This window comes from Musca domestica, unplaced genomic scaffold (genome assembly GCF_030504385.1).
Source record: "Musca domestica strain aabys unplaced genomic scaffold, Musca_domestica.polishedcontigs.V.1.1 137, whole genome shotgun sequence".
Lineage (NCBI taxonomy): Eukaryota > Metazoa > Arthropoda > Insecta > Diptera > Muscidae > Musca > Musca domestica.
The window spans coordinates 377759-666116 of NW_026712187.1; the positions used below are offsets into that span (position 1 = coordinate 377759).

Here is a 288358-nt window from a genome sequence, read left to right on the forward strand (position 1 = left end):
AATTTTCAAAAATATTTTCTGCACAGAAAGAGAAAGATAATCCGATTTTGCTCCAATTTTGTGATGTAGGAGTCGGATTGTCTTTAAATTCCACACATCCCAATAATTTTATAAACCCAAGGTCTGGTGCCAAAATGGATTACATCGGTTCACTCCTTCTGGTACCTCCAAAACAAAAGTTCGAAATGTTCAAAAAAAAAACCAGTAAGGAAAGCTCAAAAGTCGGGCGGGGCCGACTATATGATACCCTACACCACTATGCATATTAAGTAGAGCTCACGTAAAAGGGTTTATACAGGGCATTTCAGAGCTCTATGAAATATTTGGTACAAAATCAAAATCTATCTAATTCTATCGTGCATTTTACGAACTATAGCTATCTCTGAACCGGGTTTCTCCAAATTTGACGTATTAGCTTCTAGACTGAATTCGGTCTTATGTACGAAAATTCAGGTGATTTGGGCTGATATTGGCCATTTAGTGCACATTTAACCCGAAATCGGATGAAGATATATATGGGAGCTATATCCAAATCTGAACCGATTTCGATAAAATTACAAACAGCTATTTCTGGGCTGTATCTTATATCTGGTACCAAATATCATTCTTGTGGAGTGCATATTACGAATGTGAGAGGCTTAAACACCAAATCGGATAAAACATATATATGGGAGCTATAGCTGTTTCTGAACCGATTTTCTCCAAATTTGTTGTATTTGCTTTAAGGCTAATCTCGGTCACATGTGCCAAAATTCGGGCCATTTGGGCTGATATTGACCATTTGGTGGTCAATTAACCCGAAATCGGATGAAGATATATATGGGAGCTATATCCAAATCTGAACCGATTTCGATAAAATTTAAAACACCTATTTCTGTGCTCCATCTAATACCTGGTACCAAATATCACGGTTGTGGAGTGCATAGTAGGAATGTGAGGGACTTAAAGATCAAATCGGATGTAAGATATATATGGGAGCTATAGCTATATCTGAACCGATTTTCTCCAAATTTAATATACTTGCTTCTAGGCCGAACTCGGTTGGGTGTGCCAAAATTCAGGTTTGGACTGATAGTGGACATTTGGTGCACATTTAACCCGAAATCGGATGAAGATATATATGGGAGCTATATCTAAATTTGATCCGATTCTCACCAATTTCAATAGGGTTCGTCCTTGGGCCAAAAAAATATTGTGTGGAAAATTTCATCTCAATCGGATAATAAATGCGACCTGCATTTTGTTCACAAGAATACATGGACAGACGGACGGACGGACGGACAGACGGACTGACATGCATAAATCGACTCAGAAAGTGATTCTATGAAGGTTCTCAAAAGTAACTATGGGTCTATCTCGTTTCCTTCTCCATGTTACAAACAAATGCACAAAGACATAATACCCTGACCACTATGTGGTGTAGGGTATAAAAAATATTTTCTCCACAGAATGAGAAGCAATAATCCGATTTTGTTCCAACTTTGCAAATCTGAATATTTCTAGGTCAGGTGCAAAAATGGACAAAATCGGTCCACTCCATCAATCATATGCCTCCCCCACAAAGGGTAACAATTTTGAATAGTTTTGACTCTTATAAAATGTGATATAAAAATCCGATTGTCGTAAAATTTCACACATCCCAATATTTGTATAAACCTAAGATCTGGTGTTAATATGGAGTATATCGGTTCACTTCTTCCGGAACCTTCCCAACAAAAGGTCGAAATGTTGAATCCCCATTGAGCTTATAAGACGCGAAATTTATATCCGATTCCATTTAGACTTGGCACCTTTGAATATTTCTATCAACACAGAATCTGTTATAAAAACGGTAGAGATCGGACCATTTCTTTTGGTACCTTCCCCACAAAGGGTCAAAGTTTTGAATAACCAAAACGTTTATAATATGCGAAAGAAGCTTCAGATTCTCTTTATATTTCATACATCCCATTATTTCCACTAACAAAAAATCTGTTGTGAAGATGTGATATATCATTATACTCCTCCTGGTACCTCACCCACAAAGGCAGAAATTTTTGTATATCCACGAAGCTCATAAAAAACGAAATTAACATCCGATTCCATTCAAGACTTGGTATATCTCAATATTTTCATCAACACAAGATCTTTTATAAAGATGGTAGAGATCGGACCATTTATTTTACTACCTGCGCATAGGGATCAAGATTGTGAAATACAGGGCCGAACTTTTTATACCCTCCACCATTTGGAAGAAACTTGAAAAATTTCCAAAAAATTCTGTCGAAAAATACCGCTCGAATGAAAACCGCTATATGAGGCAATACGAAAACGTAGTCCTGCATAAGTAATTTGTATCATAGGCTATAGAAACGGTTCCGAACTTTACATACGAATTTTTGAAATAATTCCGGTGAATAATGTCGCTAGAATCATGAAAATACCGAATATCTGGGTGTACAGTTATGTGGGCGCTATACTAAAACGTGGACCTATTTAGACGATTCTCTTCTAAGGGGTTAAGTACTCAGAAGGAACCCCTTGTGGGGATTTTAAGATAATTCCATTGAAAAACTTGGCTCAGATCATAAAAATATCGAATAATGAAGAGTACTGTTGTGTGGGGGATATACGATATTCTCTCCAGGGGAAAAAGTACCCACAAGGAAGTCCTCGTGTGGAATTTCAGAAAATTCCATTAAAAATGTGGCTAAAATCATCAAAATACCGAATATCGAAAAGTGCCGTTATATGGGGGTTATACGATATCGTGGACCTATATAGAGAATTCTCTTCTAGGGGATAAAGTGCTCACAAGGAACTACTTGTGTAAATTTGCAGACAATTCTGTTGAAAAATGTGACTAAAATCATCAAAACACCGAATATGGGGGGTACCGTTGTATGGGGGATATGCGATATCGTGGACCTATATAGAAAATTCTTTTTCAGGGGATAAAGCACTCACAAGGAAGTCCTCGTGTGGAATTTCAGACAATTCCATTAAAAAATGTGGCTAAAATCATCAAAATACCGAATATCGGAATGTGCCGTTATATGGGGCCATAAGATATTGTGGACGTGTATACAAAATTATTTTTCAGGGGGTAAAGTAGTCACGAAGAACTTCTTGTGTAGAATTTTAGACTATTCCATTGAAAAATGTGGCTAAAATCATCAAAGTACCGAATATCAGTGGTACTCTTATATGGGGGCTATACGATAGCGTGGACCGATATCGTCCATCATCGAACTTGACCTGCCTGCAGACAAAAGACAGATCGGTGCAAAACTTTAGCGTCCTATCTTTATTCGTTTTGAGTGTAGCGTGATTACAACAGACGGACATACGGGCCTAAATCGTCTCGGAATTTTACGCTGATCAAGAATATATATACTTTGTTGGGTCTAATATTATTATTTCATACTATGTATGGTGGAGGGTATAAACAAATCTTAGTAGGAATTTTCATACTCTCAGAAATTAAACTGTCAAAACGGCTCCCTATTTATGGGGTTATCGTACACACCTATTATAGAGCTTTCAAACACATCTGTTATTTTATCATTTCCCTGCCTTTGTTGGTCAGTGATGACCATAATTTTTTTAAGTTTTTTACCTGTATCAAAATAAAAATATAAAAAAATGTATATCTATATTTTCACTAGCAGCGCAAAAACGTATTTTCCCCTACACCCAACAAAAATAAGGGTTACGCATGTACATAAGTGTCAATTGAATATATTTAATACAATTATTTATTTCCCCCTCAGATAAAACAAACAAATTACAGAGGAAGTTTCTTGTTATTAAATGGCACGCATAATCGCTACTCCCCCTCCCTTTAACCAAAATAAATCAACACTCATTCAAATCACAATCGCAAGGGTATAATGCACGCAATGCACCATCACCAAGAGACCAAAGTTACATCGCAACTAGAATTGCACTACCGAATTCAGTTGGAGTCTTTGTTCACGAGAACAAACATCTAATTTCAATTTTCGCGCGTGTGTTTTTTCATATCAGAAATATGACAAATCCCGAATCGGATATTCCTTTACAGCCCATCGGGCAAAATCCTTCGGAGGTGATTATTGCACCACCAGCCGAAGAAGTTCCCAAAACGGGAAAAGTGGTAAATATAATGGTTTTCAATATAGATTCTTGAATACACATTCATGTGTACATTCAAGGGTATTCAGCGTTTTCCTATGTATTCATAAAGCTCTATTTTTTTCCGGTTATATAGCCTATCGTGGCTGCCCGCCCCGTTTTCGGAAAAGTGGCATTTTATGGTTTTGTAGGCCTACGTTGGGATGCCATACCATGTAAAATATAAATGGCAACGCACAGTGTGTAGTACCTCAGGGGTTGTGTGGAAATCTACACGATGGGGGAAATTCATGGGTCTTGAAGGAAAAATGTCGCCATCAAATCCATGGCCACCCTGTTTTGGCCAATGAATTGAAATCAGTGTTGGATAATTTCTGTCACTGAAATAGCCACACGTAATCAAAAACAGAAGCCGACTTTTAGGCTTTTCGTAGTAGATTTATCGATCTTTCAATTTGGCCCAAAATTAAAAAAAAAAAGGTTTTTCAAATCAAATTCGCCGAGGCGAGATTTAAATTTTGCAATTTTCGGAAACAATTTTTGAAAACATTACACGTTCTTCTGGGCAGGAAAAAAACTCTACAGGAAGAATACCAATCTGGCGTGCAAAAATTAAAAAAGAAATATTGAAATATTAACGAAAAGGCCACAAGAGACACATTTTTCCAACCAAAATTTCCCAAAAAATCCGACCAAAATTAATTGCTTCCGACCAAATTATTACATAAAAAAACAGTAAAGAACGTCTTAAAGTCGGGCGGGGTCGACTTTATGATATCCTACATCTTTTAAATTCGGACTTGTATTGCCCATTCGGTGCACAATTAATTAGAAATCGGATAAAAATATATATGGTAGCTTTATCCAAATCGGAACCGATCTCGATAAAATTTGGCAAAGATATTTCTGAGCTGTATTTCATATATTTCCCTGAATATCGTTGTTACGGAGTGCATATTAGGTTGTGGGTAACAAATATGACAAATCGGATGAACAGTATATATGGGAGCTATAGCTATATCTGAACCGATCTTCACCAAATTTGACATACTAGCTTCTAGACTCAATTCGGTCGTAAGTGCCAAAATCCATCCCATTTGGACAAATATTAGACGTTTGGTGCACAATCAAAGATAAATCGGACGAAGTTATATATGGGAGCTATATCCAAATCTGAACCGATCTCGATAAAATTTAGCAAATGTATTTCTGAGCTGTATTTGATATATTTCCACAAATATTGCTGTTGCAGAATGCATATTACGGCTGCGGAGGACAAAAATAACAAATCGGATGAACAATATATGTGGGAGCTATATCCAAATCTGAACCGATTTCGATTAAATTTGGCATACTTATTTTGAGGTCCAATCTGATCGTACGGGCAAAATTCCATACTATTCGGACTGATATTACACGTTTGGTGCACAATAAAAGGCAAATCGGACGAAGATATATACTTGGGAGCTATATCTAAATTTTGACCGATTGAACCCAATTTCAATAGGGTTCGTCCTTGGTCCAAACAAATGACTTGTGCAAAATTTCAACTGGATAGGGCAATAAATGCGAACTGTACCTTGTTTACAAAAATACATGGACAGACGGACGGACGGACGGACATGCATAAATCGACTCAGAATGTGATTCTATGCAGATCATCAAAAGGAACTATGGGTCTATCTCGTTTCCTTTTGCCTGTTACAAACAAATGCGCAAAGATATAATACCCTGACCACAATGTGGTGTAGGGTATAATCAGCTGCAGTTTTTAATCAATTATTTAAATCAACAACCCTACACTTGAAATTCAGTCTTTGTATTATATAGGTTTTATAAAAATTATAAATTCATATTCAGTCATTATACCCTCCACCTTGAAAAGGAGGGTATATTAACTTTGTCATTCCCGATATTCGATATTTTGATGATTTTAGCCACATTTTACAGGGATTTGTATAAAAATTGGTATTTATAGTTCGCAATGGGTTCTAGCTCCGGTGGCGGAACATAGTATATATCGGACCACGTACCCCCACATAACGGTATTTCACGATATTCGGTATTTTGATGATTTTAGCCACATTTTTCCACGGATTTATCTAAAAATTAGTATTTGAAGTTCGTGGTGGAATATTGCCACATTTTCCACGGATTTGTCCAAAAATTAGTATTTGTAATTCACAATGGGTTCTAGCTCCGGTATCAAAACATTGAATATCTAGGTCTACGTTTTCGTATGACCATCATATAACGGTACCTCACTATATTCGGTATTTCGATGATTTTTGCACACTTTTTTTCACGGATTTGTCTAAAAAATGGTATTTGTAGTTCGTGTTTGGTTCCAGCTATGGTGGTAGAACATTGTACATATAGGGTCACGTTTTCGTATAGCCCCCACCGATACCCACCGATATTCGGAATTTTTATGGTTTTAGTCACACTTTTTACGGATACCCACCGATATTCGATATTTTTATGGTTTTAGTCAAACTTTTTTACGATAATCGTTCCACCCTTCTGGTACCTCCCCCACATAAGGTCGAACTTTACAAAGAAAATATTTTACTGCACAGAGAGAGAGAGAGAGAAAGGCTAATCTGATTTTGCTCAAATTTTGCAAATCCTAATATCTGCATCAGTTACAGGACAGGCGCGAAAATTGACAATATCGGTTCACTTCATCAAGTACCTCCCCCATAAAGTGTCAAAATTTTGAATAGTAATAACTCTTATAAAATGCGATGTAAGATTCCGATTGTCTGCACATTACATACATCACAATATTTTTATTAGCCCAAGGTCTGGTGTGAAGATGGTATATATCGGTCCACTCCTTCCGGTGCCTCCCCCGCAAAGGGCCAATATTTTGAATACCTATCAAGCTCAGAGACGCGAATCTAACAACCGATTCCAATCAGACCTGGCACAGCATAATATTAGTATCAACACACGATCTGTTATAAATATGGTAGGGATCGGACCATTTCTTCTGGTACCTCCCCCACATAGGGTTCAAGATTGAAAAAAAATGAATAAAGCGATCATAAAATCCGAAATAAGCATCCAACTCTCTTCAAATTTCACATAGCTGCTGTATTTGAAAGCATTAGTTCGTCCTCCATCTGAGAGAATCAATAGTTGTGAATACATTGTGAATACTGGAGCTTCGACTCACTGCTCCACAGAACTTTGCCTCACTGTTCCGAAGGAGCTTCAATTTTCCAACCGAAATCTAGAGTGGTGACGTAGAAGTAATTGTAGACCCTAGCATAACCCAATTATCGCCGATACAACGAGTTCCCGAACCAAACGCCTATACACCAAGTCTCCAGTATCCTATCGACCGAACACCCGAAGTACATTTGCCAAAGTCCCTGATTATCTTCTAATCGTCTACTCTTGGATTGGGTAATACAGGGTGTGATAAAAAAACAGCAACAAAGTCAAAGGCCACAATTTTTATATATATTTTTAAATTTTTTTTGAAAGAAATCAAAAAATTTCGGAATAGCATCAAATTTTCGAATATGTTTAGATTTGTTCGAAATGGTCACCTTTGGCACGAATTATGGCCTTCAAACGGCCAACGGAACCGTCACACGCTGCCCGAATGTTGCTCTGCGGCATTTTGGCCCATTCCCGGCGAAGCGTGTGCTTGAGGTGATCGTCACTTCGGTATTTTTAGTGCCAACCTTGCTTTCCAAAATACTCCAGACACAATAGTCCAACCGATTGGTATCCGGAGATTTTGGTGGTCATTGTGCGCTGGAAATAAAGCGAGGAACCTCATTTTGTAACCATTCTTGGGTGGTGCGTGCTGAGTGCGATGGCGCTGAGTCCTGTTGGTATGTCCAAGGTCTGCGGTCAAAATGTTTGCTTGCCCAAGGCTTTAATACACCCTACAGAATATTTTCGCGATAATATTCGGCATTTATTCTGATGCCACGGTCGATTAATACGAGTGGAGAGCGATCATTGGCTGTTATGGCGGCCCACACCATCACCGTGCCCGGCGCTTGAGTTCTGGTGGCCAGCCGAAAGTGCCCATTTTCAGCTGACCTCTTTGGCAAGTAAACACGACCATTTTGTTTGTTTACAAACTGCTGGACAACGAATGTTTTCTCATCGGAAATAAATCAAATTCGGCAGTTCACCATTTTCGGCCATGCGAAGCAACGCTTTAGCTATTTTGAGTCTATTTTCTTTCTGTTGCGGTGTAAGTTCTTGCAATTTTCGGAATTTCAATGGCTTTACCCTGAGCTCATTTTTCAATAATTGCCGAATGGTAAGAAAACAACCACTAGACTCGGAGACCTTTTGGTCCATTGTGTTCATCCTAGTTAAGAAAATACGAGAATAGAATAGAGAGAAAAAAAGGAAATGAATAGCGAAAAGTGAAGAAGTAAGAATTTGTATATAGAGCAGAAAAATTAGTAGGTCTGTATTTACGGTGTGTTAACGTGCCGTGTTTAGCCATTTTAGTATTTTGGCTAACTGAAGAATGGTTGCTGGCTCGGTGTCGGAGAGGGAGGACAAGTCCCAGTAGCCTCTGTCTCGCTCCTATAAGAGTTGGTCAGTGGCACCGTTTCAGTTTCTTCCTCGTCTTGACAAAGCCTGCAGTATTCAGTATCGTCACCACCACCATTTAGATGTCATGGCCTTTGTGTTGCAGTGTCCTGTAATTAGGCCCACCACAAGCTTCAAGTCCAGTTTCTTCATGGATATAAGTGACCTTGACCTCCTTTCAGAGTTCACCGGCCAGATCTTCTTGGAAAGATGACATCCCCTTCCCTTTTGCTGAAATTTCGCAAGTGTGCAGTACTTGAAAGAAGTGACATAGGGGTGGCTTCACTGAGCTCTCAATCTCTAGATCTACTGACTCAGATCCGCGCCTGGCCAATTCATCAGCCGATTCATTGCCAGATATGTGAATTGCCAATGTCCAGGGACCCAACAGAGTTTGACAAACGATTTTACCTTTTCCAGAGCATTCCTGCATTCCAGAACTGCTATAGATTTGATTGTAAATGAATTTAGAGCCTTCAGGGCCGCTTGACTATCGACATATAAAGTCAAGATTTCTGCCTGAAAAACGCTACAGTCACTGTTTAGATTGAAGGATCGTTGGATATTTAGACTTTCACAGTAGACCCCGGCTCCCGTTCCCCTTTCCATATTTAATCCATCAGTATAGACAGCAATACCGTTAAAAGGTGGAGTGTCACGTATCCAAATGTCTCGGTTAGGTATATGGATATCAAGTAGTTCAAAGCTGTGCCTAGGTGATATATAATCGCTAGCTATAGCCTGATTTACTATGCTTCCCACATACTTGATAATGGCGGAGTGTCCAAAGGGCTGAGTCCAAAATGCTTTTGTACGCTCGTAAACAATATAATGAGCTGTCACTGGAATAATATTAACAGCTGTCGGACGGGTGGCTTAGAAATGACAGCAGTATGAACTTTGTTGCAGTTATCTCATCTCACCCTCTATATACTCTGTTAGATCTAAAATAATTATTTCGATGAGTTACAAACGGAATGATGAACTCCATGCTAGGTATGTGTGGATGCTATAAAAATATTCAATAGCTGCGTCAGATCTGTTTTACCATACGGATGTACTACATGGAGCATTAGAACAGCTACTCAACAAATTGCGAAAGCCATAACATTTTATAATTCATTCATAATTTATTGTCAATATATAAAAACAATATTGTTTAAATCCTATTTACACAAATATATATTTAAATGTTCGTAATATTTGTATGTGTATGTGTGTCTATGTAAAATTTTACATCTAAATTTATATTTTTTTGGAAAACTGCTTTTCTTTCTTTAAACTTGCATTTTGGTCATGGGCAAACCCTTGGCACCCAAACCAGTAACCTTATAGGTGGTACCAGCTGGATCTGGTTCGCCAAAACGAGATGAAGTGGTTACATACAAAATATCCAAATTGGGACCACCAAATGCGGCCGAGGTTATCTGCTTGCATGGGAACTTGATTTCCAACAAAACATTGCCGGTTCTAGGAAAGATAACGAATTGAGATTAGTTATGAACATAAAATTGGAAAATAGGTCTATAAAACTTACTTGGGATCCACCTTGAAAATGGTGTGACCATTAAAGGTGGCCACATAAATGTTGCCATCGGTATCAATGGTCATGCCATCGGGCAACAAATGATCCTTGGGACTGTTTTTGCGTAAATTAAAGACCACCTTGGGATTGGCTAGAAAAAAGAATAATGGAAAATTATGATTTATTTCCTTAAAGTGGATTACTTAAAATAACTTACTAGCTTTTCCGGTAGCGAAATCGTAGTCATATTCCTTAACCTCATAATCAGTGGTATCAATGTAATAGAATTTCTTGGTCTTTTCATTCCATGCCAAGCCATTGGAAATTCCCACATCGCTCTTGACCACCTCCACTTTGCCACCCTTCTCGTATTTGTACAACTCCCCATAACGATGTTCGAATTCATCGCCCACATATTTCATGGTACCGGCAAACAAACGACCCTGGGGATCACATTTGCCATCATTGAAACGATTATCGTTGAAACGTTGATCGCCCTGCTGAACTTCGAATAGAGTTTTCTTAACTTTAGCCACAGGCGATACACCATCCCAGGTGACGACAATAACACGACGTCCAGCACCTACGGCAAATTCATTGGTTGTGCCCTCAATGGGAATAATGAAACCGGCCAATGTTTCATTTTCAATTTGTGCCTTGTACACCTTGTCCTCGTTGTAATCGTAGCGATAGATTTTGCCAACATGAATATCGACATAGTACAAACTTTGACGCTCCACATCCCAGTGGGGACCTTCGCCCAATTCAGCGTGGGATTCTGGCAATGGTTCGACTTTGTAAGACATCTGAAAGAAAGAGAGAACAGAAAAGTTAATTTTATGTGTGAATAGATTGCACCATAAACAGATGAAATGAGAAATTGTGGCATACTTTTAGGCTTTGTGTGAATTCATTAAAAGTACTGTACAGTAGTTGTAAGTAAAGCATGAACATGTCAGCTGCATTTAACAAACCAGGAAAATAATAACTCAGACAAAACCTTCTAATTTAATATAGAGAGGTAATTTCCAGAAAACTCCTAGTAAGCCTAGTCGAACCTAGCGTTTACACTAAGGCAAAATTGTTATAAATCAGAAATGCATTTTTAAGTGATATTAAATTCTAGCAACTTTGACATCCTACGAATAAATTAAAACGAACAAGTAAGAAAGCTGTCAGTTCGGCCTTGCCGAACTATTAATACCCTTTAACATTTGGATTGAATTTTGCAATTTTCAAAAAAAAAATAAAATCCGTTAAAAATTCTGGTAAAGTCTTCAAAATACCGAATGTAACTATTATATTAAGATCTATACGACAACATGGACCTGCATAGGCAACTTTTGTCATAAGACATCACAATATTCAAATGCGAAATTTGAAAAACTCCATTACGAACTTCATATACCAAATTTAAAACAATTCCGGTGAATAATGTAGCAAAAATCATCAAAATTCCGAATATAGGGAGGTACCATTATATGAGGGCTATACCAAAACGTGGACCTGCACAGACAATTTTCTGTCATAGTCTGTAGTATCCATTACGAACTTCAAATACTAAATTTGAAACAATTCCGGTGAATAATGTCGCTTAAATCTTCAAAATACCGAATATGGGGAGGTACAGTTTTATGGGGGTTTTACAAAGACGTGACCAGTACAGTCAATTTTCTGTCATATGCTGTGGTATCCCTTTGGAACTTCAAATAATGTCGCTAAAATCACCAAAATACCGAAAATAGGGAGGTATCATTATATGGGGGCTTTACGAAGTCGTGGACCTGCACAGGCAATTTTCTGTCATAGGCTGTAGTATTCATTACGAACGTCAAATACAAAATTTGAAGCAATTCCGGTGAATAATGTAGCTAAAATCATAAAAATTTCGAATAAAGGGAGGTATAATAATATGGGGGCTATACGAAGGCGTGGACCTGCACAGACAATTTTCTGTCATAGGCTGTAGTGTCCATTACGAACTTCAATCATTAAATTTGAAACATTACCGGCGAATCATGTAGTTTAAATCACAAAAAACCCGAATATCGGAAGGTGCCGTTATATGAGGGCTATACGAAAACGTAGACCTGGGCAGACAATTTTCTGTTATAGGTTGTAGTATCCATTACGAACTTCAAATACCAAATTTGAAACAATTCCGGTAAATAATGTAGCTTAAATAACCAAAATACCGAATATCGAGGGGTGCCGTTATATGGGGGCTATACGAAGGATTGGACCTGAACGGAAAATGATCTGTCATAGGCTGTAGTATCCATTTCGAAATTCAAATACCAAATTTGAAACAATTCCGGCGAATAAAGTAGTTTAAATCGCCAAAATGCCGAAAATAGAGAGGTACCATTATGGGGACTATACCAAAACGCGGACCTATATGACCAATTTTCAATACCAAAAGTCCTGCAGTCGCTTTATAAATTTCTGTGACAGATTCTTGGCCCGCAAGTATACGTGGATGTATTTCAAACGGATAACATTTATCTGTTCCACAGAAGCTTCGGGTCAGTGTTCCGAAGGAGTTTTGGCTCACTGTTCCACATGAGCTTCAACTCACTGTTCCACCCGAGTAGTGATGTGGAAGGATTTAGCCGTAGCATACCACGACTAACTAATCTGCGATTGCCGATACAACGAGTTCCCGATCATCTATTTCTCATACACGACGCCCAAACACCGATGCACCAAGTCTCCAGTATCCTATCAACCGAACACCCAAATTGCATTCCCCAGAGTCTCCGATTATCTTTTAATTGTCTACGTAAGAGTTTGCGATCAAATCTTTTTCTCAATCCCCGGACACCTGACGTCCATTCATCAGAGTTCCCGATTATCTTCAAATCTTCTACAAACCTACAACTTCATTGCAATACGCGGACATCCGACGTCTACCATCAGAGTTTCCGATTAACTTCAAATCTTCTACAAACCCACAATCTTTATTGTAATACACGTATATTCGACGTGTACCATCAGAGTCCCTGATTATTTTCAAAGCGTCTACTACTCGAACATCATCATCGCAATCCCCGGAACTAAAATTCTATTCATTAAAATTGCCGATTATTTCCTAATCGTCAAGAAACTGAATCTCAACACTATAATTTCCGATATTCGCAAACATTGAACATAACATACCAATCAGCCGACAAGAAAACACGTTACATCTATAAGATAATGGTTGTAAAATTTTCCTTGTAATAGAGGCCATACAAAGATTGACATATGTTTTCTTTCTCCTATCGGTGTTGAAGAACGCTATCACTGACTTTTCTCTCCATCGGCGTATTACTTTTATTTTCTTTATTAATTAATTAATTAATTTTTTTTGTTTCAAAAAAGGTAAATGTTATCACTTTGAATATTAAAAACAAATACTTAGGAAATTGTAATGACTTCCTGGTTATCATCATGCCAGATGTTTAAAAATCTTATGAAACGTTTTTTTCATAACGTTTTGGATGCTGATAACGTTATATCAATCAATTTATAACTCTGGAATCTTTAAGAAAATCTGTTGGGGGTTTAGAGTTTACGCCAAGACTATAATCGACTCAAAAAATGAATACCCCCACGAAATTATATTCCCATGGAAAACATTTTTCTCGAGAGATAATAATCAGAGAAATGATTAACTGAGGAGAAATTATTTGAGAAGATGGCAACACTAATGTGTCGTTTTCGTATCTGGTGTATCCTATTTGTTGCGCAATTTAAAATGCGCAAAACATTTTTTCTCGAGAGATAATAGTAAGAGAAGTAGTGAATAATTGAGGAAATATAATTTGAGAAGATGGCAACGCGGATGGGTATTTTTCATACCTAGTGTATCCTATTAATTGTGCAATTCGAAATGCTTTTGTTTTTTTTTTTTTTTTTTCTAAAAAGTAAGAACCTTTAACCAACTATTTATATTGCATTTTTTTTACGGAAAAGGCAAAGGTTATCCGTTTGAATATTTACAACAAATACTTCTGTAATTGTTATGACTTACTGATTAGTAGCATGACAGATGTTAAAAATCTTATGAAACGGTCCTTTTTTAAATAGTTTAAATGCTGATAACGTTACATCAACCACATTATAGGACTGAAATCTTTAAGAAAATCTCTTGGGGGTTTAAAGTTTACGGCTAGTCCCCCCAACATTTTTTTCTCGAGAGATAATATTGAGAGATATAATGTATAATTGAGAAAGAATAGTTTGCGAAGATGGCAAGGCGAATGAATATTTTATGTACCTAGTGCATCCTATTTGTTGTGCAATTTGAAATGCGCAAAAAAATGTTCTTGAGATATAATAATGAATAATTGAGGAGATATAATTTGAGAAGACGGCAACGCGAATGGGTCTTTTTCATACCTAGTGTATCCTATTAATTGTGCAATACGAAATGCTTTTGTTTCATTTATTTATTTTTTTTTTTTCTAAAAAATAAACAACTCAAACAAACTAATTTTCAATTTTAAAATTCGAATATATTTTATCGAATATTGAAATGCCTCCCTTTTCCACTCTCGAAATTATTTTTCAGGAGAAATATGATAGTAAAAAATCGCGAATGCTTCTTTTTCGTACCTAGTGTATCCTAATTGTTGTGCAATTTTAAGTACGTTTGTTTTAATTTTTTCTAAAAATTGAACAACTTAAACAAACTAACTTTGAAATTCGAGTATATTTTGTCGAATGTTGAAATGTCTCCTTTGTCACCTTCGGAATTATTTTCCAAGAGAAATGTTTCCTTATGATAGGAAAATGGGTGAAGATGGCAACGCGAATGCATCTTTTACGTACTTAGAGTATCCTATTTGTTGTGCAATTTGAAATGCGTTTGATCTCATTTTTGTTTCTAAAAATTTAACAACTTCAACCAATTAAATTTCAATTCTATTTTGTCGAAGGTTGAAATACCTCCTTTATCACCCTCGGAATTATTTTCCAAGAGAAATGTTTCTTTATTATAGTAAAAAAGGGGAAAAATCCGTACGGAATTGTTTTTCATGATTGGGCTTTTTAATTCCCCGCACCATGTGACATATTAAACTTAAAATTTTAAATTATTTCAAATCTTTCTCGCCACAGTAAGCAATTCCAGTTCAAAGTAAATTAATTGCGGAATATTAGTAATGGCATTTAAAATGTCATTTAAAACCAGAACCACATATTTGTATATGTTTATGTAAACCAAAAATAACTTTGTATTTATTTAAGTGTACTTTTATTTTCTTTCACGTTACGATTTTCTGTTAATTCATTCAATTCCAAAACACCTGTTGTCTTTGTTTTCTCAGAATGAGATTTATACCCCGCCAACATTCACCCAGACCCAGTGACTTGGTTTAAAATACAAACAAAATATGGAACAGCAGTAACAGTGGTTTGTATAAAGATATTTTTTTAGAATGGGAATTTTAAATTATTTACTGCGCGTCACGACATTTCCGGATGAGAATTCGTTCAATTAATTTCCGTTATTAAAATGATGATTTAAATTGTTAATATTAGAATTACATTCGAACGTTTAGAATTACATTCGAAAGATAAGTTTTTATAAAAATTATGAATATTTACAGTGTTGCCATTTAGTAAAAAAGACAGCAACAATGAGATTGTGTCATATTCTTCTGGGGAGATGTCATTAGAGTTGACAAATGACAATTGTAAGCTTATAGAGGAGATACAAAAGGTAAACATTTATGTTTTTCTATAATAATAAATAAAAGTAGGTTTTATAAAAATAACATTAATGGAATTGAGCCTTACGATTTTCCAACGCTGTTTTTTATAATATTAAAATATTAACAAACAATTATACATTTGGGCGCCATTATTTTATATGGAGCAAAATCACTGGAATTTTGAGTCAGACCTAACCTTCATCATAATTTTATATCTAAAAATAAGTTGGGTAAGAAATTCACTCGAATAAATAATATAAGTTTCTAATTATTACTTCCTTCTGTAAGTCTATTATTAGAAGTTTAGTATATTCACCAACCAATTTTTTAGGATCTATAAACTGACGAAAGATAAAAATTTTGGAAATTTTCAACACCAGAAGCGACCTAATAACAGATAATTGGTTAAAAATGCATAAAACATTCGAAATCTGTAAAATCAGGTGTTACCCTTAACTAGCGAGAGGTCGGTCAAAAGCCGAGTTAACAAATACTTCGATGCCCTCCATGGGTACTTCGTGATTGGTTGATTGTAGGAAAACGCTGTGCCGGGTCTTATCGGCAGAGGACCAGACCTATCTGAAAGAAATCTTGTCTGGTCTTTCGCCTCTTCCAGAGCAGACGGCTCCTATAGAGCCAATTCTTGTTAGTCGATCCCTGTCTGATTTGACATTTCGTCTCATCAGAAAAAAAAAATTGAAAGAAATCTTGTCTGGTCTTTCGCCTCTACCAGAGCAGACGGCTCCTATAAAGCCAATTCTTATAAGTCAATCTATGATAGGGTGCAAATTGATAGGAAAGACGTCTTTGTGACAAAGACTGAAATGGCATTTTTAAACAAATGTCAGTTCATAGATAATATCATCGCTGAGGGCATGACAAGGTGCTTTGAGGATGAGGACAAGCAACGAGCTCGGAACCATTTGCCACCAGTTCCAGGCTGGTCTCAAACTTCGTATATTAAGTTCGTCATGGATACTACAGCTTATGACAAAAAATTACTTATGCGGATTTTTGTCTTTGTATAGCTCCCATATAACGGTAGCTTCAAATATTGGGTATTTTATGATTTTAGGGTTATTATAAACCAGAATTGTTTTAAGATTCGTATTTGAAGATCTTAAAGGGCACTGAAGCCTATGACAAAAAACTGCTGGTTGAGAAAAATATTTAGACATACTAAGCTTGAAAATAATCTTTGACTTGTTTCGTAATTTAAGATATAAGTATTGAAAATGGCGTCCTTTTGTGGTGGAGGAACCAGAAGGGGTGGGCTGATAGCTATCATCTTCACACCAGATCCTGTGTTAATATTGGAGTTTGCGAAGTTTAGAAGGAATCTGATACTTATTTCGCATTTTCTGAGATATATAATTATCCAAAGTTTTGTTTGGGAGGTACAGGCACGAGTGGAACGATATATCCCATCTTCACACCAGATCTTGTGTTGATAGAAATATTAAGATGTGCCGAATCCGATGCTCATTTCGCGCTTTACTAGCTTCTTGGCTATCCAAAGTTTTGACTCATTTTGGGGTAGTAGCAGAAGGAGTGGACCGATATATCCCATCTTCATACCAGATATTTCGTTCATAAAAATATTGGGATACGTGAAATTTTAAGAAAATTGGATCCTCAAAACGCTCATTATTATCGTTTTGGTTATTCACAATTTTGACCCTATGTGAGGGAGGTACCAAAAGGAGTGGGTCGATATCTATAATCTTCACAACGGATCTTGTGTTGCCAGAAATATTGATATGTGTCGGATTTTAAAGGAATAGAAAGCTCATTTCGCGCTTTCCGAGCATCTATTCAAAATGTTGACCCCTTTATGGGAGATGTACCAAAAAGAGTGGACCGATACATCCCATCTTCACATCAGATCTTGTGTTCATAAAAATATTGGGATGTGTGAAAGTTGAGGACGATCGGGCTTTTATTTCATATTTTATAAGATTTATAATTAATCCACGTATTAACCCTTTCTGGGGGAGGTACTTGATGGAGTGCAACGATATTGTCCATTTTCGCACCTGACCTAGCACTTACAAAAATATTGGGATTTGCAAAGTTTTCACAAAATTAAAGTGTCCTTTCTCTTTCTTAGAGGTAAAGCGGAACCCCCTTAGTTGGACTCCAAACATTCTGAAACGGATGAGACACATTTTGGCCCTATCAAATGGCACCTTCTCTAGCCATATGGCTGAGGGTAGAACAATTGAGGAATAGTAACGCAATTTGTATGTCTTGTAATTATTCAAAATTCTGATCCATTGGGGGAGGTACGATAAGTCTCATATTCACACAAGGTCTATTGTAGGTGGAAGTATGGTGTTGATCGAAACTTAAGAAACATCTATTAATTCTATTGTATTTTATGACAGTTATAAACATTTTTGAATTTTCAATCTTTGAAAAAGGATTGAAAAAAGCCCGTCTTTCCTTTATGCAGAATATGAAATATTTCAATACGCGATGTCATATTTCCACCAAAGCATTAAATTGACTGTTTTTTTTTTTTTAATTAACTTTTTCGAGACATGACACTCTTTTAATAAATTAGCGATATAAATGTTTCATATTTTTTCATTTTATTTTTTTTTTTTTAATTAGGCCTCTGAAATCCCTAAAATAAACGAAGGAAATCAAAATAATCAAAAAATAAGTTCAAACTTAAAAAACAATCTGTGAAGTTATAATCGCATACGACAATCCGGTGTACTGCTTTGGCATTTTGCATATTAAAAACAACAAAAAAAACTACTGCTTTTTCTTGTTGTTGTCGTCGTCATATCTTGTGCAATGGTCTTAACTAGTTTTATTTCCATATGTGGGAATACCGCAGTCAGTGTCTGTCATTGAAAAATATATGGACGCGCCCATGCTCAGATACGGCTATGAAGAAATTGTTGGAAACACAAACAACAAATATTTCACAGCATCTTTAAATTTTCAAATTGTTTGAGGCAAAAGAACTCAAAATTTTTTATTATTTATTCATTTTTTGTTTGTTTGTTTTTTTTTATTTACCGAGAAATTTTCCGAATTAACATGGACTTCCAGGGACACTACAACTTTTTCCACCAGCGGCTCATCCACATTGTTTTCAGCCACAATTTGTCTGGCGAACCACAAGCAGCAGACAAAATACAACACCAAAATTGGTTTACCACTTGGAAGCCTTAACATTTTGAGTCTTTGATTATTCTTTTTTGGTATCTGATCGGCTAGGTTGAATAACTTCCACAACAAAATCAAGGCCCAACAAACCAAAAAAACTTCACACAATTCAATGCAATCACACCAAATAAAAAAAACTATTTTAGATTTTTTCTAAACAATTAAACAATCGAAAAAATCAAAAATAAAAATCTCGTAAAAAAACTTAATTCACTTCTATTTGCTGGGCTCAGACACGATTCGTGCAATCCGTACGCGACTGTGATTTTTTTGAAGAGAATAAAAACCCGTTCGCAAAGAAAGTCAACTTGATCACAGCGTCCAAAACAAGCAACTAACTTTTAATATCAGATGGTTATGAGCTTTATTTGTTTAGTGATCGACACCAGAGGTAAAAACGAAGCTTTTTATAAATAAGTTGCACTCTCGACATTAAAAAAGACAAAAAGCCATACTCATCAAGAGATGGAAAGGGTTTGTCAATAATTTATTTTATTGGCGAACTGCATCTCAGTAGGAGCAAACACTGAGATATTTTAAGAAAATCGGAAGTAATTCTTGAAGTGATGCTACTCAAATAAATAATATTCTCCCTAAAACTGTAACTAATAAAATGTGTTACAAATGGTAAGATATGTTGAGGCGGAACATTAAATGGAATCCTTAATAGATTAGAAAACATCAGAAGGTTTATAGACAATTTTATTTCCTCAGTCCAGGACAGGCACGACTTTTGTACGATTTTGTCGCGGAAACTTATTTTTATACCCTCCACCATATGGAATTATACATTTTAGACACCACAAGGAATATATATTCTGGATCAGCATAAAATTCTATGTCGATTTAGCCATGTCCGTCCGTCTATGAAAATCACTCTAGCTTCCGAACGAGATGAAGTGGGTTGATACAATTTTACTCAAATGTGTATTATGTCTGCAGGAATTTTCGTTTTGAAAATGGGCCATGTATATCCACGTTTTGGTATAGCCGCCATATTATTCACCGGAAATGTTTCAAATTTGATATTTGAAGTTCGCAATGGTTACTATAGCCTAAGACAGAAAATTTTCCGTGCAGTTCCACGCCTTCGTATAGCCCCCATATAACGGTACCTCCCGATATTCGGTATTTTGATGATGCAGGTCCACGTCGTCGTATAGACCCCAATATAATGGGTACATTCGGTGTTTTTAAGATTTTAACAGAATTAATAACGGATTTTATTTTTTTGTAAATTGCCAAATTCGTTCCAAAAGATGAAGGGTATTCAAAGTTCGGACCGGCCCAACTTACAGCTTTTTTACTTGTTTTTTTTTTTTTAAGAAAGTACGATTTAGTACCGATTTACGACTTAGAAAAATGTCTTAAAATAATAAGGATTTTTATCTGAAGGTCATTGGAAAAAATTAAAAATCACGATTTTTGTCGGATGGCCTTGAACAAGATTCAGGATGGTTCTTGACAAGTATATATTAAAAATCCACGACTTTTGTCAAAAGGTCTGAGATTTTTTGTCAGAAAGTTCTTGAAAAAATTTTGGATGATTTTGGTTAGAAGGACCTTGGGAACAAGTTTTCCAGGATCAAGAATTTCTGGTCAGGAGTAATTGAAAATAGTTTCTTAAACAAAAAACACGATTTCTTGTCACAAAATCCATGTTTTTTTTTTTCCTAAAAAAAGGTTCAGGTTCTGAAAAACAGTTTCTAAAAATTCCGCGATCAGTCAAAAAGACTTTGATTTCAGAAAATGACAAGAACGACTTTTGAAAAAAAAAAAATTTAAAAAAATACGATTTTTGTCAGAAGGCCCATCAAAAAATAGGATTTTTATTAGGAGTTTCCTAACAAAATTGTGTTATAAATCCACGATTTTTGTCAAAAAGTCCTTGAAAGAAACCGGGATTTTTTAGCGAGAGGTTCCTGAAAAAAAGTCTCCGATTTTGGTTAAAAGGACGTAACAAGTTTTCCAGGATCAAGGATTTTTTTTGGAATTTTTTTTAAAGATTTTCAGGATTGAACAGTGTTAGCTTGTTTGTTCGGGATACCATAGTATTTTGTTGTTGCAAAATGGTCAGGCTTAATCCCTTTATTGTTCTATTGAGCTTACGATCTCGACACTTGGGTAAAAAAAGTTTTTTTTGTCATAGAAGTTATTTTTAAAATAACTTCTGGGGAGAATATTCCAGACAAAAAACAAGAGAACTGATGAGGATTGGTGGCTCTTTCCGAAACCTAGGTATTCCCTGCCTTACCCCCTGGTAAAAATTACCATCGTTCTCCACTAATAAACAAACGTTGTTTTTATAAAAACAACAATAAAGGGATTAAACCTGACCATTTTGCAACAACAAAATTTCAGAATTTTTAATACTTTTTGATTTAAAGAGAATATTTAAGAAATGTTCTTAAAAAAAATTGTGGAAAACCATTTTTTTCTAGATTTTTTTTTTAATTTCAGATTTTTTTTTTTTTTTTTTTTTTTTTTTTTGATTTTTTGTTTCTTAAAATTCACAATTATTGATAAAATGAACATTAAAGGCCCTTGACAAAAAAAAAAACTTCTTAAAAAATTTCTATTATATAAATTATAAGAGGGTCCTTGAAATTTAGTTTCTTAATCCTCAATTTTTTATCTTAGAATAATTTGTAAAAATCATTGTTTTTTACTCAGAAAGAATTTGTAAAAATATTCTGAAATAATTCATAATTCCAGGTCAGGAGATGCTTAACAACATTTTCTTAAAAAATGTTATGATTTCCGGTCATAAGATTTTTAAAATTTTTGTTCATAAAAATAGACGAAGTTTCTTAGAAAAACCATGATATTCATTCAGAAAGAACTTAAAAAATGTCCTTTAAACAAACGCATGATTTTTATTTTGGAAAGCCCTGTTAAGAGTATTTTTTAAAATTGATTTTTTGTCTTGAGGTCCGTTTAAATTTTTCGTAAGAAATCTACGACATTTTGTCAGGAAATCCTAGCAAAAAATCTGAGGTGGTTTGGTAAAAATGTCATTGGAAAAATGTTTTTAAAAATCCACAATATTTTATCAAAAAGTTATAAAAAAATTTGTTTAAAAAAACACGATTTTTGTCCAAAAGCTGGAATCTCCTTGAAAATTTTTCATAAAAATCGTTGTTTTGAAATAAAGACTAAAAACCGACGATTTGGATGTAAAATGTTGTTAAAATATTTATAATAATCCGTGATTTTCAATCTGGAAGAAATCTTTGAAAATATTTTCTCAAAAAACCAAATCATTTTTAGGTAGACAGGAAGTCCTTGAAAGCATTTTCTTAAAAAGCATTTTCTTACAGATTGAACTATGTTTCTTTGGAGAACCTTTTTTGTAGGAAGAACTTTAAAAGGTATTCTTATAAATCCCACTTTTTTGCTGAGGTACTTCTTAAAAAATATTCTAAAATTCACGATTTTTGGTCAGGATGTCCTTGAAAATAATTACTTAAAAAATGGCTTACATCTTCTCGGGGGCTTACATTGACTCAGGGGTATCAACAGCTTAAAATATTTTACTCATTTTTCTCAATTGAAATGGCGCCCAAGACAAGAGTTTTAGAAATGTTGACACAATATGAAGTAAGGACGATACTGCATTGCTTTCTAAAAAATCGTTTTCAAAGTTAAGACACTCTTTGATCCATTTACATATGATCAAAAGTTTACTCTCGCACATATTTTGGACACAAATATTCACTTAACTTATAGTTCCACACACTTTTTCCGATATCCTTTACACATTGTTCCTTTAATTGCAAATATATATTTCTTTTAATTTCCATACCTTTTTAAATGAAATTGGGATTTTTCAAGCGAGGATAATTCGTAGGCAAAATTGTACTGCACGACCACTTCGAGACGAGAATGTCCACTGATGTTTGTAAAACAATTCGAAAGATCTTTTATAGGGGAAATGAATTATGGCCAGTACTCTGATATCAGTTCATTCATAATAAGTACATATTTAAAGAGTTGTAGTCCATATACAAATGTACACACATACAGTGAGATAATACAATTCATGGGCAGCAACAACAATTTCATGCACAACTTGAAGTATTAGCAAAAAATACATATGTATATTGATAAGCCAATTAAACAAATAAATCATTATAAATAAAAATTTGAGAATTTAATGTGAGATGAAAGTTAGGTTTGGAAAGATGTCATCGCAATGAAAGGAATTGAAATTTTTATACCCTACAACACTATGTGTTGGGGGTATTATAAGTTTGATTGGGCCAGAATTTATGTAACACCTCGAAATATTGGTTTCCCATATAGGAAAGTATATATGGATCTTCCTAGCTCGCCGAGCTGAGTCGATCTAGCTATGTATGTCCGTCCGTCCGTCTGTCCGTCTGTCCATGTTAATTTGTAATCACTCTACAGGTCGCAATTATGGCCCGATCTTTACGAAATTTAAAATGTAGGTGGGGTTAATATCAGAATAGATGATCGCCAAATGTTTAGGGGTTGAAATGGACCAAATACTGAAAAAAATCATGATTTTGCAGTTGCTCTACAGGTCGCAATTATAGACCAATCGACGCGGAATTTCGAATGTAGCTAGAGTTTAGGGCGGGGAAGAAGCCTACCAATTTGGATGGTCATCGGATAATATTTAGCGGGTAAAATAGACCATATATTTTGTATTGCAAAAAAATTGGAAATTTTTCATTAAACCGCGAATATTTTAAATCGCGGCGAAATCACAAAGCCATGACAGGGTTACTTCTGATCTTTACATTGATGTTAACATCCAACAAATCGGATATATAGCAAAATATGTGCGACATATTTGTCTATTAAAGAAGATATGCTTGAAAGATCTCTTTTATGTCGAGAACGGCTGAACTGATTTCGACAGTTCTCATTAATTCAGAATGGCCTCTTGGCAGAAAAGAAAAATCGCCTAAAAAATCGCATAAAAATATTTCTTTAAAGATGAAAATATTGATTTTGTAAATTTTCTCATATTTTTTCAATTTTGTCATATTTTTGGCATATTTTCATTTTGAATTAAACATTTGGTAATATTTTTACAGCAAAATTGTCAGCAGGTCGTAATTATCGCCCGATCCTCACACGCATTTGAATGGGGGTTACCGCACATTGCAAAAGCCAAGCAGTTTCGGATGGCCATCCAAAAATATTCAATGTTTAAAATAGTTTGCCAACTTTTGTAGACAAAATACGAAAATGTCCATTCCAGTGACTTTTTGGAGAATTCACAAATACAGGAAAGGCGCACTTCTGACTAATTCGTTAACGCTGATTTAGTTGAAGAATATAGTCAAATGGGTGTATCTCATATAGATGCGTTTCGGTCAAAAACCAATAATAAATGTTAATCTTTTGCCACTTCTGAGAGATTATGGGTCTTTGGGAAATATTGGTTCCAGATCTAGGAAGACCATTTACGTGAAACATCTACCAATAAATTGGAAATTAGCAAATTAGTTTAAGTTGCTATTATTCGAAAATTAGAGAACGAAACCTGATGGTTTTCTTTTATTATTTGTCACAATATCTTGTGTAATTCTTTCGAGTATCTCGCCTATATAAACTGTATCGTTTATTATAGTGTTGTAGGGTATTCAACGGTCGGCCCCGCTCGACTGTAGCCTTTGCTTACTTGTTTATTTTAATTTTGCAAAATATGGGAGAGATTTATTTTTATTTTAATTTTGCAAAATATGGGAGAGATAGGCTACAAATTTGACCGATAATAACAACGGTCATTAGAGACTCAACTCAAGAAGAGTAACATTGAAATATTGATTAATTGGTTTGAAAATGAATATTCAAAATATTTGAAATACATCAAAACTGGACAAATAGAAAACATTCGTTGTCCAGCAATTTGTAAGCACACAAAATGATCGTGTTTACTTGTCAAAGAGGTCAACTGAAAGTGTGCACCTTCGGTTGGCCACCAGAACTCAAGCGCCGACCATGAAAATGGTGTGGGCCGCCATAACAGTCGATGGCCACTGTCCGCTAGTATTAATCGACCGTGGCATCAGAATAAATGCCGAATATTATCGCGAAAATATTCTGGACGATTGTGTCTGGAGTATTTTGGAAAGCAAGGTTGGCACTAAAAAATACCAAAGTATCAAACACCTCAAACAAGCGCTTCGCCGGGAATGGACCAAAATACCGCAGATCAACATTCGGGCAGCGTGTGACGGTTTCATTGGTCGTTTGAAGGTCATAATTCGTGCCAAAGGTGTCCTATTAGAACAAATCTAAACTTATACTAAAATTTGATGCTATTTCATTCAATAAAATTAAAAAAAAATCAACATCTTTTATCTCACCAGAATCTCAACAGAATTTTCAGAATACGTCAATTTTTAATGAAATTTGAAATGTTTGATGGAATTTGGTCTAACAATTTGTTTGTCAAATTATATTGAAATCGGTCCAGATTTGGATATAGCTCCCATATATATATTTTCGTCCGATTTGATACACCAAACACTCTATGTATCTCCCATTTCAATAAAACTTGCAACGTGTTACGGAATTCGGTACAAAAATAATTTGCCAAATTGTATTGAAATCGGTTCGGATTAGGATAAGCTCCCACATATATTTTCGTCAGGGTTTATGTATTTGATGCACTAAAGTCGGAAATTTTATCCTAATTTCGTAGTCGGGATAGAATTTTGCACAATCATTTTCATTCAACTGCGAATTAAAATTCAGTTCCGATATATATCACGACAGATCGCCTGAATCGAGAACAATTGATATTAGTAAAATCATTGCACAATGGACCCAGAGCCAAGTTTTCTGTCCAATACTATTTCAAAGTATTCATATGTAAACCCTAGAAACCAACAGTGACCTCAATATCAAATTTCAGAATTTAAGCTCTATTCCTGCACCCAATACAACATTTGGTAACAAACCAATTTACCTCTCTCCATTCCAAACAGCAACAGTGATCCAAAATTAGCACAATTAGTTCCATTTAATACAGATCTCAACAACAGAGACCTCAATATCAAATTTTGCGATTCCAGCGCTATACATTCACCCAATACTATAATCAAAACCACCTCCATATTTTGAACCCAGACACCAACAATGTCATTTATATGAAATTTCAGGATTTCAGCTCTATGGAGTACTATTTAGTTCGTTGGTACCATTTAGTACTCTTCGCATTTCCAAACCACCGCCAAATCTAAATATCAAATTTCAGAATTTTACCTCTATTCCTTCACCCAATAGCAAACATAGTACACATTTCCGAAACAATCTCCATAGGTCCAGGCTACACATGAACAGCGAACCTAATACCAAATTTTTGATATCAAGAACTATTTGTTCACCCAATACCAAATTGTACCAAATATAGTACTGTTCGTTCACTTGTGGTACACATTTCAAAAACCACCTGTTTATCACAAACCTGCCATTAGTTCGCTTTTAGTACGTACGTAATTTAAATTTTAGCTCTATCCGATCACATAATTCTATACCACAATTCTGGTACTATTTTAGAAGTTTAGTACCATTTTAGAACTTTAGAACCCTACATTTAGAACCCTAAAGTTCGAATTTCCAAAAACCCTTTGATATAGATGTACTTGGAATCCATCAGTTACTCTCTTCCCAAATTTAATTTATATCTCATTCCGTTTGTCCAATACAAAGTATTAAATATTTAGTACATTTTAGTACTTACCGTACCCATTCAGTACGAATTTCCAAAAGCCCAGCCTACGCACTAAACTGGCCTTCGTGTAAAATTTCAAAATTCTAACTTGAGCCGTTACGTGTGGGCTTTGATTCTCAGTCAGTCTCTTTGGACCAAAATCGTTTTAGGATATTGTGGGTCAATCTAGAGGTGTTCGTCCGTCAGTCCGTCTGTCTGGCTGGTGCGCACGATAACTCTCGAAGGGAGTATCCGATTTGATCCAATCTCGACACATTTTAATATTATTGACAAACTTAGATCAAGTTCAGAGATGGGCCATATCGGTCCACTCCTTCTGGTTCCTCCCCCACAAAAGTTCAACATTTTCACAGAAAATAGTTTTCGTCATAGAACAAAATAGGATCATCCAATTTTATGCAAACTTTGCTAATCCCAATCTTTATATCAGTGCTGTGTTAGGTGTGAAATGGACAATATCGACCAACTCCATCATGAACCTCCCCCCACAAAGGGTCAAAATTGTTAACAACTATAATTCTAAACAATTTAAAAAACAGTAAGTTCGGCCGGCCCGAACTTTGAATACCCTCCACCATTTGGAACGAATTTGGAAATTTTCACAAAATAGAATCTTTAAAAAATTCTGTTAAAATTTTAAAAATACCGAATATAGCCGTTATATTTGGGTCTATACGACATGGACCTACATAGGCCTTGTAAGTCATAAGCCATTACCATATTCAAATTCGAAACTTGAAATAAACGGTGAATAATGTAGCTAAAATCATCAAAATATCGTATATAGGGAGGTATCGTTATATCGGAGCTGTGCGAAGACCTGGACCAGCATAGACAATGTCACAGGCTATAGCATCCATTATGAACGTGAAATACGACATCTCAAACAATTTCGGTGGGTATTGTACCTTAACTCGTCAAAATACCGAATATAGGGAGGTACTGATATATGGGGCCTATATGAAGACCTGGACCTGCATAGACAATTTTCTGTCACAGACTGTAGTTCCCATTACGAATCTCAAATACCAAATTTGAAACAATTCCGGTGAATAATGTCGCTAAAATCATCAAAATACCGAATATCGGGAGGTACCGTTATATGGGAGCTATACGAAGACGTGGACCAACGTGGCCCGAACTTAACCTGCCTACTGGAAAAATAAACACGTGTGCAATATTTTAGCCTTCTATCTCAATACGTTCGAAAAATAGCTTGATTACAACAGACAGACAGACAGAGAGACGGACATGGCTAAATCGACTTAGAATTTTACGCTGATCAAGAATATATATACTTTGTTGGGTCTGACATGGGTATTTCGAGGAGTTACAAACGGAATGACAAAGTTAATATACCCTCCATAGTATGGTGGAGGGTATAAAAAATGCGAAATAAGCATCCTCCTCCGCATATGAATTTAAGATAAAAAAGGAGAGTACCTGATTCGCCACAAATCCTACACATAAGTCTACAATTCGGCCTAATGAAACTACTTTTGCTTAAAAAAATAAATGTCTACACTTGTATGGGAAATGTAGTAAAAATTAGTCAATTATTCAAACCAATAATAAAGTATCGAATCATTTTTTATTCTAAATGTCGTGGACATAATAAAATTTGCAAGTTCATTGAAAAACTTAAATCAACTTGATAATATTCGCCAGTAGCCGCCTTTTAACGATAAGAAGCAACGGAGAGAAACGTCTCAAACACAAAACTTGTGCATGTCTTTGTTAGTGCAAACACTATTCAAGTATTTATTGATAATAGACTCTCGAATAATGTCTTTAAAATAAAATATTGAAATATTAAATTTATTATTCGGTTTGTAGTAAATTGAAGGCCCTTTCAAAAATTACTTAATGTCGATCCAAACTATGTCCATTTTATTGGATTAACATTTTGTAATTCCTTTTCTTTCTGTTGCGGTGTAATTTCTTGCACTTCTGCGACGCGGGTTTCGATCAAATCGCTTCTTTACTTTTCGAACCATTTCTGCTGATGCTGCTGTTTTCTTCCATCCACTTCCTTGACGTCGGACTATGCTACCAGTATCACGGTAACGAGCGATTGTACGAGACACAAAAGATTTATTCACATTTAAAAGCTGGAGTGCTCTAACGATAGCCACTTGTGGTTTTCCAGCCAAATATAAAGAAATCACACTATCACGCTTGAATACCATCACGAATAACTTTTTTTTCTGGAAAATACTCTTGTAAACAATATAATGAGCTGTCACTGGAATAATTTTAACAGCTGTCGGACGAGTGGCTTAGAAATGACAGCAATCTGAAGTTGTTTGCAGTTTTTTCATCTCACCCCGTATATACTTTATTGGGTCTAAAATTATTATTTCGATGAGTTACAAACAGAATGACGAAGCAATCAAGGAGGGTATAAAATTGTATATGGATCAATTGTTATACCCTACACTACAAGGTGGTAAGGGTATTATGTCTTTGTGCATTTGTTTGTAACAGGCAAAAGGAAACGAGATAGGCCCATAGTTCCTTTTGATGATCTGCATAGAAACACATTCTGAGTCGATTTATGCATGTCCGTCCGTCCGTCTGTCCATGTATTGTTGTGAAAAAAATGCAGGTCGCATTTACTATCCGATTGAGATGAAATTTTCCAAACAGCATTTGTTTGGCCCAAGGACGAACCCTATTGAAATTGGAGATAATCGGTAAAAATTTAGACATAGCTCCCATATATATCTTCGTTCGATTTGCCTCTTATTGTGCACCAAACGTGTAATATCTGCCCGAATAGTATGGAATTTTGCACATACAACCAAATTAGGCCTAAAAATAAGTATGCCAAATTTGATCGAAATCGGTTCAGACATAGCTATTGCTCCAATATATATTGTTCATCCGATTCGATATTTTAGTCCTCCGCAGCCGTAATATGCCCTCTTTAACAACAATATTTGGGGAAATATATCAAATACAGATCAAAAATAACTTTGCTAAATTTTATCGAGATCGGTTCGGATTTGAATATAGCTCCCATATATAACTTCGTCCGATTTACCTTTTATTGTGCACCAAACGTCTAATATTTGTCCAAATGGAATGGAATTCGGCACTCACGACCGAATTGAGTCTGGAAGCTAGTATGAAAAATTTGGTGAGGATCGGTTCAGATATTGCTATAGCTCCTATATATATCGTTCATCCGATTTGTTATATTTGTTACCCACAGCCGTGATATGCTCTCCGTAACAACGACATTCAGGGAACTATATCAAATACAGCTCAGAAATATTTCTGCCAAATTTTATCAAGATCGGTTCAGATTTGGATATAGCTCCCATATATATCTTTATCTGATTTCAAATTAATTTTGCACCAAATGGGCAATACAAGTCCGAATTTAAAAGATACAATTGCTTCGGCATATTTAGTCCTTTGAATTTTAAATTATAATTATAATCATAGGGTGTACGATTGAATTCTCCCATAAAAATTGTTTTAATTGTTATGTGGAGCTCAACTATATTAGCAAAGTGGTATAGGGTATCATAAAGTCGGCCCGCCCGACTTTAAGACTTTCTTTACTGGTTATAATTGCTATCACCTACAATACTAGTACAGTGAGCTATTTTTGAAACGTTATCCAATATTATGGGATGAAGAAAGGATGCTTGTGTTCAGTATTTTGCCATAATCATTTAATTCATGCAATGCAAAAAACAAAATATGCATATAAACACACCCACACGTATAAATTGAGTCTGCCTGCTAATAAATAAGTAGATGCGTGCATATTTTATAGTCCAATATCCAGACAGGCAGACAGACAGACAGAATGAAAGTTTGACCTTCATTCCAAAAGCTGCTGATAATAAAACCAAATAATCCATCCATTGGCTGGTTTCTAGCAACTCGTGCAGAGTCACATTTTTTTCGAGATCAAAAACATAATTAAATTTAATTATTAAAATATCAATATTTTGATAAAAATAAACTGCCCAAATCGACAACAACAACAACAACAGGAGACTTATCATTTTTATTGCTTGTCTTTAGTTAATTATTATGGCATACAATTATGATTATAGGCTTATTAGAGGAGCATGCGAAATGATTTGATGTGATAAAGACCATTTAGAATGATTCCGTTTCAAAAACGTGCTTTAATTTATGATTTATTACAATTTTCAGATTTTCGTGATTTATGAGTATTCTTTATCAAAATTTGGAATTAATGCTATTTTCATGTGTCACGTATTGAGCCTACATTTATTTTTACATTATCAGCAAAATAATGTATAGTTTTTATACCCTACACCACATAGTGGTAAGGGTATTATGTCTTTTTGCATTTGTTTGTAACATGGAGAAGGAAGCGAGATAGACCCATAGTTACGTTTGAGGATCTTCATAGAATCGCTTTCTGAGTCGATTTATGGCTGGCAGTACGTCTGTCCCTCCATCAGTCCATGTATTTTTGTGAAAAAAAATGCAGATCGCATTTATTATCCAATTGAGATGAAAGTTTGCAAACAATGTTTGTTTGGCCCAAGGACGAACCCATATTGAATTTGTTGATAATCGGATCAGATTTAGATATAGCTCTCGGGTTAATTGTGCACTAATTGACCAATATCAGTCCAAAAGTCCTGAATTTTGGTACATTCGACCGAATTCAGTCTAGAAGCTATAGCTTTATCTGATTTGGTGTTTAAGTCTCTCAAATTCGTAATATGTATTCGACTAAAATGACATTTGGTACCAGATATCTTATGAAGTTTGGAAATACATTTGGCAAATTTTATCGAGAACGGCTAAGATGTGGATATAGCTCCCACATATATCCTTAATCCGATTTCAGGTTTATTGTGCAAATAATGACTAATATCAACCCAAATGGAGTAAATTTCGGGACGTACGTTTTCATTTTGTGCAACTCGGCTCCGAAACATTGTGATATCATGAACCCTATAACAAACTATAACAGGTCTAAAGCCAAATGTTGATAGGTGGTATGATCCACTTGAAATAAATTCTTTTGTTACGGGAGCTCTACTTAATATGCATAGTGGTATGGGGTGTCATATAGTTGGCCCCTTCCGACTTTTAACTTTTCCTTACTGGTTTTAGTTTAAATTCAAAAGAGGTTTTTTTCAAGATTACTTCTAGGTATTTGGTTTACTGGAGGGGAAGTCTGGTTCGTCAATGTTCCCGAATTTAGTCTTCCTGGTGAAAAGACATAGTTCCGTATTTTTTCGGGTTTACGATGAGTTCTCTCGACCTACCCCAGTTCTAGCTATCTTTAGGACGATTCCGTCCTTTTGCACAGTAAATTTGGATTCTTTCCCCTCAGAATTTTAATAACATCGCCTACCTCCTTAGTAACGCTCCTTAAAAGACTAGTTATGGATGTAATGTGCTATTTTTGTCCACCACAGCCGTAATATGCACGCTATGACAAGAGCTATAGGTCCCACATACATGTTTTCCCCGATTTTGTATTAAGGTCCTTCACTTAGGATACCGCATAGAAATACATCTGCTAACATTTAAAGAAATCGGTTCAGATGTGTACACAGCTCCTATATATATCTTGATCCGATTTCACTTTTACTGTGCACCAAAGGGGTAATATCAGCCCAAATAGGATGAATTTTGGGGAAAATCGGTTCAGACACAAGTGCCCCCCTCAAATTTAGTGGAAATCGATCCAGAGAAGAATATACCTCCCATATATAAGTTCCATTCGATATCAGATGAAACGGCTGAAGCTAGAGTCTTGAAATTTAGCATGAGAGCCAGTCTTGGTTTGTGGTAAGGGTTTTCGGAAGTTTGTACTAAAATAATAAGGAAAGTACATAAATGTACTAAAATTGAATACTTTTGTATTGGGTAAACAAAAAGAGCTAGAATTCTGAAATCAACGCATGAAAAGTGTCAAATAGTACTATATTTTGTACAATTTGGTATGGTGTGAACAGATACTGCTTGAATTCGGAAATTTGGTATTCGGGACGCTCTTCATGAATGTGGTTTCGGAAATGTATATATATATATATATATATATATATATATATATATATATATATATATATATATATATGTATATATATATATATATATATATATATATATATATATATATATATATATATATATATATATATATATATATATATATATAGATATATATATATATATATTTGTATTGGGTGAAGGGATGAAGGGAGATAAAATTCTGAAATTTGATATTAAGGTCTGTGTTGGTATCTAAATTTAGGATATGGAGTTGGTTTTGGAAATGTGTACTAAAATTGTTCTTATGGGTCTAAATTTGGTAATGAGGGAAATTATAGAGCTGAAATTCAGAAATTTGATATTAAGATAACTCTTGGTGTCTGTTGTTAGTTCGAAAAGTACTAAGTGGTTATAAATTTGGTATTGGGTGAAGGAATAGAGCCGAAATCCTTAAATTCTCTTGGTATCTGGGATTGAGATATGGAGGTAGTTTTGAAAATATGTACAGTTGGTTTCTAGGATGGAGAGATGTTGATTGGTTTGTATATTTTTCAATTTGCTATTGGGTGAAGGGATAGAACTGAAATTTGATATTGAGGTCACTTTTCGTATCTAGGGTTGACAAATGCAGACGTTGAAATAATTTTGGACAGAAAAATTGGATGTGGGTCCATTGTGCAATGGCTATTATAATGGCCTCCTCGGAAAAATTCAAAATGAAAGTTTTTAAAAACTTTTTGGTGTAAGAGGTAAACATTTTCCTGTTATTTTTTCGAAAAAGCAAAAACTTGAATAACGTATAAAACCTTGAGAATCTGAAAATTTAGTACTATGTATAAAGTTTTGATTAATTTTTTTTTTTTTATTTTTTTTTTCAAGCTGAACAAATTGTGAACGAACGTAAAGTTTGAATGTAGAATTTTTGCTGACGAAGTAGGCGACACTTGCTAGTTCCCTATATAAACGTTTATTTGTTTCGGTTAACTCTACTTTATGTATATAGCGGTGTAGGGTATCATAAAGTCGGCCTGCCCGGCGTACCAACAAGACTGGACCGATCGATTTAATTTTCACACTTCACATTACAAAGGCAAAAATATAAAGATGTAAAAAAAATTAAAGAAAATCGACATAGATTTCCCTAAAATATGGATCCTTGGTTATGGAGGCCGAATTTGGCCCGTATTAATTATTCCCTTTGCTCAATATATTACTTTTTTGCAAATTTTTGAAATCCGCGAGATACCTTACCTTCTTAATTTTGCCATGATTTGAAATAAATCAAATACTCATATCGAGAGTGATCGATCGTACAGACAGCCAGAATGATATATGTATGTCATGTGACAGCTTAAATTTTAATAAAATACATAAAACAGACGTTTGCTGTTTTAAATCGTTTAAATATAACGGACACTGAATTAGTGTTTTATGAATTGCCCTGTTAACGCACACATATGGTAATCAGGTGATAAGTAATCAGCTGGGATGGCAAGAAACAGCTGATCGCAGTGTCAACATATATGCAATGAAATAACACGTCACATAATCTAACAGGTTGTCGACCAAAAACGCTAAAAAAATATTATTATCACTGGACAAACCTGAATCTAAAAAATAACCATAGAAAATTTTTAATTGTTCCTAGTAATTTACCAAACGTCAATAGTACGATATACGTATGAAGACACATATTTTCACATTGAGGGATTTTATTATTCTGCGAGAAGACAAGACAAGTGAATTCATGTATTTGTTGAGGAAATAAGAAATTTTGGCACAAGCTTAGAAACAATAATTAAACTGGGAATGAACATTTAATATATTTTTCATTTCATATATTATTTATATATTATTTAACAATATTTAATATATTATTTAACAAGGCGAATTACAGAAAAATGCAGAGATGGAACAATGGTATAATGAAGAGAAGGTAGGCCAACTTTGAAAAAATTGCAAGTATAGAGGTCTACCTGTTTGGCTTGTAATGTCAGAATTAGTATCAAAACAATAAAAAATCAAACAACTTGTCGCATTTGATTTGAATAAATAATTAAAAAATGCGATAACTGAATGAAAGGTCAACACTTATTTTAAAAATCATGTACTATATATCTCTAAAGGATTATTTCGCTACAAAAACTCTAGATTTTGTCGATGCATACGTTGAAACAAACATTTTGAAAACACCCGAATTTGAATGTTTTCTGAACAATTTTTTTGTTATTGAAAAGAAAACACATACATAAACAAATAAAGATGACATATTAAGCCAAGAAAATAAAAAAAATTAAAATCATATGGTATCATAGCCCTACCTTGATATCATTGTACCATGGATGGAAGTGCTTATTTGAAGTGACTTTACCTTCTTAATTTTACCAAGATTGTCCCTGTCTCTCGTTTTTATGTAAATCCCCATTGTTTTTCTTCACAATTTGTTTGCAATGTCAAAAAAATTGTATTTGATGTATGTAGTAGTACATACATCAAATACAATATGTTTTTATGTTTCGTTATATTATCACATTATCAATTGTCCCCAAAAACCACTCATCCCAACATATGTTTTGGATATTTCTTTCAGTTGCATTTGTTTCTTCTGAAAGGTATTAGTAAAATTAACCCATTACGTTACCCTTTAATAGTTTAAATGCTCAATCCTTCATTAGTATTTTTCCTCACTTTTTCTTTGTCTAATATTCTTAGGTTATCAACAAATCGAGAAAGTAACCCGTTCCCTAAATGGGTCGCTCGAAGTTAAAAATTAGTATCAATATTTTTTCCGTCTTCTAATGTGAAATAGCATATACTACTCAAATATACTATATAGAAGTAACGCTGCGATATAATAATAACCGCTAAATGTACAACATGTTTACGTGCAGAATACAGCCATACGCTTGTTTTGTTTTGGTGACAAATTTAATTATAATTTATTTTAACGATTTCGCCGACTTACCTTTAAATGTTATGCACAAGAGACAAGAAATTAAAAAAAAATGATATCAACAAAATAAAACAAGAGAACAAAACTAAAGATTAAAATGGTACACCTTATCTCGTATTATCTCGCACTCACCTTTAATTAAGTTGAAATCAGAGTCGATCACTTAAAATGAAACTTTATGACGCCGATGAAGCAAACAAGTGAACGGCGCTGAACGTTGTATTATCAATCAGTTAGAAATACAGGGTGACACATTGCCTGTTTAAAAGGGGAATAATTGATTGATTGTACTGGATTCTTGTTCTATGAAAATGTGAAATTAACAATATTTTCTTTTTAAAGACAATAATGGTCGCTAGAAACTACCGATAAAAATATGGGTATGTCTGGTTAACCTAAAAAAAAGTATTAAATCTTTTTATTGAAAAGTGTTGCAAAAGAGAGCGATTCGAGCGACAAATGTTTATAGTTCTTTTACTGAGAGTTTGAAAAATTTTGCCGAACCAAATTCTTTTTGTAATTCTTTATCTTAATGAGACAATTAAAGAGTCGTTTTTAATTATTTAGTTATTGATTTTTATGTAAGCAATTTGGCTCATTCTTTTTTATGCCCTCCACCATAGTATGGAGGGTATATTAAATTTGTAACACCTAGTATGCATTTTAGACCCCATAAAGCATATATATTCTTGATTAGCATAAAATTCTTTGTCGATTTAGAGATGTCTGTCCTTCTGGGGAAATCACTCTAGCTTTCGAACGAAATAAAGTAGGTCGATGAATTTTTATTCAGATGTGTGTTTGCTCTGCAGGACTTTTGGTATTGAAAATGAGCTATATAGGTCCACGTTTTGGTATATCCGCTGTACCGATAGATTTAAGGGTTTTTAACTGGCTTAGTCGCAATTTTAACCAACTTTGCTGTAAATTGGCAGCATATATTTCCATTATGTAAGAAACATCCTTGCATAGAACTGTCAATATAATGTTACCTCCCCATATTCGGTATTTTGAACTTTGATTTGATTTTCGGCAGCATTGCCACATGAAATTTTTTTAATGCCTTTTAAATTCAGTTTCATTTCAGGCATTAGCAAATCCCTTAATACATATTAAGTTAGATGTTAAGATGCTAGAACAAAAATATAACACTGATTGCTAAAATTATACTCCCTCCCCGTTCTTGAATGATAATTTTTCATTATATAGTGCTTCTACACATTCTGCAACATGCATGCCATCATCATCCCAGAATAAAATCAGTAAAAAAATAATTAGATACAAAATATTAGTTTTGTTTGTTTTGTGTTTTTCTCTTAGTTTTTTTTTTCTTTCTTTTTTTTTTGTTTTAAGTTACATCAACAGTATTTAGCTAATTTGGCTAAAGTAGAATTTATTGAATTTATTTAGAGGATATTTCTTTTTTTATTTTCAAGTAAATACGTAACTATATTTTTGTTTAGAAAAAATAATCATAATAATAATAATAAAAACAATTATTTACTTTTTATAACAGTTTTTGTTTTGTTTTGTTGTTTTTCTTATTTTTCTTCTTGTGTGTGATTTTGGTTTTTAGTTATATATTTTGTTTTAATTTATTTTATATTATTACTCTATTTTTTATAATTATTTTGGTTTTTATTATTTTTTTATTTTACAACAGACGTCTTATCTAAGTGAAATGAAGCCAAGTTCTGCATGGAGTTTGCATTTTTTTTTTGTCTCATCTACCCGGGTTAACTCTAATAATTGAGGAACCCGAATAAATCTGACTATACTAAATATATATTTATTTAATGTGATTGGTCAGTTATCAGCCTTAATCCGGGTAGAGAATTTGTATATGAATGTACAAATGTAAATGTCACAGTTCAGCTGTGACTTTCAAAGTGAACAGAAGTGTCTTAAATTTTCGCGGACTGTTGCAAAATATTTCAAAATTTCTTCCAGCAATGTAGTTTTTGTTTAACTTCATTGATATTATAAGGAAAAGATCGTAACTGCGACAAAAAATTCTACTTCTCAACATGCACGGTACTCTCTGAGACCACTTAAAACTATGAGCACGATGAAAAAATTGGAGTGGAAATGTGAAATATGCAAGCTAAGCAAAAATCACCTAACAATATATACGAAACATTCATTTACACTGGACATACTCATCAAAATACGCATCAAAATAAATCTGCAGCACCTTACGACACATAAAATTCCGAGTGAAGAACAAATTCCGGTGGAGACATATGTCCATAAACAGCAACAGAAGAAATCGAGAGAGGATGATGTTGGTAATGGTGGTAGTAATCTCAACGACAACATACGAGATCAAAATTCATTATCTCCAACAACAATAATGCATTGCCTGAGTCTCAAACTAACCGTATGAATAAAAACGAAGAGCTCAGATCGGACATAGGCGAACTGAAAACAGAAATGCAGCAAAAGATCATTAACATGAATGCAATTTCAACAGCATCATAACAAAATAGATGAAACATTAACTAATTTTTCTACTGATGTCCTTGACATCCAAAGTAAAGATAAAGAGAAGAACTGAGAGCAAAAGATGATTGAATGCAACAAAAATAAACAACGCGAATCCTGTCGAAATGGAGGCAGAGACTGATTTATAAGAGATTGCGGCTTCTATAGGCATCAAAGTAAATTACTCTCACATTGAAATGGAAATGAAAGTTAAAAGTTGGAGCAAAAGTTAATTAAACACAACATAGAAATCAACAACGCAAATGCTATCCAAATGAAGGCAGATACGGTTGTTAAAAGATTCCAACGTATATGGGTGTCAAAGTAAACGATTCTCACATTGAGAACTCATATCGAATTAAATAGATCAAGAGAAAAACTGTAGAACTTGACTTAGAGTCTAAAATAAATAAATGAAACATTAACTAATATTTTTCTGATTTTTAGTTATTTTATTCGACCTTTATTTTAAATTATTCCAATGTAAGTTTAATAAAATTGAGCTCGAGGTCTTTGTTGCTTTTTTAAATATTATTTATTTATTATTTTCGAAATTTCGTCCTGCGAAGGAAGACATCATCAGGAACAATATTTAACATATAACAAAAATTTTCAACATTTCGCCAAGTAACGACGTCGACCCTGTGTTGCTGTCCTCTCTGACAAATCGAAATATCGAAAATAATAAAAAAATAGTATAAAAAAAACAACAAAGACCTCGAGCTCAATTTTATTAAACTTACATTGGAATAATTAACTGATATTTCTACTCAGGTCGTAAACGTCCAAAATAAAGATAAAGAGAAGAGCTGACAGATAATTGAAATGGAAATGAGAGTTAAAAAGTTGGAGAAAAAGAAGCTTAAACGCAACACAGAAATCAACAACGCAAATGCTATTGAAATGGGGACAGAGAGAGAGAGTTGTTAAAAAGATTACAGCTTCTCTGGGTGTCGAAGTAAACAATTCTCACATTGAGAACTCATAAATTAAATCGGAGAACATGAAAACTGCAGAATTCTCTTCAGTGCCTAAGAAAAAAGAGATGATGAAAAAAACTATATGAAACACCGAGTCGATAAGTGTATACCTGATGGGAACAATAATTGTCCAACAAATAGATCCATCTACATTAACTATGAGCTTACAGCACAAAATAGACGAATCTTATGAATGTCTGACTGAGGAAGCATTATCTTCAAGATCATCATCATCATCCCTCAAATTGGGATATAAAAGTTGTGGACAGTGCCATTGATAGCAAGTTGTGGATGCGTGAGTTGGCACACTGTATATGGCAATTTAGATGGAACGAGAACAAAATGGGCGTGTTACTTCAAGTTAATGTCGGATGTTAAATTCGCCTAACACCGATTTTGGATTTGGCCTGCATATGGGATATTTGTTGACCGGGCATTGGTCTCTCAATGCATGACAGTCCAGAGGGGTTACCAAACATACGCACCTTATTTTATGTTTTGTGTTGCACTCATCCTTTTCCAAGTAGTGGAGTTCTCTAACTCGTTTTTTTTTTTTGAGTTACCGACAAAATTCGGTAAAATTAAATTGCTTATAATTTCGGTATTTAACGAAAATTTTCGGTAAGTCAGCGACAAAATCAAAGTTGTCCCTGAGAACTACCGATAGATACCAATATTGTCGACTTTAACTTCTTTTTCATATCAAAATTTTGCGTTTAAAAGTCAAAGATCTTTGTCGGAAACTCAAAAAATGAGTAAGAGAATCCCGCCATTGATAGTGCCTTTCTTATTTCTAGTCCGGTGCTGTATGAAACAAAAACGGATAGTCGTTTCGACCAGAGACTTTTCTGACACTGCGAAGTCTGGAATCCCTAGACATGTTGATCTAGCCTGACTACGGAAAGTCTTCTGTTTTGGGTTGTGGTTTATATCCAAATCGCGGGTAGAGCTTTGGCTCAATGTGGAGTTGTATTCTCAACCGCGCGCTGTGACCCATAGAGCAGCAGTAAGTTAGTCCTTAACCAAGAGGGAAATTAAATCCATGTAGCTGATCTTGTAATAAGTACCTGCGGAATAGAACTAGAACGCTGTGTGTGGGTTTCCACTATCTAAGAGAACACTGCTTAATTTTTAAGTGTATCATGTTTAGAGCCATTTAGGCGAGAATCATGTTAAACCCCTTCGACTTCATTCTCAGTAGACCAGGAGGATCACCTAAGAAACCGTATTAATTACCTTAAAAAGTGTTTTTAGCTATTATTATTCATATTCAAGACAATCTTTAAGAAGTGAGAATATTTTTCAAAAATGGGTTACGGATATCCCAAACGGCGAACGTTTTAAAATGCATTTGGGCGCCATCCATGAATATAATCCATATAAAAACATTTTTTATTTTTTACAAAAGATAAAATATAGAAAATCCACCTGCAACTTGGCTTCATTTCACCTCTGTTCCGAATGTCTCTGTTTAATCTTCTCAATATTGTTCGTTTGTTCTATGTTTCTTTTTCGAACCTACCAAAACAACGCGGCTAGGAGTTTGACAAACACCCAATACATGTACCTCAATGGACCGTGTTGTTGACCCCTTTTGGGGATTTCTTACATTTTGTTTTGTTTTTTACATTTCAGCTATTTTTTGTCTATTTATTTTCTTCATAATCATCATTACAATTTATTTAACATAGAATACAAACACAGATTAGAAGGACTTTTACATGTTTCTTTCTTTTGTGAATTTGTTTTATCTTTTTTTTTTTCTTTTCAGTTACTTTAGGACATTTTGTTGCTCTTCTTGTTGTTTTTATTTTGTTTCTTGTTTCTTCTATAATTAAATATATATTTATATATCATTAGATTCTATATTTATTTTATTAGTAATTTTTACTAAAAACAATTAAGAGTGCTATGCATATTCGGCTAAGCCGAATTATTTATACCCTCCAACTTTATTTTGAATATCTTTCTAGTTTGTAACGAGGACATTTTAAAAATGTCCCATGACTCGTCATACCTTTATGTACAAGGAGGAAATGGGCGGGCTTAATTCACAGCGGCTTTAATATTTCCCAAGAAACAAAAAATATCACACCATGTAGTGGAGACGAAATTAAAATATTATTTCGGCTAATCAATTCAAATGCCATTAACGACCAAATTTGTTTTCCGAATCGATTAATCAAAAGCCAATTAGACCGAAACAGAATGATCTTTTGTTGCATGTGTTTTACGTTTGCTTTTTGTGCTCCCTTGCCTGACCCCAGGACTCTTTTTCTATAAAAATTTGTAATGAGAAATGTTTTATTTATTTATTTTTGGTAAAATTTGTTCTCATATCACATTTTTTAGAACCGTAATTAAGCCCCTGGTTTGCAAAGCTAAGCCGTCAATAGTTCATTCTGTTTGGGTAATTTCGGCCAAATTATTGCTGAGTTTTCCCCATAGTCCCCTTATTTTGAACTATGATTTTTTATTGCTAAAATTGGGGTACTTTCCTTGAATTAACACAATTAAACATTTGAAAATATTCGAAATCATAATTGCATATTGTACTAGTTTTAATTTTTTTACTCAACCCATTTGAAAACCTAGACAAATTTACAAGCAAAACGAAGGGAACACGCTCAAATATGGTGTTCTCGTTAACCACTTTTTTACTGAAATGTTGATTTTGATGGATTTACATCAAATCTAGACATATTTACTAGTTCCCGTAATTTCTGGGAAAACAGTTCTCTCAGAGCGAATATCTTCTACCTCTCTCTCTTATCTTACTAGAATTCACTCTTGCCTTTTTGACAAAAAAAAAACAGTGTAATATCGCAACAAGATTGCTAACGAAAAAGCTTGGAGAGCTGTAGCGACTTCCACAAACGCGACTGTTGACTTATTTTTTAATATTTTATATTATATTGCAGTCATGCTATGCCATTGAAAAAACGTTCATTAATTGTGAGGTGTCCATTTTCAATTAACTAACTGTTCTCTCTCAAGAGTAAAATTTGCAAAAAGCAAACAGACATATTAGGTGTGTTCGTTTACTCGATAGTTTGTAAAAATTTTTACTGGAAGCTGTTCGTATACACAAAAGTTCAGTAAGTGAGAGCGAAATTATGTCAAATGCAGCTAAAACCAGTACGGAAAGGTCAAAGGTCGGGCGGGGCCGACTATATAATACCCTACGCCACTATGCGTATTTAGTAGAGCTCCCGTATTTTCGAGCAGTATCTGATGCCCGGTATCAAATATCATTGTTTCCCGGTATCAAATATCATTGGAATGCATATTACGCATGTGAGGGACACGAAATCGGATGAAAAATATATATGGGAGCTATATTTATATCTGAACCAAATTTCACCAAATTTGAAGTCATTTAGACTGCCATTAGCCTTTTTGTGCAGAAAAACCTGAAATAGGGCTAAAATATATATGGGAGCTATATCCAAATCTAAACCGATCTTGATAAAACGTTAGGCACTTATTTCTGAGCTTTATCTAATATTTGGTACCAAAGATCATTGTTGTTGACAAGATTTAGTTCATTTGGACTGATATTAGCCATTTGGTTCATAATAAAACATATATTGGATAAAAATATGTATGGGAGCTATACCCAAACTGATCCGATCTCGATAAAATTTGACAGAGGTTTTTGTATTTGACATCTGGGACTAAACATCATTTTTGTGAAGTACGAATGAAACATATATGGGAGCTATATCTGAACCGATTTTCAAATTTGATGTACTTATTTCTGGACTGAATTCGGTCGGATGTGCCAAATTTCAGATCGTTCGGAACGATGTTGGCCATCTGGTGTACAATTAACACGAAGTCGGTTGAAGATATATATGGGACCTATATCTAAATTTGAACCGATTCTCACCAGGGTTCGTCCTTGGGCCAAATCGGATAATAAATGCGACCTGCATGTTGTTCACAAAAATACATGGACAGACGGACTGACATGCATAAATCGACTCAGAAAGTGATTCTATGAAGATCCTCAAAAGTAACTATGGGTCTATCTCGCTTCCTTCTCCTTTACCATGCTTACCACTATGTGGTGTAGGAATAATGGCTAATTGTTGAATTGTTGTGCATGGATACAGCTTATGTTTTTTTATTATGTTTTGTCATAATAATAATTTAAACACAAATAAACTGCATCAAAATATATTTTCTGTTAAGATTTTCGCCAAAAAAGTGCTGGTCGTTCACTTTTTGCATTTTTTTCTCTACCGAGAGAAGAAATCGTATTTTATTCTCAGCAACTTCTTACTGAGTAAATGTTACTGGGAAAGTAAACGAACGAACCTAATGTTACTGATAGTTCTAAAGGTGCAAGTACATAAAAAGCTTGAAGTTATGGCTAGACATAAGGTGTGTCTGGTTACCCTAAAATTTGTAACAATTGTTACAAATTGTTACTGGAAGTCGTCTGTTAACCCGAAAGATCTGCAAAAGAGAGCGGTTGGAGAGAGAAATTTTGACAGTTCTTTCAGTGAGAGTTTGCAAATTCTTGCTGGAAAAATTTTTTCTTGCAATCTCTTGCAACTCTTCTTCTTCTCATTCATCGACATTCAATCAGATGTTTCTTATTTATGTTTATTTATTTTTTGTGCTTTTAATTTGAAAATATTGTTTTGGAATTAGCCAGACTAATTGTTTTTAGAGAACAACTTTACAAAATGCGAAAAATACAAATATTAATATGTAACTAGAAAATAAAAGACTATTTCCAATATTTTTAGACAAACGCCATTAGCAACAGGTTTTAAGGATTCCGCGGAACGCATCAAATCTATCTTCCTTTTATTGCTAATATTTTTATTTTATTGGCAATTTGCTTTTTATTTATAAAACTTGTAGAATTGGTAGTGCTCCCTTTCTTTTAATTCTTTTAATGGGGAACAAATTGGTTTGTTTTGGCAAATCAGCTGATTAGTTGCAAGCTTCTGCAGGAATGCCGTGTGTTTACTTTTCGCATTTTCCTTGCAAAAGAGAATAAAGCTACCTTACTCTCTCAGAAAGATGTCCTGCAGGAAAAGTAACCAGACACACCTATATTAATGTCTGTAATCCCTTTATGAAATGACACAAAATATGCCTAGCCATGACTTCAAGCTTCTTGTGTACTTACACCCTTGCCATGATAGAAGAATACAGGTAATCGCATCGACACCGCTGCTGGGACAATGAATTTACAAAGCAATTTTAGAATTGAACATTTTTAATGAAAAATTATGGAAATTTGTAAAAATTTTTGAAAAATTCATATCATAACAATCTAAGATTTATGTCCTATAAGAAAACATACAAAAATCTACTTATTTTTGTCAAAACGTTTTAAAATTGTTGGCATATCAATGTTGCCAAGCGTTGATGCATCTACCTGTATTTTTCTACCATGGTTCTCACTAAGAATATTTTCCTGTCAGATTTTGCAAGTGACTCAACCAAGGTAGATCTAACAGGTAACCGCATCGGCGAATTGCTACAACAAAGCAACTTTTGTGGTCCCCTCAAATGTCAAAATTGGCATCTAAGGCGAAAAACATAGATTCGCCATGACATTTAAAGGTTGCGGCAAATTTGTTTCAAGCAATCAGAAACGAGGTGTTTGTTTACATTTTATTTTGTGTGCCTCTCGTCGTAAACGAACTTCGCAATAAAAGTTTTTATTGTAAAACAAATAAGAGTAAAATAAGTATTAATTGTAGTATTGCGATATTTTTTAAACCAAGAAACTTATAATGACTATATTTTACTGGTTTAAACCGAAAGTTTTCCGGAACTGCAAATGACAAGAGTCGAATTCTTGCACCACTTCCCGTGATGTGCTTTGGGAATCGTATATGTTGAGGCTAACTTAATTCTTAAAGCTGCACTCCATTCTATACTCCTTCCTTCATTTTCTTTTAATTATTTTTACTGGTTTCACTCTTAACTTGCTCTTAAATTATTTGAAATATTATAAAAATAGTTTTAGGGAAGACAACATAAACAAATTTGTTGTTGCATTCATTTAGGGCGAATTCTTCATTACAACAATTTGTTTTGACATTTAATGGTGCCGTCAGCTGGGCTGATGCGATTACCTAGTACATCTACCTTGGACTCAACTATGAAAATTGCATGGTAGAAGAATATAGGTAGACGCGTCGACACAGCTGATGGGACAATGAACTGTCAAACCAATTTTGGAATTGAAAATGTTGAATGAAAAAATATTTAAATTTGTAAAAATTTTTGAAAAAACGCGAAATATAGTAGCCTCCGAATGAAGTAGTATAAGAAAACATGTAAGAATCTACTTATATTTGAAAAAACATTTACATTTTTTTGACATATCAATGCTCCCAAGCGTTGATGCATCTACCTGTATTCTTCTGCCATGGAAAATTGCTCTCTTTGTTGGACTTTTGGGTCATCGAATAACACTTTGCACAAAATAATGGGTAATCGCACACATCTATTAAAAAAATATGCTACTCGCCAGACACAAATATTTTAGATAAGTTTTTTTTTTTTAATTTAAAGGCCGTGTACGATAAAAAATCGGTTGTAATCACGATTTACGGTTGATTTAATATCAAAATCTGTTTTACATTTTGTTGGCTATGTCTTTATCTTTTGTTCTGCCACTTCAATCACAATAGTACACTTTGTCATTAAATGTGGTAGTCAGCTAGCTTCGAAGGGGTACCTTATAAATTGGCCATGGATGTACTTGTTTATTTCGTAACTGAAACTAGTATTCTTCTTCAGCCATGGGTTTTCTATATCCATGTGGAAAAATTGCAAACGATCTGCTATTCATATATTTTAAAATGTCAATTGTGTATAATCAAGTTCAGTATATAATCTTATTTACAATTTATCTAACTAGAAATTAAGCCTTGGGTCGGAAAAAAATCCCAATCTTAAAATGAAATTTGTTATTATTGTTATATTTTGTTAACTTACAAAGCTAGGCTTTGTTATGTGGTGTCTGTCATACACATACAGCGTTCAAAACATTTTTCCGGAGATATTATGGATACTCCAATACACACACACACACAGACTGACAACAGACATTTCCGGCTTTTAAGCTTGCTGATGCATACTTGCATTTTAGTGTGTATGTTCAATTTTTCCATCCAGACATTGTCCTTTATCCTATTGTTTTTTATTTGTTAAACAAATAGAAGCATATTTCCTCTTTCTCTTCGCTATCGTTCGCTCTCCTTTGATGGAGAGTATAATAATATAATTATTTTCAGGTCGATTTCTTATGATTTTTGTTTTCTCTTTGTATGTTTTTATTTTGTTTGTTTGTTTGTTTTGTTTTACTTTCATTCACATTACTTTTAATTGTCTAACACTTATAAGGATTTGTTATTTTCATTATCATTTGTTTAGATTTTCATTTGTTGTTGCTGTTGTTTTGTTCTTTTCTTTCTTTTTTGTTTGTTCTTTGTTAACACAACTAGGTAATTTTGATAGTTTTGGTTTTGTTTTGTTTGTTTTATTAAATTAACTGTTATAATCATATATACATCTACTCGAACTCTCAATCCTCTCTTAAGACAAATTACTTAGTTATCAAGAATTACATCCATGCTTAGACCTTGTTTTCTGTATTTTCTTTGTTTTGTTTTTATTATGGACCGTATTTAAGATTAAAGCTTTAATTTTTTTTTTGTGAAAATAAAGTAGAAGTCCAATGCAGGTTTTTGGATGTCACCTTGCTGTAGATTTTAACCATCATTGTATTGGTAATAATCGTGCCTTGGACTTCCCCGCCAAAAACAATAATAAATATTTTTAAATGAAGTTTTCGAAAGAAAGACGATAAAATAAACCAGAAACCTTGTTTTACGTTTTGTTGTTGTTTTTTGTTTATAATTGAAGTGTTTGTTTGTAGGCATTGTTGTCATTACTACTAAAGTATTTTTAGATTTATATTTTGAGTTACTAAATAATTTTTATTTCCTATAAATAATTGTATTTAGAATAAGCTAATATAAAAATAAAATGTAATTTTTATTATTAAATTTAAATATTTAATATTTAGAAAAATGTTTTAATATTTTGCTAAGTTTGTCAAACAAGCAATAATTTGAGGACATTAAACATATCTCATTAAATTTAAAAAGGCGAATTAAGCCATTTCCTTGGTAGAAGAAGAATCCAATTTGGAAATTGAAAATTTTGAATGAACGTTATTCAAATTTGTAAAAATTGTTGAAAATGCATATCATAACAATCTCCGATTAGTGGTGTATAAGAAAACTTAAACTACATATTTTTTGAAAAAAAAGCTTTTTAAAAATTTTGACATATAAATGTTCCCGAGCGTTGATGGATCTACATGTATTCTACTACCATGGCTATTTCTGAATGATTTTCGCCTACCAAACAACAGTGCCTGCTTACTTTTCCTCCATGAATTGTTAAGTAATTTCTTTCTCAGAGAGTAAGGTAGTTTTATTCGCTTTGTAAGAAAGGCTAAGCTCCACCTTCAGGGAGTATAGCAATCCGGACGCGGATAGTGAAAAACCAGTAAATATCGCGGTTAGCTGCGAACTGAATAAGAGATCGTGGACCGGCAGTAGGTCTGGGGGAGAATCTCTATTTAAATGGTCCATCTACTGCCAATGATCTTTAGACTGACGAGGCCATTTTTCAGCGCCCCAAAAATAGCCAAACCTATTAGCTAGTCTCCACATAAAAAGGACTGCCTACCGCTGGGGTGTTATGCGACCATGTGCTTACCAGTGTAACTGTATCCTAACGGAGCTTCGTTAGGAGGTAGTCGACCTGAATAGTCCCAGCGGTCCCAACAACAACAAGCCCACACTCTTAAGACACGAGGCAATCAAGATAGAAGGAGGATAGAGCGGGGTCTCCATTGATGAAGTAAATGACATTAAGTCAACATAGTGGGGAATGAGGTGGCTGATGAATTAGCTCGAGGATGTTCCCAGAGATTACTAAACTTCAAAAAATCTCTCATCGAAGATGCTAACACTCAGAGACTGGTTGCAGGGTATCTAAGGCCATCTGGCCGATAATCTCATAAAGAAAATCAAGCTGCTTTCTATCACATAGTAGACCTGCTCCAAGATTCACGGTTGGCACACTGAGTGTCCACTGCAGTATCAGCTCTCTGTTCTCAAGTCTGCTACTGTAGGCCATGTGAAGATGAAGAAGAAGTAGAGACAATTAATGATGAAGAATTATAGACAAGTTTGCTAAAAGCAATCCCTGACTAAGCAAACCACCCTGCTCTCCTGTCACTAACAACTTTATTCTTCATAGGATGAACCCAATGGATCTAAGAATGGATCATGCTGAAGAACAAGCTCCCTTCCATCACCTGGTAGGTCTAATCCAAGATTCGCGGTTGGCACATTGATCAGCTCTCTGGTATCAAATATGCTGCTGTAGGCTATGTGAAGATGAAGAAGTAGAGACAATTAAAGATGAAGAATTAGAGACAAGTTTGCTAAAAGCAATCCCTGGCTAAGCAAACCACCCTGCTCTCCTATCACTGACAACTTTATTCTTCATAGGATGAACACAATGGATCTAAGGTTTCCGAGTGAAGCATTTGTCGACTCTAGTGTATCCTTAAACCAAACCAAACAGACAGCATCTATGTTAAAACCTGAAAGTAATCAGCTGATTTGTCATTGTGCTCATCCTAAATCTGAGACATGTTGGAAAATAGTGTTAGAGAATGATGCCTATGTCTCACATTGATGATAGTTGGACAGTGACAGAGTAAATGTTTGACCGTCTCAGTTTCCTCTCCATACTGGCAGAGCCTACAGTAATCGGTATCATCGCCACTCCACTCAGAAATCGTGACTCTTATGCTACAGTCACCTGTGATAATACCACCATAAGTTTTAGATCAGGTTTCGTCATTAAGATGAGCGACCCTGTGCTCTTCGCGATGATTCTACGCCAAATTTTCTTTGGGACATTACACCCCCCTTTCATCTAGGCAGCTTTGCTGATATGAAAGAATTGGTAGGGTGGCGGATTACCTGGAATATTGAAATGGGCTGGAACCCAACAGGGCGTAAAAGAACCTTGACTTTAAATCCGAAGCAGTTGGTAGATCGAACTAATAACTTTAAATGTCGTTGAACTTCGGAATGGGAGGAGAGTAATATTGAAGGCTATTTGAAGATGATAAAGGAATAAAACAACAGAGCATTTTTCCTTGATAACCCTGGCTTTTTGGAAGGTAAGAAATCACAAGTTTCAATCTTCTCTCTGTGGAATATTCCACCGTGGTTACATAGTAGGTCGACGAATGTGCTCAGTACTCCTTTATTTTATGTTTTTTTGTGTAGTATTATAGTATAGTATCGCCTTCCTTTTGCATTTTTATTTTTTGTGTATTTTCCTGGCACACAATGGACCACATGTCTCTGACTAAAGTAACTGAAAACTTAACATAAATTATAACCCAATATTGTTTTTAAAATGAACTGTCCTCCTCTTTGCAAATATTAAAAGATTGAATCTCATAATTGCCTTAGTTTATAAAGAAAAAAAATATACGTAATAAAATAAAAACAAACATTCATTTTGATTTTGCATTTGCAATTGATTTAAGATAAAACTAATTTTTTTTATTATTATTATATAATAACATTTTCATTTATATTATAGATTTCCACATAATCACATTTTTTAAATAACTTGAATTTTTCTTAATTTTTTTTTTTTTTTGTTTTGTTTTGCAAATGAAAGCATTCATCCATCACAGCAGACTGAAACAAGTGTTCATGTATGTATTTTGTATGTATATATAAATAAGATAATTATTAATTAATAAAAAAATAAACACGAAAAAACAATTACACAATATGTTACAGTTATAATATGTATGTATATAAAACTAAATAGAGAAAAAAAACGTAAGATTTTTTTATTTTAAATAAATAGTTTCCTAAGAAAATAGAGAAATTCCAAAACATAATATATATTTAACAAACATTTTCGATCAGCTTCGATTTCGGCGAAACCAAAAAGCAATATATTGGGGACTGTCGCTCAAAGCAATCCTATCCCTGGTTTGGCATAATCAAAGATGATTAAAATGTGTGTGGTGTAAATAAAACAATTCTAATAGTAAAAATCATAAAAGATAAAATAATAGTGGAAAGATTGGTGTGTTTGTTTTAATTTATTTAACAAGAATTGAGAATTGAGGGATGTAAGTAACAAAACAAAAAATCCCCTGTTTTATTATCATTTTATGATATTTAATTTAGTTATATTTCCTCTTTGCAAAGGAACGTATGGATTCAACATATTATTTCAAAATCGCATTTCAATGTCTATCAAGTGTGGGGTGAGAGCTAAACTGCATTTTAGATAAGGGATTACAAATCTGGTGAACACAATTTTTCCAATGAAATATTAAAATAAAAATTTTGAATCCTAAATAAAAATTAAATTTCAAATGAAAAATATATATATTTTTATATACTTATTACGATCTCATCATTATCATCAGCATTAAGCCTTGAACCTTATGTTTGACCGTCCATGACATTTGCAGCAAATCCCATTTCTAAAATGCACTTTCACCATGATTGTGTGTATATGTGTGTGTTTGTGTGTATTTGTGTTTAAATTGCAGTAACTATGTCTGTTTATTGTTTTTTTGTTTGCTTTCGTTCGTTTTCTCTCAAATGTGTACTGCTGGCCTTGAAAGGATAGCGAGCAATAACACATATTTGATACAAGGTGGGTAAGTGAAATTTGGTTTGCTATTTTTATTTCTTTTATAGTATGTATGTATGTGGTGTTTGTATTCCTATTTGTTATAAGTGGGAGGGGGGTGTTTGTCGGTCTAAAAATGGTCTGATTCCTAAAGGTAATTTATCTATAGCCAATCAGCTTTATTTCTTTTTGTTAGTGTTTTTAACTCATCGTTTCGCCTCGTTTTAAGATTTGAACATTAGGTTTTTTTGTTTGTTTGTTTCTTTTTGTTTTTCTTTGTTTAATTACAGGTTGCATTTTACGATGTATTCCTAAATTCACGCACGACACATATCTATCGAAGTGTTAAGCTTAACAGTAGTACATCATGTTATTTAACATCTTTATCATCATTATTATTTAGATTCATATTTTTTTTTCTTCATATAATATGTGGTAAAATTAAAAAGATAATTGTCAACAGAGTGGTTAAAATCATTTATCGGTTTTCTGTTTCTATATAATTATTATTAAAAATAGTCAATTGTTAATAATTATTAACAAATGAAGCTGTTACTGTTTCATGGATTCATCTGTAGTTATAACACAAGATTTCATTATTATTTATTTTTTGGTTAACTTGTGTATGTGTGTGTCGTTTTGCATTGAATGTTGGTGTGTGTGTGTGTGGTTGTGTATAGAGTGTCTAATGTAATAGATTATAACAGTAATAATGACATTGTCAATTGTTTCCCACTACTACATCTGATTACGTTTCAATCCTTTTCCTTTATTTTTTGTTTTGTTTCTTCTTTGCTCTAAATTGTCACTAATCCGGTCTTCCAATTATTTGTTTTTATGCATTTTGTTATTTTGCTGTGTTTAATTTAATGCGCCACCATTGCACATTTATTTGGCTTGTGGCTGCTGCTGTTGTTGCTGTTGTATGGTGTTATTATCGGCAGTGATTGACGATGGCGATTCGGACGATTTTTTCATTTTTTCACAATAATCATTGAATATATCACGAAAACGTGTCCAGCACTTTTCGGGTACAGTTATAGCTGTACGGAAATTTGATTTCACCTGAAATATTTAGAAATAAAATGTCATTAAAGTGTTAGTATAGTTCGTATTTTTTTATATCGGTACCAAAAACCATTATTCATATAACCTCTTAGTTGAATAAGATAGTAAGTGGGTAATTCGATGCAACACATGACTAAAGCTAAAGCTCTACCTAAATATCTTTTATTCCACAATTCGGCATCTGCGATCAATTACTTAATTAATGGAAACCCCTTTTTTAATGCGAGGAATATGAAAAATATATAATATTCACCACGAAATAACAGGGATCCTCCTCATAACACCTGTCGAACAGCTACATGAGGAGGCAATAGGCCGGTCTGGGGTAAACTATGCAACTATACAGTGGAAAAATATATAAAATGCTGTCAATGCAATACCTGCATGAATGCTATAAACAGAGCCATATAAATCACCATCTGGTGGATAGGGAACCTCCTACGTCTAGATCAACAGACCTATCAACCAGTGCTGTATTGTATTCACCCAGACGAGGTAACCAAAGTCATGGAGGTATATAGAATGACTACCGTACTCGGACACCTTTCCCCTTCCTATTGAGAGCTGTCCGCTTGTACCTCCTCCTTGCTCTACCCTCCTTCGAGTTGGAGTCATGGTGGTTGCTTGGGTTATTGGTGGGTGAAGTACCTTCCAATCACCTCGCACAATGACTTCCTGCACCCCAGCGTTGACCGCATCAGTACATGCCCATAGATCTACTTCTTGGGTCAACCTCACCTGGGCGCCGGTGCGGGAGTTCTCCGTAGCTTTTTGAATTGATTCATCTTTCTGAGTTGAGGGTATGACAGTGACGTCGAGCTCCTCATCTGAGAGAGGTGAATAATTACCGAAGCCAGATGGAACGCCCTCTTGGCTAAGCCTCAGAATCCTGTTTTTTTTCAAGAAGGCCGGACAGCTGTCCGCTCTGTCTCCCTATGTTCTCACATACAACGTCTCGGTACGTTAATAGGGTCGAGTCCCCACCCGCATTTGAAATCAAGTCCTTGGCTTTATCCTGGGTCGATGCCTCCGACGAGGCAGTTGAAATTGTGTCTGCGTTTGGTTTTTTTATTTTTGTGTTTTTCTTATTTTTTTAAATACGGTTCCATTTAGTTACCCCAATTAATGTATACTAAACTAAATTCTCTTATTCTCTGAGTAGATTTTAACGATTGTCTATGAACTCGAATACAAAACATTCATATTAACATTATTTTAAAAATACTTACCTCACTTATACGCATGTAAACGCCTCTGTTATTCTGACCAATATCAAAGTAGAAATTCTTATTATCTACTTTCATGTGACGTTCTTCAGGCAGATCTCCCTTAAATCTGGAAATATAGGTGGCATTTAATAAAATATCTTTAAAATTAAATTTCAAATGCAGACATACCCGCCATCATTGGTACCAAATTCTTCCAAAAGATCGGTGAGAGCATCGCGAAATTCGATCATACCCTGGGCTGGTATAGCAATTTGAGAACGGGGACCACCCCGTGTAATTGTTTGAGAAACCTATGGGAAAACATTAAATGCATTAAGGATAAAGTACTAAATCATATGCACAGCATTTGGAAATAAAAAACAAGCAGCTTAGGACCGTGTCCGTGTATTGTGATGTACAGACCTCCGATTCTTAAGTATGCCCCAGCCGCACTGCAGAAGAGAGATGAGCGGACATACAAGAATAGATCTAATGTCCAAAAATACATTTGGTAAATTTAAATCAGTTAATTCAAAGTACACATTCTAAAGACTGTCTACATTTTAAAGAATTATATGAATTCGTTTTTTATATTATGTTTCTCTTGTTTTTTTTTTAGGTAACCTTTAGTTTACAATTTATATTTTCTTTTTGGCATCACATTTTTTACTTTTTTCTGTTTCATTTGCCTTTTTTCCTTGTCTATCTTGTAACCTTCTCACATTAACTGTTCTCCCACTTACCCTTAGAAAACGTCCTCTGGCGTTCTCTTTTAAATCCAAATAATAACGTCTATTATCCTTGGTCATCATTTCCGATTTAAGTTTACCATCTTCGGGTAAATTATCGGGATTCGGTGGTCCTACAAATATTTTTGCATTTCAATTAAAATTAACATAACACAAAATGATAGCAGTAACCCTTACCCAAAGAAGCATAATAGTCGCTAAATGTCGATAGGTGATCACGAAATTCGGCGGCTGTAGATAAAGCTAAATAGACTTGACTACGTCTACCGTCAGCTCCAATCTGTAACAAAAAATTTAATGAAAACATCTCTTAAATTATTTTCTATTTCCTCTCACCTCAGCCACTTTAATGAAACGTCCACGACGATTTTGTTTAACGTCTAAATAGAAACGTTTCGATTGTATTTGCAACATTTTAGTAGCCAACTCCTGTTCGGTTTGACCCTGAGGAGTTTTTACCGACGGATCAAAATCACATCTTCCAGCTCCCTCCATGCTGCTACCTGCGGCATTGTATTCTAATTAATATAAAATCATTACCTTTGCTTTACAATTTTGTTGTATTAAAATATACAACTACACATACTTGGTCCCCCAAGATCACCATCGCCGCTTCCAATATCTGACATGTTGTTAGTTTTTTGTTTTCGCCTTCCTTTAAAATAAAACACCCAGTATTTCCGTTACCGTTACGATTGTCTCCTTAGTCAGATAATGGATACCGTTCAGCAGCAGAGAGAGTTTCACAATCCTTGGTATTTCAGCAGTAAATATTGATCGACATTAAAGCATATGCTAAAACCTTCTTCTTCGATTTTTGTATGTTCTGTGTTTCCGGTTAGTTAGTGAGTGTCGCACACGCGCGTTCTAACACAAATGTATCTCCACTGTCGCACTTTACACCACACTAAACACTTAACCACCTGAAATTAGCAAAAGGACAAAGGGAAATATTATTTTGAAACATCAAAAAAAAATGTTTGATGTTTGTGGTAATTGGAGATTTGAGGGTATTTCATTAGGAGTAACTCCCCACCCGGAGAGAACCAGTTTTTATATAGTAATGGCTTATGTAGTGGAAGGAGGCAGAAAAGGGGAACGGGAACGATCTCATGAGTTTAATTGCTCAAGTGCACTTGTCAGCATAAAATGAATGTTGATTCCGACTCGAATGCTTTATACTTTTCCTTCCATTGGTATCAGAATATTCTTAGGTAGCGTCGTAAAATGACACGGCAAAACTTTAATCATTTCTGTTTCTTTCTGATCTTTACATAGTTTGTAATTGTCCATACCATCATTTCGCCATTTGAAGGGAATGACCCAGATGTTGTAGTAATTTGTAATTGTGCTCCCAACAAGCTTAATGTCAGTTTTCGTTAGATAGAATGGACAAGATGTAGTTTGGTGGTCATCAGCGTATCATTTGGTTATATGAACGAATAGAGCAATAAACTTGAAATTTGGTATAAGAATCAAGGTTAGAATGAAAGTGTGATATATGGAGGTGTTTTTGGAAATATGTACTAAGAGTGCGAACTGTACAAAATGGTACTAACTTTGGAACAACTTGATTTAGGGTGAACGAATATCTGGTGAACAATATTTGGTACAATTTGGTATAATCTGAAATTTGGAATTGGCGGTAGCTGTTCATGTGTAGCCTGGATTTTTGGAGGAAATTTCGAAATGTGTACTATAATTGTACGAAAAGTATAAAATGATACTAAAATGGGTGAAGGAATGGAGCTGAAATCCAGAAATATGATATGGGTGTCACTGTTGAGATATGGAGATTGTTTTGGGAATGCGTATTTCATTTCATTTAATTTATTTATTTATATGTTGCAATGAAAAAGCCATTAGGCCAATAAGTATCACAACTATCAAAACTACAAAAGTGTACTCCAAAATAAAAAAAAAACATCTTAAAAATATTACATAGTGTATCTTAAAGTAACCTAAGAAATCATATGTAAAATATGGACAAAAAGGCTCCCCAGCCAATGAAAATAAATTTAAGTCTATTGCTGGTAATAAAAAAAAACAATATTTAATCAAACGATACAGTATCGTCAATATCATTAACAAACAAATTGTTAACCTCCATTTGCCTCTACAAAGTTTTCAAACATGCGGCGAAAAACACCGCGGGAAAACGAGAATTGTCGTAGCTCAGCTGGAAGCTGATTCCAGATTCGTGCGGAACGAACTATGAAAGATCTTTCATATAGAGACGTAGAAAAATGAGGGAAAATTATTTGCGTATTCCTAGTAGACCGAGAGAACACTAGCCGATCTCGCTGAAAACCAGGAAGATTTAAACAGATACATTTATATAGAAATGAAACCACGCGTTGTTTAACAAAAGTAGAGAATGACACTCCTAAAAAGAGGACTGCATGCGCAGAAATGTGGTCAAAACGACGCAAATTATAAACATATCTTACAATGATGTTAAAAAGTTTTTCTAATTTCATTAAATACTCATGTGTTGTACCAGAAATCACTTCAATACAGTAGGAAATTACCGAAAATAACATAGAATGAGCAAGATTTCTCTTTACAAATAAGGGCAAATAGAAATCAGTTGAGTGTAATTTTCGGAGCATATTTATAACTTTGGGGTACAGAGCATCAATATGCAAAGAAAAATCAAGCTTGGCATCAAGAACAACACCTAAACAATTTATGCGGTCAACAAAATCCACCGCTACACCATTAACCTGTATATTAATACCGCTATTCAGTCGGCAAGGTGAACCAAATGTCATTGCTTTTGTCTTAGAAACATTTACTACTAGATTATTATTTCTCAACCAACGTGAAATATTACCTAATGTTGTATTTATGGAATTCTCTAGTTGAAAGTCTGATTGACCTTTAAAAAATAAATGAATGTCGTCCGCATACATAAACGGATGACAGTCGCAATTAGTTAGAATGCTACTAATGTCATTGACATATAAAACAAAAAGAAGCGGACCTAAAATTGAACCTTGAGGTACCCCGCTGTAAATATTACGTAAGCTGGATGCCTCGCCATTATATGAAACATATTGAGAACGTCCGGATAAATATGAAGCAATTAATTTACAAGAATTACTGTCAAATGCATATAATGAGAACAGTAAGATAACAGTAAGTAAGATAATGAGAAATGTAAGAAAATTTCTAAAATGGGTATTGGGTTAAAGGAAATCCTGAAATTACGTACTGAGATCTCTTTTAAAATGTGTACTGAAATTTGATATGGATGTCACTGTTGGCGTCAGTGGTTGAGAGAGAGAACTGGTTTTGGATATGGATACTTTTGTACTAAATGCTACTAAACTTGGTAATGGTGGAAATTAAAGAGCTGAAATTCCTTCATTTGATACTTAGGTAGCTGTTGGTATCTAAGGTTGAGATATGGAGAATGTTTAGAAAATACGTACTACATTTGTTCGAAAAGTATTAAATGCTACAAAATTTATTTGAAGTAGATCATACCACCTATCAACATTTGCCTTTAAAGCAGCTATAATTTGGTTTCAAAGGGAACTAATAAATGGGAGGCATATCCAATTCTAAATCGATTTTCACTTAATTTAACGGAGATATTTTTATCTTTTATAACAAACAACATTGCTATAGGTTGCATGATATCACTTCGAGAAGGATTATATTAACAAAATATATATCGGAACCGAGTTCCACAAAATGGAAACGTACGTCCCAGAATTCACTCTATTTGGGCTAATATAAGACATTTTTTGCGAAATAAACCTGAAATCGGATTGAGGACATATATGGGAGCTATATCCAAATCTTAGCCGATCTCAATAAAATTTGGCAAAGGTATTTCCGAGCTCTATAAGATATCTGGTACCAAATATCAAGTCATATTACGAATGCGAAGGACTCAAGCACCAAATCGGATGAAACACATATGTGAAAGCTATAACTATAGTTGAGTCGATTTTCTCCAACTTTGATGTACTTGCTTCTATTATTCTTCTGAGGTGCATATTACGAATGTGAGGAACTTAAACACAAAATTGGATTAAACATATATAAGGGAGCTATAACTATATCTGAAGCGATTTTCTTCAACTTTGATGTACTAGTTTCTAGACTGGATCCGGTTGGATGTACCAAAATTCAGGTCATTTGGACTGATTTGGTGCACAACTATAAATATGGTGTAGGGTATAAAAACAGTATTTAACCTGAAATTCTGTCATTTTAAATCAAAATCTGAAGTTTTGATCAAAAAAAAAATTGTCAATCGCAGTCGAACAAGTAGGCGTTCGCTATCAATGAAAATTTTTTCAACAATAATTTTGTATTGGTAAATGCCAAATTGTAGCCCATTAAATTTAAAAAGTATTCTACGGCCTTTAAAATATCAATAGTTAGGTTTTATTGTGGTTTTGGGACAATTTCAACAGCAGGGTCTGCCATGAGCAACTTTGCGAGAATGTGCTCTAACTATTAAAGTTTAAAAATCTTTGCAAATCTGGAATACAATATGGGTGATAGATAAACCAAGTATAGGTCTATTACTTGCACAATTTCTTTGAGAACTTTTTATTTTCTCTTAGAATCGTGAAAACGGAAGTTCTTGCTTGCCATTTTTAGGATTCAGATTTAATTTGCGTTTAGCTGTCCTGTTGCTTTCAAAACTTTCTAAAATGCATTCATCAAAAAACAATGAAATTCAACCGAAAATAATACATAGCTCATATCATTTCTAATATCTGAGAAAATTGTTTGGAAAATTCCTAGAATACGAAGATATGACCGTAATGATTATATCCAAATGAATAACATACAACTTTAGGAATTATTAAAAATAAACTTTGTTTCCCAAAGAACATTGTGGTTTGGAATTCTAATTCTTCACTAAATATATAGCATATACAAATTTGCAGGTCATAAAATCAACTTGGAGAATCGATAATTTCACAAACCTACGAAATACCTTGCTTCCAAAACAAATATCTACTAACTTCACAAATTTTTAAATACTCTTTCCTGTACAATTTCATATTTTTAAAAAAAAATATTTTTTTCAATATGTATCACAGTACAAAATCGATCCAGGTTTAAGGATATAAATATATGTGTATGTCATTTTAGACACTGCAATTGATGTTCTTCAACACTGTTTTGCCAGTGCATTTAAGTTAAAAGCCCTTTACTTTTTCATAGAAGGAATATTTTTTTCACTTATTTTCACTTACACTTTTCCTTTTTTTTGTGCAAAATAAAATTACATCTTGTGACAGTAGTAAAACTGTTGAAGAATTTTTCCTTACATGACGTGTGACATTGAATTTGTACCGTGACCTGATTTTTGTTATTGTTTTTCCCTTCTTTATTCGTTTGTTCGTTCGTTTGTTCTGCTCGAATGTTTAAGGAAGTTAGTGGTCCTTTTGAATAAAACTTTTTTTCAACACTATGTTTATACACCGTTTCAAGACCCACTGATATATATTTGGTATTTGTTGGACACTGAAGATATGAACTTCTGGATCATATACTATATGTTGGAGGAAAAAATCAGCTTTATTGTCCTGTCTGTCGTCCAGTCATTCAGTCAGCAGCCAGCCAGTGCTTTCTATATACAAGTTATGTATGCGACTTGTTTGCTACTGGCCTGCCAGCCATATGTGGTGTGTAAATAGTTCTTGACAAGTCATAAGTGTCACTCTCACTCTTCGCTAAGGATTCTTTGGGTCGTTGGTCCTTACAACGATTATTATTGGCTTGATTTGTACGTTTTCGTTTTCACTTGGACTCACTCACACACACTTTTCTCCTGCTATGTAATAACTTGACAATTCCATTGATTGCATATGCACATTACACACGACGACGACGAACATACACCATCACCACCACCATATTATAATAGTTGAACCTTGAAGATGGCTTCAGCCAACAAATCACCGTCACTATTTCACTGCTGCTACTGTTGTTGGCTTTTCCAGTTATCGCCGTTCCTGGGAAATCAAATTGCGGCTAAGAACTCTCGTTGGAAAACTTTGCTACAAGCTGGAGATGACCACAGGAATTTGATTTTCTTCTTCGCCTAGAACCCTCAAATCTCCACTTACCTTCGCCACAAGCACAAATTTATATGTTATGCCAACAATTATTCTACATAAATTAAAAATTCTATAAATTGTTGTAATGAAAAAAATCAAGGAAAACTTAGGAAAAGCTAAGCGCACCTTACTTCACACAAATTAACACAAACTGCTGAGAAAATTGGTACTGAACACAAAGAAAATATCAGCAATGCAAAAACTAGTAGTGGCACAAATATTTGCAAATGACAACAATTCGCAAAACAAAACAAAATTAAATATGAATATGACAGTTGGGAAAAATAACGAGCAAACTGTTTTTCAAAGCCAGACATGGGAATAGTTGTAATTTGCTAAAGAATTGCAATTAAAAAAAAAATAAAGAAAAGAAGTTGAGATGAATGAGAGCAGTTAACAAAAAATAAAAACAAAATATTTTATAATTTAATTCCGTTAGGCGAGTAGCATATTCTTTGTAAAGCGAGCGTTCTTTTTTTACTTGAAAGATTGAATCATGCCACTTTATTGGTAAAAATAAAATGATAATTCTCTCTATTTTACGATCCACATTGTTCTCTGGATATATGTCACAATTTGTTATTATAGTGTATAGAAGCCAAGAACTTCAAACAATAACCAGTTTGGTTTTTTGCCATAGATCATGTTTTCTGCGTATATTTCGAAGAAGGAAAAGAGTAAGATGTAGGGTATATTAAATTAGTCATTCTCAAAAAGTTCTCGATGACTCCATATAGTACAGGGTGAGATAAAAAATTGCAACAAAGTCAAACGCCATAATTTTACATTTTTTTTATTTTTATTGAATGAAAGCAAAAAATATCGGAAATAGCATCAAATTAGAAGAAGTTTAGATTTGTTCGAATTGGGCGCCTTTGGAACGAATTATGGCCTTCAAACGGCCAATGAAACCGTCTCACGCTGCCCGAATGTTACTCTGCGGTATTTTGGCCCATTCCCGGCAAAGCGCTTACTTGAGGTGATCGACACTTCGGTATTTTTTAGTGTCAATCTTGCTTTCCAAAATACTCCAGACACAATAGTCCAACGTATTGGTATCCGAAGATTTTGGTGACCATTGTGCGCTGGAAATGAAGCGAGGAACCTTATTTTGTAACCATTCTTGGATGGCGCGTGCGGAGTCCTGTTGGAATGTCCAAGGTCTGCGGCCAATATGTTTGCGTGCCCAAGGCTTTAATACACCCTCCAGAATATTTTCGAGATAATATTCGGCATTTAATCTGATGTCAAGGTCGATTAATATGAGCGGAGAGCGACCATCGACTGTTATGGCGGCCCACACCATCACCATGGCACGCGCTTGAGTTCTGGTGGCCAACCGAAGGTGCACATTTTCAGCTGACCTCTTTTTTGCAAGTAAAGACGATCATTTTGTTTGTTTACAAACTTCTGGACAGCGAGTGTTTTCTCATCGGAGAAAACCAAATTCGGCAGTTCACCACTTTTGGCCAAGCGAAGTGGTGCAGTTCTTCCACTTTTTGGAAATTCAATGGCTTTTTCCGAGCTAATTTTTGAATATTTGCCGAATGGAATATTGCGATATGTTCGAGCCATATTTAGGCCACTGCGGGTTTCGATCAAGTCACTTCTTTCGAACCATTTTTGCTGATGTTGCTGTTTTCTTCCGTCCTCTTCCAATTCCTTGACGTCGGGCTACGCTACCAGTATCACGGTAACGAGCGATAGTACGAGACACAAAATATTTATTCGCATTTAAATGGTGGTGTCCTCTAACGATAGCCACTTCTGGTTTTCCAGCCAAATATAAAGAAGTCACACTATCATGCTTGAATTCCATCACAAATAATTTCTTTTTCTCGAAAATTCTCACCATAATGCTTTTGTATGCTTGTAAACAATATAATGAGCTGTCACTGGTATAATTTTAACAGCTGTCGGACGAGTGGCTTAAATATGACAGCAGTCTGAAGTAATAGACAAAATATAGGCTGCAGCCATAAATCATCTATAATCATTTGGTTAGTTGAACACAGGCTTGGCGGTTGAGCTTAAATGGCATGACCATGCAAAGGTCACATATTTTTATAACAATTTATAGAGTACCTGAGTTAATGTAAACAAACAATTCATGTTTTTGTTGTGACATTTCATATGCAATTGTATTTGATAAGCTCAGTTACAAAAATCCAGATAATGGAAAGCTCATTTAAAATGACTTTACCTTTTCCAATCTAAATGGTATCCAATAAGAAAATGGTAAAAATTTCAAAACGTTTCGATTTTTGTCAGTCCTGAAAAAACTCCGTTGATAATTTCATCACTTTAAGTCAAACATCCAGCATGGAATGGAGCCATGGAACTACAAACGAAAAATCTCTCCAATTCATCTGGCAACAAATGCAATAGTCGTCTCACTACTATTTATGCAACCCTGCTTATTTTACCTTTTGTTTATTCTCTCCATTTTCTCTTCATCAGCTGTTATTGCGTTCGTTGTTTTTTGCAGAATCAACATAAAAAACATTGGAATTTGCAATATTCGCATTTGAAATGTAACCACCACATTCATCGATTCTTCCAAAAGCAAAGTGCGTTTGAATAGATTTTTTGTCTACTTCGAACGTAGTCAAAAAATTACAGAATTAATTTAATTTAAGCTTTAAATTAAAGCTCGTTTGCAATGCAAACTTCAATACTGCGAACCAAGCCGCGTACAACTGTATTTTTAATTAGTCAGTTCAGGTGTTTGCCAAGTCCAACGACAGATAATGCCTGTAGTTTTTATACGCAAACACAACAACACCAACAGCAAATTAACAAAACAACATCACAGCAATTGAACGTCGTCGGCATGGAAATACCAATTCAAACACAAAAATTACTCAAGCTTTCAAGGACAGTAGTGCCTCGATTAACCGATAGCAAGCATAAGGGGCAATACGGCAGGATTGGTGTGGTGGGAGGTTCACTTGAATATACGGGAGCTCCATATTTTGCAGCAATTTCATCGCTGAAGGTAGGTGCTGATTTGGCTCATGTCTTTTGTCGCAAGGAGGCTGCCGTTGTCATTAAGTCATACAGTCCCGAGTTGATAGTACATCCGAATTTAGACGATGAAAATGCCATCGAAATAATAGCACCATGGTTGGAAAGGTTACATGTAATTGTAAGTAGTAGTAGCCTGTACTGATGTAGCATACAGTATAGACAAGCCTACATTATTGATGAAAACATCATGTTGAGGTTATGTTTTTTTCTTGCACTCTTTCTTTTCCCATTTTGTTTGTTTTCTATTTCCAAATTAAAACTTATTTAGATAATTGGACCCGGTTTGGGTCGGGATCCAGAAATACAAAAGACTGTCATCGAACTTATCAAAGTTTGTTTACAAATTGAAAAGCCTATGGTCATTGATGCCGATGGTCTGGCCATACTCAACGATCATTTGGATTTAATCGAGGGACAACGCAATATAATTCTAACACCAAATGCCATTGAATTTCGTCGCTTATTTGGTTCAGTTGCCTCCCCGGCCAGTGAAAGTGACAAATTTTGCAAAGAGCGTATGGCCTCACTGGGTGAGGGGGTTATTGTACTGGAAAAAGGTGCACGCGACCGCATTCACATACCAAACACCTCGGAGATTTATGTAATGCCCGCTGGTGGTTCCGGTCGACGTTGCGGTGGTCAGGGCGATTTGCTGTGTGGCGTCTTATCGGTGTTTTTCCATTGGTCCTTGGAAGCCAATCAGGCTAATCCCGGGTTTCTGGCCGCCTTTGCAGCCAGTTATTTTCTAAAGCATTGTAATGCCGCGGCATTTCAGAAGCATGGACGTGGCATGCTGGCTACCGATATGATTGGCGAAATACCGTCGGTATTTGCTCGTATTTTCGAATCAGCCGAGGGCCAGTGTTAGCACTGTTAAGAGTGAAGGTGATTGAACAATAATAAAATGAGAATAATGATATTTATTTTACCATAAGGTATGTAAAACGTATCCAGCTTTACAATGACACGAAGTGAGTAAGAATTTTGGAGGAGGTATTTGTCAGCAATAATCAATCTTATTTATTAACATACGTACGTACATACATATTTTTTGTAGGCTAGGTTTCCGAAAAACAACAAAAATAACAATAACTTCCTGTCGATAATACAACTTACACATATACCCAACCAAATATTATATACTTTAAATTATATACCAAATTAAAAACAAAATTATATTTATAAATATATTTAGTGACCATCAAAATATATATCTAATATTAAAATTTACCCGTTACTAATAATAATAATAACTAATACAATGTGTTAAAATATATATTTTCAAAATATTTTTAGAATCAACATACATATTCAAAACTTCGTTTAAAATGCCAAAATGAAACGTTTACTCCAAAAATAAATAAATGTCAACACCATAATTTTTTTCGAATTTAAAATAAAGTTGTTAATAAAACGTATTACAATGTGCCTATGTTTTATTTAAGCAGTAGTAGTTTAGTAAATCTAACTTATTGACAATATTAAATAAAATTTGCTCTGCTCCGGAACCTGCATGTATATGTAAAATTGTATATATTTTATATTTACACAAGACTACCTTAAATAATTTTGAGACGTCTGAAACCTTGAATCCGTTGCAGAATTATATAATGTCATGTTTACGTTAGAACTTTTTACAGGGTTAACCTACTTCAATAGGATTTATTTAAAGTATAGAGAGAGAGAGGATTTATTTAAAGTATAAGTAATTTCAGTGCGTTAACCAATTTATATATAAACGTTCTATAAGACAAATGCTCTGTCACAGAACCTGCAAGAATCTACTAGATTTGCAATTTGTGTTGATATCATAAAGGACAAATAGGTTAGCGTAATATTTTTACTTTCTTGCAGGTTTTGGAACAGCGTAATTAGGTCTATTTGATAACCACAACAATTTCTTCACAAATTTCCCTTGACAACATTCAACTTTCAAAATTAAAACTGATAATTTTATGTTCGAAATTCACGCACAACAGGGAATGTGTTCAGTGACAGAACATATATTGTAAATAGTAAGGTGATAACAATTATTTAATGAATTTATGTCAATAGTCACTTGCGTATGTAAAAAAACGAAGAATTGTTATCATGGCAAAATTATAAAAGGCAATTTCATGCTAAAATATATACAATTTTCCCATACATTTTATTTACAACATCCAAATTCTGAAATTAAAATAAATTCTGGTTTCTCCAGGGAAACGCCAGAGCATGGCTAAATTATAATTATTGTTATTGTGCCATGCATGCTTTTTTATTTATTAATTCTGTCATACGTCACTTTTCAAGTTACACCATTAAATAAAACAGCACTGCCGTTAAACGCTGCCGTTGTGCTCATTTATAGTTTGACAGCCACGTCAGTTTATCAGTAGAAAAAACATCGTCATTGTGCGTGTTTTTAGTAGAAACAAAAACATCTGCGAAAAGCATTAAAATTTACCCAGATATTTTTGTCACCATCCCAAAATGGTGTACATAGATCGCAGTAAGAGAATTAGATCCATAGCAACATTTTCATTCACAGCAATAATCAATAAATTATACATTCCAGATGGTCGGGTTTTGGAAAAACGACCTTGGGACATGGCTCGTGTAATGGAGATCTTCACGGGTCTATGGCTCATAGTCATTCAATTGTACGTATTATGAATAAATTCGATAGAAATGCATTAAGTTAACACACTCCATTTCAGTTTCCGAACTCTGATAGCACCATTCAACGTTGAGAACCGCGGAAGTAACGGAAATCGACGTGGTGGTGGTAGCAGTTGGGGTTCTGGTAGTGGATATGGCGGAGGTGGAGGAGGCGGCGGCAGTGGTGGTGGCTCCGGTGGTAACGGGGGTCTACGTCCCAATCGTCGCATAGGTCGGATAACTAATTCAATGGATTGTAATATACCTGGAGGTGGATGAGCACGGTAAAGTGTCCAAGCATTGTAAATGGGTAGTGTTGTAAACACTTTTTAACATCCAAAAGTGAGATGCAAAATCTAGCTTGAAGAGCTTCGAATTAAGCTACACAACACTACTCGCTTGGACACAGCTGAATCCATTGTCTAGTTAATCCCCACCAATAGAACATCTGTTTGGACAAAGTTGTGATTGTAGATAAAATTCTTCACTTGGTGGCACATTCGTTGCCTTTATGACGATGCACTTGTAAACTCAACTCTGAGGGAAGTGTATCTGACTTTTTCAAGGGGAGATTTTATCACTCAAACTTTGGCGGATTGACATTTAGTTGAAATTATAAAATAACTTCTTTGTATACCTGATAATGAATCAAACTAAACATATTTTTTTATTTAAAAAAAGGATATTATTGGTTTATTGGCATTTTTATAACATGACTAAATTGGAATAGGAACTAACCCTTATTGTAAACATAACGTCTTGAGATTCTACATATTTTTAAAATTTCATATAAATAAAACGATTTTTTTCAATAAATGCAAATGTTCTATAGATAATCAAACGCGATTTTTGAAGGATTGGAAAATGATTCATGATTGGGAAAAAGGTGAGGAAACTATATAAAGCCGATATTTAAGATGAAATCAGCTATAACAAACTGTTACAACAAATTATTTCTAATTAATTGAATAATTGTAAAGGTCGAAAAATATACTAAAAAATGTACTTGACAGAAGAGCTCGATTTGATAGAGCTTTTCATATAAGTATAATTCCATAAATAATTGCATCTATTATTTTCAAAGAATTTTCGAATTTTTATATTTTTTAAAGATAGGGATCTAAATCTATTCACAGATTATTATCTTCAAACAATAAAAAACAAACAAAGCTCTTCATTGCTAAAATTTAAAGTCAGAAAAAAGAATCTAAATTAAGCCAAAAAATGTTAGTTCTCTATTTTCAAGTTAATCGGTTGTTTTGCATAAAATGTTCAGTCATACAAGGTTTTTTTAGCATCGTTTTTAGTTCCAAGTACTATTTCTTGCAGATTGGGAGACATTTGGTCCGTTCTAGAACTGCAAGAATGTAAAAATTTTTACTGATATCAAAAAAATTGCAAAAATATTAGATTCTGGAACATAACAATTGCCATTTACTGATACTCATAGTTTAGATTTTTCCATGACACAAATTCAGTGTGTGGCCAGCGACCTTTGTATAATGCTATCAATCATTTGTTATTGTCAATTGTAAACATAAACTCAGTTAAATCAATGTATTTAAATATTATATATTTTCTAATTTAATTATTATTATTTTTAAGACCAAAAAATACATATCTTTGTAATGAAAGATAATTTTAGCATTGAGCATTTCTTGCCATATAAACTAGAGTCGATAAAAACATTTTTAACGCCGACTTCCAACGGCGAGTGAGTGGCGGCGCAACGGCTTCATTCGCACTTAACGGGCATATTCGCGAAAGAGCATGGAAACAGAGAAAATGCACAATCCATTCCGGCAAAACCCAAAACCAGACGCACAGTTTCTTGAAATCCCGTTGCGAGCAGTCGTGGATTATTCCTCCGTAGCTATCGAGGACAAGTGGAATACACACCAAAAATGTAGAAGAAGAAAAATTCACAAAAAATTTGCAAGGAAAAATTGTCAAAATTTATAAACGCACAAAATAAGTGAATTCAAATGCGAAAAAAAACTGTGCTTGCAAAAAATAACAGACGGAAAAAACAAAAACAATTTGCAATAATAATTGAAAGAGAAAGTGAAAACAAAATAAAAAAGATTAAATATCAAACAGGCAAACGACGGCGAATACATAATACTTGGAATAAGGAACAATCATCATTTTTTATTTGTCTGAGTGGAAAGAGCAGTTCTGCCACCTCCACAAGCACTAAGATTCAGAAAAGAGTCAGTTTTCTTGTGTGTGGAAGTGTGGATCGACATAGGACAAATTCAAAATGTCGGATGAACGTCTGCAGCAGCAGAACCAACAGAGGAGACACAACTGCTGCCGCCTGTGTTTAGCTCCAGACAACGAATGTATATCGATTTTAAACAGTTATGCAGCCGACAAGGAGCCCTTGGCTAGCAAAATCCATAGCTGTGTATCCATCAAGGTAAGTTGGAATACACGACCACACCCGTCCATTTTCACGTGGACTGGGTACATTTCTGCTGCCGCCACTGCTGCCGAATACCAAAGCCAAACACGAGTGTGCCGAGTGACTGGGCAAACGTTTATGATAATTATACTCCATGATGAGGTGATGGCGAACAAAGTGAGGTTAGGTTGGATTTTGCATGTAGTCATCATCATCTGCCTCCGTTGTTGTCGTCGTTGTTGGCGCATATAATTGCCAGACCCACATTATTTAGCCATCGTTTGACGTGTGCATCATTCGCCACATTTGTCTCGTTGCCATCGCCATTGAACGGTGGTGCCTGTGTAGTGGTAATCAATAGTAGTCGGCAGGCACTGAGTCGTCACCACCACAACTCTCGAGCCAAGCAAATAACCAGTCCATTGTCGTTCATATGACTGGTGGCTAGGTAACAGATTGACATGGCACACACACGAGGAGAAACATCCAGTGTTGAATTAACCTTTTTCCCTGGCCCTATAAACGCATTTATTTTTTTGGCCTAGTGGAATCATTTGGAAATCCTTAAAAGAACAATGTACCTATTTTGATTACACAATCGTTTATATGGACTCGGGGTTCATGGTCCACCAGTCGTTGTTGTGAACACATTTGTATGTTTGGACAAAAGCAACTCTGTGTCTCAGTTGTGTATTGCTATGGAAAGAATCGATTCCACGGTAGCTTGTGTTTGTGTGTTTGCCTCGCTATCTCTCATTCCATAGGCACACACACGTTCGCCATATATATACTCCGCTGGGCCTGGAATCCATGCGTTTACCAAAGTGGTGTGGTCGCCGCTGTCATCATTGTTTGTCGACATCACCTTAGTCACAATGGTAGCTTTGCCTTTACCAAATCACCCAAATGTCATGCAAGAGCAGTGGAGAAGAATATATACGCAGTAGCTAGCTGTAGCTTCAATTGCGAAGTGGTTGTGTTTCTTCGTTGTAGTGGTGGTGGCTGTGGTTGTTAGTTAGCACAAGCACAGCAAAACAGCTCGGAAACGAGTGACGAACTGCTTCTTACCTAAGCACGTTTACGTTTTGTATGGGATTTTTTTGTTGCTAGATTTTGTGTTGTTGTTGTTGCTGTTTCGAGCAGCTTGGCTGCTAGTATTCCACGTCCATGTTATCTCATGGTGAACCTCAATGTAGATATTACTATTCTTGCCATATAGCTAGCTGGTTGCTTGGTTGTTCGTCGTTTGTTTGTTTTCGTACTCCGCCATGCCTGATGTTTTGTATATCTTCGATTTTATTTTTTGCTCTTAATTATCGTTTTTTGTTTTGGTATTTTCATTCGTTGAAGAGGCAATGTGATGCTGATGACATATTACCACATAACAACTGTAAAACTATTGTGGTGACACTCAACCAATCTGGCCAAAATGTGTCAATTCCATAAGAGAGTCGCCAATTCGGTTTTTGGAATTTTCCATATCATAACCTCAAATGCTGGGGAGTTTTGAGACCAAAAGATTGGCTTAGCGGCAGACATTTTTTTTGTGTGACAAGGCACTGAGGATAATAAATCAGAAAGAAGAGATTTAATTGCTGTGCGCTATGTCTTCCATGTGGAGCGTATTCCTTTTGAGGTTATGTTCCTACCACCATATGAACTTGATGCTGAGTTTTAGTAGGTAGAATATTTCCATATCTAAGTTAATTAAAAAGTTTTTGTTGTTCTTTACAGGAATCACTTTTTGCTAGTTTTTAGTGACAATTCGAAGAAGTCTCCCAAAGTCGTATACCATAATTTCACCTGGAATTGAAGTAAAGCCAAGAGAAGTTTGAAAATAATTTCTCCAGAAGAACTGGAATCATGGCTCTCCCAAAATCGTACACCATGATTTCACCTGGAGTTGAAGTAAAACCAAGAGAAGTTTGAAAATAACTTCGCGACAAGAACTGAAATCATGGCTACAAATTTTCATGGCAAAATATATATCCGAAAAAGAATTGGGCATAGAAGGAGATTTTTGGTTAATGATGATAAATAATTTACATGACCAATCCCTAGGAAATGTTCCATCAATGTTTTTATTGGGATAACACATCAGTGCCCTAAAACAAGTAAAGACCTAACCATGTTGAATAAAAAAACTAAATCCATTTTAAGATCTACTTTAACCGGCTTTAAACGATGTTTTGCACCTTGCATAACAGATGTTTCATTTCGCCCTTATTGGCCACTGAACAATGCTGTACAATGTTCATTGTAAGGCCATAATCTCTGCTTATGTGTTGGTGAGCATTTTTGCCTTTGTCTTGCCACTTTCTTTCACCAATTTCTGTCCGTAATTTGGTCTCTTCCTACATATACTTTCTCGTGGCATGTTTTGTATTTGTCAGATGTTCTCTGTTAAGTTTTTGGGTTATTGGATTCCAAAAAAATTGTTTGGTTTACCACTTATCAACTTCGCTTGGTTTCGGGATCACTTGATGGATTGGTAATATTTTGATATGAATAAAGGTAAACTCCCGGGCAACAATTTTCATGTGATCGGCAGTGTTTATAGATAGCCATGTTATTGGTTGGTTATTATTTTATTTTCAAGATACCCATTATTATGGTGAAATTGTTAGGCTAGAAAATTTAAATTTTTGAAAAATTTAATCGGTTTTGCCTTTTATAAAGGTACACATATCACATATATACACCCCAACTGAATGACGTTTTCCAGAGCTTATCGGCTGAGAGCATTTTTACGGGGAGACCTATGATCCATGGTGTTCTAGGAAAAATACAGTAGTGGTGATAGGAAAGAAAATATGTAAAAGCGACAAAGACAAGAAATCGGTCAAAGAAATGTATAATTAGTAGAATGGTTTGTCTAGGGGAATACGCCAATATATGTTCAAAAGGAAGGAGATACTATGATGGCTTGAGCCGTCAAAATTCTGGATGTCTAGGCATTCCTGTCTGCAATGTGTTTTAGTATGTACTCACTGTTTTTTTATACCCTCCACCTTAAAAAGGAGGGTATATTAACTTTGTCATTCTGTTTGTTACGTCCATAAATATTCGTCGTAGACCCCATAAAGTAAAAGTATTCATAATCAGCATAAAAATCTAAGTCGATTTAACGATGTCCGTCTGTCTGTCTGTCTCTCTGTTGAAATCACGATACAGCCCACATTATTTGACATAGAGTTTAAAAATTTGGCAGAACAATTTGTATTGTGTCTAGGATGGTTGGTATGAAACATGAGATACATGCGTCCACGTTTTGATATAGCCACCATATAACGGTACCTCCCGATATTCGGTATTTTGATCATTTTTGCCACATTTTTTCAAGGATTTGCTTAAAATATGGTAGCGCAACATTGTATGTATAGATTTTTGCGACATTTTCCAACGGATTTGTCAAAAAATTGATATTTGTAGATCGCAATGGGTTCTAGATTCTGTGGCGGAACATAAAATATATAGGTCCACATTTTCGTATTGCCCCCACCTTCTGATATTCAGTATTTTGGTGATTTTTGCCACATTTTTCCACGGATTTGTTTAAAAATTGGTATTTGTAGTTCATAATGAGTTCTAGCTCGGGTGGTAGAACATTGGGGTATACGTTTTTCCTAATGCGCACATGTAACGAAACACAGCGACATTCGGTATTTTAATAACGCTTGTCACATTTACCAACGAAATTGTTTCAAATTTGGTATTTAAGAAGAATTGATAGATGACAATCCTTGAAGTATTAAATTGTCCATCGAGGTTCCCGTTTTGGTATGGCCCCCATATACCGGCCTCACATACTTTGTTTTTTTTGGAAAGTTTAACAGCATTATCCAAACGTTCTCACTGGTATTTGTAGTTTAAAGTGGAACACGTTTAATTCAGATATTTTATATAAAAATGTTTTTTTTTTCCAAAAGGTGGAGGGTATTAAAAGCACGGTCCGGCAAAACTTAATGTTTTTACTTGTTCTGGTCTAATACAGAGTCCACATTCCGCATCGCAGCATGAACGAGTGACTAACAGTGCGTCAAAATAGCTTCTTAAGATGCTATTCAGTGTCAGCAACTAAAGTTGTGGTTATTTCTTGGAAAGAACTTGACAAGGTTTTTTGTCTACCTTTGACTAACAAAAGCCTGCATTGCATTACTTCCCAAATGATCTAAAATTTCCATTAATAGTCAAAATCTTTATTAATTTAATGTTTCGACTTTTAGCAGAAAAAATAGCATGATTTTGAAGATAACTGTCGAACCGAAGCTTAACATTTTTTAAAAGTTCCCCCACTGCCTATGCCTAGTATAGATTATTTTAACGTGTTTTGGTTTTTGTTGAGCCAGTTGTTCAGCACTATTAGAGGTAGTGATTCACAACTCTGAATTTAGTACCAAAAAATTCTAAGTTACTCGGTTCCCCAGCTCGGAGAATGTCTGAAAAAGTACTTTCTCCCCAAGGAGTCGCAAAGTAAGATAGATACCGTCAAGCCTTCAAAATTAAATTGTCGATCAGTTTTATAACCAAATCATCCGACCCTGGTGGTTTGTATGGTAGACACAATTTGATGCAAGTTTGAAGATTTTTTAATTTTGTTGAAATCACTTGTTTCCGTAAAAACAGGAGGTTCTACATCTATGCAAACTAAACCATTTGGAGTCTTGAAGGCGAAATCAGTCCACATGCTATCTTCACGCTTTAATGAGCTACGTATCCTTTAAAAGAACACGTCGAAATCAGGATATATAGATAGCCTCTTTAATTGACTCACTGTTGTATCTATTTAGGATTGTCCCATAGTCCTCCCAACCTTACGTTGATTTTTGCTTACCTTCCATAAGTCTTTGGTTGGCAACTCAGGTTCCCGTCAGGAAAGGTTAGTTGTTGTTGTAGCAGTGTTAATATGCTACGCTGTTTATATTCTTATTAATCCGGTTCTTCCTCAATGTAAAGGTTTAGGAATTCTGCTACCTTTATGGGCTGTAGCCAGAGATCCTCTAGACGGGGTTGGGTAGCCTTGGCTGGACAATTAAACAGTTGCAGTGCGGGCCTGTATCGCACGCGGGGCAGGCGTTCCGCACATCTTCGTCAATTCGTACCCAATACGAATTGAGACTGCTGCACCATCCTGGACGTAGTTGGGCCAAAACTACCCTGGTTTGCTTAGTCAGCCGACGTTCTTCTTAGCTGCAATGGGGTGGACTTCGAGGATGGCATTCTTACTGTAATTATTAACTACCTCTGCGAGTGCATTCTGACCCGCTTGATAGGCTTCATGATCTAGGGGCTCTCTCTTATATCGCTGGACCTCTCTCTATAGATCATGCAGGTCCTTCCTGACACGCCTGGGTGGGGGAGTTCTGTCCACCATATGGTGGTTAGGATGACTCCCACGATAACACCCAAGCAGGTACTGCAACGAAAGCATATGATTATGCTGACGTAAGGGAAGAACCTTTGACTCCTCATGTATATGGTCCACAGGAATCATGAGGAGGCACCCTGTTGCAGTTCTCAGGGCGGCAGTCTGGCAGGTACATGTTCGGAAAGGTTAGTGGATGGAATTGATTATTGAACGTTTAACAGGCAGAGGACAATGGCATAGAATGGCATTTTGTATTGAGTAGTCTTATTAAATACATTCTTTTGAGTGTCTATGTGGTCAAAATCTTACCTTGGCTATGACATCAATCATGACTCAGTGTATTCATCAAATGATATTTACGTCATAAAATGAAACTCTTGAAATTCCCCTCCATTCATATGACTCACAAGGCATGTGGTGATGTATCCGGAATAAACTCAACTTCAACCCGCCTCAGAATTTGACTTTTAGATCATCGGAGAACATGCATCCATACAAGTAGAGAGACTGTGGCCAACTCCCTGATATTGGATATTTAACACTGCAGAGGTATTACACCTTTGAATATGTCAAAGTTCAAACATGTCGTACTTAAAATTATTTGCCAAGTGATGCCGCGTCTATGAAGCTCTTATAAAATATTTAATTGTCAATGCTACCAAATTCTCTCACCTTAAGTACCCACATCTAGCGATCCTTCACTTAAATAATTATAAAGTAGCCATGATAACTGAAACTGCCTATAATGATTTAATTAAAATAATATTACAACTCAATTATAAAGTCGCGCCTAACACACATTTCCAAACAGCCATAATTGTTTTGTGAACATATTCAAACAATTAAATTTAGTTTTTGTGTTTTTGAATCAAAGGCAGTAAAATCAATTATAATAAAACTGCTTAAGTTATTGACTCCTTCTGAATCCATTACATCAACCAACCACCCAGCCACCCACCCCCCTGCCACACACACACACAGGAATGCTGCAAGCATAATCGTTGTAAAACAATTATTTGTTTTGAAAGTTTAAAAACAATAGAGACATCTTTTGTGAAATTTCCTCACACCGTGTCTTGTTGCATCTTTGAGCTAAAATTTAAATGGCATCAACTGCAGTCACATTAACGTCAGCAGCAGCGGCAGCAAGCAGGCAAGCAAAATCAGCACTTTCTTAAGAATAATTTTCCCTGTGGACAAAGGCAACCCGCCGACGACAACAGGGTATCATTATGAAATATCTTCCTCTTTTTGGCCAATGATGAGAAGATGCTGGATTGGGGTTCGGGGTAAGGTGAATAAACCATTTGTGTTGTTGGCGGTAGCCATCAAAATTGAACAGTAGCAACAACAACACGAACTCCAACAACAAGAAGAACAACAACACCCAAAGTATATACGCATATTTTTGGACACACAGGCGTACATACAAACATTTAGGCAAATTCGTCGTATATACACAACATGTATTGCTGCTGCTCTTGTTGTTGTTGGTTTTAGGTGTACAGTATATGTTCATGTTTATGTATATCCTGTCTTATCCTGTAAGTGTATGTACACCATCCTCATATAGCCTCTTGTGTACAATCAAACATACATCAATAATGCCTCGTTTAATACATGACCAACATGTACCACAATAACAACACCACTTCTCTGTCTGAATGCCTCAATGCATTTCAATGTGTTGTATATTTGCCTCTCCATCGCCAATCTCCCCTCCCCGCCCCATCACCTCTATCGCTTGCATAGCCTGTCATTATAATTATTATTTTATTTTCAAAGACTACATATCCTTAAAGAGTTGGAGTTAAACATTTTATGAGGAAATTTGGTCGTTGGTGGTGGTCATAACATGGCTAGTCCATTTGCCTGATTATCTTATGGTTAATTTGGGAAATTATAACATTTTGTTTTGCAGTGCAGGGAATTAAAGTAATTTACCTAAATACTTCTTGCATTTTCAAGGACCTTTGCTATACAGCCTGTTTAGTGAATTTAATCTCAAATGGTTGTTTGAAATATTTTTTATTAAAACTTGTGAACAAAACTGACTGAACTATTGCTGCTGGCTACAGCATGAACCTCAACAAATAGAGTTTCATAATTGTCAGCAGAGGTACACTGTAGTTAGGAGTTCTCTCACCTCTGTCCCAGGGTAGATTCCTTCCAACTATGTCAAATCTGATGTAAAATATACAAGTGCAGCTGTCAAGTTAGGCCCATGCAATGATCTGGAAGTAAACTCGACTAAGCTTGATCGAGTATTGTTCGTGAGAAACACATAAATCCAATACTGGAGCCACTGGCTTGATCGACTAAGCTTGATCGAGTATTGTTCGTGAGAAACACATAAATCCAATACTGGAGCCACTGGATATGTTTTTGAGCTCCAAACATCTTGGTACGATCGTGGAACGGCGTTTAAACTGGATCAGGGACATCGGGAGTGACTAAAAAGTCGCATTGCGGTCTATTCATTAAAGAATGCCATAGGGAAAAGCTTGGGCTTAGACCATAGGGAAAAGGAGGGGCTCAACTTATCTGGTTCGATGCGATTGAATCCAGTAGTGCGATTTTGCTGGATATTCTGGTTCAGCTTCAAGTAGAAAGAAGTGCGCTGAGGCTACGGGAATGGGAAGATGACATTTTTTAAGTTTTGGACATGTCCGGATCCTGTATATTCTAATAAGTGGTAATATCTGAGTGTAGGTTAGGTTATTTTTAAGGACGCCTTAAGGCAACCGTTCCACTTGGATATAGCTAGTCCAATTTGTTCATCCTCAATTTGCTAAGCCACTTTAATCTTCTGGCTAACTGAAGAATTACTCCTGTTTCTGTTTTAGAGAAAGAAGGAAGATCTGTTTCTCACATTGATAAGAGTTGGATAGTGACAGAGTGCATGTTCGACTACCTTGGCGGAGTAATCGGTATAATTGCTACTTCATTTAGAAGTCATGGCTCTCACGCTACAGTGATCTGTGATGGAGATGCTTGACCTTGTTCTCCTTTCGGAGATTATGTGTTAAATATTCTTATTCACTTTACATCCCCTTTCATCTAACCATTTTTGTTGAAATCTTCCGGAGTAGTGCGAGCGTATCGCACGAAAAATGTGGCACAAAGGTGATCTAGCCGAGTTCTCGACTTCAATGTTTCAATTGATTCGGATCCCCGTCTTGACAATTCATCTGCTTCCTCATTTTCTGAAATATTGCAATTGCCTGGAACCCAACAGAATTTGAGCTTCTAGGGCTTAAATAGAAAAGAGTAGAGACTAATAGATCTATAGTCCTTTGGAAGTTAATGACCAGCTTTGGGAGAGCGGAATGTGCGATAGACGCAGACAGGACATACAAATCATACCCAGAATCGGAGCTATTGTCGTCGAAACATGTAGCATGGCGGGCATTGGTCTAGGTGATTTCAAGGGGTTGAAAGTTCTTATTGCCCATTTGATTTTGGGAATACTTTTGTAGTCTTCCATTAAAAGGAGAATACTCTCTAGTCTTCTATAACGAGAAAAGGACCTTCTTCGCGAAGAAGACCTTCTGCTCTTCTGTGGCCAGAGGAAGACCTTCTGCTCTTCTATGGCTAGAAGAAGACCTTCTGCTCTTATATGGCCAGAAGAAGACCTTTACAATCTTTTACGAGATGACCTTCCAGTTTTCTATGAGGAGACTTTCCAGTCTATTATGAGAAGAATTTTCAGTCATCTATGAAAAGACCTTTCAGTCTTCTATGAGAAAACTTTCTAGGAAGACCTTCCGATCTTCGATGATCGACTTTTCAGCATTCTATTAAAAGTCCTTCAAGTCATCAATGAGAAGAAGACTTTGCTGTCTTTTATGAGAAGAAGACGTACGGGTCCTCTATGAGAGAAAGACCCTCTTCAATGAGAAGGAGGCCTTTTATTCTTCTATGAAGAGAAAACCATCTGGTCTTTGATCAAACTGCGATCGATTATCGCTTCTGTGATTAAGAGTCTCTAGATCGGAATCAGTCCACTTGCCATCGTTTAGCTTTATATTTCCTATGGATTTCCTTCCTTTCTTTCCTTTGAAAGGATTTTGTATTCTTTGAAAGGATTTTGCGGAATCTCGCAGCGTTATTCACGTGCACTATCGACTCAGTGAAGCAGACTCATGACTTGCGCACAATATTTTTTTCGATAGCCATTCATGATTGTAGAAAATGAAATGGCTGATGAATTATCTCGAGAGGTTGGGTTCCCAGTCGACTGATCTAAGAGATTTATAAACTACAGATAAACTATTTTGTCTCCTAGTCCTGACGGCTGGCAGGAGATGGTAGATGGAAACCAGATGCTGACCGGATAATAACAGCCTGTTCAATTCTATCGATTAGTAGGTCAAATATAAGAATCGTGGTAGGTATTTTGACTGGCCGCTATAGTAGCACATACCTGACCTCAAAATGTGAGAATGAAGAAGATGAAAAGGTATTATGCAAATGTCCCGAAATATCGAACAGGACACGAATGCTTTTCGGTTGCTGAGAGTTAAAAATTCTAACATTCTCATCTGAAGGTTTCTTTTTTATTCATTATCTTCCCTCTATTCTTCCTCTAATTCTTCTCCATATGATGAATACAATGGATCAATGGTCTCCGACTGAAGCATTTTCCGACTCCTGTGTGGCTGAGCATACTTAAACCAAGCCAAACAAATTTGCCAAAGTTTTTACATATTTAAATTCAAACTTTGAGAAAACTCAATTCTGAAGATCAAATGGTTAGATCTTCATATAATTAGAAAAAAAAAATCCAAATTAATACTTAAAGTTTGGTGACACTAAGTACATATTTAATCTCATGTAACCAATGCAAACTGGTGTCCACACACACACACACAATATACATATCTTGGATTATTTTGGAAATGTTTATATCACTTGGAGTAATGACAAATAAATGCCCAAGTTTGTAGGCATCTCAAGGTGTACCAACCTCCATGTTTACTGTATGCATGTGTGTGTTTTGAGGAATATGTTTGTATGTACATATGCACTCATGTATGTAGATGCACAACAAAGGACCATTGTATTGTATGTATGTACATGGTGGATAACGTGTACATAAGTGGCATATAATCATTTACTCTCGAAGCAAAAGGAAATAATTAGAAATTTTGCATTGGAACGGGACAGAGGGGAGGGAATACTTATATAATAAATTAAATATTAAGTTTCAATTTAAAAATTTTACAGGTTTTCAAGTCAGAAGATTTAATTATGTATGTACTATTTTGGCTTCGTATGAATCCTTATAAGAAGAAAGAAAAACTAACTGAAAGTTTGGGGGATAATTTGCTAACTGATTGTTTTTGAATACTGAGGAATTTGATTTGTTTTAAGATACATAAGGTAATTAAAAATGTAAAAAAGCAAGAGGAAGAGGAAGAGATGTGCTGCACATAATGTCCACTTAAATAGAACACTTTTTGCAACAAATCAGAATCTTTATTGAAGATTTTATAAAGCTGTATCCGTTTTGGTAGTCATTTTTTGTGGTTGCACTCAAAGATAATTGACGGTGTTGTAGTTTTGATAGTTTTTAAGGACGATCGAGTATAAACGTTAGATTCGGAGGATGACCAGATCCACATATATCCTTCATAAAGTATCAAATCAGACATTTTGTGAAGATTTAGGTGGGTATCTGTCTGATATATGCCGTTTCAACATAGGGGAGGAAAAAGACACCCAACCATTGCCTCACCTCATTTCAAAATAATCGTATACGGCAAATAATTTGAATATAATTGTAAGGCATGAAAAACTCTGAACTATGTGAATGAAAAAAGGAAAAAGTAGCTTGGTTCGGGACGAACTTTTAATACCCTCCACCATTTGGAAGGAATTAGAAAATTTTCAAAAACATTCCGAAAACCTCCACTTAAATGACACCCGTTATATGGGGGCTATACGAAGACATGGGCCTACATACGAATTTTTTTGCATTGGGCTGTGGTACCCATTACGAACTTCAAATACGAAATTTGAAACAGTTCCAGTGAATAATGTCGCAAAAACCATGAAAATACCGAGTATCGGGAGGTACCGTCATATGAGGTCTATACGAAGACATGGACCTGCATTTTTTGTCATAGTCTGTAGTACCCACTACGAACTTTAAATACGAAATTTAAAACAATTCCGGTAGATAATGTCGCCAAAATCATGAAAATACCGAATATCGGGAGGTACCGTCATATGGCGGATATACGAAGATCTGGACCTTGATAGAAACATTTTTGCAATAGATTGTAGTACCCATTACGAATCTTAAATACGAAATTTGTTACAATTCCGGAGAATAATGTCGAAAAAAATCATGAAAATACCGAGTATCGGGAGGTACCGTTATATGGGGGCTATACGAAAACGTGGATCGACAAGACCCATTTACGAACTTAGGCTGCCTACTGGTAAACTATGCATGAATTGAAAACTTTAGCCTTCTATCTCAATTCGTTCGAAAGATAGCGTGATTACAACATACAGACAGACGGCAGATATACAACCAGACAGACGGACAAACGGACATACGGGCAAACGGACATTCCTAGATCGTCTTAGGATTTTAAGCTGATCCAGAATATGTATACTTTGTAGGGTCTATTATGAATATTTCGAGGAGTTACAAACGTAATAATAATGCTAATATACTCTCGATAGGATGGTGGAGGGTACAAAAAAGGCAGAGCTATTAATTTTTAATGACACTACAGTGCTAAGGTATGGAAACTTTCAATACAAGTTATTAACATAGACGACTTTAAACTATGAACATCAGAAAAAAGGCAGAGCTATTAATTTTTATTCACAATGAAATGCCTGATAACTACGAATGATTTTTATGAGTAGAACTTATGCAAACCTCTATTTGTATTTACAAGTTCTGTCCATTTAGATTATCTCGAAGGGATTAAAAAAATTCCCAGATTTTAAAATGAGCTGCTTCCATCATTATTTCTTTATTAAAAATGGAACAATTTGTTTCAAAATTAATCATCCATTGTCTGAAAGTAAAATTTAAAAAGTTCTGGGAAATAAGCAAAAAGGCGGGAATAAACTAAATAAACCACAATTTCTCTAGACAAATCGACTTGGCGATTGCTAGACAATAAACAATTACTGAATTTTCAATAATTTTTCTTAAAATTTAATTATTTACCAATACAGCATCTAAACACATGTATGTATTCTTTTAAGTAACTCACCTTAGCTGTACTCATATTACAAATGTCACATACGCACACAAACACACACGAAATGTACATATGTCTCTTTCAGGAAGTATAATAATTAAGGATAATTCAAATAGGTGGTGGGGGAGGAGGAGGTAGTTCCGGGTAGTGTACATATTACTCCATCCTGCAAAAGCCCCCATAAATTAAACCCTTATATATGTACAATAAAGAACACATATTCACATACACACGTATAAAGTACAAATACAATCAGCCATAAGATAATGAGATGCCAGTAGCCAGCCAAAGTAGTGTGTGTGTGTGAGTGTAAGAAATGTGTAAACACTTACGGCGGCGGACACACACACACACACACACGGCTGCATACATTGATACTTTAAAGTACCAACTTTAACTATAATTACCCAATTGCATTTTACCAATAAAATGCAATTTGCCATTCCCAAATAGTATTGTTGCCATCGGTGCAGGTTTGTTTAAATGTGCCGAATCTCTCTGCCTTTACTCTAAGTACACAAAAATGGTTAGTCAATTTTAGAGGTTTGTTTGCGAGTTCATAGTGTGTTTATTTTTCATTTTGAGGAGTACATTTCCAATTGGGCAAAGGAATCCCTCCCAATTGTTAGCTTAAAAATCAGTAAAAGCTTAGCTATATTCATGTTGAAAAAATTAATAATTTGAATTGAATAATTTGCAAATAATATCGAGAGTCCATTGCACAGTACAGAGGTGGCGCCCAACGAAAAAAAAATTAAACATTCGCTTTTTCTTTGGAAATAAGGATAAGGTAATTCCTTCTAAACTATCTGAATGTTTTGTAACTCAACTTATTTAGAGGCCATTGTACTGTACAGAGGTGGCGCCCAACGACAACAAAAAATATGTGTGCTTATACCCTTAGCAATATGGCTACAGAGGGTATATAACATTTTATGCGGACAAACCGTGCCTCATCGAAATAACGGTTTTAGACCCTAGGTTTCTTTAAACCAAATCTGTTTCAGGAAATTTGGAGTCGATATAGCGATGTCCGTTTCTCTGTCTGTCTGGATGGTTAGTGCGTACAATAACTCTCGAAGGGAATATCCGAAATAACGGTTCTAGACCCTAGGTCTCTTTAAATCAAATCTGTTTCAGGACATTTGGAGTCGATCTAGCGATGTCCGTTTCTCTGTCTGTCTGGATGGTTAGTGCGTACAATAACTCTCGAAGGGAATATCCGATTTGATCCAAATTTGGTACATCGTAATATTATTATCAAACTTAGATCCAGTTCGGAGATGGGCAATATCGGTAGACTCCTTCTGGTACCTCCCACACAAAATGTCAATATTTTCAAAGAAAGTTATTAACTACACAGAAAAAGAAAACATACTCCGGTTTTGCTCCTAATATTTGCATCGGTGCTAGGACAGTTGTGAAAATGGACAATATTGGTCCACTCCATCAAGTACCTCCCCCACAAAGGGTCAAATTGTTGAATAATAATAAATCTTATAAAATGTGATGTATGTGTCCGATTGTCTTCAAATTACACAAATCGCAATAATTTTACCAACCCAAGGTCTGCTGTAAAGATGGAATATATCGGTCAACTCCTTCTGGTACCTCCCCCACAAAGGGTCCAAATTTTGAATATCCATGAAGCTCAGAAAATACGAAAATAACTTCCCATTCCATTACGACTTGGCAAATCTCAATATTACTATCAACAATAGATCTGTTATAAAGATGGTAGAGATCGGTTCACTCCTTTTGGTGCATCCCCCACAAAGGGTCAAAATGTTGAGTACCCATTAAGCTCATAAAACGCGAAATTAACATCTGATTCTATTCAGACTTGGTTCACCAGCATCCATTATGCAAACGTAATACTACTTAAAAGTTATTTACACATACGACTCCAAGATGGAAGAAGGCACCAGAACATGACCAGTGACCATATATGTAACTAGCCAGGAGATCCTAAAAGCAATTACGTTACTTCAGGTGATGGCAATGGGAAAACGGATGAAAAGTATCAGATATCTGACCCTCTGTCCGAAACTGGGATTTTGTTGTTTTGGGTTGCTCCGCGGTTGTTGTTGTAGCAGTAGTACATGCATATGTTTGGATTCTGCTATTCTGGATCGAGCTTCAGGTTCAAAAAATCGGCTACCTTAATGGATTAAGTTGGTTAGGCTTGGCGCTGAAATTAAAGAGGTGCAGCGTATTGTGCATGACTGTATCACACGATGGGAGACGTCGCGCACATCTTCGTCAATTCGTGCCTAATACGAATTGAGACGATTGCGCCATCTTGATCGTAATTGCGCCAAAACTACACTGATTTGTATAGGCTGCTGACGTTCTTCATCTCCAATGGTTGGAGGGTGGACTCCGAGTACGGCATTCATTGGGTAATAGCTGATGGGATCTGCGGCGGCATCAGTAAGAATGCCACTCAAACCTGCCTATCAAGATCTTGATCTAGAGGTTCTCTCTTAAAGTCTTGAACCTCCCTCTCTAGATCATGTACGTAGCCGCTGCCGTCGGATAGCAGTATTTACAGATTGAATTCCCTCCTCAATGGCCACCCTGAAGAACTCTTTAATTACCCTACCAAACCTATCGCACTCACTGCCGAAGATCCTTAGCTTCAGCCCCCGAAAGTAGCCGAATTTTTGAGTCTGGATCTAAAACCGGGTTAGCAGAAATAAAATAAACCATGTGAAGCTGTTAGAAGAAGAAGAGGTTGGGGCGATTGAACACCTACTTTGCAGATGTTCCTTGTTATGAAACAAGAACTAAGGATGGAAGCTACAACATTCTTCTTGGATCCCATTATCTTCGAAATGTTTCCTGCCTAGACAAACCACCCTACTACAACACCTAACCAAAGCGTTGTTTTTACTTGTATATAGTCTCTCTTTCATATTTCCACCCATACTCCAAACGGACGAAATCGGACGGAGGTATATATGGGAGCTACATCCGACTCAGAACAAACTATCATTTTCAATAAAGTTCGTTCTTGGGCCAAATATATGAGATATACAAAGTTTAGCCCATCTCGTTTCCTTATGCATGTCACAAACAAATGCCACAGTATGGCCTACGGCATAGCCGAGAGCTCATGAAATTAGACCGAGTTTTTTCTATAGGAAATTTTTAGTATCGCTTTGAAAGAAGTTTTTCAGAGCAAGAAAATTCCCAACCTACCTTTTTAGAAAAAGAAGACACAATTCTCCGCAAAATTTTGACATTTGGTTTGGATGAGATATGATTTTATTAATTCAATTCAAAATCACTCGAATTGCCTCCACTTATCCCTTTATGCATTGCTGTCCAAAAGTTGTATTGTGTACCCAGCTGGTTGCATAGATTTTCCTACACATGTACCAATGTGAACATATCAGAAAGGTACATGTTTTGTGTATACATCTCATGTGCAAATTTTATTTAATATTATTCTCCATACACACACACTGACGCACACACTGCCACATACAGGCACACCAATAATCAAAGGAAACCACACACATACAGGCACACTTGTACATTGCAAGAGGTCAATGGCATTCATTTGTAATTACAAACAGGACTTGGATGTTGTATGTGCTTGACTAATTATTGGAAGACATTTAAGTAGTAACTGGCAAAATTATCTTGGAATAATTTTGTACATCATTATACCATTTCAAAACGGTATACGGTTCTATGATTGGAAAGGGGAACCTCAAGCTAGAATGGAATAGAGAGGAGAGTAGAGTGTGGGGAGGAGATGAATTTTAATGTGATACAAAGAAAACAATATAAAATCAAAAGGAGTCCTGTTGTTATTGAGAAAAGTGTGGGGGGGACTGATTGTTTGATGATGTAGATTACATATTTTCCTTATTAGCTTTGCATATAACTATTGTCAACTACATACACGATATATCGTTGGAATAGCTGTAAATGCTTTAATAGTATATTCCATAAACATTTTCAATAGCAAGTCTTTAAAGACAATTCAAGACAAACTAAATGTTGGGGCATAAAATTTTTTAAAAGTTATGTTTCATCAAGAAATTCAACTACCAACCAGAAAGGAAAAGTCAAAAGTCGGTCGGAGCTATGAAACCCTATACCACTATTCATAATTAGTAGACCTCCCGTTCCAAACCAATTTTGAAGTAGATCATACCACCATATTTGAAGTAGATCATACCACCTACCAACATTTGGCTTTAGAGCAGTTTTAGTTTGGTTTCAGAGGGAAGTAATATATGGGAGGCATATCCAATTCAGAATCGATTTTCACTAAATTTGACATTTTAATCTTTTATACCAAATAACATTGCTTTAGAGTGCCTTATATCACTTCGAGAAGGATTATTTTAAAAATATATATCGGAGCTGAATTCTACCAAATGTAAACGTACGTCCCGAAATTTCACTCCATTTGGGCCGATATTAGCCATTATTTGTAAAATAAACCTGAAATCGGATTAAGGATATTTATTGGAGCTCTTTACAAATCTTAGCCGTTCAAGATAAAATTTGGCAATGGTATTTCCGAGCTCTATAGGATATCTGGTACCAAATATTATTGTTGTCGAATGCATATTACGAATGTGAGGGACCTAAACACCAAATCGGATGAAACATATATTAGGGAGCTATAGCTATATCTGAATCAATTTTCTCCAAATTTGATGTACTTGCTTCTAATCCGAATTCGGTCGGATGTACCAAAACCCAGGACTTTTGGACAGATGTTGGCCATTTGGTGCACAATTAACCCGAAATCGGTTGAAGATATATGGGAGCTATATCCAAATCTGAACCTATCTTGATAAAATTTGGTAGAGGCATTTCCGAGCTCTATGAGATATCGGGCACCAAATATCATTGCTGTCGAATTTATATTACGAATGTGAGGGACTTAAACACCAAATCGGATGAAACATATATGTGGGATATCTCACCAAATCTGATGTTCTTGCTTATAGACTGAATACGATCGGATGTGTCAAAATTCAGGTCATTTGAACTGATATTGGCCATATGGTGCACAACTAACCCGAAGTCGGTTGAAAATATGCATGGGAGCTATATACAAATCTGATCCGATAATCACCAATTTCAATATTGGGCCAAAAAAATATTGTTTGCGAAATTTCATTCCAATCGGATAATAAATCCGACCTGCATTTTGTTAACAAAAATACATGGACGGACGGACGGACAGACGGACTGACATGCATAAATTGACCCAGAAAGTGATTCTATGAATATCCTCAAAAGTAACTATGGGTCTATCTCGCTCTCTTCTCCATATTACAAACAAATGCACCAGAACATAATACCTTTACCACTATGTTGTAAAAGTTTGTAGTTTTAATTTTTTATTACAATTAAGTTATTTTCAAATCTAGCCGCTTTTTGAAAATACTAATCAATTATCTCCTCCTTTTTTTTCAGATATCATCAACGGATAATCTATCGTTACGCATCTGTCATGCCTGCATCAGTTACTTAAATTCCTGGCAATCATTCAAAAATCGTTGTTTATCAGCACAAAATAAACAACGTTCCTGGCTAGATGGATCATCGTCACCGCAAAAAACAAAATCCAACGCTGAACAACAATCACAACACACAACAACAGCAATATCAGATAATCACAGTGAAGATCAGCAGCAAAAAGATGAACAATCACTGGCCTCCTCCATATTGGAGGGAATATCAACATTGAAAAAACGCAAATCATTAACAGTCTATGTGAGTCAAAAACACCAACAAATGGTGTCACAAAAAGATCCAACTTCTCAAGCTAAGCATTCGCTACAAGCTCAATCACCATTACCGCTATTAACCACTACGTCCCCAAAAATCAAACATCCAGATCATCCAGCAGAGGTTGCTGCTGCTACTATTACCGCTACAGCAGCAACAGCGGCCGCTGCTACAATTAAGCCATTGCTAACAAAACGTCGTTACACTAGGCACAAACATTCTTCTCAGCGAAAAGTTGATACGACAAATTTGCATCGTTCCCAATTCGCGCAGAAACAAATGCATTCCACTACTACTACTACTACTAGTCCTTTAGTGGCTTCGTCGCATTGTAGCAGCGGCGGTAGTAGTAAAATGAAGCAAACCAAATATGGCAGCAAAAAGCATGGACGGCAACAACAGCAGCAGCAGCAACAGTCCTTTGTAATGCCGGCAGCACCACCCTCTTCGTCATTGTCAATACCTACTGCTGTTGCCACGGCCGTCACTGCCACCGTCACTTCATGCTCGGCATCCAATATATCGGCTACTTCTGCTACTTGTTCCAGTACAAGCCCACTCGCTTCTATCGCTAGTGACGTTACATCCATAACGTCCACTGTTGGTCTTGGTTTGGATGTTGATTGTTTGATTGCTGGGGGGACATCGGCGGCAACATCGTCGTCAGCATCGGCATCTGCTGCTTGTTCAAGCGCTGTCCAACAATTACGTTTGTTTAGACGATACTCCTATAATGTAAAAGTATCGTACATAGGGTATCATGGCGTACAAAAACCAAAAACAAAAAAACATAATTTTAATTATTATTTTATTATGTTTCCATTTTCTGAAATCTAGCAATGCAATGTACTGAAATTTTACAAAAACGTCAAAAATCAACTTTGGCTATATGTTTGGATGGATGTAGCGTTTGGTATTATTTTACCAAAAGACGAAGAAATTCAAAATTAATAATTGTTTTCCCAAAATTGAAATATCGTTGCTTAGTTTTGCTTTAAAGCACATTTTCCATTTGAGAGATATCTTGAAATTGCATTTTTCAAAAATCCCCATGGAGTGGAGTGTAGAAATTTCTATACATCCATTATTGAAATGTGATTTTCCGAGGTCGTGTAACAATTATAAATTTATAGATTTGATCCGTTCCGTTTTTTACATTACTGCTTAGATTGCAACAACAACATAAACATAGGTTTTAAGGTTTCGGAAAGAGACACTAATCCTCATCAGTTGCCTTGTTTTTTGTCTGGGGTATTCTCCCCAGGAGTTAAAAAAAAAAAACTTTTTTTACCCAAGTGACGCTGTCCACTAATAAACAAACGTTGTTTTTATAAAAACAACAATAAAGGGATTGAGCCTGACCATTTTGCAATAACAAAATACTATGGTATCCCGAACAAACTAGCCAACACTGTTCTAGCATCTAGTAAAGTATTTCTCTTCAATCATTGGATATTCAAAGCCTATGCCACACAATAACGGCGAGACCTTTTCCATTTTGGTCATTTTTTTAATGTGAAAATACTTCAAATATTATTGAGAACGAAATTAAAATGCCTGGGTCTTATGCGTTCTTTGTTAAAATGTGGAAGTCAATCTAATTTGTTAATTTATAATTAATGGCTATTTACCGTCTTCCTCACTACACTTTACAATGCATACGTAGTTCTGGGAGATGATACCTTTCTGCGCCACTATAGAACTGAAACGCCAAACATATAATATTTTCTTTGAGTGTGATGCCCTTACATTCTTAATGTCTCCATAAAATGTGTAAAAATCCAAAGAGAGAATTGTCCGGCCATAGTGGTCCAGAGATCCTGTATGTTCCCTGGCATTTAAAGACTTCTTCAGTACAGAGAATACCATTTAAAGCATTTGGGAGAAGGGCTCGGTGAATAGAGACATTCACAATGAGAGTATTGTCGATATTTTCCTTGGCATTTATAGATTTCTTAAAGCGCTTTTGAGATGTTCTAGTCCGACAGTTAGGAGGATTGCATTTAAAGCTTTTGGGATCAGAATTTGGTGAATACAGACATTCACATCACTCTTTGCAAATTATATCCAAGCTATTACTTGCCTTTGTTTGGGGATGCGTAGCAACGCATGAGTCGGTACCTGCTAAACTTCGAGACCATTGGCCTCTTGAGTTGATCCTAGGAAGAAGAATTAGTGATAGGATGGAGGGAAGAAATATAAGTAAAAATAAAGGTTGTTAGGGGTATTTTAGCGCGTTGGTCTGCCTAACCAGGAGATGCTTTTAGCAAGCCTTTAAATGATAAAAGGCATAAGGCAAATTATATCCGAGTTATTACTTGGTTTGGTTTAAGGATGCGCAGCTAGGCAGGAGTCGGTACCACCTGCTACACTTCGAGACCATTAGTCCCTTGTCTTGATCCTAGGAAGAATAATTAGTGATAGGGTAGAGGGAAGATATAGAAATAAAATAAAGGTTCTGAGAGGTTTTTTTTTTAACGGGTTGGTCTGCCAAACCACGAGATGCTTTTAGCTAACCTATAAATATAAAGGCACCTAAGAAGAATCTTAGCATTTCTATCGCCCATCTCTGGTTTGATAAATTGTGACATCTGCAGTAGAGTAGGTGTTCAATCTTCTCTACCAATGGTCAATGTCAATGTTAGCCAATGTTATCCTATTTTGAGGATAGATAATTAATAAGGCAGTTGTCACTCAGTATGCGTACCGCTACTCTTATGTCTGACCTACTCATTGATGGAAGTGAACAGTTTATTCTACTCGATATTGCTGTCCAAATGGTCTGCACCCGGTTTCCTCAGTGCCATCTCCTACCATCATCATCGGTGAAGGGCGACGAACAGACGATATAAAAGATTATCGTTGGTTTGAACGTCTCATCAATGTTGTAGCAATGTGGAACCCAACAAAGCTCAATGAAGTCAACACAAAATTATCCCTTCCCTTTAGCCTTCTTCGACTCCGGAAGTTCTTATTTTTGGATATTTTGATTAGATTATTGTCTTTTCTGAAGTCATTATCGATGGGATATTTTTTTGGGGGGATTCTGCATTGTAACATGTCGATTTACATGAAATTCTTTGCAAACTTCTTCACTACAAAAGTAAACTGATAAGAATGTGTCCGACTAGCTTACGACAAAAGTAAACTGATAAGAGTGGGTCCAATCGTTTACTGATCTTTGTCGCAGGACGCCTTTTGCTAATTGAAGAATAAGTCTTGATTCCGCCTCAAATAAGGAGGAAAGAAAAGTTTTTTTGATGAACAGTATAGAGCATATAATCGTTTCAGAGAATTCTTCCCCATATTACCGCCTTAGCCTACTTGTTGTGGCCTGTTCACTTAATGTTTAAGGTCAAATTTCGTTAGGGAGATTAGGGTTAATGTCCACAAAAGAGTGGTATTTCTTGTCTTACTAGTAACAGTTTTTTTCCAATTCCGTGATCTTAACGATTCGTAATCGATTTCTAATCTCAACAGAAGTGTTTTCACCGATCATGATTATACTTTTTCAAACAAAAGTCCACAAGGCCGTGTTTTAGACGCAATCCGGACCCATTATTTTTAAAGCCCTTGGTCTAGGATAATACAACTCTTAGTCTAACACCAAAGCTAGTCAGATTCCTATATTCGCATAGAATCCTATTGCGAGATTTAGAACAGGCACTAATGACTTGGTGGTACAAAAACTGATCGCTGCATTACCGATGTAGCTAAGCAAGTGGAATAATTCTCTAAGTTGTCACTCTTGAAAACGTTAAAGTAACATTTTGCATTGGCAGATGATAATATCAGACCCAATATCAACAAAGTAAACACGTTCATTGGTTTGCAAGTTTTGTTCTCGAAAGCCGAATATACGATTGGATCATATTTTATTCATACTATCCTATCCTACTATCACACCTTAATATTTATAGAATATCGGTGGTATAAAAGTGTCATTATAAAAACGATCGCTTTTATCACAAAATTCCGACCTCATTGATATTAATTATTTCCCCAACCCTTTTTGATAATTGGTAAATTGGTTGCTGGCCTCTGAAAATCATATTTAACAAATTATTCTCCTTTTGTAAAATGTGCTTCGAAAAACTTTGCATACTTTTTGGCGCTGAATTATAGAAATCCTCGCGTAAATAAACCGGATACTATTTCATAAATATTTTAAACAAAATCAATGATTTTAACTCAAAAATTTGCTTTAATATTGAAATATGTTTTTCTTGTCTATCGTTTCAGCCTCTACCTGCGGTACAAATCAAGGATGAACCAATGGATGCAGAAGATGATTACAATAATGCAAAACATAACGATGAATCCGATGAGATGGTTGATCCAACCATGTTTTTAGAGCGTACAGCCGACGAAGGTGAAGAACCCATTATGGTATGAAAATAAAGAGCAAAAGCTAAAACCGATTGCATAGTTCCAATTTAATAATATCCTCTCTTTGAACAGGATTCTTCATCGGCCTATGATTATGATAATATAAGACCACCTGTTGATATTGCACCTTTACCAGCTGGCACTGTTATTCGCATGAGTACCAAAGAAGCCGCCTGTCGTGCTTGCAATTTGAAATTCTCCACCCGGGCTAATGCCAGAAGGCATGAGAAGAACTTACATCCACATTTGTTTGATACTCTGGAAGAGAATGACACCACACTGAATAAGCAAACGGCAGCATTAAATGCCTCATTGGAACTGCAAAGGGCCGTGGCTGCGGCTGTCGCGGCTGATGCATGTAAATTGACAAGTAGTGGTGTTATAACACAACAAAAATACCGCCACGAGGTGGTTACCGCTTTCAATAATTCCTGCGAGGTTGGCTATGATTATGACAATCCAGAAAAATATCAGCATTTGTTGACAGATGAAAAGATTGTTTTTCTGCAACAAAATGATGAATTTATACGCCAATATCATGCAATGACTTGTCGTTGCTGCAATCGCTTCTACACCACCTACAAAAACTTTATGGCTCACATGCGTAAAAAGTACCTTACATTGCCACGGAACTGTTGCTTCAACTGCCTGAAATTGAACGATTCCAAGGCATTGTTTATATCGCATTTAAAGAAGCGCAATTGCATAAATCTGCACAGGGTTCTGCACAGCCTCATGTCGAAGAATGCCAATTTTGCAGCGGCCGTTAGTGCCACAGTTGCAGCGGCCCCGGAAAAATTGCGAGCCAAAGAATTGCTGGTGAACAAAATGTACGAGTGTCGTTTGTGCCCGAAAACATTCCGTTTGAAGTTGGAATTTCGTACTCATGTCTATGATGAACATGCCGATGCCCAGCGTAAAGATATCAACACCACACAGTGTAGTTTTTGTGGCATTGATATTGAAGATCCGGCCGAACGTAAACGTCATTATAATAATATGGATTGTATTGTTACGTTACGCTGCGTTACATGCGATACTAAACATGAAACGCAACAGAAATTTATGGAACATGTTCAGGATAAGCATATGACAAACTTTGGCGAATCAACACCATTTGGTTTGGGCAATGCGGACAACTCACCGGGGAAATCATCGAATGTGGGAGGAGTTGGTGGTAAGTTTTGGGTGTTAATTCGTTAATAGGAGGTTGTTAATAGAAGGTTTTTTTTATACCCTACACCTTTACACCCTAGTGGGTATTATGTCTTTATGCATTTGTTTGTATCAAGGAGAAGAAAGCGAGATAGTCCCATACTTACTTTTGGGGATCTTCATAGAATCGATTTATACATGTCAGTCCGTCTGTTCATCCGTCCGTCCCAGTATTTTTGTAAACAAAATACACGTCGCATTTATTATCCGATTGAGATGAAATTTTCCAAACAATTTTTGTTTGGCCCAAGAAGGAGCCCTATTGAAATAGGTGATAATCGGATCAGATTTAGCTATAGCTTCCATGTATCTTCAACCTATTTCGGGTTAATTGGGCGCCACATGGCCAATATACGTCTAAATGACCTGCATTTTGGTACATCTCACCGAATTCAGTCAACATCAAATTTGGAGAAAATCGTTTCAGATATAGCTATAGTTCCCATATATATGTTTTATCCGATTTGGGGTTTAAAGTCCCTCACAAGCGTAATATGCATTCCACTACAATGATCTTTGGTACCAAATATCGTATAGAGCTCGGAAATACCTCTGTCAAATTTTATCGAGATCGCCTAAGATTTGGATATAGCTACCATATATATCCTTAATCCGATTTCAGGTTAATTGTGCACCAAGCGGCCAATATAAGTCCAAATGACCTGCATTTTGGTACATCCCACCGAATTCAGTATAGAAGCAAGTACTTCAAATATGGTGTAAATCGGTTCAGATATAGCTATAGTTCCCATATATATGTTTTATCCGATTTGGGGTTTAAAGTCCCTCACAAGCGTAATATGCATTCCACTACAATGATCTTTGGTACCAAATATCGTATAGAGCTCGGAAATACCTCTGTCAAATTTTATCGAGATCGCCTAAGATTTGGATATAGCTACCATATATATCCTTAATCCGATTTCAGGTTAATTGTGCAAATAATGGCTAATATCAGCCCAAATGGAGTGCTCCGATATATATATATATATAGATTTTATTAAAAAAAAAAAAAAAAAAAAAATATATATATATATATATATATATATATATATATATATAAATATATATATATATATATATATATATATATATATATATATATATATATATATATTTTTTTTTTTTTTTTTTTTTTAATAAAATCTTTCTCGAAATGATATCATACACTCTATACCAATGTTGTTTGGAATAAGAGATTAAAATGTCTCCGTCAAATTTAGTGAAAATCGATTCAAAACTGGATATGCCTCCCATATATTAGCTCCCTCTGAAAGCAAACTATAACTGCTCTAAAGCAAATGTTGAAAGGTGGTATGATCTCCTTCAAATAAATTCTTTTCTTACGGGAGTGGTGTAGGGCATCATATATTCGGCCCGCCCGACTTTCGATTTTCCTCACTGGTTTAAATATAGATTTATTTGGCAATTGATCAAAATCGTTAAAGGTACATTCAATGCTAGTAATGTTCAATGTTAGTAATGTTTCAACAGGTCTGATAGTTCACATTTAGGTGCGGATCATTTGATATTTACATTGCACTTAAACTTCATTCTAATTTTAATTTTATTCCATTTTCTTTCAGGTGCCTCATCCACCGATGAATCCCGTAACAGTTTTAATGTAAATCTTGTAAATACAAGCCAACCGAGAGCTCAATATTTTTCACGTATGCCCCAGGCATGTCCGATATGTGGTCAACAATACAATAACTATAATAATGTGTTGCGGCACATGGAATCCAAACATCCTGATCAATTGCCACAAACATATAAGTGTGTTAAATGTGGTCAAGGTTATCCAAGATTATCGAATCTTCGTGAACATATGGTTAGTGCTCATGGTGCGGACAAGGCACGTCACACAGGATTTGAGTATATTGTCAATGCGGATGCTGTCAAAGCTGCAACCGATGGCGGATCATCAACGGGAGGCAATTCCCATAGCCAATATACCGGACGTTATGATTATGTTATGAAGGATTTGATGTCTATAACAAATGGTGGGACACTGGGTAAGGGTGGGCTTGATTTTTTTCTTTTATTTTCAATTTTTGTTTGGTATAAGGTTTGAGTTTCAATTATTAAAAATCTCATATTAAAACATATTTTTTGTTTCTTACATTTTGCAGCTGATGACGATGGCGAATTTGAAAATTCCTCAAAGAAAATGCGTTTCGATGGCCCCGGTTCAAATGGCGGAACACCAACTAATGCCAGTCCCCGTGAATGCCCCATTTGCAATGCGGTATTTGCCAATAACATTGGTCTCTCGAATCATATGCGTTCGCATCAGAGTGCAGCCAATAATAGCTTCAGCTCAAACTCCAAATCATTGGGTGGTGGTAATAGTTTAATGCACACAACATTATCATCAGGAGGAACCCAGGCCATTTTAAAGAAATCCCTTGAACAGGCGGCCGATCGTCGATTCCGTAGAATGCGTTGTCGCATTTGTCAGCGTCGTTTCTCCTCAAAGAAATCCTATCGTTATCATATGTTAAATGATCATCAGATACGTAATGTGCAGTTTATCAAGTGTAAGCTGTGCGATGCTGAATTTGCCTATGAAAAGGGTCTCAAGGTGCACATGTTTAAGATCCACAATACTTTGTTGAAAGACGACATGATTATCAAACAATATGAATGTGAAATATGCTCAATTGTATATCGTACCGATGTTGAGTTGCAACATCATTTGGCCAATGTTCACAAGAAACAGGGCGGTGCGGAACGTACAATGTCAAATGATGGTGATGATTATAACATGGATGAATCGGTTGGTGGAACTGGTGGTGGTGGTGGTGCAGATGCTACGGCCGCGGATTTGTCGGGTATATCTACACCTGTTAGTGTTTCAGGAGGAGCGGGCGGCGGTGGAGGTGATGGAAGTTCTGGTCCCCTGTATTGGTATCAGTGTAAATATTGCCCCTCCAATTTCAACACTAATAAGAAATTGGCCATACACATTAATTCCCACGATGAATTCGATTCCAATGACTATTCCTGCAAGGATTGTGGCAATGTATATAGCGGACGCAAAAGTCTTTGGGTAGGTGTCTTGGTTTCTTTTTTTTTTGTTTTGGATATGATATTTAATTGCTGTCTGTATTTTTTTAGGTACATCGTTACAAGAAACATCCCCAAATTCCCGAACCATCCGAATGTGTTTTGTGTAAAAAAGTATTCTTCGACAGTCAAATGTTGGATCATCACATACCGACATGTAATCGCAAGCCCATTACTTCGGCCAACAATGAAACAGGTGGCGCTGGAACACAATCTTCTGCTGCTGCCATATACAAACACAAAACTGGCGATGATGACGAAGACGATGATGACCATTCCCGTGATGCTCACGACACTGATGCGATTTCCACAAATTTACAAGCCACCGCTGGCAGTATGAAAATCAAACTACCAGAGGTTGCATGTACAATCTGTGGTGCCCGTTTCACCGATCAAGAACTCTTTGTCAAGCACATTCAGATGCATGAACAAGAACTCTATACAGATAATCCGCTTGCGGCCATGTTCGATACAGGTCCAGCCGATCCCAATCAATTCTATATGGATCGTGTTAACGATAATGGCGAGTATGCGTGTGATTTGTGTTCAAAGACCTTTACACAAATGACAGCATTTAAAGTACATAGGAAATGGCATTTCAGAGGTGATAACAAACAGGTGAGCTTTTGGACTTGTGCAGTGAGGCTTTGAAGGCTTTGAAACAAAAACGAAAACCATAGTGAAAGTGCAACGCGTAAGAGAAATGTCCTTTAAATGCAAAAAAATGTTTGGAATGCAACAGTTTTGGATTAAAATTGTTCAAAATTATCGATTTGCCGCCGTGCCTCTTTTTTGAGGCTGGCATAAAGCGAAATTCAAAAAAAAAGAACACACAAATTTTATTGGTTAAAGTTGGATTTAGTTTGTCACGTTTAATAATATTTGTTTGGCCCAAGAACGAACCCTATTGAAATTGGTGAGAATCGATACAAATTTAGATATAGCTCCCACATATATATATTCAACTGATTTCGGGTTAATTGTTCACCAAATGGCCAATTTCTGTCCAAAAGTCCTGAATTTTGGTACATCCGACCGAATTCAGCCTACAAGCAAGTACATCAAATTTGAAGGGAATTGGTTCCCATATATTTATTTCATCCGATTTGGTGTTAAAGTCTCTCACATTCGTAATATGCATTCGAAAACAATGTTGTTTGGTACCAGATATCTTGTAGAGCTTGGAAATACCTCTGCCAGATTTTGTCAAGATCGGTTCAGATTTAAATATATAGCTCCCATATATATCTTCAACCGATTTCGGGTTAATTGTGCACCAAATGGCCAATACCTGTTCAAAAGTCCTGGGTTTGGTACATCCGACCTAATTCATCGCCAAATTTATCGAGATTGGTTAAGATTTGGATATAGCTCCCATATATATCCTTAATCCGATTTCTGGTTTATTGGACAAGTAATGGCAAATTTAGTGAACACATCGATTCAGAATTGGATATGCCTGGATATTAGTTCCCTCTAAAACTAAACTGTAACTGCTTTAAAGCCAAAGCTAAAGGTGATATCACCAACTTCAAATAAACTTTTTTCATACGGGAGCTCTACTAAATATGCGTAGTGGTGTAGGGTGTTGTATAGTCAGCCCCGCCCGACTTTTGAGTTTTTCTTACTGGTTTTATATTAACACCCGATTACATGGTGGAATAATCATTAGTTTAGGAGCCGAAAAGAAAAATCTTTAGGAAGTTAAAAAGATTCCAGGGTTTAAATGCTTCTAGTAAAACAGCGCAATGAAGTTCTCAATAAAAACTGCCTTCATGCTAAGATATTTACTTTCAGAACTCCATCTAAATGTTAAAATTAAATCCAACTTTTTCCCGTCTCCTAAAATTTTTCAAAAATAATGTCAAAAATTTCAAAATTAATTTGTAAATGATAAGATTAACCATTGTTTTTGTTATCTTTCATTCGTCTAAATTGTGCTTCCGAAACAATCAATGCAAGCAAAATTCTGCGCATCAACAAATGGACATTTTCTAACAAAACAAAGTATACTTTTCTGGATAAGTGTTTTGCCTCCACACCAGTCACAAAAATTATGAAATCTTCGATGCAACACAAAAAGGGTTGCACCCATTTCAAAAAGGATTTGTTTTCATATATTAGTTTTCTTTTTCTCTCTCTCTCTTCCATCTCTGTTTTCATTTCGAACACACACCCACAGAACGATGCCGATCATCTATCAGCGAATCAAGTCCACAACAACAACAACAACAACAGCCTGCCACACAGCAAATCCCAACAACAGAACCAATTGAAATCGAACAGCCATCCACATCTACTGGGATTACAAGCGGTGGGTTTGGTGCCCCGTCATTCGATCAATTCTTCGGCGCCGCATGCCCTGAACCGATCCCAGAAACGCAAACGAGAACTTAAATGCCAATACTGTCCGTCCACCTTCATAAGCAATAATAATTTACGTCGCCATCTCTTCGAACTGCACAAAAACGAAATTGGCAACTTACCCGAACCACCGAGAATCGAATGTGATCCACCGAATATGTGTCGTAAATGTAATGTTAAATTTGAATCGAAAGCCGAATGGATTGAACACAAGGTTGGAGAAGCGAGGGTAATGAAACCATTCGGACCATTCCAATGGGGTTGTGATCTATGTGGTGCCTATGTGTCACGCAAAGAGAAACTTATCAATCATTTGCATAATCACATGAAAGAACAGGTGATAGTTCCAGTAGAATATAATGAGTCCGGACAGCAGAAGCCACAGCAACACAACAACGATAATTCCGAGGAACAACAGAATAAAGAATCCGCCCAAGAAATACATGAATTTAAGAAAATTAAATTACCTGGTCTGCAACAGAAACCTATGGCTCAAATGGAGGATGACTCTCGGGACAGTGCCAAGGACCAATACGACAACGATGAAGATGGTGATGGTGACAGTGAGCAGCAACATGAGTCAAACAATAATAGTACACGACAAAATCAACAACACCAGAGCTATGGAGATGATGATGACGACGACGAAGAGGAAGAGGAAGAAGAGTTGGAAGAAGAAATATTGGAAGGAGAATTTGATGATTTAGCTGTGGGAGCCCAGCAGACTGTGGGTGGCGAAGAAGATGAAGAAGTCGATTTGGGCGAAGACGAGGAAGATGATGATGACGAGGATGATGATGAAGAAGACGACGATGATGATGATGAGGATGATGATGATGTGGACGATGAAGAAGTGGATGAGGACGACCATGCAGCGCTAAGACAAAAGTCTGCCCCTCCCCCAGCCGCCCAACTGTCATCACAACAGCCAAAACCACAATCACGGCCCAATGCAAACTATTCCGAGGTTGATGAAGATGATGATGACGACGACGATGAGGATGACGATGACAACGACAGCGATGAGTTTGATGATGACGATGATGCCTCATCAACGGAAAACCGTAAACCCAACAATGTTGTGGCCAATGCCGTTGTTAAATCCCGCTTCTCCTGTGATCTCTGCCAAGTGTATTTCGACACCCAGCTCGAACTGCAGAAACATGTAAAAATGCATTTCCTCAATGGACCCGGTTCGGTGACATTGACCGGCATTAAGACCTCCAAATCATCCTCATCCTCGAACAAGAGTCGCAGCAGTAGTAGTGATGTTTTGGCCGTCTCCTCATCATAGAGCATACGAGTCGTCGTACAACAAAAATATTTAAGTAAATTTAGAATATATTTAGAATTATTAACTTGTTAATGTGTGCCACAAAGCAAAATGGAAAATGGAAAGAAATGGGAATTCCAATTCCATCTGTCAAATAAAATTCCACAAATTTTGCAACATGAATTCCTATGGAATTTTCAGAAAATTCCAAATGAAAATTGGAAACAGAAAAAAAAATTAATTGAATTTCGCCAATAAAAGAAATACTCTGAAACGTTTTGATTAAAGAAATTAAATACTTTTAATTTAAGATGTAGAATTGTGTTGTCGCCCGGCAGCACAACAGAGTTACAACATTGTCGAGCCACTGAAACTTCAATTACAAGTGAAAATATTTAGATATTAAATACATTTAAAATTTATGCAAGTGTATTGTTCTTTTGTAAATTACCTCTGACCGTTTTATATTTATTTACATGAATTGCCATAGTTGTTTTATGTTGACAAAATTATTATTTTTTTGTGTGTGTTTGTTTTACTATTATTTGTTAAGTTTTACACTAAAACGCCACTTCTTCCCTTCAACTTTGTGTAATGTTTAACTGTACAAAAATAATATTTTACTTTTCGCTTAAGAATGTTTAACATGAAAATGTTTCGTCTTTCTTAACCCACATCCATAAAATGTATGTTTTTTTTCTATGTTTATATTTATTTTATTTACTATACATTTTGAATTTCCATAAATTTTAATACAATGTAGTTATATAATGTAGTCATTAACACAACAACACTTGAATTTTTACTTCAATTTTTTTTGTATTACCCCCTATTGGGGGTCATTTCGAATGAAGTCCGAATCAAAATTGAAAATTCAGGATTTGATTTATTATTGGTTCCCCCCAATTCAACTAAATTCTTCAATCATGCTTTGTCTTTAATTCAAAAGAACAAATTCAAGTTGGTCGTCTTTCAAAATTTGCCATATAGTATGGATTTTTGTTTGGAACACTAATAACAACTTCTTCAATTCTGTTGGCGAATCAACGCAAGTAGTCACAACAAAAAATATTTAAACATTCAATTATTTATAACTAATAGAATATAAATAATAAAAAAATACAAATTAGATTATAAGCTATCTCCATACACTAAATTTATAAATTAAAAACAAAACAAAAAAATAAAAACACACGACAATGAACTATGTGAAAAACAAAATGCATCGTTTAAATACTAATTATATAGAAATTTCACAAATAAAAAACAACAGCAAATGCTGTATATGTTAGAAAAATTAAAAAAGCAAGTTGTTTCTTTAATTTCAAAATGAAGGGGTGAACCAAAACGGGGAATAATACTGCGGAGAAAGGGATTACCAGTTGGTTCAAGGAATTTGAAGATATGTAAGATGAAAATTAATTTTTAAATATTTCGGAATTTTTAAAACCTTTACGGCAAAAGTATTCCTATATAATCTCTGATTTCGAAGTTTAATGCGAAAAATGGTTGGTGAATATGATTTAATTTTTGGTATAATAAGCAACCAATCAAGGCATGGGTCCATGTAGGTTAAAGGTCGAGCCATTGTCTGCCGACTTTTCTGTCACTCAATAATTATTAGCTAACAATTACGGTTGGCATATAAACTAGCCCATGCTGCATTAGGAGCCTAATTCTCGAATAAAAAACAATTTAAAAATTCACTCGGATAAAAAAACAATTAAAAAAATTGAAAAATTTGTCTCTTTAGAAGATGACCAGAAGGTCTTCTCATAGAAGACCAGAGGTTTTCTCATAGAAGACCAGAAGGTCTTCTCATAGAAGACAGGAAGGTCTTCGTAAAAAAATCCAGGAAGGGTTCGTATGGTCTTTGAATAGATGGGCAGAAGATCTTCTCACAGAAGACAGGGTGTTTTCTTATAGGAGAATTGAGGAGGTCTTCGTATAGAAGACCAGAAGGTCTTCTCATAGAAGACCAGAAGGTCTTCTCATAGAAGACCAAAAGGTCTTCTCATAGAAGACCAGAAGGTCTTCTCATAAGAGACCCGAAGGTCTTCTCATAAGAGACCCGAAGGTCTAAGCATAGGAGACCCGAAGGTCTTAGCATAGAAGACCGGAAGGTCTTCGGAATATACCCAGGGGGTCTTCGAATAGAATAACAGAATATCTTCTCATAGAAGACACGAAGGTCTTATCACAGGAGAATAAGAGGATTTCTCATAGAGGAGGGGGTCTTCGTATAGAAGACACGAAAGTCTTCTTATAGAGGACCAGGAGGTCTTCGTTTAAAAGACAACGAGATATAGAAGGCCAGAAGGTCTTCGAATAAAAGACGAATAGGTCTTCGAATAGAAGACGAGGAGGTCTTATTCTGGTCTTTGTATAGAAGACCAGGAGGTCTTTATATATGAGACGATGAGGACTTTTCCCCCTAAATGGTTGCTATTCAGAAATGTTTTGTCCGTTTTGTATTTACATTTTTTACCGTTTGGCCCTCCGGCATTTTTTCGAAAGGCATTCGTGTGTACATCCTGGGTACTCAATAGGCACAAATTCTTCCTCCGTCTCGAGAGTGAAAGTGCATCTTTCTTATTTGTAATAAGAAAAGTAAGTTTATTTGAGTTGAGGTGGAAACTATTGAGAACTCTAAACATAGCTTCGAAAAGTGTGGCTAAAATAATCAAAATGCTGAATATCGAAAGAGGACCGTTATATGGAGTCCTTGCAAAATACCTTTTCGTCCACTGGGAACATAAACAAACGCAATGAAATCGATTGAAAAATATGTCCAAAAACCTCAAAAAAGCTTAAATCAGGCGGTTTGTTATATGGGTGCTGGACTTGTGTGACCCATTTTTATACCCGACACCACGCTGTGATGCAGGGTATTATGTCTTTGAACATTTGTCTGTAACACACAGAAGGAAAATAAATACTCCCACAGTTCATTTTGATAGAATCACATTCTGGGCCGATTTATCCATATCAGATTAAAATGAAATCTTCCCCAAATCATTTGTTGGACCAAGGATGAAAATTATTGAAATTGGTGATAATCAGTTCAAGTTTAGATATACCACACATTATTTTGGCACATCTAACAGAATTCAGAATTCGGTTCAGATATAGCAATAGCTCCCATATATATGTTTCATCCGATTTGGTGTTTAGGTCCCTAACATTCTCTATATGGTAACAATGATATTTGATACCAGATATATAAATACCTCTGCCAAATTTTATTGAGATCGGTTCAGATTCGGATATAGCTGACAGGGTGAGATAAAAAAACTGCAACAAAGTCAAACGTCATCATTTTTACATTTATTTTTAAATGTTATTGAATGAAAGCAAAAAATGTCGGAAATAGCATCAAATTTTAGGATAAGTTTAGATTTGTTCGAATTGGTAAACTTTTGGCACGAATTATGGCCTTCAAACGGCCAATGAAACCGTCACACGCTGCCCGAATGTTGCTCTGCGGTATTTCGGCCCATTCCCCGCGAAGCGCTTGCTTGTTTTCCAAAATACTCCAGACACAATAGTCCAACGGATTGGTATCCGGAGATTTTGGGGGCCACTGAGTGAATTGTGAATTGACTGAGTACGATGGTGTTGAGTCCTGTTGGAATGTCCAAGGTCTGCGGCCAAAATGTTTGCGTGCCCAAGGCTTTAATACACCTGCAGAATATTTTCGCGATAATATTCGGTATTTGTGCTAATGCCACGGTCTATTAATACGAGCGGAGAGTGACCATCGCCTGTTATGGCTGCCCACACCATCGTCATGACTGGCGCTTGAGTTCTGGTGGCCAACTGAAGGTGCACATTTTCAGCTGATCTCTTTGGCAAGTAAACACGATCATTTTGTTTGTTTACAAACTGCTGGACAATGAATGTTTTCTCATTGTTTTCACCACTTTCGGTCAAGCGAAGCAACTCTTTAGCTCTTTTGAGTCTATTTTCTTTCTGTTGCGGTGTAAGTTCTTGCACTTTTTGGAATTTCAATGGCTTTACCACGAGCTCATTTTGCAGTATTTGTCGAATCGAATATTGCGATATGTTCAGCTCACGAGCAATTTTTCGGCCACAACGACTCGGATTTCGATCAAGTCGCTTTTTTACTTTTCAAACCATTTCTACTGATGTTGCTGCTTTCTTCTGTCCCCTTCCTTGACGTCGGTCTACGCTACCAGTGATGGTACGAGACACAAAAGATTTATTCACATATAAATGCTGGCCTGCTCTAACGATAGCCACTTGTGGTTTCCCAGCCAAATATAAACAAATCACACTATCACGCTTGGATTCCATCACGAATAACTATTTTTCTGGAAAATTCTCACCAAAATGATTTTGAACGCTTGTAAACAATATAATGAGCTGTCACTGGAATAATTTTAACAGCTGTCGGACGAGTGGCTTAGAAATGACAGCAGTCTGATGTTGGTTGCACTTTTTTATCTCACCCTGTATACCCTCTGCAGCCATATGGCTGAGGGTATAAAAAGGTGAACAAAGTCTTTTCATAGAAGTCACGAAGATTTTCACACAGACAATAAGAAGGTTTGCTTATATACGATCAGAAGAATCTCCCATTAGAAGACTCGACGGTCTTCTCATAGAATACCTATAGAAGACGAGAAAGTTTTATCATAATAGACGAGTAGGTTTACTACTCGTCTTGTCCATGCAGTATGCGGAACCGAAGTCACTACAGCCCAAAGTACAGCCCTCCCCCTCAGTTCTGATTTAGTCAGCATGAAGTTTGTCAACAAGGAACTTTATAAATTGCCCTCGCTCTGTGGAAGCGCTTTCACTTATTGCCAACCAGTTGTCTGCTTGCCACGATTGTGCTTATCGAATACTTTCATCACCTCTTCCTATTTCGGATTTGCAGTCTCGCCTCTTTTTAGGAGATTTCGGTAGTCGGGGCAGCCGACGTTTTGCGAGTGGTAATGTCAATAATAATCATGACAAGAAGGTTGTCCGCCTCCACGTCCTGAGAGTTAATGATCTTTACGTCTTTCAGTAGGGGTGCCACACCGAAGCCCGCGTTCAGTCTGAAGTGGAAAGCCCAGTGCAAACTATTGGAAAAAAAGACCCAAAATCAGGCGGTGGTGTTATATGGGTGCTGCCGATAGTGTATTATGTCTTTGTGCATTTTTAGTAACACAAAGAAGGAAAAGAGTATGATCTCCATAGAACCATATTTTCAATCGTTTTATGCATGCCAGGTTGAAATGAAATTTATCATAATTATAGACTCAAGGACGAACACAATTGAAATCGGTAATAAAGGGTATCATATAGTCGGTCCCACCCGGCCATTGACCATTCCTTACTGGTTTGTAATTATTTTTGCATTTTTATTTTAAAATTCGAAATGAATTTTATGTTAAAAAAAATTATTTACCTATTTTGAGCTTTGAAAATTTTAGTCTACGTTCCCCTACCCATAAAAACAACGATATTTTCATATTTTGTTTACTTTATAGAATAGCAGTTTTTATTAATATAATCTCTTGTTATTTTTTAATTTATAAGTCGATATAATATGTATAGCTATTGTTTGTTGTATTCATATACGTAACGGCGTAAAAGCTAAACAATTATTATTTTGTATATTGTTGTTGCTGTTGCTGTTGATTTTAAATAAATTACTTTGTAGAGATTTTGATACAATTGTCTTTTTTTTTTGAGTTTTTATTTGATAATTGATTTGTTGTTTGTAATTCAAAAAAATTTAAAATTTTTATTATTTGTTATTGGTATTTATGCGGATTCATTTATAGTTTCACTAATACACAAATATATTTTATATAATTTAAATAAATTGTACAATTATTTTTTTTTGTTTTTCTTTCTGTAGTAAGAAATATACATTTATGTTATGTTTGTAATCTAACAATTTTTTTTGTATTTTTCTTAATTGATGATATATATTTTTTGGTTTTTATTTTTTTGTGATGTGTCAATTTCATTCTCTTGTTTTATGTTTTCAATAGAAATATTCTACAGTAATAAAAAGTTAACTTATTAAATAACCGTTTTAGTTTTCTTTTTGTTAAATAATGCCTTTTTAATTAAAATTTTAATGTAGTAATATTTATGTTTTATTTTGGAAATAATATTTTTATACTTAACACTTTTATTTCAAGGTACAAAAATTGCATGGATATAAAAAATACTCAGGTTATCAGGGAGTTTTTTACGCAGTTATAAATAATTAAATTTTTTTCATTTTCAATAATATATTTTAATTTTAAACATTTGTGCTTTTTATAGATTTACAAAGCATAATTTTAATTTGTTCAAATAAAAATTTTCTTTTTTGAATTCTTTTTTTCATAACAAAATTTAGGGAATACCAGTGAAATATATATTGACTAATATGAACAGAGCTTCACGAGTCTTGAAAAAAAAACATTTTTCAATAGGAAATGCCACTGTAAAAAGTTTAAAAAGTGTAGAAAATCCAGGGAAAATCCTGCAGATTATAAAAGCACGGCTAAATATCCTGTGTCGGTGGTTTGAAACTTTACATCGCAAAGTAACTTTAATATTAGAGGGCAAGTTCCTCCCTCTTCCACATTTTTTTTGAAATTTTCGGATTAAGATACCGGATTCGGATTAAATCCGGTTACTTTAAGCATATAGTCCCTCGGCAATATACAGATAAAAACACAAAGATTATTTTTGTTGAAAATGCTAACCCTCAAACGAGTCAAAAAAGGGGTCTTTTTTGTCCTCTTTTGAAAATATGGTTAAAACTCCCTTTAAACGGGATCGTAGCAAGTCAAAATATTCTACAAAATTATTCTTAGACTGTAGCATCCATTTTGAACTTCAAATACAAAATTTGAAAGAAGTCCGGTTAATAATGTCGCTAAAATCAACAAAGTACTGAATATCGGGAGGTACCGTTATATGGGGGCTATACGAAGATGTGGACCTACACAGACAATTTTCTGTCATAGGCTGTAGTATCCAATGTGAATCAATTCCGGTGAATAATATCTCTAAAATCATCAAAATACCGAATATCGGGGGGTACCGTTATATGGGGGCTATACGAAGACGTGGACCTAGTTGGCCCATTTTTACCAAAAGTCCTGCAAACATAATATACATTTGAATAAAATTTTATCAGTCTACTTCAATTCTTTCGGAAGCTAGAGTGATTTCCACAGACGGATGGACATCGCTAAATCGACATAGAATTTTATGCTGATCAAGAATATATATGCTTTGTGGGGTCTAAAATGATATTTCGAGGTGTTACAAACGGAATGACAAACTTAATATACCCACCATACTATGGTGGAGGGTATAAAAAAAATCCGAAAATATTTCCTAATTTGTTAATCAATTTTTTCTCGGCCTTTTTATACTCTACACCACATAGTGGTAAAGGTAGGACATAATATGTGCATTTGTTTGTAACATGGAGAAGGAAGCGAGATAGATCCATAGTTACTTTTGAGGATTTTCATGGAATCACTTTGTGAGTCGATTTATGCGTGCGTGTCCGTCCGTCCGTCTATCCGTGAACAAAATGCAGGTCGCATTTATTATCCGAATGAGATGAAATTTTCCCAACAATATTTGTTTGGCCCAAGGACGAACCCTATTGAAATTGGTGATAATTGGAGAAGATTTAGATATAGCTTCCATATATATCTTCAACCGATTTCGGGTTAATTGTGCACCAAATGGCCAATATTAGTCCAAATGACCTGAATTTTGGCACCTTCGACCTAATTCAGTCTAGAAGCAAGTACGTCAAATTTGTTGAAAATCGGTTCAGATATAACTATAGCTCCCATATATATGTTTTATCCGATTTGGCGTTTAAGTCCTTCACACTCGTAATATGTATTCGACAGCAATGATATTTGATTTGGATATAGCTTCCATACATCCTTAATCCGATTTCAGGTTTATTTATTAGCCATTAATTGGCTAATATCAGTCCAAATTAAGTGAATTTCGGGATGTATGTTTCCATTTGGTGGAACACGTCTCCGATTCATATTTTTTAATATTTTTAATATAATCCTCCTGGAAGTGATATCGTGCACTCTATAGCAATGTTATTTGGTATGAAAGAAAATCGATTCAGAATTGGATATGCCTCTCATATATATTCATTCCCGGGAACCAAATTGTAACTGCTCTAAAGCCAAAGGTTGATTGGAGGTATCATTTACTTCAAATAATTTATTTTGTTGTGGGAGTTCTACGGAATATGCATAGTGGTGGAGGGTATCATATAGACGGCCGCGCCTGACTTTTGACTTTTCCTTTCTGGTTTCGAGTTGATGTCTGAAAGTAACATAAAATTTCGATTTAGGCCAAAGCTGTCAAAAGAATTTCTTCTACAGGTAAAACAAAGTGTATTTTGTCGGCTAAGTTGCCAATATCGCTGCAGGAAGCAGTACCGAAGGCGACCAAGCCCCCTCTCAGCCAGCGGCTGTGAAGAGGATACAGTCAACTGAGGAGCAGCAACCTAAGGCGAAGAAAATGGTAAAGACCCAGTCCGCCTCGTATGCGTCTGTGGTGGCAAAGTAGAGTAGTGGAAGGCGCACTAATGGGTGAGGCAAGAGCTATTCCTTTCGGGAACGCTTCGCAGGAAGAGCATCAATCTGCTCGGATGGTACTGAATGTCCTTAGAGTAGTAATCAAGCTGACCCAAATGGGCACATCAGCGAAGATTATTGGTCACTGATCGACGGGAAGATCCGGTATATCTACTTTTCGGATGAGGCTAAATGTTCGGATTGGGTAATTGCCTGTGAAAATGAGGAATCGGTAGATTTCTTAATTTCCCCAGTTAAAGTTTTCAATGAGAATTCCACCTCCTGTAATGGAGTTGAAGGTGAACCTGAAGCTGGTTAAGATGCAGAATGCTGGTTTTATCACTGGAAATTGGCGTTTGCAAAATTCCTTTTGTTTATATGAGAAACGCTACAGCACCATCACTGTAGACTTCACTGAACATACCCCACATAAGTACTGTTCCTTGTTACTCTTCCCCCTTCTTTACAATATTTCTCTTGTTATGCTAATTGTAGAAAAGCCGTTATTGGTTAGCAATACCATTGTCATTAGCATACATTTGAATAGAGCAAGAATAGCAGCAATCCCATAACAAAGAGAAAGAGAGTAATGAATTTTAAAAGAAATAGAATTTGAGAGTGCCAACCAGTATTGCACAGGGTGAGATGAAAAAAACTGCAACAAACTTCGGACTGCTGTTATTTCTAAGCCACTCGTCCGACAGCTGTTAAAATTATTCCAGTGACAGCTCATTATATTGTTTACAGCGTACAACAGCATTTTGGTGAGAATTTTCCAGAAAAAAAGTTATTCGTGATGGTATTCAAGCGTGATAGTGTGATTTCTTTATATTTGCCTGGAAAACCAGGCATCGCCAGACCACTCCAGCATTTAAATGCGAATAAATCTTTTGTGTCTCGTAACATCGCTCGTTACTGTGATACTGGTAGCGTAGCCCGACGTCAAAAATGTGGACGGGAGAAAACAGCAACATCAGCAGAAATGTTTCGAAAAATAAAGAAACGACTTGAACCCGCGTCGCATTGGCCGAAAAATAGCTCGTGAGCTGAACATATCGCAATATATTCCATTCGGCAAATATTGAAAGATTAGCTCGGGGTAAAGCCATAGAAATTCCAAAAATACAAGAACTTATATCGCAACCGAAAAAAAATAGACTCAAAAGAGCTAAAGAGTTGCTTCGCTTGGCCGAAAGTGGTGAACTGCCGAAATTGGTTTTCTCTGACGAGGAAACATTCGTTGTCCAGCAGTTTGTAAACAAACAAAATGATCGTGTTTACTTACCAAAGTGTCGATCACCTCAAGCAAGCACTTCACCGGGAATGGGCCAAAATACCGCAGAGCAACTTTCGAGCAGCGTGTGACGGTTTCATTAGCCGTTTGAAGGCCATAATTTGTGCCAAAGATGACCAATTCGAACAAATCTAAAGTTATTCTAAAATTTGATGCTATTTCCGACATTTTTTGTTTTCATTCAATAAAATTTTAAAAAAAATGTATAAATATGGCGTTTGACTTTATTGCAGTTTTTCTATCTCACCCTGTAGATTAACCGAGCTGCACTATATAAGGGAGCCAGGATCATTTCCCACGAAAGTAAGTTATGGGTAGAATTCCTAATTTCAGTTCTGTCTCTAATAACCTACATTTAGCTTTGTAAATCCATAAAAATTATAGTAATAGTATTTTTTAATAAAAACTTATTAAAATGCATATTTTATAATAATACAAAAATATATATGATATTTTTTTTAATAATATGTAAATGTAATTTAATTAATCACCGATATTGCAACCATACGCCCATTCCAAATTAAAATCACTTAATTACTCTCTAACATCAAACACTTAACTAACATTGATTTTGTCATGTTTGTTTTTAATTAATATTTTAATTTTTATTATTTATTTTTTTTTTTCGAATATTTATTTTGTTTTTTTTTTTTAGTTTTTGTTTTTAGTTTTTGTTTTCATATGTATGTACTTCAGTTCACTGTTTTCATAATTTTTAATTCCATGTTTTTATCATTTTAGATTTTGGTGTTACATTTCCTGGTAGTTAATATATGTATGTTGTTTTTTCTTTCTTTTAATAATATTAAATACAAATAAAAAAACGTTAATTGTTATTTATAGTTTTATAGCTAAATATTATTATTAAGAGTACCACAGTATAATAGTGTGTGTGTGTGTTGAATAATTCAGTTTGTTAAATATTTTATATCCCTATTCCAAATTTTGTTCCATTTTTTTTGGTTGTTTTAAAAAAAGATCATATACCCGTTGTCGTTTTTTTTTTCAAAATTTGCCCTTGGTTTGAAATGAAAATGAAATGAATGGTTATTTTGCGGGCTAACTGACTGACTGGCTGGCTGTAGCTTAATTTTCGTTAAGTATCCTGTTAATAAGAAACCTTGTTTTGTTGCTATCAACAAAGTGATTGATTTCGTTATTAAATTGTATTTGTTTAAGATATTTTATATATTTTTATTATTCTCTGTATTATTGAAACCCGTATTTTAAATATGGATGTTGTTATAAGGACTCGGAAATGGTTGTTAAATGTGTGCTTGATATATGGATTAGTTTTTATGGTAACAATTAAAGTGTATTGAAATGCTCCTTTGGCATGTCCTTACAAAATAAAGAATTATGAATTACCACCCACTTGGTTGGAATAATAATTTTTGGACTTAGGTTGTCTGTAAAATGTCAATTCTGTGGGAATTTTTGAAAATCCTAATGTTTTTATCAGTCCTGGGTCAGGTGCGAAATTGAGTTATATTGGCCAAACCATCAAGTGCCCCAGTATCAAGTACCCGTCCCACACAATTGGTCAACATTCTGAATAATTAAAACTATTATAAAATATGAAATAAAAGACCCATTGCCTTACAATTTAGCACATCCCGACATTTTTACCAATAGAAGATCTTGCATGAAGATGGAATATATCGGACCACAACTTCTAGTTGACCCCCACAACGGGTCAACAATTTTGAATAAACAAGAAGCTCATAAAACGCGAAATAATCTCTCGATTCCTTTCAAATTCGTCACATCCCAATATTACCACCAATAGAAGATCTTGTATGAATATAGGATATATCGGTTCATCCCTTTTGATTCCTCCCCCATAAAGGGTCAACATTTTCAAGCTCTTAAAAAACAACCGATTCTCTTTAGATTTCACATATCCAAATTTTTTATTAACACGAGATCTGGTGTGAAGATGGGATAAATCGGCCTCCTCCTCCTGTTACCTCACCCATAAAGGGGTGGAAATTTTGAATAACAAAACGCTCGTAAAGTAGAAACCGATTCCGCTCAATTTTCGGAAATCCTAATATTTCATACCCTACACCAAATAGAGAAGGAAGCGAGATGGACACATAGTCACCTTTGAGGATCTCTAAAAAATGACTTTCTGAGTCAATTTATGCATATCAGTCCTTCCGTCTGTCCATTCTTGTAAACAAAATGCAGGTCGCATTTATTATCCGATTGAAATCAAATTTCCAACCATCCCAACAATGTTTGTTTGGCCCAAGGACGAAACCTTTTAAAATTGGTGATTATCGAATCAAATTCAGATATAGCTCCTATATATATCTTCAACCGATTTCGGGGTAATTATGCACCAAATGGCCAAAATCAGTCCAAATGACCTGAATTTTGGCCCATACGATCAAATTCAGTCGAGAAACATGTACATCAAATCGGAAAATTGGTTCAGATATAGCTATAGCTACCATATGTATGTTTCATCTGATTTGGAGTTTGAAGTCCCTCACATGCGTAACATGCACTCTACATCAATAATCTATGGTACCAGATATGGATCGAGATCGGATCAGATTTGGATATAGCACTTCATCCAATATCAGGTTTATTGTGCATCAAATGGCTAATATCAGCCTAAATTGGCTGAATTTTTGCATTTCCGATTGAATTCATCTTGGAAACAAGAATGAATTCAACATTCAAACTTGGTGCAAATCGGCTCAGATATAGCTCCAATATACATATGTTTTATTCGATTTGGGGGTTTAAGTCTCTCACATTTGTAATATCCACTCCACAGCAATAATATATGCTACCAGATATCAGATACAGCCCAGAAATACCTCTATTAAGTTTTATCGCAATCGGATCAGATTTGAATATAGCTCCCATATACAGTGTGAGATGAAAATACTGCAACCAACTTCAGACTGCTGTCATTTCTAAGCCACTCTTCGCCAGCTGTTAAAATTATTCCAGTGACAGCTCATTATATTGTTTACAAGCGTACAAAAGCATTTTGGTGAGAATTTTCCAGGAAAAAAGTTATTCGTGATGGAATGTAAGCGTAATAGTGTGATTTCTTTATATTTGGAACATATCGCAATATTCCATTCGGCAAATATTGAAAAATGAGCTCGGGGTAAAGCCATTGAAATTCCAAAAAGTGCAAGAACTTATATCGCAACAAAAACAAAATAGACTCAAAAGATCTAAAGAGTTGCTTCGCTTGACCGAAAGTGGTGAACTGCAGAATTTGGTTTTCTCCAAAGAGAAAACATTTGTTGAGCAGTAGTTTGTAAACAAACAAAGTGATCGTGTTTACTTGTCAAATAAGTCAGCTGAAAATTTGCACCTTCGGTTGGCCACCAGAACTCAAGCGCCGACCATGGTGATGGTGTGGGCCACCATAACTGCCGATGGTCGCTCTCCGCTCGTATTAATCGACCGTGGCATCAGAATAAATGCCGAATATAATCGCGAAAATATTCTGGAGGGTGTATTAAAGCCTTGGACACGCAAACATTTTGGCCGGAGACCTTGGACATTCCAACAGGACTCAGCACCATCGCACTCACCACGCGCCACCCATGAATGGTTACAAAATGAGATTCCTCGCTTCATTTCCAGCGCACAATGGCCACCAAAATCTCCGGATACCAACCTGTTGGACTATTATGTCTGTAGTATTTTGAAAAGCAAGGTTGGCACTAAAAAATACCAAAGTGTCGATCACCTCAAGCAAGCCCTTCGGCGGGAATGAGCCAAAATACCGCAGAGGAACATTCAGGCAGCGTGTGCCGGTTTGAAGGCCATAATTCGTGTCAAAGGTGATCAATTCTAACAAATCTGAACTTATTCTAAAATTGTATGCTATTTCCGACATTTTTTGCTTTCATTAAATAAAATTTGACAAAAGGTAAAAATTATTACTTTTGACGTTGTTGGATTTTGTTTTTATCTCACCCTGTATATCCTTAATCCGATTTAAGGTTTATTGTGGAAATGATGGCTAATATCTGGCCAGAGTTTGTCAATATAAAAAACCTGCATTTTTAGCATTTGTAGTCTGATCTTTCATTCCTCTAACCCTTATAGATTCGTTTATTTAGAATTATTTAAGATGTAAAATCACACTATTGGCGAAGTCGTCGGCCAAGTTTTTTTTTATTTAAATTGAGAATAAAGACTTTTCGTGGCATTTCAATACACTTTTAATAAATTTATTAAAATTAAAAGAATTTAAATTAAATTAAAAATTGATTTTTATAGCAAATCTTTTTTAAAAATATTTATTGAGATTTTTAATAAAAAAAATAAATATTTTAATAATCAAAACTTTCAATTAATTTTAGTATGTTGAACTTCATTCAATTGCAGTTTATTTTAATTTACTTTATTCTCTTTTTGGTTTCACTTTAAAATTGTTGTGTTCCATTGTAAACCACAGGAATCTATTTTCCTCTGTAATGTATTTGAAATTTGTTAATAAAACTATTTTGGAAGTATCATCATCCTCGTTCTTAACATCATCATCATCATCGTTTGCATGATTATAATCAAGGACAACGATATCATAGAACATAGAACAGAAATTGACAGAGTGAAAGACAGACAGAGAGACAACATTGTTTGAAGTACCACTACACCACACAATACTTGATTCATTTTCTATGATACACATACACATACATGCTAACATCGATTTCAGGGTAATAAATTTTAGGTACAGTGAACGAAATTTAAATGGGGACACAATACAATAATATTTTATTTTAACTCAACTCCAATCAGTTGTCATGAAAAATCCATCAACTGTAACCTTTTTCGATTGAAAAGTTGTCAAAATTTTATTTGTTATTGAAACAATAACCAAACAAACAAATGAAGTTTTTGAAAAATACACAATGAGTCAAGTTTTAAAAAAGCTACAGAATTGGGCATTCTCAAAACGTTAAACCACCTTTATAAATAAATTTTAAAATACAGTCTTTAATTAAAAAGAAAAAAAATTTTAGTATGGGTTATAGAATTGACCTTAAAAGTGATTGTGGGCCTATGACCGGTTCGGGAGACATATGACAAATTTTTCAATTTTATTTAAAAAAAATTAAAATTTTGAAAACCACACTTTTTTTTCGCATGCTTTTCTTTCACAATATTCATTGAAGACCCCATAAATCATGTATATTTTTGATTAGCGTGATATTTTAAGTAGAATTACCGATGTCCCTCCATATAACAACCCAGAGTAATTTCCGGCCCTAAATGTTGGATAAATCGGCATAAAATTTTACGTTGATCATAAATATATATTTTATTGGGCCTACAAAAACCCAAACCAGCTGACCATCAACAACATGGTGTCTTTGTGGGTAGGGTCCTTGAAATGGATAACAATTTTCCAAAACTTTATTAAATTTTGAGAGGAGATAATCTATCTACGATGTACCCAAATTATCAAATTAGCTTATTTGGTTGGAATTTGAGGCAAATCCCTTCAAAATTCCGAAAATCAGGGGGTGTCGCTGTGTGTTGCTATATCTAAACGAGGATCAATATATTACACTTTCAATACCAAATGGATGAAAATTATCCGAAATTTCATCGGATAAAATCATCTCGACCGATGAGGTCCATTTCCACCTCGAAGGCTACATCAACCAACAAAATTGTAACATATGGGGCTAGAAAACCCAAAGGTTATTGTTGATATGCCTCTCCATTCTCAAGGTGAGATGGTTTATGGTTCGGTGCGGACATATGCCTTAAATATTGAATTCGTTAAGTTATCAAGTTATACGCACACCACAACAATGATATTTTTACCTGATATCAGATACAGCTCAGAAATACCTCTATATATCTTTACCCGATTTCAATAATATTCTGCACCAAATGTGTAATGTCAGCTAAAATTTATTGGATTTTGGCATATTCGACCGAAGTCAGCCTAGAAGTAAGTATGTCAAATATGGTGAAAATCGGTAGCGAAATATTCAAACACACGTTTCATCAGAATTGGTGTTTAAGTCCCTCACGTTCGCAATATCCCTCACATTCGCAATAAACTCTAAAACCACGATATTTGGTAGAATCATATAGCTCAAAAATACTTTCAGATTTGGATATAGTTAATATACATATCTTTATCCGATTTAGGATTTTTGTACACCAAATGGTTAATATTATCCCAAATGGAATGGATTTTGGCACATACGACCGAATGTAGTCTAGAAGCAAGAACTTTTAATTTCGGTAGCATGTCCTCCAAAATCGGTTAAGATATGGTTACAGCTCCCATATATATGTTTCATACGATTTGGTGTTTAAGTCCATCACATTCGCAATACACACATCCAAAACGATGACATTGAGTACAGATACAGCTCAGAAATATCTCTGCAAATGTTATCGAGACCGATTTAGATTTGCATATAGCTTCCAGAAATATCTTCAGCTGATTTCACGGTTATTGTTCACCAAATCTATTAAAAAATAAACGTTATTTCAATCAGACACATCATGACCTTATCAAATGAAATATTCCTGTTGCCAGAAGGCTGAGGATATGAGAGACCTTTTTATGTGGTCTTCAAAAATATAAGATTTTTATACCTCAACCATACGGCTACAGAGGGTATATATCATTTGATACGGCCAAAAAGTGTCTCATCGAAATAACGTCTTTAGGCCAAATCCATTTCAGGATATTTGGAGTCGATCTAAAGGTGCCTTTTTTTTCTGTCCGGCTGGTGCGCGCGATAACTCTCGATGGAGTATTCGATTTGGTACATCGTAATATTATCGTCAAACTTAGATCGAGTTCCGAAATGGGCAATATCGGTCCACTCCTTCTGGTACCTCCCACAATAGGTCGAAATTTAAAAAAATAATAACAATATTTTACCACACAGAAAGGGACAGGATACTCCGAATTTGCTCCAACTTTGCAAATTCTAATATTTGGAGCAGTGCTAGGTCAGGTGCTAAAATAGACAATATCGGTATTTCCCCACAAAGGCTCGAAATATGGAATAATTAAAACAATTATAAAATATGATGTATGAGTCTGATTGCCTTTAAATGACGAGGTATTAAATTGCCTCGAAATATACATTTTAGACCCCACAAAGTATATATATTCTCGATCAGCATAAAATTATATGCCGATTTAGCGACTTCCGCCTGTCCGTCTATCCGTCTGTGGAAATCACTCTAGCTTCCGAACGAAATGAAGTAGATTGATAAAATTTTACTCAAATGATTATTATCTGCTGGACTTTTGGTATTGAAAATGGGCCATGTATTTAGTATAGCCCCCATCTAACGGTACCTCCCGATATTCGGTATTTTGATGATTTCATCGACATTATTCACCGGAATTGTTTCAAATTTAGTATTTGAAGTTCGTAATGGATACTGCAGCCCAAGGCAGAAATTTGTCTGTGCAGGTCCACATTTTGGTATAGCCCTCATATAATAGTACCTCCCCATATTGATGATTTTAGTTACATTTTTCACCGTTTTTTTTCTTCAAGTTTCGCATTTGAATATTGTAATGGCTTATGACAAAGTTGCTTATGCAGGTCCACGTCGTTGTTTAGGCCCTAATATGAAGGCTACATTTGGTATTTTTAAGATTTTAACAGAATTTTTAAGGGATTTTATTTTTTTTCAAAATTGCTAAATTTGTTCCAAATGGTGGAGGGTATTCAAAGTTCGGCACGGCCGAACTTACAGCCTTTGTACTTGTTTTTTAATCGTACACACCATCCAGGCAAGCTTTATTTCAATTAAACTCCTCTCGGCCTTAACAAATGATATATTCCTACAGTTATAGGCCCGGGGGTTTAAGGACAACTTTTTATGTGGCCTTCTAAAAAAAAAAAATTTTGTTTTTTGGTGTATTCTAAAAGAAAATCTCCTTTTGAAAGAATTGCGTGTCCCTATTGAAATTTCGTTGACTGTACCACAACTACTGTTCATTTGATAAATGTACTTAAAACTGTATAAAAGTATATGCATGTAGTATATCCATGCATGTAGCTATATATGTTTGTGTATGGATGGATATATGTTTGTATGTCTCTTCTAAAGGATTTTTGTATCCGTTTTGTAAACACTTTAGCAGATTCTGTTGTTGTTTCTGCTGCTGCTGCTGTTGGGTTAGTTTATTTTGATTGCTGTTGCTAATGCTGGTTGGCAGCTGCAGCTGCAGCAGTTGTTGTTGTTGCTACTGTTACTATTATTATTACTGTTGTTGTTGTTGCTGCTGCTGTTGACATTTTTAGGAAATTGCACAGGAATTACGTTTGCTACCCAAACTGCGTTCCTGTATTCGCTGCAAATGCTGCAACTGGGCCGCTGTTGGGGCATGGGCTGCGGCTGCACCACCATAGGCGGATGACGACGAGGCAGATGAGTGCGCTGACTGATGATGTGACGATGGATGGTTGTGGTGTGTCGGTGTACCGGGGCCATTATTGCCCACTTGTTGTGGTAGCGATTGGCGGCGTCGACGTAATGCTGGACTTAAATTGTACGTGATTTTCGCCTGTGATAATAGCTCTTTGAAGACCTTTGTTTTGCAAACCAAAGCACAGCCACACGCACACACATGGACAATTGGATGAACGGTGTTGGGAGAATAAAAAAAAAGAGAGAGAGAGACAATATTGAAAAGAAGAGAAACCAACAGTTAGACATGTGTTTGTTTACATATTTTATTAAATAACAGTAATCGTTATTATGTTGTCAGTTTAATGTCATTGGTGTTGGTGTTGTTGTTATATTCGTTTGTGTCATGAGCTCTACTTACTTGAGTGATATTTTCATTTCTTGCCGCCGACACTTCAGCGAAACCATTTTCCCAGTCTACTGTTACAACCGATTCTGTGGTGGCATATTCAACCTGCAACCAAACAAAACAAAGAAAAGCAGATAGACGTTGAGTAGGAAGAAATTGATTTATGATGTTCTCTTATTCGACATGATAAAGCTATTATAGTCGAACACATTATAGGAAATTGAATATTCAGATTTTGTTTTTTATGATACATGTTGTCAGGCGGCTTTATGTATGTACGTTAATCCATACATTTTATATGGGTGGTGTGTTTTTTTTTTTCTTAATTGGATAAGGATTTGTGGATATTAAAGTCAAGAGTATTGAAGTCGGTATAGGTGGATAAAAAGTGGCAGGCTATAAAGGGGATTTACAACAAAAACGGATCGGGGTAATCCCCTGAAATAATTAAACAAATTTATATACCCTACAAGACATAGTGGTAAGGGTATTATGTCTTGGTGCATTTGTTTGTAACATGGAGAAGGAAGCGAAATAGACCCATAGTTATTTTTGAGGATCTTCATAGAAACACTTTCTTTTCATGTATTTTTGTGAACAAAATGCAAACAAATTTCCAAACAGTGTTTGTTTAGCCTAAGGATGAACCCTATTGAAATTGGTGATAATCGGATCAGATTTCAACCGATTTCGGGTTAATTGTGCACCAAATGGCCAATATCCGTTGAAGGCCATATTTCGTCACCTTTGGCACGAAATATGTCCTTCAACGGCCAATGAAACCGTCACATGCTGCCCGAATGTTGCTCTACGGTATTTTGGCTCATTCCCGGCGGAGCGCTTGCTTGAGGTGATCGACACTTTGGTATTTTTCATTGCCAACCTTTTCTATTTTTCATTGCCAACACAATAGTCCAACTGTTTGGTATTCGGAGATTTTGGTGGCCATTGTGCGCTGGAAATGAAGCGAGGAATCCCATTCTTGGGTAGCGCGTTCTGAGTGCGATGGTGCTGAGTTCTGTTTGAATGTCAAAGGTCTGCGCCCAAAATGTTTGCGTGTCCAAGGCTTTAATACACCCTCCAGAATATTTTCGCAATAATATTCGGCATTTATTCTGATGCCACGGTCCACTAATACGAGCGGAGAGCGACCATCGGCTGTTATGGCGGCCCACACCTTCACCATGGCCGGCGCTTGAGTTCTGGTGGCCAATCGAAGGTGCACATTTTCAGCTGACCTCTTTGTCATTTTTTTGTTGTTTACAAACTGCTGTACAACTAATGTTTTCTCATCGGAGAAACCTATATTCGGCAGTTCACCACTTTCGGCCAAGCGAAGCAACTCTTTAGCTCTTTTGAGTCAATTTTCTTTCTGTTGCAGTGTAAGTTCTTGCACTTTTTGGAATTTCAATGACTTAACCTCGAGCTCATTTTTTATTTTTTGCCGAATGGAATATTGCGATATGTTCAGCTTACGAGCCATTTTTCGGCCACTGCGACGCTGGTTTTGATCAATTCGCTTCTTTACTTTTCGAACCATTTCTGCTGATGTGGCTGTTTTCTTCCGTCCACTTCCTTGAGGTCGGGCTACGCTACCGGTATCACGGTAACGAGCGATGGTACGAGACACAAAAAATGTATTCACATTTAAATGATAGAGTGCCCTAACGATAGCCACTTGTGGTTTTCCAGCCAAATATAAAGAAATCACACTATCCCGCTTGAGTTCCATCACGAATAACTCTTTTTCTGAAAAATTCTCACCAAAATGCTTTTGCACGATTGTAAACAATATAATGAGCTGTCACCGGAATAATTTTAACAGCTGTCGGCTTAGAAATGACAGCAGTCTGAAGTCTGGTTGCAGTTTTTATACCCTCCACCTTGGACAGGAGGGTATATTAACTTTGTCATTCCGTTTGTAACATCCTTAAATATTCGTCGTAGAGCCCATAAAGTACATATATTCATAATCAGCATAAAATTCTAAGTCGATTTAACGATGTCCGTCTGTCTGTCTGTCTGTTGAAATCACGATACAGCCCACATTATTTGACGTAGAGCGCCAAAATTTAGCAGAGCAATTTTTATTGTGTCTAGGATGGTTAATATTGAAAATGAGATATATCGGTCCACGTTCTGGTGTAGTCCCCATATAACGGTACCTCCCGATATTCGGTATTTTGATGATTCATGCCACATTTTTTCACTGATTTGTTTGAAAATTGGTATTTGTAGGTCATAACGGATCCCTGTGCGTGTGGCTAAACATGGCATGTATAGGTCCACGTTTTGGTATAGCCCCCATATAAAGGTACCTCCCGATATTCGGTATTTTGATTATTTTTGCCACATTTTTTCACGGATTTGTCTAAAATTTGGTATTTGTAGGTCATAACGGGTCCCTGTGCGTGTGACAAAACTTGGCATTTATAGGTCCACGTTTTGGTATAGCCCCCATATAAAGGTACCTCCCGATATTCGGTATTTTGATTATTTTCGACACATTTTTTCACGGATTTGTCTAAAAATTGGTATTTGTGGGTCATAATGGGTCCTAGTTTGTGTGGCGAAACATTGTATGTATAGGTTCACGTTTTGATATAGTCCCCACATAACGATACCTCCCAATATTCGGTATTTTAGTGATTTTTGACACATTTTTTTCACGAATTTCTCTGCAAATTGGTAACTGTAAATAATAATGGGTCCCAGTTCGTGTGGCGAGTCATTGAAATTATAGGTCCACGTTTTGGTATAGCCCCCATATAATGGTACCTCCCGATATTCGGTAATTTTTGATTTTTGCCACATTTTTTCACGGATTTCTCTGAAAATTGGTATTTCTAGGTCATAATGGGTTCTAGCTGCTATGGCGAAACATTGCATGTGTAGGTCCACGATTTGGTATAGCCCCCATACAACGGCATCTCTCGATATTTGGCATTTTAATGGTTTTTGCCACATTTCTTCTAATGTTTCCGTTACCCTAAGGTGGAGGGTATTAAAAGTTTGGCCCGGCCGATCTAAATGTTTTTTTACTTGTTTCATCTCACCCTGTATTTCCAAAACTTATATTATTTATTTATCTTTTGCAGGAACTTTAAAATATGCAAATATTTTAATTGAAATTTGAGTTCTTGGATATTGCTCATTTCCAATACTCGAAATAATACCAACAAAGCCGATTATATTCTGTCTTCTGCTTGTTGCTACTTCACTTTATTTGTTACTTTATTAAAATGCCTTCGAGTAGTTTGTAAATAAAATATCGCCATTATAATCTTGATGCTACGATATTGAAATATTAATTTCGTATTATTTACAATTCTCTTTTAAAGTATCTTGGGAAAGGTAAATAAGAAAATCCCATTTTATTGGTTCGCCTACAAAATGTTTGTCAAGTACTTTGCTCGATAGCGCCCAGCCCATAGACAACTTGGCTTAATATTGGAAATATTAAGCTTTGTAGTTGCCATTGAAGTTGTTTTTGTTGTTCTTGTTGCTTTACTAAGGACAAAAAAGTCAAGATGTAAAATTAAAAATTGTTGTTATATTTAGATCAGAGATATTAAATGATTTCTTTTTATTGGAAGCAAGAAAATCCTGCTAACACACTTCAGACGTTTTGTTGTGATTGGATAACAAGAAATGGGAAAATAGAAAAGAATATTAAAAAGAAAATCGCGAAAGCAATAGACAGATGCGTAAAACGACACGACGACATGACAAAGTTGTTTCAATCAACAGATGGACAAGAAGAAAAAAATGAAATTTTTTGGTCCAGAAAATTCGAAAGAAAAAAAACAAGTAAGCAAAGGCTACAGTCGATCGGGGCCGACCGTTGAATACCCTACAACACTATAATAAATGATACAGTTTATATAGGCGAGATACTCGAAAGAATTCCACAAGATATTGTGACAAATAATAAAAGAAAACCATCTGGTTTCGTTCTATAATTTTCGAATAATAGCAACTTAAACTAATTTGCTCATTTCCAATTTATTGGTAGATGTTGCACGTAAATGGTCTTCCTAGATCTGGAACCAATATTTCCCAAATACCTATAATCTCTCAGAAGTGGCAAAAGATTAACATTTATTATTGGTTTTTGACTAAAACGCATCTATATGAGATAAAGACATTTGACTATATTCTTCAACGAAATCGGCCTTAACGAAATAGTCAGAAGTGCGTCTTTCCTGTATTTGTGAATTCTCCAAAGGGTCACTGGAATGGATATTTTCGTATTTTGTCTACAAAAGTTGGCAAACTATTTCACACATTGAATATTTTTGGATGGCCATCCAAAACTATTTGGCTTTTGCAATGTCCGGTAACCCCCATTCAAATGTGCGTGAGGATCGGTTGATAATTACGACCTGCTGACAATTTTGCAGTTTTTTGGTCCATTTCAACCCCTAAATATATGGCGATCATCTCCAAAAAGAGTAGGCTTCTATTCTGACCCTCATCTTATCCCCATGCAAATTTTCGTAAGGATCGGGCCATAAATGCGATCTGTATATGATATCCTGATATCCTTACTACTTAGTTTTGTTAGCTGTAGAAATATTACCAATTGTTTTATTCAAAATGAAAATATGCCAAAAATATGACAAAATTGAAAAAATATGAGAAAATTTTAAAAAATCAATATTTTCATCTTCATAGAGATATTTTTATGCGATTTTTTTAGACGTTTTTTCTTTCCTGCCAAGAGGCCATTCTGAATTGATGAGAACTGTCGAAATCAGTTCAGCCGTTCTCGACATATAAGAGATCTTTCAAGCATATCTTCTTTGGTAGACATATATATCGCACATATTTCGCTATATATCCGATTTGCTGGATGTTAACATCAATGTAAAGGTCAGAAGTAACCTTGTCATGGCTTTGTGATTTCGCCGGTATTTAAAAAAATCGCGGTTTAATAGAAAAATTTTGAATTTTTTCAACACAAAAGATATGGTCTATTTTACCCGCTAAATATTATCCGATGACCACCCAAATTGGTAGGCTTCTTCCCCGACCTAAACTCTAGCTACATGCGAAATTCCGCGTCGATTGGTCTATAATTGCGACCTGTATAACTACTGCAAAATCCGACATTTTTTCAGTATTTGGTCCATTTCAACCCCTAAATATTATGCGATCATCTCCAAAAGAAATAGGGTTCTATTCTGACCTAAGCCCCACCTCCATTCTGAATTTCGTGAAGATCGGGCCATAATTGCGACCTGTAGAGTGATTACAAATTAACATGGACAGACGGACAGACGGACAGACGGACAGACGGACGGACGGACATACATAGCTAGATCGACTCAGCTCGGCGAGCTAGGAAGATCCATATATACTTTCCTATATGGGAAACCAATATTTCGAGGTGTTACATAAATTCTGGCCCAATCAAACTTATAATACCCCCAACACATAGTGTTGTTGGGTATAAAAAAAACAGAAATGCAAATGTAGGGTGGGGCATATAATGTTTTTATGGGGAATTTGTGAGAATTAAATCATACAAACTATGATTATAACTGTAATCAAAGGCACTAATATATGAGAGGAGCATCCTCCTCTGAATAGATTTCTACTAAATTTGCCGAGATATTTGCTCCTTTTCAATTCGGGCTTGTATTACCCATTTGGTGCGCAATTAACTTGAAATCGGAAAGATATATATGAGAGCTTTATCCAAATCTGAACCGATCTCGATAAAATTTGACAAAGACATTTCTGAGCTGTATTTGATATATTTCCCTGAATATCGCGGTTCTAGGTAACAAATATAACAAATCGGATGAACAATATATATGGGAGCTTTAGCTATATCTGAACCTATCTTCACCAAATTTGACATACAAGCTTCTAGACTCAATTCGGTCGTAAGTGCTAAATTCCATCCTATTTGGACAAATATCACAATAAAAGTTAAATCGGACGAAGTTATATATCGGAGATATATCCAAATCGGAACCGATTTCAATAAAATTTGACAAAGATATTTCTGAGCTGTATTTGATATATTTCCCTGAATATCGTAGTTACGGAGTGTATAGTACGGCTGCGGAGGACCAAAAATAGCAAACCGGATGAACAATATATATGGGAGCTGTAGCTATATCTGACCGATTTTCACCAAATTTGACATACTTGTTTCTAGACTCAATTTGGACGTAAATGTAAAATTTCATCCCATTTGGGCAAATATTAGACGTTTGGTGCATAATAAAAGTTAAATCGGAAGAAGTTATATATGGGAGATATATCCAAATCGGAACCGATTTCAATAAATTTTGGCAAAGTTTTTTTCTGAGTTTTGTTTGATATATTTCCCAAAATATTGTTGTTACAGAGTGCATATTACGGCTGCGGAGGACAAAAAATAACAAATCGGATGAACAATATATATTGGAGCTATAGCTATATCTGAACCGATTTCGATCAAAATTGGCATACTTATTTTCAAGCCTAATTTAGTTGTATGTGCAAAATTCCATACTATTCGGGCTGATATTACACGTTTGGTGCACAATAAAAGGCAAATCGGACAAATATATATATGGGAGCTATAACTAATTGTTTACCGATTATCTCCAATTTAGGATCGTCGATAGGGATCTTCCTTGGGCTAAACAAATGTTGTTTGGAAAATTTCATCTCAATCGGATAATAAATGCGACCTGCATTTTGTTCACAAGAATACATGGACAGACGGACGTACAGACGAACTGACATGCATAAATCAACTCAGAAAGTGATTCTATGGAGATCCTCAAAAGTAAGTATGGGTCTATCTCGCTTCCTTCTCCATGTTACAAACATATGCACAAAGACATAATACCCTTACCACTATGTGGTGTAGGGTATAAAAAGCAGATATGCAGATATGGACACAGTGTAATAGGAGTCGCCAGTTCGAATCTCCAAAAGAGAAAGTTCGAAGAGTGTTGACTTTTTGTTGCTAAAAAATATTTACTTATAACTACCAACTAGACCATCTACATCATTGCAAGGCCGCGTCTGCCTTTCACCTGTCAAGTTGGTCCAGGAACCCATCTTTTTTAAAAATATGGTTAAATGACAAGAACTATACGCTCTTCACAAATTGGGACAAGGGGAGGACCTGTACAGGATGAGATGAAAAAACGGACAGACTGCTGTCCTTTTAAGCCACTCGTCCGACAGCTGTTAAAATTATTCCAGTGACAGCTCATTATATTGTTTACAAGCGTACAAAAGCATTTTGGTGAAAATTTTTCAGGAAAAAGTTATTCGAGATGGAATTCAATCCTGATAGTGTGATTTCTTTATATTTGGCTGGAACACCACAAGTGGCTATTGTTAGAGCACTCCAGCATTGAAATGTGAATAAATCTTTTTTGTCTCGTACCACTGCTCGTTACCGTGATACTGGTAGTGTAGCCCGACGTCAAGGAAGTGGACGGAAGAAAACAGCAACATCAGCAGAAGTGGTTCGAAAACGTAAGAAGCGAAATGGCTTGTGTCATGAACATATCGCAATGTTCCATTTGGCAAATATTGAAAAATGAGCTCGGGGTAAAGCCATTGAAATTCCAAAAAGTGCAAGAACTAAAGAAAATAGAGTCAAAAGAGCTAAAGAGTTGCTTCGCTTGCCAAAAATGGTGAACTGCCGAATTTGGTTTTCTCCGATTGGAAAACATTCGTTGTCCAGCAGTTTACTCGCCAAAGAGGTCAGCTGAAAATGTGCACCTTTGGTTGACCACCAGAACTCAGGCGCCGGCCACGGCGATGGTGTGGACCGCCATAACAGCCGATGATCGCTCTCCGCTCGTATTAATCGACCGTGGAGGGTGTATTAAAGCCTTGGGCACGCAAAAATTTTGGCCGCAGACCTTAGTCATTCTAACAGGACTCAGCACCATCGCACTCAGCACGCGCCACTCAAGAATTATTACAAAATGAGGTTCCTCACAATCTCCGGATACCAATTCGTTGGACTATTGTGTCAGGAATATTTTAGAAGGCAAGGTTGGCACTAAAAAATACCAAAGTGTGGATCACCTCAAGCAAACGCTTCGCCGGGAATGAGCCAAAATACCGCAGAGCAACATTCGGGCAGCGTGTTACGGTTTCATTGGCGGTTGAAAGGCCATAAACGAACAAATCTAAACTTATTCTAAAATTTGATGCTATTTCCGACATTTTCTTCTTTCATTCAATAAAATTTCAAAAAAAAGTAAAAATTATGGCGTTTGACTTTGTTGCAGTTTTTTTAATCTCACCCTGTATAACTAACTAAATAATCTCATTTTTGTTTCTAGAAAATACGTTTTTATTACTACTTATTAGATCAATCAAGGCCGCATCTGCCAAATTCTAGCTAACCCTCTCGGCATCAAATATCGATGTAACCTTGGTTCAAGAGCCCATCTTTTAAAAAATATGGATAAATGAGAACTATACCGTCTCCACAAATTGGGACAAGGTGAGGACCTGTATAGTTGCGAAAAGAAACTTAAGTCAAATGCTTCTTTCCAATTGCAGTAAAGGGGATATCACCGCCTTAAGGCTGATCGGAGGCACCAATATTGGTAATTAGCAATTGGAAGGTATCTGAAAAGTGCTCTTTCTCACATCATGAGATAATATTCTTTCAGGTGGCTAAATGCGGTGTCACATAGAAATCTTATGTGAATCCAAGAAGAACAGACTCTAACGACAGAGTTGAAACATCCCAGAAAATAAATAAACTGTCCGAGTTTGGTCCGACTTCGAACCGAAAATCGGATGAAACTTCCGATTTGGGATGAATATTCCGCCCGACTTCTGATCGAAAGTTATATGGAGTGGTTGATGTGTTGTCGGACCGTGTTGTTTTAGCCGACTTTCGAACCGAAGTCGAAGCGAATTAGCAACGCTATCCATGGGAAATTCGGAACGAAAACAAGTAAAAAGCAGTAAGTTAGGTTGGGCCGAACTTTGAATACCCTCCACCATTTGGAAGAAAATTTGGAATATTTCAAAAGAAAAAAAAAAAAAACGTTGAAAAATACTGTTGAAATCATAAAAATGCCGAATAAAGGGAGTAACCCTTATATTGGGGTCTATACGAAGATGGGGACTTACATAGGCACATTTTCTCATAAGCCACTACAATATTCAAATACGAAATTTGAAAAGATTCAGGTAAATAATGTCGTAGAAATATAAAAATATTGCTATATGGGGGCTATACCTGCATAGGCAATTTTCTGTCATAGGCTGTAGTACCCATTACTAATTGCAAACACGAAATTTGAAACAACTCCGGTGAATAATGTCGCTAAAATCATCAATATATCGAATATCTGGAGGTGCCGTTATATGGGGGCTATACGAAGACGTAGTTCTGCACAGACAATGTTCCATCCATTAGGAACTTCAAATACTTAATTTAAAACAATTATTTCTGTCAAATTTTATCGAGATCGGTTCACATTAAGATATATCTACTATATATATCTTTATCTTACATCAGGTTTATTGTGCACCAAATGGCTAACATCAGCCCAATTGAAATGCATTTTGGCAAATACGACTGAATTAATCCTACAAATCAGTACTTCAAATTTGGTATAATCTGTTCAGATATAACTATTGTTCCCATATATATGTTTTATCCGATTGGGGGTTTAAAGTACCTCACAAGCGTAATATGCATTCCACAACAATGATCTTTGGTACCAGATATCAGATACAGCTCTGAAATATTTGTATAAATGTTTGTCAAGATTGGTTCAGATTTGGATATAGCTTCTATATATATCCTCAACCGATTTCGGGTTAATCGTGAACTAAATAGCCAATATAAGTTCGAATGACCTGAATTTTGGCAAATCCGATCGAATTCAGCCTAGAAGCAATAACTTCAAATTTTGGTGGAAATAAGTTTAGAAAAAGAAGTAGATTGATAAAATTTTACTTAAATGTAAATTATGTCTGGAGGATTTTTGGTATTGATAATGGGCCATGTAGATCCACGTTTTTGTATAGCCCCTATACAACGGTGCCACACGATATTCGGTATTTTGATGATTTAAGCGACATCATTCACCGGAATTGTTTCAAATTTGGTATTTGAAGTTCGTGATGGATGCTACAACCTATGACAGGAGATTGTCTGTGCAGGTCCACGTCTTCGTATAGCCCCCATATAACGGTATCTCCCGACATTCGTCATTTTGATGATTTAAGCTACATTATTCACCGGAATTGCTTCAAATTTGGTATTCGAAGTTCGTAATGAGTACTACAGCCTAAGACAGAAAATTATCTGTGCAGGTCCACGTCTTCGTATAGCCCCCGTATAGAGGTACCTCCCGATGTTCGATATTTTGATGATTTTAGCAACATTATTCGCCGGAAGTGTTTCAAATTCGATATTCGAAGTTCGTAATGAGTACTACAGCCTAAGACAGAAAATTATCTGTGTAGGTCAAAATCTTCATGTAACCCCCATATAACAGTACCTCCCGATATTCGGTACTTTGTTGATTTTAGCGACACTATTCAAAGGAATTGTTTCAAATTTGGTATTTAATATTCGTAATGGATGTTACAGCATATGACAGGAGATTGTCTGTGCTGTCTTCGTATAGACCCCCCCCCCCCCCCCCCCCCCCTACAACGGTACCTCTAATGGCTTATGACAAAAGTTACCTATGCAGGTCGACGTCGTCACATAGACCCTAATATAACGGCTAAATTCGACATTTTTATGATTTTAACAGAATTTTTAACGGATTTTATTTTTTTTTTGAAAATTGTCAAATTTGTTCCAAATGCTGGAGGGTATTTAAAGATCGGCACGGTCGAACTTCCGGCTTTTTTAATTGTTTAAAATGAAATCATTCTCGAAGTGATATCATGCATTCTATAGCAAAGTTTTATATAAATTTTAGTTTCCTCTGAATCCAAATGATCACTGCTCTAAAGCCAAAGGTTGATAGTTGATCTACTAAATATGCATAGTGGTATTGGGTATCATATAGTCGGCCCCGCCCCACTTTTTGACCTTCCTTTACTGGTTACTATGTACGAACTCCGTTTCAAGGGAGTTTTTAAGCATGTCTCAAAAAAAAAGACTAAAAAGACCCCATTGCCGACTCGCTTGAGGATTAAAATTTTCGACCAAATAATTTTCGAGTTTTTATCTGCAACAATGCCGAAGACACCATGTGCCTAAAAACAGCAGATTCCAAGGAAACGTCATCCGAATATTTCAAAAAATGTGGAAAAGTGAGGATCTCGTCCCCTCTATTTAGTTTACGCAGGTGTCTTTTATGTGTAACTTTCATATTCTGCTTGATTTTCCCTGTAATAATTGGGAAAAAAATCTGAATTTTGTCGCACATTGAAGGTATAACTCTCACAAAAATTCAAGAAAATTGGTCGATTTATTCCTTTATCTCCGCACAATGCCTTTAGGCATAGGCTTAATTTGTCAGCAAAACGGACTGATAGTTCTAACTTCTTTATATGTTGCCTATACACAGAAGACCTCCTGTGGGTTTTGGAAGAAAAATTCTACATATATTGGGCTTTCTGTGGATCTCAACTTTTTCACAAGGATATGCTGAATTTTTATACCCTACACCACAAGGTGGTTAGGGTATTATGTCTTTATGCATTTGTTTGTAACATGGAGAAGGAAACGTTCCATAGTTCCTTTTGATGATCTGCATAGAATCACATTCTAAGTCGATTTATGCATGTCCGTCCGTCCGTCTGTCCATGTATTTTTGTAAACAAAGTACAGGTCGCATTTATTGCCCGATCCAGATGAAATTTTGCAAAGATCTTTTGTTTGGCCCAAGGACGAACCCTATTGAAATTGGAGATAATCGGTAAAAATTTAGATATAGCTCCCATATATATCTTCCTCCGATTTGCCTTTTATTGTGCACCAAACGTGTAAAATCAGCCAGAATAGTATGGAATTTTGCACATACAACCAAATTAGGCCTGAAAATAAGTATGCCAAATTTTTTCGAAAGCGGATCAGATATAGCTATAGCTCCCATATATATTGTTCATCCGATTTGTTATTTTTGTCCTCCGCAGCCGTAATATGCACTCTGTAACAACAATATTTGGGGAAATATATCAAATGCAGCTCAGAAATACCGATGAGCCGATCTCGATAAAATTTAGCAAATATTTTATCGAGATCGGTTCAGATTTGTATATATCTCCCATAATTAACTTCGTCCGATTTACCTTTTATTGTCCACCAAACGTCTAATATTTGCTCAAATTTGAAATTTGGTACTTACGACCGAATTGAGTCTAGAAGCTAGTATGTCAAATTTGGTGAAGATGGGTTCAGATATAGCTATAGCTTCCATATATATTGTTCATCCGATTTGTTATATTTGTTACCCACAACCGTAATATGCACTCCGTAACAACGATATTCAGGGAAATATATCAAGTACAGCTCAGAAATATCTTTGCCAAATTTTATCGAGATCGGTTCAGATTTGGATAAAGCTCCCATATATATCTTTATCCGATTTCAAATTAATTGTGCACCAAAAGGGCAATACAATTCCGAATTTAAAAGATACAAATGCTTCGGCATATTTAGTCCTTTGAACTTTAAATTATAATTATAATCATAGCGTGTATGATTGAATTCTCCCATAAAAACTTTTAATTGTTATGTGGAGCTCTACTAAATTAGCAAAATGGTGTAGGGTATCATAAAGTCGGCCCTGCCCGACTTTAAGACTTTCTTTACTGGTTTTTATTTCAATTATTTTTATTTTTTCAATATTTTCAAATCTCTAACACGAATATTATTTCCAAGAAAATGTCATATTTTATGAATCACATTGACACAAATACAAGTAAAGTGATTTTTTAGTTCACTTGTATACGTATATATATATATATATATATATATATATATATATATATATATATATATATATATATATATATATATATATATATATATATATATATATATATATATATATATATATATATATATATATATATATATATATATGTGTGTGTGTATGTCGTGTGACTGTATTGTAAGCGAAAATATTTTATAATAAAAATGCAAATTCTTGGCACTCTCACTCAGCCCCTTTCTTTGCCTCGGCTCGTCTTTATTAGTTTGTGTAGAATCACAGCATCAACAGACATAAAAGAAAATATGTATTTATGTGTCTGTGTGTGTGCGTTCGTATTTACCACCACCAGGATAAATGGTAACCTATTGTAATCCTTGCTTGATTTGCTCGTTCCGCAAAAAATTCAGATTTTTTTGGGTTATAAAAAAATATATTAGAATATAAATTGAAATACTGGAGTATGCCTTTCAATGGGCGGGAAACGCGGCATCGCACTGGGCAAAAGTAAATGACCCAGATGTTGAAGAACGTTTAAACTTTTCTGACATGTTTCCCCTTTTTAGTGCTGGTGCTGGTGCTGCTCCGCTGCTACTTTTATTTGATAGAGTGCCAAAAAGGAACGCTTATTTCTTCAAAATGGCGTCAACAATAAAATGAGTCGTTGAATATGGAAATGAAGTTTTTGATGCTGAGTGTCTGTTGTCTTCGTGGAGTTTTTTTTTTGCCTTTTTAGGTGAGACGACTATCAAAGAATTCAATTTACAATTTAACAGATCTAAATATGTAACCCCCAAACTTTAAGGAACTTTGGATGTTTTTGGAAGGGGTAAAAAATTCCATTTTCAAACAATTTGCAATTCGGGAATCTCATTTCATGCTATTTGCATTAAAATACTTCAGTGTTCAGAGTTAAGAGCTTTGCTGAGGTTGTCAGTGTGTACTGGAGTTATTAACATTGGGCGATGTGGAGTTTTTTAGGCAAACAGGTTAAAAAATATAAAATACTTAAAATATAATAAAAATATAAAAAATACCGAAGGATACATCCTAAGCATACGATATTTATGTATATATACCAACCATATAGGTCCAAATATATGGTTTGACAATGTGTAAAGTTCTGGCTAAATTGTCAATTTTTATTTCAATATTTTCAGGATGAGATGAAAAAACTGCAACTAACTTCAGACTGCTGTCATTTCTAGCCCACTCGTCCGACAGCTGTTAAAATTATTCTAGTAACAGCTCATTATATTGTTTATAAGCGTACAAGAGCATTTTGGTGAGAATTTTCCAGAAAAAAAGTTTTTCGTGATGGAATCCAAGCGTGATAGTGTGATTTTTTTATATTTGGCTGAAAAACCACAAGTGTCTATCGTTAGAGCACTCCAGCATTTAAATGTGAATAAATCTTTTGTGTCCCGTAACATCGCTCGTTACCGTGATCCTGGTAGCGTAGCTCGATGTCAAGGAAGTGGGCGGAAGAAAAAAAACAGGATCAGTAGAAATGGTTCGAAAAGTAAAGAAGCGACTTGATCGAAACTCCCCGTCGCAGTGGCCGAAAAATGGCTCGTGAGCTGAACATATCGCAATATTCCATTCGGCAAATATTGAAAAATGAGCTCGGGGTAAAGCCATTGAAATTCCAAAAAGTACAAAAACTCACACCGCGACAGAAAGAAAATAGTCTCAAAAGAGCTAAAGTTGCTTCGCTTGGCCGAAAGTGGTGAACTGCCGAATTTGGTTTTCTCCGATGAGAAAATATTCATGGTCCAGCAGTTTGTAAACAAACAAAAGGATCGTGTTTACTTACCAAAAGGTCAGCTGAAAATGTGCACTTTCGGTTAGCCACCAGAACTCAAGCGCCGGCCATGGTGATGATATGGGCCGCCATAACAGCCGATGGTCGCTATCCGCTCGTATTAATTGACCGTGCCATCAGAATAAATGCATTGGGCACGCAAACTTTTTGGCCGCAGACCTTGGACATTCCAACAGGACTCACCGCCATCGCACTCAGCACGCGCCGCCCAAGAATGGTTACAAAATGAGGTTCCACGCTTCATTTCCAGCGCACGATGGTCATCAAAATCTCCGGATACCAATCCCTTGTACTATTGTGTCTGGAGTATTTTGGAAAGCAAGGTTGGCACTAAAAAATACCTAAGTGTCGATCACCTCAAGCAAGCACTTCGCCGGGAATGGGCCACAATACCGCAGAGCAACATTCCGGCAACGTGTTGGCCGTTTGGCCGTTTGAAGGCCATTATTCGTGCCAAAGGTGACCAATTCAAACAAAGCTAACTTATTCTACAATTTGATACTATTTCCTACAATTGTTGACAATTGAGCTGAAATTTTCCAAACAATATTTCTTTGGCCCAAGGACGAACCCTAATGAAATTTATGATAATCGGATCAGATTTAGATATAGCTCCCATATATCATTAATCGATTTCGGCTTAATTGTGCACCAAATGGACAATATCTGTCCAAATGACCTGAGGTTTGGCATATCCGACCTTATTCAGTCTAGAAACAAGTACATCAAATTTGGTGAAAATCGGCTCAGATATAGCTATAGCTCCCATACATACGTTTCATCCGATTTGGGGTTTAAGTCCCTCACATGCGTAATATGCACTCCAGAAGAATGATATTTGGTACCGGACATCAGATACTGTTCTAGGAAACACCTCTGTCAAATTTTATAGAGATCGATTCAGATTATAGCTCCCATACATATCTTTATCCGATATCAGGTTTATTGTCCACCAAATGGCTAATATAAGCCCAAATGGTCTGAATTTTGACAATTCTGACTGAATTAATCCTAGAAAAAAGTACTTCCAATTTGGTGTAAATCGGTTACGGTTCTTTTTTTGATCCGATTTGGGGTTTAAAGTTCCTCACAAGCGTATTTCATTTCACAACGAAGATTTTTGGTACCAGATATCAGATACAGCTTTTACATAAGTGAATCAATTTTTTTCAACCGATTTCGTGGTAATTGTGCACTCGATTGGCCAATATCAGTACAAAAGTCCTGAATTTTAGTACATCCGACCGAATTCAGTCTAGATGCAAGTACATCAAATTGGTGAAGGAAAAAGGCTGGAATCCCGAATTTTTTTATTTAAGTCTCTGTTGTCCCAATTTTTTTATGTAGGTTCAGACATAGCTATATCTCCCATATATATGTTTCATCCGATTTGGTGTTTAAGGCCCTCACATTCGTAATATTGTACATCAACTAAATGCTCTTATAATCCCAAAATTTCATGAACTATTACCATAAACGTCGAATTTAGCTTTCCCTGAATATTTTTAATCCACCCAGAGGCCATATAGACCGCCCGCCCTCAAGTCCTTGAAATTGATTGAATAGCCTATTATAAGTAAAGTCACATAATACTTTCAATATTTTTTTTTTCATTTTTTATTCTGGCTTCTCGTAGTCCTCGTATGAAACCACATAACTATTGCGACACAAAAATGTCTCCTTGACATTATAAAACAAATAAATACAGTTACCTCTCTCTGCCTCCAAACACCCAGAACGGTTAACCGTTGTTTGGGTAACCGCTGGTTTTCCATTCAGGCGTGTCTTTTTTCGTTTCTGGAAAATGTCATTTTTGATGAAAAAAATTAAAAAAAAAAAACTCATGGACCCTTGTCAAACCAAAAAAAAGAGGGAATAGCTGAGACGACAAGAATCAATTTTCTTTCATTTAAAAATTGTTGCCATAGTTATGTTGTTGTTGTTTTTTTTTCTTGTTTCTGGTGTTCCATAATGGGATTGGTGGTTATGGATGATATTGAGTCGCAGATGAAAATAAAAAAACCATCTCACATTCATTGTATTCGAGCACGACACGCTCTCCATCCGTGTGGAAAGTTATTTTCCCCAATTTCAAGTATGGACTGGTCATGCAAACAGAATTTACATCCAAAAGAAAATCAACAACTTTTGCAAAAAGGACATTGGATTGGCTGAGTAGGCTTGAGTTTATACGGTGTGAGATGTTTTTTTTTCCTATGAAGACCAACATTTTTTTTGTTTTCTGATTTTTGGTGCTTTCTTTTGCATTGAAATTCTGCAAAGGTAAAATACGCAAAAAATCATGCTCCGAATGGTGATGGAATGCCTAACACATTTCTTGTTTGTTTAGTGATTTTTGTGTTGGTATTTGTGTGAATATGTGGGACGTTGTTTGCAAAGGATCCAAAGAGGTGTTAATATTTGTCTTGGGGCAGTGTTTTTTTGTAGCTGGTTTTTTCCCCATTAATTTGACTAGAAAGACGCTTAAGTAAATTGCGAGCAGTGAGGGCAATACTGACGTAGTTGAAATTGGAGTTAAGGGCTGAAATGAAGTGGTATTCACTTTAAGGCTATATAAATTACTAAGGCAAAACAGTTTTATGGCATGTGGATGAATGGTGGTGTTTGGTCAATTTTAACCTCCTTTTTCGTCAAGTCATCCATTTTTATTGTTTGTATCCATTAGATAAGATATCTTGCTTTTCTCAAGTCTAGGAGATATTAAAAACACTATCCGATATAAGTCTACCTTTTGAAAAAAAAAAACTCGACACGATATACCGCCTAAGTGTCTGTAATTTAAGATTTTGAGGTTTCAATTGGTAATGTACCCTGTATCAAAAATTCTTCAAAATGGAACCATTTTGATAACAGAACCTGAAAATTCTGGTTAGATATTGAAAATTCTCTTATTTTTACATTTTATAAAAAATATAATTTTACAATATTTTGAGCCTTTGTGGGGGAGTTACTAGATGAAGTGGGCCAATATTGCCCATTTTCGCACCTGAACTAGTACTAATAAAAATATTAGTATTTGCAAAGTTTGTATGAAATCGGATGATCCTTTTTATACACTCCGTCATATGGCTAGAGAGGGTGTATATCATTTGATACGGCCAAAACGTGCCTCATCGAAATAATGGTTTTATACCCTAGGTCTCTTTGGACCAAATCCGTTTTAGGACATTTGGAGTCTATTTGGAGATTTTCGTCCGTTAGTCTGTCTGCCTAGCTGGTGCGCACGATAACTCTCGAAGGGAGTATCCGATTTGGTCCAAATATGGTACATTGTAATATTATTAACAAATTTACATCGTGTTTGGAAATGGGTAATATCGGTCTTCTCTTTCTGGTACCTACACGACAAAAGGCCGAAATTTTCAAAAAAAAAAAAAAAAAAAAAACAAGGTAAAAAGCAGTAAGATTGGCCGGGCCGAACTTTGAATACGCTCCACCATTTGGAACGAATTTGGAAATTAAAAAAAAAAATAAAATCCTTAAAAAATTCTGTTAAAATTTTAAAAATACCGAATATAGCCGTTTGGGGTCTATACGACGTGGACCTACATAGGCATTGTTTGCCATTAGCCATTGCCATATTCAAATTCGAAACTTGAAATAAACGGTGAATAACGTTGCTAAAATCATCAAAATACCGAATTTTTGGAGGTACCGTTATATGGGGGCTATACGAAGACGTGGACCTGCACCTACAAATTTCTGCCTTATGCTGTAGTATTCATTACGAACTTCAAATACCAAATTTAAAACAATTCCGGAGAATAATGTCGCTAAAATCATCACAATACCGAATATCGGGAGGTACCGTTATATGGGGGCTATATGAAAACGTGGACCTACATGGCCCATTTACGAACCTGCCTACAAAAAATAAACACGTGTGCAAAATTTTAGCCTTATATCTCAGTTCGTTCGAAAGATAGCGTGATTACAACAGACGGACATGGCTAAATCGACTTAGAATTTTACGCTGATCAATAATATATATACTTTGTTGGGTCAGAATATTTTAGCTATAATATTCTGCATTTATTTTGATGCCACGGTCGATTAATACGAGCGGAGAGCGACCAACGACTGTTATGGCGGCCCACACCATCACCATGGCCGGCGCTTCAGTTCTATTGGCCAACCAAAGGGGCACATTTTCAGCTGACCTCCTTGGCAAGTAAAAACGATCATTTTGTTTGTTTACAAACTGCTGTACAACGAATGTTTTCTAATCGGAGTTCACCACTTTCGGCTAAGTGAAGCAACTCTTTAGCTCTTTCATGTCTATTATCTTTCTGTTGCGGTGTAAGTTATTGCACTTTTTGGAATTGTAATGACTCGGGGCAGGAGCTCATTTTTCAATATTTGCCGAATGGAATATTGCGATATGTTCACCTCACAAGCCATTTTCGGCCACTGCGACGCGGGTTTCGATCAAGTCGCTTCTTTACTTTTCGAACCATTTCTGCTGATGTTGCTGTTTTCTTCCGTCCATTTCCTTGACGTCGGGCTACGCTAGCAGTATCACAGTAACGAGCGATGGTACAAGACACAATAGATTTATTCACATTTAAATGCTGGATTGTTCTAACGATTGCCACTTGTGGTTTTCCATCCAAATATAAAGAAATCACACTATCACGCTTGAATTCCATCACGAATAACTTTTTTCTGGAAAATTCTCATCAAAATGCTTTTGTACGCTTGTAAACACTATAATGAGCTGTCACTGGAATAGTTTTAACAGCTGTCGGACGAGTGGCTTAGAAATGACAGCATTTTAGGTTTCAGTAACTTCAATTTTTTTACGATTCGATTTTTTTCGGTGTTCGGTGGTGTGAAAGTATTTCTTCGTCTATATTCTCTTTAGTTTATGCTATATATACATATAAATAAGAATTTGGCAAACACTTACCTCTCTGAGATCACTGTTTTCCGTTAGTAAATCTATTTTATTACCCACAACCACAATTGGGACAGCTGAGGTGCCCTTAGTCTCATGAATTTGATCACGGATCATGCGTACTTCTTCGAATGTTGTTGCATCTGTGACATCATAGACCAGAATGAAAGCATCTGCCGAGGATATGGATAGGGCTCTCATGGCGGGGAACTGTAAAGAAACAAATAATTAATAGTAAAGGATGAGTTGATATCGAATTATTCTTATGACCACACAGCGTATTAGCATTATTAAAACGTATACGTCAGAACATTCCGAGTTATTTTCAGATACACCCAAGTATTTTTGTTGTTTAAAAAATCGGGTTATTTCCAATATTTAATTACAGTGTAACACAAAAAACAAGTAAAAATACATTAAGTTCGGCCGGACCGAACTTTTAATACCCTCCATCCTAGGGTAATGGAAACATTAGATATAAATTTGACCCTCAAATACCAATTTTTAGATATATTCGTGGGAAAATGTGGCAAAAATCATCAAAATACCGAAAATCGGGAGGTACCGCTATATAGTGCTACACAAAAACGTGGACCTATACATACAATGTTTCACCAACCGATTATGACCAAAAATACCAATTTTTAGACAAATCCGCGGAAAAATGTGGCAAAAATCATCAACCATCCTAGACACAATACAAATTATTCTGCTAAATTTTGACGCTCTACATCAAATAATGTGGCCTGTATCGTGATTTCCACAGACAGACAGACGGACATCGTTAAATCGACTTAGAATTTTATGCTGCTTATGAATATATATACATTATGGGGTCTACGGCGAATATTTAGACATGTTACAATTGGAATGATAATCCGATTGATCCTTTCCAAGGTGGAGGGTATAATAATTGCAGGGGAAATTTAGCAGATTATGAAAGTAGAGATTTACATCGAATTTTTACATCGCAAAGTAACCTAAATAGTGGGGAAAAATCTCCTCCTTTCACATTTTTTGAAAATTTCGAATTAAAATTCCTTGGAGATTTTAGGTACATAGAGCAGATAAAACCGAGGTTTATTTTGTTCAAAAATGTTAACCCTCAAGCCAGCCAATAAGAGACTGCTTTATTGACCTTTTTATACCCTCCACCATAGTATGGAGGATATATTAAGTTTGTCATTCCGTTTGTAACACCTCAAATATACATTTCAGACCCGATTGATCAGCATAAAATTATATGTCGATTTAGCGATGTCCGTCCGTCTATCCGTCTGTGGAAATCACGTTAACTTTTGAACAAAATGAAGTCGGTTGATAAAATTTTGCTCAAATGTATACTATGTCTGCAGGATTTAAGGTGTTGAAAATTGGCCATGTAGGTCCACGTCTTCGTATAGTCCTCATATAACGGTACCTTCCGACATTCGGTATTTTGATTATTTTAGCGACATTATTTAACGGAATTGTTTCAAATTTGGTATATGAAGTTCGTAATGGATACTACAGCCTAAGACAGAAAATTGTCTGTGCAGATCCGGTTCTTCGTATAGCCGCCATATAACGGTACTTCGATGGTATTTCGATGATTTAAGCGACATTATTCACCGGAATTGTTTCAAATTTGGTATTTAAATTTCGTAATGGATACTACAGCCTAAGATAGAATATTGTCTGTGCAGGTCCGTGTTTTGATACAGACACGGTACCTTCCTACATTCGGAATTTGATGATTTTAGCTACATTATTCACAGATTTTTTTCAAGTTTCAGATTTGAATATTGTAATGGCTTATGACAAAAGTTGTTATGTAGGTCCACGTCGTCGTATAGGCCCTAATATAACGCCTACATGCAGTAGTTTTAAGATTTTAACATAATTTTTAACAGATTTTTTTTAAATTGCCCAATTCGTTCCAAATGGTGGAGGGTATTCAAAGTTCGGCCCGACCGAACTTACAGCTTCTTTACTTGTTTTTTTTTTCTTCTTTTTTTTAAGGGCTTATGTGTAAAACGTAGAAACCAACAGTGACCTCAATTTCAAATTTCAACTCTATGTCTTCACTTAATATCTAAAATTTAGTACGCATATCCAAAGCAATCAACATCTCTCCATCCTAGACACCAACAGAGATTCAAAATTGGTAGCATTTAATACCTTTCGAAAACCAACCAACTTACCCAATACCAAATTTAGTGACATTTAGAACTTTTCGTATATAGTACCAACGGAGCCCCAATATCATATTTCGTGATTCAAGCTCTATACCTTCACCCAAGACCAAATTTTTTAACATTTAGTACTTTTCGTACAATTATGGTGCACATTTCCAAGACCACCTAAAAAACTCAATTTCAGATACAAATAAAGACCTCAACATCAAATTTCGGGATTCCAGATCTATGCCTTCACCCAATAACAAATTTTGTACAATTTAATACTTTTCGTAAAAATATAGGACACATCTCCAAGACCACATCCTTATCAAAAGAGACCTCAATATCTAATATCGGGATTCCAGCTCTATTCCTTCTCCCAATACCAAATTTAGTACTATTTAGTATTTTTCGTACTATTACACTATACATTTCCAAAACCACCTGCATATCTTAACCACAGACACCAACAGTGACATCTATATCGAATTTGAGGATTTAGCTCTATTATTTCACCCAATTCCAAATTGTACCAAATTTAGTACCATTTGGTAATTTTTGTACACATATCCAAAACTGACTTTAATTCTAAAACAAACCCCCAAAACTGAGCCCAATGCAAAATGTTAGCTTCATGTATTCATCCTAAACCAAACTGTTTCATATTTAGTACCATTTAGTACAGTTCGCACACTTAATGCACATTTTCAAAATAAGAATTTCGAAACTTTATTCAATTTCGTCCAAGTTCAATGTTCCGAGTTTATATGTTTTGGAAGCATCACTTTAATAATTGAATTATATCTAAGTAGTTGTTGACTTTATCAGCATAATGTATTACATATATCGCAAACATGTAAGTTTCACTTACCAAAAGGGACCATTTCTTATTTCAGAAATATGTGTGAATACATCTGTTCAACAAGTTATGACAATTGTCTCTTGGGTTTAGTGAAGAGTTTAAGAAGTTTACAAACATTTTTTTTTGATAACATACTAAAATACATGAAAAACCCAAAAAAAAAACAGTAAAGAAAGTCTTAAAGTCGAGCGGGGCCGACTTTATGATACCCTACACCACTTTGCTAATTTAGTAGAGCTCCGCATAACAATTAAAAGTATTTATGGGAGAATTCAATCATACACGCTATGATTATAATTTAAAGTTCAAAGGACTAAATATGCCGAGGCATTAGTATCTTTTAAATTCGGATTTGTTTTGCCCATTTGGTGCAAAATTAATTTGAAATCGAATTTGAAAAAAAATATATGGGAGCTATGTCCATATCGGAATCGATCTCGATAAAATTTGGCAAAGATATTTCTGAGCTGTATTTGATATATTTTCCTGAATGTCGTTGTTACGGAGTGCATATTACGGCTGTGGGTAACAAATATAACAAATCGGATGAACAATATATATGGGAGCTATAGCTATATCTGAACCGATATCGATCAAATTTGGCATACTTATTTTCATGCCTAATTTGGTTGTATGTGCAAAATTCCATACTATTCGGGCTGATATTACACGTTTGGTGCACAATAAAAGGCAAATCGGACGAAGATATATATGGAAGCTATATCTAAATTTTTACCGATTATCTCCAATTTCAATAGGGTTCGTCCTTGGGCCAAATAAATGATTTGTGCAAAATTTCATCTGGATAGGGCAATAAATGCGAACTGTACTTTGTTCACAAAAATATATGGACAGACGGACGGACATGCTTAAATCGACTCAGAATGTGATTCTATGCAGATCATCAAAAGGAACTATGGGTCTATCTCGTTTCCTTTTGCCTGTTACAAAAAATGCACAAAGACATAATACCCTGACCACATGTGGTGTAGGGAATAAATACCGCATGTAGCCGTTATATTAGGGTCTATACGACGACGTGGACCTTCAAAGCCAACATTTGCCATAAGCCATTACAATATTCAAATGCGAAACTGAAAAAAAAAATCGGTGAATAATGTCGCTTAAATCATCAAAATACCGAATATAAGGAGGTACTATTATAAGGGGGCTATATCAAAACGTAGACCTGCACAGACAATTTCCGTCATTACGAACTTCAAATACCAAATTTTGAAAAAATTCCGATGAATAATGTCGCTAAAATCAATACCGAATATAAGGAGGTACCTTTATATGGGGGCTATACGAAGACGTAGACCTACATGGCCCATATTCAATACCAAAAGTTCTGCAGACATAATACACATTTGAGTAAAATTGTATCAATCTACTTCATTTCGTTCGGAAGCTAGAGTGATTTCCAAATACAGACAGACACGGACGGACATAGTTAAATCGGCATAGAATTTTATGCTGATCTAGAATATATAGACTTTGTGTGGTCTAAAGTGCATATTTCGAATTTCTGCGAATGAAAAACTTAATATACCCTCAATACTATGGTGGAGGGTATAAAAATCTATCCAATTTGGGCTGATATTACATATCTGGTGAACAATGACCGTAAAATCGGATGAAGATGTATATCGATGGTACATAAAAATCTGAACCGATTTTGATAAAATTTGGCAGAGGCATTTTCGAGCTGTATCTGAAGTACTGTATCAAATATCATTGTTGTGGAGTGCATATTACACATGTGAGGGTCTTTAACACCAAATCAGATGAAATATATATATGAGAGCTATAGCTATATCTAAACCGATTTTCGCAGATTTCAAGTACTTGCTTTTGGGCTGAGTTCCATCGGAAGTGTCAAAAATTCAGTTCATTTGGACTGATATTAGACATTTGGTGCATAATAAATCCGAAATCGAATAAAGATATATATGGGAAATCTGAACCGATCTTGTCAAAATTTACACTTATTCCTGAGCTGTACCTGATGTACGGTACCATCATTCTTGTGGAGTGCATATTACGCGTGTGATTTTTTTTAAATTTTATTGAATGAAAGCAAAAAATGTCGGAAATAGCACCAAATTTTAGAATAAGTTTAGACTTGATCGAATTGGTCACCTTTGGCACGAATTATGGCCTTCAAACGGCCAATGAAACCGTCACACGCTGCCCGAATGTTGCTCTGCGGCATTTTGGCCCATTCCCGGCGAAGCGCTTGCTTGAGGTAATCGACACTTTGGTATTTTTTTAGTGCCAACCTTGCTTTCCAAAATACTCCAGACACAATGCTCCAACGGATTGGTATCCGGAGATTTTGTTGGCCATTGTGCACTGGAAATGAAGCGAGGAACCTCATTTTGTAATCATTCTTGGGTGACGCGTGTTGAGTGTGATGGTGCTGACTCCTCTTGGAATGTCCAAGGTCTGCGGCCAAAATGTTTGCGTGCCCAAAGCTTTAATACACCCTCCAGAATATTTTGGCGATAATATTCGGCATTTATTCTGATGCCACGGTCGATTAATACGAGCGGAGAGCGACCACCGGCTGGCGGCCACACTTTCTCCATGGCCGGCGCTTGAGTTCTGGTGGCCAACCGAAGGTGCACATTTTCAGCTGACCTCTTTGGCAAGTAAACACGATCATTTTGTTTTTTTACCAACTGCTGGACAACGAATGTTTTCTCATCGGAGAAAACCAAATTCGACAGTTCACCACTTTCGGTCAAGCGAAGCAACTCTTTAGCTCTTTTGAGCCTATTTTCTTTCTGTTGCAGTGTAAGTCCTTGCACTTTTTGGAATTTCAATGGTTTTACCCCGAGCTCAGTTTTTAATATTTGCCGAATGGAATATTGCGATATGTTCAGCTCACGAGCCATTTTTCGGCTACTGCGACGCGGGTTTTGATCAAGTCGCGTCTTTACTTTTCGAACCATTTCTGCTGATGTTGCTGTTTCTGTTTTCTTCCGTCCACTTCCTTGACGTCGGGCTACGAGCGGAGAGTGACTAGTGACTGGCTGTTATGGCGGGTCACAACATCATCATGGCCGACGCTTGACTGGTGGCCAACCGAAGGTCCACCATTTCTTCTGAGATTGCTGTTTTTTCCGTCCATTTCCATGACATTGGGCTACGCTACCACTTCACGGTAACGAGCGATGCTACGCAAAAGATTTATTCTCATTTAAATGCTGCAGTGCTCTAACGATAGCCACTTGTGGTTTTCCAGCCAAATGTAAAGAAATCAAACTATTATTTTAATTCCATAACGAATAACTTTTTTCTGGAAAATTCTCACCAAAATGCTTTTGTACGCTTGTATACAATATAATGAGCTGTCACTGGAATAATACATGGACAGACGGACGGATGGACGGATAGATGGACTGACATGCATAAATCGACTCACAAAGTAATTCTATGAAAATCCTCAAAAGTAACTATGGGTCTATTTATCTTCCTTCTCCATGTTACAAACAAGTGCACAATGACTTAATACCCTTACCACTATGTTGTGTAGGGTATAAATACTGTATCAAATGTGCATCCGGCGAATGGAAGAATTTTTTACTTGAAATGCCCATTTTAATATTGAGCACGGTTTTGGGTATTGATGGAATACTATGTTTTCAATTTTCACCGAAGTGCCGAAATTCTAGATTTTTTTTTTTAATTTTGCCTTATTATTTTTTATTTGAATTTTAATAAACTCCATTCCATCAACATTCTGCAAATATAAAGTGTCCCATCTACTAGAGGAAAAAAAGTAGTTCACAAAATGAAAAAAAAAACAACAAATTGCAAAATATGTTCACAAGGACATGAAGAGGAAAGAATGATGTTGTTATTATTCTTCTTCTTCAGATCTACATTTTGTTTTCTTCCCCTGCACTTGTTGTTCTTATTGCTGCATTTATTGTTCTTATTCTACTGCACACAACGATATACCGCTGAGAAATCAGCATGACTTTGCATCCACACTTCATCCACATCCTTGTTCGGGCAATCCACTTGTGATTGCCATCCCAACAAAGGAGCAATCTTCTTCGAGTATTCAACCAAGCATTGACACCAAACCGAATATGGTGAGATATGAATTGGTTTTGTTTTGCAGCATGCCAAGGCTTATATCCAAATAACCCATAAACGATATGGTGCATAAGCACACACAATGGCGAACATATTCATGTGAAAACTGGTATTGGAATTGAAATTGGAAATTGTTGGTAACGGCTATTCCGTTGCGAGAATTAAAGTTCAAAACTCAATGTCAAACTCGGCTGTGTGTGTGTGTGTGTGAGTGAACGAAAAAAACACCATACATAGTTTTAAAACTTGCAACACAACAATATTTTTCCCTTGGGTAATTTGCGAGATTATAGCTTGTCACTCAGCTTCTTATCTTTGTTTGGAAACAAAACAAAAAAAAACAACCGTCCGAGTTCGAATGAGTTGTCAGTAATAATCCAAATGGCAAATTGTATCGCAAAGTGTCATGTGAGCAATATTAATTGGAAGAGTTGGAAATCAGCAGGATCTCTCCTTTTGATCCTTTGAGGTCAGAGGAATTTTATTTTTATGAAACTAAATTTAAAATGGAATACGTTTGATTTAATTAAAACCAGTAAAGAAAGTCTTAAAGTCGGGCGGGGCCGACTTTATGATACCCTACAGTACTTTGCTAATTTAGTAGAGCTCCGCATAACAATTAAAAGTTTTTATGGGAGAATTCAATCATACACGCTATGATTATAATTATAATTTAAAGTTCTAAAGACTCAATATGCCGAAGCATTTATATCTTTTAAATTGGGACCTGTATTGCCCATTTGGTGCAGAATTAATTTGAAATCTGATAAAGATATATATGGGAGCTATATTCAAATCGGAACCGATCTCCATAAAATTTTAGAAAGACATTTCTGAGCTGTATTTGATATATTTCCCTGAATATCGTTGTTACGGAGTGCATATTACGGCTGTGGGTAACAAATATAACAAATCGGATGAACAATATATATGGGAGCTATAGCTATATCTGAACCGATCCTCGCCAAATTTGACATACTAACTTCTGGGCTCAATTCGGTCGTAAGTGTCAAATTCCATCCCATTTGGACAAATATTAGACGTATGGTGCACAATAAAAGGTAAATCGGACGAAGTTATATATGGGAGCTATATCCAAATCTGAACCGATCTCGAAAATATTTAGCAAATGTATTTCTGAGCTGTATTTTATATATTTCCCTGAATATCGTTGTTACAGAGTGCATATTACGGCTGCGGAGGACAAAAATATATGGGAGCTATAGCTATATCTTAACCGATTTCGATCAAATTTGGCATACTCATTTTCAGGTCCAATCTGATCGTTCGTGCAAAATTCCATACTATTCGGACTAATATTACACGTTTGGTGCACAAAAAAGGCAAATCGGAGGAAGATATATATGGGAGCTATATCTAAATTTTGACCGTTTATCTCCAATATCAATAAAGTTCGTCCTTGGGCCAAACAAATGATTTTTGCAAAATTTCATCTGGATCGGGCAATAAATGCGACCTCTATTTTATTTACAAAAATACATGGACAGGCCGACAGACTATCAAAAGGAACTATCTCGTTTCCTTATGCCTGTTACAAACAAATGCATAATACCCTGACCATCTTGTGGTGTAGGGTATAAAAATACCAAAAATTAGGAGTTACCGTTATATGAGGACCTATGTGAAAAAATGAACCAATTTTAGTCATAAGCCCTTATGATATCCAATTACGAAACTTGAAACAATTCCGGTGAATAATTTCGCTAAAATCATCGATATACCGAATATAGGGAGGTATCGTGGCTATACCAAAACTTAGACCTGTATTGACAGTTCTATGCAAGAATGTTTCTTACATAATGGGTACACTTGTTGCCGATTTACAGTAAATTCGCGTTAAAATTGTGACTACAACTCCCAAAAAACTTCAAATCTGTCGGTATACTTAAATGGGGGATATACCAAAACCAGGACCTATATAGCCCATTTTAAAAAATCCCTCAGACCTACTACATATCTGAGTAAAATTGTATCAACGTAGTTAATTTCGTTCGGAATCCAGCGTTACGTTACAGACGGACGGACATCGCTAATCTACATAGAACTTTATGCTACTTTGTGGGGTCTAAAACTTATGTTTTGAGGTGTTACAAACGGAATGACAAACTTAATATATCCTCCATACAATTGTGGATATATATTAAATAAATTGACTTTAAAAGACCCACTGAGAGCCCGAAATATCAAATTACAGCTGATTTGGTTGTAGATTGGGAGCCAAGAGGTAAGGTTTTTTGGGGCTATATCAAACGTGATCGTATTTAGCCCATTTCAATTCTTATTGTCCTAGACATAATGTAATATTTATACATTCAAGCGCATGGTTACAGAATTACTATTTTGGGACACTTGACATGGCGTGCGCACCATAACTTTCGATAGTATTATCAGACTTAATCCGAACTTGGTCTAGTCACTCCTGTACCACCCCCACAAAAAGTTGAAAAATACGAATGAATATATCTTCTTTTAATAAATCTTCAAATCAATTTCCAATCTTTTTCCGACTTGATCTAGAATCATGGCATTTTGGGTGAGGGTCACTCATGGTCTGAAGTTGTCACATAAGGCTTGGTTTTTGGAAACTCGTACCTGAACGGTACGAAAAATACTAAAATGTACTGAATATAGTGACATTTGTACTTGACGAACCAGCAGAGCTAGAACTCTTAAATTTGGAATGAAGGTCACTGGAGGTCTATTGGTTTTTGGAATTTCGCACTATAAGTGTACGCAAAGTACTAAATTGTACTATATTTGGTACAATTTCGTATCATGTGAACGGTCAGAGCTAAAAAATTAAAATTTGCAATGAAAACAAATCGAGTTTGAAATTTGAAGGCAGAGTGTAGGGTTGGGTTATGGGGGTAGTTTTCGAAATCTGTACTTATGTGTACGAACAGTACTAAATGGAACTAAATTTTCGATTTGGGTGAACCGATACAGTTGAAATCCCAAAAATTTCGCTATTGCTGTCTAGGATGGAGAGATGTAGATTGTTATGAAATTTGTTATTGAGGTCACTTTTGGTTCCTAGGGTTTACATACTTAGGGGTTAAAATAGTTTTAGACAGAAAAATTGGATGTGGGCCCATTGTGCAATAGTTTTACTAATAAAATAAAATAAAATAAAATCCGTTAAAAATTCTGTCAAAATCTTAAAAATACCGAATGCCTATACGACGACGTGGACCTGCATAGGCAACTTTTGTCATAAGTTATTACAATATTTAAATGCGAAACTTGAAGAAAAATCTGTTTATAATGTAGCTAAAATCATCAAAACACCGAATATAGGGGGTACCGTTATATGGGGGCTATACGACCCCCACAGACAATTTTCTGACATGGGTTGAAGTATCCATTACGAACTTCAAATACCAAATTTGGAACGATTCCGTTAAATAATGTCGCTAAAATCATCAAAAATACCGAATATCGGGGGTACCGTTATATAGGGGCTAGACGAAGACGTGGACCTACACAGATTATTTTCTGTCTTAGGCTGTAGTATCCATTACGAACTTCAAATGCCAAATTTGAAACAATTCCGGTGAATAATCAATCAAAATACCGAATATCGGGAGGTACCGTTATATGGGGGCTATATGATAACTTGGGCCTACATGGCCCATTTACGAACTTAACCTGCCTACTGGCAAAATATACATGTGTGCAAAATTTTAGCCTTCTATCTCAATTCGTTCGAGAGATAGCGTGATTACAACAGACAGACGGACAGACAGACAGACACACAGACAGACAGACGGACATGGCTAAATTGTCTTAGAATTTTACGCTGATCAAGAATATATATATACTTTGTTGGGTCTGACATGAGTATTTCGAGAAGTTACAAACGGAATGACAAAATTAATATACCCTCCATAGTATGGTGGAGGGTAAAAAAAGGCCTAACACGATATGTTGCAACGAATCTAAAATTTTAATTTGGACTTTTTGCTGATGAAGTAGCGGGGCACTTCCTAGTTCTTTTATGTATAGATGGGTTGAGGTTCCCTATTTAAAAACACTACATTTTTTTAATTTTCTTCCACTGTGGTAAAAGTTCAATGCTGACCACATTTATGGCATTGCATGAAAATATATTTGGTAAATTGAATTATGGACTTATATTCGTTGACTTTATCAAAGGCAAGCGTGTACTGGTACATACACCACATGGTGTTCTCTCGCTATCCCCGACAACATAAATCATAACAGCTCACAAAGCATAGTTACAACTGCAGTTCATGGAACAGAATAAAACACCGACCATTGGCGTTGGTATTTAGAGAACAGTTAGAACAAATTTAGAACATTTTTCGGAAACTTTAATAAATCATCAACTAACTAAATAGGTTACAAAATGGTCAAAGTTTTTGTTTTATTTTTGTTTGAAGGACATTTAAAAAAGTGATATTATTTTCGGGGAGATTAATTGTGAGTGGAAAGTTTTTCTGGGAATTATTAAGGTAACATAGGGCGTATAAGTGTTGGCGTAACGAATACGCCATCCGGGGTTGGAGGAAGTGTCATATTGAGATGTGATATAATTTAGTTTTTTTTATACCCTACACCACATAGTGGTAAGGGTATTATGTCTTTGTGCATTTGTTTGTAACATGGAGAAGGAAACGAGATAGACCCATAGTTACTTTTGAGAACCTTCATAGAATCACTTTCTGAGTCGATTTATGCATGTCAGTCCGTCTGTCCGTCCGTCCGTCCGTCCGTCCGTCTGTCCATGTATTCTTGTGAACAAAATGCAGGTCGCATTTATTATCCGATTGAGATGAAATTTTCCAAACAATATTTTTTTGGCCCAAGGACGAACCCTATTGAAATTGGTGAGAATCGGATCAAATTTAGATATAGCTCCCATATATATCTTCATCCGATTTCGGGTTAAATGTGCACCAAATATCCACTATCAGTCCAAATTACCTGAATTTTGGCACACCCAACCGAGTTCGGCCTAGAAGCAAGTATATCAAATTTGGAGAAAATCGGTTCAGATATAGCTATAGCTCCCATATATATCTTTCATCCGATTTGATCTTTAAGTCCCTCACATTCCTACTATGCACTCCACAACCGTGATATTTGGTACCAGGTATTAGATGGAGCACAGAAATAGCTGTTTTAAATTTTATCGAAATCGGTTCAGATTTGGATATAGCTCCCATATATATCTTCATCCGATTTCGGGTTAATTGACCAACAAATGACCAATATCAGCCCAAATGGCCCGAATTTTGGCACATGTGACCGAGATTAGCCTCAAAGCAAATACAACAAATTTGGAGAAAATCGGTTCAGAAACAGCTATAGCTCCCATATATCTTCATCCGATTTCGGGTTAAATGTGCACCAAATATCCACTATCAGTCCAAATTACCTGAATTTTGGCACACCCAACCGAGTTCGGCCTAGAAGCAAGTATATCAAATTTGGAGAAAATCGGTTCAGATATAGCTATAGCTCCCATATATATCTTTCATCCGATTTGATCTTTAAGTCCCTCACATTCCTACTATGCACTCCACAACCGTGATATTTGGTACCAGGTATTAGATGGAGCACAGAAATAGCTGTTTTAAATTTTATCGAAATCGGTTCAGATTTGGATATAGCTCCCATATATATCTTCATCCGATTTCGGGTTAATTGACCAACAAATGACCAATATCAGCCCAAATGGCCCGAATTTTGGCACATGTGACCGAGATTAGCCTCAAAGCAAATACAACAAATTTGGAGAAAATCGGTTCAGAAACAGCTATAGCTCCCATATATATCTTCATCCGATTTCGGGTTAAATGTGCACCAAATGTCCACTATCAGTCCAAATTACCTGAATTTTGGCACACCCAACCGAGTTTGGCCTAGAAGCAAGTATATCAAATTTGGAGAAAATCGGTTCAGATATAGCTATAGCTCCCATATATATCTTTCATCCGATTTGGTGTTTAAGCCTCTCACATTCGTAATATGCACTCCACAAGAATGATATTTGGTACCAGATATAAGATACAGCCCAGAAATAGCTGTTTGTAATTTTATCGAAATCGGTTCAGATTTGGATATGGCTCCCATATATATCTTCATCCGATTTCGGGTTAATTGTGCACCAAATGGCCGATATAAGTCCAAATGGACTGAATTTTAGTACATCGGACCAAATTCAGTCTAGAAGCAAGTATATCAAATTTAGTGAAAATCGGTTCAGATATAGATATAGCAACCATATATATGTTTCATCCGATTTAGAGTTTTAGTCCCATACATTCGTAATATTCACACCACAACCGTGATATTTGGTACCAGGTATTAGATGGAGCACAGGAATAGCTGTTTTAAATTTTATCGAAATCGGTTCAGATTTGGATATAGCTCTCATATATATCTTCATCCGATTTCGGGTTAAATGTGCACTAAATGGTCAATATCAGCCCAAATCACCAGTCTATAAGCTAATACGTAAAATTTGGAGAAACCCGGTTCAGAGATAGCTATGTTCGTAAAATGCACGATAGAATTAGATAGATTTTGATTTTGTACCAAATATCTCATAGAGCTCTGAAATGCCCTGTATAAACCTTTTTACGAGAGCTCTACTAAATATGCATAGTGGTGTAGGGTATCATATAGTCGGCCCCGCCCGACTTTTGAGCTTTCCTTACTGGTTTAAATTCGGAGAACGGATTTTTAAATTTTGTTGTGAGTATTCAACATCAATAAACATTTGACCTGCTATAGAATAAAAGTTTTGCTAAAAAAATGAAAGAAAAATTAACATAATTAAAAGAAATATTATTTCAATATTGTGGGATATTGCCCGGTCCAGCTTTGGACTATATCGACTACTTCCTTCACTTTGTATGAGATATGTGATAATTTTTAAAGAAATTTTAAAATGTACATAAGGTACCAAATACTCGACCGAAGTATTCAATTTCCATCCTTCATCTAATACAGATAAAACCAGTAAATAAAGTCTTCAAGTCGGTCGGGCCGACTTTATGATACCCCACAACACTTTGCATATTTTGTAGAGCTTTACATAAAAAATAAAAAAAAAATTATGGGGAATTTGGAAGAATTAAATCATACCAATCATGATTATAGTTATAATTTTAAGACGATTAAAAAAACAAGTTAAAAAGCAGTAAGTTGGGCCGGGCTGAACTTTGAATTCCCTCCACCATTTGGAACGAATTTCGAAATTTTCAAAAAATAAAATCCTTAAAAAATTCAGTTAAAATTTTAAGAATACCAAATATAGCCGTTATATTGGGGTCTATACGACGTGGACCTACATAGGTATTGTTTGTCATAAACCATTACCATATTCAAATTCGAAACTTGAAATAAACGGTAAATAATGTAGCTCAAATCATCAAAGTATCGAATATAGGGAGGTACCTTATATCGGAGCTGTGCGAAGACCTGGACCTGCATAGACAATTTTCGATCACAGGCTGTAGCATCCATTACGAACTTCAAATACGACATCTCAAACAATTTCGGTGGGTATTGTACCTAAAATCGTCAAAATACCGAATATAGGGGGGTACTGATATCTGGGGCCTTTACGAAGACCTGAACCTGCATTGACAATTTTCTGTCGCAGACTGTAGTTCCCATAACGAACTGTAAATACGTAGTTTGAAACAACTCTGGTGAATAATGACGCTAAAATCATCAAAATTCCGAAAATCGGGGTGTACCGTTATATGGGGGCTATACGAAGACGTGGACCTGCACAGACAATTTTCAGTCATAGGCTGTAGTATTCATTACGAACTTCAAATATTAAATTTGAAATAGTTCCGGTAAATAATGTCGCTAAAATCATCAAAATACCGAATATCGGGAGGTACCGTTATATGGGGGCTATACGAAGACGTGGACCTACATGGCCCATTTTCTGTCTTATGCTGTAGTATCCATTACGAATTTCGAATGCCAAATTGGAAACAATTCCGTAAATAATGTCGCTAAAATCATCAAAATACCGAATATCGGGAGGTACCGTTATATGGGGGCTATACGAAGACCTGGACCTGCATAGACAATTTTCTGTCGCAGACTGTAGTTCCCATAACGAACTCTAAATACGTGATTTGAAACAATTCTGGTGAATAATGTCGCTAAAATCATAAAAATACCGAATATCGGGAGGTACCGTTATATGGGAGCTACACGAAGACGTGGACCTGTACAAACAATTTTCTGTCTTAGGCTGTGGTATCCATTTAGAACTTAAAATACCAAATTTGAAACAATTCCGGTGAATAATGTCGTTAAAATCATAAAAATTCCGAATATCGGGAGGCACCGTTATATAGGAGGGCTATATAAAAACGTGGACCTACACGGCTTATTTACGAACTTAACCTGCCTACTGGAAAAATAAACATGTGTGCAAAATGTTAGCCTTCTATCTCAATTCATTCGAAAGATAGCGTGATTACAACAGACAGACAGACAGAGGGACGGACATGGCTAAATCGACTTAGAAGTTTACGCTGATCAAGAATATATATACTTTGTTGGGTCTGACATGAGTATTTCGAGGAGTATGGTGTAGGGTATAAAAAAGTCCAAAAGAACTAATATATGAAGAAAATATCCTCCCCTGAATCGATTTCTACTAAATTTTCCGAGGCATTTATGCCTTTTCAATTCGAGCTTGTATTGCCCATTTGGTGCACAATTAACTTGAAGTCGGATAAAGATATAAATGGGAGCTATATCCAAATCTGAACCGATGTCGATAAAATTTAGCAAATGTATTTGAGCTGTATTTGATATATTTCCCTGAATATCGTTGTTACGGATTGCACATTAAGGTTGCGGAGGAAAAAAATAACAAATCGGAGGAACAATATGTATGGGAGCTATAGCTATATCTGAACCGATCTTCACCAAATTTGACATATTAGCTTTTGTATTCAATTCAGTCGTAAGCGCCAAATATCATCCCATTTGGGCAAATATTAGACGTTTTGTGCACAATAATATGTAAATCGGACGAAGTTATCTATGTGAGATATATCCAAATCTGAACCCATCTCGATAGAATTTAGCAAATGTATTTCTGAGCTGTATTTGATATATTTCCCCAAATATCGTTGTTACAGGGGGCATATTACGGCTGCGGAGGAAAAAAATAACAAATCGGAGGAACAATATATATGGGAGCTATAGCTATATCTGAACCGATTTCGATCAGTTTTGACATGCTCTTTTTTTAGGCTTATTTTGGTCGTATATGCCAAATTCCATCCTATTTGAGCTTATATTACACATTTGGTGCACAATAAACGGCAAATAGGATGAAGATATATAAATGGGAGCTATAACAAAATTTTGACGAAATTTTGATCTCTAATTTCAATGAGGTCGCCTTTGGGTCAAACAAGTGATATGTGCAAAAATTAATCTGGGTAGGACAATAAATGTGACTTGTACTTTGCTTACAAAAATACATGGACAGACGGAAATACATAAATCGATTTAGAATGAGATTCTATGAAGATCATAGGTCTATCTCGTTTCCTTTTGCCTCTAACAAAGGCACAAAGACATAATACCCTGACCACCATGTGGTGTAGGGTATAAATATTGGTATTAACAAAACTACATGAAAATCGATCATTTATATCCAATTTTATGCGAAATCATAAAATCCATATGAGCTCCATGGATATTCAAAATTTTGACCCTTTGTGGGGGAGGTACCAAAGGGAGTGGATCGATATATCCGATCTTCACAGCAGATCCTTTTTGTTAGCAGAAACATTGAGATGTGTGAAATTAGAAGAGAATTAGATGCTAATTTTGCGGCTTACGAGCTTCATGGATATTCCAAGTTCTGAACCTCTGACCTTCTGGATCGACATTTTCCATCTTCACAGCAGATTTTATGTTAATGATGTAATAATGGAATGTGTGAAATATGAAGAGAACCGGATGTTAATATCGGATTTTATAATCGTTTTGGTAATTCAAAATTTTGACACTTTGTGGGGGAGATAGTAGAAAAATGGTCCGATTTCTACCATTTTTATAATAGATCTTGTGTTGATAGAAATATTGAGATTTACCAAGTCTGAATTGAATCAGAAGGTGATTTCGCTTTTTAGGAGCTTCATGAATATTCAAAATTTTGCCCCTTAGGGGGGTAGGTACCAAAGGAGGGCACTCATCTTCACAGCAGATCCTGTGTTAGTAGAAATAATGGGATATGTGCAATTTAAAGAGAACCGGATGCTTATTTTGGATTTTATTATCGTTTTGGTTATTCAAAACTTTGACCCTATGTGGAGCAGGTACCAGAAGGAGCATCTAGCATCTATTAACACAACTTTTGGTGATGAAAATAATGAGATGTACCAAGTCTGAATGGAATCGGATGTCTATTTCGCTTTTTATGAAATTTTGATTCTTTGTGGAGAAGGTGCCAGAAGGAGCGATCCGCTATACTCCATCTTTACACCCGATTTTGTAATGGTAAAAAATATTGGTATGTGAAATTTAAAGAGAAGCTGCATAGCATTTCGCATTTTAGCGTTTTAGATATTCCAAATTCGGACCCTTTGTGGGGGGAGGTTCTAGAAGAAGTCCATTCTTGCTCCCAATCTTGTGGTAATGTAAATATCACGATTTTAAAAGTTGGAACAAAATTAAATTATCCGTTCTCTTCCTATGCGGTAAATTATTTTCTCTGAAAATTTTGACCTTTTGTCGTGGCGGTACCAGAAGGTGTAGACCGATATTGTTCATTTTTACCACTAATGCAAATATTAGGATTTGCAAAGTTGGAGCAAAATCGGATTATCCTTTCGCTTTTTGCGCAGTAAAATATTTTATGCGGGAGGTACCAGGAGTGGACCGATGTTGCCCATCTTCGAACTCGATCTAAGTTTGGCAATAATATTACGATGTACCAAGTTTGGATCAAATCGGATACTCCCTTCGAGAGTTATCGTGCGAACCCAGCCAGGAGATGAACAGAAGGTCGGACAACGCTAGAACAACTCCAAATGTCCTGAAACAGATTTGGTCCAAAGATACCTAGGGTCTAAAACCGTTATTTCGATGAGGCACTTTTGGTCGTATTAAATGATATATAGGCTCTCTAGCCATATGACTAAGGGTACAAAAAAAAATTGAGCCAAAATTGTAAAATTGTCATCAAAAATCAATCAATTCCAGTTCAAAATATTTTCCAAGATCTTCGATTGATTTCCGTGTTTTTTTTCTTATATTTTCCTTCCCTAATGGGCGTTTCAGTTATTTTCTCATCATGGCCATCCTTTGGCACAGAAGTTGCATTTTGAAATAAAAAGCAAGCAATATTGTGACCCCAAACTACAAAGTGGCTTTTTTAAATTTATGCACAGTTGGTGGCTGTTGCTAGCTTGGGTTTTTTTCGAGGAGCAAAACTTAATACAAAAACATAAACTGTAAAACTTTCTAAATGACCCATGAAAATGATGCTGCCATGAGTGGCATCTATAATTTGTAGCGTAAATTTGCATTTTAGAAAGATATATCACATGGGTAGACTAATGGTGTCTGTAATGGTTTGTTGCTGTTTTATTCACGTCCATTTAGGAGTGAAAAAGGTAAAATGAATTAAATCCTGCAGCAACACCGGAATCAGTGAGTTTGTAAACAGATGCCCCAGACGGTCATTAGGGCGTTATTTAAATGACGGATATATTAACCTTTCTATTAAACTCAACTCGGTGTGCCATGTGACGAATACGTAATGACAGAAGTCATACGTCACAAGGGTCTAATGATTTATAACATCAAAGGGTAAGTTATATCTTTGGGCTACGACGGACAGTGATTCAGAATGGTTTTCCTAGAAAAAATCTTAGACATTTTTATATTCTCAGCCAAATGGCTTCAGAGGATATACAACATAATTAGATACGGAAAAAAGGTGTCCTATTGACAAAACGGTATTTTAGACTCTAGATCTCTTTCTACCAAATCCGTTTGGGGACATTTGTAGTCGATCAAGCGATGACCGTATGTCCGTCCATTCCAAGCTTAGGTCGGGTTTGGAGATAGGCAAATGAGTGTGTCATTCTTCGCTACGTCCCAACAAAAGGTTTTTAATGAAAAATAAACACAACAAAAATAATTATGGGAAAAATTCAATTTTGAAAGTAGAGATTAAAATAGTAGAAGTGATTTGAGGATAGAGGAGCCTAATCTTAATCTGAAAATAACCAAAGTGAGATTTTAATTAATATTTACAAGTAAAAAAGGCCGGACCTAACATTTAATACCTTCTAAATTTGGAAGGAATTTGAAAAAATTAAAAAAAAAAAAAAAACAAGTAAAAAAGCTGTAAGTTCGGCCGTTCCGAACTTTTAATACCCTCCACCATTTGGTACAAATTTGGCAATTTCCAAAAAATAAAACCCGTTAAAAGTTCCGTTAAAATCTTAAAAATACCGAATGATTACACGACGACGTGGGCCTGCATAGGCAACTTTTGTCATAAATTATTACAATATTTAAATGCGAAACTTGAAGAAAAATCTGTTTATAATGTAGCTAAAATCGTCAAAATATCGAATATGGGGGTACCGTTATATGGGGGCTATACGACGACGTGGACCTGCACAGACAATTTTCTGGCATGGGCTGAAGTATCCATTACGAACTTCACATACGAAATTTGAAACAATCCCTGTAAATAATGTCGCTAAAATCATTAAAATATCGAATATCGGGGGGCACCGTTATATGGGGGCTATATGAAGACGTGGACCTACATGGCTCATTTTTTGATTTAGGATGTAGTATCCATTACGAACTTCAAATACCAAATTTGAAACGATTCCGGTAAACAATGTCACTAAAATCATCAAAAACCCGAACATCGGGGGGTACCGTTATATGGGGGCTACAGGAAGACGTGGACCTGCACAGATAATTTTCTGTCTTAGGCTGTAGCATCCATTACAAACTCCAAATGCCAAATTTGAAATATTTCCGGTGAATAATGTCGCTAAAATCATAAAAATACCGAATATCGGGAGGTACGGTTATATGGGGGCTATATGATAACTTGGACCTACATGGCCCATTTATGAACTTAACCTGCCTACTGGGAAAAAATACATGTGTGCAAAATTTTAGCCTTCTATCTCAATTTGTTCGAAAGATAGCGTGATTACAACAGACAGACAGACGGACAGACGGACAGACAGACAGACAGACACACAGACAGACAGACGGACATGGCTAAATCGTCGTAGAATCTTACGCTGATCAAGAATATATGTACTTTGTTGGGTCTGACATGAATATTTCGAGGAGTTACAAACGGAATGACAAAATTAATATACCCTCCATAGTATGGTGGAGGGTATAAAAAAACAGTAAAGAAAGTCTTAAAGTCGGGCGGGCCGACTTTATGATACCCTACACCACTTTGCTAATTTAGTAGAGTTCCACATAACAATTAAAAGTTTTTATGGGAGAATTCAATCATACACGCTATGATTATAATTATAATTTAAAGTTCAAAGGACTAAATATGCCGAAGCATTTGTATCTTTTAAATTTGGATTTGTATTGCCCATATGGTGCATAATTAATTTAAAATCGGATAAATATATATATGGGAGCTATATCCAAATCGGAACCGATCTCGAAAGTTTGGCAAAGATATTTCCGAGCTGTATTTGATATATTTCCCTGAATATTGTTGTTACAGAGTGCATATTACGGCTGTGGGTAACAAATATAACAATTCGGATGAAAACATATATGGGAGATATAACTACATCTGAACCGATCTTCATCAAATTTGACGTACTAGCTTCTAGACTCAATTCGGTCGTAAGTGCCAAATTCCATCTCATTTGGACAAATATTACGTTTGGTGGACAATAAAACGTAAATCGGACGAAGTTATATATAGGAGCTATATCCAAATCTGAACCGATCTTGATAAAATTTAGCAAATGTATTTCTGAGCTATACTTGATATTTCCCCAAATATTGTTGTTACAGAGTGCATATTACAGCTGCGGAGGACAAAAATAACAAATCGGATGAACAATATATATGGGAGCTATAGCTACATTTGAACCGATTTCGATCAAATTTTCATCTGGATAGGGCAATAAATGCAAACTGTACTTTGTTTACAAAAATACATGGACAGACGGACGGACAGACGAACTGACGGACGGGCGGACATGCATAAATCGACTGAGAATGTGATTCTATGCAGATCATCAAAAGGAACTATGGGTCTACCTCGTTTCCTTTTGCCTGTTACAAACAAATGCACAAAGACATAATACCCTGACCACCTTGTGGTGTAGAGTATAACAATACCTTGAAAAATACCGCTTAAATGAAAACCGTTATGTGGGAGATATACGACGTGGACCTGCACACACAATTTTCTGCCATAGGCTGTAGTACACATTCCGAACTACAAATAAGAAATTCGAATCAATTTCTGTGATAATGTTGCTAATATGATCAAAATATCGAATAAAATGTGGTACCGTTTATGTAGTTTATACGAAGACGTCGACCTGCATACCAATTTTTGTCATATGCTATAGTTTTCCAATGATTCTAATATAAAATTTGAAATAATTCCCCCGGAATATAATGTCGCTAAAATCATCAAAATACGGAATATCGGGATCTATCGTTTTATGGAGATTGTACAAAAATGTGCACCGACATGGCCCATTTATAAACTTGCAAAATATGTGCAAAATTTTAGCCTTAAAGATAGCGTGATAACAACAGACAGACACATAAACCGACGCACATGGCACAAATTTTATAATCACAGGATCATAAATAGAGGAGTCGAATATTAATCGGAAAATAAACAAAGTGAGAAAATTAATATAAACAAGCAAATAGAAGTACTATAGTACCTTCCACCATTTGGAAGATACTTAAAAATTTAAAAAAAAAAAAATCCGTCGAAAAATACGAAAATGTGGACCGACGTGGCCCATTTACAAACTTAATGTGATATCGTGATAACAACAGACGGACATCATTAAGTCGACTTAGAATTTTACGTTGATTCAGGATATATTTACTTTGTAGGATCTAATATGATTATTTCGAGGAGTTGCAAACGGAATGACGAAGTTAATATACCCTGCATAAAATGGTGGAGGATATAAAAATTTATAATAATTACGAGATTATGAAAGTCCAGCTAAAAATAGAAGACACGTGTTTAGCGTTTTGAAAGTTTACATAGCAAAGTAAACAAAAGACAGAGGCAAGTTTCACCTCTTCCACATTTCTTTAAATTTTCAGCTTAAGAATCTTTGGAATCCGCTCATATCAGGTATATAGAGTCTTTAGCAATATTATAGATAACAATACGAGGATTTTTTTTGGCCACAAAGAGGTCTTTTGGGTCCTTTTTTCAAATTATTATTAAAAACTCCCTTAAAACGGGATCGTAGCAAGTCAAAATATTCTACAAGTTTATCTGATTAAAATATCACAACGTGCCAGATTTAGACCATTTCGACTATTTCCTTCACTTATTATGAGACATCTGATATTTTTTGGAAAATGTTTATATTTTAATCTAGTGTTTATATATAATATTAGGGTGTGCACAATTATAGAAAATCGAGCATTTATATCCAATTTTTTGCGAATAATATTTAATCACAATGGTAACCATTTCTCAAGACGGTACGAATAGGAGTGGGCCGATAAATTCCATATTCATATCAGATTCCTGGTTGAGAGAAATATTTTGATATACCTAGTTTGAGTAAAATCGCTGACTTGCTTCGAAAGTTATAAGAGATATTAGAATTTAAAATTGTGACGCTTTGTGGGGGAGGTATTAGAAGGGGTAGGGCGATATCTTTTATCTTTACGCCTCATCTTGAGTTGATAGAAATATTGGATTGTGCGAAATTTGAAGAGATTTTCAAATGCTTATTTTATAAGAGTGTTAAATATTCTAAATGCTGAGATGGAATCCGATATTGTCCATTTTTATACACTACACCACATAGTGGTAAGGGAATTAAGACCAATATCAGTCCAAATGACCTGAATTTTGGCACATCCGACCGAATTCAGTCTAGAAGGAAGTACATACAATTTGGTGAAAATCGGTTCAGATATAGCTATAGCTACCATATAAATTTTTCATCCGATTTGGGGTTTTAAGTGCCTCAAATGCGTAAGATGCTCTCCACAAGAATAATATTTGGTACCATGTAACTTATAGAGCTCAAAAATAACCCTATCAAATTTTATCGAGATTGGATCAAATTTGGATACAGCTGCTATATATATATTCAACCGATTTCGGGTTAATTGTGCGCTAAATGGCCAATATAAGTCCAAATGACCTGAATTTTGGTACATCTGACCGAATTCAGTCTCTGGAAAATTTGGTGAATATCGGTTCAGGCTATAACTCCCATATTTACGTTTCCTACGATTTGGTCTTTTTAAGTCCCTCACATTCGTAATAAGCATTCAATATCAGATATCTTATAGAGCTCGGAAATACATTTGCCAAATTTTATTAAGATTGGATCAGATTTGGATATAGCTGCCACATATATCTTCAACCGATTTCGGGTTAATTGTCCGCCAAATGGCCAATATCAGTTCTAATGACCTGAATTTAGGTACATTCGACCGAATTCAGTCTAGAAGCAAGTACATCAAATTTGGAGAAAATCGGTTCAGATATAGCTATAGCTCCCATATATATGTTTCAACCGATTTGGGGTTTTAAGTCCCTCACATGCGTAATATGCATTCGACAACAATAATATTTGGTATCAGATATGCTATAGAGCTTGGAAATACCTTTGTCAATGATGCAAAAAAACATCAAGGAACGATCAAAAGTCGGGCGGGGCCGACTATATGATACCCTACACCACTATGCATATTTAGTAGAGCTCCCGTAACAAAATATTTTTTTTGAAGTAGATCATGCCACTCATCAACATTTGGCTTTAGAGCAGTTATAGTTTGTTAAATTTTATGGAGAACGACTAAGGTTTGGATATAGCTCTCATTAATCCGATTTCAGGTTTATTGTACAATTAATGGCTAATATCAGTCCAAATGGCTCCAATCCTTCTCGAAGTGATATAATGCCCTCTATGGCATTGTTATTTGTTATAAAAGATTAAAATGTCTCCGTCAAATTTAGTGAAAATCGATTCAGAATTGGATATGCCTCCTATACATTAGTTCTCTCTAAAAACAAACTATAACTGCTCTTAAGCTAAATGGTGATAGGTGGTATGATCTACTTCAAATAAATTCTTTTGTTACGGGAGCTCTACTAAATATGCATTGTGGTGTAGGGTATCATATAGTCGGCCCCACCCGACTTTTGATCGTTCCTTGATGTTTTTTTTTGCCAAGGACAAAAATTGCAATCCAGACATATCTTATTAAAAGTTCATATGACATTTGTTTTGTAAAGATTTCTCAGACGTGGAGAAGAAATCATTAATCATGCAACAAGCATTTTATATCCTCCACCCTAGGTATGGCGGAGGGTGTACTATACGTAACCAATCGTCAATAGTCATTAACTTATGACCGACAGGAAATGACCGCGCGGGAAATCATTTTAATACCCTCCACTTTAAAAAGAAGCTATATTAACTTCGTCATTCGGTTTATAAAATTCTGATCACCAAAAAATACTAAGTCGATTTGAGAATGTCCTCAGTTGAAATTACGATACAGGCCACATTATTTGACTTAGAGCTTCAATAGTTGGCAGAACAATTTGTGTTGTGTCTAGGATGGTTGGTATTGGTAGGAAAATTAGATAAATTGGTCCACGTTTTCACGGTATCACCCGACATTCGGTATTTTTATGATTTCCGTCACATTTTTCAACAGATTTTTCTAACAATTGGTTTATGTAGGTCATAATGTGTTCTAGTTCTGGTGGCGGAACATTATATGTATAGGTCCACGTTTTCGTATAGCCACCATATAATGGTACCTTGCCATATTCGGTATTTTGACGATTTTTGTCAAAACATTGGTATTTGTACTTCTTAATGGCTAGGCTCATGTTTTCCTTTCGCCTCCATATAATGGTACCCACTGATATTCGGTATTTTAATAATCCTTCACATTTTTCGCACGGATTTTTTTTAAAATTGGCATTTAAGACTTGCAATAGATAACAATCCTTGTAGTATAAAGTTGTCTAAATGGCCACCCTTTTTGGAATGGCCCCCATATAACGGACTATATAGTATATATATTCTTGATCGTCTGTAGAAATCACTCTAGCTTTTCAACGAAATGAAGTAGGTTGATAACATTTTACTCAGATGTGTATTATGTCTGCAGGACTTTTGGTATTGAAAATGGGTCATGTAGGTACTCGTTTTGGTATAGCCCCATATAATGGTACCTCCCTTTTTTTCGGTATTTTGATGGTTTTAGCGACATTATTCACCGGAATTGTTTCAAATTTAGTATTTGAAGTTCGTTATGGATACTACAGCCTATGACGGAAAATTGTCTGTGCAAGTCCACATTTTCGTATAGCCCCCATATAACGGTACCTCCCCATATTCGGTATTTTGATGATTTTAGAGACATTATTCACTGGGATTGTTTCAAATTTAGTATTTGATGTTCGTAAGGGATACTGCAGTCTATGACAGAAAATTGTCTATGCAAGTCCACGCCTTCGTAGAGACCCTATATATCGGAACCCCAGATTTTCGGCATTTTGATGATTTTAGCGACATTATTCACCGGAATTGTTTCAAATTTTGTATTTGAAGTTCGTAATGGATGCTACAGCCTAAGACAGAAAATTGTCCGCGCAGGTCCACGTCTTCATATAGCTCCTATATAAGGTACCTCCCAATATTCGGTAATTTGATGATTTTAGCGAATTGTTTCTGTATTTGTTTTTCATCGGAATTGTTTCAAATTTGGTATTTGAAGTTCTTAATGGGTACTACAGCCTAAGGCAGAAAATGGTCTGTGCAGGTCCACATTTTGGTATAGGCCCCATAAAATATTGGCGATTTTAGCTACATTATTCACCGATTTTTTCGCATTTGGATATTGTAATGGCTTTTGGCAAAAGTTGCCTATGTAGGTCCACGTCGTCGTTTAGATCCTAATAAGACGGCTACATTAGGTATTTTTAAGGTCTTAACAGAACTTTTTACGGATTTAATTTTTTTTTTTTGAAAGATGCCAATTTTGTTCCAAATGGTGGAGGGTAGTCAAAGTTAGGTCGAACTTACAGCTCCGTCCGTCAGTCTGTCCGTCTATCCATGTATTTTTGTAAACCAAATGCGGGTCGCATTTCTTATTCGATTGAGATTAAATTTTTTAAATAACATTTGTTTGGCTCAAGGACGAACCATATTGAAATTTAGATATAGCTCCCATATATCATTATCCGATTTTAGGTTTCTTGTGCACCAAATAGCTTATATCAGTCCAAATGATGTGAATTTTGCTACATCCGACCGAATTCAGCCTACAAGCACGTGCTTTAAATTTGGTGAAAATCGGTTCAGATATAGCTATAGCTGCCATATATGTGTCATCCGATTTTGGCGTTTAAGTCCTTACATTCGTTATATGCACTCCAAAAGTCTGATATTTAGCACCAGAAATCAGATACAGCCTAGCAATTCTTAGATAAAATTTATTAAGTTCGGTTCAGATTTGGATATAGCTCCCATATACATCTTCATCGGATTTTAGATTTCTTGTGCACCAAATGGCTAATATCAGTCCAAATGGTGTGAATTTTGGCACTTCCTACCGAATTTAGTACAGAAATAAGTACTTTAAATTTGGTGGAAATCGGTTCAGATATAGCTATAGCTCCCGTATATATGTTTCATCCGATTTGGTGTTTAAGTCCCTTACATTCGTAATATACACCCCATATATTATACCAGATATTAGATTCAGTCCAACAATACATGATTCAACATTTATCAAAATCGGTTCAGATTTGGATATAGCTCCCCTATATATCTTTTTCATTCTTGAAGTTAATACTTAAAATTTGGTGAAAATCGCTTCCGATATAACTTTAGCTCCCATATATATATATATATATATATATATATATATATATATATATATAAATATATATATATATATATATATATATATATATATATATATATATTTCATCCGATTTGAAATGGAACTTGCGGAATATGCACTCTGCCATAATCATATTTTGTACCAGGTATCTCATAGATTTGTCAAACCGAAAACGAACTAATCATCCTATGACATTCCTTTCGGATTGATTCGTTTGGATATCTTTGTATGTGGGTGTGTGTAAATGCCAATATGAGTTCGAATCAACTCTCTCAGGGCCATTCACATGATTTTCGAATCAAAAATAAAAACATCAAAATGTTGGCAATTTCAAATACAAAATTATTTGCAGGCCTGTGGTTTTGGGTGGCTTATTTGCAGCATAATTCGATTTAATAACTGAAGCAGAAAATATTCACCGAACCTAATGTTAAAATTGAAATACTTGTGTGTCCATGCCCACGTCCAATTAAATTTAAATGGGCATTTTCGTTTTGAACAAAAAAGGATTGACCATAAGTTGGTTTTGTATGTGTGCTTAGCTGTGTATATGTGTGCTAAGCTATTTTTATTTCAATTATTGACGGTTTTTATTTTGGTATTTAGGCGGCAATCAAATGAGAAGATATGTAAAGGGATTTTTATTGGATTTTAATTTTTTTTTTTGGGAAATGTTTAGCTGCTACGATTACCCTAAGCACTAAGATGGTCAGAGGAGAAAAATAAATAAATAAATTAATAGTTAAATTATTACAAAAATTAAATAAATAAATGCATAAATGAATGAATAAATAAACAAATTGAGATTTAAATTGTTATGAAAGCCAACAAAAAAGTTCAAAAGTCGGTGGACCGACATTATGATACCATACACCAGTATACTTATTTAGTAGTGCTGCAGGTTGCAAATAAACGTTTATATTGAGAATTAATGAGAAGTGGATCATACCAATTATGAACATTTTTTGAATGCGTATTATAGCTTTAGAGCAGATGTAATTTGCAATCAGAGGAAGCTTATAGTTGGGAGCTAAATCTATAGATACATATATCTATATATACATATACAGGCTGAAATGAAAAAATTCAACCAATTTCAGACTGCTGTCATTTTTAAGCCACTCGTTCGACAGCTGTTAAAATTATTCCAGTGACAGCTTATTATATTGTTTACAAGCGTGCAGAAGCATTTTGGTGAGAAATTTTCCAGAAAAAGTTATTCCTGATGGAATTCAAGTGTGTTAGTGTGATTTCTTTATATTTGGCTGGAAAACCACAAGTGGCTATCGTTAGAGCACTCCAGCTTTGAAATGTGAATAAATCTTTTTTGTCCCGTAACATCGCTCGTGCACCCGACGTCAAGGAAGTGGACGGAAGAAAACAGCAACATCAGCAGAAATGGTTCGAAAAGTAAAGAAGCGACTTGATCGAAACCCGCGTCGCAGTGGCCGAAAAATGGTTCGTGAGCTGAACATATCACAATATCCCATTCGGCAAATATAGAAAAAATAACTCGGCTTAAAGCCATAGAAATTCTAAAAAGTGCAAGAACTTACACCGCAACGGAAAGAAAATAGAAAATAAAAATGCTGAAAATGTGCACCTTCGGTTGGCCACCAGAACTCAAGCGCCGGCCATGGTGATGGTGTGGGCCGCCATAACAGCCGATGGTCGCTCTCCGCTTGTTTAATCGACCAAACAAAATGCCGAATATTATCGCGAAAATATTCTGAAAGGTGTATTAAAGCCTTGGGCACGCAAACATTTTGGCCGCAGACCTTGGACATTCCAACAGGATTTAGCACCATCGCACTCAGCCCGCGCCACCCAAGAATGGTTACCAAATGAGGTTCCTCTCTTCATTTCCAGCGCACAATGGCCACCAAAATCTCGGGATACCAATCCGTTGTAACCAAGAATGGTTACAAAATGAGGTTCCTCGCTTCATTTCCAGTGCACAATGGCCACCAAAATCTCCGGATACCAATCCGTTGGACTATTGTCTTTGGAGTATTATGGAAAGTAAGGTTGGCACTAAAAAATACCAAAAATTCGAACACCTCAAGCAAGCGCTTCGCCGGGAATGGTCCAAAATACCGCAGAGCAACATTCGGGCAGCGTGTGATGGTTTCATTGATCGTTTGAAGGCCATAATTCGTGCCAAAGGTGATCAATTCGAACAAATCTTAACTTATTCTAAAATTTGATGATATTTCCGACATTTTCATTCAATAAAATTTAAAAAAATATATAAAAATTATTGCTTTGGACTTTGTTGCAGTTTTTTTCATCTCTCCCTGTATTTGGTATCGGGTGAAAGGATTCAGATACATTTCTGAAATTTGATATTTAGATTACTAATTGTTTCAGCGTTTGAGATTTGGCGATGGTTTGGAAATGCGTCCTATATTTGTACGAAAAGTACTAAATGTTACTAAGCTTTTGGCATTGAGCAAATATGGTGGAATCCCGAATTTGATATAGATGTCACTGCTGGTGTCTGTGGTTAAGATAGAAAGGTGGTTTTTGAAATATGTACTATTTTTGTACGAATAGTACCAAAATTTTGAAGGGGTGAAATAATAGAGCTGAAATGCTCAAGTTTGATATGGATGTCACTGTTGGTATCTGTGGTTAAGAGAAAGAGCTAGTTTTGGTTAAGGGTACTTAAGTGCACTAAATGGCAGCCAATTTGTTAATGAAAGAACTAAGTGGTACTAAATTGAATGTTGCGTGAAGGGATAGAGCTCGAATCCCGAAATTCGATATTCAGGTCTCTGCTGGTATCTGGTGTCAACATCTGCTGTATTTTTTTCAAAATGAAAGATTTTGTAGACTTTTTGATGTAAAAGGTTAACATTTTCCCATTTCAGGAAAAGTTGGTCTTTAATAGGCATTTCATCTCAATCAGACAATAAATGCGACCTGACAATAAATGCGAGTTTAAAAAACCTTAAAAGTTTTTATTAGAAATGTGGTCAAACTGAATTTTAAGTACTAACAAGTATAAAATCAGTAAGTTCGGTCACTTCAAAGATTTTGGCAATCTTCAAAAAAAAAAAAAAAAAAAAAAAAGCTGTTAAAAATTCTGTTAAAATCTTAAAAGTACCGAATGTAGCCTTTATATTAGGGTCTATACGACGACGTGGAGCTGCATAGGCAACTTTTGACATAAGCCATTACAACATTCAAATGCGAAACTTTAAACGAAAAATTCGGTGAATAATGTAGCTAAAATTGCCTATGTAGGTCCACGTCGTCGTTTAGATCCTAATAAGACGGCTACATTAGGTATTTTTAAGGTCTTAACAGAACTTTTTACGGATTTAATTTTTTTTTTTTGAAAGATGCCAATTTTGTTCCAAATGGTGGAGGGTAGTCAAAGTTAGGTCGAACTTACAGCTCCGTCCGTCAGTCTGTCCGTCTATCCATGTATTTTTGTAAACCAAATGCGGGTCGCATTTCTTATTCGATTGAGATTAAATTTTTTAAATAACATTTGTTTGGCTCAAGGACGAACCATATTGAAATTTAGATATAGCTCCCATATATATCATTATCCGATTTTAGGTTTCTTGTGCACCAAATAGCTTATATCAGTCCAAATGATGTGAATTTTGCTACATCCGACCGAATTCAGCCTACAAGCACGTGCTTTAAATTTGGTGAAAATCGGTTCAGATATAGCTATAGCTGCCATATATGTGTCATCCGATTTTGGCGTTTAAGTCCTTACATTCGTTATATGCACTCCAAAAGTCTGATATTTAGCACCAGAAATCAGATACAGCCTAGCAATTCTTAGATAAAATTTTATTAAGTTCGGTTCAGATTTGGATATAGCTCCCATATACATCTTCATCGGATTTTAGATTTCTTGTGCACCAAATGGCTAATATCAGTCCAAATGGTGTGAATTTTGGCACTTCCTACCGAATTTAGTACAGAAATAAGTACTTTAAATTTGGTGGAAATCGGTTCAGATATAGCTATAGCTCCCGTATATATGTTTCATCCGATTTGGTGTTTAAGTCCCTTACATTCGTAATATACACCCCATATATTATACCAGATATTAGATTCAGTCCAACAATACATGATTCAACATTTATCAAAATCGGTTCACATTTGGATATAGCTCCCCTATATATCTTTTTCATTCTTGAAGTTAATACTTAAAATTGGTGAAAATCGCTTCCGATATAACTTTAGCTCCCATATATATATATATATATATATATATATATATATATATATATATATGTATATATATATATATATATATATATATATATATATATATATATATATATATATATATATATATTTCATCCGATTTGAAATGGAACTTGCGGAATATGCACTCTGCCATAATCATATTTTGTACCAGGTATCTCATAGATTTGTCAAACCGAAAACGAACTAATCATCCTATGACATTCCTTTCGGATTGATTCGTTTGGATATCTTTGTATGTGGGTGTGTGTAAATGCCAATATGAGTTCGAATCAACTCTCTCAGGGCCATTCACATGATTTTCGAATCAAAAATAAAAACATCAAAATGTTGGCAATTTCAAATACAAAATTATTTGCAGGCCTGTGGTTTTGGGTGGCTTATTTGCAGCATAATTCGATTTAATAACTGAAGCAGAAAATATTCACCGAACCTAATGTTAAAATTGAAATACTTGTGTGTCCATGCCCACGTCCAATTAAATTTAAATGGGCATTTTCGTTTTGAACAAAAAAGGATTGACCATAAGTTGGTTTTGTATGTGTGCTTAGCTGTGTATATGTGTGCTAAGCTATTTTTATTTCAATTATTGACGGTTTTTATTTTGGTATTTAGGCGGCAATCAAATGAGAAGATATGTAAAGGGATTTTTATTGGATTTTAATTTTTTTTTTTTTGGGAAATGTTTAGCTGCTACGATTACCCTAAGCACTAAGATGGTCAGAGGAGAAAAATAAATAAATAAATTAATAGTTAAATTATTACAAAAATTAAATAAATAAATGCATAAATGAATGAATAAATAAACAAATTGAGATTTAAATTGTTATGAAAGCCAACAAAAAAGTTCAAAAGTCGGTGGACCGACATTATGATACCATACACCAGTATACTTATTTAGTAGTGCTGCAGGTTGCAAATAAACGTTTATATTGAGAATTAATGAGAAGTGGATCATACCAATTATGAACATTTTTTGAATGCGTATTATAGCTTTAGAGCAGATGTAATTTGCAATCAGAGGAAGCTTATAGTTGGGAGCTAAATCTATAGATACATATATCTATATATACATATACAGGCTGAAATGAAAAAATTCAACCAATTTCAGACTGCTGTCATTTTTAAGCCACTCGTTCGACAGCTGTTAAAATTATTCCAGTGACAGCTTATTATATTGTTTACAAGCGTGCAGAAGCATTTTGGTGAGAAATTTTCCAGAAAAAAAGTTATTCCTGATGGAATTCAAGTGTGTTAGTGTGATTTCTTTATATTTGGCTGGAAAACCACAAGTGGCTATCGTTAGAGCACTCCAGCTTTGAAATGTGAATAAATCTTTTTTGTCCCGTAACATCGCTCGTGCACCCGACGTCAAGGAAGTGGACGGAAGAAAACAGCAACATCAGCAGAAATGGTTCGAAAAGTAAAGAAGCGACTTGATCGAAACCCGCGTCGCAGTGGCCGAAAAATGGTTCGTGAGCTGAACATATCACAATATCCCATTCGGCAAATATAGAAAAAAATAACTCGGCTTAAAGCCATAGAAATTCTAAAAAGTGCAAGAACTTACACCGCAACGGAAAGAAAATAGAAAATAAAAATGCTGAAAATGTGCACCTTCGGTTGGCCACCAGAACTCAAGCGCCGGCCATGGTGATGGTGTGGGCCGCCATAACAGCCGATGGTCGCTCTCCGCTTGTTTAATCGACCAAACAAAATGCCGAATATTATCGCGAAAATATTCTGAAAGGTGTATTAAAGCCTTGGGCACGCAAACATTTTGGCCGCAGACCTTGGACATTCCAACAGGATTTAGCACCATCGCACTCAGCCCGCGCCACCCAAGAATGGTTACCAAATGAGGTTCCTCTCTTCATTTCCAGCGCACAATGGCCACCAAAATCTCGGGATACCAATCCGTTGTAACCAAGAATGGTTACAAAATGAGGTTCCTCGCTTCATTTCCAGTGCACAATGGCCACCAAAATCTCCGGATACCAATCCGTTGGACTATTGTCTTTGGAGTATTATGGAAAGTAAGGTTGGCACTAAAAAATACCAAAAATTCGAACACCTCAAGCAAGCGCTTCGCCGGGAATGGTCCAAAATACCGCAGAGCAACATTCGGGCAGCGTGTGATGGTTTCATTGATCGTTTGAAGGCCATAATTCGTGCCAAAGGTGATCAATTCGAACAAATCTTAACTTATTCTAAAATTTGATGATATTTCCGACATTTTCATTCAATAAAATTTAAAAAAATATATAAAAATTATTGCTTTGGACTTTGTTGCAGTTTTTTTCATCTCTCCCTGTATTTGGTATCGGGTGAAAGGATTCAGATACATTTCTGAAATTTGATATTTAGATTACTAATTGTTTCAGCGTTTGAGATTTGGCGATGGTTTGGAAATGCGTCCTATATTTGTACGAAAAGTACTAAATGTTACTAAGCTTTTGGCATTGAGCAAATATGGTGGAATCCCGAATTTGATATAGATGTCACTGCTGGTGTCTGTGGTTAAGATAGAAAGGTGGTTTTTGAAATATGTACTATTTTTGTACGAATAGTACCAAAATTTTGAAGGGGTGAAATAATAGAGCTGAAATGCTCAAGTTTGATATGGATGTCACTGTTGGTATCTGTGGTTAAGAGAAAGAGCTAGTTTTGGTTAAGGGTACTTAAGTGCACTAAATGGCAGCCAATTTGTTAATGAAAGAACTAAGTGGTACTAAATTGAATGTTGCGTGAAGGGATAGAGCTCGAATCCCGAAATTCGATATTCAGGTCTCTGCTGGTATCTGGTGTCAACATCTGCTGTATTTTTTTCAAAATGAAAGATTTTGTAGACTTTTGATGTAAAAGGTTAACATTTTCCCATTTCAGGAAAAGTTGGTCTTTAATAGGCATTTCATCTCAATCAGACAATAAATGCGACCTGACAATAAATGCGAGTTTAAAAACCTTAAAAGTTTTATTAGAAATGTGGTCAAACTGAATTTTAAGTACTAACAAGTATAAAATCAGTAAGTTCGGTCACTTCAAAGATTTTGGCAATCTTCAAAAAAAAAAAAAAAAAAAAAGCTGTTAAAAATTCTGTTAAAATCTTAAAAGTACCGAATGTAGCCTTTATATTAGGGTCTATACGACGACGTGGAGCTGCATAGGCAACTTTTGACATAAGCCATTACAACATTCAAATGCGAAACTTTAAACGAAAAATTCGGTGAATAATGTAGCTAAAATCATCAAAATACCGAATAAAGGGATGTACCGTACCTATACCAAAACGTGAACCTATACAGACAATTTTCTGTCTTAGGCTGTAGTATCCATTACGAACCTCAAATACCCAATTTGAAACAATTCCTGTGAATAACGTCGCTAAAATCGTCAAAATACCGAATATCAGGAGGTACCGTTATATAGAGGGCCTATACGAAGACGCGGACCTGCACAAATAATTTTCTGTCTTGGACTGTAGTATCCATTGCGAACTTCAAATACCAAATTTGAAGCAATTCCAGTGAATAATGTCTCTAAAATCATCAAAATACCGAATATCGGGAGGTACCATTATATGGGGGCTATACGAAGGCGTGGATCTGCACCGACAATTTTCTGTCATAGGCTGTTGTATCCATTACGAATTTCAAATACAACATTTGAAATTTTTCCGGTGAATAACGTCGATTAAATCGCCAAAATACCGAAAATACGGAGGTACCATTATATGATGGCTATACCAAAACGTGGACCTACATGACCCATTTCCAAATACCAAAAGTTCTGCAGACTAATATACATTTGAGTAAAATTTTATCAACGTACCTCATTTCGTTCGGAAGCCACAGTGATTTCCACAGACGTATAGACGGACAGACATCGCTAAATCGAGATAGAATTTTATGCTGATCGAGAATATACATAATTTTTGGAGTCTAACAATGAATATTTCGAGGTGTTACAAATGGCATGACAAACTTAATATTCCCTCCATACTATGGTGCAGGGTATAAAAAATAAAGTATACAATAAGAACAAGAATTGTAGATGCAATGTTGCCTGTAAACCCCCTCTTTGGGGATTCCTTAAAAATGAAGTATTTAATATTCATAAAATTTAAAAATCAGTATATCAGGATATTGGAACCCTTCATATACCTGAATCCTAGATAAATATACGTGACTATAACGAAACACAGAAAAAAAACTTAAATTCTTTACTACCTTCTAATATTCTCTATAAAAACACTTTAACAGATATTCAGTTTTTTCCGTATCAAATTTTCACCTTCCGTGAATATATAGCCTTTAATTGCCAGCTAGTTTTTCTGATTTTTAATTTTAAATTCCAACAGCAGCAGCAGTCATTGTAATTTCCTTTTTGTTGTGCTTTTTTGTCATAATAACCGCAAGCCAGCCAATTGCCAGGTGGTTTTTGTGTATTGAATAACCTGAATTCTGGTTACAAGATTTTATATCCTGTAGCATATTGCAGGAGTGGAAATGTGTTTCTATTACGTAGCCGGTATCTCCCTCCTCCCTTCTTCATCCCATTATTTTCGAAAGCATTTGTGTGTGTGAAAGCATTATACAATGGCCATTTATTCCAGTAAAAACACAGACAAAAAATGGAGGACAAAAAACTTTTCAATATGAATGGCGAACATTAATTTCCGCTGCAGTGGTGAATTGAATTAAAAACAAAAATAGAGACAGAGACAAAAAAGAAGTCTAAAACTGAATGTTTTTACAGTTACTTAGGCAGTAATGCGAAAAACGAGCGATGTTTCATAAGAAAGGCTATTGGAAATGAAGGAAGTTCTTTTTTTCTAAAGTCGTTACAGACAGTAGTGTTTTTTGTAGAATACATTTGAAATACAAGATAGATTCCAACATCTGTGTTGTGAAATAACTAAACTAAACAGACTTCTACATAATTTAATTTTGGGGAAGGAAGAAGAATTGATCGATTCTCCGAAGTATCTAAAACTGGGGAAATGTCTTCAGGAGGAATAATATGCAAAGTTATATATATAGAGATATAGATGGGCGTGATCGACAGTGTAGTACCATATAACACTAAATTTTTATTAACACCATTTTCAATTCAATTTGGCAATTTTCAAAAAAAAAAAAATAATAAAATAAATAAATAAATAAAAATAAATAAATAAAAATAATAATAATAAAATCCGTTAAAAATTCTGTTTAAACTTTAAATATACCGAATGTAGAATGTGTATATTAGGGTCTATACGACGATGTGGATCTGTTAGGCAACTTTTGTCATAAGCCATTAGAATATTCAAATGCGAAACTTGAAAAAAACACGGTGAATAATGTAACTAAAATCATCAAAATACCGAATATAGGGAGGTACTATTATATGGGGGCTATTCCAAAACGCGGACATGTACAGACACTTTTCTGTCATAGGCTGTAGTATCACATCAAATACCAAATTTGAAACAATTCCGCTGAATAATGTCGCTAAAATCATCAAAATACCGAATATCGGTAGGTACCCTTATATGGGGGCTATAGGAAGGCGTGGACGTGCACGAACAATTTTCTGTCATAGGCTGTAGTATACATTAGGAACTTCAAATGCCAAATTTGAAACAATTCCGGTGAATAATGTCGCTAAAATCATAAAAATACCGAAAATCGGGAGGTACCATTATATGGGGGCTATACGAAGACGTGGATCTGTAAAGACAAATTTCCGTCATAGGCTGTAATATCCATTACAAACTTCAAATACCCAATTTGAAAAAATTCCGGTATCGCTAAAATCATCAATATACCGAATATCGGGAGGTGCCGTTACATGGGGACTATACGAAGGCGTGGACCTGCATATCGCTTAAGTCACCGAAATACCGAAAATTGGGAGGTACCATTATATTAGGGGCTATATCAAAACGTGGACATACATGGCCCATTTTCAATACCCAAAAAACTGCAGAACAAACGCATGTTTGAATAAAAATTTATCAACCTACTTCATTTCGTTCGGAAGCTAGATTGATTTCCAGAGAAGAACAAGCGGACTACATAGAATTTTATGCTGATCAAGAATATATACTTTGTGGGGTCTAAAAGGTATATTTCGAGGTGTTACAAACGAAATGACAAACTTACCACCTCTATACTATGGTAGAGGGGGTAGTGGAAAGTCCAGTAGATATACTGAGTGGAGAGTCTCGGCTTAAATATCCGAGTGCCAATGAACCTTAGACTGATGAGTTGATGCTTCTGTACCCAAAAATATTCAAAACTCTGGGCTGGCACCCACATAAGAAAAATCGCCGAGCGCTGGGGTGTTATGGGACTATATGGGCATCAAGGTAACGAGTGCAGAACACAATATTATACCTCGAAATATACGTGTTGAGGGTAGTAGAATTAGTGATGAAATCTCTACTGTAATGTGTTGACTGGGGTAAGCTCAGAAGTATCTTGGGTCTCCATAAAGCTGTTCAATTGATGATTGGGAATTCAACGTTTACGCTCTCTCGTAGGTAAGATGGCAAACCACTCGTGGACAATCGGAAACTATGATGTATTGTTGTCGGGTTGTTCACGACTGGTATTTGGGTGGTTGTTGTGAAGTGTGATTAGCCGACTATACGAAGGTACATATGGGTGACCGTCGGATGTTGACAAGTGAGGGAAGGTCGCCAGATATTGATTAATGGGAAGATCGAAAATTACAATGTTGTGTTCGGAATGGAAGGGAACTTTTGGTCGTTTGGGTTGAATGGTATAAGGAAAAATGAGGTTGGTGGTCTAAGTGACGTCGACTTTCGGGTGGTTGAAGATTTAAAGGTAATTGGGAACATCAGTAAATGATCATAGGTCTGATGAGTGGCAGATAATCGGGGCTTAGATATAGGTGGTTAAAATGTTGATGTCCAAGTCTTTAGAGGCAGGATGGGAACTATTTGTATAATCGTTAGCAATTCACTGTAGAGAGCAGCTGTCCAGGTCTTCTAAGATGGATCGGGATTCCTTAAATTACTGTGGATATGCTCGGAAGCCGATGTCTATGCCTTCGCAGATTTATCGGGACATATTCGGGTTCGACAGCTCACTGTGCGTATGTTCGGGCTTAGCTATTTGGGTCGTCTACAATGGCTAGGATACTATTATAGCTAGCATTACAGTTTATGACTGCCTCTAATCCACTACAAATGTTTGTGCTATGATACGGAACAGCGTGCCGACGCTCCTGTGGAACAACAAGTCGAAGCCCCTGTGTAATGAATAACTACTTAATGAGAACAAGTCTTAAAAATGGTAATCCCAGCTAACGATTTTGTTAGTCAGAGGACAGAAATCAGGAAATCACTTACTACCCTATGACAAGCCTCCCTGCAGTAGCAAGTCCGTCTCATCATGAACGGCATTACAAAGTTAATGAGAATTATTTGCCTTTTTTCCATGCCACTACTTTCAACAAACTATTGTAGTGTCGAGCTGTATATATCTTTGTATATCCTGTAGACTTCCTTTAAAAATCTTGTGGAAGTCCTTAGACATCCTTCGTAAGTCCAGTGTGTCCTTTTATTATCCTGGAATATCCTTGTAGTGTGATTGAATACTTATTAAGGTATCTAGCAACCATAGCCTTGAATTTCTTTGTGTCCCTCCCTGAAAGCTATAGTTCAATTTAGATATAGCTCCCATATATATCTTCAACCGATTTCGGGCTAATTGTGCACCAAATGGCCAATATCAGTCAAAATGACTTGGATTTTTGCATATCCGAATATCCGAATTGAGTTTAGAAGAAAGTACATAAAATTTGATTAAAAGCAATTCAGATATAGCTAAAGCTCTCATCCGATTTGTGGTTTGTGTTTCATCCGATTTGTGGTTTTAAGTCCCTTACATATGTAATATGCACTCCACAAGAATGATGATATGATAATCAGATAATGCTCGAAAATACGTATGCCAAATTATATCGAGATCGGTTCAGATTTGGATATATATTCTTGATATATATGGTATATATATTCTTGATCAGCGTATAATTCTAAGACGATCTAGCGATGTCCGTTTGTCTGTCGGTCTGTTGTTTCGAACGAGTTGAGATAGAAGGCTAAAATTTACATACATGCATAGTTTACCAGCAGGCAGGTTAAGTTCGTAAGTGGGCCATGTCGGTCCACGTTCTCGTATAGCCCCCATATAACGGTACCTTCCGATATTTCGGTATTTTCATGATTTTATCGACACTATTTACCGGAATTCCTTAAAATTTCATATTTGAAGGTCGTAATTGGTATTACAGCCTATGACAAAAATTTTCGTATGCAGGTCCACGTCTTCGTATAGCACCCATATAACGGTACCTTCCGATATTTCGGTATTTTCATGATTTTATCGGCAATACTTACCGGAATTCTTTCAAGTTTCATATTTGAAGGTCGTAATTGGTATTACAGCCTATGACAAAAATTTTCGTATGCAGGTCCACGTCTTCGTATAGCTCCCATATAACGATACCTTCCGATATTTCGGTATTTTCATGATTTTATCGACACTGTTTACCGGAATTCTTTCAAATTTCATATTTGAAGGTCGTAATTGGTATTACAGACTATGACAAAAATTTTCGTATGCAGGTCCACGTCTTCGTATAGCTCCCATATAACGGTAGCTTCCGATATTCGGTATTTTGATGAGAAACATTTTAATTCAGCAACATTTTTAACCGGAATCATTTAAAATTTTGTATTGGGAGATGTTAATGGTTACCACAACCTATGGGAAAAGATTTCGTATGCAGGTCCACGTCTTCGTATAGTTCTATATAATGGTACCTTCCGATATTCGGTATTTTCATGATTTTAGCGACATTGTTCACCGGAATTGTTTAAAATTTGGTATTTGAAATTCGTAATGGGTACTACAGCCTATGACAAACATTTTTGTGTGCAGGTCCACGTCTTTGTATAGCCCTGATATAATGTTAGCTCCCGATATTCGGTATTTTGATGATATCAGCAACTTTTTTCACCGGAATCGTTTTAAATTTCGTATTGGGAGATGTCAATGGTTACTACAACCTATGGGAAAAAATTTCGTGTGCAGGTCCACGTCTTCGTATAGCCCCTATATAAAGGTACCTCCCGATACTCGGTATTTTGATGATTTCAGCTACCTTATTCACCGGAATTAATTCAAATTTGGCATTTGAAGTTCGTAAGGCCACGTTTTCAAGTTTTTTTTTTTTAATTTTTAAGTTCATTCCAAATGGTGGAGGGTACTAGTTTTTTTACTTGTTTTAATATAATCCATCTCCAAGTGATATCAAACACTCTATAGCAAACTATAACTGCTCTAAAGCCAAATATTGATAGGTGGTATAATCTACTTCAAATAAATTCTTTTGTTACTGGAGCTCTACTAAATATACATAGGGGTGTAGGGTATCATATAGTCGGCCCCGCCCGACTTTTGACTTTTCCTTACTGGTTTCTTGTTATTATTTTGACTGTTAGGGTGAAAGGGCTCAATCGGATTCTCTCTTTAATAATAAATGTGCTCACTAGCCAAATATCTCAAAATGTGTTTTGTTTGCTTACGTTTTTATGATAATCGTGTAAATGCACCAATCGCTTAATGTTAAAGGGAATTGAGTAAAAATGTCTAATGTCCAATGTCCAATTATTTTCAAATATTTGCACTTTCGCACAAAAAGATATAACCTGGAATTGGAGGGGAAAAAATCACCTTTTACTTTCATTATACCGACCCTCATTAATTTATAACATATATTTCCGCTGTTTGTCAGCATACACTTATTTGTGTCATTATTTTCAATGTTCGTTGATGGCTTATTTAAAAGCTTGTTATCAGAAATGCTAATGGCAAGTGACCAGCATCAGCGGCAGCATCCCGTCTCCGCATGGCCTGTTGATAGATATCCTGTGTTTCTCCTTTGCCATGAATTGTTATGACAGCTGGCACAACAAGCCGGAGGTGGTTTTTAACAAGCAATAATTCTGTCTATTTGAAACATTTTACTCATTGTTATTTTTATATTCTTCCTCTCTTTCCTTTCTTTGTTGAGTGTTTTTTCTTTTCACTTGTTCGAATGTAGCTGCCTGCTGCCTAGTTCATGTGGAGAACCGGCAAAATTTAATGATGGATGGCTCGACAAAAAAAAAGGTTGTAACGATTATTTTTATATATTTATGTGTCGACCGAAATAAAATGAAATGCTTGAATATACATACATATACTCTTTTCACATATTTATCGGGAAGCTGTTTTTAACCTTTACAAGGGGTATTAATAAAACTAAGTTCATTAAAATGATACCATGGTATGAAAAGAATGAAAAAATGTAAACGTGTGAGTGTGTGTGTGCAAGAACAGCAGGTTATCATCATCATCAACATGACCTTCTTCTACGAATGATGCCAAAGCATTGGGAAACATTTCAATTTGTGTTAGAATTTTGATTTATGTGGCAACCTGTATTATTTGTGGTCAAACATTGGAAATCATTCAAATAATTGGAATGTTTGCGTTTGACAGTATTTATTTTGAATAAATCATCATATATTTTTATAATAACAGTCTCATTTGACTTGTAGGCGGGATATTATCGTTTATTTGATTGTTAGCAATATTTTGGGAAATAAATTCCATTTCTTAGAAGATGTGGGGACTGGACTATGAAATGTAACTGGGAGCTCGTTAGTGCCATGCATGTTATATTTTGAGGTAAATTTTCCTTATCTCAACTGGATTTGAATCAATTTTGGCATTAAAAACTACTTACAAAACGACATCCTTACCCCTTTTTATGACATGGGCATGTCACAGGAAGTGAATATTTACCAAAGACCACCAAGAGCCAACAAATAACCTAAAAAAACAGTAAGGAACTGTCAAAAGTCGGGCGGGGCCGTCTATACGATACCCTACACCACTAGTCATATTTAGTGGAGCTCCCGTAACAAAAGAATTTATTTCAAGTAGATCATACCACCTATCAACATTTGCATGATATCATTTGGAGAAGGATTATATTAAAAAAATATATATCGGAGCCGAGTTCCACAAAATGGAAACTTACGGCCCGAAATTATCTCCATTTGGACTGATATCAGCCAAATAATGACACAATAAACCTGAAATAGGATTAAGGGTATATAAGGGAGCTATATCAAAATCGGAGCCGATCTCGATAAAGTTTGGCAAATGTATTTTCGAGCTCTATAAGATATCTGGTACCAAATATCATTGCTGTCGAATGCATACTACGAATGTGAGGGACTTAAACACCAAATCGGACAAAACATTCTGAACCGATTTTCACCAAATTTCATGTTCTTGCTTCTTGACTGAATTCGGTCGGATGTACCAAAATTCAGGACTGATATTGGCCATTCGGTGAACAATTAACCCGAAATCGGTTAAAGATATATGTGGGAGCTATATCCAAATCTGAGTCGATCTTTATAAAATGTGGCAGAGGTATTTCTGGACAAATATCATTGTTGTCGAATGCATATTACGAATGTGTGGGACAAAATACAGTTCGCAGTTATTATCCGGTTGAGATGAAATTTATTTGTTTGGCCCCAAGACGAACCCTATTGACATTGGTGATCACATTCATCACATCACTTTTAGATATAGCCCCCATATATCTTCGACCCATTTTGGGTTAATGGCCTGCATTTTAGCATATTCAACAGAATTCTAGAAGTCCAGAACAAGTCGAGAAACATGTTCATTAAATTTGGTGAAAATCGGTTCATATATAGCTATAGCTCCCATGTATATGTTTCATTCGATTTTGGGTTTCAAGTCCCTTACATACGTAATATGCACTCCACAAGAATGATATTTTTTCTACCGGATAACAGATACTGTCCGAAAATACCTTTGTCAAATTTTATCGAGATTGGTTTAGATTAGGATATAGCTCCCATATATATATTCAACCAAATTCGGGATAATTGGGCAACAAATGTCCAATATCAGTCCAAATGACCTGAATTTTGGCATATCCGACCGAATTCAGTCTAGAAGCAAGTACATCAAATTTGTTGAAAATCGATTCGGAATTGGATGTGCCTCCCATATATTAGTTCTCTCTGAAACCAAATTATATCCGCCCTGGAGCTATAGGTTGATAGGTGGTATGTTCTACTTCAAATAAATTCGTTTGTTACGGGAGCTCTACTAAATATGCATAGTGGTGTAGGGTATCATATATTAGGCCCCGTGCGAATTTTGATTTTTCCTTACTGTTTGGTATAACTCCCATGTAAAGTAAACCCCGACTCCAAGCATTTTTTTACTGTTTAGTTATATTTTCCAATTTATTTACCTATAATCGGAAAACTGGTCAAAAATTCAGAAAGAACCTTTACTATACTTTAAAATGTCGAAGATGGATTATAGAACTGTGAACCACATCAAAATATGAACCTGTTGTTTCGAATTCCATTTGGGGAGTCCACTTTGAGATATAACTATATGGAAAGTTCAGAAAATTCGGATACTCCACCTAAAGGAGTGGACCTAAATGTCTATTAGAACTATGTCTAACAGAAATATTAAGACACGAAATTTGATGAAAATCTCTAGCTCGTTTCGCATGTTATTAGAATTCAAAACCACCTCCGAACTCGATCTAAGTTTGATAATAATTTTGTGGAGAATTTTCCAGAAAAAAAGTTATTCGAAATGGAATTCGAGCGAGATAGTGTGATTTCCTATTATTTGGCTGGAAAACAACAAGTGGCTTTTGATAGAGCACTCCAGCATTTAAATGTGAATAAATCTTTTGTGTCTCGTACCGTCGCTCGTTACCATGATACTGGTAGTGTAGCCCGACGACAAGGAAGTGGACGGAAGAAAACAGCAACATTAGCAGAAATGGTTCGAAAATAAAAAGCGACTTGATCGAAACCCACGTCGCAGTGGCCGAAAAATGGCTCGTGAGCTGAACATATCGCAATATTCCATTCGGCAAATATTGAAAAATGATCTCGGGTTAAAGCCATTGAAATTCCAAAAAGTGCAAGAACTTACACCGCAACAGAAAGAAAATAGACTCAAAAGAGCTAAAGAGGTGCTTCGCTTGGCCGAAAGTGGTGAACTGCCGATGATCGTGTTTACTTGCCAAAGAGGTCTGCTGAAAATGTGCACCTTCTGTTGGCCACCAGAACTCAAGAGCCGGTCATGGCGATGGTGTGGGCCGCCATAACAGCCGATGGTCGCTCTTCGCTTGTATCAATCGACCGTGCAATCAGAATAAATGCGGAATATTATCGCGAAAATATTCTGGAGAGTGCCTTGGGCACGGTATTAAAGCCTTGGACATTCCAACAGGACTCAGCACGATCGCACTCAGCACGCGCCACCCAAGAATGGTTGCAAAATAAGCTTCCTCACTTCATTTCCAGCGCGCAATGGCCACCAATATCTCCGGATACCAATCCGTTGGACTATTGTGTCTGGAGTATTTTGGAAAGCAAGATTGGCACTAAAAACTACAAAATTGCTGATCACCTCAAGCAAGAGATTCGCCGGGAATGGGCCAAAATACCGCACAGCAACATTCGGGCAGCGTGTGACGGTTTCTTTGGCCGTTTGAATGCCATAATTCGTGCCAAAGGTGACCAATTCGAACAAATCTAAACTTATTCTAAAATTTGATGCTATTTCCGACATTTTTATACCCTCCACATACTATGGAGGGTATATTAATTTTGTCATTCTGTTTGTAACTCCTCGAAATAGTCGTGTCAGACCCAACAAAGTATATATATTCTTGATCAGCGCAAAATTCTGAGACGATTTAGCCATGTCCGTCTGACTGTCTGTCTGTCTGTCTGTCCGTTTGTCTGTTGTAATCACGCTATCTTTCGAACAAATTGAGATAGAAGGCTAAATATTTGCAGACATGTATATTTTGCCAGTAGGCAGGTTAAGTTCGTAAATGGGCCATGTAGGTCCAAGTTATCATATAGCCCCATTTGAAGTGCGTAATGGATACTACAGCCTAAGACAGAAAATTGTCTGTGAAGGTCCACGTCTTCGTATAGCCCCCATATAACGATACCCCCCGATATTCGATATTTTGATGATTTTAGCGACATTATTTACCGGAATCTTTTCAAATTTGGTGTTTGAAGTTCGTAATGGATACTACATCCTAAGTCATAAAATGAGCCATGTAGGTCCACGTCTTCATATAGCCCCCATATAACGGAACCCCCCGATATTCGGTATTTTTATGATTTTAGCGACATTATTTAACGGAATCATTCCAAATTTGGTATTTGAAGTTCGTAATAGATACTGCAGCATAAAACAGAAAATGGACCATGTAGGTCTACACCTTCGTACAGCCCCCATATACCGTACCCCCCGATATTCGGTATTTTGATGATTTTAGCGACATTATTTACCGGGATTGTTTCAAATTTCGCATGTGAAGTTCGTAATGGATATTTCAGCTCATGCCAGAAAATTGTCTGTGCAGGTTCACGTCTTCGTATAGCCCCCATATAACGGTACCCCCTATATTCGGTATTTTGATGATTTAAGCTACATTATAAACAGATTTTTCTTCAAGTTTCGCATTTAAATATTGTGATAACTTATGACAAAAGTTGCCTATGCAGGTCCACGTCGTCGTATAGGCATTCGGTACTTTTAATATTTTAACAGAGTTTTTAACAGATTTAATTTTTTGGAAATTGCCAAATTTGTACCAAGTGGTGGAGGGTATTAAAAGTTCGGTCTGGCCGAACTTACAGCTTTTTACTTGTTTGCTTTTATTCTATGAAATTTAAAAAAAATGTTAAAATTATGGAATTTGACTTTGTTGTCGTTTTTTTTATCTCACCCTGTATATGGGAGCTATGTTTAAATGTTGACCGATTATCTCCAATTTAAATAGGATTCGTCCTTGGGCCAAACAAATGATTAATGCAACTTTACATTTTGATGGGGTCATAGATGCGACCTGTACTTTGTTTACAACAATATATGGACCGAAGGAGGGCGGATATTCATAAAAGTATAACTTTAAAAATATAAGTTCATTGATTTTTTAATTTTGGCACAGTTGGAATCATACCGACATATACAAGCTACGATATGAAAAAAAATGTGGCCATGGTACCTAATTGGTGTGAATATATGATTTTTGCATTAACTTACCTCATATGAACCAGCTGTGTCAAGAATATCCAGCGTGAGACTGACACCGGCTATGGAGAAGTTACCCTGATGCATCTCTTCGATGGTCCTCTTGTATTTGGCCGTAAATGTGTTGTAAAGGAATTGTGTAATTATTGAGGTTTTGCCGACTTTAGCAGCGCCCATGACAACGATTTTGTGACGGGCATTTGTCGGGCCGATGGCATCGTCCACAGCATTATTCCGGCCAACTCTGGAAAACATGAGAACAAAATAAAGTTTGAATACAAATTGTTGTGAATGGTTTTTGGTTTTTTTTTTTTATAAAAGGGTGTAGTGGAAATGTTGAGAATGATATATTTTATATTTTAGAGGATGATTCGATTTAAGGATATACGATCCATCATAGTATAGATGGTATATTAAGTTTGTCATTCCGTTGGTAACACCTCGAAATATACATTTTAGACCCCACAAAGTGTATATATTCTTGATCAGCATAAAATTCTATGTCGATTTAGCAATGTCCGTCCGTCTATCCTTCTGTGGAAATCACTCTAGCTTCCGAACGAAATGAAGTAGGTTGATAAAATTTCACTCAAATGTGTATTATGTCGCAGGACTTTTGGTATTGAAAATGGGCCATGTAGGTTCACGTCTTCGTATAGCTCCGTATATTCGGTTATTTTGATGATTTTAGCGACATTATTAGCCGGAATCGTTTCAAATTTGGTATTTGAGATTCGTAATGGATGCTACAGCCTATGACAGAAAATTGTCTGTGCAGGTCCACGTCTTCGCATAGCCCCCATATAACGGTACCCCCCGATATTCGGTATTTTGATGATTTTAGCGACATTATTTACCGGAATTATTTCAAATTTGGTATTTGAAGTTCGTAACAGATACTGCAGCATAAAACAGAAAATGGGCCATGTAGGTCCACGTCTTCGTATAGCCCCCATATAACGGTACCCCCCCTTTATGCGGTATTTTTAAGATTTTTGCGACATTATTTATTTGAAGTTCGTAATGGATACTACAGGCTATGCCAGAAAATTGTCTTTGCAGGTCCACGTCTTCGTATAGCCCCCATATAACGCTACCCCCGATATTCGGTATTTTGATGATTTTAACGACATTATTTACCGGAACTATTTCAAATTTGGTATTTGAAGTTCGTAATAAATACTACAGCCTATGACAGAAAAGTGTCGGTTGCGGGTCCACATCTTCGTATATCCCCCATATAACGGTACCTCCCGATATTCAATATTTTGACGATTTTAGCAATATAATTCACCGGAATTGTTTCAAATTTGGTATTTGAAGTTCGTAATGGATACTGCAGTTTATGACAGAAAATTGTTTGTGCAGGTCTACGTCTTCGTATAGCACCCATATAACGGATCCACCGATATTCGGTATTTTGACGATTTTAGCGACATTATTTACCCAATTATTTCACATTTTGTATTTGATGTTCGCAATGGATTCTACAGCCTATGCTAGAAAATTGTCTATGCAGGTCCACTTTTTATAACCCCCATGGTACCTCACTATATTCGGTATTTTGATGATTTTAGTGACATTATTTGCCGGAACTATTTCACATTTGGTATTTGAAGTTCGTAATGAATACTACAGCCTATGAAAGAAAATTGCCTGTGCGAGTCCACGTCTTCGTATGGCCCCCATATAACGGAACTCCCTATATTCGGTATTTTGATGATTTTAGCGACATTATTTTTTTTTTTCAAGTTTCGTATTTGAGTATCGCAATAGCTTGTGACAAAAGTTGCCTATGCAGGTCCACGTCGTCGTATAGACCCTAAAAAACGGCTATATTCGGTATTTTTAAGATTTTAACAGAATTTTTAACGGATTTTATTTTTTTGAAAGTTGCCAAATTTGTGCCAAATGGTGGAGGGTATTCAAAGTTCGTCCCGGGCGAACTTTCAGCTTTTTACTTATTTTTTTTTACTGGATGATGTTAGACATGACAGGGACATATTGTCGAGATCTAATTGACTTGGAGCGAAATCGGTCTAAGTCTCAGACAACAACGCCAATGGGACACTGTTTTTATTGTTTGGAATCGGATCCAATTTTTAAGACCATATGATCGGTCGACGAAATCTTTCCGAAGAATTATAAATCTTTTCAATCTCTCTATTACCCACACATACCACACTGCACAAAGATATCCAAAAAAGCCAGCTAGCTGCTGGCTGTCTAGTCACATCATCTGCTACATATGTCTGTATGCATGCATGTTTCCCGTCCATAATAGAGATTGATGTTCACTTGGATGAATGTCCTCCCGAGTTACATGTAAATGTGGGTGATGACATAATAACTACCAAAGAGTAGCTAAACAGCGAGAGAGGAGATAGAATGAGAGATTCACTTCGGTAACTGCAACCTTGATGCATTGGCAACAGCTGTTCGTTCAATGGGTTCGCCGAGGTGTGCATCGTTGAGCGTTGAGCTGTGGTATGGTGCAGTGCGGTGTTGTGTGGTTCGGTGTTGTTGAATGGTTCCATAATGGATTTAGATTGTTTTCACTTTGTCGGTTGGTTGTACGTTGTCGTTCTCAGACAGAGGAGATGTTGTTGTTTGGTTTTAGCTGGCGGTAACTGTGGCATGTTGTTGCCTCTTCCCCATGCCATACAAAACAAATTCAATTATAATTGTTGTCATCGTCGTAGATACATGTGTCTGTATGTCTGTATGTGTGTTAGTGGGTGTGTGCGTATTTAGTTCTGTTGGGTGGTTAAATAAATTTATAATAAAATAAAACTAGTCGGAGAGTGGGAGGGTGGGACAGATGTACAAGAACAAGTTTAACCCCAAATGTGGTTTGTGCCATTTGCTTTGGTTTTGAATCACCACCTAACTGGATTATCGAAGAGAATTAGTTATGGTCGTTGATGATTGCATTAGATGGCAGAATTTTCTTTCACTCGGAATGGTTATCGAATAGTAGTTTCTCGTTTGAAATCAAATTATAAGGAAAGGGAAAATTTAGCAGAACTAGAAATGTTTTAATAAAAATTTATATTTTCTTGAAAACCTTGAAAATTTAAGGGATTCTATATAACGATTGCCCGATATTATCAAATTTTTGCAAAACGCTATATTTGTCAGATTTGAAAATTGACCTAAACTATTTTTCTCGTACCTCCCCCACAAAAAATGAAAATTTTTAGTTACGAAAATCGACATATGGTGACAGCAATTTATTTGGATCAACGCAAAATTCTAAGAATATTTAGCCCTCTCTGTTAGTCTGTCTCTTGCAATCACTCCATTTTCCGATTGAATTAAGAAACATATTCTTTGGTGTGAAGGGTTTAATTATCTCCTACCGATGTTTACAGTGATTATTTGAGTACCAATCTATGATCGGTATTTAAATGACTTTATCGATTGTGTTTGATGAAAATCGTTTCAGGACATTCTACCTAGTCATAACCATCGGCCTTGCCGTCTGGTGTGGTGGTATATGGTGCATCGTAATATTTTTACTAAACTAAGGCCAAACGTTCTGATCTAAATAACGGTTTTAGACTCAGGTCTTTTTGGAAGACATTTAGAGTCGATCTAACGAAGTACGTCTGTCTCAATATTTTCATTAACACAAGATCTGGTGTGAAGATGATAGATATCGGCCCACCCCTCCTGCTACCTCCCTAGGAATAACAAGTACAAAAAAGCTGTATACCCTCCACCATTTGGAACGAATTTGGCAATTCTATAAACAAATAAAATCCGTTAAAACTTCTGTTAAAATCTTAAAAATACCGAATGTAGCTTTTATATTAGGGTCTATACGACGACATGAACCTGCGTAGGTAACATTTGTCATAAGCCATTACAATATTCAAATGCGAAACTTAAAAAAATCGGTTATAATGTCAATAAAATCAAAATACCGAATATCAGGAGAGGTACCGTTATATGGGGGCTATACGAAGACGTGGATCTGCACAGACAATTTTCTGTCGTAGGCTGTAGTATCCATTACGAACTTCAAATATCAAATTTGAAACAATTCTGGTGAAAATTTTCCCTAAAATCATTAAAATACCGAATATCGGGATGTACCGTTATATGGGGGCTCTACGAAGAGGAGAACCAGAACAGACAATTTTCTGTCTTAGGCTGTAGTATCCATTATGAACTTCAAATACAAAATTTGAAACAATTCCGGTGAATAAATTCGCTAAAATCATCAAAATACCGAATATCGGGAGGTACCGCTCCACGAAGACGTGGACCTGCACAGACAATTTTTTGCCTCAGGCTGTAGTATCCATTATGAACTTCAAATACCAAATTTGAAACAATTCCGGTAAATAAATTCGCTAAAATCATCAAAATACCGAATATCGGGAGGTACCGTTATATGGGGGCTATATGAAGACGTAGACCTGTACAGACAATTTTCTGTCTTAGGCTGTAATTTCCATTACGAACTTCAAATACCAAATGTGAAACTATTCCGGTGAATAATGTCGCTAAAATCATAAAAAACCGAATATCGGGAAGTACCGTTATATGGGGGCTACACCAAAATACCAAAAGTCCTTCAGATATAACATACATTTGAGCAAAATTTTATCAATCTACTTCAATTCGTTCGGAAGCTAGAGTGATTTCCACAGAAGAACAGACGGATAGACGGACGGACATCGCTAAATCGACATTGAATTTTATGCTGATCTAGAATAAATATACTTTGTGGGGTCTAAAATGTGTATTTCGAGATGTTACAAACGGAATGACAAACTTAATATACCCTCCATACTATGGTCGTGGGTATAAAAAACGCTCATAAAATGTAAAAAAAACATCCGATTCTCTTTCACGAATTTCACACATTCCAATATTTCCTCTAAACGAAGATCTGGGGCAAAGATGGGATGTATCGGTCCATTCTTTCCAGTAGCTTTTCCCCAAAGTAGTAAACAATTTTGAAAAACTATATCTCTCATAAATTGCGTAATAAGCATCTGATTTCTTCTAAAAATGACTTTGTGCATTTGTTTATAACATGGAGAAGCAAGCGAGATGGGCCCATATATACTTATGAGGATCTTCATAGAATCACTTTCTGAGTCGATTTATACATGCCAGTCCGTCTGTCCGTCCGCCTGTCCATGTATTCTTGTGAACAAAATGTAGGTCGTATTTATTATCCAATTAAGATGAAATTTCCCAAACAATATTTGTTTGGCCCAAGGACGAACCCTATTGAAATTGGTGAGAATTGGTTCAAATTTAGATATACATATATTCAACCGATTTCGGGTTAATTGTGCACCAAATTGCCGATATTAGTCCAAATGACTTGCATTTTGGCACATCCAACCGAATTTACTCTAGAAGCAAGTAAATCCAAATCGGTTCAGATATGGCTATAGCTCCAATATGAATGCTTCATCCGATTTGGTTTTTAAGTCACATTCGTAATATGCACTCCACAAGAATGATAATTGGTACCAGATATTTTTTGGAGCACGGAAATACCTTTGCCAAATCAAGATCGGCACAGATTTTGATATAGCTCCCATATATAGGGTGAGATAAAAAAAAAACTGAATGATTGAATAAAGGCAAAAAATGTCGGAAATAGCATCAAATTTTAGAATAAGTTTAGATTTGTTCGAATTGGTCACCTTTGACACGAATTTTGGCCTTCAAACGGCCAATGAAACTGTCACACTTCCAAAATGTTGTTCTGCGGTATTTGGCCCATTCCCGCGAAGCGCTTGCTTGATGTGATCGACATTTTGGTATTTTTTAGTGCCAACCTTGCTTTCCAAAATACTCCAGACACAATAGTCCAACGGATTGGAATCCGTAGATTTTGGTGGCCATTGTGCGCTGGAAATGAAGCGAAGAACCTAATTTTGTAATCATTCTTGGGTGGCGCGTGCTGAGTGCGATGGTGGTGAGTCCTGTTGGAATGTCCAAGGCCTGCGGCCAAAATGTTTGCTTGCCCGAAGTTTTAATACACCCTCCAGAATATTTTCGCGATAATATTCGGCATTTATTCTGATGCCACGGTCGATTAATGCGAGCGGAAAGGACCCTCGGATGTTATGGCAGCCCACACTAACGTCATGGCCGGCGCTTGAGCTCTGGTGGCCAACCGAAGGTGTACATTTCCAGCTGACCTCTTTGGCAAGTGAACACGATAATTTTGTTCGCTTACAAACTACTGGACAACGAATGTTTTCTCATCGAAAAAAATCAAATTCGGCAGTTCACCACTTTCGGCCAAGCGAAGCAACTCTTTAGCTCTTTTGAGTCTATTTTCTTTCGGTTGCGGTGTGAGTTCTTGCACTTTTTTGAATTTCAATGGCTTAACCCCGAGCTCATTTTTCAATATTTGCCGGATGGAATATTGCGATATGTTCAGCTCAGGAGCCATTTTTCGGCCACTGTGACGCGGGTTTCGATCAAATCGCCTCTTTACTTTTCGAACCATTTCTGCTGATGTTGCTGTTTTCTTCCGTCCACTTCGTTGACGTCGGGCTGCGCTATCAATATCTTGGTAACGAGCGATGGTACGAGACACAAAAGATTTATTCACATTTAAATGCTGAAGTGCTCTAACGATAGCTACTTGCGGTTTCCCAGGTAAATATAAAGAAATCATACTATCACACTTGAATTCCAATACGAATAACTTTTCTTCGGGAAAATTCTCGCCAAAATGCTTTTGTACTCTTGTACATAATATAATGAGCTCTCACAGGAATAATTTTAACAGCTGTCGGACAAGTGGCTTAGAAATGACAGCAGTCTGAAGTTGGTTGCAGTTTTTTCATCTAATCCTGTATTTCTTCAACCCATTTCGGGTTAATTGTGCACCAAGTGACCAATATCAGTCCAAATGATCAGAATTTTGGTGCAGTCGACCAAACTCAGTCTAGAAGCAAGTACATTAAATTTTGAAAATCGGTTCAGATGTAGCTATAGCTTCCATATATATGTTTCATCCGTTTTGGTCTTTAGGTCACATTCGTAATATGCCCTCCAGAACAATGATATTTGGTTCCCGATATCTTATAGAGCTCGGAAATACCTTTGCCAAATGTTATCAAGATCGGCTCAGATTTGGATATACCTTCCATATATTAATCCGAATTCACGTTTATTGTGCAAATATAGGGTAATATCAGCCCAAATGGAGCGAATTTTTGGGACTTACGTTTCCATTCCGATATATATATTTTTTTAATATAATCCTTCTCGAAGTGATATCCTGCACTCTATAGCAATGTTATTTGGTGTAAAAATGTCTTCGTCAAGTTTGGGGAAAATCGATTCAGAATAGGATATGCCTTCCCTCTAAAACAAAATTATAACTGCTCTAAAGCCAAAGGTTGATTGGATGGTTTGTTCTACTTCAAAACAATTGTTTTCTTAAGGGGGCTCTACTTAATACGCATAGTGGTGGTGGGTATCATATAGTCGGCCCCGCCTGACTTTTGACTTATCCTTACTGGTTTTATTATACCTTAAGCCCTTTACCATCAGTTTTTTCTGCTTCAGTAACATCATTGAGGTTGATCTACGTATCTAAAAATAGCTAGGAAATTTATCTCAATTCTCCCTAAAAGGCATACCTATTGCTACCGCCCCTTTAATTAAGAATAAATTTAAGTAACAATCACCTGGCTTCTTGAAATACCTGGATTAAAGGACACATAATAGGAAAAATCTTCTCATTTTATGCATTGACAAAATTACGCTTCCTTTCCAATTTTCTAGTTCACTGCACATTCCAATCCCCAATTTCTTTATTCTTGCATTTTTTTACATTTTCCCTGAAAATGACAAATTACAGTCATCAATTTGATGTTGTTCGCCATAAATAAACACCAAAGCATACAAACAACAACAAGGACAACGATAGCCGAATGCTTCCTTGAATGAAAATGGCAATGAGCCAAAACGCCTTGCAATGATTCAGAAATCAACCTCTTAAGCACATTCTATCCATTTTCACGATCATACTGTAATTAATTAAACTGTATGCGGTTAGAGGAGGGGGAGAGAACCGAAACTTTGTTAAAACCATTCTGCTCGTCACCGTGGTGGCATTTAAAAAGTTGAGGTTGTCGATAGAATAATTTTTCATAAAGTTAGCCATTGTGCTATTTTTACGTCATTAAACATGGCTTTGGGGTGATTTACTTAAGGCGATGTTATAGTTTTAGAAATATATATTAACAAAAATTGTTCAGCATTTGAATACTGAAATGGAATATTTCTAACATTTATGGTGGTGGATGGTTTTGCAAAAGTGTACTAAAACTGCACGAAAATTACTAAATAGTACTATATTTGGTATAATTTGGTATTGTGTGAATATATAATGCCTGAAATCTGGTATTAGGTTCGCTGTTCATGTATAACCTGGAAATATGAAGGTGGTTATTAGGAAATGTGTACTATAACTGTACGTAAAGTACTAAATGGTACTATATTTGATATTGGGTAAAGTGGTAGCGATAAAATTCTAAAATTTAATATTTATATTACTGACGGTATTTTTGTTTGAGATTTGGCGGTGGTTTGGAAATGTACCCTATATTTTTACGAAAAGTACTAAATGATACTAAATTTGGTATTTGTACCATTTGGTATTGAGTGAATCGTGGAATCTTGAAATTTGATTTAAATGTCTCTGTTGCTATCTAAGATTGAGATATGGAGGTGGATTTGAAAATGTGTACTATAATTTTACGAAAAGTACTAAATGGTATGGTGGATTTGAAAATGTGTACTATAATTTTACGAAAAGTACTAAATGATACTAAATTTGATATTGGGGAAAGGGATATGATGGAGTCATCAAATTTAATATTCGACGGACCAATGTTTTTTTTTTTTTTTTAAATCAAAGAAAAAAATAAAAATTTGGCGGTTGGCAATGTTAATCATTTAATTTGTTCCAAATAGATTTGTTTACATCAATTTTTGAATATGTTATCTCTCAAATGGCCGCCTCTGGCGTTGATGACGTATTGTGCCCTTTTTGCTGCATTTTCCATCGTTTTTGCCAACATTTCGGCCGGAATAGCGGCTATTTCTTCACGAATGTTGTCCTTGAGCTCTTCTACGCTCCTTGGCTTGTTAACGTAAACCTTTGACTTCAAATATCCCCACAAGAAGAAGTCAGGCGGCGTCAAATCGGGCGAACGCGGTGGCCAGTCCAAATCACCACTTTTCGACATCAAACGGCCCAGAAACAAATTCTTCAGAAAATCGATTGTTATGCGACTTGTATGCGGTGGAGCGCCGTCTTGTTGAAACCAGAACTGCCTCATACACTTTCGACGAATAATTGGCATCACAAAATTGGTCATCATGTCGCGATAACGCTGCTGATTGATGGTAACAGCATGGCCATTTTCATTTTGGAAGAAAAACGGCCCAATGACCGCTTTCGCACTAACGTCGCACCAAACTGTGATTTTTTCGTCATGAAGAGGCACTTCTTGAATCTCCTGAGGATTTTCAGTGGCGTAAAAACGGCAATTTTGCTTATTTACGGTCCCATTCAATGTGAAATGGGCTTCATCGGACATGATAATTTTGTTCCAAAATTGCTCGTCATCTTCGGCCATTTCGATGACTCTTTGGGCCCATTCCAATCTTTGCGTCAATTGAATTTTGTACGGGAACAAATGCAAATCAATGCGAATAATCCGTTGTAAAGTGGACCGAGCCATGTCCAACTGCTGAGAACGGCGTTTTTGGGATGTTCTTGGGGACCTCTCAACAGTGGCTCGTACGGCAGCGATATTCTCGGCCGATCGCCTTGGTCGACTTTTATATGGCCTCTTCGGATTAGAAAGAAAATTTTTTACCAGTCGAAAATTTTTCGTATAAACGCTTAATGGTGTTCTTAGAAGACGCACTTCTCACATTTTTCTTTTCTTTTTTTTTCACAATTGACTTCTTCTGTTGAATGTAAATTTCAACACGCTCGAGTGGCGTGTGTTGGTTCATGGTAAAAACCTGCTTGGACTGACGCTTCAAACGCGGTATGTCATTAAGCGATGTGACATCTTTGTCAAAAGTTATGGCGTTGCCAGATGTGTCCGTCGAATATGGACAACCCTGTATCAGGAATTGAAATTTGATGTATTGAGGTGGTTTTGGAAATGTGTACTAAAATTGTACGAAAAGTACGAAATGCTACTATATTTGGTATAGGGTGAAGGGATAGGGCTGGAATCCTAAAATTGATATTGAGGTCCCTTTTTGTATCTGGGATTTGCGATATGGAGATGGTTTTTGAAATGTGTTCTAAAATTGTACGAAAAGTACTAAGTGGTACTTAGTTTGGTACTGTGTGAAGGAATAGAGCTGAAATTTGAGATATAGAGATGGTTTTGATAATGTATAAATTAATTGTTCGTAATGTACTAAATTGTACTAATTTAGGAATTCTGTTTGTATCTAGAATGGAGAGATGTTGTTTTTTTTTTGGATATGTGTACTAAATGTTACCAAATTTGGAATTGGGTGAAAGGATAGAGCTGAAATTCTGAAAATTTATATTAAAATTAATAAAGAAAGTCTTTATGATACCCAACACCACTTTACATATTTAGTATAGCTTCACATAAAAGTTTTTATGGGGAATTTGATATTTAATCATACCGACTATGATTATAGTTATAATTTAAAGGAACTAATATATGAAAGGAATATCCTCCTCTGAATCGATATCAACTAAATTCGGCGAGACATTTGTGCCTTTTCAATTCGGGCTTGTATTACCCATTTGGTGCACAATTGACTTGAATATCTTTATATTTATGGGAGCTATATTCAAATCTGAACCAATCTCGATAAAATTTGGCAAAAGTATATCTGAGGTGTATTTGATATATTTACCCGAGTTTCGTTACTACGGAGTACATATTACGGCTCCGCAGGACAAATTCAACAAATCGGATGAAGAATATATATGGGAGCTATAGCTATACTTGAACCGATCTTCACCAAATTTGGCATACTACCTTCTAGACGGTCGTATGTGCCAAATTCCATCCCATTTGGGCAAATATTAGACGTTTGGTACACAATAAAAGGCAAATCGGACGAAGATATATATGGGAACTATATCTACATTTTGACCGATTATCTCCAATTTCAATAGGGTTCGTCCTTGGGCCGAACCAATGTTGTTTGGAAAATTTCATCTCAATCGGATAATAAATGCGACCTGCATTTTGTTCACAAAAATACATGGACGGACGGACTAACATGCATAAATCAACTCAGAAAGTGATTCTATGGAGATCCTCAAAAGTAACTTTGGGTCTATCTCGCTTCCTTCTCCATGTTACAAACAAATGCACAAAGACATAATACCCTGACCACCTTGTGGTGTAGGGTATAAAAAAACGGGCAAAAGAGCAGCTAAGTTTGGCCGGGTCGAACTTTTTAAACCGTCCACTATCTGGAAGGAACTTGAAAAATAAAAAAAAAAAACCGTCGAAAATACCGCTCAAATGAAAACCTTAATATTGGGGAAATACGAAGACGTGGTCCTGCATGAGTAATTTTTTGTCATAGGCTGTAGTAAAGATTCTGAATTCCGGGCGAATAATGTCGCTAATATCATCAAAATAAGGAATAAAGGGAGGTACCGTTATATGTGGGCTATACACAGACGTGGACATGGATAGACAAATTTTCGTCATAGGTCGTAGTACCCATTACGAAATTCAAATACGTGATTTGAAACGATTTCGCTGAATAATGTCGCTTAAATCATTTAAATACCGAACATTTGGGGATACCGTTCTATGGGTGCTTAGCGCGGACCTATGTAGACAATTCTCTTCCAGGGAGTAAATTACTGTGAAGGAACTCCTTGTTTGGATTTTCAGACTATTCCATTTGAAAAATGTAGTTTAAATTACCAAAATACCGAATATCGGGAGTTAAAGTTATATGAGGGATATACAATACCATAGATCTATATAGACAATTCTTTTTCAGAGGGTAAAGTAGTCACGAAAAACTCCTTGTATAGAATTTCACACAATTCCATTGAAAAAGGTGGTTAAAATCATCAAAATAACGAATATCGGAGGTAGAAGATATCGTGGGCCTATGTAGGCAATTCTCTTCCAGGGGGTAAAGTACTCACAAACATCTCCGTTTTTTGAATTCCTGACAATTCCATTGAAAATGTGGCTAAAATCATCAAAATACGGAATATCGGGGGTACCGTTATATGGGGGCTATACGATATCTTGGACTGATATAGCCCATCTTCGAACTTGTCCTGCCTGCAGACAAAAGAGAGATCTGTGCAAAATTGTAGATTCCTATCTTAATTCATTTTGACTCTAGCGTGATTACAACAGATCGGGTCGGACGGAGAGGGCTAAATCGTCTTAGAATTTTACACTAATCAAGAATATATGTACTTTCTTAGGTCTAAAATTATAATTTCGATGAGTTACAAAGGGAATGACGAACTTAATATATCCTCCATACTATGCATGATGGAGGGCTTAAACATTTTTAAGAAATCTGGAGGTGGTAGAAATCATTACGAATGAATTTTAAATAATTTCGAAAGAAAGAAAGTGAGTCTTAAATCATCAGAATATCAGGAGGTACCGTTACATGAGGTCATAAGTAGGAAAACGTAAAGCTCTATATACAATGTTCTACCACGGGAGGTGGAACCCCTTATAAACTCTAAGTACCGAATTTTAAAAAATTCTTTTAGAAATTGTGGCCTAGATCGTCAAAATATGGAATATCGGGAGCTACATTGATATGGCATTTATATATGGGCCGACATGGCCCATTCACGAACATAACCTGCCACTGACAAAATACACTTGTGTGCAAAATTATAGCCTCCTATCTCAATTCGTTCGAAAGAGAGCGTGATTAAACCAGACAGATGGACATGAGTAAATCGACTTAGAATTTCATGCTGATCAAGAATTTAATTCATTGATGAGTATTCGTAGTTAATATAGCCCTCAAAGTTAATATAGCCCCCACAGTATAAAAAGGCCTAATCCGAATTTTTGGAACGAATTAAACATTTTAAGGTGGACTTTTCTCTGACGAAGTAGCGGACACTTGCTTGTTAAATCTAATTCATTTTTCTGTTTATTCTGTTAAAATAATTTTAATTTCAAAAATTTCAATTCAAATTTCGTTATTTGCAAATTAAATATAATATATCAATAAATATTTGAAGCATATGTGCTTGTGTGTGTGTGTGAAGCCCTTTTAATTAACTCTCTGTTTAGAGAGTAAAGAAAATCTAAATCAAGGCATGGCAACAAAATAATTTACTTAAAATCCAATGAGTTCTGTAATCATTCATTAGCAATCAACTGTATCCCCCATTTTGCGAAGGGACATGGCTAGACAGAATACATTTAAACAAGCAAATGATTGATTTTAGCTGCCATTCCTGCCATTGGCTTCACTTCACTTCAGCCATCCACCCACCCATCCACTGTCGCAGGGACTGACCGATTGAGACAATAAAATGTCATTGGTGCTTCCGAAATTAATTAACATTTGACCTTTTATCCCATTTCGTATTCCCCCAACTGTGACTGAGTCAAGGGGGTTGGGGGGAGTAAAATAAATAACTACAACTAAATTTATCCATCAACAGGATACCACAGATACCCAAAACGGGAGAATACGATTTTTGTGGTATGTGGAGACGGACAACAAGAAATTGAAATAATGTTATTCACATCAATAATGGAATATATTAAAGGCAAAAAGTTTTATGCGACAAGCACAAAAGGGACCTGTTCAATCAAATCATTCACTCACATACAAGCAGACACACACACACTCGTAACGTTCCCCTACTTTATAAGCAACAACAGTTCGCTCATTGGGATAGTTGCGAATGCATAAAGAATTGATGATGAATTACCGACTAGCAACACTCTCTGTTGATTTAATGGACTTGAATAAATTATTAACGAAATAATCTCAATAATAGGAACAATGACATGGACTTTTATCAGTCGCTGGGTGTTTCAAGCTATTTTCATTTGTTGATAGTAACCTTTAGCAAGGGAAGGAAATTAAAAGATTATTTGGAATGAAATTGTCATTTTTGTTTTAATTATATCACATTTTCGAAAAACATTAGAGAAAACGGAGGGTAAAATGTTCCATTCTTTGCAGTTCTTATATAAATAATTGGGTATAACCTTGTGCTCTTCATTCGGATTTAGAAACTAAAAAAGTAAAAACAGTAAAGAAAGTCTTAAAGTCGGGCGGGGCCGACTTTATGATACCCTACACCACTTTTCTAATTTAGTAGAGCTCCGCATAACAATTAAAAGTATTTATGGGAGTATTCAATCACACACGCTATGATTATAATTATAATTTAAAGTTCAAAGGACTAAATATGCCGAAGCATTTGTATCTTTTAAATTCGGACATGTATTGTCCATTTGGTGCACAATTAATTTGAAATCGGATAAAGATATATATGGGAGCTATATCCAAATCGGCACCGATCTCGATAACATTTGGCAAAGATATTTCTGAGCTGTGTTTGATATGTTTCCCTGAATATCGTTGTTACGGAGTGCATATTACGGCTGTGGGTAACAAATACAACAAATCGGATGAATAGTATATATGGGAGCTATAGCTATATCTGAACCGATCTTCACTAAATTTGACATACTAGCTTCTAGACTCATTTCGGTCGTAAGTACCAAATTTCATCCCATTTGGGCAAATATTAGACTTTTGGTTCACAATAAAAGTAAATCGGACGAAGTTATATATGGGAGCTATATCCAAATTTGAAACGATCTCGATTAAATGTAGCAAATGTATTTCTGAGCTTCATTTGATATATTTCCCCAAATATTGTTGTTACAGAGTGCATATTACGGCTGCGGAGGACAAAAATAACAAATCGGATGAACAATATATATAAGAGCTATAGCTATATCTGAACCGATTTCGATCAATTTTGGCATACTTATTTTCAAGCCTAATTTGGTTGTATGTGCAAAATGCCATACTATTCGGACTAATATTACACGTTTGGTGCACAATAAAAGGCAAATCGGACGAAGAGCTATATCTAAATTTTGACCGATTATCTCCAATTTCAATAGGGTTTGTCCTTGGGCCAAATAAATGTTGTTTGGAAAATTTCATCTCAATCGGATAATACATGCGACCTGCATTTTGTTCACAAGAATACATGGACAGACGGACGAATCAGAAAGTGATTCGCTTCCTTCTCCATGTTACAAGCAAATGCACAAAGACATAATACCCTTACCACTATGTGGTGTAGGGTATAAAAATCCGTTAAAAATTCTGATAAAATCTTAAAAATACCGAATGTAGCTATTATTGTAGGGTCTATACGACGACATGAACCTGCGAAGGAAATATTTGTCATAAGCCATTACAATATAATGTCGATAAAATCAAAATACCGAATATTGGGAGGTACCGTCATATGGGGGCTTTACGAAGAGGTGGACCTGCACAGACAATTCTCTGTCTTAGGCTGTAGTATCCATTAAAAACTTCAAATACCAAATTTGAAACAATTCCCTCGAATAAATTCTCTAAAATCATCAAAATACCGGAAATGGGGAGGCAACGTTATATGGGGGCTATACGAAGACGTGGACCTGCACAGACAATTTTCTGTCGTAAGCTGTAGTATCCATTGCGAACTTCAAATACCAAATTTGAAACAATTTCGGTGAATAATGTCGCTAAAATCATCAAAATACCGAATATCGGGAGGTACCGTTATATGGGGGCTATACGAAGACGTGGACCTGCACGGACAATTTTCTGTCTTAGGCTGTAGTATTCATTGCAAATTTCAAATACCAAATTTGAAACTATTCCAGTGAATAAATTCGCTAAAATAATCAAAATACCGAATATTGGGAGGCACCGTTATATGGGAGCTATACCAAAAACGTGGACCTACATGGCCAATTTTCAATACCAAAAGTCCTGCAGACATTACATACTTTTGAGCAAAATTTTGTCAATCTACTTTAATTTGTTAGGAAGTTAGGACAGACGGATAGACCGACGGAGTTAAATCGCTCAAAATCTGGTGTGAAACTGGGATACTTCGGCTCACTCCTTCTGGTACCTCCCTCACAAAGAGTCAACATTTTTAATATCCATGAAGCTCATAAAACGTGAAATTAATATCCGATTTCCTTCAAACTTTGGAAAATTTCAAAATATTTATCAGGAAAATATGTGGTGTGAAGATGAAATACATTGGACTACTCTTTTTGGTACCTCCCCCACAACAGGTCAAATTTTTGAATAATTTTATCTCTCATGAAATGCGAAATAAGCATCACATTCCCTCCAAATTTGCCACATACCGATATTTATTTATTTTTTTAAATTTATGATGGACGGATATAACAGATCTGGTATTTCTTCTAACACAATATCAACTGTGAAGATGGAATATATCCTTCTGATATTTCCACCCAACATTTTGAACAATTATAACTCTCACAACATGCAAAACAAATCAAAAAACTTTTTAAACTTTGTTTATCGCAACACTTTTTTCCACCAGAGATCTGATGTGAATTATGAATTTATCGGTCCACTTTTTCTGGTATCTTTCCCTCTGTCGGTCACAATTTTGAAGAATTATGACCCTTATATATGCGAAAAAGTTGTCGATTTTTTCAAACATGTTGTAACTCAATATTTTTATCAATTAGAGGATATGCCGGGTCAAATATTTCTGGTAACTCCCCACAAAAGTTAAGCATTTTCAGATATCTCTTGTAAAGTATAGGAAGTATTCGATATGGTCCAGTATCAGATGCGAAATGGACAATATTGGCCCACTCCTTCGGTACATCCGCTAAAAAGGCCCAACATTTTGAATTATTATAACGCATACAAAAATATATTTCAAATTATTTACTATTATTACTTATATATTACTTTAAATATCCTCCACCATTTCGAACGAATTTGGAAATATTCAAAAAAAAAAAAAAAATGATACTTTACACCACTATCCATATGTAGTAGAGCTTCCGTAACCAAAGAATTTATTTGAAGTAGATCATACCACCTATGAACATTTGGCTTTGGAGCAGTTATAGTTTTCTATAGAGTGCTATCACTTCGAGAAGGATTATATGCACAAAACGCAAACGTACGTCCTGAAATTCACTCCATTTGGGCCATTATTTGCACAATAAACCTGAAATTTATCAGAGGTATTTTAGAGCGGTATCTGATATCCGGTACCAAATATCATTCTTCTGGAGTGTATGTTACGCATGTGAGGGACTTAAAATCCCAAATCGGTTGAAACATATATATTGGAGCTATGGCTATATCTGAACCGACTTTCTCCAAATTTGTGTCACTTGCTTCTAGACTGAATTCCGACTTTTATTAGCCATTTGGTGCACAATTGACCCGAAATCGGTTTTAGATATATGGAAGCTATATCTAAATCTGATCCGATTATCACCAATTTCAGTAGGGTTCGTCCTTGGGCCAGACAAATATTGTTTGCCAAATTTCATCGCAATCCGGAGATTGTTTTAAATTTCGAATTTGAAGTTCCTATGACAGAGAATTGTCTATACAGGTCCAGGTATTTGTATTGCCCCCTTCCTATATTCGGTATTTAGAGGATTTTAACTACATTATTCTTCAGAATTGTTTAATATTTCATAATAAATGTTTGTATTAAGTACTACAACCTACGACAGAAAATTGTCTATCCAGGTCCACGTCTTCGTATAGCCACCTGGCACCTCCCGATATTTGGTATTTGTATGATTTTTGATACATTATTCACAGGAATTGTTTCAAATTTGGTATTTGAATTTTAAAATGAATACTACAGCCTATGACAGAAAATTGACTGTGCAGGTCCACGTCTTCGTATACCCCCCATATAACAGTACCTCCGGATATTCGGTTTTTTGTTGATTTTAGCGACATTATTCACCGGAATTGTTTCAAATTTGGTATTTGAAGTTTGGAACGAATACTACAGCCTATGACAGAACATTGTACGTGCCGGTCCACGTCTTCGTATAGCCCCCATATAACGGTACCCCCCGATATTCGGTATTTTGATGATTTTAGCTACATGATTCACCGGAATTCATTCAAATTTGAGATTTGATGTTCATAGTGGATACTACAGCCAAATACAGAAAATTGTCTGTACAGGTCCAGGTCTTCCCAATAAAACGGCTATATTCGTTATTTTTAAAATTTAAATAGAATTTTTTAAGGATTTTATGTTTTGAAATTTTGAATATTCGTTCCAAATGGTGGAGGGTATTCGAAGTTCGGCCCGCCCGAACTTACTGCTTTTTAACTTGTTTTTGGTTCATTTTAGTAATTTTTGTACCATTTTTGGACTGACTGACACTAGTGCAAAATTCTCACCCCCACTGTGCGTCGGTACTTGGCAAAATTTTGTATATTTTTATTTTATTTTATTAAATATTGTTCCTGATTATGTTTGCCGTCGAAATATCGAAAATAATAAATAAATAATATTAAAATACAACAAAGACCCCTAGCTCAATTTAAGTAAACTTAAATTTAAAATAATTTAAAATAAAGGTCGAATAAAATAAATAAAAATCAAAAAGTTAAATTATGTTAGAACTATCTGCTACATTGTCAAATATATAATAATTTTCACCCCCCAATCTCAACCTCAACCAACTAGCAAATTCAACGATTTTTTCAAAAAATCATAATCATGGCATACCACAAAACCATACCAAAGTTTACTGACCACAGAGCGTGGCCAATGGTGCCATTCATTGTCAATGACACTGAGCCGCTGGCATTATTATTGTCTTCGATGTAAGGCCATTGAAGGCCTGTCATTTGTTTTCAATTACATGAAATGAATAAATAATAAGTAGCATAAAAATATTCTGCATTGTTTTGTATTCTCTTCTGTTGCTTTTTGTTATTTATTTGCAACAATGCCATACTCCCTCCCTCTTTCCTCTTTCACTCCTTTGATATTTATTACCACGGTAATGCTGCTACAATTCACACACAAAATCTATAGACAATAAGACCAGTTAAGAACCGAGAATAGTCCTTTTTTTGGTTTATTATTTCTAAATATGTAAGCCCTCCAACTCGTCCTCCCGCCCCCCCTTTCTGCAAAGAAAAAAACAAACTTTGCTCTTAGCTGTTGTGGTCTGATTTCAAGCATAATTTATGAGCTTGATTTTTCGGTTATTATTTGCCAAGCGACTTTGGCTGGCTGGCTGGCTGGCTGGCTGGCTGGCTAACTGCTCGGTTGGTTGGTTGGGTGTCTAACCTACAACAAAAGAAAGTAACTCATATTTCGCTTGGGCGCCTGGCTTCCATTCCAGATTCGTAGATTCCAGTTTTTCTCTCTTCCATTAGAATTCTGTGAATCCTATGAACAATAAACACCCAAATTAATTGCTACAAATTGTGGCATTAACATTCAACAGGGACAATAGCAGCAGCAGGAGCAACAACAACAACGGTTTTTGAAGGTTACTTCAAGGGGATGGCTGCCTAGATATATACACACACCCCCCAAATTAAGAGGGAGCTGGCGGGAGGAAGGAAGTGAAATTCAAATGGGTATTAAATGAAATCCCACCGTAATTCCAACGACAACGTCGGAATCGTGGGGACAATTTAATGCCTCGTGTAATTATTTAAACCAAAGTGGGCGGGTAACAACTAATCTAACTAAAACAATGATAACAATGGCACAAACGCCTCAAGTGGATGGGAGGAGTGCAGAGGGTATCGTTGAAAGCAAGTGTTGTACAAAATTGTGATTTTTGATACAAACGGCGAAAGTTGGCGGCTTTGGGGTTTGGGGGATTTTTATTTTTAGAAAATAGTAATTCAAAAAATTAAAAAAGAAGTCTGTACTATTTATGGGCAACCAACTTCAGATTGCAGTCATTTCTAAGCCACTCGTCCTACAGCTGCTACAATTATTCCAGTGACAGCTCATTATATTATTTACCAGCGTACAAAAGTGTTTTGGTGAGAATTTTCCAGAAAAAAAGTTTTTCGTGATGGAATTCAAGCGTGATAGTGTGATTTCTTTATGTTTGGCTGGAAATCTACAAGGGCCAAAGGTTAGAGCACTCCAGCATTTAAATGTAAATAAATCTTTTGTGTCTCGTGCCATCGCTCGTTACCGTGATGCTGGTAGCGTAGCCCGACTTGAAGGAAGTGGACGGAAGAAAACAAAATGGTTTGAAAAGTAAAGAAGCGACTTGATCGAAAACCGCGTTGCGGTGGCCGAATAATGGCTCGTGAGATGAACATATCGCAATATTCTATTCGGCAAATATTGAAAAAAGGGCTCGGGGTAAAGTCATTGAAATTCCAAAAAGTGCAAGAATATACACCGCAACAGAAATAAAATAGACTCAAAAGAGCTAAAGAGTTGCTTCGCTTGGCCGAAAGTAGTGAACTGCCGAATTTGGTTTTCTCCGATGAGAAAACATTCGTTTTCCAGAAGTTTGTAAACAAAGAAAATGATCGTGTTTAGTTGCCAAAGAGGTCAGTTGAAAATGTGCACCTTCTGTTGGCCACCAGAGCTCAAGCGCCGTCCATGGTGATGGTGTCAGCCGCCATAACAGCCGATTGTCGCTCTCCGATCTTATTAATCGGCCGTGGCATCAGAATAAATGCAGAATATTATCGCGAAAATATTCTGGTGGGTGTATTAAGGCCTTGGGCACGCTAATATTTTGGCCACAGACATTGGACATTCCAACAGGAGTCAGCAACATCGGTTACAATGGTTACAAAACGAGGGTCCTCGTCTCATTTCCAGCGCCCAATGTCCACCAAAATCTCCGGATACCAATCCGTCGGACTATTATATCTGTAGTATTTTGGAAAGCAAGGTTGGCACTAAAAAATACCAAAGTGTCCATCACCTCAAGCAAGCGCTTCGCCGGGAATGGGCCAAAATACCGCAGAGCAACATTCGGGTAGCGTGACCGTTTGAAGGCCATAATTCGTGCCAAACTTATTCTAAAATTTGATGCTATTTCCGACATTTTTTGCTTTTTATACCCTACACCACAAGGTGGTCAGGGTATTATCTCTTTGTGCATTTGTTTGTAACAGACAAAAGGAAACAAGATAGATCCATAGTTCCTTTTGATGATCTGCATAGAATCACATTCTGAGTCGATTTATGCATGTCCTTCCGTCCGTCTGTCCATGTATTTTTGTAAACAAAGTACAGGTCGCATTTAGTGCCCGATCCAGATGAAATTTTGCACAGAACATTTGTTTGGCCCAAGGACGAACCCTATTGAAATTGGAGATAATCGGTAAAAATTCTAAATTCTAATATTTGCCCAAATTGGATGGAATTTGGCACTTACGACCGAATTGAGTCTAGAAGCTAGTCTGTCAAATTTGGTGAAGATCGGTTCAGATATAGCTAAAGCTCCCATATATATTGTTCATCCGATTTGTTACATTTTTTACCCATAACCGTAATATGTACTCCGTAACAACGATATTCAGGGAAATAAATCAAATACAGCTCAGAAATATCATTGTCAAATTTTTAATAAAATATAAAAATAATGGCGTTTGACTTTGTTGCAGTTTTTTTATCTCACATTTTGGAAATGTGTACTATAATTGTCCTAAAAGTACTAAATAGTACTATATTTGGTATTGGGTGAATTTGATATAAATGTCTCTGTTGGTGTCGATGATTAGGATATGGAACGGTTTTGCAAATGAGTACTAAAACTATACTAAAAGTGCTAAGTGGTACTAAATATGGTATTGGGTAGGGAAATAGAGCTAAAATCATTTAATTGACATTGAGGTTTCCGTTGATATCTGGAATTTATTTGCCCGAATTTGGTTTGGAATTGAGATATGGAGGTGTACGAAAAGTACTAAATTTGGTATTGGGTTAAGGGAAATCCCGAATTTTGATATAGATGTCACTGTTGGTGTCTGTGGTTAATAAAAAAACTGGTTTTGGAAATGCGCATTTTAATCTGGAAGACCTGCGGAAGGTCTTCTATACCTAGAAAACCTGTAGAATGTCTTCTATACCTAGAAGACCTGTAGAAGGTCTTCTCTCACTAGAAGACCTGTAGAAGGTCTTCTCTCCCTAGAAGGCCATTAAAAGATCTTATATCCCATGAAAACCGTTAGAAGGTCTTCTATCCATAATAAATGGTACTAAATTCGGTAATGGGGGAAATTATAGAGCTGAAATCCTGAATTTCTGTATGGATGTCACTGTTCATGTCTGTGGCTAACATATGAAAGTGGTTTTTCGAAATATTTACTATAATAGTACCAAAAGTACTGAATGGTACTGTATTTTGTATTGAGTGAATGGATGGAGGTGTAATCCCGAAATTTGATATTGTTGTCTCTGTTGATATCTGGTTGTGGGGTTTCCCAAATGCGTACTATGATTGCTAGAAAGTTGCTAAATGGTACTAAATTTGACTCACTGGTGTCTAGGATGGTCTAGGATCCTGAAATTTGATTTTAAAGAGACTGTTGGTTTCCAGGGTTAACATAAGGAGGCGTTGGAATAGTTTTGGATAGATAAATTAGATGTAAACAGGAAAATGAAAGGTTTTGATGACTTTTTGGTATAAAAGGTAAACATCTTGTGCATTTGGAGTAGTGAAAAGGACTCACACGAACTGTTAGGTCGAATCTAAAATTTTAAGATGGACTTTTCGTTGACGAAGTTGCGGGCATGTACGCCATGACTATGACCACTTAAACATCTCGTCTGTAATTGATTTATAGCTATACCAGGTCAACTTTATGTTATAGACCACCCGTCGTCTAACGACTGCGTCCATCGTCTCCCGTTCAAAAATCGAATTTTGGCCAACCCGTACACCCACCTACTACCCATTGGAGATAGAGTGGGCAAACATTCATAATCACAAAATTCAAATTTAAAATCACAAAACTTAAGAATAACATCCTTAAAAAAATATTTAAGGCATCACTTACTTGTCACGTTTGGTTTTATCATCGGCATGGTCATCCTTCATAAAGGATGGCTGTAAACTGAAACGTCTACGTAAATGGCGGCCTCTCATTTTGTAATATGTTTGTGTATCAATGTATGGCGTACTTAAAGATGCTGCTAGAATTCTCTCCCGGTTTTCTTGGACAAAATGTTACTCTTCAATCTTGAGTTTTAAGAATAATACGGTTGATGATAATGATGGTGACAATCCACACGGGTAGAGGGGGAATTCCTTCCGTCTTTTGTCTTGCAATAAATTAATGTCGTGTAAAATCTTTTCTTGACGTGTTGGATTATTCGTTCTCAGCGTCGGTTTTTTTCTTCTTCTTTTTCTTAAATTTATTTAGAACATTTTTCTTGTCATTCGCATTGGAGGCAAGGGATGGTTACTTGGTTTTTTTGTGTTGGCAGCACCCTCTCCTGTTGCTGTTGGAAGTTGAGTTGAGCTGAGTGAAGCCAAGGTTGTTGGTTGGACTTAATGCACCAGAAGCAGTAGCAGCAGCACCACCACCACCACTACAGCCACAAATGACGTATTATCCTCTGGCGTTTATCTTTCACTTACTTAAATGAAGACATTGACAAAGTTTCCTTTTCTAAGCAATTTAGTGTTTTCGTGGCGGCTCACGGGTTTCTTTGCCGTATTTAATGTCCTGAATTTTGAGCTCTGAAAAAGTGGAAGAAAAAAATAAGGAAAATCATTTATCAAATGTTTGTTTTTGTGTTAGTTTGACAATTTTATAAAAGTTTTTTTTTCTCTCTAACAAAACGTCATTTGTTTTTTTTTAAGAAATTCCTTTTAATAAATTTTAAAATGTAATTTATCTTGAGAAGTAATTTGAAAGTGTTTTTAGGAAGCATTTAAGACTTTGTAGATATTTTTTAATTCAAAAATATTTATTTTAGCTTAATTGATTTTCAGATGATTGTGTCTATGGTCCAAACCCATGAAATAAATATGCAGATGAAATGTAACAAGTAAAAAAGCTGTAAGTTCGGCCGGGCCGAACTCTGAACACCCTCCACCATTCGGTACAAATTTGGCAATTTTCAAAAAAATAAAATCCATTAAATATTCTGTTAAAATCTTAAAAATACCGATTGCAGCCGTATATTAGGGTATATACGATGACGTGGACCTGCATACGTAACTTTTGTCATAAGCTATTATAATATTAAAATGCTTAACTTGAAAAAAATATCTGTTTATAATGTAGCTAAAATAAGTAAAATGCCGAATATAGGGAGGTACATTACGTAGACCTGCACAGACAATTTTCTGCCATGGGCTGTAGTATCCAATACAAACTTCAAATACCAAATTTGAAACAATTCCGGTAAATAATGTCGCTAAAATCATCAAAATACCGAATATCGGAGGGTACCCTTATATGAGGGCTATACGAAGACGTGGACCTATATGGCTGATTTCCTGTCTTATGCTGTAGTATCTATAACGAACTTCAAATACTACATTTGAAACAATTCCGGTAAATAATGTCGCTGAAATCATCAAAATACCGAATATCATGTGGTACCGTTATATGGCTGCTATACGAAGACGTAGACCTACACAGACCATTTTCTGTCTTAAGCCGTAGTATCTATTACGAACTTTAAATACCAAATTTGAAAGAATTCCGGTAAATAATGTCGCTAAAATCATCCAAATACCGAGGGGGGGGGGGGGGGGGTCTATACGAAGACGTAGCTCATTTTCAATACCAAAAGTCCTACAGACATAAATGGGTAAATGGGTAAATTTTTATCAACATACTTCATTTCGTTTGAAAGCTAGAGTGATTTCCACAGACGGACAGACGGATAGACGGACTGACGGACGGACATTGCACAATCGACGTAGAATTTTATGCTGATCAAGAATATATACTTTGTGGGGTCTAAAATGTATATTTCGAAGTGTTACAAACGGAATGGCAAACTTAATATACCCTCCATACTAAAGTGGAGGGTATAAAAAGGGTAATGGAATAACTCTCATAAAGTGGGGGATAGGTACAAATTTTACATTTTGATATTTAGGAAAAACAAGTTAAAAAGTATAATTCGGTTTTGCCGACAGATGTATACTCTTAGCCAATGTTCGATTATTTAAATATATTTTCACTTCTGTAATGATTATTCAAATTTGTGACCCTCTGTGGAGTGGGAATGCACCAATATTACCCATTTCGTATCTAACCAGAATATATATGACATAAACATTTCGACGTGCCAGATTTGGACTATATTTGTCATTGCCTTCACTTTATATGAGATATGTGATAATGTGCGTGTGATACTAAATATAGTCAACCGAAATATTTCCATTTTCATACTTCATCTAATATAGATGAAAATATTAATATGGACAAAATGAAAAGAAAATCGAACATTTATGTCCAATTTTAAGCGAAATCATAAATTCCATATTCATATCAGGTTTCTGGTTAAGAGAAATACAGGGTGAAATAAAAAAAAACTACAACAAAGTCAAACGCCATAATTTTAACATTTTTTTTAAATTTTATTGAATGAAAGCAAAAAATGTCGGAAAGAGCATTAAATTTTAGAAAAAGTTTCGATTTGTTCGAATTGGTTACCTTTGGCACGAGTTATGGCCTTCAAACGGCCAATGACACAGTCACATGCTGCCCGAATGTTGCTCTGCGGTATTTGGGCCCATTCCCGGCAAAGCGCTTTCTTGAGGTGATCGACTCTTTGGTATTTTTTAGTACCAAACTTGCTTTCCAAAATACTCCAGACACAATTGTCCAACGGATTGGTATCCGGAGATTTTGGTGGCCATTTTGCGCTGGAAATGAAGCCAGGAACCAAATGTTGTAACCATTCTTGGGCACGAATTATGGCCTTTAAACGGCCAATGAAACCGACACACGTTGTCCGAATGTTGCTCTGCGGTATTTTGGCCCATTCCCGGCGAAGCGCTTTCTTGAGGTGATCGACATTTGGTATTTTTTAGTGCGAACCTTGCTTTCTAAAATACTCCAGACTCAATGGTCCAACGGATTGGTATCTGGAGATTTTGGTGGCCATTCTGCGTTGGAAATGAAGCGAGGAACCTCATTTTGTAATCATTCTTGGGTGGCGCGTGCTGAATTCAATGGTGCTGAGTCCTATTGGAATTTCCAAGGTCTGCGGCCAAAATGTTTGCGTGCCTAAGGCTTTAATACACCCTCCAGAATATTTGCGCGATAATATTCGGAATTTATTCTGATGCCACCCACGGTCGATTAATACGAGCGGAGAGCGACAATTGGCAGTTATGGCGGCCCACACCATCACCGTGTATCCCGGTAATATCCCAGTATCACGGTAATGAGCGATGGTACGAAACACAAAAGATTTATTCACATTTATATGCTGGAGTGCTCTAACGATAGCCACTTGTGGATTCCCAGCCAAATATAAAGAAATCACAATATCACGCTTAAATTCCATCACGAATAACTTTTTTCTGGAAAATTTCTCACCAAAATGCTTCTGTACGCTTGTAAACAATATGATGAGCTGTCACTGGAATAATTTTATCAGCTGTCGGACGATTGGCTTAGAAATGACAGCAGTCTGAATTTGGTTGCAGTTTTTTTATCTCACCCTGCATATCTTCAAATTATGGAATCTTTCGATTTTTAGTATTCATAGGATTGAAAGTCAAGTTCTGGTTCTAAATAACAATTGCCTTTCCTATGGTATTACGAGTTCTTATTACAGTTCACAATTGATGAATCTTATATCTTGATTGTGGATCCAGAATTTGAAATTGGAAAAGTCGGACTTGTCTAACATCATTTTTGGGAATTCGACATACACGCTCTAGAACGTTGTTTGTTCTACAACAAAACCTTAGTTACCGATTTTTTTTTTTTTTTTTTGAATCGTAGGCCATATTTTGCCCTTTGTCGGTGTGCCTTAATTATATTGAAGCCATCCCCCTAACATTTTCTTGTGATGGTTTTCTACAGTTCTACTTAATTGTTATTTTTCTGTTAACAGCCCATATTTTATTTTTAATTTCTTGCAAAGCCTCCTTCGAGTGTTTTTTGTAACAGCAAGAAAATAGTCAGCATTTCATTTTAATTGTTATTGAAGCAGTGATGCCAGTTTAGCAATCGTTTATCGGGGCCCTCTCATGGCCCCATTTTATTATCCGGGATAATGAAATGTTATTCTAATTGTTGTTGTTGCTGCTACTGCTGATTATCATTTGTTTGGGAACATTTATAATAAATGGTGTTGTTGTTATTTTCCAAAGTACACAACATCTCATTAAATGAGTTCTATAAATAATGACGTTGTCTTTATGGCATAAAAACATACCCATGTTTTTTAATGTTAATTTGCAAAACAATTAATTTTGTTTGAATGTTTGCTTTGTTTTCATTTGCTATTCTTCTTTAAATGCTGGTTTACAACAAATGAAGAGGGTCGATATTTTTTTCCAACAAAGTATTGGGCACAGAGAAGCCTTCAATGTGAGACAAATACTAAATATAAAAAATCAACAATTAATTATCGAAAATGAAACACTACAGAACTTATTAATTAGGATTGTGTGTTTAGGAAAATTAATTTATGTTTTTTTAATATTCTATTTTCAATATAATATTCGAACATTAGATGATGTAAATTACAATTCGAAATTATGTTTAAATGGGTGCAATCAATAAATAATATAAACAAATGTTTTTCATTTACAATATTTAGCAATATTTATTTTTTTGTGGAAAACCGAATTTGTTGAGTAATTTTTGTGGTCAGTATGTTTAACATTAAATATTAAAAAAAAATTGATTTAATCATACATTTCAAACACATACTTGTGTTGTTATTTCAAAAACAGGAATAAACAATTTGGGGCACCCTGGGCGTATGAATAACAATTGTTTTCACCATAATGATCATACGCCACCTGTACATATTTCTTGGTTTACAAAACAAAATTAGGCACAGTCGATTTTTATACCCTCCACCATACATAGTATGGAGGATACATTAAGATCCGTCATATCCAACAAAGTATATATATTCATGATCGGCATAAAACTTTAAGACGACTTAGCTAGAGTCAAAACGTATTAAGATAGGAAGCTAATATTTTGCACAGACCCGTCTTTTGTCTGTCGGTCCACGATATCATATAGCCCCCACATAACGGTACTTTCCAATATTTTTTTAATTGTAGCTAAATTTTTATCTAAATCCATTATCCACACAAGGAGTTCCTTTTGAGTACTTTACTCCCTGGAAGAGAATTGTTTATATAAGTCGTCGTCTTCGTATAGCCCCCATATAATAGTTTTCATTTATGCTGTATTTTTTAAGGATATTTTTGAAAATATCTAAAATCCTACATAATGGTGGAGGGTAATAAAAATTCGGACTTGTCAAACTTAGCTGTTTTTTTACTTGTTTTTACAACGTACTGGGATTTAAAACTCTTGTTTGTCATGGATCTCCAAAATATTAATGGGATTCTATAGAAAAAAATATTAAAACAAAGTTTGGCGAAATGTAAATCGAAACTAAACCGAGATTCTGACGTGGCTAGCAATTGGAACAATAAACCCAAAAAGGGTATGGGTTCCAGACCAAACTTTGTTCAGTTCACTCAATATATAGCCATAGATCAGGGAGCCTAATATATAAGCCATATTTCCCAAAATTTAATATGGAACATTAAAAAAATGGGTCATAGCGGTCTGTAGGAATGCTTCCTACCCCGGAGAAATCAAAGTACACAATTTCAGCCAAATCGATTGAAATATAAGCACAAGACACTCGAAAGGTTATTAAACATTATTTTATTAATCCCTCAGCTACATAGGGTATATATAATTTGATAAAAACAATTTTAAACCCTAGATCTCTTTGGACAAAATACTTTTCAGGTCATTTGAAATCATTCTAGCGGTGTCCGTCCATCTATCTGGTACGTACGATATCTCTCGAAGGGAACAGCCGATTTGGTCCAAACTTGATCGAGTTCGGAGATGGGCAATGTCGGTCCACTTCTTCTGATACCTCCCCCACAAAATGTTAACATTTCAAAAAAAAAAAAACATTTCAAAAAAAAAAAAAAAAAATCCTAATATTTACACCAGTGCTATGTCAGGTGCGAAAATGGACAATATCGGTTCACTCCATCAAGTACCTGTCCCACAAAGGGTCAAAATGTTGAATAATTATAACTGTAATAAAATGTGATGTTTATGTTTGATTATCTTCAAATTAAACACATCACAATATTTTTATTAACCCAAGGTCTGGTGTAAAGATGGAATACTTCGGTCCACTCCTTCTGATACACCCCCCACAAAGGGTTAAAATTTTGAATACTCATAAAGCTCATAAAACACGAAATTAACATCCGATTCTATTTAGATTTAGCACATCTCAATGTTTCCATCAACAGAAATCGGACCATTCTTTCTGGTACCTCTTCTGGTAGGGTCAAATTTTTGTATCACAAAACCCACCATCAAACCCGAAATGAGCATTCGGTTCTCTTCAAATTACACAGATCATAATATTTTTATTAACCCATGGTCTGGTGTGAAGATGGGATATATCGGTCAATTCCTTGTGGTATCTCCCCCACAAAGGGTCAAATTTTGGAGTATCCACGAAGCTCATAAAACGGGAAATTAACATCCGAGTCCATTCAGACTTGGTACATCTCAATATTTCCATCAACGCAACATCTGTTATAAAGATGGTAGAAATCGGACCATTTCTTCTGGTACCTCCCCCACTTAGGGTTCAAGATTTTCTAAAAACAAAACGCTCAGAGCGAAATAAGCATCCAACTCTCTTCAAAATTAACACATCGAAACAAGTCGGCGATTCTTTACAACTTGCTATGTCTAAATATTTTTCTTAACCCGAAATCTGATATGAATATGTAATTTGTTGAAATTTATTATTTCCCATAAAATTGGATATAAATGTTCGATTTCTTTCAATTTCTTGGCCCACACCCATATTTTAATCTGTATCTGTCCGCTATATCTGTTTCCACAATTCCATATTTCTACAATTTCCATATCTATGGTACATATCTCATACAGGGTGATACTGCTGTCATTTCTAAACCACTCGTCCGACAGCTGTTAAAAATTATTCCAGTGACAGCTCATTATATTGTTTACAAGCCTACAAAAGCATTTTGAAGAGAATTTTCCAGAAAAAAGTTATTCGTGATGGAATTCGAGCGTGATAGTGTGATTTCTTTATATTTGGCTGGAAAGCCACAAGTGGCAATCGTTAGAGCACTCCAGCATTAAATTTGTATAAATCTTTTATGTCTCGTACCATCGCTCGTAACTGTGATACTGATAGCTTAGCCTGACGCCAAGGAAGTGGACGGAAGAAAACAGTAACATCAGCAGAAATGGTTCGAAAAGTTAAGAAGCGACTTGATCGAAACCCGCGTCGCAGTTGCCAAAAATGGCTAGTGAGCTGAACAAATCGCAATTTTCCATTCGGTAAATATTGAAAAATGAGCTCGGGGTAAATCCAGTGAAATTCTAAAAAGTGCAAGAATTTACACCGCAACAGAATAAAGTAGACTCAAAGGAGGTAAAGAGTTGTTTCGCTTGGCCGAAAGTGGTGAACAGCCGAATTTGGTTTTCTACGATGAGAAAACATTCGTTGTCCAGCAGTTTGTAAACAAAGAAAATGATCGTGTTAACTTGCCAAAGAGGTCAGCTGAAAATGTGAACCTTCGATTGACCACCAGAACTCAGGCGCGGGCCATGGTGATGATGTGGGCCGCCATAACAGCCGATGGTCACTCTCCGTTCGTATTAATCGGAGTAAATTCCGAATATCATCGCGAAAATATTCTGGAGGGTATATTAAAGCCTTGGGTACGCAAATATTTTGGCCGCAGACCTTGGACATTCCAACAGGACTCAGCACACGCCACCCAACAATGTTTACAAAATGAGGTTCCTCGCTTCATTTCCAGTGCACAATGGCCTCCAAAATCTTCGGATACCAATCGGTTGGACTATTGTGTCTGGAGTATTGTGGAAATCAAGTGCCAAAAAAATACCAAAGTGTCGATCACCTCAAGCAAGCGCTTCGCCGGGAATGGGCCAAAATACCACAGTGCAACATTCGGGCAGCGTGTGACGGTTCCATTGGCGGTTTAAAGGCCATAATTCGTGCCAAACCAATTCGAACAAATCTAAACTGATTCTAATATTTGATGCTATTTCCGACATTTTTTGCCTTCATTCAATAAAATTAAAAAAAAAAAAAATTAAAAAATTGGCGTTTGACTTTGTTGCAGTTTTTTTATCTCACCTTGTATGTTTTTAAGATAGTTTATATTTTGAGTAAAAATTACACATCCACTACAAATAAAGCAGGTCATTCAGTTGTCGATTAATAGATATAAATTGTTTTTCACAGTTAGTGGGACCACCTAAAAAACTTTTTTAATGGAGAACCTTCCAAACACAAGTTGCTCCGCTTGGCATCATCACTCTAAGGTCTTACAGGGGAAAGCCAAGTATGGTAAATCAACATCCGTACTTGCGTAAGTTCGGTTAGTTGAGCTGGATCACTTCAAATTTTTACATTAGGCAATAAAAACTGAAAACACCTAATCTTTGTAAAATTCTAAAGAAAGTATAATTTCTTGAAACTATAATCGATATGGGGTTCAATTCTAATTTATCTTCAACAAACTATAAATATGATGTGTTTTATTTTATATGACCTAAAAACAAATTTTAAACAATTTTTAAATAAAATCAATTAGAATATCTTAAGTAAAATGAGATTTGTTTGCAACTCGATTCCTGCATTTGTTCATTTTCAACCCACACCCATGTGTTTTACAAAATCGTTTTCATTTTATTTAAGTTATTGTTACAACAGCTGTTCATATTTTAATTGCAAAATATAAATCGAATTACAAAACTAGTGTTTTTCTCCATTTGTCATTGCAATATCAAATGTTGTTATTTATTGAAGCTTTTAACATTTTATTGTTATCATATTTTATGATTGTTGGCAACGAAATATCTCATTTCAAGTGGAGCAACAAAAAAGTGAGCTATGGCAAAAAATGGCAAAAAATATTGTTTTACTCCAAATAACTAAAAAAGTTAAGGATGACAAATTATTGAGCTGCAAAAAATACGTTTTCTTTATAACAAGTGATTCATTTTGAGGTAGAATATTCTGCAAATATTATGGGCAAAAAGTAGCAAGTAAGCAAAGGCAATAGTTGAGAGGAGCCGATCATGTTATACCTTAAATCACCATAATTTTCGGTAAAGCTAGTGTAGATCTGATAGCCTTTCGACTGAAATGAGCTAACCCCTTAAGGCATTGGGATAAATAATTGGACTACTAAAGAAAATAATTAAAAAAGAGTAGTAAAATAACTGACTGACTGATTGGCCTAGAATCAACGCTCAGTTATAATCAACGGCTGAAGTTAGAATCTAAGATTTAAATTTGTCTAAGGTGAGGGTAGCTTGGCATCATAGCAAGGCATATTAATGTAAAATTATTAGAAGAAACAATTGCAGGATTCGAGTAAGTCTCGAATGACAATCACTGTTGAAGTGCAGGATAGATGTACCAATTGATTTTTGGGAAATTAAACTCTAAGGTTCTAAAATGGTACTTAACTTCCAAAATGACACCATTTTATATTATGTGAACGGATAGAGCTAAAAACTTGAAATATCCTATGAGAACTAAGGTTGGAAAGTAATTTTGATATATGAAGGTGGTTATGAAAATGTGTAACAAGTATGCGAACTGTACTAAATGGTACAAAATTTGCAACCGTTTGATTTAGGGTGGAGGGACGCAGCTGGAATTTTGAAATTTTGTGTTGGGATCTTTGTTGGTGGTAGGTAGGTAGGTAGATATGTTTGTGGAAATTTGTCCGGAAAGTACTAAATAGTACTATATTTAGAACAATTTGGCGTAGGGCTTGAAATATGAAATATAACATTAGGGTTGTTCATGTATAGCCTGGATAAATTTAGGTCGTTTCGGAAATGTGTACGATAATTGTACGAAAAGTACAAATTAGTACTATATTTGGCATTGGGTGAAGGAATAGATATAAATTTTATATATGTGTTTTATGTGTTTTAGATTTGGCGGTTTTTTGGAAATGCATCCTGTATTTGCAAGAAAAGTACTAAATGGTACCAAATTTGGTATTGGGTGAAAGGATATAGCTCTAATCATCAAATTTGATATTGAGATCTCTTTTGGTATCCTGAAATGAGATATGGAGCTGGTTTTGGGAATGTGTACTATGATTGTTCGAAAAGTACTGAGTGGTACTAAATTGGGTACTAGGTGAACGGAAAGAGCTGGAATCCTGAAATTAGATATGGATGTCACTGTTTTTGGAAATGTGTACTATAATTGTTCGAAAAGTAATAAATAGTACTAAATTTTGAATTGGGTTAAAGGAGAGAGCTGGAATCCGGAAATTCGATATAGATGCTACTGTTGGTGTCTGTGGTTGAGTAAAGAGTTGGTTTTGGATATGCGTGCCATAATTGTACTAAATGGTACAAAATTTGGTAATGATGGAAATAAAAGACCTAAAATCCTAAATTTGTGTATAGATATCACTGTTGGAGTCTGTGATTAGAATATGGTGGTGTTCTTTGGAAATGTGTTTTATAGTTGTACGAAAAATACTAAACAGTACTGAATTTGGTATTGTGTGAAGTGATAAGGCTCGAATCCTCAAATTGGATATTGAGGTCTCTATTAATATCTGGAATTGAGATATGAAAATGTGTACTATAATGGTATGAAAAGTACTAAATTTGCTATTGGGCGAAGGAATAGAGCTGAAATCTTGACATTTGATATGGATGTCATTGTTACTGTCTGTGGTTGAGAAAAGGGGCTGGATTTGGATATGCGTGCTATAATTGTAACTAAATTTGATAATGGGAGAAATTAGTGAACTGAAATCCCGAAATTTGATACAGATATTACTGTTGGTGTCTGTGGTTTAGATATGAAGATGTTTGATGGAGACAGTTCGAAAAGTACTAACTGACATTAAATTGGTATAGGGTGAAGGGATAGAACTGGAAACCCGAAATTTCATGTTGAGGTTACTGTTGGTATCTAGCACTGAGATGTGGAGGTGTTTTTTTTAAATGTATACTTTAATTGTAAGAAAAATACGAAGTTTTGCATTGGGTGAAGGAATAAAGCTGAATTCCTGAAATTTTATATAGATGTTACTATTGGTATCTGAAGTAAAGATATGGAGGTGGTTTTGAAAATGTTTCCCATATTTGTACAAGAAATACTAAATGGTAATAAATTGGGTACTGTGTGAAGCGATAGAGATAGAATACTGAAATTTCACTGTTGGTATTTGTGGTTCTCCTTCTCTCAACCACAAATACCAACAGTGAAATTTCAGTTATGCTTTGGATATGCGTATTGTAATTGTACTAAATTATACTTCATTTAGTAATGGAAAAACTAACGAAGTTGAAATCTTGAAATTGGGTATAGATGTCACTGTTGGTGTTTGTGGTTAAGATATGGAGGTTTTGGAAATGGGGACTATAATTGTTCGAAAAGTATTAAATGAAACTAAATTTAGGTATTGAGCGAAGGGATAGAGTTGCAATCCCAAAATTTGATATTGAGGTCTTTGTTGGTATCTGGGATTGAGATATGGGGGTGTGTTTTGTGTAAGGTGTACTATAATTGTACGATAGTACTAGTAGTAATTGAGCTAATTAGTTCTAAATTGGGTATTGAGTGAAGGAATAGAGTTGAAATTTCGAAATTTGATATGGATGTCACTGTTGGTGTCTGCTGTTAAGAGAAGGAGCTGGTTGTGGATATGCGTATTGGAAATTGGTGGATACTAAATGATACTAAATTTGGTAATGGGGGAATTCACAGAACTGAAATCCTGAAATTTTATAATTAGATAATTAGATCACCGTTGGTTTCTAGGGTTTACATATGGAGACGTTAAAATAGTTTCGGACAGAAAAATTGGATATGGGTCCATTGTGCAATGGTTTTACTTAAACTTAAAAATGAACGATTTTGAAGACTTTTTGGTGTAGAAGGTAGACATTTTCCTATTATTCTTTACGAAAAAGGAAAAACTTAAAAAAAATATAAAACCTTGATAATTTTGATAATTGATAATTTCTGATAATTTTGAACAATATATGAAGAAATTGTGCATTTTGGGTACTATGAAGGCCTAACACGAATTCTTGGAACGAATCAAAAATTTTAAGGAGAATTTTTGGCTGATGTATAAATATCTAGTGCAATAGTCGGATGTTGTCATTATTACGTTCCACTAATCTAATTATCCTGCATATGTGTATTTTGGTCCATTTTATTCTTGAAAAACGTCTTACAATCATGCAAAAGTAATATATACCTTTTGGACCGCATCCATGAGACCATACACAATTTCGTGGCAATTACTCCTTCTTTTGAGTTGATGGGAAAACAATATTTGAAAATTTAGAATTTCGTTATTTTTTATACGAATGTTATGGTCCATTTCATCCGCTAAATATTATCCAATGACGATCCAAAATTGTGGGCTTTTCTCTGCCCTAAGCTCTAACTTCATAGTTCAAGTTCCGCATTGATTAATTTATAGTAATGACCTGTTGAGTGACTACTAAATTAGAAACAATTCTGTTTTTGGTCCATGTCATTTCCTAAATATTTTGGAAACATCTCCAAAAGCATTTGACTTCTACTCTAAACCTATGTTCTTGCCAAATTTCATTACAACCTGATTATAATTGCTAGCTGTAGATTGTTTACAAAATTAATATGGACAGACAGATAGATGGATAGACTAAGTTTGGGAAGAGAGGATGATCGATTTACTACGTGATTAATCTAGTACCAATATTTCGAAGTGTTATAAAATTTCAGGCCCAATCAAACTTATATCACCCTGATGACATAGCATTGTAGGGTATTCTAAAGTTTTTCACTCTGTATTGATTTTTCCCTACCGTATTTATAACTGGTAACCTATGTGACACTATAATATTAATAATTTTCCGAAAAAAAACATATTTTTACCCATGGGAATTAATAATGAGTGTGTGTGTGGCCTGTGCAATTTAGAAACATTTTCAACATTTAATTTACCGAGGTTAAGTGGAAGCAAATTACATTTGACAAAATATTTATGAAAATAAATATGGCTTTGGGAAAACCAGCACCAAAATGCATTTATTTAGTATTTCTGTTTGGAATATGAATTTTCAAAATAAATGTAATAAAATGTTAATTATTTGAAGAGTCATTTCATTTTTATTTTGCAATATTTTGATCAAGAGTAAATATGAAATTAAATTTGTAGTTGAAATTTGAATGAAGTAAAGTTATGGTATCATAACTTTATTTGAAAATGTTTTGGTTTGGATTATTGTTGAGAATAATACATAAACAAATTAAATATATATTTGCATTGCATCGACATGCATTCGATTTTAATTCAATTAATTGGGAAGTACTACATTCAAATAAAATTTATCGATGTTGGAAATTTTATCTTACAAAAGTGAAGAAGACAGAAATGCAATTCGGTGGAAATTGAAGGCCACTGAAATCGTAAAAATGAAAATATTGTCAAATAATGTTGACACAAGTAAGTAAAGGTTATATTCAGCGGGGTTGTCCATGTTATGTCATACACCACTACATTTTGTGGCAAAGTTTCTGCATATTTGAAACCCTTTCGACTGGAATGAATCCATGTTGTGATGAGAGCTCGAAACAGCATTGAAATCTGTAGACTTTCATATATATAAGCTACTAGCAAATGCCAACTACTTCTCCAGAGAAAAGTTTATCTTAAAATTTTAGGTTCACTCCAATTGTTCGTGTTAGGTTTTTTCAGTACTCATATTTACAATTTGTTCAATTGACAATTTTTTTGAATCAAAACTTCACACATCGTAATAAATTTTCAGACTTCCAATGTTTTATATATCATTCAAGTTTTTCCTTTTCCGGAAAGAATATGAGAAAAATGTTTACCTTTTACACCAAAATGTCTTCAAAATCTTTCATTTTCGGGATTCCAGCTCTATGCCTTCAACCAATACCTAATTTATTACTTGTTAGTACTTTTCGTACAATTATAGTACACATTTCCACAACACACCATATCTTAACCCCAGATACTAATAGAGACCTCAATATCAAATTTCGGGATTCCAGCTTTATCCCCTCGCCTAATACCCAATTTAGTATCAGTTAGTACAATTATAATACACATTCCCAAAACCACCTCCATATCTTAACCACATACATCAACAGTGATATCTATACAAAAATTCAGGATTTCAGATCTTCAATTTCTCCCCTTACCTAATTTTGTACAATATAATACAGTTGTTGAACGAATATCCAAAACCAGTATCTTCTCTCTCAACCACAGACACCAGCAGGGCCGCAATTTAAAAATTTGGTATTCCCTTGACCCAATACCAAATTTAGTAACATTAAGTACCTTTCGTATATTTTAGTACATATTTGCAAAACCGTTCCATATCTCGATCCTAGACACCAACAAAGACCTCAATATCACACTTCAGGATTCTAGCTCTATCCCTTTACCCAATACCCAATTTAGTACCACTTAGTACTTTTCGAACAATTATAGTATACATTTCCAAAAAACACCTCTATATTTCAATTTTAGACACCAGGAATGACCTTAACATCAAATTTCGGGATTCCGGCTCTATCCCGTCACCCAAAGTCCATTTTAGTGGCACTTCGTTCTTTTCGAACAATTATAGCACACTTTTCCAAAACCACCTCCATATTTCAATTCCAGATATCAACAGAGACCTCAGTACCAAATTTCGGGATTTCAGCTCCATCCCTTCATTAAATGTTCAATTTAGAGTCACCTAGTACTTTTTGAACTTTCCGAAACCACCTTCATATCTTAACCACAAACACCAGCAGCGACATCAATAAAAACTTCAAGATTTCAGATGTTTAATTTTCCCACTACGTAATTTTGTACCATTTAGTACAATTACAATACACATATCCAAAAACAGTTCCTTTTCTCAACCACAGACACCAACAGTGCCATCCACATCAAATTTCAGCTCTATTCCTTCACCCAGTCCTATTTCCAAAATCATCTCCATATATTAACCACAGACACGAACAGTGACATCTATATAAATTTTCAAGACTTCTACTCTATTCCTTTACCCAATACCCAATTAAGTACCATTTAGAACTTTTCGCACAGTTATAAAAAACATTTCCAAAACCACCCATGTGTCCCAATACCAGATACTAACATAGACCTCAATATTCAATTCCGGAATTCCAATAGACAATTTAGTACCACTTCGAACTTGTTGTACAACTTTAGTACGCATTTTAAAACCAACCTCCCAATCTCAAACCGAGATCCTAACAGAGACCATAATATAAAATATCGGGATTCCAACCCTATCCCTTCACCCAATTTAGTGTCACTTAGTAGTACTTTTCGTACAATTATATTATACATTTCCGAAACCACATCCATGTGTCCAGGCTACACATGAACAGCAACCCTAATACTAAATATTAGATTTCAAGCATTATTTGTTCACCCAATACTAAATTGTACCAATTATAGTACTATTTTGTACTTTTCGTGCACTTGTAGTGTACTTTTCATAAACCACCCCTTTATCGCAAACCTACCACCAACAGGGACCCTCATACATAATTTTCAAATTGCAGCTTCATTCGTTCACCCTGAACCAAACTGTTTCAAATTTAGTACAGTTCGCCCACGTAGCACACATTTGCAAAACCACCTTCAAAATTAATCTCCAGCCTTGATTCTCATACCAAATTTCAAAAACCATTTGGTACATCTCTCTTGCAATCTATCAGTGACTCTTGTTCAATATTTCAGAATTCCAGCTCCATAGGCTCATTACAATTCATTGTTCCAAATTGTTGCAAATTTAGTACAATTTAGTACGCAAAAGTACGAATTCTCAAAGCTTCTTACATATCCCTATCCTACAGTAATCCCAAAGTTAAATTTTATGATTCTACCCTTGCTAGTTCACCCAAATTGTTCTATCTATTGGTTCACCCAAATCCAAATCGCACCAAATTTAGTATCATTATTAAATTTAGTACCATTAAGTACACTTAAGTACAAATTGGGAATACTTCCTCTATATCCCAAACCTACACTCCGCCAATAATGTTAATTATCAGTTTCAGGATTCTAGCTCTATCAAGCTCCAAATTGTACTAAATTTAGTACATTTTGGTACTTTTAGTATACATGAGTTCACAAACCCCAAAACTGACTCCTTACATCGACTTTACTCCTCAACCTTGATTCCAATTCCAAATTTCAAGTTTTTAGCTCTAACCGTTCACATGATAGGAAATGGTAACAAATATAATACATTTTACTTATTTTCGTACACTTATAGTGCGAATTTCAAAAAAAAACCTTTGGTACATCTTTCATGCACTCCATCGGTTACCCTGATTCCAAATTTAAGAATTCTAGATCTACTGCTCAAATACAAAGGGTGCCATATTTAGTACCTTTTAATATTTGTCGTACCGTTCTAGAACGAATCTCAAAAACCCAGCTATATCTGACCCCTTCGGACCTAGAGTGACCATCGCTCAAAATTTCAAGATTTTAGCTTCCGCCGTTTTGTCTGGTCCGTTTGTAACACCTCGAAATATACATTTTAGACCCCATAAAGTACATATATATTCTTGATCAGCATAAAATTCTGTGTCGATTTGGAAATGTCCGTCCGTCTATCCGTCTGTCCGTCTGTGGAAATCACTCTAGCTTCCGAACGAAATGAAGTAGGTTGATACAATTTTACTCAAATGTGTATTATGTCAGCAGGACTTTCTATATTGAAAATCGGCCATGTAGGTCCACGTCTACGTATAGCCCCCATATAATGGTACCCCCGACATTCGGTATTTTGATGATTTTAGCGACATTGTTTACCGGAATTGTGTCAAAATTGGTATTTAAAGTTCGTAATAGATACTACAGGCTATGACAGAAAATTGTCTGTGCAGGTCCACGTCTTTGTATAGCCCCCATATAACCGTACCCCCCGATATTCGGTATTTTGATGATTTTACAGACATTATTTACCGGAATTGTTTCAAATTTGGCATTTGAAGTTCGTAATAGATATCATATCATGAAACAGAAAATGGGCTATGTAGGCCCACGTCTACATATATATGACTCCATATAACTGTACCAATCGATATTCGGTATTTTGATGATTTTAGAGACATTATTTACCGGAACTATTTCAAATTTCGCATTTGAAGTTCGTAATGGTTACTACAGTCTATGACAGAAAATTGTCTATGCAGGGCCACGTCTTCGTATTGCCCCCGTATAACGGTACCCCCCGATATTCGGTATTTTGATGATTTTAGCAACATTATTCACCGGAATTGTTTCAAATATGGCATTTGAAGTTCGAAATGGATACTACAGCCTAAGGCAGAAAATTGAAATCTATGCAGGTCCACGTTTTATAACCCGCATGGTACCTCCCTTTATTCGGTATTTTAGTTACATTATAAACAGATTTTTTTTCAAGTTTCGCTTTTGAATATTGTAATAGCTTTTGACAAAACTTGCCTATGCAGGTCCACGCCGTCGTATATATACGGCTACATACGGTATTTTTAAAATTTTAACAGAATTTTTAACGGATTTTATTTTTTTTTGAAAATTGCCAAATTTGTACCAAATGATGGAGGGTATTCAAAGTTCGGCTCTTGTCTTAATATAGATTTAGATATCATCGTTATTAAATTGTGGGTCAGCGAAATAGGCATCAATGTACATATCGGGGTTTCCACTTTATTGTAATACGTTCTCCTGGGGAAGTTACTGCATTAGAAATATTCGATATAGAAAAAAACTGTTTGCAATGCCCACAAAGTTTTAATAAAATTTAGAAAAATTTGCGGTTCAGATCTTCTCCCTAAATTTTCAATGCATAGAAAAATTAATTCCAGATTATTGTTAATAGAGGTCCCCTTTTCGAACTTCCATATAGAGGTGATGCACTGAAGAGTTGAAAATTTTCTTTGTAACCGCATGTTTTTCAGGTTCACATGTTTTGAAATAATGGAAATTCCGTTGAAATATTTGAACCTCTTCAAATATTTACCCTTTTCCTTAATTAATTTGTAAAAGTTGATAACATTAGAATTTCTTTGAATTATTTTTTTTTATAAATTTGCTAAATTTCCTTCAATACTTTATGATTGACTGTGGGCAACTCCATTATACACAAGAAAACAAACTCAAATCCTCTCTAGGGCTTATGCCATTATTAGCCCATGTTAATAGAAAGACATACATTCCTACAAAGATTTCTCAAAGATCTTTTCAGTTCTTCCACATTTTTCCTCTCCCCATTGAATTCTTTACTCTTTGGCTTTATTTTTCTTTAGGCCTCTGGGGATCACACAATGTTTACTTTTGTCTTAGGCCAGGAAAATCCAAGGAAAATGTAAGAATGCTGCTTCTACTTCTTACTGCCATGCCATGGAATACAACTCCCTACCATGTTCGTTCCTACAGAGACAATGCCAAGTAAGGATAATACGAATTCATCTGAAGGCAATGAATGTGTAACTCTTCGTTAATGAGATGCCTTCCGCCAGCATTCCAGCGAAGAGTTCTTCGACAAAAGTTGTTGCGTCCCTTGTGTATTGTATTCTCTTTTGCGATGGGTTTTAAGAAAAAAGAAAAACAAAAACAAAAACGTCCCAAACAATGACAACAAAACCAAGTTGAATTGAAATGCCTTAGCAGAAGGACAATAATGGTATTTAGTAAGTAAACCTAGCAAATAATTTCCACAACAATCGGAATGTGTAACTAATTTTAATATTCTGGGAAGGACATCCAATCCACCTTGAGGAAATGTTAGTTAGCTACTATAAATTTTTATGTTCGAGTAGTGAAGTACGTGATGGCTTCTTTACGTTATTGTTTTTTTTTTCTTGTGTATTGTGTTAGGCATTCCGTGCTATTGAGAGGGATAAAGACCTTCCCAATTAAGCTCATTTACAAAGCTGAGAACTTTTCAAAAAAAAAGGGAGAAGGGTAAATAAATATTTACGACAATTGCAGGGATACTATATCTTATTATACCCTCTACCATAATATTAAGGGTATATTAAGTTTGTCTTTCCGTTTGTGACTTCTTGAGAAAAGTATTTTAGACCCCAAAAAGTATATACGAATCTTCAGGTCGATATGAAAAAACTGCAACAAACTTCAGACTGCTGTCATTTCTAAGCCACTTGTCCGACAGTTGTAAAATTATTCAAGTGACAGCTCATTATATTGTTTACAAGCGTTCAAAAGCATTTTGGTGAGAATTTTCCAGAAAAAAAGTTATTCGTGATGGAATTCAAGTGAGATAGTGTAATCTCTTTATATTTGGCTGGAAACCCGCAAGTGGCTATCGTTAGAGCACTCCAGCATTTAAATGTGAATAAATCTTTTGTGTCTCGTACCATCGCTCGTTACCGTGATACTGGTAGTGTAGCCCGACGTCAAGGAAGTGGACGGAAGAAAACAGCAACATCAGCAGAAATGGTTCGAAAATTAAAGGAGCGACTTGATCGAAACCCGCGTCGCAGTGACCGTAAAACGACTCGTGAGCTGAACATATCGCAATATTCCAAAAAGTGCAAGAACTTACACCGCAACAGAAAGAAAATAGACTCAAAAGAGCTAAAGAGTTGCCTCGCTTGGCCGAATGTGGTGAACTGCCGAATTTGGTTTTCTCCGATGAGAAAACATTCGTTGTCCAGCAGTTTGTAAAGAAATAAAATGACCGTATTTACTTGCCAAAGAGGTCAGCTGAAAATGTGCACCTTCGGTTGGCTACCAGAACTCAAGCGCGGGCCATGGTGATGATGTGGGCCACATAACAGCAGATGGTCGCTCTCCGTTTGTATTAATCGACCGTGGCATCATAATAAGTGGCGAATATTATCGCGAATATATTCTGGAGGGTGTATTAAAGCCTTTGCAAACATTTTTTGGCATGCAAACATTTTGTCCGCAGACCTTGGACATTCCAGCTGGACTCAGCACCATTGCACTCAGCACGTGCAACCCAAGAATGGTTACAAAATGAGGTTCATTTCCAGCGCACAATGGCCACCAAAATCTCCGGATACCAATTCGTTGGACTATTGTATATGGAGTAGTTTGGAAAGCAAACAAAGCAAGCGCTTCGCCGGGAATGGGCCAAAATACCAGAGCAACATTCGGGCAGCGTGTGGCGGTTTCATTGGCAGTTTGAAGGCCATAATTCGTGCCAAAGGTGGCCTATTCGAACAAATCTAAACTTATTCTGAAATTTTCATAAATAGAATCTATGACTTTTTTTACTTTTGTTCAATAAAATTAAAAGAAAAAAACAAGTAAAAAAGCAGTAAGTTCGGCCGGGCCGGGAGAACTAGAAAATTTTCAAAAAAAAAAAAAAAAAAAAAATAAATAAATAAAATTCTTTTAAAATCTTTAAAAAAATAGGAAGGTGCCGATATGGAGGGATATTCGATATTGTGGACCTATAAAGACAAATCTATGTCTGCGTGTAAAGTACTCACAAGGAACTCCTTGTGTGGATTTTCAAAATACCGAATATCGCGGGGTATCGTTATATGGGAGCTATACGTTATCGTTAACCTATATAGAGAACTCTCTGTCGGGGGGTAAAGCGCTCACAAAGAACCCCTTGTGTACAAAGAACCCCTTGTGACCATTCCGTTGAAAAATATGGCTAAAAACATCAAAATACCGAATATCGGTGGTACCGTTATATGGGGGATATACGATATCGTGGACCTGTATAGACAATTCTCTCTCAGGGGGTAAAGTACTCACAAGGTACTACTTGTGTGGATTTTAAGACAATTCCATTGAAAAATGTGGCTTACATCATCAAAATACCGAAAATCGGGGGGTACAGCTATATGGGGGATATACGATATCGTGGACCTATATAAACAATTCTTTTTGAGGGGGTAAAATGTCCACAAGGGACTCCTTTTGTGGAATTTCAGACAATTCCATTGAAAAATGTGGCTAAAATCATCAAAATACCGAATACCGTGGGGGTACCGTTATATGGGGGCTATACGATATTGTAGACCTATATAGATAATTCTCTGCCGAGGTATAAAGTACCCACAAGGAACTCCTTGTGTGGATTTTCAGACAATTCCGATGAAAAATGTGGGTAAAATTATCAAAATACCGAATATGGGGGTACCGTTATATGGGGGCTATACGATATCGTGGACCATCTTCGAACTTGAGCTGCCTGCAGACAAAAGAGAGATCTGTGCAAAATTTTAGCTTCCTATCTTAATTCGTTTAGACTGTAGCGTGATTACAACAGACGGACAGACGGACGGACAGGGCTAAATCGTCTTAGAATTTTACGCTGATCAAGAATATATATACTTTGTTGGGTCTAAAATGATTACTTCGATGAGTTACAAACGGAATGACGAACTTAATATACCCTCCATACTTTTTTTGGTGGAGGGTGAAAAAAATTAAATTATGCCGTTTGACTTTGTTGCAGTTTTTGTGTCTCACCCTGCAGATGTACCAAAGGGTTTTTGATAATTCTAGAATGGTACCGTTTGGTACTAAAAACTTGAAATTAGATATAAGAATCAAGGTTGAAAGGTACGTATGATATATGAAGGTAGTTTTTGAAATTTTTACTAAGTGTGCGAACGGTACTAAATTGTACTAAATTTGAATCCATAAGGTTTAGGGTGAACGGATGAAGTGGGAATTTTGAAATTTTGTATCGGAGTCCTGTTGGCGGTTGGTTTGTGATAAAGAGGTGATTTTGGAAATGTGTACCACAAGTGGATGAAAAGTACTAAATTGTACTATATTTGGTACAATTTGCTGTTGGGTGAACAGATAGTGCTAGAAATCTGAAATTTGGTATTAGGTTCGCTTTTTATGCATAGCATGGACATATCGGGGTGGTTTTGGAAATATATACTATAATTGTGCGAAAAGTACTGAATGGTACTATATTTAGTATTGGGTGAAGGGAAAGAGTGGAAATCCTGAAATTTTATATAGATGTCAATGTTGGTGTTTGTAGTTGAGAGAAGGATATGGTTTTGGATAAAGGTACTACAACTATACTAAATGGTATTAAATTGGGTATTTGGTGAAGAGATAGAGTTGGAATCCGGAAAATTAGTACTGGGATCTCTGTTGGTATCTGGAACTAAGATATGGACGTGGTTTTGGAAATGTGTACTAGAATTGTTCGAAAAGTACTAAGTGACATTTAATTGGGTTTTGGGTGAAAAGATAGAGTTGGAATCCGGAAATTTAATATTGAGGTCTCTGTTGGTATCTGGAATTGAGATATAAGGTTGGTTTGGAAATGCGTCCCATATTTGTAAGAAAGGTACTAAATTTGGTTGTGGGTGAAGGAATAGAGCTGAAATCTAGAAATTTGATATAAATGTCACTGTTGGTGTATGTGGTTGAGAGAAGGAGTTGGCTTCGGATATGCGTATTATAATTGTACTAAATTCGGTAATGGAGAAAGTTGCAAAGCTGATATCCTTAATTTTGGTATCAATGTCACTGTTTGTGTTAGTGATTAAGATATGGAAGTGGTAGTGGAAATGTGTACTATAATTGTACGAAAAGTACTAAGTGGTACTAAATTGGGTATTGAGTGAAGGGATAGGGCTGGAATATCCAAATTTGATATTGAGGTGGTTTTGGAAATGTGTACAACAATTGTACGATAAGTAGTACTAAAATTGTCATTGGGTCAAGGAATAGAGCTGGAATTCTGATATTTCATATAGATGTCAGTGATGGTGTCTGTTGTTAGGATATGGAGGTGGTTTTGGAAACGAGTACTATAATTGTTTGAAAAGTACTAAGTGGTACTTAATTAGGTATTGGGTGAAAGAATTGAACTGGAATCGTGAAATTTGATATTGGTGTCTCTGTTGGTATCTGGGAATAAGGTATGGAGGTTGTTTTGAAAATGTGTACTATAATTGTACGAAAATTATTTAATAGTATTCAATTTGGAATTGGGTGAAGAGATACAGTTGAAATCCTTAAATTTGTATCGAGATCACTGTTGGCGTATGTGATTGAGAAAAGAAGCTGGTTTTGGACACATATAGTATAACTGTACGAAAAATATGGTTATAAATTTGTGATTAGGTCTTAAAATTAAGCTGGAATTCAGAAATTTGATATGGAGGTCAATGTTGGTATATTGTTTTGAGAGACGGAGGTGGATTTGGGAATGCGCACTATAATTGTTTTAAAAGTTTTAAATGGTACTAAATTTGACGTTGCGAGGATAGATAGATAAATTCGATATTGAGTTCACTCTTGGTTTCCAAGCCTTGAAACTGAAAATTTTTTTTACCGAAAAAGTGGATGTGGAACCATTGTGCAAGTGTCAAAACTTATATTCTTTTCGGTTAACTTCAAAACGAAGAATTTTGAAGTCTTTTTGGTGTAAAAAGTAAAAAAATTCCTAGAGCTTTTAAATTTGATACATGTAGAATCTATAAGGCCGTGCCCCGATTTCAAGTATTTTTTTAAATGTAAATATATCTTTCATATTAATTTTGGCAAATTTTGATATTTTGAGCTCTTAGTAAGAAGAAACCATCCTTGCAGAAAATTATCAATATAGGCCCACGTTTTGGTATAACCCTCATATGAAGGTATCCCGGATTTCAGCTACTTTCGGTGTTCTTGACTACATTTTTTCATTGATTTCGCCCAAATTTGGCATCTTAGTTCTAAAGGGAGTAGAAAACTTCTTATCAAAATATGTGCAATGTAGGTCAACGTTTTTGAGAGGCGCCGCCTGATTTTACCTTTTTCGAGGGTCTTTCTATTTAATTGGGGTAATATTTTTTATTCAGGCTACTATGGGGGTAGAGAGCCACCTTAAAGAAAAATTTCAACGGAGGTATGAATTTTGGTATAGTCCCACCTAACGGTATCTCTCCGGTCCACGTTCCATATTGTAATATATGCTAAACTATTTCATTATTAGAGGTGGCTTATTGGTGGTGACTCTCAGTGTGAGGCACTCTAAATGCATTAAATGGATTTCGAATTTTAAAAAATTTAAGATAACCTTTATTTTATGAGTTCTACTATTTATGTCCTGAGTCCTGACATGCATGCCCTTTTCCACAGTTGAAAAAATCCCAACATTTGTAAAAACAAATATATGTTTCATTCATTTTATTTTCCTTAGGCTTCTTCCCCGACACAAAATCCCTGTGTGTTGATGATGATAGTTGTTGTAGTTATGCAAATGTCTTAAGAATGTGTGACAACGATAAAATGTTTGTCTGTTTGTGTGGATGGTTTGCTTTTATTATTACACTATTTATGTTGTCTGTCTGGAGCAGATGTGATTTTATGTTAGCTTGTTTAGTTGTCAAGATATTAGCCAAATGTCATTGCTTTATGGACCAACTGTTGAGTGGAAAATGTAACTTTTGTTGAAATTTTAAGAAGGGATATTTTATTGCTTTGCCATTTATTTTTGGGATATTGCAGTAATTTTGTTATTTCCAAATTTTTCTGGTTAACAGTACAATTTCAATGTTTTCCATAGATAACATTGAAGAAGAAAGGACTATATTTTCGGAAATAGCCACTAAAACGTTATCGGTTTCCCCAGTTTTTGCCTATATTTACCAGCAAAATTTTCTAAAATGATAGACTATAATTCTTCCCAATTGATTATTATTTTTTAAAATTGACAAACTCCATCTCCTCGATTTTATATGGTGCTGTCACCCCTTTGTGCGATCAAAAGTTTACATCTTTTCGGTCCATATTTTCCTACAGCCCCCATATTTCGATACTTCCCGATATTCGCTATTCTGACGATTTTAGTCACATTTTCTAACGGAATTCTTAACAATTCAATACTAAGGACTCTTAATGGGTTCTACTTCCTATGGCGGATCACGCTTGGATCCAATCTATATTAATTAAAGAGTAAATTGATTGACTGACCGACTTAATGTTTCATCAAAGTCCAGACGAAACGACAGAAGCTAGAATCTGGAAATTTTGGGTGAGATTCATTCTTAGAAATCTTAAATTTGGATTGAGTTTCCCTGATGGAGTGTATGATGGATGTACCAAAGGGTTTTTGGAAATTTTCACGATAAGTGTACTAAATTTTACTACATTTAGTACCATTTCTATCATGTGAACGGTTAGTGCTAAAATCTTGAAATTTGAATTGGAATCAAGGTTGAGGAGTAGGGTCGATGTAAGGAGGTAGTTTGTACACGCATTTATACGAAGTTTGTACGAATTTATACGAAAATTACAAAAAGGTACTACATTTGGTACAAAATTTCGATTTGGATGAACCGGTGGAGTTGGAATCCTAAAATTTGGTAATAATATTGCATTGTAGGATTGGGTATGTTTTTGGAAATTCGTACTTTTATGTACAAAATGGTACAATTTAAATTTTGGGAGAACCGGTAGAGTGGAAATAAGATTTCTATTGGATGGTATGATGTACGTAGAAATTTGTGCTTATGTATACTAAATTGCACTAAATTTGTCGGTAAGAATAAAGTTGAAATTCTGAAATTTGATATTAACATTACCGATGGTACCTGCGTGTGGGATTTTGCGGGAAACGCGTCATATATTTGTACTATATATTTGAAAAGTACTAAATGTTACTTAATTGGGTATTGGGTGAAGGGATAGGGCTGGAATTCCTAAACTTGATATTGAGGTCTGTGTTGGTATCTTAGATTGAGATATGGAGGTGGTTTCGGAAATATGTACTATAATTGTACGAAAAATATTACGTGGTAATCAATTTGGTATTGGGTGAAGGAATGGAGCTGGAAACCCGAATTTGGTATTAAGGTCTCTGTCGATATATTGGATTGAGATATGGATGTGGTTTTTAAATGTGTACTATAATTAAACAAATAGTACTGAATTTGGTATTGGGTGAAGAATTAGAGCTTAAATTCTGACATTTGATATGGACTGTTTGTGTCTGTGGTTGAGAGAAAGAGCTGGTTTTGGATATGCGTAGTTTAGTTGTACTATATGGTACTAAATTTGTAATGGAGGGAATTTTATGGGCTGAAATTCTGAAATTTAATATTATTGTCACTGTTAGTGTTTGTAGTTGAGAGAAGGAAGAGACTTGGAAATGTGTTCTATTAACGAAAAATACAAAATTCAATTTTCGCATCGAGGTCACTGTGGTTTTATTGGATGATTTATTGATGGTGGTGCTTTGGGACATGTATATACAAATTTACGACAAGCATGTATAATAATTTTGGATTGGGTCTTAGAATAGAGCTGGAAATTTGAAATTTGATATGAAGCCATTTTGGTTTCTAGGATTTAGATATGATGGTGGCCAATTTGTTGAAATAGGTTTGGCCAGAACAATTGAATGCGGAACCATTGTGTAAGGGTTCAGCTAATATGCTCTTCAGTAAACATCAAAACGAAAGATTTTCAAGACATTTTTGTGCAAAAAACAATAATTTTTCTATAAGGGGAAAAATAATAATTATAAAAATAACAAGTAAAAAAACATTAAGTTCGGCGGACCGAACTTATAATCCCTTCATCTTAGGGTAAAGGGAACATGAGAACCCATTATGACCCACAAATACCAATTTTTAGACATCTTCGTGGGAAATGTGGCAAAAATGTGCCGTTATATAGGGCTATACGAAGCCGTGGACCTGCAGAGACAATTTTCAGTCATAGGCTGTAGTAACCATTACGAACTTCAAATACCAAATTTCAAACAATTCCGATGAATAATGTCGATAAAATCATCAAAATACCGAATATTGGGAGGTACTGTCATATGGGGGCTATACAAAGCCGTGGACCTGCACAAACAATTTTCTGTCATAGGCTGTAGTATTCATTACAAACTTCAAGTACCAAATTTGTAACAATTCCGGTGAATAATGTCGCTAAAATCATCAAAATACTGAATATCTGGAGGTACCATTATATGGGGGCTATACCAAAACTTGGACCTACATGGTCCATTTTCAATACCATAAGTCCTGCAGACATAACATACATTTGAGTAGAATTTTATCAACCTGTTTTATTTTGTTCGGACGTTAGAGTGATTTCCACAGACGGACGTCGCTAGATCGACATAGAATTTCATGCTGATCTAGAATATATATACTTTATGGGGTCTAAAATGTATATTTCGAGGTGCTACAAACGCAATGACAAACTTAATATACCCACCCTTCTATGGTGGAGGGTATAATAATAATAATTATGACTTACTAGCCGAATATTATTCCTCCACTTGGAATTTGCTATGAATTATCATAAACACTTCTTGTCCCATTCCCGTATGCCCATCGGGGCCCCCTTGTTAAAACGTTAAAAGGTTAAAATTCAAACATATTTTTCGAGTCAAATAATAAATCAATTATTGTTTTTTTATAAGTAGAGGCATTTGAATTGCAATAGGATGATTAGTTTGGGTTTTGGATAAGAAATCAATCTCTGTTTGTTTGAAGGGCTTCTTCGAAATGTTTTTGTAAATACAACATTAGAATAAATCTGCAATACAAATTTGATAAATCCCAATGCAAAATATATTTTATTATTTTCTGTTTCTACATTTCAAAGAATATTTACCAATACCTAATTTACTTTCTTTACTTTCTTTAAATCTGAGTGATTTCTCTGTCCGCTCCTTTGTCGTACCTTATTCGCATCCAATTTCGTATTTAAATGCGAAATAAACCTCTTAATGCAAAAGTAAAAAAAAAAACACTTTCAAAGTTCTCAAGTTGTTTGCAATTGTATTTAACTTTATTGTTTAGCTTTAGCAGTTTTATTTGCTTAAGCTGTTTCTCTCTCTCTCTCCGGCCTGTCCTCATTTAAATGCTACTCGGCATTGTCTTGTCATTGTTTTTGTTCTTGCAGAGAGGCGTTTTTTTTCGCTCAAAAAAAAAAAAAAAAAAAAAAAAAAACAATTTGAACAACAGTTTTAGCCTTAAACACGTTTCGGTCAAATAAACGTAACAAAAGTTTTCGTATTCCTGGCTAAAATAACATAGCCATCATCCGAGCAACTTCCACCAGCTATGGATTAGAAGAACCGAATTAAATTGGCAAATTTAATATTCATTCAGTTGTTCGTTTGCAAATTGTATTATTTGGAAACAAAGAATAGGAAAAAACCACGAATAAGCAAAAAACCTAAAATCATACCAATATTTGAAGTTGCAAAAAGCAAATGATGACAATGATGAGATTAGATAGGAGGAGTAGTTATAGGCTAATGGAGTAAGTATCATTGAATTTACAGGATTACATACACTTGCTTTTTTGGTTGTTATTCTGCAAATTTCAAATGGAAAAATCCTTCCGATTATGAAACTAGGGCTAACAACAAAAAGTTGTAAGTTCGGCAGGGCCGAACTTTGAATACACTCCACCATTTAAAAAAAATTGGTAATTTTCAAAAAAAAAAAAAAAAAAAAAAAATTAAAATAAATAAATAAATAAAATCCGCTAAAAATTCTGTTAAAATCTTAAAAATACTGAATGTAGCCGTGTATTAGGGTCTATACGAGGACGTGGACCTGCATAGGCTATTACGATATTCAAATGCGAAACTTGAAAAAAAATCTGTTCATAATGTAGCTAAAATCATCAAAATACCGAATATAGGGAGGTACCATGGTGGTTATAAAACGTGGATCTGCACAGACAATTTTCTGTCATAGAACGTAGTATCTATTACGAACTTCAAATTCGAAATTTGAAAACATTCCGGTAAATAATGTCGCTAAAATCATTAAAATACCAAATATCAGAAAGTACCGCTATAAGGGAGCTATACGAAGACGTGGACCTACATGGCCAATTTCCTGTCTTAGACTATAGTATCCATTACGAATTTCAAATACCAAATTTGAAACAATTCCGTTAAATAATGTCGCTAAAATCATCAAAATACCGAATATCGGGGGGTACCATAATATGGGGGCTTTACGAAGACGTGAACCTGCACAGACAATTTTCTGTCATAGGCTGGAGTATCCACTACGAACATCTTATACCAAATTTGAAACAATTCCGTTAAATAATGTCGCTGAAATCGTCAAAATACCGTTTATCGGGAGGTACCGTTATATAGAGGCTTTATGAAGACGTGGACCTGCATACGACATTTTTTTGGCATAGGCATTATGAACTTCAAATACGAAATTCGAAATAGTTCCGGTAAATAATGTCGCAAAAAAAAACAAAATACCAAATATTGGGAGGTTCCGTTATATGGAGGCTATACGAAGATATGGACCTGTATACAAAATTTGCCATATGCTGTAGTACCCATTAGGATCTTCCAGTACCAAATTTGAAACAATTCCGGTGAATAATGTCGCTAAAATCAACAAAGAACCGAATATCCGGAGGTACCGTTATTTGGGGGGGCTATACGAAGACGTGGATCTGCACAGACAATTTTCTGTCTTAGGCTGTAGCATCCATTTCGAACATCTTATACCAAATTTCAAAGAATTGGGGTGAATAATGTCGCTAAAATCAACAAAGAACCGAATATCCGGAGGTACCGTTATTTGGGGGGCTATACGAAGACGTGGATCTGCACAGACAATTTTCTGTCGTAGGCTGCAGTATCCATTACGAACTTCAAATACCAATTTTGAAAGAATTCTGTGAATATTGTCGCAAAAATCATCGAAATATCGAATATCGGGGGTACCGTTATATGGGGGCTATACCGAAACGTGGACCTACATGGCCCATTTTCAATACCAAAAGTCCTGCAGACATAATATACGTTTGAGTAAAATTGTATCAATCTACTTCAATTCGTTCGGAAACTAGAGTGATTTCCACAGACGGAGAGACGGACGGACATCGCTAAATCGACATAGAATTTTATGCTGATCAAAAATATATTTATATACATTGTGGGGTCTAAAATGTATATTTCGGGATGTTACAAACGGAATAACAAACTTAATATACCCTCCATACTATGATGGAGGGTATAAAAATAGAAAACAAATGCATCGGTGTCTAGACTAGAATTCTGAGATTTTGAATGAGAGTCACTGAGGGAGTACAGGAAAGATGTATTAAAGGGTTTTTGTGAAATTGGAACTTTCAGGTTACGAAAAGTTCTAAAATTGTAGCACTTGGTATTATGTGAACGGAGAGAATTAATAAAAACTTCAAATCAGGTATGAGAATCAGGGTTGGAAAGTAAGTTTGATATGTGAGGGTGGTTTTGGAAATGTGCACCAAGCAGTACTAAATTTGGAAAAATTTGGTTTATGGCGAACGGATGAAGATGGAATTTTAATACTTTGTATTGGGGTCCCTATTTGTTGTAGGTGTGTGATATAGAGGTGGTTTTGGAAATGTGCACTTCAAAAACATGAAAAGTACTAAATAGTGCTATATTTGGTACAACTTGATATTGGGTGAAAATCTAGTGCTTGAAATTTGGTATTAGGTTCGCTGTTCATATGTAGCCTTGATATATGGAGGTGGTTTCGGAAATGTATACTACAAGTACATGAAAAGTACTAAATAGTTCAATATTTGGTACAATTTGGTATTGGGTGAAAATATAGTATTTGAAATCTGAAATTTGACATTAGGGTCGTTGTTCATGTATAACCTGGAAATGTGTACTACAAGTACACGAAAAGTACTAAATGGTACTATATTTGGAATTCGGTGAAAATATAGAGCTTGAAATCTGAAATTTGATACTAGGGTCTGTGTTCATGTGGGTAGCCTGGACAATGGAAGTGGTTTCGGAAATGTGTACTACAAGTACACGAAAAGTGCTAAATAGTACAATATTTGGTACAATTTGGTATTCGGTGAAATGATAGAGCTTGAAATCTTAAATTTGACATTGGGGTCCTTGTTCATATGTTGCCTAGATATATGGTGGTAGTGTCGGAAATGTGTACTATAATTGTAACAAAAGTACTAAATTTGGTTTTGGGCGAATGGATAGAGATACAGTTCTGAAATTTGATATTTAGACTACTTATGGTATCTGTATTTGAGATTGGCGATGGTTTTTATATGTGTCCTATATATGTACGAAATGTACCAAATTCATCATTGGGTTATGGAATAGTGCTGGAATTCTCGAATTTGAATTGAGGTCTCTGTTTGTATCTGGAATTGAGATCTGTAGGTAGGAATGTGTATTCTGATTATAAGAAAATTACTGAATAGTACTAAATTGGGAAAGAGATAGAGATGAAACAATAAAATCCGATATGAATGCCACTGTTGGTGTTTGTGGATGAGAGAAGGGTCTAGATTTGGATATGCGTATTATAATTGTACTTAATGGCACAAAATTAGGTATTGGGGGAATGTTAAGATCTGTAATCCTGATATTTGGTATGGATGCCAATGTTGGTGTCTGTGGTTAAGTTATGGATGTGGTTTGGGAAATGTGTACTATAATCGTTTGAAAAGTACTAAGTAGCACTGAATGAGGTATTGGGGGAAGGAATTAGGATAAAATCTTCAAATGTGATATTGATGTCTCTATTGGTATCTGAAACTGAGATATGAAGGTGTTTTTGGAACTGTGTTTTATAATTGTACGAAAAGTACCAAAATGGGTATTGGGTGAAGGGATAGGACCGGAATCCTGAAATTTGATATGAATGTCACTGTTTGTGTCTGTGGTTGAGAGAAGTAGTTGACTTTGGACATGCGGATTATATTTGTACTGAAATTGGTAATTGAGAAATTACAGAGTTCATATCCTGAATTTTATCATGAGGCTACTGTTGGTATCTGAGGTTGTCATATGGAGATTGTTTTGATAATGCGTACTTTTACTATAGATGTCACTGTTGGTGTCTGTAGTTGTGAGAAGTAGGTGGTTTTGGAAATAAGTACTATAAACGTACGAAAAGTGCAAAATGCCACAAAATGTGCCGTTTATTGTTGGAATAGGGTTGGAATTCTGAAATTTGGTATCGAGTTTAGTGTTGGTGTCTAGGGTGGAGAAAAGAAGTTGGTTTTGGACTTGCGTAGTCCAACAGTACGAAAAGTATGGTAATAATTTGAGATTGGGTATTACAGTAGTGCTGGGAATCTAAAATTTCATATGAAGATAACTGTAGTTGTATAGTTTTAAGAGGAGGTGAAATTAGGGAGTGCGTACTAAAATTGTTTGAAAAGTACTAAATGTTATTAATTTTGGATCGTTGTTGGTATTTAGGATATAAAGATGTAGATTGTTTTAGATATGGGTACTAAATGATACTAACTTTGCTATTGAAGGGATAGAGCTTAAATACTGAAATTTTTATATTGAGGTCAATCTTGGTCTCAAGTATGAAGGGTATAATAAGTTCGTCATTCCGTTGGTGACTCATCGAAATAATAATTTTAAACTTAACAAAGGATTTATATTCATGATCAGCATAAAATTATAAGATGATTTAGCCCTCTCTGTCCGCCCGTCTGTTGTAATCACGCTAGATTTAAAAAGGAATAAAGATAGGAAGCACAGGAAGATAACATTTTGCACCAATCAGTCTTTTGTCTGCAGGCAGGTCAAGTTCGAAAATGGGCTAGATCGGTTCACGATATCGTATAGCCCCTTTATGACGTTAACCCCGATATTCGGTATTTTGATGATTGTAGCCAACTTTTTAATGAAATTTGTTTGAAAATCCACAAAATACTTACCCCCTGGAATAGTATTTTGAATCCTTCTGAACACTTTCCCCCCTAGAATAGTATTGTCTATATAGGTCCATGATCACTTACAATGGCACCTCCCTATATTCGATTTTGGCTACATTTTTCAATGGAATTGTCTAAAAATCCATACTAGAAGTTCTTTGTAAGCACTTCATCCCCTGGATAAGAAATATATATATAGGTCCACGATATCTTATAGCCTCCATACAACGGTATTTCCCAACATTCGGCATTTTGATGATTTTAGCGACATTATTCACCGGAGTGGTTTCAAATTTCCTATAAAGAGTTCGTAATGGGAACAACACTCTGTGACAGAAAATTCTCTATGCAGGTTCAGGTCTTCGTATAAGCCCTACATATCAGTACCCTATATTCGGTATTTTGACGATTTTAGGTACAATATTCACCTAAATTGAAAATTCGTATTTGAAGTTCCTAATAGGTACTATAGCCTGTGACAGAAAATTGTCTACGCAGTTCACCGTCCTTGTTAAGATACCAATATAACGGCTATATTCAGTATTTTTAACATTTTAAAAGAATTTTTAACGGATTACTTTTTTTTGAAAATTTATAAATGGTGAAGGGTATTTCAAGTTCGGCCCCGCTGAACTTACTGCTTTTTACTTCTTAATATTATCCTAATCGAAGTCATATCATACACTATAGAGCAATGTTATCTTATACTAGAGCTACAAAGGCCTCCGTTAAGTTTGTTGAAAATCGACTACTCTAAAGCCATGATACACATTCAAGTAATACAAACTTTTATCCTTGCCTTTGTATATCTCCCCAACGTTAACCCTGTTCACATTCTAATACGTATTTTGAGTATGTCCACAAAATATTAAATAATTGTTTTTGTTTTTTTTTTTAACGAAATATTTAACCTTGCTCCTGAAAAGACTAACAAAAATACGCACAGGCAAGCATGCAGACAGACAAACACATCCACTAGAACAACAAAGTACCAATAAAATAACAAATGATAATGCCATGTTAAACAAATCTCAAACGAAAATTCATGAACAATTTTTTTTTTCAAATTTCATTATTACACTTAAACATAAGTAAAGATGAATCTAAATGTGGTAATTTTCTACTTTTGAATGTACTACGCCTTAGGACAGCGTTGTGTCTTTTGGCCGTTTCATTTGATTGTTCCAAAGCAAGGGAGCATGAATGTGGAAAATAATAATTTACATTACAAATGAATTGAAATAAGAGAATTGAAAAAAGGTACACAATTTAACTTTTTCACATTTTGTTTCACTGAAAATTGTGAATATATACAAATTTCTCTGGAAATCGACTCTGTGATTGTTTTTGCCAGAATGAAAAGGGATTGAGGTACTAAAATGTACTACTTTTATATTATGTTAACGAAAATTGCTGAAATCCGGAAATATGGTATGAGAATCAATTCTCGGTAATGGTGTTGATGCGACTTCGGAACGATAGAAGCTGCTAATTTGAAATGTTGGTATTGAGGTCCCTTTTTGTGGTAGGTTTGTGATAAAGAGGTGGTTCTGGGAAATGGAAACTAAAAGTACCAAATAGTACTATATTTAGTACTGTTTGGTGTTGGGTGAACATATAGTGCTTGAAATCCGAAATTTGGTATTAGGGTCGCTGTTTATGTGTAGCCTGGACATATGGAGGTGATGATGAAAATGTGAGCTATAATTGTAAGAAAAGTACTAAATGGTACTATATTTAGTATATTGTGAAGGGATGTGATAAAATTCTTAAATTTGATATGTAGATTACTAATGGTGTTTGTGTTTGAGATTTAGCGGTTGTTTGGAAATGTGTCCTATATTTGTACGAAAAGTACTAAATTGTACTAAATTGGGTATTGGGTGAAGGGATAGGGCTGAAGTCCTCAAATTTGATATTGAGGTCTCTGTTGGTATCCGGCATTGATATATGGAGGTGGTTTGGAAATGTGTACTATAATTGTATGAAAAGTACTGAATGGTACTATATTTGGATAGCTTGAAGGGATAGAGATAAAATTCGGATATCTGATATTTAGATAACTGCTGGTATCTGAGGTTGAGATTCAGAGGTGGGTTTAGAATTGCGTACTATATTTGTTCGAAAAGTACTAAATTGAATTGAATTTTGTATTGGGTGAAGGGATGAAACTGAGACCGTGAAATTTCATACTGCAATAACTGTTGGTGTCTACGTTGGAGATATGAAACGGTTTTGGAAATAAGTACTAGATTGTACGAAAAGTACTAAATGTTAATAAAATTGGTATATGGTAAAGAGCTGGAATCCCGAAATTTGATATATATAATTGTTGATAAATATAATTGTTCGAAAAGTACTAAATATTACTAATTTTGGATCACTTTTGGTGTCTGGAATGGCTATGCGAAATAAATGTTACAAAATGTGGTAATATTGTATATTGTTATATGGGGATATACAAGATTGTGGACCTATATTGACAATTCCCTTTCGGGGGGTAAAGTGCTTACAAAGAACTCCTTGTGTAGAATTTCAGACGATTCCGTTGTGGCTACCGTTATATGGGGGCCATACTACATCGTGGACCTATATAACCAATTCCTTTTCAGGGGGTAAAGTGCCCACAAAGAACTCCTTTCTGGATTTTCATACAAATCCATTGAAAATGTGGCAAAAATCATTAAAATACCGAATATGGGGGGGGGGGGTGTTATCGTTATGGAGGCTATTCGATATCGTGGACCGATATAGCTTATCTTCGAACTTGACCTGCCTGGAGACAAAAGAGAGATCTGTGCAAAATTTTAGCTTTCTATCTTCATTGGTTTTGACTGTAGCGTGATTACAGCAGACGGACAGACGGACGGACAGGGCTAAATCGTCTTAGAATTTTACGCTGATCAAGAATACACATACTTTGTTGGGTCTAAAATGATTATTTCGATGAGTTACAAACGGAATGACGAACTTAATATACCCTCCATACTATGTATGGTTGAGGGTATAAAAACTACTATCGTCCTCGGTAAACTTCAAAATAAAAGATTTTGATTTTGAACCTTGAAAGTCTGAAAATTTAGTAGGAAGTATGATGGCCTGTTGCAATGGATTTAAAATTTTAAGGTTAACTTTTCGTTGATCAAGTAGTGGGCTCTTGCTAGTAACTAATATTGGTTCTACTGTCATTAAACTGTGGGTAGAAAATAAAACGTGATGTTTGGCTTACTATTTTATGGCTTTGCCTTTCATGACCCTCAATGATTTTTGTCAAAATTTTCCAAAAAAAAAAAAAAGAAAAAATACAAGTTAAAAAGCAGTAAGTTCGCCCGGGCCGAACTTTGAATACCCTCCAACATTTAGAACGAATTTGGAAATAAAATCCTTAAAAAATTCTGTTAAAATTTTAAAAGTACCGAATATAGCCGTTTTATTGGGATCTATACGACGTGGATCTACATAGGCATTGCTTGTCAAAAGTCATTACCAAATTTAAATTCAAAATTTGAAATAAACGATGAATAATGTAGCTAAAATCATCAAAATATGGTAAATAGGGAGTTACCGTTATATCGGAGTTGTGCGAAGACCTGGACCAGCATAGACAATTTTCTGTCACAGGCTGTAGCATCCATTACGAACTTCTAATACGACATCTCAAACAATTTCGGTGGATATTGTACCTAAACTCGTCAAAATACCGAATATAAGGAGGTGCTGGTATATGAGGCATATACGAAGACCTGGACCTGCATAGAAAATTTTCTCATTACGAACTCTAAATACGTAATTTGAAACAATTCCGGTGAATAATGACGCTAAAATCATCAAAATGTTGAATATAGGGAGGTACCGTCATGTTGGGGCTATACGAAGACGTGACTTTTCTGTCTTAGGCTGTAGTATCCATTTCTAACTTCAAATACCAAAGATGAAACAATTCCGATTAATAATGTCGCTAAAATCAAAAAATACCGAATATAAGGAGGTACCGTTATATGGGAGCTATACAAAGACGTGGACCTGCACAGACAATTTTCTGTCTTAGGCGGTAGTATCCATTTCGAACTTCAAATACCAAAATTTGAAACAATTCCGGTGAATAATGCCGCTAAAATCATCAAAATACCGAATATCGGGTGGTATCGTTATATGGGGGCTATATGAAAACGTGGACCTACATGGCACATTTACGAACTTAACCTGTCTACTGAAAAAAATAAATATGTGTGCAAAATTTTAGCCTTCTTTCTCAATTCGTTCGAAAGATAGCGTGATTACAACAGACAGACAGGCGGACAGACAGACAGACGGACATCGCGAAATCGACTTAGAATTTTACGCTGATCAAGAATATATATACTTTGTTGGGTCTGACATGAGTATTTCGAGGAGTTACAAACGGAATGACAGAGTTAATATACCCTCCATAGTATGGTGGAGGGTATAAAAACACGGATCTAAAACGCAAAGAAAAAACGTATCATAGAGAATTTAAAAAAGTCTCCATCCCCTTAAGACAACAACTAAAAGTAATCAATCGCCGCAATAATAACATGTTATGGGTATCTTAATTTTTGCTATCTTTCTTATTTTGGGTGTCCACTTCCATGTCCCATTATATACCTGAAATACGATTATTGTATAACTATGCTCCTATGTATATAATTTTAAGTCATATCCAACCAAATGTTACGCCCCAAAACAATGTTGCCATAAACATAAGGAACTATTGCACCCGTATTTGTTTATTTTTTTTTTTTTTTTTTTGGCAATTACAGCAATGTGGACACTCTTAACAACCACACTATAGCTCCGGCTACGGCAACAATAGCCACAATAAAAAATCATATTTGTGTATATCAGTTGAAAAGCTTTAATGCCACAAGGAGGCATTAAATGATGCGTGCAAAGTGGATTACCTTTAAGTTTGGTCGGTATGAAGTTGGGTAGTTAACTAACCAAATAATATTGGCCATTAGGGGCGGTGAGTGGATGGAAGTTGACATTGGTGAGCCATACTCTAAAGTCAATGTCAGTTGTGTTGGTTAGTGCGTCGTAAGCCATTAAGATAATTTACTTTGCAATGGCTGACTGAAAGCCAATGATAGTGGCAATTATGAGGAACATGTTGCTCATACAAAGTGTTTGATTTACACTTTGGGTATTTTTTCAGACTTTGAAGATTCGAGAAGGATTATATTAAAACAAGTAAAAAAACATTAATTTCGGCCGGGCCGAACTTTTAATACCCTCCATCTTAGAGTAATGGCAAAATTAGAACCAATTATGACACACAATTTTTAGACATATTCGTGGGAAAATGTGGCAAAAATCATCAAAAATCCGAATATCGGGGGGTACCCCTACATAGGGCTATACAAAAACGTGGACCTATGCATACAATGTTTCGCCAACGGAGCTAGAACCTATTATGGCCAACCTAGAACCTATTATGGCCAAAAAGTTTTAGACAAATCCGTGAAAAAATGTGACAAAAACCATACAAATACCGAATATCGGGAGATACCGTTATATGGGGTCTATACTAAAGCAATGTTTCGCCAAACGACCCATTATGACCTACAAATACCAATACTCAGACAAATCCGTGAAAAAATGTTGCAAAAATCATCAAAATTCCGAATATCGGGAGGTACCGCTATATAGGACTATACAGAAACGTGGACCTTTACATACAATGTTTCGCCAAGGGAGCTAGAACCTATTATGACCAACTAATTCCAAGTTTTAGACAAATCCGTAAAAAATGTGACAAAAACCATCAAAATACCGAATACCATAGCTTGGACCTATACATATAATGTTTCGCCACACGAACTAGGACCCATTATGACTTACAAAAACCAATTTTTAGACAAATCCGTGAAAAAGTGTGCCAAAAATCATCAAAATACGGAATATCGGGAGGTACCGTTATATGGGGACTATACCAAAACGTGGACCGATATATCTCACTTTCAAAACCAACCATCCAAGATACAATACAAATTATTCTGCTAATTGTTGACTCTCTACGCCAAATAATGTGGGCTCTATCGTGATTTCAACAGACAGACGGACCGACAGACAGACGGACATCGTTAAATCGACTGAGAATTTTATGCTGATTATGAATATATATATATATATATATATATATATATGTATATATATATGTATATATATATATATATATTATAATATATATATATATATATATATATATATATATATATATATATATATATATATATATAATATATACATTATGGGGTCTACGACGAATATTCAGGGATGTTACAAACGGGATGACAAAGTTAGTATACCCTCCTTTCCAAAGCTGAGGGTATAAAAATATATCGGAGCCGAGTTGCACAAAATGGAAACGTATGTCCCGAAATTCAGTCCGGTTGGGCTGATATTAGTCAATCTAAAATTTGGCAAAGGTATTTCCGAGCTCTACAAGATATCTGGTACCAAATATCATTGTTGTGGAGGGCATATTACGAATGTGACTTAAAGACAAAATCGGATGAAACATATTTATGTTGCTATAGCTATATCTGAACCGATTTTCATCAAATTTGATGTACTTCCTTCTGGGCTAAATTCGGTCGGATGTACCAAAATTCTGGACTTTTTGACAGACATTGGCTATTTGGTGCACAATTAACCCGAAATCAGTTGAGGATATATATATATATATATATATTGGGAGCTATATTTAAATCTGAACCGATCAAAATTTGTTACACTTAGTTCAGAGCTGTATCTAATATCTGTTACCTACGATCATTGTTGTGGAATGCATATTATGCTTGTGAGGGACTTCCATGTTACAAACAAATGCACAAAGACATAATATCCTTGCCACTATGTGGTGTAGGTTATGTGTAGCGTTGGGTAATATCAGCCCAAATGGACTGATTTCTGGTACTTCCGACGAAATTCAGCCCAGAAGTAAGTACTTCAAATTTTGGTGAAGATCGGTTCAGATAAAGCTATAGCTCCCATATGTATGCTTGATCCGATGAACATTATCAAGTCTCTCATATGCGTAATATGCACTCCAGAATAATGATATTTGATACCACATATATATATATATATATATATATATATATATATATATATATATATATATATATATATATATATATATATATTATATATATATATATATATATATATATATATATATATATATGTATATATATATATATATATATATATATATATATATATATACATTATGGGGTCTACGACGAATATTCAGGGATGTTACAAACGGGATGACAAGTTAGTATACCCTCCTTTCCAAAGCTGAGGGTATAAAAATATATCGGAGCCGAGTTGCACAAAATGGAAACGTATGTCCCGAAATTCAGTCCGGTTGGGCTGATATTAGTCAATCTAAAATTTGGCAAAGGTATTTCCGAGCTCTACAAGATATCTGGTACCAAATATCATTGTTGTGGAGGGCATATTACGAATGTGACTTAAAGACAAAATCGGATGAAACATATTTATGTTTGCTATAGCTATATCTGAACCGATTTTCATCAAATTTGATGTACTTCCTTCTGGGCTAAATTCGGTCGGATGTACCAAAATTCTGGACTTTTTGACAGACATTGGCTATTTGGTGCACAATTAACCCGAAATCAGTTGAGGATATATATATATATATATATATATTATTGGGAGCTATATTTAAATCTGAACCGATCAAAATTTGTTACACTTAGTTCAGAGCTGTATCTAATATCTGTTACCTACGATCATTGTTGTGGAATGCATATTATGCTTGTGAGGGACTTCCATGTTACAAACAAATGCACAAAGACATAATATCCTTGCCACTATGTGGTGTAGGTTATGTGTAGCGTTGGGTAATATCAGCCCAAATGGACTGATTTCTGGTACTTCCGACGAAATTCAGCCCAGAAGTAAGTACTTCAAATTTTGGTGAAGATCGGTTCAGATAAAGCTATAGCTCCCATATGTATGCTTGATCCGATGAACATTATCAAGTCTCTCATATGCGTAATATGCACTCCAGAATAATGATATTTGATACCGGACATCAGACAAAGCTTGAAAATGCCTCTGCCAAATATAATCGAGATCGGCTCAGATTTGTGTATAGCTTCTTCATCTGACTGTTCGCTATATATGTAATATCAGTCCAAACCGATAGATTTTTCCATATCAATCGAATCTTTTCCATTTGGCGAAACTCCCGTAATAAATATTTTTGTACCCTCCACCATAGTATGGAGGGTATATTAAGCTTTTTTAAGTCATTCCGTTTGTAGCACCTCGAAATATATATTTTGGACCTCACAAACTATATGTATTCTTGATCAGCACAAAATTCTATGTCGATTTAGCGATGTCCTAATGGGTACTTCGAGACAGAAAATTATTTATGCTGGTTCAGGTCTGCCCCCACCATAGTATGGAGAGTACCTTCCTATATTCGGTATTTTGCCGATTTTAGCGACATTAATGGGTACTTTAATTTATGTCAGAAAATAGTCTATTCAGGTGCAGGTCTTCGTAGAAACCCCAAATTAACGGTAACTCCCTATATTATTATTTGAACCGATTCTATTTATACCCTACAACACTATGTGTTGGGGGTATTATAAGTTTGATTGGGCCAGAATTTATGTAATACCTCGAAATATTGGTTTCCCATATAGGAAAGTATATATGGATCTTCCTAGCTCGCCGAGCTGAGTCGATCTAGCTATGTATGTCCGTCCGTCCGTCTGTCCGTCTGTCCATGTTAATTTGTAATCACTCTACAGGTCGCAATTATGGCCCGATCTTCACGAAATTTAAAATGTAGGTGGGGTTAATGTCAGAATAGAACCCTATTTCTTTTGGAGATGATCGCCAAATGTTTAGGGGTTGAAATGGACCAAATACTGAAAAAATGTCGGATTTTGCAGTAGCTATACAGGTCGCAATTATAGACCAATCAACACGGAATTTCGCATGTAGCTAGAGTTTAGGGCGGGGAAGAAGCCTACCAAATTGGGTGGTCATCGGATAATATTTAGCGGGTAAAATATACCATATCTTTTGTGTTGAAAAAATTCAAAAATTTTCATTAAACCGCAAATATTTTAAATCCTGGCGAAATCACGAAGCCATGACAAGGTTACTTCTAATCTTTACATTGATGTTAACATCCAACAAAATATGTGCGATAGATATGTCTATCAAAGAAGATCTCTTATATGTCGAGAACGGCTGAACAGATTTCGACAGTTCTCATTAATTCAGAATGGCCTCTTGGCAGGAAAGAAAAAACGTCTAAAAAATCGCATAAAATAAGATGAAAATATAGATTTTGTAAAATTTCTCATATTTTTTCAATTTTGTCATATTTTTGGCATATTTTCATTTTGAATTAAACATTTGGTAATATTTCTACAGCTAACAAAACTAAGTAGTTAGGATTTCAGGATATCATATACAGATCGCATTTATGGCCCAATCTTTACGAAATTTCGCATGGGGATAAGATGAGGGTCAGAATAGAAGCCTACTTTTTTGGAGATGATCGCCATATATTTGAGGGTTGAAATGGACCAAAAAACTGCAAAATTGTCTGCAGGTCGTAATTATCGCCCGATCCTCACGCACATTTGAATGGGGGTTACCGGACATTGCAAAAGCCAAGCAGATTTGGATGGCTAAAATACGAAAATATCCATTCCAGTGACTTTTTGGAGAATTCACAAATACAGGAAAGACGCACTTCTGACTATTTCGTTAACGCTGATTTCGTTGAAGAATGTAGTCAAATGTCTGTAACTCATATAGATGCGTTACAGTTAAAAACCAATAATAAATGTTAATCTTTTGCCACTTCTGAGAGATTATAGGTCTTTGGGAAATATTGGTTCCAGATCTAGGAAGATCTGCAACAACAAAATTAGCAGATTAGTTTAAGTTGCTATTTTTCGAAAATTTGAGAATGAAACCTGATGGTTTTCTTTTATTATTTGTCACAATATCTTGTGGAATTCTTTCGAGTTTCTCGCCTATATAAACTGTATCGTTTATTATAGTGTTGTAGGGTATTCAACGGTCGGCCCCGCTCGACTGTAGCCTTTGCTTACTTGTTTTTTTTTTTTTTTCAAATTTGTTCCAAATGGTGGAGCTCGGTGTGGCCGAAATTACTGCGTTCTGTCTGAAATAAAATCATCGGAGAATTATTTTTAACTTGTTTTCTGATAAACTCCACATGAGCCAGAAAGAGTAACATTCATTTTTCCAGTTCTTATTTCAATAATTAACGTTTCGACCATACCCTCGCTACCGAAAACAAAATGTTACAGTTTTTATTACCAGATAATGAAGCACTATCCATTTGACTCAACTATCTATGATTGTAATTATCAAAGTGCCCAAGACATCAGAAAATTAGTGAGTGGTAGCTACCCCTTTTTGGGTAGCTGTAATGTTATTGAACTAACAGCTCCTCTACTTTTTGCTGATTAAACATATTCATGTACTTAGCGTCTGACATTGAATGTGGCGATAAAAAGCCTGATGACTGTGGGGACCAAATGTCGAGTCGACTCGAGCCAAGTGAGCGAGTTGTAATTACCGCCCTGAGTAATTTTAATATTTTTATTTTTTATTTGAGATTTCATATGCCCAAAACTAGATGTTGAATAATTACTAACAAAGATCTGCTGTGCTTCTAATTGCTATCAAAAATTTTTTGCAGCCTCGTTCAAGTGGCATGGGGTGTGTGCCTAATGCTAATTGGGGGAAAAAACAAACAAATTGCTGGGGGTGTTCATTCTTTCATTTGAATTTGAAATTTTTTGACACCATTTGCATTTGTTGAACTTTCTGCTGTGAGAAGGGTCATGGGGATGATGGGGGTTCGCAAGGGGGCGGCGAAATACACATAGGCATAGTTTGTTCTACTGTTATAATTACATTTGACTTTAGACACATTTTCTAATTTAGAGCGGAGTATTTGTTTTTTTCGAGTAGAGTTTGGATGGGAATAACAAAGTGGCATTAAGATGCCTCTGGGGGACTAGAGGATTTTTAATTATAATTATTAAATGTGTGCAAATGTTAACAAACGTCAATAACGAACTCCTAACATTTGCACTAGAGTCTGTCTGAAATAAAATCATCGGAGAATTATTTAGGAAAATATTAGCATACTTGATGAGTTTAGCGATGAATATGATGACTTTAACATTCATAGTTATGAAAACTTAAATTTAAGAAAATTTAATTTTTTTCCAAAAATTGTCAGGATAAAAGGACTATCAAAATATTAAGTAGTAGAACACTGTATTTTTATACCCTCCACCATTCTATGGAGGATATATTAACTTTGCCATTCCTTTTGTAACTCCTCGAAATATTCATAATAGACCCTACAAACTATATTTATTCTGGATCAGCGTAAAATTCTAAGACGATCTAGCGATGTCCCATATAACGGTACCTCCCGATATTCGGTATTTTTGATTTTAGATACATTATTTACCGGAATTGTTTCAAATTTCGCATTTGAAGTTCGTAATGGATACTACAGCCTATGACAGAAAATTGTCTGTGATGGTCCACGTCTTCGTATAGCCCACATATAACGGTACCTCCCGATATTCGGTATTTTCATGATTTTAGTGACATTATTTACCGGAATTGTTTCAAAATAGGTATTTAAAGTTCGTAATAGATACTACGGCTTAAGACAGAAAATGAGCCATGTAGGTCCACGTCTTCGTATAGCTCCCATATAACGGTACCACTCGATATTCGGTATTTTGATGATTTTATCGACATTATTTACCGGAGTGCTTTGAAATTTCGCATTTGAAGTTCGTAATGGATACTACAGCCTATGACAGAGAATTGTCCGTGCAGGTCCACGTCTTCGTATAGCCCCCATGTAACGGTACCCCCCGATATTCGCTATTTGATATGATTTTAGCAACATTATTAACCGGAATCGTTTCAAATTTCGTACTGGAGTATCCTAATAGGTACTACAACCTATGGCAAAAAATTTTGTCTGCAGTTTCAAGTCTTGGTATAGCCCCAATATAAAGGTACCACCCGATATTCGATATTTTGATGATTTTAGCTACATTATTTATCGGAATTGTTTCAAATTTCGCATTTGAAGTTCATAATTGAAACTACAGTTCATGACAGAAAATTGTCTGTGCGGGTCCACGTCTTCGTAGAGCCCCCATATAACGGTACCACCCGATATTCGGTATTTTGATGATTTTAGCGACATTATTTACCGGAACTATTTCACATTTTGTATTTGAAGTTCATAATGGATACAACAGCCTATGCCAGAAAATTGTCTGTGCAATTCCACGTTTTATAACCCCATTGTACCTCCCTATATTCGGTATTTTGATGATTTTAACTACATTATAAACAGATTTTTTTTTTCAAGTTTCGCATTTGAATATTGTAATTGCTTGTGACAAAAGTTGCCTATGCAGGTCCACGTCGTCGTATAAACCCTAATATACTGCTACATTCGGTATTTTTAAGATTTTAACAGAATTTTTAACAGATTTTTTTTTTTTTTTTGAAAATTGCCAAATTTGAACCAAATGGTGGAGGGTATTCAAATTTCGGCCCGGCCGAACTTAGCACCTTTTTTACTTGTTATGATTTTCCCTTGATATTTTTTGTGGTTATTTGTCTTTATTTTTCTAAATTGTGCGTTGTTTAAAACATGAACTCGCAGAAGGGATAAACCTATTATTGCAAAGTATCAGGATCCTTCGCCTGTTGATTCATAAATTTTGAAAATAAAAACAAATGGAAATATGTAATTTACATATACTGCAATATTTTTATATGTATTGGATAAAGCGTGAAAATGGAATGCATGAGTCCACTCGTTCTTTTGCCAATATTAAGATAAGACGTAAGTCAAATTCCTAAAAAAAAAAAACAGTAAAGAAAGTCTTAAAATCGGGCGGGGCCGACTTTATGATACCCTACACCACTTTGCTAATTTCGTAGAGCTCCACATAACAATTAAAAGATTTTATGAGAGAATTCAATCATACACGCTATGATTATAATTTAAAGTTCAAAGGACTAATTATGCCGAAGCATTTGTATCTTTTATATTCGGACTTGTATTACCCATTTGGTGCAAAATTAATTTGAAATCAGATAAAGATATATATGGAAGCTATATCCAAATCTCAGCCGATCTCGATAAAATTTGGCAAAGATATTTCTGAGCTGTATTTGACATATTTCCCCAAATATTGCTGTTACAGAGTGCATATTACGGCTGCGGAGGACAAAAATAACAAATCGGATGAACAATATATATGGGAGCTATAACCGATTTCGATCAAATTTGGCATACTAGCTTCTAGACTCAATTCGGTCGTATGTGCCAAATTCCATCCCATTTGGGGATGGTGCACAATACAAGGTAAATCGGACGAAGTTATATATGGGAGCTATATCCAAATCTGAACCGATCTTCATAAAATTTAGCTAAGGTATTTCCGAGCTGTATTTGCAATATTTCCCCAAATATTGTTGTTACAGAATGCATACTACGGCTGCGGAGGACAAAAATAACAAATCGGATGAACAATATATAAGGGAGCTATAGCTTTATCGGAACCGATTTCGATCATTTTCGATGTGCAAAATTTCATACTATTCGGGCTGACATTACACGTTTGGTGCACAATAAAAGGCAAATCGGACGAAGATATATATGGTAGCTATATCTAAATTTTGACCGATTTTCTCCAATTTCAATAGGGTTCGTCCTTGGGCCAAACAAATGATTTGTGCAAAATTTCATCTGGATAGGGCAATAATTGCGAACTGTACTTTGTTTACAAAAATACATGGAGAGACGGACGGACATACATAAATCGACTCAGAATGTGATTCTATGCAGATCATCAAAAGGAACTATGGGTCTATCTCGTTTCATTTTGCCTGTAACAAACAAATGCACAAAAACTATTAAGTTCGCCCGGTCGAATACGCTTCAGCATTAGGTAAAAAAATTAAATTAAATTATCTGGATTCAAACGAGTTCCACGTTAAACTGCAAATGTCAGTGAGATCGGATGGGGAAGCCAGTTAAAGTATTTCAAGTACAAGAAAGAGAGTAGAATCGTTATATGGGGGGCCATACAAAAATGCGAATCTTTAAAGATAATTTCTTCTAAAAGAATTGATATCAATTGCGAGTCTTGAACCACAAATTTGAAACAATTCCCCGGAAAAATGTGGCTGGGATGATCAAAATATCGAATATGGGTGAGTATACGAAAAATGTTTTGACACTGGTTGTAGAACGCCTTCTAAACTATAAATACGAATTTAAAACAAATCCGAAAGAAAATGTGAACTAAATTGTAGAAATACCGAATATAATGAGATAGCGATATATGGGGTCTATAGGAAATCAAGAAAATGCAGGAAATAATGGAAATAGATATAGAAATATAGATGATATTATGCCATAGGAAGTAAAAACCCATAACAAACATTAAAGAGAAAAGAAAAAAAAAAAAAAAAAAACAAGTAAAAAAGCTATAAGTTCGGTCGGGCCGAAATTTAAATACCCTCCACCATTTGGAATGAATTTGGCAATTCTCAAAAACAATAAAATCCGTTAAAAATTCTGTTGAAATCTTAAAAATATTGAATGTAGCTATTGCACTAGTCTCTATACGACGACATGGACCTGCATAGGTAATTGTTGCCATAAGCCATTGCAATCTTCAAATGCGAAACTTAATCGGTGTATAATGTAGCTAAAATCATCAAAATACCGAATATCGGGAGTTACCATTATATAGGAATTATATGAAGACGTGGACCTGCACAGACAATTTTCTGTCTTAGGCTGTAGTATCCATTACGAACTTCAAATATCAAAATTTGAAACAATTCCGGTGAATAATGTCGCTAAAATCATCAAAATACCGAATTTCGGGAGGTACCGCTCTATGGGGGCTATACGAAGTCGTGGATCTACATGGCCCATTTTCTGTTTTAAGCTGTATTATCTATTATAAACTTCAAAATATTTGAAATTGTTCCGGTAAATAATGTCTCTAAAATCATCAAAATACCCAATATCGGGATGTACCGTTATATGGGGGCTATACTAAGACGTGAACCTACATGGCTATACGAAGACGTGGATCTGCACAGACAATGTTCTGACATAGGCTCTATATCCCTTACGAACTTCAAATACAAAAATGTGAAATAATTCCGGGGAATAATGTCTCTAAAATCATCAAAATACCCAATATCGGGAGGTACCGTTATCAATTTTCTTTTTTATATTGTAGTATCTATTACAAACTTCAAATACCAAATTTGAGACAATTCCGGTGAATAAATTCGTTAAAATGATCAAAATACAGAATATCGGGAGGTACCGTTAAATGGGGGCTATACGAAGACGTGAACCCACATGGTCCATTTTCAATACCAAAAGTCCTACAGACATAATACACATTTGAGCAAAATTCCAATCAACCTACTTCATTTCGTTCGGAAGCTAGAGTGATTTCTACAGACGGATAGACGGACAGACGGACGGACATTTATACATCGACACCGAATTTTATGCTGATCAAGAATATATATACTTTGTGGGTTCTTAAATGTATATTTCGAGGTTTTACAAACGGAATGACAAACTTAATATACCCTCCATACTAGTGTGGAGGGTATAAAATCGATGAATAATGTAGCTAAAAATCATTAATATAGGGAGGTACTATTATATGAGAGCTATACGAAGACGTGGACCTGCACAGACAATTTTCTGTCATAGGCTGTAGTATCCACTACGAACCTCAAATACCAAACAATGAAACAATCCCGCCGAAGAAAGTCGCTAAAATCATCAAAAATACCGAATATCGAGAGGTGCCGTTATATGGGTGGTATACGAAGACGCGAACCTGCCATAGGCTGTAGTATCCATTTCGAACTTCAAATACGAAATTTGAAAAAATTCCGGTGAATAATGTCGCTAAACCCATCAAAATACCGAATATAGGGAGGTACCGTTATAGGGGGGCTATACGAACACGAGGACCTGCACAGACAATTTTCAGTCATAAGTTGTAGTATTCATTACGAACTTCGAGTACCAAATTTGAAACAATTCCGCTGTAATCATCAAAATACCGAATATCGGGAGGTAGCGTTATATGGGGGCTATACGAAGACGTGGACCTACATGGCTCATTTTCTGTCTGAGGCTGTAGTATTCATTACGAACTTCAAATACTAAATTTGAAATAGTTCCGGTAAATAATGTCGCTAAAATCGTCAAAATACCGCATATCGGGAGGTACAGATATGTGGGCGCTATGCGAAGACGTGGACCCTCATTGCCCATTTTCAATACCAAAAGTCCTGCAGACATAATACACATTTGTGACAATTTTATAAACCTACTTTATTTCGTTCGGAAGCTAGAGTGATTTCCACAGACGGGCGGACATCGCTAAATCGCCATGGAATTTTATGCTGATCAAGAATATGTATACTTTGTGGGGTCTAAATTATATATTTCGAGGTGTTATAAACGCCATACTATGGTGGAGAGTATAAAAAAGTGCTTTAGTCAAATGTAAAGGAAATTCATTCAAAATGTATATAATATGCGATTTCAAATATCAACCGCTCTTAAATCCTAATTCGCAATAAGTGTCGTAGGGTCTTTTATTGTCAACCTCGACTGGCTCCTTTACGTTTTTCACCAGTTTGTTAAAAATTGTGGGAAGCGCCTAAAAATAGGCTATACAATGCTTATGATTAACGTGAAAAAAAGTCTCTTTACATGTGAGCAAGTCATTCTAACAAGTTGTGTAAACATCTCTTAGCAGATGTGTTCAATTCAATTCCACATAAAACATTTATTTATTCATTGTTTTAAATCTAACAAAGCCCTAGTTCATGGAATTTCTACTCTCCAAGCGTATGAAAGTAGTCACATCTTTCCATCTTGATGCTCCATAAACTTGAGCTGATTATGTTCGAATATCTCTCACAAGTCCTATTTATTTAAGTTTATTCTCAAACAACGACATCTATGCCTGCCTCCAGTGGCATGTTCTCCAACTGGAATAGCAGTAATTGTACTTTTGTGTGTGCCGGTGTGTGTGTGTGTGGCGGCACTTGAATGTGTGTGCCGCGTGTTGGAGTGAGGTGAAAGTTCAACAGCCCGCAGAGACAGCCTAGTCACTTGAGGGCCAATATTAGCAAGGAAGAAATTACTTGGTTGCTCATAGGTTATTCCCGGCAATTTGTTATCTCTCTGCTGAAGTGTCACCATTGTTGATTTTGTCCTGTCCCCCCATTAGGCATGCCCTGCCAGAGTTTGTGTTTTTAATGAATGTGTCGTGTGTCTCGTATATTTTATTAGCTGATATCTAATAAGTTTATAAATAAGATTTACTAATTTATTGGAGGGTGTTGTCGTGAGCTGGTAGTTTTTGGAACAGGGGAGGAAGTTGATGGAGAGTAAATAAATTCAAGATTTTTTTGTGGTAAATTTCCTTTGAGTTGAAGGGGATGATTTTCCAAATATTCCACTTCAGATTTCTTTCTTTTTGTGAACTTTTTTTGAAACATATCGTGGCTTTAGAGTAGTCACAATTTGGGAACTATATCCAAACCCTGAATCGGGTTTCAACATACTTGACCAAGACTTTTTTACCTCTAGTGCAAGACAACATTGCTTTACAGGGTGAGATAAAAAACTGCAACAAAGTCAAACATCGTTTGTTTTTGAGTTTTGCCTTGTTAAGGCGAAGATCATATGTTTTATGATTTATGTGTTTGTTTTCTCTTTCGAGACGAGCTTAATGATCTGAAATTTGCAGTGAAAAGGAAAGCCAGATAGACACTATCACACACTCACCACTATGCGACGCGTTTCGCCGTTGGTTAAGCGGCTCATCAGGCATATTTGGTGTGGATGATGGCTTACAAGGGCCGTTCTCTGGAAAGTAGTATATATTTCGAACTTATTGCAAATTAGCATATGCGAATTATACACTAGAAACTCTCCAGGTTCGACTCAAGTTCTATTGGCAGATCTTTTTCACAGCAAAGTTTTGTTTTTGTAGTGATGGATTTTTTGTCCACAACAACTACATTGCTTCCAATGCATACACTTGTTTTAGTGCTGCTTTAGGAAGACGGGTTAATGGCTCTGAACGTAGAGACGGCAACTTCTAGTTGGCTGCACACCGAGGTCCGCGGTTCACAGCCAGGCTCGGCTGAATTTTTTTTGAGTTTTGCCTTGTTAAGGCGAAGATCATATGTTTTATGATTTATGTGTTTGTTTTCTCTTTCGAGATCTGCCAATAGAACTTGAGTCGAACCTGGAGAGTTTCTAGTGTATAATTCGCATATGCTAATTTGCAATAAGTTCGAAATATATACTACTTTCCAGAGAACGGCCCTTTTGTTTGTTTACAAACTGCTGGACAACGAATGTTTTCTCATCGGAGAAAACCAAATTCGGCAGTTCACAACTTTCGGCCAAGCGAAGCAACTCGAATGGAATATTGCGATATGTTTAGCTCATGAGCCATTTTTCGCCCTCTGCGATGGGGGTTTCGATCAAGTCACTTCTTTACTTTTCGAACCATTTCTGCTGATGTTGCTGTTTTCTTCCGTCCACTTCCATGACGTCGGGCTACTCTACCAGTATCACGGTAAAGAGCGATGGTACGAGACACAGAAGATATATTCACACTTAAATGCTGGAGGGCTCCAACGATAGCCACTTGTGGTTTTCCAGCCAAATATACAGAAATCCCACTACGACTCTTCAATTCCATCACTAATAACTTTTTTCTGGAAAATTCTCAGCAAAATGCCTTTGTACGCTTGTAAACAATATAATGAGCTGTCACTGGAATAATTTTAACACCTATCGGACGAGTGGTTTAGAAATGACGGCACGGATTTGGCCGTATCAAATGATATATACCGTCTCTAGCCATATGGGCTTATATTAAATATATGGTGGACAAAACCCGTAAAATCGGATGAGGATATATATCGAAGGCACATAAGATCCAAACTGACCTCGAGAAAATTTAGAGGTATTACTGGGCTGTATCTGATATCTGGTACCAAAGATCAATGTTGTGGAATGCATATTACGCCTGTGTGGGACTTTAACACCAAATCGATTAAGACATATATATCGTAGTTATAGGTATATCTGAACCGATTTTCACCAAATTTGATGTACTTGCTTCTAAAGTGAATTCTTTCCGATGTGCCAAAATTCAGGTCATTTGGAATGATATATATTGGTCATTTCGTGCACAATTAACCCGAAATCGTTTGAAGATATATATGGGAGCTACATATAAATTTGAACCGATTCTCACCAAATTCAATAGGGTTCGTCCTTGGGTCAAATATATATGGTTTGGAAAATTTCATCTCAATCGGATAATAAATAAGCCCTGCATTTTGTTCCCAATAATACATCGACGGACGGTCGACTCAGAAAATGATTCTATCAAGATCCTCAAATGTATCTATAGGTCCATCTCTTCCTTCTCCAAGTTACAAACAAATGCACAAAGACATAATACCACTATGGGGTGTAGGGTAGAAAAAACTGAGGACATTGGAGTAACAAAAAGTTCGAAGTGTCCAAATCGTCCATGTATCGTGACCATTATACACAAAAACCGCTTCGAACCCATATTCAAGATAATCGGTTGTAAAATGTGGGAAAATTCAAATGTGTGTTATATGGGGGCAACATAGCATAAACTCGAATAGTCTGCAAAAATTACATGTGTACGAAATGTTAACTCTCTGTAACGGTTCATAGGATTGCATTTTTAACCCCCCATAATATGGTGAAAAAGAGGTATAAAAACGAGGCCAATTTGAGCCGACTATCGCTAGCCATTAAAATAGTTTCAAACGAGCACAATTTAATCTGTTAAGTGCATGGATTTTATTTTTATCGACATTTGCGACACTCACTAAATAAATACTTCTAATCTAATTTTCTCTATCCACACACACACGTAGACACACACACACACACACCCACAACAATTGTTGTTGTTATTTAATGTTGAGAAAACGTAGTCATTAGTGTTTCGCATAATTTGTTTGTCGTACAGCTATCATTTCAATTGTCATTCCAGCAATTATTATTCTAGTCAAGTACATTAAATGCGATTTTCAGTCCATATTATTATCCTCAACCTCTGTCAAAAGACGAGTAGTGCACAGAATGCAAAATTTGCCCCTGGCATTCGGTGTGACAGTTGCGAAACTAAATTATTCTGTAAAATACATGCACACATGAGTTCTGCTGAAAATTAACGAATACAGATACGTGTGGTTAAGGGACAACGTGGGAAGGGATATGTGCCCTGTGTACATCCTTTTTATTCGAATAACTTTAATAATGACCGTGAATAAAAAATACTTAATTTTTGTAACATGGCATGGCATTGAGAAAAGTTTGGCTATGCCATTTACGAATTATATTTGCGATAAATTACATTCACATGAAGGTTTAAAACTGCATTTAACAGATCAGAACAGATTATTAAAATAAAATGTACTTGCATTTTATATAGTTTAAATACTTATCTTGACACCAAACAACACAGCAAAATTGTTCGTATTAAATATCTATAACAGAGCAAACTGATTGCACGTCTGTTTGTCTGCTTTTTTATAAAATTTATGGACTCAAAAAATCTGCTTAAACATATATATTTTCGGCTAATTTCATGGATTTGATCCAGTCGTGTGTTTAATATATATATTTCCAATTTAAATGTGCAGTGAATTTGACATTCATAAATTTTATGCCCTCAGCCTACAGAGGATATACAGGGTGAGATGAAAAAAACTGCAACCAACTTCAGACTGCTGTCATTTCTAAGCCATACGTCCGACAGCGGTTAAAATTATTCCAGTGACAGCTCATTATATTGTTTACAAGCGTAGTATTTTGGTGAGAATTTTCCTGAAAAAAAGTTATTCGTGATGGAATTCAAGCGTGATAGTGTGATTTCAACACAAGTGGCTATCGTTAGAGCATTCCAGCATTTAAATCCGAATAAATTGTTTGTGTCTCGTACCATCGATCATTCCCGGGATACTGTTAGCGTAGCCCAACATCAAGGGAGTGGAAAACAGCATCATCAGCAGAAATGGTTCGAAAAGTAAAGAGGCGACTTGATCGAAACCCGCGTTGCAGTGGCCGAAAAATGGCTCGTGAGCTGAACATATCGCAATATTCCATGCGGCAAATGTTAAGAAATGAGCTCGGGGTAAAGCCATTGAAATTCCAAAAAGTGCAAGGACTTACACCGCAACAGAGAGAAAATAGACTCAAAAGAGCTAAAGAGTTGCTTCGTTTGGCCGAAAGTGGTGAACTGCCGAATTTTGGTTTCTCCGATGAGAAAACATTCGTTGTCCAGCAGTTTTTAAACAAACTTGCCAAAGAGGTCAGTTAAAAATGTGCACCTTCGGTTGGACACCTGAACTGAAACCTTGGCCATGGTGATGGTGTGGGCCGCCATAACAGCAGATGGTTACTCTCCGCTCGTATTAATCGACCGTGGCATCTGAATAAATGCCGAACATTATCGCGAAAATATTCTGGTGGGTGTATTAAGGCCTTGGCCACGCAAACATTTTGGCTGCAGACATTGGACATTCCAACAAGACTCAGCACCATCACACTTAGCACGTGCCACCCAAGAATGGTTCAGAAATGAGGTTCATCGCTTCATTTCCAGCGCAGAATTGTCTCCAAAATCTCCGGATACCAATTTGTTGGACTATTGTGTCTGGAGTATTTTAGAAAGCAGAACAACAATCTAAAGCTTTTTGTCTCACCGTGTACATGGAAGCTATGTTTAAATTTGGACGGATTTTTACCTTGGCCGTCCTTGGTCGTCATCTCAATCGGAAAATAGATACGACCAAGTGTAGGTCGTACAAAAATACAAGGACAGACGGTTCGGCTCAGAATGTCATTCTACACAGTTTATCGAAGTGAGCTATGGGTCCATTCGTTTTCATCTACATGTTACAAATAAATGCACGAAGACTTATTACCCTGTTTGGCGAAGGCAAAGAACAAATTTATAATAAAAGTATCTGGATTTAACATTCAACAACTGTAAACTAAAAACAAGTTAAAAAACAAAAAGTTCGGCCAGGCCGAACTTTTAATACTCTCCATCTTAAGGTAATGGAAACATTAGAACCAATTATGTGGGTCATAATTTTTAGACATATTCGTGAGAAAATGTGGCAAAAATCATCAGAATAGCGAATATCAAGAGGTACCGCTATATAGGGCTATACAAAAATGTGGACATATACATACAATGTTTAGCCAACGGAGCTAGAACCTATTATGACCAACTAATTCCAGTTTTTAGACAAATTATGTGGGTCATAATTTTTAGACATATTCGTGAGAAAATGTGGCAAAAATCATCAGAATAGCGAATATCAAGAGGTACCGCTATATAGGGCTATACAAAAATGTGGACATATACATACAATGTTTAGCCAACGGAGCTAGAACCTATTATGACCAACTAATTCCAGTTTTTAGACAAATCCGTGAAAAAATGTGACAAAAACCATCAAAATACCGAATATCGGGGGTTATATGGGGGCTATACCAAATCGTGGACTTATGCATGCAATGTTTCGCCACCGGAGCTAGAACCCACTATGACCAAGAAATACAAATTTTTAGACAAATCCATGAAAAAATGCGGCAAAAATCATTAAAATACCGAATATCGGGAGGTACCGTTATATGGGGACTATACCAGAACGTGGACCGATATATCTTGACGCTCTACGTCAAATAACGTGGGCTGTATCGTGATTTCAACAGATAGACAGACGGAAAGACAGACAGACGGACAGACAGACGGAAAGACAGACAGACGGACAGACAGACGGACAGACAGACGGACAGACAGACGGACCACGTTAAATCGACTAAGAATTTTATTCTGATTATGAATATATATATACATTATGGGGTCTACTACGAATATTTAGACATGTTACAAACGGAATGACAAAGTTTGTATACCCTCCTTTCCAAGGTGGAGGATATAATAAGAGTAAGAACGGTTCCAAAAAGCATTTTAAGTGTGGAAAGTACCATGAAGGGGGCCGTACTATTATAGAGGCATAATGCCAAAACGTGAACATATATAGACAATTTTTTGTTCAAGGATTGTTCTCTATTGCTAATCTTAAATGCCAAATTTAAAACGATTGCGTAGGGAAATGTTGCTAAATCCATCAGGGGTACTGAAAATCGGGCGGTACCTTTGCATGGAAACCGTTGACCAATATGGACAATATTCTGAAATCCGTGGTCGAACCCCTTATGAACTAGAAATATAGAATTTTTAAGAAGCCTGATGGAAAAATGGATTTAATTGTCGAGATAATGAATTTAAAAACGTGCGTATAACGAACGAAATAACATTGTTCCTGTTTCCTATTGTTATTATTATTATTATTATTATTATTATTATAATTATAATTATAATTATAATTATAATTATTATTATTATTATTATTATTATTATTATATTATTATTATTATTATTATTATTATTATTAATTATAATTATAATTATAATTATAATTATAATTATAATTATTATTATTATTATTATTATTATTATTATTATTATTATTATTATTATTATTATTATTATTATTATTATTATTATATTATTATTATTATTATTATTATTATTATAATTATAATTATAATTATAATTATAATTATAATTATAATTATTATTATTATTATTATTATTATTATTATTATTATTATTATTATTATTATTATTATTATTATTATTATTATTATTATTATTATTATTATTATTATTATTATTATTATTATTATTATTATTATTATTATTATTATTATTATTATTATTAATATTATTATTATTATTATTATTATTATTATTATTATTATTATTATTATTATTATTATTATTATTATTATTATTATTATTATTATTATTATTGTTATTATTATTATTATTATTATTATTATTATTATTATTATTATTATTATTATTATTATTATTATTATTATTATTATTATTATTATGAATTTTGTTTTCTCCAAATGGCAATGTTCGAATGTGAATGCCCGTATTATGAAAAGAAATGGGAAATATTTTTTTTTCACAGTTTGTAGCATTTATTCTCCAAGAAATTGCATTAGCATTTTTTTTTTGAAAAAATGAAAAACTTCTAAAATGGCTGATTTTTTTCGTTCCCATAAAATGGTAATAGCAAATTAATGTGAATGGGAATTCTTACGAAGTGTGAATGGTAATTCGCATTCCCTTTGTGGATGGAAACTCCCATTTATTCTGTAATATAGGTAAATGATTTAGTTATTTAGGATCGATTCGTTGACGTTCGCAGCAATTTGGCCTCTGGATTTAGGCGTGAAGCCATTCAATATACCGCTGGTGCAAAAATTGAAGCCGAGTGACATACTACAATGCAGAATTTTTGGTGAATGTGCTCTTGGAATATTCATAATCTACCAAACATAAAATCTTCAAAGATTAAACTATAGTGGCTGCACTATCCATTCAAATGTTAATTTCATGCATTTTTCTAAATTTTATGTGTCACCCTTTATATCTGTTATCAAAAGGTCACCCTTTATATCTGTTTGGGGCTTCTGTACCTTATTTATGCAATCATAAGGAATATCGATCAACTGCGAATCTGTGTCTCGGGGTTGTTAAGGCACCTTCCAATCTCGAAAGGAAATTTCCACCCGCCATACTTGGTAGCCGTCATAGTGTTGTTAAGGCCATACTTCATCTTGATTATAAAATAAACATTCCATTACCTATCTCAATAACTGAAATTTGAATCCCAAACAACACACCCACTTCTTGTAGCTCTCTAATAAAGGATTGTCGGCAAAACGTAAAATATGTTTTGGTTTACTATATTTTGAAGTAGTTGGAGTAGTCTCATATAATCGAAGAAGTTCATTTTCAATGGAATTTTTTTAATTTCATCCCATGCTGTCCCTTCAGAATATTATAATTTTTACGAGAAAAAAAATACTGTATTAATTATTAATTACAATTAATTTTAATTAATTAATTTTAATTATAATTAGTATTAAGCAAAGCCCCTTTCAATACCACCACCTTCTCTGTTGTACTTTTATTCACGTTAATAAATTCAGATTCGCCGGAATTTAACTGACTTATTATTTTTAATATACTGTCAATATGAAATGGCAATATATGTAATATCGATATTTACCTTTAGTGTGATAAAATATTTAAATTCCAATTCTGAAAGTAAATAAAAGCGGAAATTAATTTCAGTTAAGTGTGTGTGTGTGTGTAATAACTTTAATAAATTCGTCTTGTATTGTGGTTATTTAATGATTAAAAATCCAATTACTCCAATAATAATATACTTTCTTTGTATATAATATACATACTGGCACAGTCATTGTAAAATAAAAATATGAAAATTTTAATTATATATTTTTTTTGACCGGGAAACCATTCGTTAATGTGTGCATGGTGTGATTGCTCCTTAAAAATGTATACTTGTGCCGTTAACGAGGCATCAACCGAATGTTGCTACAAATAAACGGCTTTTCATGCATTGTGCTATGGTTAATGCTTTTATTATTGCTGTTGTTGTTGTTCTTGTTGTTATTATTATTCGTTAATTCACGCGAAAGAATCATCATTTGACCATTTTCCCCGACGTGGAACTCGTGCCAGTAATCCATATTTAATTACTGCGTATAATGGATATTAATGACGTTTCGTTTTGCAGATATTACACATACGTTAGTGCTGCCACAGGGCAGACGGCATTGAATGCTGCAGCAATGCTTTCATTATTCATTTTTTTTAGTGTGGAGAAGAAAATTTATCGGGATGCTGATATTTTGAAGACATTAAGAAATCATTGAAATTTCTTTTTGAGGTTATTAATAAATCCTCTTTTTTGGGGTTATCATATTGGTGTGATTTTCCGACCTAACATCGGTTGCCGGTTGCCATCTGCATTAAGATTTCATTGAAACACAATTATGTGTTTCCTTTGAAATTGCTAAAGCGGTTTGATACAAATGGAATACAGCTTCATATTAATTGCCTTTTAATGATATGATATATATGTACAGATACATATTCAAACTTCTCCCCCCCCCCCCCGCCCTTTGCCCCTACAAATGGGCAGATGACCAATTTTGATATTTCTCAGAGGAAAACGTGAATTCATAAATACTTAAGACATATTTTAAACCGATTAAAACATTATATAAATGCAAAAAAAAAAAAAAACAACTATTTTTATTTTGTGTTTGTGTGTGAGTAGCCAAGTAATGCCGTAAGCGTAATAATAAAGTAAAACAAAAAACTAGAGGATTACATGTGGCACTCGAAATCGTGGGATGCACTCGGGGATGCCTTAAAGTTCATAATTATACCCTACAACACCATGTGTTCGGGGTTTTATAAGTTTGATTGCGCCAAAAATTATGTAACACCTCGAAATATTGGTTTCCCACATAGGAAAGTATATATGGATCTTCCTGAGCTTCTTCGCCGAGCTGAGTCGATTTAGCTATGTACGTCTGTCCGTCTGTCCATGTTAATTTGTAATCACTCTACAGGTCGCAATATTAGCCCGATCTTCACGAAATTTAGAATGGAGGTGGGGCTAGGGCCAGAATAGGAGTCTATTGCTTTGGAGATTTTCGCATAATATTTAGGAGTTGAAATGACCAAAAACTGAAAAATTTTCTGATTTTGCAGTTGCTCTACAATTATAGACCAATCGAGGCGGAAGTTAGAATGTGGCTAGAGCTTATGGCTGGGCAGAAGTCTCCCAATTTTGAAATTGTGTTAAATAAAAGTCTTTTTTCCTTTAAACCGCGAATATTTGTAATCCCGGCGAAATCACAAATAGACGAACAGGTCAATTCTGACCGTTACATAGATGCCGATAGTAAATATATCGGATATATATGGCCAAATATATACAAAGGAAGGGTATGTTAGCTGGAATGCTTATATCTTATGCTTATTTTGACATGTTTTTTTCAATTCAGAAGGCCATCTTGGCATAGAAGAATAAAATTAAAAAAAATCGCATAAAAGATGTCAATGTAGATTTTGTAGCATTTTGTGACATTTTTTATACCCTCAGCCATATGGCTACAGAGGGTATATATAATTTTGATATGTCCAAAACGTGTCTCATCGAAAAACGGGTTTAGACCCGAGGTCTCTTTGGACCAAATCCGTTTCAGAGAATTTGTAGTCGACCTAGCGATGTCCGTCCGTCCGTCTGTCTGTCTGCCTGGTGCGCACGATAACTCTCGAAGGGAGTATCCGGAGTATATTATATAATAGGGAGTATATTATTGTCAAACTTAGATCGAGTTCGGAGATGGGCAATATCGGTCCACTCTATCTGGTACCTCGCACACAAAATGTCAAAATTTTCAAAGAAAATAATTTATTGCACAGAAAGAGAAAGGAAAATTCGATTTAGCTCCATCTTTGCGAATCCTAATATTTTCATCAATGCTAGGTCAAGTGCGAAAATGGACAATATCGGTCAACTCCATCAAGTACCTCCCACACGAACGGTCAAAATTTTGAATAATTGCAACTCTTATAAAATGTGATGTAAGAGTCCGATTGTCTTCAAACTTCACACATCCCAATAATTTTATTAACCCAAGGTCTGGTGTGAAGGTCGAAAGGTCAAAAGGTCGAAATTTTCAAAAAAATATTTTTTGCACTGAAAGAGAAAGGATAATCCGATTTTGTTCCAACTTCGCGAATCCTAATATTTTCATCAGTGCTAGATCAGGTGCGAAAATATTAGGATTCGCGAAGTTGGAACAAAATCGGATTATCCTTTCTCTTTCAGTGCAAAAAATATTTTTTTGAAAATTTCGACCTTTTGACCTTTCGACCTTCACACCAGACCTTGGGTTAATAAAATTATTGGGATGTGTGAAGTTTGAAGACAATCGGACTCTTACATCACATTTTATAAGAGTTGCAATTATTCAAAATTTTGACCGTTCGTGTGGGAGGTACTTGATGGAGTTGACCGATATTGTCCATTTTCGCACTTGACCTAGCATTGATGAAAATATTAGGATTCGCAAAGATGGAGCTAAATCGAATTTTCCTTTCTCTTTCTGTGCAATAAATTATTTTCTTTGAAAATTTTGACATTTTGTGTGCGAGGTACCAGATAGAGTGGACCGATATTGCCCATCTCCGAACTCGATCTAAGTTTGACAATAATATACTCCCTATTATATAATATACTCCGGATACTCCCTTCGAGAGTTATCGTGCGCACCAGGCAGACAGACAGACGGACGGACGGACATCGCTAGGTCGACTACAAATTCTCTGAAACGGATTTGGTCCAAAGAGACCTCGGGTCTAAACCCGTTTTTCGATGAGACACGTTTTGGACATATCAAAATTATATATACCCTCTGTAGCCATATGGCTGAGGGTATAAAAAATGTCACAAAATGCTACAAAATCTACATTGACATCTTTTATGCGATTTTTTTTAATTTATTCTTCTATGCCAAGATGGCCTTCTGAATTGAAAAAAACATGTCAAAATAAGCATAAGATATAAGCATTCCAGCTAACATACCCTTCCTTTGTATATATTTGGCCATATATATCCGATATATTTACTATCGGCATCTATGTAACGGTCAGAATTGACCTGTTCGTCTATTTGTGATTTCGCCGGGATTACAAATATTCGCGGTTTAAAGGAAAAAAGACTTTTATTTAACACAATTTCAAAATTGGGAGACTTCTGCCCAGCCATAAGCTCTAGCCACATTCTAACTTCCGCCTCGATTGGTCTATAATTGTAGAGCAACTGCAAAATCAGAAAATTTTTCAGTTTTTGGTCATTTCAACTCCTAAATATTATGCGAAAATCTCCAAAGCAATAGACTCCTATTCTGGCCCTAGCCCCACCTCCATTCTAAATTTCGTGAAGATCGGGCTAATATTGCGACCTGTAGAGTGATTACAAATTAACATGGACAGACGGACAGACGTACATAGCTAAATCGACTCAGCTCGGCGAAGAAGCTCAGGAAGATCCATATATACTTTCCTATGTGGGAAACCAATATTTCGAGGTGTTACATAATTTTTGGCGCAATCAAACTTATAAAACCCCGAACACATGGTGTTGTAGGGTATAATTAGAAAAGAGAAAATAATTTATTGCACAGAAAGAGAAAGGAAAATTCGATTTAGCTCCATCTTTGCGAATCCTAATATTTTCATCAATGCTAGGTCAAGTGCGAAAATGGACAATATCGGTCAACTCCATCAAGTACCTCCCACACGAACGGTCAAAATTTTGAATAATTGCAACTCTTATAAAATGTGATGTAAGAGTCCGATTGTCTTCAAACTTCACACATCCCAATAATTTTATTAACCCAAGGTCTGGTGTGAAGGTCGAAAGGTCAAAAGGTCGAAATTTTCAAAAAAATATTTTTTGCACTGAAAGAGAAAGGATAATCCGATTTTGTTCCAACTTCGCGAATCCTAATATTTTCATCAGTGCTAGATCAGGTGCGAAAATAGATAATATCGGTGCATTCCATCAAGTGCCTCCACCAAAAAGGGTAAAATTTTTGAATAATTATAACTCTTAAAATATGTGATGTAAGAATTCGGTTGTCTTAAAATTTAACACATCCCAATATTTTTAGAACCCAATACCTGGTGTTAAGATGGAATATATCAGTCCATTCTTTCTGGGTCCTTCCCCATCAAATTTGAATATCCAATGAGCTCATAAAACGCGAAATTAATATCCGATTCCATTTTGACTTGGCACATCTGAGTAATTCTATCAACACAGGATCTGTTATAAAAGCGGTACAGATCGGACCATTTCTCCTGGTATCTTCTCCACAAAGGGTCAAAGTTTTGAATAATCAAAACGTTTATAAAATCCGAAATAAGCATCAGATTATCTTTATATTTCAATTCAAGACTTGGTATGCCTCAAAATTTCCATCAACACAAGATCTGTTATAAAGATTGTAGAGATCGGAAAGTGAAATAAACATTCAACACTCTTCAATTTTCACACATACAAGCATTTTTGCTAATACAATATTTGTTGTGCAAATGATATATATTTGTGAACCCCTTCTGGTGCCTCACTCACAAAGGGTCACAATTTTCAGTACTTTCATCTGTAATAACTTCCCAAACAAGTCAGCGATTCTTTACAACTTGCTATATCTAAACATATCTCTCTTTGCCAGAAACTTGAGATGAATATGAAACTTATGATTTTCCATAAATTGGACATAAATATTCGATATTCTTGTAATATTGCCCATATCAATGTTTTTATATGTATTACATGATGCATGATAATGGAATATTTCGGTCTGGTACCTATCGCGGATTTAAACATTTTCTCAAAATTATCACATATCTCATATAAAGTGAAGGAATTTACCAATGTAGTCCAAACCTGGCACACCGCAATATTTATATCATTTTTATTTAAGTCCGATTCGAAATGGCAGATTCCTCAATCAAGGGGTTAAACATTTGAATAATCATAACAGAAGTCAAAATATTTTTAAATAGTCGTACATTAGCTGAGGGTATACATCTGTCGGCAAAACCGACAGATACTTTTTAACTTGTTTTTTTTTTTTTAGTTTTATTGAATGAAAGAATGTCGGAAATAGCATTAAATTTTAGAATACGTTTAGATTTGTTCGAATTGGTCACCTTTGGCACGAATCAACGCTTGCTTCAGGTGATCGACACTTTGGTATTTTTTAGTGCATTGCTTTCCAAAATACTCCATGCACAATAGTCCAACGGATTGGTATTCGGAGATTTTGGTGGCCATTGCGAGTCGAAAATTATGCGACGAATTTGTAACCATTCTTGGGTGGCGCGTGCTGAGTGCGAAGGTCTGCGGCCAAAATATTTGAGTGCCCAAGGCTTTATTAATACACCTTCCAGAATATTTTCGCGATAATATTCGGCATTTATTCTGATGCCACGATCGATTAATACAAGCGGAGAGAGACACCACCATCATGGCCGGCGCTTGAGTCCTGGTGGCCAACCGAAGGTGCACATTTTCAGCTGATCTCTTTGGCAAGTAAATACGATCATTTTGTTTTTTTTACAAACTGCTGGAAGACAATTTTTTTTTCATCGGAGAAAACCAAATTCGGCAGTTCACCAATGGCCAAGCGAAGCAACTCTTTAACTTTTTTGAGTCTATTTTCTTTCTGTTGCGGGGCGGTGCACTTTTTTGAATTTCAATGGCTATACCCCGAGCTCATTTTTCAATATTTGCCGAATGGAATAATGCGAAATATTCAGCTCACAAGCCATTTTCGTCTACAGCGACGGGGGACTCGATCAAGTCGCCTCTTTACTTTTCGAACTATTTCTGCTGATGTTGCTGTTTTCTTCCGTCCAGTTCCTTGACGTCGGGCCAAGCTACCAATATCACGGTAACTGGCGATGGTAAGAGACACAAAAGATTTATTCACATTTAATTGCTGGAGTGCTCTAACGATAGCCACTTGTGGTTTTCCAGCCAAATATAAAGAAATCACACTATCACGCTTGGATTCCATCACGAAAAACTTTTTTTCTGCAAAATTCTCACCAAAATGCTTTTGTACGCTTATAAACAATATAATGAGCTATTACTAGAATAATTTTAACAGCTGTCGGACGAGTGGGCTAGAAATGACAGCAGTCTGAAGTTGGTTGCAGTTTTTTCATCTCAACCTGCATGCTTCAGCATTGTCTAATTATTTTGTTTGAGTCTTATGTGGTCTGATTTTTGTTCCTTTATAAATTTTAGTGGATTTTATATTCGCCAAAATACAACAAAGAATAAATTTGCTATATGTGAATGCCTTAATTATTATAGCAATAACAAGTAAAAAAGCTGTGAGTTTGGCCGGGCCGAACTTTGAATACCCTCCACCATTTGGTACAATTTTCGTAATTTTCAGAAAAATTAAATCCATTAAAACTTCTGTTAAAATCTTAAAAATACCGAATGTAGCCGTATATTAGGGTCTATACGACGACGTGGACCTGCATAGGCAACTTTTGTCATAAGCCTGCACAGACACTTTTCTGTCATAGGCTGTAGTATTCATTATGAACTTCAAATACAAAATTTGAAATAATTCTGGTAAATAATGGCGTTAAAATCATAAAAATACCGTATATCAAGGGGTACCGTCATATGGGGGCTATACGAAGACGTGGACCTACATAAATCATTTTCTCTCTTATGCTGTAGTATCCATTACGAACTTCGAATACCAAATTTGAAACAATTCTGGTAAAAAAAGTCGCTAAAATCATCAAAATACCGAATATCGGGGCTATACGAAGACGTGGACCTACATAGATCTTTTTCTGTCTTATGCTGTAGTATCCATTACGAACTTCGAATACCAAATTTGAAACAATTCCGGTAAATAATGTCGCTAAAATCATGAAAATACCGAATATCGGGAGGTACCGTTATATGGGGACTATACGAAGACGTGGACCTGCACAGATAATTTCCTGTGTTAGGTTGTAGTATCCATTACGGACTTCAAATACCTAATTTGAAACAATTCCGGTAAATAATGTCACTAAAATAATCAAAATATTGAATATCGGGAGGTACCGTTAAATGGGGGCTATACGAAGATGTGGACATGCATGGCCAATTTCCAATACCAAGTCCTGCAGACATAATACACATTTAAGTAAATTTTTATCAACTTACTTCATTTTGTTCGAAAGCTAGAGTGATTTCCACATACGGACGGACATTGTTAAATCGACATAGAACTTTATGCTGATCAAGAATATGTATAATTTGTGGAGTCTAAAATGTATATTTCGAGGTTTTACAAACGGAATAACAAACTTAATATACGTTCCATACTATGGTGGAGGGTATAAAAATGGAGTGGGTTGAAAACCCCCCATTTGAAATTTGCAAACCCTAATATGTATTTTCATTTGCAATCGATTTTCCCACTTGCCAGGCTATTTGAAAACACTCGTCATTTGACTGATAATTACAATACCATGGATGGTCATTTACCGTAGTTATTTATATACGACGGAGGCATGAGTAAATAGGAAATTTGATTCTCTATTTCCTTACTACTCGCCATTTCATTAAGCAGACAATATCCTTTTCACTATTTATTGATTATCTGCTCTTTCCTCGCACCCCTTATTTTCTACCGCGGCTGCTGTTGCCCATCGTTGCCATATGAGATGGTCTTCTGTATGACGGGTTTGTGGCGGCGCCGTCATCACTCCATGGCATTATCAACTATAAGTTACGGTGTAATTCCCCGCTATTAGGGCTCTCGCAAATTTATCTCTTGCGCCCCCATGAATAACAGGTTACTTTGCTAATTTCTGTCGTACATCAGCAGAAGGGTCGTGTGTCGTCTCTCGAACCCCCATTTTTTTTGCTTTCGTTTTTTTGCAATTCAATATCAGGTGGCTAGAATTTATGAGTCACTGACTCATTTGCCAATCAATATTTCATTAAATTTTATCACCTCCTCCTTTCTATTTGCTAATAGCTTAACGAATTCCATTGAATTCAAATTACCGATGTTGTTTATTTGTGGTCGGTGGTGTTGTTGTTGTTGTCATTAATAAAACATTGATAACGCTATCGAAGTTGCTGCAAAAAATACACATGAAGGTAAATAATAAGCGTTGTAATATATCAGTCTATGTAAATATTCCGATGGTTAATTCGTATGTTTATCGTTATCGCTGTTTGTCTGTCCGCATTCGCATTCATGAACTATTTTGTATTATTATTTCAACTTATATTGAGATTTATAGACATATAATTGTGGGTCGGATAATACCTGTATGGTAGGATATGAGTTCGTAATATTTTGAAGAGCTCAGTTGATCTAGATATGTGCATGGTACAATAAAGAGGTAGAACAGCTTTGTAAAACTACAGAGATACAGCCCTGTGGCTATACCAGGTTCCTGTCAAAATTATGTGAAACATAAATTAAATTATGTGCGACATTTTAAATAGCGCGAAAAATGAACGAAATGTCCATGGCTAAACTGGAATTCTAATCATTGATTTAATAAAATTTTTATACCCTCCACCATAGTAGTAAGAGGGTATATTAAGTTTGTCATTCCGTTTGTAACACCTCGAAATATACATTTTAGACCCCACAAAGTATATATGTTCTTGATCAGCATAAAATTCTATATCGATTTATCAATGTCCGTCCGTCTGGCCGTCTATCTGTCTATCCGTCTGTGGAAATCACTCTAACTTCCGAACCAAATGAAGTAAGTTGATAAAAATTTACCCAAATGTGTATTATGTTTGCCGGACTTTTGGTATTAAAAATGGGCTATGTAGGTCCACGCCTTCGTACAGCCCCCCTATATAACTGTACCCCCCGATATTCGGTATTTTGATGATTTTAGCGACATTTTTACCGGAATTATTTCAAATTTGGTATTTGAAGTTCGTAATGGGTACTACAACCTAAGAGAGAAAATTGTCCGTACAGGTCCACGTCTTCGTATAGCCCCCAAATAACGGTACCTCCCTATATTCGGCATTTGGATGATTTTAGCGACATTATTCATCGGAATTGTTTCAAATTTGGCATTTGAAGTTCGTATGGGATACTACAGCTTATGACACAAAATTGTCTGTGCAGGTCCACGTCTTCGTATAACTCCCCCATAGCGGTACCTCCCAATATTCGTTTTTTTGATGATTTTTGCGTCATTATTCATCGGAGTAGTTTCAAATTACGTATTTAGAGTTCGTAATGGGAACTACAGTCTGTGACAGAAAATTGTCTATGCAGGTCCAGGTCTTTGTATAGGCCCCATATATCAGTACCTTCCTATATTCGGCATTTTGACGATTTTAGATACAAAACTCACAGAAATCGTTTGAGATGTCGTATTTTACGTTCGGAATGTATGCTTCAGCCTTTGACAGAAAATTGTCTATGCAGGTCCGGATCTCCGATATTACGGTACTTCCCTATATACGATATTTTGATGATTTTAGCTACATTATTATATCAAGTTTCGTTTATATCAAGTTTCGAATTTGAATATGATAATGGCTTATGAAAAACAATGCCTATGTAGGCCCACGTCGTATAGACCCCAATATAACGGCTATATTCGTTATTTTTAAAATTTTAGCACAATTTTTTAGGGATTTTGTTTTTTGAAAATTTCCAAATTCTTTAAAAATGGTAGAGGTTTTTCAAAGTTCGGCCCGGCCGAACTTACTGCTTTTTAACTTGTTTATACCCTACACCACATAGTGGTAAGGGTATTATGTCATTGTGCATTTGTTTGTAACAGGGAGAAGAAAACGGCATATACCCATAGTTACTTTTGAGGATCTTCATAGAATCACTAACTGTGTCGGTATCAGTCCGTCTGTCCGTTTCTCATGTTTCTTGTGAACAAAATGCGGGATGCATTTATTATCCGATAGATATGAAATATTCCAAACAATATGTGTTTGCCCAAGGACGAGCCCATTTGAGATTGCTGATAATTGGATCAGATTTAGATAAAGCTCCTATATATCTTCAACCGATTTTGGGTTAATTGTGCACCAAATGGCTAATATCAGTCCAAATGGTCTGAATTTTGGCACTTCCGACGACAGAAGCAACCACTTCAAATTTTGGTGAAAATTGGTTTTGATATAGCTACAGCTCCCTTATATATATTTAATCGGATTTTTTGTTTTGAGTCCCCCACATTCGTAATATGCACTGCACAGGAAAGGCGTTCGGTATTAGATATCAGATACAGCCCACAAATACCTCTGTCAAATTGTATTAAGATCGATTCAGGTTTGGATATAGTTCCCATATATATCCTGAACTGATTTCGGGGTAATTGTGCACCGAATGGCCAATATCAGTCCAAATAGACTGCATTTTTGGCAATTCCACATAATTCCGACATAATTCAGCCTTAAAGCAAGTGCTTTAAATTTTGGTGAAAATCGGTTCAGATGTAGCTATAGCTGCCTTATATATGTTTCATCCGATTTCTGGTTTTGTCCTCCACATTCGCAATATGCACCCCACAGGAATGATGTGTGGTATCAGATACAGCCTAGAAATACCTCTGCCGAATTGTATCAAGATCGGTCCAGATTCGGATATAGCTCATCTATATCTTTAATAGATTTCGGGTTAATTGTATACCAAATGGCCAATATCTGTCCAAAAGTCGTGAATTTTGCTACTTCAGAAGTAATTCAGCCCAGAAGCAAGCACTTCAAATTTGGGTGAAAATCGGTTCAGATATAGCTCTCTGTATATGTTTCACCCGATTTGGAGTTTTAAGTCCCTGACATGCGGTATATGCGCATCACAACAATGATATTTGATACCAGGCGTCAGATACTGCTCAAAAATACCTCTGCCAAATTTTATCGAAGTCGATTCAAATTTTTATATAGCTTCGATATGCATCATCCGTTTTTATGGTTATTCCCACCATATATTAATATCAGCCTAAATTGAATAGATTATTCATATTCAACCGAATTTTACCATTGGGCGAAACTCTGACCGGCATAACTATTTCTCCAATAATTTTTTTAATATAATCCTTATCGAAGTCGTAACATGCAATGTTATTTGCTTCATAGTTGGTATGATCTACTTCACACATGGGAATGCGGAAGGTAATGAACATTTTCAGCGAGTTTTAAAAATTCGTTTGAAAACTGTTGCTAAAATCATTTAAATGGAACTAAAATATCGGGAGGAACCGTTAAAAGGGAGCTATACGAAAACGTGGACCGACATGACCAAATTACGAACTTGACCTGCCTACTGACTAAATATAAGTATGTGCAAAAATGTTACCTTATATTCCAATTTTGTCGAAAGATAACTTGATTGCAACAGGAGGACAGATATCTTTGTACTTTCCTATCTATCTTATCCTCCACATCCACGTCTTGGATTTGCCATTGCGAAAGATCATATTTTTGCTTCTCCGAAAAATTATATAACATTTAAATGCATAGATTCAACAAAACTTGATTCTTTCGTTTTTCGCAGAGGGTGTCAAAATGTTTAAGTTTTATAAATGTAAATATTTATTCTTTAGGATGGTATCATCCTTAAAATTTTCTCTCGTATTTGTAGGCGTATTTATATACGAACTACACTCAAACACTTAATATTTAAATAAAACGCATTTTCTCAGGTCATTTACCTTTCATATACTTGTTCTCGCAAATTCAATTAAATAAATGATATTCCGACATGACCTTAAAAAACCCCTCTTAGAATAATACACAGAAAAGTTCAACGAACAACCCACGTTTTGAAAACTCAAATCTTATTGCCCCTGCTTTTCGACAATAAAATGTCAAATTATTCGGTACGTTTTCTTGAATAGATTTTTTAAACCTGAATAAACCTCAATAGAATTTCATTTTCGAACGACTTAAGGTATTTAAAAAGAAAACACACGTATGCCAATCTTCAACCAGAAAACACACCTCCACTAAAGGACTCAACAATCAAAAGGATACAAGTAAATCGTCAGGGAATGAGAATATTTTGTTTTTGGTTTTTTGGAAGTAAACACGTAGGCGTAACTTACTATCTCCAAAGTACACAATGTGTGTGTGTGTGCGATTAATTTTTAATTACATCCACCGCCTTCACTGAATGCTATCACGAGATGTCTCAATGTAAGCGATTAAATTATATTACCGCTCACGGTTTTGATAGATAATTCTATTACCAGAGCTCTAATGTATCCGTGTACCGGTGGTAAATTTGAACGAATTTCAATCAATTTAATTGGTGGTAAAATGGAGATATAAATTTTATTAGATTCTTATTTTGAGCAGACAGTAATTTTGCTAAAGTAATAAACTTTTGCAAGATTATCATCTCTTAAAAACAAAACAAAACATTAAGGGGATGAGGGTAACAGCCCACTCCTTCTTCAAACGTTTAGGTCATGTGGGAACAGGTTTTTTATACCCTCCACCTTGGAAAGGAGGGTATATTAACTTTGTCATTCCGTTTGTAACATCCTTAAATATTCGTCGTAGACCCCATAATGTATATATATTCATAATCAGCATAATATTCTAAGACGATTTAACGATGTCCGTCTGTCTGTTGAAATCACGATACAGACCACATTATTTGACGTAGATATAGCAGAATAATTTGTATTATGTCTAGGATGGTTGGTATTGAAAATGAGATATATCGGTCCACGTGGTATAGTCCCCACATAACGGTACCTCCCGATATTCGGTATTTTGATGATTTTTGCCACATTTTTTCATGGATTTGTCTAAAAATTGGTATTTGTTGGTCATAATGGGTTCTAGCTCCGTTGGCGAATTATTGTATGTATAGGTTCACGTTTTTGTATAGCCCCATAAAGCAGTACCTCCCGATATTCTATATTTTGATGATTTTGCGACATTTTCCAACGAATATGTCTAAAAATTTCAAAATTTTGAAAAATAGTTCTCACAAAAATTTAAAAACTTTGTAAAAATTTATGAATCTCTTGTAAAGGAAATCAAGTACCCGATGTAGTGCAAACTTGATCCATAGTATTATTTATTTTATTCATATTGCAGGGGTGAATAGAGGACCACTGATTCTGGAACCTCCACCCAATGGTCAATATTTTGACTAACCAGAATTATCTTAAAATGTGGAGTCAGTGTCCGATTTTCTTAAAACTTTGCATATCCCAATTAGAAGACATTGCAGTTTTAGTGCAAAGGTTTTTTAAAACGTCGGCCAAAAGGGAATACATAAATATCCCCCTGACTTGTTAAGTTTCCCCTTTGACTTTAACCTAGCGTTGAGGGTATACTTCTTTTTTTAGTGTTTAACAAGCAAGAACCGTTAAAAGGGAGCTATACGAAAACGTGGACCGACATGACCAAATTACGAACTTGACCTGCCTACTGACTAAATATAAGTATGTGCAAAAATGTTACCTTATATTCCAATTTTGTCGAAAGATAACTTGATTGCAACAGGAGGACAGATATCTTTGTACTTTCCTATCTATCTTATCCTCCACATCCACGTCTTGGATTTGCCATTGCGAAAGATCATATTTTTGCTTCTCCGAAAAATTATATAACATTTAAATGCATAGATTCAACAAAACTTGATTCTTTCGTTTTTCGCAGAGGGTGTCAAAATGTTTAAGTTTTATAAATGTAAATATTTATTCTTTAGGATGGTATCATCCTTAAAATTTTCTCTCGTATTTGTAGGCGTATTTATATACGAACTACACTCAAACACTTAATATTTAAATAAAACGCATTTTCTCAGGTCATTTACCTTTCATATACTTGTTCTCGCAAATTCAATTAAATAAATGATATTCCGACATGACCTTAAAAAACCCCTCTTAGAATAATACACAGAAAAGTTCAACGAACAACCCACGTTTTGAAAACTCAAATCTTATTGCCCCTGCTTTTCGACAATAAAATGTCAAATTATTCGGTACGTTTTCTTGAATAGATTTTTTAAACCTGAATAAACCTCAATAGAATTTCATTTTCGAACGACTTAAGGTATTTAAAAAGAAAACACACGTATGCCAATCTTCAACCAGAAAACACACCTCCACTAAAGGACTCAACAATCAAAAGGATACAAGTAAATCGTCAGGGAATGAGAATATTTTGTTTTTGGTTTTTTGGAAGTAAACACGTAGGCGTAACTTACTATCTCCAAAGTACACAATGTGTGTGTGTGTGCGATTAATTTTTAATTACATCCACCGCCTTCACTGAATGCTATCACGAGATGTCTCAATGTAAGCGATTAAATTATATTACCGCTCACGGTTTTGATAGATAATTCTATTACCAGAGCTCTAATGTATCCGTGTACCGGTGGTAAATTTGAACGAATTTCAATCAATTTAATTGGTGGTAAAATGGAGATATAAATTTTATTAGATTCTTATTTTGAGCAGACAGTAATTTTGCTAAAGTAATAAACTTTTGCAAGATTATCATCTCTTAAAAACAAAACAAAACATTAAGGGGATGAGGGTAACAGCCCACTCCTTCTTCAAACGTTTAGGTCATGTGGGAACAGGTTTTTTATACCCTCCACCTTGGAAAGGAGGGTATATTAACTTTGTCATTCCGTTTGTAACATCCTTAAATATTCGTCGTAGACCCCATAATGTATATATATTCATAATCAGCATAATATTCTAAGACGATTTAACGATGTCCGTCTGTCTGTTGAAATCACGATACAGACCACATTATTTGACGTAGATATAGCAGAATAATTTGTATTATGTCTAGGATGGTTGGTATTGAAAATGAGATATATCGGTCCACGTGGTATAGTCCCCACATAACGGTACCTCCCGATATTCGGTATTTTGATGATTTTTGCCACATTTTTTCATGGATTTGTCTAAAAATTGGTATTTGTTGGTCATAATGGGTTCTAGCTCCGTTGGCGAATTATTGTATGTATAGGTTCACGTTTTTGTATAGCCCCATAAAGCAGTACCTCCCGATATTCTATATTTTGATGATTTTGCGACATTTTCCAACGAATATGTCTAAAAATTTCAAAATTTTGAAAAATAGTTCTCACAAAAATTTAAAAACTTTGTAAAAATTTATGAATCTCTTGTAAAGGAAATCAAGTACCCGATGTAGTGCAAACTTGATCCATAGTATTATTTATTTTATTCATATTGCAGGGGTGAATAGAGGACCACTGATTCTGGAACCTCCACCCAATGGTCAATATTTTGACTAACCAGAATTATCTTAAAATGTGGAGTCAGTGTCCGATTTTCTTAAAACTTTGCATATCCCAATTAGAAGACATTGCAGTTTTAGTGCAAAGGTTTTTTAAAACGTCGGCCAAAAGGGAATACATAAATATCCCCCTGACTTGTTAAGTTTCCCCTTTGACTTTAACCTAGCGTTGAGGGTATACTTCTTTTTTTAGTGTTTAACCCATTTCGTTCCTCTATTCGATTTTTCGAACAGTAAAATACCCTTTAATAAATATATGTACTTGTGTATGAAAAGGGTAAAATCCCGCTCTCGATGGCATATAATGAATAATTAATGGAAAAAGTTGTGATGAGGAATTATTGTCAATTTATTGTTGTCAATTATGCGTTATGTAAAATATACGTAAAATTGGCTGATCGAAATTTCGAACACAGGTTTCTAGAAAATCGAAAAATTGGAAATTTTTTCTTAGTAAATTTGGGCCTACATTGTGGGCCTATATTGTCCTAAAAAGTTTTTTTTTTTTCAAAAACAAAAATAAAAAATTAAATTTTAGAACGAAATGTCGAGAGATGTTTCAGTGATTAATATTTTCAAGACAGGGAAAACTCAGTGACTCGCTAATGTGTCTCAACAAAATAAGGGGTTTTGAACCTAGATTTCTTTGGGCCAAATCCGCTTCAGAATATTTGGAATCGATCTAGTGATGCCCGTCTGTTTGTCTACCTGGCTAGTGCGCACGATAACTCTCGAAGGGAGTATCCGATTTGGTCCAAACTTGCTACATCGCTATATTATTTTTAAACTTAGATCGAGTTCGGAGGTGGATAATATCGTCCACTTCTTCTGGCAGCCCTCACAAAAGTTCTAAAAAATATTTTACTGCACAGAAAGGAAAAGGATACTCCAATTTTGCTCCAACTTTGCAAATCCTAATATTTATATCAATGCTAAGTCAGGTGCGAAAATGTACAATATCGGTTCACTCTATCAAGAACATCCCCCAATATTTTGAAAAATTGCAACTCTTATAAAATGTGATGTAAGAGTCCGATTGTCTTTAAATTTCACACATCCCAATAATTCTATTAATCCAAGGTCTGGTGTAAAGGTGGTCCACTCATTTTAGCACATCCGCCACAAAATGTAGACATTTAAAAAAAAATCTGCACAGAAAGAAAAGAAAAGCAATAATCCGATCTTGATCCAACTATGCAAAATATAATATTTACATCAGTTCCCATTCCATCAAGTACCTATCCCACAAAAGGTCGAAATTCCATTCCAGACTTGGCAAATCTTAATATTTTTATCATCACAAAATCTGTTAGAGATCGTATGTTAGAGATCGGACCATTCCTCCTAGTACCTCCCCCATTAAGAGTCGAAGTTTTGAACAAAACGTTTATAAAATCCGAAATAAGCATCCCATTATTTCTACTAACACAAGATTTGTTGTGAAGATGGGATATATCGGTCTACTCCTCTGGTACCTCCTCCATAAAAAGCCAAATTAACATCTGATTCCATTCCAGACTTGGTACATCTCAATAGTTCCATCGACACAAGATCTGTTATAAAGATGTTAGAGATTGGACCATTTATTTTGCTATCTCCCCATACAGGGTTCAAGATTTTGAAAAACGAACGAAACGAAAGGGCCATAACTTTCATTATTTTTGTCTGTCATAACTTGCGAAACAAGTCAGCGATTATTTACAACTTGCTAGATTTAAACATATCTCTCTTACCCTGAAACCTGAGATGAATAAGGAATTTATGTTTAAAATAATGTTCGATTTTCTTGTAATTTTACCTTACCAATATTTTTGTATCTATTAGAAATGTGAAAATGGAATATTTCGGTCGATTGTATCTGGTACCTCACGCACATTTTAGCTTTTTCTAAAAATGATCACATATCTCATATAAAGTGAGGGAAGTAACCAATATAGTCCAAAGTTGACCCGTCGCAATATTTATATCATATTTATTTAGGTCCGATACGAAATGTGCAATATGGGACTATTTCTTCGGAGCCGACTTCATATAGGGTCAACAATTTGAATAATCATAACAGGAGTCAACATTTATTTAAATAATCGAACATTGGCTGAGGGTATAGACCTGTCGACAAAACCCGACTGATACTTTTTAACTTGTTTTGATATAATATCATAGATAAATGTGTCTAAAATTGGAAAATACGGAATATCGGAAGGCACCATTTTATGGGCGATATAGAAGGATGCGGACCTTAAAAGGTAATTTTCTGTCATAGGATACCTAATTGGGAAATCCGTACGAAACTGTGTATGTGTATGTGTGATTTTCTGTCAGAGGATATTGAAATAATTAAAACAATTAAAAAGCAGTAAGTTCGGCCGAGCCGAACGAATTAGCACATTTTCAAAAAATAAATATAAAATACATTAAAAATTCTGTTAAAATCTTTAAAGTACCTAATATCGGAAGGTATCCTTGTATAGAATTTGAGACAATTTAGACAATGTGGCTAAAATCATCAAAATACCAAATATCGGCGGGTACCGTTATATGGGGACTATATGACATCGTGGACCTATATAGATAATTCTCTTTCAATGAATAAAGTACTCACAAGGAACTTGTTGTGTGGATTTTCAGACCAATTCATTGGAAAATGTGACTTAAACCATTAAAATACCGAATATCGGGGGTACCGTTAAAAGGGGATTTACGATATAGTGGACCTATATAGACATTTCTTTTTCAGGGGGTAAAGTGCTCACAAAGAACTCCTCGTGTGGATTTTCATCAAAATACCGAATATCGAGGGTACCGTTATATGGGGGCTATACGATATCGTGGACCGATATAGCCCATCTTCGAACTTGACCTGCCTGCAGACAAAAGACGGATCTGTGCAAAAGTTTAGCTTTCTATCTTAATTCGTTTTGACTGTAGCATGATTAAAACAGACGGGCGGACAGGGCTAAATCGTCTTAGAATTTTACGCTGATCAAAAATATATATACTTTGTTGGGTCTAAAATGATTATTTCGATGAGTAACAAACGGAATGACGAACTTAATATACCCTCCAAAAATCGTGTAAATACCGAATATCGGGAGGTACAGTTATATGTGGACGGTAACAAAATTTAAAACTCTACAAGTACATTTCCTATAAACTTGGAACACAAACTGCCAATTTAAGCGAATTTGGTTTAAAATTGCGACTAAACTGTCGGTACAGCTATATGGGGCCTATACCTGGAGACCTAAACTACATCTGAGTAAAATTTTAACCATCTTCTATATTTCGGTCGTGAGCTGCTATGATTTCCACAGATGGACAGACAGAAAGATGTTTTGCTGAGCAAGAATATATAAATACTTTGCAGGGTCTTATATAGATATTTCGAGTTGTTACAAACGGGATGTCAAACTTAATATACCCCTCATACCACGGTGGAGGGTATAAAAAACATGAAAGATCCGATTTAGGATTTATGCGACCTGCACTATGTTTACAAAAATATATGGATAGACGGACGGACGGACATACATAAATCGACTCAGAAAGTGATTCTTTATGTTGCAAACAAATGCATAAAGACATAATACCCTCACCACAGCGTAATGTAGGGTACAAATAATGTCTGCATTAAAATTAAGGTACATAGTATTTGAAGGATAAGAGAAAACAATTAGACTTATATATACCTGTTTTAATCTTATTTTCAATAGTTTTAAAAACTTTGGTCGTATTTTCTAATCGAATCTACAGTAATTCGGATTTTATGCCCCAGTGGATTTAAAATTTGTTAAAAGCGGCAGTTAACGCTATTTTTACAGACAAGCTTTAAGTAGTATACTCCTGCAAAACCTACACATGAAAGTGCTTAGTTATTACAACTATTGAAACCATATCCTTCTCATAATGATGTCCTTTTCAAAATTCAATTTCAACAAAGCTAAAATTCTAAGTGAAATCCTGCTCCCAGTGAAAGGTAGAAAGAACTTAACGCTGCTCGTGAAACGTTAAGAAAAACGGGATCAATTTAAAATGTTAAACCAACCGTTAAATAAAGACATAATTTGCTTTCTAACCGCAAATAGAAACGTGGTAAGCAAATAAAATGCGGATACGACAGAAACACTCACCAGAAGTTTTATTTTTTCGTTTTCGCAGGCTAGGAAAAAAGACATACCAACACCAAAAGCAACACCTTCACCATAAGCACTTAGAGTGAAGGCAAAAAAAAAACAAAGTTCGAAAGGGATTAAAAATTCTTATGCCATCAGCAAAATGTTGAAATCCATTTTTCCTTTTTGCAGCGAAACGAGCGGGGAACTAGGAATGAAGGGGAAAGGGAAATACAATTGCCATGACATATCTATCATAAATATGGTGCGATGTCGGTATGGATGGAGAAATGTGATACGAAGTTAAAGTGGAGGGTGGCGGTTGGCAGTTAACGTTTTAATATTTTTATTCCATTTGTTGTTGTTGTTGGTAACACACACATGCTCACATCTATCTGCACACCTATGTATGAGAATGTGTTTCAAATTAATAACTCACCGAGGAGGTATAGCCGATATGTTACAGATAAATGTGCCTGTGTGAGTGTGCGTGTGTGTTGGAACCAAAAAGCTTGCGGGGAATTGAGGGATATTTTGCAGGACCACCAACGGATACTTTTTATTGCACGATAAAATTTGCTGGGATTTCATAGTTGAGATGTGACTGAAATATTTAAAAGCATGAATCAGCTTGAACTGTTATTGTATGGAAAATTGCAGGACAAACGTCCTTGGGTATTCTAGAATGGAATATTAAGTAAGGGAATACTACTGCGCCGGCATTGATCATGTGATTTTTCTATATTGAAAAATAAGATTGAAAACTATGTTGAAAGGACGACAAAAAAGTTTTAAATAAAACTTATCCATGAATTTTATGAGGAAAAACTGTTAGTGGATAGTAGGTGTCGAAGTTTACGATTCCATGTAATGAAGAAGTAAGAGTCGATTACGGCCGAAAAGATTTTCCACTTTTTCGAAAGTTTTGAAAAACAAAAATGGTTATGGAGTTATTATAAAGGAAAATGATTCAAATTTTAGAACCGAGAAATGTTACATATACATGGTGAGATAAAAAACTGCAACAAAGTCAAACGCCATAATTTTTTTTTAAATTTTACTGAATGAATGCAAAAAATGTCGGAAATAGCATCAAATTTTAGAATAAGTTCGGATTTTTTTGAATTGGTCACCTTTGGCACGAAAGGCCTTCAAACGGCCAATGAAACCGTCACACGCTGCCCGAATGTTGCTCTGCGGACACTTGGTATTTTTTAGTGCCAACCTTGATTTCCAAAATACTCCAGACACAAGAGTTCAACACATTGGTATCCGGAGATTTTGGTGGCCATTGTGCCCTGGAAATGAAGCGAGAAACCTCATTTTGTAACCATTCTTGGGTGGCGCGTGCTGAGTGCGATGGTGCTGAGTCCTGTTGGAATGTCCAAAGTCTGCGGCCAAAATGTTTGCGTGCCCAAGGCTTAAATACATCCTACAGAATATTTTCGCAATAATATTCGACTGTTTTCTCATCGGAGAAAACCAAAATCAACAGTTCACCACTTTCGGCCAAGCGAAGCAACTCTTTAGCTCTTTTGAGTCTATTTTCTTTCTGTTGCGGTATAAGTTCTTGCACTTTTTGGAATTTCAATGGCTTAACCCCGAGCTCATTTTTCAATATTTGCCGAATGGAATATTGCGATATGTTCAGCTCACGAGCCATTGTTCGGCCACTGCGACGCGGATTTCGATCAAGTCGCTTCTTTACTTTTCGAACCATTTCTGCTGATGTTGCTGTTATCTTCCGTCCACTTCCTTGACGTCGGGCTACGCTACCAGTATCATGGTAACGAGCAATTGTACGAGACACAAAGATTTATTCATATTTAAATGATGGAGTGCTCTAACGATAGCCACTTGTGGTTTTCCTGCCAAATATAAAGAAATCACACTATCACGCTTGAATTCCATCACGAATAACTTTTTTTTGGAAAATTCTCACCAAAAAAACTTTTGTACGCTTGTAAACAATATAATGAGCTGTCACTGGCAGCAGCAGCAGTCCGAAGTTGGTTGCAGTTTTATCATCTCACTCTGTATACCAAAAAGGTTCAAAACTTTGTAAAAGAACACAGTGGTCCCACATGTATGAAAAGGTGTGACAAAAAAGTTTCGATACAAGTAATCGATCTGATTTGTTTCGTGTAGTTTCATAATGGTTAAAAAATAATTGTGAAGATTGGCCTACGTTCCCATGTAACGGTACACTCCGATATAAAGACATTTGAAGATTTAAGGTACATTTTGGCGTCTGGAGTTTTAATGGGTGACATCAGGTCTTTGCAAATTAATGTTAATATGCGTCAACAATTTGATATAGCTTTAATAGAACCCTACTACCGACTTTACTTCTTTCAAGGGTTTTACCGTATGTTTATACTCTCAGCCATATGGCAACAGAAATAATGGTTTTAGACCCCATATCTCTTTGGGTCAAATCCGTCTCAGGTCATTTGGAATCGATCTAGAGGTGTCCATCGAAGGGATTATGCGATTTGGTCCAAACTTGGTACATTGTGATATTATTATCAAATTTAGATCGAGTTCGAGGCGGGCAATATCGGCCCACTTCTTTTGGTGCCTTCCCCACAGAAAGTTAATATCTTCAAAGAAATTATTTTATGCACAGAAAGAGAAAGGATCATCCAATTTTGCTTCAACTTTGCAAATCCTTATATTTGCATCAGTGCTAGGTCAAGTACGAAAACGGACAAGATTGGTCCACTCCATCAAGTACCTCCCCACAAAAGGTCAAAATTTTGAATAATTTTAACTCTTATATAATTATAACTCTCATTTTAATATCCATAAAGCTCATAAAACGCGAAATTAAAATCAGATTCCTTTCAAACTCGGCCCATCACAATATTTTTTTTCAACAAAACATCTGTTATGAAAATGGTAGAGATCAAATTATTCCTACTGGTAACTCCCCCACAAAGGGTCAAAATATTGAATAACCAAAACGATCATAAAATGAGAAGAACATCCGGTTCTCATAAAATTTCACACATGTCATTATTTTTACTAACACAAGATTTGCTGTGAAAATCGATCCATTTCTTCTGGCACATACCTCACAACGGGTCAAAGTTTTGAATAACCAAAACGCTTGAAAAATGCCAAATAAGCATCTTCAAATTTGACCCAACCAACTATATCGGTCCACCCCTTTTGATGTATTCACCACAAACGGTGACAATTTGCAATACCTCATAACTTGCCAAACTTGGTATATCTGAATATCTCATTCAGCCAGAGATCTGAGGTGATTG

The 288358-nt window shown here is 35.6% G+C and overlaps 6 protein-coding genes and 1 long non-coding RNA gene across 14 annotated transcripts; 4 read left to right on the forward strand and 3 right to left on the reverse strand.

Moving 5' to 3' along the window:
• Nucleotides 1–9777: 9777 nt before the first annotated feature.
• Nucleotides 9778–35889, reverse strand: LOC131800998 (regucalcin-like). 4 transcript variants are annotated; one of them, XM_059118913.1, is made up of 4 exons: nucleotides 35763–35889; nucleotides 10410–10998; nucleotides 10205–10343; nucleotides 9778–10137 (listed from the first exon to the last, which is right to left on the reverse strand). In XM_059118913.1, the coding sequence occupies exons 2-4, from the start codon at nucleotides 10996–10998 to the stop codon at nucleotides 9945–9947; spliced, it is 921 nt and encodes a 306-aa protein (XP_058974896.1). In that variant the 5' UTR covers nucleotides 35763–35889; the 3' UTR covers nucleotides 9778–9944. The 4 variants fall into 4 exon arrangements, with proteins under 4 accessions (XP_058974896.1, XP_058974894.1, XP_058974897.1 ...); XM_059118911.1 differs by lacking the exon at nucleotides 35763–35889 and adding an exon at nucleotides 22880–23017; XM_059118914.1 differs by lacking the exon at nucleotides 35763–35889 and adding an exon at nucleotides 19289–19387.
• Nucleotides 35890–50885: 14996 nt separating this feature from the next.
• On the reverse strand, nucleotides 50886–60302 carry LOC131800999 (transcriptional activator protein Pur-alpha-like). Of its 5 annotated transcripts, none has more exons than XM_059118919.1 (8): nucleotides 60203–60302; nucleotides 54568–54904; nucleotides 54318–54484; nucleotides 54159–54261; nucleotides 53976–54094; nucleotides 53422–53543; nucleotides 53254–53359; nucleotides 50886–52021 (listed from the first exon to the last, which is right to left on the reverse strand). In XM_059118919.1, the coding sequence occupies exons 2-8, from the start codon at nucleotides 54608–54610 to the stop codon at nucleotides 51845–51847; spliced, it is 837 nt and encodes a 278-aa protein (XP_058974902.1). In that variant the 5' UTR covers nucleotides 54611–54904; nucleotides 60203–60302; the 3' UTR covers nucleotides 50886–51844. The 5 variants fall into 5 exon arrangements, with proteins under 5 accessions (XP_058974902.1, XP_058974898.1, XP_058974900.1 ...); XM_059118915.1 differs by having other exon boundaries at nucleotides 54318–54499; XM_059118917.1 differs by having other exon boundaries at nucleotides 54318–54499; nucleotides 60208–60285.
• Nucleotides 60303–62531: 2229 nt separating this feature from the next.
• On the forward strand, nucleotides 62532–64524 carry LOC131801000 (ATP-dependent (S)-NAD(P)H-hydrate dehydratase-like). The gene is made up of 2 exons (XM_059118920.1): nucleotides 62532–63224; nucleotides 63375–64524. The coding sequence occupies exons 1-2, from the start codon at nucleotides 62739–62741 to the stop codon at nucleotides 63972–63974; spliced, it is 1086 nt and encodes a 361-aa protein (XP_058974903.1). The 5' UTR covers nucleotides 62532–62738; the 3' UTR covers nucleotides 63975–64524.
• A 922-nt stretch (nucleotides 64525–65446) lies between these two features.
• LOC131801003 (glycine-rich selenoprotein-like) lies at nucleotides 65447–66562 on the forward strand. Its single transcript, XM_059118922.1, has 3 exons — nucleotides 65447–65597; nucleotides 65664–65748; nucleotides 65806–66562. The coding sequence occupies exons 1-3, from the start codon at nucleotides 65579–65581 to the stop codon at nucleotides 66023–66025; spliced, it is 324 nt and encodes a 107-aa protein (XP_058974905.1). The 5' UTR covers nucleotides 65447–65578; the 3' UTR covers nucleotides 66026–66562.
• Nucleotides 66563–67526: 964 nt separating this feature from the next.
• On the forward strand, nucleotides 67527–100050 carry LOC131801001 (zinc finger protein hangover-like). The gene is made up of 8 exons (XM_059118921.1): nucleotides 67527–68168; nucleotides 86205–86504; nucleotides 90762–90908; nucleotides 90981–92085; nucleotides 93710–94138; nucleotides 94256–95175; nucleotides 95244–95810; nucleotides 97375–100050. The coding sequence occupies exons 1-8, from the start codon at nucleotides 68010–68012 to the stop codon at nucleotides 98848–98850; spliced, it is 5103 nt and encodes a 1700-aa protein (XP_058974904.1). The 5' UTR covers nucleotides 67527–68009; the 3' UTR covers nucleotides 98851–100050.
• Nucleotides 68480–70318, forward strand: LOC109613120 (uncharacterized). The gene is made up of 2 exons (XR_002194809.2): nucleotides 68480–69830; nucleotides 69888–70318. It is a non-coding gene; the product is annotated as an uncharacterized LOC109613120 (long non-coding RNA).
• Nucleotides 100051–113040: 12990 nt separating the features above from the next.
• On the reverse strand, nucleotides 113041–207649 carry LOC131801004 (ras-related protein Rap-2b-like). Its single transcript, XM_059118923.1, has 5 exons — nucleotides 206972–207649; nucleotides 183890–184121; nucleotides 137160–137357; nucleotides 117521–117613; nucleotides 113041–117280 (listed from the first exon to the last, which is right to left on the reverse strand). Exons 1-5 carry the CDS (start codon nucleotides 207058–207060, stop codon nucleotides 116990–116992), a joined length of 903 nt encoding a protein of 300 aa, XP_058974906.1. The 5' UTR covers nucleotides 207061–207649; the 3' UTR covers nucleotides 113041–116989.
• Nucleotides 207650–288358: the final 80709 nt, after the last annotated feature.

Bases quoted from the DNA above. Each gene is read 5' to 3' on its own strand.
- LOC131800998 (XM_059118910.1), bottom strand. From the start codon at position 19,083: ATGTTAAGGCTTCCAAGTGGTAAACCAATTTTGGTGTTGTATTTTGTC. The intron at 10,999-18,924 runs GTAAATAAAAAA...TCTTTCTTTCAG, and splicing joins TTAATTCGGAAAATTTCTCG to ATGTCTTACAAAGTCGAACC. The intron at 10,344-10,409 runs GTAAGTTATTTT...TCTTTTTTCTAG, and splicing joins TTTCGCTACCGGAAAAGCTA to CCAATCCCAAGGTGGTCTTT.
- LOC131800999 (XM_059118915.1), bottom strand. From the start codon at position 54,610: ATGTCAGATATTGGAAGCGGCGATGGTGATCTTGGGGGACCAA. The intron at 54,500-54,567 runs GTATGTGTAGTT...TATATTAATTAG, and splicing joins TGGTGATCTTGGGGGACCAA to AATACAATGCCGCAGGTAGC. The intron at 52,022-53,253 runs GTAAGTATTTTT...TAAATATTTCAG, and splicing joins TTTACATGCGTATAAGTGAG to GTGAAATCAAATTTCCGTAC.
- LOC131801000 (XM_059118920.1), top strand. From the start codon at position 62,739: ATGCAAACTTCAATACTGCGAACCAAGCCGCGTACAACTGTATTTTTA. The intron at 63,225-63,374 runs GTAAGTAGTAGT...AAACTTATTTAG, and splicing joins TGGAAAGGTTACATGTAATT to ATAATTGGACCCGGTTTGGG.
- LOC131801003 (XM_059118922.1), top strand. The intron at 65,749-65,805 runs GTACGTATTATG...ACTCCATTTCAG, and splicing joins TGGCTCATAGTCATTCAATT to TTTCCGAACTCTGATAGCAC.
- LOC131801001 (XM_059118921.1), top strand. From the start codon at position 68,010: ATGTCGGATGAACGTCTGCAGCAGCAGAACCAACAGAGGAGACACAAC. The intron at 94,139-94,255 runs GTAAGGGTGGGC...TACATTTTGCAG, and splicing joins AACAAATGGTGGGACACTGG to CTGATGACGATGGCGAATTT. The intron at 95,811-97,374 runs GTGAGCTTTTGG...ACACACCCACAG, and splicing joins TCAGAGGTGATAACAAACAG to AACGATGCCGATCATCTATC.
- LOC131801004 (XM_059118923.1), bottom strand. From the start codon at position 207,060: ATGAGAGGCCGCCATTTACGTAGACGTTTCAGTTTACAGCCATCCTTT. The intron at 117,614-137,159 runs GTAAGTGTTTGC...GTTTGGTTGCAG, and splicing joins AAAACAGTGATCTCAGAGAG to GTTGAATATGCCACCACAGA. The intron at 117,281-117,520 runs GTAAGTAGAGCT...TGCAAAACAAAG, and splicing joins GAAATGAAAATATCACTCAA to GTCTTCAAAGAGCTATTATC.